The sequence below is a fragment of the Equus quagga genome, chromosome 7 (assembly GCF_021613505.1).
Source record: "Equus quagga isolate Etosha38 chromosome 7, UCLA_HA_Equagga_1.0, whole genome shotgun sequence".
Taxonomy (NCBI): domain Eukaryota; kingdom Metazoa; phylum Chordata; class Mammalia; order Perissodactyla; family Equidae; genus Equus; species Equus quagga.
This window is the reverse complement of record NC_060273.1, coordinates 102,621,095-102,909,452: the sequence shown is the minus strand read 5'-3', so window position 1 is coordinate 102,909,452 and position 288,358 is coordinate 102,621,095. Positions and strand designations below refer to the sequence as shown.

General features: G+C 36.1%; 2 protein-coding genes across 10 annotated transcripts; one reads left to right on the top strand and one right to left on the bottom strand.

Annotated features, from left to right (window-relative positions):
- Positions 1–53,297: 53,297 nt before the first annotated feature.
- On the bottom strand, positions 53,298–231,981 carry TMEM232 (transmembrane protein 232). 9 transcript variants are annotated; one of them, XM_046667918.1, is made up of 14 exons: positions 231,944–231,981; positions 215,077–215,209; positions 198,304–198,415; positions 196,871–196,976; positions 195,390–195,547; positions 189,599–189,698; positions 187,156–187,322; positions 180,442–180,596; positions 168,568–168,691; positions 167,306–167,558; positions 155,984–156,162; positions 144,203–144,447; positions 57,612–57,705; positions 53,298–53,893 (listed from the first exon to the last, which is right to left on the bottom strand). In XM_046667918.1, exons 2-14 carry the CDS (start codon positions 215,148–215,150, stop codon positions 53,687–53,689), a joined length of 1,974 nt encoding a protein of 657 aa, XP_046523874.1. In that variant the 5' UTR covers positions 215,151–215,209; positions 231,944–231,981; the 3' UTR covers positions 53,298–53,686. The 9 variants fall into 9 exon arrangements, with proteins under 9 accessions (XP_046523874.1, XP_046523872.1, XP_046523871.1 ...); XM_046667916.1 differs by lacking the exon at positions 231,944–231,981 and adding an exon at positions 231,534–231,568; XM_046667915.1 differs by lacking the exon at positions 231,944–231,981 and adding an exon at positions 230,463–230,583.
- A 6,645-nt stretch (positions 231,982–238,626) lies between these two features.
- On the top strand, positions 238,627–263,476 carry SLC25A46 (solute carrier family 25 member 46). Its single transcript, XM_046667336.1, has 8 exons — positions 238,627–239,138; positions 241,732–241,774; positions 243,025–243,082; positions 245,282–245,359; positions 246,086–246,186; positions 253,423–253,479; positions 254,675–254,732; positions 259,151–263,476. Exons 1-8 carry the CDS (start codon positions 238,664–238,666, stop codon positions 259,727–259,729), a joined length of 1,449 nt encoding a protein of 482 aa, XP_046523292.1. The 5' UTR covers positions 238,627–238,663; the 3' UTR covers positions 259,730–263,476.
- Positions 263,477–288,358: the final 24,882 nt, after the last annotated feature.

The window sequence follows — 288,358 nt, the reverse complement described above, 5'->3', positions numbered from 1 at the left end:
TAGAACAGTGACTAGAACATGGTATATACTCAGTAAATGTTAGCTATTATTATTTTTGTTATTAATATTACATTTCAATTATATAACTAAGATCTCTTTCAGCTCCGGTATTTAATTATAATAAGCTGATACTTGCATTTGAAGAAAAGGACTAGACTAGACTTATGGTGTGCATTGAAATGCTTGATTTTGGATAATCTTCTAAGAAATGTCATTGGTGGTTTGCCACTGGGGGTCAGGAGCAATCATTCTTCAGAGTTGGTAGCAAATAAGTTAGTCCTATTTCCACGGCAAGTAGACTGCCAGGTAATGATAAATGTAACTGGGATTCTTTCTTCTTTCTACTTTTCATTTATTTGCTAATTCATAAAATATATAATTAGTGAATACCTACTATGTGCCAGACACTGTTGTAGACACTGAAGATGCAGTGATAATTAAAGCAGACAATATCCCTGTTCTCTAAGAGCTTACTTCTAGTGGGGGTAACAGGCAACAAATAAGTAACAAAGAAAAAGATCAATTTCAAGTAGTGATAGGTGCTATGATGACAATAAAACAGTTGTGTGATAGCACATACTTTATACTGGGTGGCCAGTAAAGGCGTCTGTGGGGACAAATATTCGAGCTGCATCCTGAGTTATAAGTAGGAATCAGCTACTTGAGGATATGAGGAAGATTGTTCCAGTCAGTGGGAACAGCTTGTACAAAGGCCTTCACAGAGGAGCTTGGTATAATTAAGGAACAGAAAGAAGCCCAGTGTGGTTGGAGCAGAGTTAGCACAGAGAAGAATAGAAAGGGCTGAGATGGGCAGTCAGGTGGGGACCAGATGGTTTTGAGCATTTTAGGTCCTGGTAAGAAATTTAGATTTTATTCCAAATGTATTGAGAAGCCATCCGAATGCTATAAGCAGGGAAGTGACACAATCTGATATACATTTTTAAGAGATCACTGATGTCTTTGTGACAAATGGACTTCAGTGGACAAAAGTGAAATCAGTTAACCAGTTGCCACTAATCCAAGTAAGAGTTGAAGGGGCTTGGAAGGTGAAGAGAATGGACAGATTGGGGATCTTCAGAGACGGAGGTGAGAAGATATGCTCCCAAAAGTGTTTAACATCTTATCTAATATCACATTTGTCCATATCTGAAAACTTCTTTAAGGCCTTAAGTCCACCATTTCCTCAAGTATTTTCATTAGTCTGTAAGTATTCTGCTTGGTGTTCTAGAAGCCTAAATGTATTAATGCTACTTTTCTGAGTATTTGTCTTGGAAAAGAAAATTGCTCCCTTGCAAGTCACACACTAAGAAAGTGAATCAATAGGTACCGCCAAAACGAATATCATTGCTTGGTCTCGGAGATGTCACTCTGATTTTTATTGTGCTTCCACATAAAATAAATTACTTCAATTTCACAGCAAGTAATTAAATGCCCATTAAAATCCTCACTTGTTAGAGAGGGAACATGAAGTAACCTCTATTCCTAAACCAAAGAACTCGCAAAACTTGCAACATTCCCCCTGCTTGGCTGGCCCAACGTGGGTGAGCTCCTTGCTTCCTGTCTTTCTAAGTCTAGGCCACTAGAGAGTAAACAAGTCACTTTGTGAAGTCTAACTTCCCCAAAGGAAACTCTAATCTCAATATATATCTGGCAGTGACTTTGTCCCCACTACATTGCTTTTAAGATATGTTTCTGGGATTCCTGCTATCCTAGAGGAGGGATTGAGAGCTCAAGTCCCTTTGCTTCCCATTCAAATGAGTAATGTGTCTCTGCTCTTATTGACCTTTCTTATCTTGTCACTTTCACATCTAGCTACAGACATGTTTCTCCAGCACAGTTTGACTTTCATCGTGGGCAAAGTTTGGCTGTTCATTTGTAAAGTACAGAATATATAAAATATAGCTGACTGGTCAGCTAATCAGTATGTAGATCACTCAGGCCTTTACATATATTTTTTAATCCCTAACCTTTCCTCTCTAATGTCAGCAGAACGCTCGTTTATTGGAAGGGTAATGAGTAGCTCTTAGAAGGAAAGACTGACTAAAAAACTTAGAAAATGAACATACCTGAAGTAAGGTAGGTGAAGAGAACTATTGCTAAAATATAGTATGGAAGAGCTGGTTGGAATGCCATGCACTGCACTGAATGCACTGTCCCTGTTAGGGGGCCCCAGTACCGCCATTGGCCCCGCTTCATCAGTACTACTAGACAATGAGTAATACTGCCAATGCCAATGCCAATGCCTCCTTAGGCAGAGCTGCCGCTGTTTTCCCAGATGCTGCTGTTTCTGTCTCTGCTGCTTCTGCCACAACCAGATTGAGTTCCGGACTGTCCCTAGTTCTTTGTGTCATTACATCTAGATTCAAACTCCCAGGAGGCAGTGTCCCTCTGGAAGTAATTAGATTCCTAAACTGGTATTTTTGGCTTCTATAGTGATAGGCAGTACTTTGCAGCTCAGTCTTTAATTCTGGGACTTAAATATATATCTTAGAAGTTGCTTTGATGAAAGTCTGTTGGGAGTAACTTTTGTAGTTTATGACAACACTGTCTGTTTCTCTTTTTCCAAAAGTTTAATAGATATTTACAAGACACAACAGACTGTATGTATTTGAAGTGTACAATTGATGTTTTGAAATATGTATACACTGTGAAATCATCACTCTCAGAAGTTTTCTACTGTTCTTCCCTGTCTCCTCCTAAGCAACTATAGGTTAATTTGAATTTTCTAGAATTGCGTGAAAATGTAGTCATACAACATGTACTGTTTTATGTCTGACTTTTTTCACTCAGTATAATTGTTTCAGATTCGTCTATGTTGTTATTAATAGGTTTTTTTTTTACTGCTGATTAGTGGCTCATTGTGTGTGTGTGTGTGTGTGTGTGTGTGTGTGCATGACAATTTCTTTGTACATTTACCTTTTTATGGACATTTGGGTTGTTTCTAGTTTTTGACTATTACAAATAAAGATCTTCTGAATGTTTGTGTACAAGTTTGTGTGTGCATATATGCTTTTATTTCTCTTAAATAAATACCCAGGAGTGGAATGTCTGGGTCATATTTTAGGTATATATTTAACTTTTTAAGAAACTGCAAAATATTTTCCAAAGCAATTGCACCATTTTACCACCAGCAGTGCATAAAAGTTCCAGTTGCTCCATGTCATCCCCAATGCTTGACATGGCCCAAAATTGCCATAGTCAGGCTGTCAAAGGTCTGGTAACACATATTACAGTTCACGATCCAGTGGAAAAGAGAGAATATCTCCTTTCTAATACCATATATAAAATATTAGGAAATAATTCTACCAGTGTGCCAATCATTGTCTCATGACGCTCTTGGCCAAGAAAGGAAAGAGAGAATAATTGGAAATTCCATCATGGCTGCAGAAAATGGGGGAGGAAAAGTTCCCCAAAGCACGGCAGGCTTATTACCAGTGAAATGGAGGGAATCTAGGTAAATAAAACACTAGATGTTTTAGTATCGCCTTGAGTTTAAGGAGTGTGGAGATTGAAAGAAACACTAGTAACAGTATCCAATAAACTTTGTGAGTAATACACAAGGTAGGCAATATAAATCTGGCTTTCTATGTCCGAGAGGATCAGGCAAGAAGGGGAATGATGGTTCAAGATAAAAGATCTGGAGTATACAGTGTTCCCAATAAGGACCCCATGTGTTGACCCAGAAGAGCTCAGTGGGAGGTAATAAATGAGTCCTGGAAAATGAGCCAAGGAAAAAACCAATACAGTGGCTTTTAGTATATCTTGGAAGCTTGAGAGTGCCTCCTGGGAGTTCATACTTTATCACTTAACTTGATGACTATTCCTTATGATTAAAAGATTCTGCCAGTGAATCATGAACACAACATGGAAAACAGTAAGTTCAAGAAGTGTTTAATTATCCCCAACTTAAAGCAGCCCTAGTTCTGGCCTTCAGGCTCATCTCTGTATGTTCCACCTTTTCTTTAAGTCTAGCCTTCCTTCAAGAATGCGCTCGGCTAGTGGGGAGATGTTGGATATTTAGTTTCCTCACTACGATTAATTATTCTAGTGATTTGGATAATATTCAAATAGAAATGTGGATTGTTATTTTGAGGTACCAATTTGTATTCTGCTTCTGTAAGCCTGGTCTTTCTTTGTATTTTTATCTTCAGTGCAGAGATGACATTTTTAATGTTAATATTAATGATATCATCTAATTACAGCTTGCCGATGCTTTATGGAAATAAAGTCCGTTGCGTGATAGAGATTTGCATGAGATATTGATGCCTCTCAAGTGTTTCAGAACTTAAACCAATTAAATTGTTTCCATCTCTTATGAGGTTTGAGTAATTATCTAATGAAACATATAAAATTATTGCCATTATAAAGAGGTATTTCATTGAGAGGGAATGCGGATGTTTGAATTCCAAAACAAAGGTGAGGAGGATCCTTTGACTTGCAATGTTTCAGATGTGCTGGTTTGACACTGAAATGTCTATTCTTCACCTCTACCTAACCCACCTCATTTCTCTCCATCTCATTAAATTGCTGCTATAGACTTACTCACTGGGAAAAGTTTTGTCTGCAAACTTAAGCATTGCTACCACGTTCTCTCAGGTATAAATACTCCTTAAAACCAAGTTCATGGGCCTTAGCTTTCATTGGCCATTCTTTCATTCCAAACTTCCAAGGCCAGTGTTCTATCATTTGACTGAAACAGTCTTTAATTCCAGGTGCTAGGTGGCATGGCTACGTGAAGACCACAGTGACTAAAAGATGAAGCCACTTTTTATTTCGTGTTCTCTAACTTGCCTGACTGATTCTCTCATATTCATCACATCAAAACAGAGTGGCTTCTTTGCTCTGAACTTTAGGCTGCACTGAATCAGAAAAGAAACTTAGATCAGAAACAGAAAATGTTCTTCAAACGAGTTTCCTAAAAAGACTTCAACAGCAATTACCAGGAGACTTCTGGAGAACTCAACAATTTCTTTGGGAACTCAAGAAAAAAGTGGTACTTCTAAATAAATCATCCCAGGAACATTAGTGAACAAGGTCTTTAAAATAGATGCCTCAGGAGTTGAATTTTCTCAGCAAACACTATCAGTAGTTCATAGAAAATCTCCATACCACAGTTGAACATTGCAATAATAGCTTTCTTTCATTCATTTCTTTGAATAATTGAGGGTTCTCGTTATCTTTATGATATGATGACTCAGCTAAATATTTGCTAAGAATATATGTGCTCCAAACTGTGGATACAGCTAGCGGAGTTGAAAAAAAAGCAGGAAAATAGTCATTCCCTTACAATCTAGTAGTAAAGACAATAAGAAAATAAACAAGGAACAAAGTTATTAGATGCTACAGTAAGAGCACCAAACCAGGATTCAGGACACCTGGAGGGGCCTTCATGCTCTGCTAGTTTTTTACTGGGCGGCTTTAGGCAAATCAGGTAATCTTTTTGGATCACAAGTTCTTCATATATAAAATTATAATGTTAGATTAACCTTTTAGGATTGGTTTCCTCATGTAATCATATTTCTAAAGGTAGAAATGGTACAAAGGGAGGTTCTTTTACATTTTTGTTCCCTTTTCATTTCTTACCTGAATTACCAATAGTGTCCTATATCCTGGGAGCTGATCCTCACCCAATTAGCTCCTGTTCTGATGTTCCCCAAATGACATTACTGATTCAAGGGACAGTCACTTTTTATTGCTGGTTGACATATTTTGAATCTTCTCCTCCATTTCCATCTTCATTATAGTCTGGGAAGCTGTATCCTCTTCCTCAGACTCCTCCACAGCCAGAGGTGATCAAGTTATTCAATTCTGATTAATGAAATGTAACCAGTAGTTTAGTGGAGTTACCTGGGGAAAGTTTTCTTTCCCTCTTGTGTTTCCTTCTCGCCTTTTACTGCTGTTTTAAACACAATATGATGCCTGAAGCTGAGGCAACCATCTTGTTTGGTGTTGAGCCTCTGAACCAACCAGTAGCCACCTACCTCCAAGCTTCCTGTTGTATAAAACAAACAAACAAACAAAACCTTCACTTAATTTTATACTGCTGTAAATTGAGTTTTATGTTACTCGTATTTTAAACTATTCCTAACTGATACAGCACATTATGAAGTAATACGCATATAAAACTTCTTCATTATCTGAGGATAATTGGTGCTGAAAAAGGCCACTTCAGGTGAAATCACATAAAGCAGGGACATCAACATCATAGTGAATAAGGGTAAAGCGTTTAATTGAGATTTTGTCTTAGAAAATGAAACTCAAATTGGTGAAGATAATTTAATTAATACTTAACATTTGGGTTATAATTATAACTACAGGCAATGATACCATTGTGATTTTTTCAATAGCTTTATAGGGGTATAATTGATATGTCACAAAATTTGCCCATTATAAATGTAAAGTTGGACAATTTTTAGTAAATTTATACAGTTGTACAATTATCACCACAATCCTGTTTTAGAACATATCTGTCACCCTAAAAATTTCCCTCATGCATGTTTTTTAGTCAAGCTTCACACCTGCCTGCAGCCCCAGACAATCACTAACCAGCTTTCTATAGCTATGGATTGGCCTTTTCCAGAAATTTCGTGTAAGTGGAACTATACAATATGTAGTCTTTCGTGTATGTCTTCTTTCATTTAACATAGTGGTTATGAGGCACATTTATGTTGTTGCATGAATTAGTAATTTGATCTTTTGCTGCATAGTAATCCATTCTTTGGATATACTTCATTTTGTTTATCCATTCACCAGTTCATAGATATTTGGATTGTTTCCAGTTTTGAGTTATTATGAAAAATACTGTTATAAACATTGGTGAAAAAAATCTTTGTGTAGACATATGCTTTCATATCTCTTAGGTAAATACCTAGGAGTGAAATTACTGGATCATATGGTAAGTATATGTTTAACACTGTTAAAAACTGCCTAACTGTTTTCCAAATTGGCTGTGCCAATTTGCCTTTCCACCAGCAATGGATGAACCTTCTAGTTTCTCCACGTGTTCTCCAACTCTTGTAACTGTCTGTCTTTTGGTTAATGACCATTCTAGTAAATGTATAGCATTGTCTCATTGTGGTTTTAATTTTCATTTCTCTAATGTCTAATGGTGTTGAGAAACTCTTCATGTGATTATTGTCCATTTATATGTAATTTTTTTCCCATTTTAAAGTTGAGTTTTGGTATTACTGCATAGAGAGTTCTTATAAATTTATACAAAATGCACAACACTTATTGGATATATGATTTGAAAATATTATCTCCCATTGTGTGACTTGCCTTTTTATTTTCTTAATGATGTCTTTTGCAGAGCCTATTTTTACAATAATGTCCAATTTATCAATATTTTCTTTTATGACTAACTTTAGTGTTATAATTAAGAAATATTTCTCTAAGCTAAATTGACAAAGATTTTCTGCAATATTTTATTCTAAAAGATGTATAGTTTTAGCTTTTTCGCTTAGATCTATGATCCATTTTGAGCTTATTTTTGTGTGTTGTGTGAGATAAGGACTTGAGTTCTTTTCTTTTTTTTTTAGATATGGGTATCCAGTTGTTCCAGCAGATTGTTGAAAAGACAATTCTTTTCCCATTGAGTTTTCTTGCCATCTTTGTCAAAAATAAGTATTTGTAAATATAAGGATATATATTCTGATATATTTCTGATTCTTAATTCTGTTTCATGATGTAAATGTCTATTCTGAGGCACCACTACCTGAAAAAAGGTAGCATGTCCTCCAATTTTGTTATTTTTCAAAAATTATTTTGGCTAGCCTACATCTTTTGCATTTCCGTATAAATTTTGGGAACAGTTTGTCTATTTCTAAAAGAAAGCTTGATGGGATTTTGACACGGATTGAACTGAATTATATAGATCAATGTGGAGAGAATTGTCATCTTAGAAATGTTTAGTCTTCCTCTTCTCTAAGAAGACATATTTCTCAATTTGTATGAATCTTTAAAAATTTCTATCAGCAACATTTTTTAGTTTTCGATGCACAGGTTTTGCACTTTTTTGTCAAAAATTTTCCTAAGCACTTTAATCCTTTTGATGCGATTTTGAATGTAATTTTCTTGATTGCACTTTGGATTTTTCTCTCCTAGCACATGGAAATGTAGTATTCATCAATCTTGCATCTTGCTATTTTCTTAAATTTGGTTATGGGCTCTACTAGGTTTTGTGTGAATTCTTTAGGATATTCTACATATGGGATCATGTTTTTTGCCAGTAAAGACAGTTTTACTTTTTCCTTTTCAAAATATATGCCTACAATGCTTTACGTGATATGACCTTTGAAAACCTCCCCAAGATTATCTCTGTCCACTCCACTCTTCATTCATTACTTTCTGGCCACATGGACCCTTCTTTCCATAAAGCTCATCCACCCTCTCATTTCTGTCTTAGGGCATTTGCACATCTTATTCCTCTTTCTGCAACAATCTTCACTCACATATTTCATGGCTGCCTTCTTTTGTCATTTTCATCGTTCATATCTCAAGTTAAAAATTATCCCTTCAAAGTGAACTTCTGTGGCCATCCTGAGAACATCCCCATTCTGATAACGTGTCACCTTGTAAACTATTTTATTCAGAGCATTTACAACCAAAATAATCTTATTTATCTTTTTACACATTTATTTTCTCTCCCCCAACCCTTAACTTGAATGTAATTTCCTTAAAAACAGTGACCTTGTCAATCTTTTCCACTCCAATTCCAGTGCTTAGAATAGTGACTGCTTCATAGTAGGTGACTTTTTTTTTCTTTTTCTTTTTGCTGTATGATTGACAGAAGAAAGAAAAAGACAGAAAACTTTAAAGCACACAAACAAAAACTATTCAAGAGGGTGACTTTCGTACTTTAGCTATTGCTATAAAATGGACTGGAAATTATCACAGGGATTAAATGTTCTAAAGGGAAGAAAGGGCATTAAGTAAAGGTGACCTGACATATTTTGATTATGTGTTTGAGCTTTGAAACACTACAGGATATTATGTCTTAGTGCACTCATGCATGGTCATGGGGGTTGTCTATCCATCTTGGAGTTGAGGGAGGAATACTCAATTGCATCTGTGCAGATTCTTTCTGTGACTTAGTTTGAGAATTAAGAGTGCAAGCTCTAGATCTGGAAATTTTTATAAAGAACAGACCACCTCATGACATATGGACCTGTGGCTTGACTTTTGTTCTTCAGACCTGTGCCCATCATCTCCTGGCTACTCAGCTTGAAGCTCAAAGTATCACCATCGTGGGATGCAACACTGCAAGGCTAATGGTGCTGACACAAGGAAGCAGGGACCACTCTGGCACACCATAGCATCCACAGTTGGGCCCGCCAGATTATTTACTAGTTTCCTTGGTGTCATTGTCTTGACAAGTAACTCTGGGATTCAGTGCATTTTTCCCCTTCAGCTAGATGCCGCCAGAATATTTGACTCTCTGGATGTGTCAGGCGGGCTCTGTAATTAAATGGCTCAGCATTTCTGTTTGTCAGGGTGATATAAAATAAGGGGGAAAAATGTTTGCTTTGTGAAGCCATGCCATAAAACCTTCAGGAAGGATTATATATCATCAGGTCTTTGGCTCCCAAAGGAAAATGCCCTGAAAGACAAAACATCTTTAGTGTCACTTTTCAAGCACGAGAAAATTGAATGAAATGAAGTTTGACATATGGAACTGTTTTCATAAGTTGTTGCAAATGTGAGTCACAAGAAAGGTCACTTTGAGGATACGGCAGAAGATCAGCTGAGATGCTTCTAATAATCTGAATAGAGCCCAGAGCTGACTTACCCTTGTGTGCTCCTGGGCCATGCCATGGACCACATTCAGTTAAGGAAGAAAACCATTAATCGTTTGTGATTGCAGAGTTTCTACTTGTGTCTTAGCAGTTGCTTCCACAGAAAAGGAAGTTAAAACTAGCTTGGAAAACACTTAAGAAGACTGTCACTACCTTCATTTACCTAAGCCCATTGCTTGAAAATAACCCTTTTACCAAATACTTCCATCCATGCATCCATTTTTGAAAATTCTACTACACCAGCAACTTTCATCTATACAGCTAATAACGTAATGAAATATGACCACCACAATTGCATCTTCAAGTCATATTGGAAATTCAGTCTGTAAAATTAACACTATTATGCTGTGATGAAACTTAGTTACTGCACAAAGATTCTAAGAAGAGTATATATTTCTCAGAAACTATGTTCAGGTATATACATTTTTTTTTTTTTTAAAGATTTTATTTTTTCCTTTTTCTCCCCAAAGACCCCCCGGTACATAGTTGTGTATTCTTCGTTGTGGGTTCTTCTAGTTGTGGCATGTGGGACGCTGCCTCAGCGTGGTCCGATGAGCAGTGCCATGTCCGTGCCCAGGATTCGAACTAACGAACACTGGGCTGCCTGCAGCGGAGCGCGCGAACTTAACCACTCGGCCACGGGGCCAGCCCCAGGTATATACATTTTTGGGTGTTAATAAGTTAATGCAATTAAGATATACTCTCATAAAGTATCCATAGTTGGCTAGCCTCAGTTCTAGATTCAGTATGCAGCATAGAAGAGTTATTTCAGATTTACTGTTTGAAGGAATTAGGATTTTCCAAGCCTTAATCTTCCAAGATGAAACTAATACATCCTCTTCCTCATTGCGTCCTCCTCTAATCTTAATCTTGTTTCTCCAAACATGCAATAATATGTAGGTTTGTTTCTCCTGTCTTGCAGTTCATGGAAGGGTAAATTAAAAGAGATGACAAAGCCGGCATACTAGCTCTCACTTCTGATTCACAACCTCAGCAAAAGCAAGAAATGCGTGAATGAATCTTTCCTTGGAGCAGTATGGCTAGTAGCTGGAAGGGCAAAATTGTTTCAATATATTGTACATAAGAAAATAGGGGCCGGCCCCGTGGCCGAGTGGTTAAGTTTGTGCACTCTGCTACGGTGGCCCAGGGTTTCACCGGTTCGCATCCTGGGCGAGGACATGGCACCGCTCATCAGGCCACTTTGAGGGGACGTCTCACATGTCACAACTAAAAGGACCTGCAACTAAGATATACAACTATGTACCAGGGGTTGGGGAGATAAAGCAGGAAAAAAAAGAGAAAAGATAAGGGAGTTTTTCATTTTATATATATGAACATGTGTCACTGTCCCCTCCTCTAATGTCCAAATCATTATAGTAAGTACAATACTGGGTTGTACTTCCTTTTTGGATTAATAGCATGTCAACCTGAGATTCATAGAGAATAATTGGTCCTCCAAGTGAGAGCAGTCCATCATCCAAAGTAGCAGCAAGAAACATGCAAAGACACAGGAGTGGTTTGTCTTCATTTCTAAGTTCCCTGCACCCCATCTCCTGGGGCTTTTTCTGTAGTATCTAGGGCAATACTGTGTGAGAACGTCTATGGTTGTGTTTCAGCCTCCCACACAGCCCAAATGCTAATCCTTAGTGGATTTAAAGCACCAGGCCCTTTAGTATTAGTCATGCTGATCAATTTTAATTGAAAAGAGAAAGCATGCATTTTGCACAGTATGACACAAAGTACATCCACTAATGGAGTTGCTAGTAGGGAGGCCAGAGCATTTCCTACACGCTCCTCTCCTAAGAAGCCTGTCCTCTTTTGATGGAGTCTATGTTCTGGGAGGAATACCCCTTGATTGGAGAAGGAAGAAAGGGGTCACTGGCCTGCTGTGTAGAGCAATCAGGTCATCCCCGGCTGTCTACATGGAGAAGGATGTCACAGCCGTATCATACTCTCTGTTCCATCCCTTAAGAGAAATCTAGTCTTTGGAGAATGGCTTTACTATGCCCTAGTAATAATGAGTACCATTTGTTAAACACAGAGGCTAAACTTTTCCACATGTTGTCCCTGGGCCTGGGCCTATATGGTCTGTGCCTTCCTCCAACATTAATCCTGGTAACTTCCCCTCACAATGCTCTGGCCAGGTTGATCTTTCTTGAACATGCCTCTCCTCTTCTTTTTCTGTGACTTTCCCTCTTTTCTCTCACAGTCTTGATGCTCAAAGTTCTCTTAGCCTAGAAAGTTTTCTGGACATCTTTGCCTAGCTGGTTCCTTATTTTTCCATCCTTTTCTCAAATACCTTTTCAGAGAGGATTTCCTGGACCACCTGGTCTAAAATCATCCCTCACCCAGCCACCACTCAATGCTACATATCCTGTTACTTTCCCTCATAGCACTTTTCACAGTGAAATTGTCTTGTTTATTTGCTTACTTTATTTGTCCATCTTCTTCCCCATAATGTAAGCTCCATAAAGGGAGAGAGTTTATCTGTCCTCTACATCACTGTGGCACTAGTGACACAAAAATGTCCTGCATATAGTATCTGTTCATCCAACATTCCTGGCAAAACACATCTGAAAGTCAGGATAATTATTATCACTGAATAAATTAGTAAATTGCATTCTAGAGAAGCCAACTCACTTGCCTATAACTACGAAATGGCGGGGATAGGATTTGAACCCAGGTTTGCTTAGATTAGTGCTAGCTGTATAGGTTGACTCAAAGCTAGGAAACTCTTTTCCCTCAGAATTGCCTTACAGTTTCTCCAGCAAATTTAATTCTTTCATGTAGCTTCTCTGCTGAGAAACATCTGATCAGCAGTTAACTATTCATCTAGACAACTTCTTTCTGAATTCTCAGAGCTTTATCTAAATAGTTTTCCTCCTATGACTTGCCATTTGAAAAAATAAGTAAGCAAATGAATTTAAAAAAAACAAAACAAAAATGCTCCCCTCCTGAATTTTGCATTTGGGATTTGTAAAACCCAAACTATTTCTTTTGTCATTGTTTTGTTTTTATTAACAGCTTTGTTGAGATCTAATTCAATACCATAAAAAAAAGTTTTTAAATTGCATAATTCTGTGTTTTTTAGTATATTCACAGAGTTGTGCAACCATCATCACTATCTAATTCCAGAGCATTTTCATCATCTCATGAAGAAATCCCATACCCATTAGCAGTTTCTCCCTATTGGCCTCCTCTGACAACCACTAATCTACTTTCTGACTCAATTCTGGATAATTAATACAAATGGAATCATACAATATGGGCCTTTTGTGTCTGGCTTCTTTCATGTCATACATGTCCAAGGATTATCCATATTGGGTAAACCTTGGAGACACATGCCTCAATGTTTCATTCCTTTCATATGACCAAATAATATTCCCTATTTTTATCCAGTTTTTAGTTGATAGACATTTAGGCTGTTTCCACTTTTGGGATATTATGGATAATGCTGCTATGAACATTTGGGTACTAGTTTTTGCATGGTCATATGTTTATAATTTTCTTAGGTATATATCTAGAAAAAGAATCACTGGGTCATATGGTAACTCTATGTTTATCTTTTTAAGAAAATAACGAGCCATTTTCTAAAGTGACTGTACCATTTCATATTCCTACCAACAATGTATGAGGGTTTCAATCTCTCCACAGCCTCACCAACACGTTTATTGTACATCTTCCTGATTCTAGTCATACTAGTGGGTATGAAGAGGTATTTCACTGTGGTTTTTCTTTTCATTTCCATAATGGCTAACGATTTTGAACATGTTTTCATGTGCTTGTTGGCCATTTGTTCTTATGGAATATTGGCCATTCTCCATTTTCTTTGGAGAACTAGCTATTAAGTCTTTTGCCCACTTTTAAGTTGCATTATTTGTCTTTTTATTTTTGAGCTACAAGAATTATTTATAAACTCTGAATAAAAGTTCCTTATCAGGTATATGATTTATAAACATTTTCTCCCATTCTGTGGGCTATCTTTTCACTTTCTTGATTGTGTCCTTTGAAACACAAAGGTTTTTTTAAAAAATTTTTAAGTCCAATTTATCTATTTTTAATTTTGTTGCTTGTGATTTTGGTGGCATGTCTAAGAAACCATAGCTTAATCCCAAATCACAAACATTTACACCTATGTTTTCTTCTAAGAGTTTTATAGTGTTAACTCTTACATTTAGGTTTCTGATTAATTTTGAATTAATTTTTGTATATGGTATGAGATAGGAGTGTAATTTCCTTTTTTTTTCTTTTTTGCATGCAGATGTGTTGCTGACTCAGTATCATTTGTTGAAAAGGCCATTCTTTCTCCACTGAATTGTCTTGACACTTTTGCCAAAAAATCATTTGATCATAAAAGTAAGGGCTTATTTCTGGTACAAAACTATTTCTTATTCCCTTATCTTTTGAAAATTTCTTGATTTTAGAATAAGTTTCAGATCCCTAGCTTGAGAATCTCAAACCACACTCTCTAGACAAGGAATTCTTTATTTCTGGTTCTCAATTTTTGTCTTAGGTTGGATTCTCCCAGAAGCATATTCCGAGACCAGGATCTAAGTGCAAGTTTCTTCATTAGGAGGTGGAGGAAACACTGGTTGAAACTAGAGAAGAGACAATTGGAAGGGAAGGAAGACAATACAGAGTGTATTTTTAAGTCATCCCCCAGAGTCAGCAACTGGAGCTCAAACTTAAGGGGAAATACTGAGAAATGACTAAAACATTGCTCCAAGTTATGCTACCTAAGAGATCAGGGACCTTGGGGCTTTCATACAAACTCCTGATCGTCGTCAGTTGAGGCTTGCTGCTGAGGTTGTTAATTCTCTGAACTTCCAGTATATGTGTACGTGAGAAGAATGGCTCTCTGCAGTGCCTGAAAAAGCTTTTAGGCACAGAGATGCAGATATGGGAGTTAGAAGAGGCTGGAGCACACCAAAATAGTAAGGTCAGAAGGATGTGGGAAAGGCATTGGCAGTGTGTGCTATGTGGACAAAGGAGAGATTATCTTTCTCAGCAGGTGCTTAAAACTCAGTTCCTTGGGGCTGGCCCTGTGGCCGAGTGGTTAAGTTTGTACTCTCTGCTTCTGTGGCCCAGGGTTACGCCAGTTCAGATCCTGGCTGGGGACATGGTACCACTCATCAAACCATGCTGAGGCAGCATCCCATATGCCACAGCTAGAAGGATCCACAACTAAAAATATGCAACTATGTACCGGGGGCTTTGGGGAGAAAAATGAAAAATAAAATCTTTTAAAATAAACACAAAAACTCAGGTCCTACCTATACAAGTTCAGCCTTTACCCCAAGCGCCACTTCCAGAGGCAGCCAGAAGGAACACGAAGCAAGAGAAAAATACCAAGACATTACACTTTTCACAATATAGCATTCTGAGCTGATGTGCTAGAGAAAATAATTCAAAAGCAATGCAGCAGAGGCTGAAACACTTATATATTTGAGGTCACTGTTTTAGTCAGGAGTCTTTGGTTGCAAATGACAAAAACTAAATTTGCTTAAGTGAAAAAGAACTGTATTGACCCATATCAAACTATAGAAAGAGCAGGGGGCAGCTGGCCTTCAGGACATATGGACCTAGGGCTTCAGATACAATTACGATTCTGTCTCTGCATTGTAGCTTTTTTTAATCTTCAGCTCCTCTAAGCAAAAGGAGCATGGCTTTCTGCTACTCTTGGTTCATTCTCTTTAAGCTACACAATAACAGAGAAATGGGCACTTCTCTAGCAACTACAATTTAGAACATTCCTAAGGAGCAACGTAATTGGGCCTACTTTGATAATATATCCTGTGCTAACCATTCTGTCCAGAGGATATTTTTCTGACTTGGTTCGTGGTTACACCTCTGTGGGTAGAGCCTGTTACCAGAAGAAAGGGAAAGAACAATTCACCTCTTGGGGGAAAAATGTCAAGGGCCTCACAAAAATAAACCAACCAACCAGAAACATCTTCCTGAGTCTTCTGTGCACTTCTGTAATATCCCAGGAACCTCAGTTCACCATGGGATACTATTTCAAGGGCATAAAGAGAAACTCCTTCTTGCAATTTCCATCTCCCCTTGAAAGCATCCTTTCAAACCACAGTTCCAATGAGGTTACATCACGCTACAACGGATTTCCTTGTTGGTATGATTTCAAGGGAGTCAGAAAAAATCTGAACCAATCTCATCTATTTTTCTCTTGTTCTAATTCCTCAAATATTCATTCAATAGAAAAGAAGTTGCAAATTTCAATGCTGCCTGGTTATCAAGAGCCATTCAGCTGTTTTAGAAATAAGTGAGTGACATCAAATATCAAATAATCAGCCTTCAAGCAAAGATTAGAATGAGAGTTTTAAATGCTTGGGAAACTCTGAAGTTGTTCCTTCCCTGTTTCTGAATAATTGTCACCATTTTTATCCCTCAGGATTCCTCCAGACTTTCACAAGATCCACCAGCCTTTTCTGGAAAGGGAGAGCTTGTGCTCTTTGCTTGTGAGAGAGCATTCTCTGTAAGTAAGAAAAAACAAGAGCATTGAAACTACTTTTACTAGTGATGTGACAAACATAGCAAGTAGTTACATGCTAATTCAGGCTATCACCTTTAATTAGGACGTGGGGAGGCTGAGTTCTGCTGTCTTCAATCTTTGGAAATGAGCACTCATGATCAAAGAGCTACCTTCTTTAAATAATTTAAGTAGATATCCATTTTAATTAAAGTAGATATTGAATATTGGATATGAAACTGGCTGCTGCTGCTTCTTTATTTTTTTAAACCTTTGGATTTGGTGACTGCCGCTTAAATGGATAGGTCCCCGTACAGAAGGAAACAGCATCTGGCCCAGTCCCTCGTCAGGGCTGAAGATAAAGCACACACTTGGCTGGAGGCCTTCTGTGATCCCAACACCTCCCTGGGATGAAGCAGGTGGGAGGGAGCCCCTTTCAGAGTCTCCTGGTGTGTCACCATACTGGTCTCAACAGCTGCCACAGATCAAACCAATCTGGTTCTGCTCTTCTGAAAAGAAGCTATTTCCCTCCCCAACCCAAAACAAGAGTGGTTTGGAATGCAGCAAAGCATTCGATGAACCATTAAACAGATCCTCAGAATTCCCCAAAAAGGTCCCTGATGAAAAGATAAGTATTCGACCTACACAGACACCAGAATGTAGCCTATGTACACCATGGGAAGCAACAAGCCTGCCCTGTTCTTCCTCTTTTTTTCTTGTGAGGAAGATTGGCCTTGAACTAACATCTGTTGCCAATCTTCCTCTTTTTCTTCTCTCCAAAGCCCTACTCCATCGTTGCATAACATAGCTGTAGGTCATTCTAGTTCTTCTATGTGGGATGCCACGACAGTGTGGCTTGATGAGCAGCATGCAGGTCCACGCCAGGGATCTGAACCAGCAAATCCCGGGCCACCAAAGTGGAGTGCACCAACTTAACTGCTTGGCCATGGGGCCAACCCCTGTTCTCCTTCTTAAGGATGAGTAAAGATGCCCATAAAAAAAAGTCTGGGGGCTGGCCCAGTGGCGCAATGGTTAAGTGCACGCATTCCACTTTGGTGGCCCAGCGTTTGCTGGTTCAGATCCTGGGTGCGGACATGGCACTGCTTGACAAGCCATGCTGTCGCAGATGTCCCACATATAAAGTAGAGGAAGATGGGCACAGATGTTAGCTCAGGGCCAGCCTTCCTCAGCAAAAAGAGGAGGATTGGCAGCAGATGTTAGCTCAGGGCTAATCTTCCTCAAAAGAAACAAAAACAAAAACAAATCTGGCAAAGAAGTATTAGGCTGCAAGATTTCAGTGGTCCCCTAATTTTTCAGTAATTTCTTCTTACTTTCTTCTGCTTCATTACATCATTTTCTCTCTCCTCTCAGATATCTAGTACTTCCTCCTTTTCTCCCATGTCCCTAGGCCAGTCGAACATAGAAACTGTCATCAGCAAATCAATTCACAATCACAATCCAAAGAAAGTTAAAGGAAGAGAGAAAAGAATTGTGAAAGAGACTGGATAACATAGAGCAAATTCCATTTAGTTATGTTTTCTGATTTCCATATGCCCACAGACTTCCTTCTAGGCTTCCAAAAGGAAAAAAGAATCCATGCTCTTTTTCTTTCTTCCTTTTCCTCTTCCTTCTTTTTAAAAGTTTAAAGGTCCTGATTAAACTTACCAGTTTAAGGCGATTTCATTTATCTAACATTCCACTGAAGTAGAAAGGATAGATTAAATCTCACTGCTACTCAAGATTTTCAAGATATCCAGGAGGTTGAGATACAGTTCAACTGGGTTTGTATTTTTCCTAACCCCAGCAAAGACCACATCGATACGTGGCTGAACAAAGAATTCCTACATCCATGGCCACAGGATGATGAGTTTGAAAACAGTCTCTTTTGAAACAAACCCAAGATACTTGATAACTCTGGGTGCAAAGTTTGTGCTGAAGAAAAAGTAAAGTTTGTTTTAACAATTGCATTGGATTCTGAATTGAAGCTGAGCTGGTATAAAAATTCAACATCAATTGCACACAAACATGCTGCATGACCTTGCATTAGAATAAGCCTTTCAAAGGACTGCATGTGCTATAAATTGAGCAAGAGTCAGGCTCTTTTCTAAATGACAGTATCGGACAGGTATCAAGATTACCATGTTTCCACTGGAGCTCAGGAAAACACTGACACAAGAAATAAATGGGCCATTGGCTGTCACTGCTCAGAAGCTCAGGTTCAACCTTTCCACTGCCACAGTGAAATTCATAATAAAATGCCAATGAAAGTAAAGAGCAAGTCAGACCTGTCCATATCAGTTGCAGAATAAGTGTCTGCTATGATGATCCATCCCCAAAAACACTGGTAATCTGGTACATAGGTATATTTGTCAGAGAAAGTTTCATCCTGTGAGAGGGAAAGACTGAATTCTGCAGACTCTTATCTCTTGTCCTTGAGGAACATTAAGAAATAAAAGATGACTGTAGCCAGTTGAGCTTTTGTTGTCTCAGCCACTCTCTCTTCCTCACTTTCCTTGCTTGTGCCCTCTTCCGCATTCCATGTCTGTTATCTCTCTGTTATACATCAGGAGAGGGGAATGGAAGCTGTCGAGTTTAAATGATATCATCTCACTGCAGAAGAGTCCTACCTCACAGAAGATAATGGTCAGATATTTGGCCAAAAGGGTTTTCTCTAATCCCTAACACCAGAAAGACCACATGAATATTTGGAAGAACAGAGAATTCATATAACCATGGCCACAGGATGATGAGTTTGAAAACATTCTCTTTTGAAACAAACCCAAGATACCTGATAACTCTGGGTGCAGTTGAAAATGTTTGGAGGATGTCATTGTCCACCACCTCGTACCTTTTGCAGAGTGACCCTTTATTACTGCTTTCTGGGGACATATCAACCTTGACCTGTTGTTTCAGTCCAACCCCAAAATCAGATCTCTTGCACGAATCCAAAATATCAGATGCCAGTAATCTCTCTTGCATTCTCTTTGCACTCCCACAGTTATTTTTTGGAAAAGACAAAATTTCCAAGGAAAATTTCAAAGTAGACAGAACCAAATGATGGGTGATTCGAGGCCAAGGGAGCATTGAGATATTCCCTTGTGATTCTCTCACCCCTAAGACACAGGAAATCCAAGGTGAGAACCCTCTGTGGATATCAGAACCTGGTTATGTATACCATGAACAAACTTCCATCTACTTTCCTGGCCTCAGGACTCTGAATTCCTCTTAAAACATACTCTTTTGATCATGTGATATTTTACTAATAATATCCTTTGGTGATAATAATGTGATAGCACAAAAGCCATGTCACCGACTAAAGCAGAGAAGTTGTATGCTGGCAAAGCTCACCTGTGGGAAGGTCCATCTGCAATTACATGTTGACAGTTTCAAAGAACTGGCCGCAGTTCTTCCCAGCTCCATTACAGCACACACAGTACAGGCGTTCATTGCCTCTGACAGGGCTGAGAACCAGTGGAGTTTCTTCAAGACACTGCTGTCACAGTGATGCCACAGTGGTTTAGACCTTTTGTTTGTTTATTAGCTTGTGTATGTGTAACACAGGATGCTTGCTTTATTTTATTTCCTCTGGTTTGCAATAAAACTATGATGGCAGAGATGACCTTTTTGCTGTGGTGCTTGTAAGTATGACCTGAGGCCAATAAGCATGGGTATATCTGATGAATATGATGAGCTAACTGTGTCAAACACTACTGGAGAAAAGGCTGGTACGTGTCTATTGACAAGGAAGTCTGAGGATCCCATATGAATAAGTATGTGTGTGTGTGTGTGTGTGTGTGTGTGTGTGAGAGAGAGAGAGAGAGAGAGAGAGAGAGAGAAACAAACCTCTGTGGGACATATCCTGCATTCATTCATTCATGCATGCAACAGCTATTTACTGAGCTAATGACGTGTCAGGTGCAGGGGATAAAAGGAGCAAAAAAAGAAAAAAAGCAAATATCCATGCCCTTATAGAGCAAATCACCTAATGGGAAAGAAAGATGTTGCTCAAATAATTAAAAAAATAAATCATAGTATCATTTGCAAAGGAAACATAGTATGCTGGAGAATGCCCAGCTCTTCAGTTAAATAACAATAGTGAAATGAATTTGGTTAGAGGTTTAGGAAAGGAAAGTTAAAATTATGAGCTCAAGCATATTTGGGACTATTGCATATATTATATTTTCTTGATAGAAATAGAATCTATTGATTCAGTAGAATTAGGTGAAATTGTTTTCGTCAGAGGAAGAATACGTCTTGATCATCAAGATATTTAGAGATTAAGTCAAAAGTGTATAAATGGTACTGCATTTACAAGCACAAGAGAACAGGAATTACTGAGGTGGAGTTTACAGACGTTTGGGCAGGGGTAGAGCAATAAATCAAATGACGAAGGGCTTGGTGGACGGATGAAAGCAACTTGCAGAGCTTGCAAGCTTGAGGATAAATTGAGCTTGCTGCATGTCATTGTGTCTCCTACATATGCATCATACGGCATATGCATCATTAGCCTAACAAGAGAAATGGTGAAGAGCTCACATTACCATTACCTTGCCTGCTCTACCAGTCAACCTTGTTGACTCTTTTGTATGAGGAATTCCTGATACTGAGAAGTGGCAGACGTCATTCTCCAGATGGTGTTACTGAATTAGTTGGGATGGCTAGCTTTTGTGGAAGTCTGCTATTTCAATTGCTGTTCCAATCCCTTGCCTCCTCAAAGAGGGCTGAGTCAGCACTGTGAAGGGCAGAAGAGGAGCGGATACTTAGATTAAGGAGCCAAAATCTTGATAAAATGAGCTAATGAGCAGAAATAGCAAGACAAGGTTAAGTCCAGCATCTTGGGAAAAGGATACACATGATTTGGCAGACTGAGTAAGACTGAGGTGGCTGCTCCCACCAACTCAGTAATATGAACTGCCATCTTACTCAATTCAGGCTGCCATAATAAAATAGCACAGACTGGGTGGCTTAAACATTTGTTTCTCACAGTTCTGGATGCTGGGAAATCCAAGATCAACGTGCCAACAGTTCGGCTCCTGGTGAGAACCTGCTTCCTGACTTGCGGTCAGCTGCTCTCACTCTGTCCTCACTTAATGGAGAGAGACAGAGAGAGCTCTGGTCTCTCTTCCTCTTTTTGTAAGGACACTAATCCCACACTGTGGGCTCCACACTCATGACCTCATCTAAACCTAATTATGTCCCACAGGTCCCACCTCCAAATTAGTTGGCCTCAACATACGAATTTAGGGGGACACAGCATTCAGTCCGTAACAACTGCATTAAATACTTTGATGACAACAACCTAACACAGAGTCACTTGTCAGCATAATCATTGTATTTATATATCTGTATCTAGAAGAGACTGCTTGTTGTCTCCCAATATCTCATTTTCTCTCTTTCAACAACAATGGAATACCTAATATTTAGAAGTGAGTTGTTTAATTTCCACATATTTTGTGATTTTCTAGATAGCGTTCTCTTACTGATTTCTAGTTAGTTCTGTTAGGGTCTGAGAACATACTATGAATAATTTCAATTCTTTAAATTTGTTGATTTGTTTAACTTTTAATTTGTTACAGTGCAAAATATGATCTATTTTGAGGAATGTTCTATGTGCACTTGAAAAGAATATATATTCTGCTGTAATTGGATGGAATGTTCTAGAAACGTCAATGAGGTGATGTTGGTTATAGTGTTCTTCAGATCTTCTATATCCTTACTGATTTTCTGTCCACTAGTTCTGTCAACTGCTGAAAGAGAAGGACTGTAGTATTCACCTGTGATTCTGGATTTGTCTTTTTCTCCTTTCAGTTTCATCAGTTTTTGCCTCATATATTGTGCAGCTTTGTTATTAGGTATAAAATATTCAATTGTCCTTGAAGAATTGGCTCCTTTATTATCATATAATCTACTTCTTTATTCTGAGTAATAGTCCTTTCTCTGCTAATATAATATAACTACTTTAGCTTTCTTTTGATTAGTAATTACATGGCATAGCTTTTTTCCTTTTTACCTATGTTTTTATAACAAAAATTGATTTACCATAGACAACATATAATTGAAACTTGCTTTTTTTAATCTAATGTAAAGCTTTTTGTCTTTTGATTGGTATTTTTAGACAGTTTACACTTAATGTAATTATATAATTATAGCTATTTTTGGATTAAAGACTACTCTATCTAGCTGTTTTCTCTTTGCGTCATTTGTTCTTTTTCTTTTTCTGCATTCTTTTTATTTTATTTATTTATTTTTTTGAGGAAGATTAGCCCTGAGCTAACATCTGCTGTTAATCCTCCTCTTTTTGCTGAGAAAGACTGGCCCTGAGCTTACATCTGTGTCCATCATCCTCCACTTTATATGTGGGATGCCTGCCATAGCATGGTTTGCCAGGTGGTGCCATGTCCACACCCAGGATCCAAACCGGCGGACCCCAGGCCGCCGAAGCAGAACGTGCGAACTCAACCTCTGTGCCACTGGGCTGGCCCCTAAATTTTTTTAATTATAGCATTTTATCACTACTGTTAGCTTGTGGTTTATACCCCTTTTTGATATTTTCATGGTTGCCCTAGATTTTATAATATACATCAAATAATTTATTACCACTTCAGAATTATGAAAGCCCCTTACAACAGTATATCCCCAATTCCTTCCTTTCATTTTCTGTGCTATTATTTTCATATATTTTACCTTTACATATGCTATAAACACAATACACTATTTTTTTGCTTTAGGCTGTTACTTCTCTTTTCTGACCAATTAAAAAATAAGACAAAATTATCTTTATATTTAACTACATTTGATGCATTTCCAGCGTACTTTATTTCTTTGTATAGACCGCAGTTCTGTTGGATAGCACATTCCTTCTACCTGAAGAACTTCCTATAACATCTCTGTTAGTGTTGATCTTCTTGACGTTAATTCTCTCATTTTTTGTTTGTTCGAGAAAGTCTTTATTTCTTCTTTGCTTTTGAAAGAAGTTTTCATATAGAATTCTGAGTTGTCAGGATATTTTACTTCCATCACTTAAAAAATGTAACTCCTTCCCTTCTAGTTTGAATAGTTTCTCATGAGAAGCCTGTAATTCTTATATTTTCCCCCTCTGTATATAATAAGTATTTCATTTCTGGTCAGTTTCAAAATTTTCTCTTTGTCTTTCGATTTCAGCAGTTTGAATATAACACAGCTAAGTGTTTTTGTTTGTTTGTCTTCTTGCTTATTTGTTAGTTTATGTCTCTATTTATCCTACTTGGTGTTGTCTCAGCTGAACTTTTTGGCTCTGTCATTTTATTTGTCCTTAACTTTTGAAAATTCTCAACCAATATTTCTTTGAATATTTCCTATGCTCTGTTCTTTCTCCATTTTTCTCTTTGGTAGTTTGAGTGATTTATGCTGACTTGTTTTGGGGTTCATTGTTTCTTTCTTCAGCTATCTTGAGTTTGCTGATAAGCCTATTGAAGTCATTCTTTGCCATCTATTTTTCATATCCAGCATTTCTGTTTATTTCTTATATTTTCTATCCCTTCTGAATTACTCATCTGGTGTGCCATATTGTGCACCTTCTCTTCTAGAGCTTTTACCATATTGTGATATTTATTTTGAATTCTTTATTGGATATTTCCAACATCTCTATCATATATCTGGGTCTGGTTCTATTGATTTCTTTGTCTCTTGACAGTAGGATGCTTTTATTATTGTTTTGTAGGCCTCATAACTTTTTGTTGAAAGATGGAGCTGGCCATCTTGTAGAGGACAGTAGAGTCTGAGATAAAAACTGTTTAGGCCTGGAAATGAACACATCTCTCCTTCTGCTAGGCTTAGTGTATGTCTAGTTTATGCCTGTGTGTGTGTGGTGGGACTGATTGGATCATCATTGTTATAAGTTCACCTGGATTTTGCTGTTGTTTCTGTGATTACTCTTAGTATAGCATAGGCTTCAAATCATCTAGGATAACTTTCTATTTAGCGTGTGGGCTGGTTTGCCACAGGGCTTTTCTTCAATGTCTGCTCCACCTCACTTTTGGATTTTTTCTTTGTATCGTGGGTCCAAAAGGGTCTCTCCACATGCTCTTCTCCCTCCTCAAGCAGTCAGCCACTGTTACTTTTACTCAGTGCTTGTTAGCCTGGAGGGCAGGAGAGTCACTCTCTGTCGTTTTAAGTCTCCGTCTTAGGCAGGCGCTGTGTTCCTGAGTCTTGAGGGTAGGTCTTTCTCAGTGACCCTACCTCACTCTCGGCTGTAGGTCTGGGCCCAGCAGGTATTTTCATCCCTCTCAGGTGTAGAGGGTTTTGTTTTCTTCCTTTCCCCCAGCACCGGTGGATTTTCATTGTGCCTTGAGGGCATCAGGTTTTGTTTTCCTCCCTCCAACAGTTTGAGCCTTTTAGTTCACCCAAGATATAGGGGAGAATGATCAGAACTTTCCCCCCAGCGCCTTTGCTGCTCCAGGCCTGCATCACAGAGGACACCTTTTTAGGACTCTTGCTGATCTTTTGAGTGAGCACCTGGCCGTTTGCCAGCCTACGGTTGGCCTTTAGAAAGTCATTAAAAAGTTAAGTTGAATTCTTACCTATGATAGATAGCATCTATCCCAGGTAAGCAAGTGCTCATGTCCTAATTTTTCCTGGATATGCTTTTCTTAGATTTCAGGCCAGTTGGTAATCATCAGTTCTCTGCTGGATTCAAGAAAAGTTATGAATTTTCAGATTGTTTGTCATTTCTTCTTCTGCTGCTGCTGTTGTTATTGTTGTAACTGCAGGGGTGATGCTCTTTACAACATCCTACGTCCTGAGCAGAAATTAAAAGTCCCTGAATACACAATATTTAGCTGGGCACATGACCAGCTGGAATCAAGACTCCATTTCTTGGCTGCTCTTATGGCTAGATCTGGCCAATTACATGTACATGGAAGTTGTACAACTTCCAGCAAATATTCTTTAAGTGGGAGGGAGTATGCTCTTTTGCTTGTTCTGCTGACTCAAATGCAGATGGAGTCTGGACCTGATGCCACCATCTTGCACTATGAAGTGAATTTAGGAAAAGAGTCCCCGCCTGGTATTATAGTAAGATAGAAAGATCCTCATATAAGCACTGGGTTGCCTATACAGATATTCACCTGAAAGAAAAAAATAAAATAACTTCTAACTTTTTAAATTTACTGGATATTCTCTTTCATTTCTGAACCTAATTCTAAGATAACTTTTATAAGCATTTGTGTCAGTGGTGAACAATTGGCATCAAGATGAGGCAAGTTTTCTGAGACCAGTCTGCTGGTTAGCATTTTTAGGGCAGTAGACTTTCTTCCTCGCCATACCCCAGACCTTTAGCACCCAGCACCTAGCTCAGGAGCTCACACATTACTGGTGCTCAATAAATATTTAATAATGAAAAATGCAGGCATACCATCTGACTGTAACTTTTCCATAATGAGGATCAAGGCTGCGCCAGGGAGAGAAGCCCAAGGCGTCCTGGTCTACATACATCCTCCTGGAAGTATGGGACGCCCTGACCTGATTCATTTCCAAAATTATAGGACCACCTGATAACAAGACCCCCATCTGCACTGATACCATTTTAATGGCTTTTTATCATGATCTTTCCTTTGTCTTGTAAAGAAATAACTCACATACCTATGCCTTATAAATTTAGCTCTAATCCTCAACACATTGCAGCCCTTCACTGCCCATGGGTCCTGTCTGAATAAAGGAGCACTACTACCAGACCTTGAGAGTCCAAGAAATCTTTCTTTTGACTCCCCAGCTCGCCGAGCCCACATCATCCAAACTACAAATTTGCACTGCTATTTTTCTTATATTCTTTTATATAATCATGATTTATAAGTACCTCCTTACCTGCACCATTTAACCTCACCTTCAGTCTTCAGTCAGAGCTGCATAACTAACAGAATGAATTCTTTTTCTTTATTTTTGGTTTTTCCCCTCTTAAGAATGTAAAGAGAACTGAAAAGGCAAGAACATGTCTATAGGGGAGAGGAAGATAAGAAGCAGGGAACTGAAAAACTCACAACTGAAACAATGGCCCCTGATAACTAAGAGGTGGCTCCAGGTCATCTATGGGATGGCTCTTTAACTCTTTGATTCTGGTTGAGTGTTGGGCTGTAAAAGTGTTCTTGGAAGAAATGTTTCCTTTACTTTCCCAGAAAGCTACTATCTTCCAGTTATTTGTATCCTGTGCTGAAGGGGAAAACAATTATGCAATCTGTCACTGGACCACAGAGCAAATGCTTGAAGCTCCTACCAAGCAGCCAAATGTGGCCTGAGAGCACTTGTGCCATCTTGGGTAAACTCTAGGTTTCTCAAGACCAGGATCTACGCCATCTGTTTAAATTTCAAATGTCGTGCCATAAAGAACACAATTTCTAAGATATTTCTCACATTGCAAAAATACCAGAAACTAATGACTTGAGGGGTTTAATTGGAGATGAAGGAAACTGTATTGAGAAATAATATCTCTGTACGTAAGAAACAAAGAAAAGGCATGCTTCTCTTCTCTGTGTATTATTAGAACTTGTCTGCCCTCCTCAGCACATCAGCACTAATGATGCTGAAGTCTAAGAAAGATAATTGCCTGGAGTCATTCTCTAACCACAGAGAAGGTAAGATTAATAAAGAACATTTGTTATAATTTTGCGACCAATTTATGTAATGGAACTCATAATAAATAACCATATTTAACACAAGCATTCATCAAAGCCAATTTATACATCAATTTGTTCACTGTGTGTTAAACCAACCATTTATAAGAATAAGTTGGTTGCTTTCTGTGTCCCCTTTTCTCTCTATTAAAGTAAAAATTATTGTTAGATATGGTAATTTTTTTGGCTTTCATAGAGGTAGCATTGATAGTGATATATGTTGACTTCTCAGCTGCTGCTACATGATGTATAATTTTGCACAGCATGTTGCTTCTGTCTGGACTAAGAGGAAATTATTGTTTTTAAAAATATAAAACCATTATTGATAGTCTGTTCTTCTCTCAGTAACTCGTCACCTCAGGTGAACACAGTTCACCATAAGAGAGGGTATGGATTTCCAGGGACTGTCACCTCTTAATGATTCACAGAAAAAGGGACAGGTGCAGTCTAGTAAACGAAATTCACAAGTTATCTCCAAGCATCTTATTAAAATCACTTTACCTATTACCCTATTCCCAGGCTTTAGCCAACATCATCACCTCTCCCTTTTATAGCTACCCACCACTGTGAGGATAAGATAGCTCTTACCCATGTTTAGCCTAGAAAAGGCTGCCATTACACAGTCATTCATAAATCAGTGTAGAAAGAAAAATGGAGCCACAATCTTATTCTGACACAGAAAAATTGAAGTCAGAATTGTTGCCAATGCATGTAACCAACTGTTACAAGAAAAAGACTGAAATCATAAATGGCTGATAGTCCCCATTGTGGTAGGCTGAATAATACCCTCCTTAAGATGTCCATGTCCTAATCCCGGGAGCCTATGAGCATGTTACCTTGCATGGAAAAGGGAATTGGCAGATGGAATTAAATTAAAGCTCTTGAGAGGGAGAGGTTACTCCAGATTATCCAGGTGGACCAAATGTAATCATAAAGGTCCCTAGAGAAGAAGGCAGGAGGGTCAGTTAGAAAGATGCGGATATGATAATAGAAAGAGAGGTGGGAGTGATGCAGGGTCATGAGCCAAGGAATGCGGGCAGCTCTAGAAGATGGAAAATGTCAAATTTTGCCTGTTGCTTATCACTCTGGCTCTCATAGTATGAACTAAAATTTACTTTTTGGCTAATAGTTTCATGTGTGTTAGCCTTATTTCCCTCCAAAGAGGTAACATTCCTTAAAGATGCAGACTATGTGTTCTGAGTTTTTAAGAAGCCCTCGGTAAATTTATGATTGGTTAAAAACAGACTGTATTTTATTTAAGCCAAATTTATATCAGTGCTTTTGTCTGGGATAGGTCATTAATCGTTCTTTCAGCCTAATGATATTGAGGTTAAGTGTCTGAACAAATAACATCTTCAGGATTAAATTTCACACAGGTTCTTTTTCTTCTGGATTTATATTAATTCTTTTGACTTTTATCTCTCAAGAAAAGGATTTCACTGTGTTAAACAATAGCTGATTCTAAAATTGTCTTATCCTCTCTTGAAAAAGAATGGGTGTGTACTGTTCTTCTTACCCTTTACTTCAATATTATGATGGCATAGAAGTGACATGTTGACTTCTGACACCTTTCTAAGACAATGGCTTCTGACCTTGAGCCGTAGACTCCAGAAGGTCTGTGGGAGTGCTGCATGCAGGTTCTGTAGATGCTGCAGGTTTGAGGGTATGAGCAGAGGCTCTGGGTGCGCCACAGAGCTCACAGCCTCCCTTGCTTCTTGCTCCTGATAGATTTGTACGGGCCACTTCATAATCCACGAGCTCTGATGCCACATACCAGTGACCTTGGTTTAGTTTGGTTGTGAGCTATGTGCTTAAGGGGATTGTAAGATACCTAAGAAGATGTGATAGTCTCAGAGCACGTCCAGATGCTGAAAAGGCCAGATCCACGTGTCCACACAGCTGCATTAAGCCAGGGGATTCAAAATGATTCCTTAATCTCTCTTCTGACCTCTAAATATGAGATTTCTTCCCATTTCATAGAAATTCTCCAATGAACAACAGCTACTGTCACTGGAGTTGTTGTTTGGAGAGACAGCAAGAATATAGGCTATTTTGCTGACCAAAAATAAATAAATAATGAAAAATAGAAGCAAAAGCCACCTTGTTCTGGTGTTGGTGTTACCAAGCCCTAAGGGACTGATGACCTGCAAGTGGGTCCTTTTGCCTGGAGCTGATCTCGCCAATAGGATGAAGTTTGGAATAGTAGAGCAGAAACGTTGTTTGGTCAGTGAATGGAGAAGGCAGAGCTCATGCTTGAAAACACCTTCTCCCACAAAAGGGAAGGTGAGCAGGGTTCTTACGGAATGTGAAGGGAGAGCGGTCTCTGCATCATGGCTCGGGGCAGGGGCATTTGGGGCATGCACAGGTCTTTCCTTCTTGCACACGGCACCTTTTGCACATGGCACCCTATAACCATCTTGGACCTTTCTGGTTTGGACTAGTTCTGCCACTTGACCATCTGACGATGTTCTGCCTTGGTTCCTATAAGCAAGCACAACTTAAAAACAGAGCATTAGACATGGAAACTGTTTGGGGGATTTACTTGGGTGACATTGGCAGCTATAGTAGTGGCTTCCGGTGTGGCAAAAGCAACAGCATCTCTGTGACCCATCATGCAGTGTGGACATGGTGGGTATTTCAGCGTAGGGTCTTGAAGCAGCTTTCCTCAGCCTTCCAAAGATTCTGTGAACTACCTACACCCTTTAATTAATCCCATTCTGCTCAATTTAACAGGTTCTGTGGCCTGCCATAAAGAACTCTCAAGAACACACAATTTAATCCAGTAAAAAACAAGCTTACACAGCACAAAGAGAGGACAAGCACAAGAAGGAAACTTTTTTTGACAGTTGATTTTCTTTTGAGCACAGCCATTAATCCTGCTGTCAGCAGGAATAAAGATACTTCCTGAGGAAGGTGTAAAGCTGGGTTCCTGTAATATGGAGCCGTGAAGGTATGCAAATGAGAACAAGCCTTCAGAGCCTCTCACCTCCTGTTTGTCAACTCTGCTCCAAACCTGTTTCAAAACTTCAGTAAAATAAGCTTTTTTTTTTTTTTTTTACCTACATAAAATATGTTTAATCTTTTTGGGAGAAAATGAGGCCATAGAAAATCCAAGATATTTTTATTGATCGACTTTTAAAAAATGTTTATGGGGGAAGAGAATATATTTTATGAGGAAAATGAGGCATGAAGAGGAGAAAAGGTCACTTTAAGTCCTCCATCTCAGCCCCATTTAGAACAGTAAAATGGCAAATGTCCCACAAGTATCGCTCTATCCCCTCATGACCGACTTAGACTTTGTCACAATCCCCTTTAGTTGCCTCTTTGTCCCAGCACTACACAGATTTCTCTGCCCTGCACAGGGCAGACATCTGTTCCTACAGTAGACCTTGTCAGACTGGGTGACTTGGGGGCTGATCTGGTGGCGCAGGCGTTAAGTGAGCATATTCCACTTCTGGGTAGCCCAGGGTTCGCTGGTTTGGATCCCGGGTGCGGACATGGCACCGCTTGGCACACCATGCTGTGGTAGGCGTCCCGCATATAAAGTAGAGGAAGATGGGCATGGATGTTCACTCAGGGCCAGTCTTCCTCAGCAAAAAGAGGAAGATTGACAGTAGATGTTAGCTCAGGGCTAATCTTCCTCAAAAAAAAAAAAAATACTCAGTGACTTGGGCCCCTACACGTGGTTAGTCTCTCACCGCCAACTAACCACGGCTTCCTTACTGCTTCCTCCTTTACCCCGCCCCCGGAGACAATGCCAGTCATGTGTGGAGGCCTTGTCAGGCCCTACAGGTTTCCCTCACAATACCCACTTCACCCTTCTTCCACCATCAATCTGACCTCATCTCTGCTAATCTGAAAGCCATCTCAAGTGCTCGTGCATCTGTCCTCTGGTCCCCTCACATCCTGTGATTCTCCCCACTGCTCTTCCTTTAGGTCACTGGAATGGGACAGTGGGCTTCGAAGCAATCTCAAACTAGAATGCTTGAGATTTCCATCAGCCCCTAAGTGACTCCAAATCAACACACATTAAACACAGTGTTCTTTTCATGCAAGTGCAGATTGAAGGCAAATTCCCTAGCTGCCCTGTCTTACCAGCTGGTGACCCCAGGACCTTTCTTTCTGGATAGTCTAAAGCCACTACTGAGTCATGGGCACACTGTCAATCTGAGAGTTAAACTATTCACTCCAACCTCCTCACGTGCAGGGACACTGATGTCTGATCAGTGCACATGCACCAGATGGCTTTTGGTAAATGACCACTACATGGTGTACTTTGTGGGAGTGGAGGTGGGAGCACACACAAAATAGTCCTTGTTCTTAGGTCCCTGAGATGCGCTTCTACAGAGGGAAATCTTTCTATGGGGCTGTGGCCTGCCTTCCTGAGCCCTGTGCGATCATAAGTGTTTAAGTTTTAGATGTGGACTATCATGTTTACAACAATTCCCCTCTCATCTGTCGACTCTCACTCATTCAGCCTTAGGTCAGCATAAGTGAGTGGAAAATGCACAATTTGGAATCAGGCAGACCTAAGATCAAATTCTGACTGTTTATACCTATAAAATGTGTGACATTGAGCCAATTGTTTAACTTCTTTGTATCCTGGTTTTCTCAAATATAAAAGCCAAAGTGACATGTCATGATTTAGCTGACATTTTGATGTGATAATTAAATTTTAAATGAAGTAATGAACACGTTATCTGCCAGACTACCATTATATACTCCAATAAATAACATATTATTTTTCCTGTATTAATAAGAAATGAGATTAACTCTCATGGAGCTGGCATATTTCACCCCAATAATGGAAGCCTGAGAACATAGAATTAATCCAGATTAAAAACAGATAAAACACACACCCTGCTCATTGTAACAGTAAGTGGGAAAAGCCAAGTTAGCAAATTCTTTTACTTTCAGGTTGTATATTTCCAGAAACCAAATTAATTATGTTTATTTTAAATGTGAGTATGCAGGATGCCTGGGCTACAAAGAATGAAGGACTTAAAATCAATAAATAACGTAGTGGCATTTATTAGAACAAAAATTTCCAAGAATAAGCAGAATCTTCTATTTGCTTAGACATATTTAGACCTACGTGGCATATCTTTTGGGAAGATTACCGTTTATCATACCAGGTGATTTCCTGCTATATCCTTTTATTCCCTCAATGATTTTAACCTAGCCCCTAAGTAAAATCAGGTTATTTCTTTCTTCTCTATAATCATTAGGACACAGACATTTACTGTGTCATTTCGCCTCCCACTTCCAGTCCTTTTCCTAAAAGCACTGTGTGGAAACTCCACGTTCTGCCTTAGTGTCTGGAAACCTAGTGTCACAGTAGAAAAATGCCCACAGTCTGTTGTTGCTGTTGGGTATAAATGATGCTGACATATTTTGGAAACTACCTGTCTAATGTCACTGTCGTTTAACTAATGGATCTGAACAGTGATGTCAATCTTATTCTTTTCTTTATTTGAAGATGCTCAGTGGCAAAAGAACGGTTCATTTTCCTAGGTAACCCACGTAGGGAAATGCAGTAGTATAAAAGCAACGTGACATGGATGATGCAACATTCTTGTTTTAGCTTTGGGAACTACAGGATCTGGGATGAATAAGCTTCATAAATTCAGAGTATCGATATTTAATTTTCTTTAATGTATTTCTACATATATAAGAGAGTGACCAAACCACTTACTGACCGAAGTATGAGTCACCTGTCTGGCCTAGCAAAGAGCATCGATATCTCATCCCGAGCTACCAGCAGCAGAAGAGTCTTCCCCTCTCGGCTTACCCTCTGTCACTTGCTGGGCCCTGCAGGGTCCCCTCAGGCCACCCCTGGGGACCATGGTGGCTTGTTCCAGTTTATGAGTTTGATTTGTAAAATTATTTGGTTTGCTTAAATGTTGTGCTTAATAAGCGTTTTACACGCCTCAAATCTATGTCAATTATCACAGCCCAGCTTCTAGTATAGGCCAAGAACAGAATGCCCATCTGTTTTCCTAGGCTGACGCAATATTTTTTAAACCAAACTGGTTGCCGATATATAATAAATGGATTATTGTACACTTGAGGAAAACATCAATATTTCTGACTACTTTTTTGAAACATCAGAAGATACAGCAATCCCGAGCCAGTCCTCCTGAAAGGCAGTAATTGGTCAGAGCTGAGGAGCATTGCCCCCTGTAGAGGGCATATGTTCTCCAATCCCTGAATCCTTATGATCCTATTGTTTCCCTGAAAATGAGGGTAAATTTCAGTTGCCATTTATCACTACACCGGCACTCGTGTTTTCCTTAGAGCCGGGCAATATGTCTCTAGGTCCATGTCTCTATTACAATCGGAAACTGAAAAGAGAGTGAAGAAGCTGAAGAAGAAAAATGGGCTAGATCATCCCTGCATGGAAGTGAGAGCATCCCGGATGACTCACCCATTTGCGTCATTGCTCATTCCCCACAGATATTTCAGTTTGCAATCCCAGTTGTAAACCTCCTGGATTTAGGAACACCAGAACTGCCTTCCTGATCCATCATTTTCTCCATATAGGAGATTGCTGGTGCAGCTTGCCGCTGTTTCCTGATGAAATCTATTACATCTTTTTGCAGTCCCACAAAGTATCAACTTTTACTTAAACAGCTCTTTCAGAACTTTAATCTAAATGTTAAAATAAAAATTTGTACTGTTAGGAAAGCAGAGACATATTATGGAGTAGCTAATTACTCTTAAAATCATCTCCCATCTCACTAACTTGGAACATTTGTATGAGTTGGTTTTCTTTGGTTGTAAACAATATAAACAAACCCTGGGCAATTTAACTAAAAGGGAATTTATTGGAAGGCCGTGGGATGGCACCACAATCATTAAGAAGACTAAAGAGAATCAGGTGCAGCAGGGTGGGAACAGGTACAGCTCAGGAAAGTGGGATGGCAGGAGTGAGTGACAGTTTTATCAACATGCTGCTGATGACAAGTAACATCTCCAAAAGGTTTATGATTTTTATGCTTCTATCCATTAACTAAGACTCAAAGTTCAGGTGTCCAGATGGCCTGGAGTGAATGACTTTTGTCCCGAAGGTGTAGCTTGATTGACAGTCTCAGCAAAAATACAAACAGTGGAGGAGAGGTAATTTTGTAAAAGAAAATCCAAATATTTATGACCAGGAGAAAAAGAGAATAGTTGCCAAAAATACGGAAAAATCTTGCTAGAGGATCTGTTCATTATAAACGAGCGGATGACTTCTAATGTCTTTAAATTCTGCAGTGTTTTGATACAAAGAAAAATAAGATGACACACTCTGTGCTTTTGACACATTCTCTACTTAAGTTTATATTCATAGCTTTATATTCTTTTTTATAAAAATTCCCCCAAGTTCAATGTTGTAGGGCTCACAGACCTACATCCCTCCTGAAAGAATTAAAACACTTGATTCAGAGCGCAAGTTTTTAAATCGAGGCGACATTAAGATAGACATAAAACAGATCCCACATGGGCCCTGCATCGAACATTTCTTCTCTCATTCCACCATCTTTCACTTTCTCCTCTGCCACCCTCTATCCCTCTTGAAAAATTGAGATATGGGTAAGAGGGCATAACAAGACACAGCAGGTCAGAACAGAAGAAGGAAGCCATGTAGGAGGCAAAGAATTTGGGCAGATATTAGAGAAAGTAAAAACATTTTGAGGTACACTTATCCTTAGCCTCTGAAAAATTTAGATGTTGAAATTAAATTCATATATTCAATTTTACTGTGTTTCATTTCTGGAACATCAAGATGGCAAGATGGCAGAGGGGTAGGGGAGAGTAAGGAGCCCACAGGAAGTGTGGTGGAGAAGGAGGCTGGAGAGCAAAAGGTAAGGTTGTAGTTAACAGGGCAAAATAAGAAGGAAAATTCTTTGAAAAGTCCTAACCTCAACCCACATCAGTATTTTGATCTTGTAATAAATTCCTCTTTGCCTCTCCTGTCTCCCGGTTTGGAGAATTTGTTTAAAGTCATAGCCAGGTCCTGCTCAACATATTCCCCTCTTTCCACGCCTTCCTCTTCACTCCCCATCCCGCTCCACACACAACTGAAATCAGTTAAGAGATCCCTTCAGCTCTCTCTCACTGGCCCAAGCTGCACACAGAACATTTTCAACTTACTGCTTTTTAAAGACTTTCGGGTTATATTAAGAAGTAGGGGTTCATGGTATATACTAAATTCAACTCAGTTTTAAATTCATCAGCCCAAATCCCTATGTGTTCCTATTGCAATTCTTCCCTCCAGCATAAATAAGTCCTCTGCTTTCAACAAATCTTTGCAGCAGGTCTGCAGCGCCAAAGCTTCAGATATCCTCTGGTATCATCTTTAAATCTCCTGAGCTATGAATGGTCCTTGGCAGCTCTCTGCCAAATAGTCATTTTAGCTTCTGACGATCTGTGGATAGCTGAAGCTATGCAGATCAAAATAAGAATATGGGATATCCATAGTTATCCCAGGAAATCCTGAGGGGAAAATGAGTGTTCTGTCCTAAGGCAACACCATAGATTAGTAGGTTTTATCTAGCTGAGAGTGATGGTAAAGAGAGCCATTCACTTTGGGGGGAAATTCTCAAATATATTTTAACACTAAGATCTATTTATCTGCCTTATGGTAGTTTAAGTAAACTTTCTAATTCTGCTCACAGTCTAAGAGATTTATTACTTACAATTTTTCTCTGGAATTGAAACACCAAGATTGAGGCTTTTCTATTCGTATTAGGGCCTTCAACCCTTTTTGTAAAGGGTCAGGCTGATAGTATATGGCTTTATATCCATGAAAGACAATCTGTAGAGAATGTGTCAAAAGCACAAAGTGAGTCATCCTGTTTTTCTTTACATCAAAACATTGCAGAATTTAAAGACATTAGAAGTCATCTGCTAGATTATAGTGAACAGATCCTATAGTGGGCTGGAAATACTCAATGTGTAGCTTTGCCAGTGAGAGAGAGCTGAAGAGGTCTCTAACTGTTTTTCAATCGTGTGTGGAGTGGGATGGAGAGTGAAGAGGAAGGTGTGAGAAGAGGGGAATATGTTGAACAGGGCCTGGCTATAACTTCAGGCAAATTCTTCAAGCTGGGAGACAGAAGAGGCAAAGAAGAATTTGTTACAAGATCAAAACAGTGATGTGGATTGTGGGTTGGGCGTAGGACTTTTAGTGAAGTTTCCTTCTTATTTTGCCCTGTTGACTACAACCTTACCTTTTGCTCTCCAGCCTCCTTCTCCACCACACTCCCTGTGGGCTTGCCTACCCTTCCCCACCCCTCTGCCATCTTGTCATCTTGATATTTCAAAAGTGAAACACAGTAAAATTGAGTATATGAATTTAATTTCAACGTCTAAATTTGCTAGAGGCTTAACTTGTAATGCTAAGGATAAATGTATGTCAAAATGGTTTTCCTTTCCCTAAAATCTACCCAAATTCTTTGCCTCCAACATGGCTTCCTTCTTCCATTCTGCCCCTACTCTGTCTTGTTATGCCCTCTTACTCTTATCTTTATTTCTATTTCTTCAGTAAAAAAAGAGGGATAGAAGGTGGCAGAGGAGAAGGTGAAAGATGATGGCATGAGAGAAGAAATGTTCGATGCAGGGCCCATGTAGGATTTATCTTGTCTATCTCAGTGTCTCCTTGGCTTAAAAAATTGCACTCTGAATGAAGTGTTTTAATTCTTTCAGGAGAGATATAAGTACATGAGCCCTAAAGCTTATTTAATTTGGGGGAAATTTTATGAAAAATAATATAAAACTGTGAATACAAATTTAAGTACAAAGGTGAATCTTTATGTGGCTTCCACTTCTAGTTTATACGGTTTGTTTTTAGTGTCATGGAGTAGATTCTACCTCATAGTGACCCTGTGGACAGCAGAGCTGAGCCCTGCCTGGTCTTTTTGCGCCATCCTGTCACCTTCCAGTGCTGTATCAGGCAATGCTTTGCTTCTTTTCATAGGGTTTTCATGCCCCATTTTTTCAGAAGTTGGTGGCCAGGTCATCCCTAGTGTGGAAGCTCCACTGAAACCTGTCCACCATGGGTGACCCGGCTGGTATTTAAAACACTTGTGGCATAGCTTTCAGCATCACAGTAACACACAGCCACCACAGTATGACAACCGACAGACAGCAGTATGGTTCCCTGACAGAGAAAGGAACCTGGGCCACGGTGGTGAGAGTGCCAAATCTTAACCACTAGACCTCCAGGGCAGGCTAGTTTATATGAAGAATAACCAAAAAATCTTTCCGAATCATGGTAAGAACAATATCAACAAAATAGATTAAGTAAATATAATTTTCTAAGAGGATAATGAAGAATAGTAGATATAATAAAGTCTTGATGAACTGAATTCCAGAGAAGAACAAGTGCTGCAAAGTTGGACAGAAAACCAAAACAACCTCCCCACCTCAGGACAGTTCTTGGTCTGGATATGGGTGAACGGAGGTGCGGGCCTGCTGTAGATGAAAAGACTCTGTAGAGGCAAAAAGAAAAGAGCTGAGTTTTAGATGATACTGAGATGGCAGGAGACATTAAAGTCTAGAAGAGTCCAAACAGAAAGTAAATTGCTCAGTCACATAAGTTTCCCTATCTGAATATTAGCAAGAAATCAGCCACGGAGGAGGGGCTGCCAAGCAGAGAGAAGTCACATTTTCCTGTGTTGCTCAGATCTCAGAGCACTGCCAAAGGGATGCCAAAGTTGAATCCAAAGGTGAAACAAAAACATCTTAAACTGAAGCCCAGCCTTCTCCCAGTTCAAATATGGACAAGATAAAAAGGGCAGTGGTGATACAGGGAAATTGGCACAGGGCTAATCAGAGGTGAACTCAATATTACTAAAGCTGTGATACAGCACCAGTTCAGTTTGACACCATAAAGACTCTGAATGCCAGCACCCTCACCTGAACTGCCAAACAGGGGCAACAGGTTTGCATTCTCTGGCAAAGAAGCAAAACAGGGGCAGAGTTGTTAAGTTCTGCTTCAGCAGCCCTGGATTCGCAGGTTTGGATCCCAGGTATGAACCTATACACTGCTCATTAAACCATGCTGTGGTGGCATCCCATACGCAAAATAGAGGAAAATTGGCACAGATGTTAGCTCAGGGACAATCTTCCTCACCCCCCAAAAAAACCCTAAAAAACAAAAGAAAGAAAAAGAAGCAAAACAAATTACAAATTTTATATTGTCCTTTTGAAAACATACATTCAGAATGCAATATTCATAATACAATAAAACATGATATATGATGAAACAGGAAAATATATCTCATTACCAAGAGAAAAAAAGTCAATATAAACAGAATTAGAAATGCCTCAGATTCTAGAATTAGCAGTTCCAGAATTTAACATAACTATGAAAAATATGTTAAGGAATTTACAGGAAAAGATGAATAAAATGGTTACAGAAGAAATATTTGGGAAGATGTGGAAATTCTAAAGTAAAAAAGAATCAAATTAAATTTCTAAAATGGAAAATTACAATATGTGAAAAACAAAATTTCATTGCACGAGCATAAAGGCAAATTGGACATGGTAAAAGAAAGATTCAGTCAACTTAAAGCCGTGTCAATAAAAAATTTCCAGCTGAAGGACATAGTGGGAAAAAAGGTAGAAAAAAATAAACAGAGCATCTGTAACTTTTAGAAATTATCAAACTATCTAAAATGTATGTATTTGGAGTCCCAGAAGGGGAAAAAGAAAGAATAAGGCAGAAATTATGTTTTATAAATAATGGCCAAAATTTTTAAAAATTTAACAAAATATATCCTTCCACAGATCACAAAGCTTTACAAACCCGAAGCAAGAAGCCCCAAGTCGAATAAAGAAAACCAAACCTGGGTATATCACAGTGGAGCTGCTGAAAGCCCAAAAGAAAGAAAATCTTAAAAGCGGCCAGAGGAAAAAAAGACATATTATATACAAAGGAATAACTAAAGAATGATAGCAGTTTTCTCATCAGAAACACTGCAAGCCAAAAGATAGTGGAATGACTGAATAATCCAAATATTGGTGAAGATATGGAGCAAACAGAACCCTCATACATTGCTGGGGTAACTGTAAAATATTACGCCAACTATGGAAAAGCTTTGAGTGTTTCTTAGACACTTCAACTTTCATTGGTCTATGACCTAGACATTATCCTCTCAGTTGTCTATCTAGAGAAATGAAAATATTTGTCCACAAAATGTCTTGTATGAGAATGTCAATTGCCAAAACTGGAAGCAATGATGAACTGGGAAATGGATAAACAAACTTTGATATAACCATACAAGATATACAGCAGAAACGAGAAGCTAAGCTGTCTAAGTAACTCCCACCTAAGCCAGCTGAACTTCAGCTGACCTTCAGACACAGGCATGATGACAATGAGTTGTTTTAAACCACTGAGTTTTGGGATAGCGTTATGCAACATTATGGTAGCAATAGCTAACCAATAACCTCAGTAACAAAATGTTACACAGCTTCCTCTACTTGTGGGTATCTTGCTTTTAAGGTCTGTAATTCACTTTGTTGTTGTTTTGCAAATAAACATGAAGTTGTACTCTTCCAATAATGAACATTTATTTCACTAACATCCAATTTATACCCTGCTGTTCTGTTTCTATGTCTTCCTGCATGCAAGCTAACTTTTATTTCAGTGCCAAATCATAGCATAATCTTATTGAAGACATTTTAAGTAGCAACCCAACACAACTTGTACAGAGCCAACAATGTATACAGAGTGAGGTTGGGGGTGAACAGCTATGATCAAGTTTGTGCATGCACAGGCACCGACAACCATCTTACAACTGTTGCTTAGTTAACAGTAATTGTAAAGTACCATCAATTATAGGAAACATTCCAATTTCAAGATGTTAAAAGGTAAAATAAATGTGCTTCTTAGAATCAATGGAAAATGCCACGTCCTTGATCACCACATTTGCAGCCTGAGCTGCTGGAGCTGGAGCTGGGCTTCTCTTTCTAGAAGAGGTTCATTTTTTTCAAAGTGCCTGATTTCAAGAAAGGCCTTAGAAATAACCTTCTATGTCATTCCCATTCCTCTATCTGTTGAGTGTCTTTTAGCCTCTGTTATATATTCTTGCTCTTTCAGTGTTGGGATGGCCTCTAACTTTGGATGATTTTGCCCTCTAGCTGTAATTGAGGGATTTGGAATCAGTTTCTGGTTCATATCTTGCTCTGGGCTCTGGACAAGTGTCAATCCTGCTCTGGTCCTCTGGCCAAAGTCCTCTCTACAAGGTAAGGAGTTGACTGGGCTAAAGGGACATGCCCACCTGGAGCCCATGCCCCTTCTCCAACTACACCATGCTTCAAGTACCAGGAGGCTGGCCTGTGTTGCTAATGTCTGCATCTCTTCGCCTGAGGTGTGGGCAAGAGGTGTTTGTTTACAGGGGTATGGATGGAGCTTGATCATGTGGGCTAGGCTGACAAAATGCATGTGCGTTAGGCCTCTTATAGCACAGGTCAGAGACAGACGGTGGGAAGAGAAGGGTTAGAGGCAAGGGACACAGCCTACTTTGCCTGCCCCACCAGGTTCCAGCACGAAACTCCATGCTAATTCCAAATTTGAGCTTGGCCTTCCAGTTCATTGTGAAGGTGTAGGTTTCAAAGTCAAAGGATAGGAGATATTTTATTTACTATTTTATTAGCTTGATTTGTATCCTTTAAATATTTACACAGATGGTATATGGGCTCTAGTGATATCCGTCTCCCTGGTCCCACAAATGTTAGGTGCAGGCAAACATTAGGAATACCATGAATTCCACATATAGGGGAATCAAAAATTTACTCACACTACACTCAATGTACAAAAAAGGTAGCTTTTAATTTTTTTCCTAATAACTGATCTGATATTTTTCCCTAACTCATACTCAGGTGTCAAATGATGGAAACTTTAAGCTTTCCATTTGAAGTTGAGTGACTTAGCTTCTTTAGCGAATGTTGACAAATGTCTATTTGATCACTCTCCTCACATGTCTTTTCAATAATAATAATAATAAATGACTGACATTTTTTGAGGACTATGTGTCAAGTGTCATGTGAGCATCTTCACATGTATAAACTCATTTAATCCTCAAACAACAAAGTGAGGTAGGTATTATTATTACTTCTTAAGAAGTGAAATTAAGGTACAGAGAGGTTAATTAGTTTCTTCAAGTTTGCGTAGCTAGAAGATAGACAAACCAGAAATAAAAGCCTAGGTAGACTGGCTTCAGAGTTCTTGTTCTTTCTTTACAGTGCTGTTCTGCTTCTCTCAAATGGTATCTGTAGGAACCGTCTGTTCTTGGGACATCATAATAGCATCCTTTTTGAAACCCTGTCAGAACACAGAAACTTCTTCACCCGGCGCCTTCCTCACACAGGACAGGGGGTGACAACTACTGTTTGAGGTTCATTTATCCAGACACCTCCCTTGCAAATGCTGTGATAGCATCCCTGTGCCACCCTGGATGAAAAGGATGTGGAGTTATGCTAAAGGCCCATGACCTTCCAGTTCACCCCAGAGCAACTTGCTCTGTTGCTCCCAGCTCTCCCCAAACCACCTCACCCTCAGTAGATGTTTTTGTCAGGACACATCCCCAGGGAGGAAACAAGCACACATGTACTGGACCCCTCTTCACATCAATGTTTCTCTTTTCTCTTTTCCACACTCTTCCAGGGCTTCAATGCTATGATGTCTACTTTCTTCACTTTTCTATCATAAGAGGCATACCCTTTCTTTCCCCTTCTTAATATAATTTTCACCACTCTTTCCCTTTTTAAAATACATTTTACTTTTTTTAATTGTGAGAGTACAGATAACATTAAAATTACCATCTTAATCATTATTATTTATTTATTTTGTGAGGAAGATAGATGGTCCCTGAGCTGATTTTCCTCTATTTTATGTGGGATGCTGCCACAGCATTGCTTGATGGGCAGTGCTAGGTCCGCACCCAGGATCTGAACCAGTGAATCCCAGGCCACCGAAGCAGAGTGCTTGAACTTAACCACTGTACCACCAGACTGGCCCCCATCTTAATCATTTTTAGCGTACAAGTCAGTAGTGTTAAGTATACTCACATTATTGTCCAACCATCTCCAGAGCTTTTTTTTCTTGCAAAACTGAAACTCTATACACATTAAACAATAATTTCCTATTTCTCCCTCCGCTCAGTCCCTGACAGCCATCATTCTACTTTGTGTCTCTATGAATCTGACCACTCTGGATACCTCACATAAGTGGAATCATACAGTATTTGTCTTTTTGTGACTGGCTTATTTCACTTACATAATGTTCTCAAAGTTCATTCGTATTGTAGCATGTGTCAGAATTTCCTTCCTTTTTGATGCTGAATACTATTCCATTGTTTGTATAAACCACAGTTTGTCCATCCATCCATCACTGGACACTTGAGCTGCTTCCACCTTTGGCTGTTGTGAATAATGCTGCTATGAACATGGGTGTGCTCCTTCCCTTTGAGGACTATAATATTTAAACGATGATGAAGGAAAATGAGACATGGGGGTAAGGGGAACAAAACCTGTGACTTACATTAGTTAAATATTTTCAAAATATTATTCCTGTTACATCTTGTGTCCCATCTCCTTAGTACTTTGATCTCAGATCTCTTCAGAGCTTTGATCTCAGAGACACAGAAATAAGTTGTCAACCAAATCCACTCAGTTTTCAAAGATTGTGCATATGTAAGAAAGAATGGTTTTGTCAATCTTCCTACAGAGGAATATGATTTTAACATTAAAGACACAAGTCATTAGGAGAACTAATTACATTTGATGCTGGAGACATTGTTTCATCCTGCTTCTTACAGCAGGAAATAATTGGGAATTCAACCCTGAACAATCTCCTTTCTTGACAATATTGTTAGAGGAAAGCTAGTGCCAAATCTAATCAAACCTATTTTCCTTGCCATTGATATGGCAGCTACAAAGTGAATGAAAACCACTGACACACTCACACTTATGTGCTGTGAGCTCCATCGTGTCACTATTTCAATTTCCACCTCTCTGCTTGGATTGAAGCAATCATGACCATTGATATGTCACATATATGCCTTTCTTATTGAGAAGAAAAAAATCAAGGCCATTGTACCAGCTTAATAGTAAAAATAAAGTGGCCAAACTCTTCCTCTTTTTTGAGTAGAGCAACAATAAAAAGAAGAGCATCCTTCTAACAGCATAAGTTTATGTGTATATTTATTTATAACTCCTTTTTCCAACAAAATTTTAAGACAGCTGAGTAACCTTGAAGAAGTTTTTGTTGTTTGGTTTGACTTTTATCAAGTTAGTTTCGTACATTTCGTAAATTTCTAAATGTTTCCAATGGAGAAATACTTGGATCCATTCTTGTTTTATGGTGTAAGTTATCCAAGGTATTAGGTTTAAGTTGAAATCTTTTCAGCTCCTAAATCACAGTTTTATAATTTGTTATGTTCTTAGCCAAGCATATTAAACCTTTGGTGAAATAGCAGCTTCAAAAGAAAGAAATCATTACATTTTTTAACATAGGTTTCAAAGTATAACAGATAAGGCTAAAGTTGTTTGTTTAATCACCTCCCTACAATAATTTCCCACCACTCAGTAAATAATCCAAACCTAGAACCCTGTCTTCCACAGTTCTACATGATCTGGCCCAGATTTACCTCTCTAATTTCATCTCTTTCTCATCCCTCTGGAGCCTACTCTTCTCCAGCTCCAAGGGATTCCTTGCTTTTTTTTGGAACAAACTAAACTCACTCCTATCACATCAGGTTAGGCTGAGTTATTCCACAGTACTACATTAACTCCAAAATCTCCAACTCTTAAAACCAGCAGGCTTTATCTTCTCAAGTCCATCATTTTTATTAAGGGAGCCAAGGACGAGAGAAGACCCAATATCTTGAACATTGTTAGTTCTTGTTTTGAAGAGGAAAAGAAAGAAACATTGTAAGTTTTCAAGCCAACAAGTAAATGCTTCAGCCCAGAAGTGACACATATCATTTCCTTTCACAACTCATTGGCCAGAATTGGCCATATGACCCATCACAACACAGCAGGGCCCAAAGTACAATGCTACTGGGTGCCAGGAAGGGGTAAGAAGCAGAAATATCTAGTGAAAAGCATGAAGGACTACCCCAAGCATTTTCCACTTGCTGTTGACACTGCCTGGAATACTCTTACCCCAGAAAATCAGACAGCTCACTCTCTCTTCATTCTAATTTTGCTGAAACCCTTAGAAAGTTCATCCCTGATGATCCCATCTAAAACAGACTTTCCCTCATCACTCTCTATTGACTTGCTTTATTTTTGTCCCTCATTTATCCCTATCTGAAATTACGTCATATTTTTATTTACTTGTTTTATACACAGAGACATATTATTTTTTTAATATATAGACTACTATATTTTCTTTCATGTTCACTGATTCATTGATATATCCCCAGTGCCTAAAAGGATATCTGGAACTCAGCAGGCAGTCAATAAATATTAGCTGAATGAATGAATAAATAAATGCACGTATCAGACTGATGTACAGCTGTTTAGCCTATCTATCAATCCAGCTATATCTATATGTTGGAATGTAAGTTTCATATATATGTTGCAAGGATGCAAATTTGGTTTTATATTACATTTTAAATACAAAGAGAAGAATTTTGTTTTTGAAGTTTTATAAAACCATTTGGATCTTCCTCAAGAAGCTCCCTCTGCTGGTTATCTTTGGGCAGGGGAAAGATGAAGCACAGTCTAACTCAGCTTTAAGATTATACAAATCTAGCAAATCAAGAGATTGTTTAAATGTTAACTTGTTTTCTTTGGGATAACTGCTTTGCCTTTCAGATTCCTCTTCCTCTCATTCTTTTTTCCAAGGTGGCGTTTGAACATATGGGAGAGAGGAATGGCCTGTGTAAGGCAGTAGAGGGGAGACTGGGTCCGTAGATCTTCCCAATGTCCTCTGGCTCCTCCCTGCCTCTACTGTAGAATGAATGCACTGGTGCACTTTCTGCACTAATGTGCCCTGAAGTATATCTAATCCTCTCTGGCTATTTGGGCTTAATGTGCTAATACCAGCGATCTGCCTTCTCCTCTCACCCAGACAATTGAATGTGTCATTGGAAATGGCTGCATATACCACCTCCCCCTACTTGCCAGTTCCCCAGTAGTGTAGGAGTTAATGCTACTGACCTGAGTTGCTCGGGCTCCTTATCTATCTGGATATTTATAACTACCCCCCATCTCTTGCGGTAAGGAGTGAGGGTATTGAGCACCCTAAAATCTACCCTTTCTAACTCTTACTCTCCACAATCTCTCTGCTTGCAATAGGATTAGGCCTCTTCTTCCTCAAGACTCATCTTTCCTCTCCTCTACAGCCATAAGTCTCATGACCTAGTGATCATATTGGAGGATGGATGCTCAGAAGGAACTCTACTATATGAGTCCTCTGGTTGTTGCTTTTTTTCTTTTTTTTTTTGGTGAGGAAGATTGGCCCTGAGCTACCAACCATTGCCAATCTTTCTCTTTTTAGTATGTAGGATGCTGCCACAGAATGGCTTGATGAGCGGTGTGTGGGTCTGCACCTGGGATCTGAACCCACAAACCTCGGGCTGCCGAAGCAGAGTGAACAAATTTAACCACCACACCACTGACCCGGCCCCTAGTCATTGCTCTTGATTGGGAAGCCAAATAAAAAATTTGAGTTAGAGATACAAACAGGATTCAGTACATTTGTATAGCATAAAAAACATGCCATTATTTATAATACCTATAAAAAATTCATTTTCTAAAGGCTTTAATATGCTCACAAAAATAATTTATGTGTAAGGGAAAAATAGACTCTGTTAATGAACCTGAAGTCAGGTAACCTGTAGAGGGCATTACATTTTTGAGAAACAAGGATGATTCTTCTCTCTCATAGCATTTTCCCCACTCCTGCCCTGACTTCAGTATTATCAATACAGGCTTTGATGTCAGTTTCAAAGGGGGCTAAACTACATTTTATTTTGCATGTGTTGAATATGATAGGCAAGCCTGTTGAATTTATAATGGAAATGTAAACCAGTGAGCAGAAGTTAAGTTCCATGAGAGCAGGCTCACCATTATACCCAGAGCACAACAGAGCATAGCACAGTGAGAGACCCACTTACCACTGTTAAATGGACAGACTTCTTTAAAAATGAGCTTTTTATTATTATAGAAAGATCTTGAGCATTCCTTAATATCACTCATTCACCCATTCATTCAATTATTCCAGAAACACATGCTGAGAGCTTGCTATAGGCTAGATACTGTTGTAAGTTAAGAGCAATACATAATTGAGTAAAAATACAGAATCTTTGCTCTTAAGCAGTTTACTCATTCTCCTCATCATCGCTGTGACTGTCATCACTTTCATTCTTAACCAAACATGCTGACATAATTGCAGACTCACTGTAGCACAATGCCTAAGAACACAGGCCTAGGAGTCAGATAGGTCAAGTTCAAAAGGCCCACTTACCAGCTGTGCAACCTTGAACAAGTTAATTGATCTCTCTAAGCCTCAGTTCCTCATCTAAAAGCAGATGATAATAATATATATGTCCAGAGTTGTGAAAAATTAATAATTAAATGAGCATCATTGACAGTTTTAGACCATAGTAAGACATAGAGTTCATTATACATTGGCTTCTACCATCATTGTTATCATCATTATCATCACCATCACCAGCCCCAAGTCAACTTGCCTATCTATTGTCTTTCTTCTTTAAAATCACTGCCATGTTATTCATTTATCTAGAGCAATTTTAAGGATGCAAGGGAACAGGAAACACACGCTTTAGAATCATAGGAAAAGGTAAGGAAATAACAGATGGGCTTTGTAAATTCAGGTTTTAATACCTACTTCACTCCCCAAATGCCATTTCACCATCCCTGCAGGAACACACAAGGCTGCATCTGCAATCTTGGCATAAATACCCCATTTCACTTTTCATAGGCATTTAAAATAAAGCCATCAGTGTTCTTGTGAGGTAAAGTGGTGCTAAAAATTACCTGCATTGTATTGATGTAGAAATGGTACAGACATAAGAATAGGAGTTACGAAAGCTACGTTAGAATCCAAGGTTGGACTTTTGAATTATTTGGGCCTTATATCTAGCTGCAACTATTACCAAAATCCTTTTTAAAAGCTGATTTTCTTCAAAGTTCAAGCACTGTCTAGTTGACAAATAAAACATGTCAATGAAATAAAGTCAAGGAATAGGCAAAAAACTTCTGTTTGCCTTGATTGAGTGACTCTGCAAAGGACACAGAAATGGCACAGCCAAAATGTTTCCCCTTGGCTACACCTCTGCTTCCCAGACACAATTTATTCTTTCCAAACCATCATAATCATAGCTGTACAAGGGGATGAATACAGAGTAGCATCTTATTATTCATTCCTGAATGATTACTCAAATCAATCATGATTTCACACACATTTCATGAATTGTCAAGCTTTTTAAGAATTTTAACTTTTCAATTCCTTTGAGAGCTCACCTAAAGCTGCACTATCAGTTCAACTTTATATACTTGGGTTTTTACTTCTGTTTTGTTACTGTGTATTCATAAGTGGCATTATATATTTGACAGAGAGCCTCAGAATAGTGTCATGATATCATAGACAGAACTGGGCCTTGGGTAATATTCCTGATTACTATTGCTATTGACTATTTTGCCAAACCTCTGAAGAAGCGTAGTGTGGTGCTTAAGCCCGCAGAGCTCCATCCTTTACCTAAGTGACATTTTAGCACATCACTTCGCTTCCAAAAGCCTTCATTTCCTCATGATTCAAGGGAAATAATTGAACCTACTTCATAGTTTTGCTCTATTGAATGAACAGATGAATATCTCATGTTTAGCTTGGTGAACTGCAAGTGCTCAGTTTTCTCATCTGTAAAATGAGAGCATTAGATTATTAACTCTAAGATCTCTTCCAGCACTAACATCTTATGAGCCATTTCCTTCCTCTTAGCATCTCACTATTCTCAGGAATAAGGGCTCTGTGTTGGCTCCAAGGGTTATAATTGGCTTTCACGTTTTTCTTCAAAGGACTTCAGATATTTATTATTGGCTAATTAAAGAATAAGTAGGTTTTAAGCTTCTTTTTACCCTCCTCCCTAAACCAAGTATGGGGAATGATTGGCAGCTGTTTAACTTAATTGAAAGACAATTTATGAACATTATATTTCTCTTTCTTTGGCTATCAGTTGAACTGGGTCTACCAAGAAGCTATCTATGATTAGTCTTCATGAGAATTTAGTGCTTATTCAAACTTAATTTTCCAATGAAATAAAGTTATGAATGTCCTTAAAAACAAATGAGTAAATATTCAAATTATCACTGGATTCCCAATAGTCTGATTATATATAAAAATGTTGCAGTGCTGAATTTGAAATTTTTAGCTCCTACCTTGTTCATTAATTCATAAAAGAGAATCTGCCTTTTCCAAGATAGAGGCAGCTTGAGAAATTTCACTAGAAAGTTGGGTACCACAAGGCTCTTCCAACTGAAAAGTCCTTTGGAAATGCATTTTTATTTATTTTTGACTTTCAAATGAAGCAGGAATAAAAAAATAAGCAGGCACTAGGTATTATGGAAATAGGTCCCCCAGCTAGAATGATTGGAGGAAAAAGTGAGCTTGAATAACATTAAAGCCAAATTTTCCTTGAAATCTATGTCACTATGAAAAATGCAGTAGCTCAAAGGTAACCAAACCATCCACAGAATTTGCAAAACTATATAAACATATGAATTTATGTTACAGAAGATGATAATTTAAAATGAGTTTGGCTCTAAGTTTCCAAACACATCCTGTATGTCAGAGAAAATATCTAGAATTAGTACAAGGAGACTTACAAATCCTTTGTCTCAAGTGGCCAGCCTAAGGCTGAGAAGTGCAGTGTGGGCTGAATTTATTACTAGACATGTCTTTTCTATGTAGGCCTTGGCAGAGTAGATTTTCACGACTCCCTATCTTCTTTTATATTTAGCCCACAGGGAAGGTGATAAATATCATGGATTAATCACATATAAAACAAATAGGTGTGCTCTTGTTATGTTCCTACTTTAGCAAACGGAACTGTGAGGAGGAACGAAGAGGCCTCAGGAGACCTATGGTGATTTTAACTGAGAGTCACCAGCTGAACAAAAGTGAGAGCTCAGTGTGTAAGCAGTCGCACAAAATTTGAAAGCAATCTGAAAGCAATCACCAGGAGGTTAACTTTGAAATTTGGAAGTCAAGCTCAGTGAAACTATAAAACAGACACTCTAAACAAGGAGCAGTTTTGCCCCTGGGGTATTTTTGGTAGCTAGGACTGGCAGAGACGAGGCTGGGGAGGGCTGCTACTGGCATCTTGTGGGCAGAGACCAAAGACACTGCTAAACAGCTGAAAATGCACAGAAAGGCCTCCAACATTCAATAATTATCCAGCTCAAAATGTTGAAAGTGTCACGGTTGTAAAACCCTGCTGTGGAACCGTGTGGTATGGACATAGTGGGATGATTATGGTGGGCTGTAGGAAGAAGAAACTGTGTTTACAACTTATACACGGTAACTTTCCTTGAATTTACTGATATGAAAAATTTTTTAAAAAGTGAGAAAGGTCACTCAAAATCAACTAGTAGACAGTTACAGTCATATGTCCCAGAGAGGAATTTACTGGTAAGAGCCTAAGAATCAATTACGGTCAGGGGTCACTTAAAGATGGGGATACAATCTGAGGAATACGTCATTAGGCGAACATCATAGTGTATACTTACACAAACCTAGATAGTATAGCCTACTACAAACCTAGGCTACGTGGTACTAATCTGATGGGACCACCATCGCATATGCGGTCCACCACTGACCAAAACGTTATGCAGTGCATGACTGTATCTGGATTATAATTGCTAAACGTTACTACAGAGTTTCTAAAATTGTTGCTGTGGGTTATTTTAGTTGTCTACTACCTCTGCATGCCCCCTTCTCCCAAACGTCCACTCACAAATGTCAGAGTAATGATATTTGTTTTGAGTATTTTCTTCCTTAAATTTCTTTTTGGCATGCCCCACAAACCTTTGTGAATCTTTTGATTTTCCTTTTTTAAATTGCACTAAAAGAAATGCTTATTTTTATGTTCTGTTACTCAGAACTTACTATGTCTTTTCTCTCTTTTGTTCCCTAATGGATGTCTTTTAATTTCCAATACACTAGTGAAACTAGCTAAAATTCCTATAAATATTTCAAGGTAAAAGGTCTATGAGGTAGTTTGTGTGAAAAAGAAGTTGCTTTGGTGGTTGCTAAGAGAAATCTACAGAGAACTCATAATAAATGAATGCAGGAAGACCCGGGTTTATTCTTTTAAAATGAAAGTAAACATAAAGAGTGTAAAGTAGCACAGACACAAGTTTTAGATGGAAAGGAATTGAGAGCCGAGCTAGGCTAACACTTCCTAATGATGGAGGAATGTAAGATGAACAAGAGTTGTAGAAGGTAATGAAATATGGGGTATCTTTCTCACTCTCCTTTCTCCCACCAACTTAAAGTGAGACGACTGGGAAAATAAAGAACTAAGGCTCAGAAACCATGAGGTGCCCAACACGAGAGTAGCTGAAAAGCTGAAAGAACCCCACTGGATGGCCAACTCAGCCTGAGACTCATTTTACTCTGTGAATTTTGAGGTAAAATTAATATTAAGGGTGAATTACAAAATGTTCCAGTTGAGTTTGTGTTAAATTAAGGACTTATTGGAAGAATTAAGGGTTAGTTATAAAAATAAATTCTAGCAAAACTTTCTTTTTAAGCTATTTACAGTAACTGAAAAGGTAATGCTTTTCTCCAAGTATTTTTTTTTTTTTTGTCCCTGGAAAGCTTGGAGAAATAGAAGAAAAGAGGTCCTAAAATGCAGAAGAAAAGAAGAGCGCTAACCTTTATTACATGGCCTAATATGTTCGAGGCATTGAGCTACACATTTTTTTCTGGTTCTTTAACTACACTCATTCAGCTCCAAACCCACTCTTCTGCGCTCTGTGATGCTCAGGACAGGACCACTCAGGAAGAGTTCTAGGATGGGGAAGAAGGAACCCAGTTCTTTCTGTTCTTGCTCTTCTGCCAGTGGGTTTCGGCAACAATTTGTTCCAGTTTCCTTCCTTTTCCTGCGCTTCCAAAATCACCTTGTTGTGCCTCATTAGAGGATCAGCGAGATCTGGGCAGTGCTCCTCCTCAGAGGATCTCCGAGCCCCTGGCGCTAGAGGCGGCAGCAGTTTCCTGTGGTTAGTGTTTCTGTGTTATTTCTATGTCACCTGTACATTTTCTCAGTTCTCCTAACACCGCTAAAACAATTCCTTACATTAAATTCTCTCTGTTAAAATGACTGACATGTTTCTGTTTTCCTGATTAGCTTCTGACTGATAGCAATCACTCTTTACATAAATTGTACCCATTTTATAAATGAGTAAACTGAAACTCAAATGGGTTCAGTAACTTGCCCAATGTTTCATAGCTAGCAGGCAGCACAGCCAGAATGTGAATCCAGATCCACAAGCCCCAGTCTTTGTTAATATTCCAGGATAGAGGAATAAAACCATCAGAGGTGTGTATTGCCAGATTTTAAGAATTTTAAAGAATAACTTGAGTAAAGAATTTTAGAGACTAATTTAAGAATAAAGAATTTTAGAAAATAGTTTAAGAATAAATGCATGAGGGTTCTGACTAATCAGCTCTTTCTCTCTGTCTATATATATATATCTGTGTGTGTATTCCTTTTTTTTCTTTGCTTCCTTCCAAATCTTCCCTACTATGATAGAAAAAGGATTATTTTTTTAAAGGCATGAATCCATAAGGAGAAAAGATAATAGCACATTGGAAATACTAAGAAAATTGTGGAAGATAGAAAGCAAGTAAACAAGTGGGAACAGATTAAGCAGAACAGGAAAAAAAAACCCTAACTCTGCAGTGGGGAAACCTTAAGAGAGATTAATTCATGCCTCAGAACACCAGAAAAGTTTCGAAATTGGGGACACCAGGTTTGCATGAAAGTTGTTCTGAAACAGCAAAATTTATTGAAATTCTTATAAGTAGCACTTTGATCTCCAGAGTCCCATCCCCACAACTAACAGCCCAGTGGTTCCATCTCTCTGCAACCCAATAGAAAGTTTATGACTTAAAAGGGCAGTCGGGGGTTGGTAAGGCTGCTATCACTGCAGGTCTTAAGGAGAGAGTGGTTTGGATGGAAAGGTGATAGAAAATTGAGACCTCCATGGGTAGGAGCAAGTGATGGAGAGGGCCTTCAAGGGGCATAGTGAACAGTTGATGGAGCAAGATTTTGGCAGGGATGAGGTTCAGAGAAAAGGGACCGGCTGGCTTTCTGTAGGAGATTTCTTTTCACATGCGAAGAGAGCAAAGATTGATGAAGGTATTTGCAAAGATGCTTTGGGAGTTATTATTCCTGAGAACTTACCTATTCTCTGCGTGAGAAGACAAGGACGAAAGGAGAGAAGACAAGATTTGGGAGGAGCAACAAAAGCTTGATTCAGCTCTACTGGGAATCAAAATAGGAACCCTCTTCCCTCTTCCCATTTTTCTGCCACATGTTATTGTTATCTTGAACACAGAATGATGCCTTAAGTTCACATAGTACAGGTCACAAACTGGTGGTCCATGTGTCAAATTTAACCTGAGATTATGTGATTTTTTTTAATTTGTTGCTAATATTTTGAAATCCAGCAACTTTTATTTAAAAGAAATAATCCCATCTGAGGGCTTACTCTTGAAAGACTGGATGATACCACCATACTGGACATACATTACTGAGTGTAGCTGAGTGGTGGGAACCTTCTTTAGATGGAGTAGGTGTTCCATCGCCCCGTCACTAATTTATGTTACTTTCCTGACCTGGTAGTCATTTGAGTTTGACATCCCTGATAGAGTACCTGTCTCTTGAGGATCGCTAAGTCATCTGTGTGAAATTGAGGTGTGGTTATTATCTATATTTTTCAGAAAGGAGTGTAAGGTATCACAGGAACTCCGGACACCCCCACCCCCATTACTCTTACCCATAGATTGCGTGCGAAGTGATTGAGAGTGAAGTGTCATTTTAAAAATGACTCCTGATTGGATGAATCCCTCCAGTAAGTGCTGCCATACCTTCCAGGACGTCCAAATCCACCAAACTCATGTGACAAAGTAAAACTGTCACTGAGGAGTCGCCTCTGGTATCTGTCAAAGATTGTCATTCTGAGATGACTGGCCCGTCCAGATTTGTTTCTATATTGTAACTTATCAAATTCAACCTTCTGACACATGGTTAGTATGACGAAATCAATATGGCTTGATTTGGCAGAGATGGACCATGAAATACAAATCCAAGCAGGTGCCTTACTTTTTTTTATTCGTATAATAGTTATTATAGGAGTATCAGTTGATGCTCATTCCATTTTCAAGAAATAAAATAATTCTTATATGTGACTCATTAATAATTTGCAATTCATTTCCATCTAACTGTCCACTAAATATCAATACTCCGAGAATCACTGACTAAGTATGCTCTCTGATCAAGATGCAGGTCAATTAGGAAAAGCTCTAGCCGTATTCTCGAAAATGTTTAGAAAATTACTTCACTCAAATGTGATTAAGAGCTAACTGTTAATTTAGGACTAAGATATGACTATTAAAGAGCCTGCACAAGGATAACAACTCTTTTCTAAAAAACAGCCTCCAGTAAATTAGAAGAAATTTTTCCTAACTTGTAGTTATCTCAGTGTCTTTCATACAATGAATTTCTGACATATGGGCCTCAATTTTGGGGGGTCATTATCTTTTCTAATGAAATTTCTTCAGTCCTAGGAGGAAGCTCGTAGGGTTTGGTTTGCTTGTGTAGTTTCTCTACTCTTCTCTTCATAATTTCTCTGAAGTGATTTTCTTCTTCTAACTCTTTACGTCTACGTTCTTCCTCCTCACATATTGCATCTTGTTTCTGTCGGGTCTTTAGCTCTTCCTGCCACTGTTACAGAGAGAAAATGTCATTTACATATGATTTTCCATGAAAAAATATATCAATTTGTCTTCTCAAAATACAGATTCTTATATCCAATTATCCTTTCAGTTTTTCTCACAAATATTCTTCAGGAATTTATACTCAATTATACAGGAAAAATATATAAGCCATCTGTTAGAAAGCATACAAGTCTCAGAAAAAACAGAATTCTTTTTGAACATTTTTAATAATAAACCATTCAAAAGAAGAAATAATAGAATTTACATTTCTATATATCAAAGAAATTTCCTTTCTTCATCAATATTGTATTTACATGATAGCATGGAAACATAAAATGAAAAATCAAGCCAAAGTAAAACAAAAAGAAAAACCAAATTAAAGTGAAAGGCAAAAATTGTCATACTATTAAACAGGAGGTTGAAAATGAAACTAATGGGTAGACAAATGCTCATTTTGCAGCAGACCAGTAAAAATACTTCTAAGAAATTCAACTCAATTGAACATGCTAAGTCATGACAATAACAGCATTATCTGGAGGCAAGAGTCCTAGGAATACATAGTTGGAAGTAATGATGGCAAATCCTAAACTAAACATCATTAAGAGGATCTCTTTCCCCCTTCTAATGTCTTTAATGAGAGAAATGGAAAAAAGAGGCGGTAATCTCTCTTTAAGCTGGGTAAAAATTCAGGACAGAATGACCCTTAGCATGAAATGTTGAAAATTTCTAAAAAGACATATCTGCATTGCTTGTTTTGTCACCCTCAGCCCATGCATACTCACAAATGACCAGACTATGCTTAACAACCTATCAATTAACTTCTAAATTACTATATACCAGTGCTGTGAATTATGACTGTTATTTGTCATCTGAGATATATAGATATTAGTAAGCAGAATTAAACCTCAGAATCCACCACATATCATTCAGCCTTCCAAAGGCAATAATATTTTTTAAGATGTCAGCATACTCAGTAAATATTAAACAAAAATAATAATAAAATCATGTCCACTTTTTTTATTCCCTGTTAAATTTTGAAGACATGAGAACTACAAAAGTTACCTGCACTTATCTTGAGATTCTTACTACTCACAGTTATTACTCATATAAGTTTCAGTTTTCAAAAACCATTTTTACATGAAATATCTAGAAAATTGAGGCAAAACATCCAGAACATTGAGGCATAAGCTGAAATTCATACTTTGGTTTAGTCAGTTTACAAGTTCCATCTGTGACACACAATTTTTTCTCATATAATAAATAAATAATAATATTAATTGTGTGACAAACTACCAATTTTTTGTTACAGCACAAAAGTGGTAGTTAGTGTAACAATAACAATATCTATAAACAAGGACAACTAATCTACCTTATGTGAGATTTCAATGTATGTCATGACTTTGATCTTTACAATGTGAAAAATCAACAGAGGATTAATTCTTAAGAACTCTTCATGAAGTAGAACTCTTTTATTTCCCAAACAGCATGTATAAAAGCCATAATGGGCTATCACTTTGCTAACGTCCAGGAGGCAGCTCTTCTTCTTTTTCCAGCTTGTTAGAACTTGGCATCACTGGAATTTACCATAACGTTATGATCCTTCTTTCTGTCAGCCTCAGAAAAAAGTAATTTTTCTTTCTCATTTTTGTCCCTGTTGACTATGACAAATTCAATTTGGATAAACCATCGTCTTGTCTCTACTTTTATCTGCTGTTATTATCATAATTGTGGCAGCCAGGGGGATGCAGATATGCTTGAAGTTCATGGAAAATAAAACCATTATTTACTGCTTTACTCAACCCATTCATTCAGGGAGTCAGTCATCATGTTATGAATACTAGCAGTGTACAAGGTACCTTAATATCTCCTGAAAAATTAGGTATCGGCCCTATTCTTTGCTTATTATGGCCACTCAGTAAAATTCAATTGACTTGGCCGGACAATTACACCTGTAGCTGTGTGTTTTTGTTTCTTGCCAATACTACAGATTCCACCTTCCCACCTCCAGTTCAGGATGGGGATTATAAACCAAGAAATTGAGCAACTATTGAACACTGAAAAGTGGATTTGGAATCCAGAGATCTGGTTTTGTGTGTAGATTCAGTCATTTACTAATTTAAAACTTTGGGCAAGTAACTCCATTGTAACCACCATTCTTGTTATTGGTAAATGTTTCACAAGGTTGTTGTGAGGATTAAATTAACTAATGTAAGAGCAAATATAAGTACAAAGCATTACTGCTATAGCTATCTGAAAGGAAATGGTATATATGTGAATATTTTTAAAAGTGTAATATTCAGAGAAACTTCCATAAAATTTCCCAAATCAATACTGCAAATTACTATTTGATTAGGTTGGCCACATAGCAAACAATTTGGATCCTATCAATTATCAAACATATTTTCAGGAAGGATTTCCTTCCCCTTCTATAGCTGCACTATAAACAGATTGATGGTGGTGATTGCTTAGATCATGCTCATACTCTTGGAATGAGGAAAAGATGATGGTTTTTAGGAGCTATTTCCTATCCTTCTCTCTATCATTCAGAATAATGCCTTCAGTCTCTTCAACTAGCCCTAGGCAGATGTGGTTAATCACAAAGTGATTAAAGTCTTATTAATCTTTCAAGGGTAAAGAATGGTCACCAAAAATCGGGTCAAAAGGTTTTTGTTCTGTTATTAAGACTACACTACATATATGGATCCATACACATCAGCAATTTGCTATCTCTTGTAATCTATTCTAGATCATTTAGTTGAAGTGAATAGTAAAACACAGATGCTGCAATTTATAAACCATTAGGAATTTTTGATAATACCCTGTATATATGACATGTTGGCTTTGCAAAACCTTTATTAGTGAATAAAAGAATAATATTACAGCTACCATTTCATGATTTCAGGATGTCATTCCATTTCCAAACCCCAATACTTGTAGCCATTACTAGACTGGCTTCAATATTAGCTGTGTGATAACTACTCAACGGAATCAGTAAATGAAATGATCCCTTATTCTTTCTCAAAAGATCACTAAATAAATGGAACATGAAAAAATTAATCATGGAAATATAAACACAATCCGATAGATAATACTGAACTGGCGATAAAATTAATTTAAACACGTTCTACATGCTATTGACTCCATATCGTATTCAAAGGAAAAACAAAAAATAAGTACTTTCTCTCCAACTCCAACTTTACTCCTAAAAAGAAGGAGTCATAAAATGATTTGGTGAGAAATCATCGACTAAATACAGCTCAATGGATTAAAGTATCTTAAGTGAATGACCTTGTATTGCCACTGCTTGTTTAATTCATACCAAGAACAGTGATTAAATTCTTACTAATATTTCAAGGATAAAGAACGATCACCAAAAATTGAGTGAAAAGATTTTTGTTCCATTATTAAAACTACACTATAGAAAAAAGTCAGTGTTTGGTGTTCAATATCAGATTCTTGTCACAAGAAATCAGTATGAATTCAGGAAACTTGGGATAAGACTAGTATTTTACAAATGTCAGAAAGCCAAATTTTCTGTAGTTCACTGAAGGCACTGAGGCGTGTAGACAGTGCACTGAGATATAATTAAGTTTGGTAATGCCCAATCATGGTATTGCTTTTAAGTTTCATGTGTTAATGTTTCAGTCTCAGAACTTACACTTAATAATTCAAAGTGCCTTTAAAGAACAAAGCTTTTGCTGCTAGTTTAAGAAAGTCGATCTTACGTGAAGGTCAATGATTCTCGCCAACTCTTCATCTGTCCTGGTGAAGAAGTCTGGATAAGGAAACAACGGGAGATCTGATACAGAAGAATGTCCCCTTCAAAAGAGCACGCAAGAACAGATCCACTATTACTACAGATATTCCTCCTTCCAGAAATATAGAGATGTGCAAGTCATAATTCATTATCAAAGATTTTGATTCTATATTGTTAACGTAAAATACTCTGTGTAGACTATTATATATACAGCGTTTAGTTTCTGTAAGTTTGGTTTACTAAAACTAACATTTTTGAGGGTAAAGAGTAAAATTGGACCCTTTCTTATACCACTCACAAAAATTAATTTTTTGATTACTATAGCTTTGTAATATAGTTTGAAATCAAGAAGTATAATGCCTGTAGCTTTGTTTTTTTCTGAGAATTGCTTTGGCTAATGGGGGCCTTTTGTGGTTTCATATGAATTTTAGAATTTTTTTCTATTTCTATGAAAAATGCCATTGAAATTTTGACAGGGATTGCACTGAATCTACAGATCACTTTGGGAATAAAGACATTTTAACAATATTAAAGTTTTTCGATCTGTGAGTGTGGAGTTTCTTTCCATTTATTTATGCCTTCTTCAATGTCTTAAAGTTTTCAGTGTACAGAAATTTCACCTCCTTGGTTAAATTTATTCTTAAGTATTTTATTATTTTTGATGCCATTGTAAATGGGATTGTTTCTTTTTTAGCTAGTTCATTGTTAGTGTATAGAAAAGCTACTAATTTTTTTTCTTGAGGAAGATTAGCCCTGAGCCAACATCTGCCACCAATCCTCCTCTTTTTGCTAAGGAAGACTGGCCATGAGCTAACAGCTGCCCCCATCTTCCTCTACTTTACATGCAAGATGCCTGCCACAGCAAGGCTTGATGAACAGTGTGTAGCTCCGCATCTGGGATCTGAACCAGAGAATCCTGGGTTGCTGAAGCAGAGTGCATGAAGCTAACCACTAAACCACTAGACCAGCCCTGAAAAGCTACTAATTTTTGTATGTTGATTTTGTATCCTGCAACTTTACTGAATTCATTTATTATTTATGACAGTTAATTTAGTGGATATTTTAGGGTTTCCTATATATAAAATCATGTCATCTGCAAAACAGAGACAATTTAAGTGCTTTTCTGACTTGGATACCTTTAATTTCTTTTTCTTGACCTATTGCTCCAGCTAGGACTTCCAGTACTATGTTGAATACAAGTGGTGAGAGTGGGCAACTTTGTCTTGTTCATAATATTAGAGGAAAAGCCTTCAACCTTTCACTGAGTATAACATTAGCTGCAGGCTTGTCATTTATGGCCTGTATTATGCTGAGGTATGTTCCTTCTATATCCAACTTGTTGAGAGCTTTTATCATGAAAGGATAAAATTTGAATTTTGTCCACTGTTTTTTCTGCATTTATTGGGGTGATCATATGATTTTTATCTTTCATTATATTAATGTAGTGTATCACATTGATTGATTTATATATGTTGAATCATCCTTGCATCCCAGGGATAAACCCCACTTGATCATGATGTATGATCCTGTTGAATTTGTTTTAGTAGTATTTTATTGAGAATATTTGCATTTTGTTGAGAATATTCATGAGGGTAATTGGCCTGTACTTTTCTTTTCTCATAGTATCTTTATTTTGCTCTAGTATCAGGGTAATGCTAGTATCATAAAGTGAGTTGGGGAGTGTTCTTGCCCCTTTGATTTTTTGGAAGAGTTTAAGAAGGAATGGTGTTAATTCTTCTTTAAATGTTTAGTAGAATTAACGGGTGAAGTTATTTGATCCTGGGATTTTCTTGGGAAGTTTTCGATTACTAATTCAATCTCCTTATTTGTTATTGGTCTGTTTAGATTTTCTATTTCTTCATGATTCAGTCTTTATAGGTTGTATTGCCCTAGGAATTTATTCATTTCTAGTTTATCCAATTTGTTGCCATACAGTTGTTCACTGTGGTCTCTTATGACCCTTTGTATTGCTGTGGTATCTGTTTTGGTGTCTTCTCTCTCTTCTTTTATTTTATTTAAGTCTTCTCTCTCTTTTTTTTTTTGTAAGTATAGCTAAAAGTTTCATATTTTCAAAAACCAGCTTTTAGTTTCATTGATCTTTTCTATTGTTGTCCAGTCCCTACTTCATTATTTCCACTTTGATCTTTGTTGTTTCCTTCCTTCTGCTAACTTTAGGGTTATTTTGTTCCACTTTTTCTGGTTCCTTGAGGTATGAAGTTAGGTTATTTGAGATCTTTCTTTTTTTTTCTTAATATAGGCATTTATCAGTATAAACTGTCCTCTTAGAGCTGCTTTTGCTGCATCCCATAAGTTTTGGTATGTTTTGCTTCCATTTTCATTTGTTTCAAGATAATTTTTGATATCCCATTTGATCAGTAAAGAAAGAGCTGGTACTCAATTATTTCTATTACCACTACCTGATCCCACATTTAAAATATCTGGTACCTATTTAATTGCCCTAGTTTTGTAGTTCCTGAAGTGCAAAACATTCTATGTATACAGTCTGCTCAGTTTGAGTTAAAAATTTTTCTGCTTTCACCCTTCCATCATCTGCACAGCCTGGGCAGGATCCCATTTCTGCCTGGCATAAAAAACTGCCGATGAAGGAGGCTCCAGGGTCCTTGGGCTTCTGCCATTCCCAATGATCCCATCCCAGGGGCTCTGTCTCAGACATCTGCTTCTACAGTTTCAGTCTAACTTTTCCTTGCCAGACGGACTATTGATCTGGTGGTTTCCTATACAGTGCCTACCAGAAAGTTTCAGGTGTCACTTTCACATTGACTAGAGCTTACAGAAGGAACTAAGGAACTCAAAGTCAAGACTATTTGAATTTTAATTTCTTTTCAATCCATTGAGTCAAAATGTCTAATGGACATGTTCCACTGAAACAATTCTTCCTGCATTCCCAGACAACAATTTTGCAGCCCTAGGCCAAGGATAGTCCTCTGCCACACTAACATTGCAGATTCATGTTCTATTTCAGTTTATTTACAATCTCCTAAATCAATTTAGCCATCAGAGTCTGAGGTCTTTTCATCAGTCTCATTTTAAACACTAACCTGTGTGGTTATGATAACAGGATTGTGATGTAATTGACTGAAACATGCCAAAAGACATAGCAAAGGGTGTTTAAGTTTCTTTAAAGGCAGCTTATAGAAACTTATGAAGATGGTTTCACAAGGAAGGAGAAAACATAATGTGCCCCCAGGAAGAGGTATGGCTCCAGGAACACTTCTGAAACAAATCTGGAGGGATAAGTAGGAGTTAGTGTAGTGTTACTGAGAAGAAGGGTGCATATTGACTTAAGTGAGCACATGTATCAAAGAGCCCTTTGAGGTTGGGTGGAGAACAAGTGATAACTTCAGTTTTGAACATGTTGAGTTTAAGTGTCTTCCTACACCAATTGGAACTGGTTGAATCTAGGCCTGCAGCGTCACTGTCATCCTGGGAACACTCCTCAACACTGTTCTCTGTCGGGACCACTGTTTTCTGAGCCTACTATATTGCTTTTTCTTGATTTATTCCCTCTTTTGGGGGAAGATATTTTTAAGAATCTTCCTAAGAAATGGTGAATAGAAGTATAACTTGAAAATGTCTTTTTCTACTCTCACATTTAATAAACTGAGGCAGGAAAATATTCAAGTGCCATTTGTTATTTGAACTCTAACCAACTTGAAGAACAGTATAGATTCAGATAAATTTTTATATGAAAACTTTTTACCTATTTTCCAAATATTATGAATGAAATATATTTAAATACTAAGGAAGGGATATTTATGATTTTAGAGTGGATATTACTGCCCCTCAGTGTATTGAGGCAATTGTTTGACCATCTTCTTGCTTCTGATACCACTTTTCGAGCATCCAATGCCTCCCTAATTCCCAGACTTTTGTAGTAACCTGTTACTTCTCTCTGGAGTTGTATTATTTAAGATTATTTAATTATTTGAGGTTATAAATAAGATGATTTATTGCTAATTTTCTCAATAGATAACCACTGAAATCTCAAGTAACAAAACAAATGCTTATTTCTTGCTCACACAAAATCTAATGCAGTTCATTAGGAGCTCTCCTCCATCTGGTGACCCAGGAATCCAGGCTCTTCCCATCTTGTAATGCCACCATCTCAACATGTGGTTTTCAAGTTCACTTTGGCAGAGGAAGAAAGACTTGCGAAGGAAAGATGCTAGTTCTTAATTGCTTTGGCACAGAAGCATCATGTCACTTCTGCTCATAGTACTTGGCAAAAAATACATGATTCTAACCCAGAGTTTCTAAACCTTTGCCATATTAACATTTAGACTAGATATTGGTTTGTTGTAGGGAGTTGTCCTGTGCATTGTAGCATATTTAGCAACATCTCTCGCTTCCGTCCACTCGATGGCAGTAACACGTCCCACTGGTGACAATCAAATATGTCTATTAACATCACCAAGATCTCCTGGGAGGCAAAATCACCCCTGGCTGAGAACCACTACTCTAATATAACTTCAAGGAAGTCTTCTGAAAAAACAGAAACGCATGGAATGTTTTATGATTGCTAATAGTTTCTATCACCGAAAGTTTTCAGTTTCTTTTATCTTTGGTTTTCCAATTTTCACAATGAACTTTGTGGTAGACAGAGTTCCAAGATGGCCCCTGATAATCCTCACCTCCTAGGCTTCATGCCTTGTGTAATTCCCTCTTCTTGAGTATAGTATGGCCCAATGACTTGCTTCTAACCAATGGGATATGACAAAGGTAATGAACTATCACTTCCATGATGAGGTGTGACTTCTGTCTTATCAGCAAACTCTCTCTTTTGCCTTCTTGGCATTTATGCTTTGATAAATCAAGTTGCCATATTTGAGAGGCCTACAAGGCAAGTGACTAGAATGGTCTGTGGCAAACAGCAAACAAATTGCTGAGATTCTCAGTCTAATCGCCCACAAGGAATTGAATCCTGCCAAGAATTTGTGATCTTGGAAGTAGAGTTTTCTCCAGTTTGCCTTCAGATGAAACTCTAGTCTTGGCCAACACCTTGACTGCAGCCTTGTGAGAGACCCTGAATCAGTGAACTCAGCTAAGTTTGGATTCCTGACTCAGTGAAACCATGAGATGATAAATGTATGTTGTTTTTAGTTATTACATTTTGTAGGCATTTGTTACATAGTAATGAATAATTAATACGAAGTGCCTTATTAAATTTTAATAATAAATAAATAAATAAGTGTTTTAAATTTATTACTTGGTCGCTATTTGGGCCCCTTAATTGTATAAAATCATCTTTGGTTCTTCAAATTAAAAAAAATTTTTTCATTGATAAATAATTACCTTCTGTCTTCTTTGTTCTTTTTTTTTCTTGGCATTCCCTTTATTCTAATGTTAAACCTCTGGAACGGTGTCTCTCATTTTCTTATCTTCTTGTTCCTGTTTTCCTCCTCTTTGTCTTTATTCTACTTTCTGAGAGATCTCGTCAACTTTATCTCCAAAACCTTCTGTTGAATTTTCAGTTTCCACTATTATGTTTTTAATTTCCAAGAGCGCTTTCTTTCTTATTCTTATGCTATTCTTTTATAGCCTACCTTTTTCATGGATGAAAAAATTTTCATTTATTTTTCAGAAGGTAATTACCTATTTTTTTAATTTTTCTTCTGTTCTTCTGCACTCTTTCAGTTTTGTCTAGGTGACTTTTACTTTTTATTTGTTAGGGTCTCTGTCTATTATGTTGGAGACTTTTTTCAAATATTTGGTGAATATTATATCTCCATTCATATTTTAACAGCTTTATTGAGGTATAATTAACACACAACAAATTGGATATGTTTAAAATATATAATTTGATACATCGTCACATATATACTCATGGAACTATCATGTTCAAGAAAATGAACATACCTATCATTCCCCAAATTTTCCTCATGCCCCTTTTCTCAATTATTTGTGTTGAAAAGCAAGATAGTAAAAAGGTAATGGGAAGCTTTGGGTGGGTTTTTGGTCTTGTTGTATAATGGTCCTCATCATGGAGTGACTGGGTAGTGATTATATTAGTTACACATTGCTGGGTAACAAATTACTCCAAAATTAGCAGCTTAAAACAACAAACATCCATCATCTCACAGTTTTTCTGGGTCAGGAATTTGGGCACGGCCTTTGACTCAAGGTCTCTCACAACACCGAAACCAAGATGTTGGCAGAGGCTGCAGACATCTCAAAGCTCAAGTGGAGGAGGATCCGATTTCAAGCTTTTTCATATGACTGTTGGCAAGCCTCAGTCTTTGCTGGCTGTTGGTCAGAGACATCAGTTTCTTGCCACTCAAGCCTCCCCTTGGGGCAACATGGCAGTTGATTTACCTCATAGTAAGTGAGAGAGAGTCCCCAACTCAGAAGCCACTATCTTTTTGTAACCTAACGTTGGAAGTAGCATCTCCTCACTTCTGCCATATTCTGTTCATTAGAGGTGAATCACCAAGTCCAGCCTATACTCAAAGAGAAGAGATTACACAAGGGCATTGATATCAAGAAGCAGGGATCATTGGAGGCAAGTTTAGAGGCCGCCTTGCACAGAAGTGAAGTCATTTTCTTGGGAAACCCCCAAAATCAGTGTCTATAGGCCCTTCCTTGTGTGCCAGACAGAGACATTGACCTCCTCCCTGAAGTGTGTCACTGTGGCCCTCAAGAGGAGGAGAGAAGGGGAGAAAGTGCAATTAATAGAGAAGGAAGGTTGGGACTCTGGATCTGATTGTTCTGTATGAAACTTCACCTTCATTCAGTACAACATCCTTGTAGTTTTTGAAGGCTTTTAAGCAGGAAAACAGCATGATCAGAATTCAGTTTCAAAGCGATTATTCTAACAGTTGCAGATTGAACAAGAAATACTCAAAGATATGGGACTATTTCAGGAGTTACTGAAACAGAATGGTGACAGTGAATATAAAAGACAGGAAGAGTTGTCTTTTCAGAGGAACAATTAATTGCCATTGCAACTATACAGATTTGGGGTGGGCAAATGGGCAAATAGAAGAGACTGTGTTTTTTCCTCTCTTTTCTGCCTCTGAATGACTCAACTGCTGCAGGTTAAAGGATATAATAGTATAGGACTTTAGCCTTGAGGCTAAACTACTAAGAATGCCTAAATATTAATATCCCACCAGTGTTTTGTTCTAGAAGTTCTCAACTATGATGTCTTGACATGCTGGCATGTTTCCATAATTGTGGGGTATACTACAAACAATTTTTTATTAATAATAGCTAAAGACGAAATTCTGAAAATTATTCATACTTTTAAAATACACTCTGCTAGGCTTGTAGTATTCCTATGATAACACTCTCACTCTTGTCCATTATAATATGGACCACGTGGCGATATGTGGTAATATGGGGGTCATTGGAACTGGATTTCAAGTTCCCAAGCCTATCCTAACCCAACCAGCAAGACGGGAATTGATTTTTGCAGCACCTGGAGTGCTGCTTATTGCCTCCCCATACCAGCTCCCCTATATATATGGTTAGCTTCTTCAAGTAATAAAAAATCAGTTAAAAATCAAATAGAAGAAATTTATGGGCAGACATTATAGTGCATCCTAGAAAGGGTACTTACCACAAATGAAATAATATCGAGGGGAAGAGGAATCTTGCTGAGATAGGAAGGGCCTTGTTTTCCAAACAGACTGAGGATAATAAGACTGTTCGGAGATCTGAGATCCAGGCAGGATGGTAGGAAAAAACCTCCTCACATTCCAGCTTAGTCACACTAGACAAAAGCTGAGTCTGATACTGGCAACCATGATAGGCACTCTGGCTATCAGTACGCCACCCAGCTGTAGGGGTGGGGCTTTCACTAGCCTGCAAATGCATAGAGAGGGACGCAAGGACAATTTCTAAATCCTGCCTGTTGGCACACACCAGGCCTGCAGAGAGCCCTCTTCAACACATGGCAAATATAAGGAAATTTCCAAAAGAATCTGTAAATTACTGAAAGGAAAAAAGAATGCTATATCACCCCATATATCCAGAAGAAAATAAGCTTTTAAAAAATTTACTCAGGGATCTGAAAGAAGGTACAGAAAAGTACTTGACATTCAGGGTATAAGATACAATATCCCTAAAATAGGAGCCGAAAGTCATGAGAATAGAAAAGTCAGAGAGAAAAAAAATGTGAGATGACGAAGGATGACATGAAAACAGGAAGTGCCGTTGTAAAAGATCAATACATAGTAAAAACAGTTTAAAAAAATAGCACAGACGTTATGCAAAATAAATCAGTGTTATGGATTACCAATTCAATAAGATTCCCAAAGTTAAGAGGAAAATATAAAGTGAACATAGAGAAGAGATAACTAAAATGGAATAAACGTTATTCAACCCAAACATTATCAATTTTTAAAAACCCAGAAAAATTGGAATAGAAGCAGTATTCAAAGAAATGACTACAGAAAATTTAGGAGCTGAAAAATGCCCTAAGTAAGCGTATTGAAATGACTTTCTAAGCCAGTTCAGAAAAGAAAAATGAAGAGACTCAAGGAAAAAAAAACCAACTACAAGGATAAAAGCAAAATTCTACAAATATTGAGAGAAAAATAAGTAAACAAAAGTAAAATCAGCCCTAGGATTTCTCCCTGCAATATAAAATGACAAAAGAATTGATTTTGATCCCAAGAATCTTTAGGTGTTCACATACTTACAGTAAATTCCTCCTTTTTACTTTCTATAAAGTACTTAAATTAGGAGATTATGAATGGAGGTAACCCAAAGTTTGGTAGTGCTTTTAACCGAAACAGAGAGCAAGAAAGAGTAATAGTACTGAGAGAAAGCCATTAGACTCTAAACTCTTTGAGGACAGTGATCTGTCATGTAGTTCCAGATACTAACATCCAGCCAATACTTCCACAAAGACTGGCAGTGAACACTGAATCAAATTTAACTTCAATTTCAATCTAAATAATTGTTTTCAATTTTGTTACACAATTGAATAAAAATAGAATGTTGCTTAGAGAGAAAATAACTTAATAAACTTAAATAATATGAATATGGCTCTTAAAATACACATTATAGTTTTAAAATATGAGAAAATGGAGTGAAAAGAAGTAAAAACATCTTACAATCCCCCTCTTAAGTGGAGTGGGGAAAGGATCAAAAGGAAGATATGATGCAAAATATGTATTTTATTATTGACTTTGATAATTTTTGACATACAGAATTGTTTTAGAGAAATGTGGGTGTAATCATAAGAAGAATTAAATAAAGGATATATGAGGATATATGCCCTCCTAATAATTGGGGTAAATCAAAATAAGAATAAAAAATTCTAAATAGAAAAAAATACACAGAAAAAAACAAGGAATCATACAAAACATAGCATATAAAACAAAAAAAGACAAGACATACAAATTGTAGCAATAAAAGTAAATACCATTAATTCCATAGAAGCCAAAGGAAAAATCAAACTAAATGTAGCTTACAGGAGACTGTTGAAACAAAATGATATTAAACTTAAAAGAGAAAGGGAATGAAGATGATTTGTTAGGAAAATCCAAACATTAAAATATCAGAAACTACAACACTATTTTCAGACAAAGTAGAATTTAAGGCAAAAATCATTAAACAGTTCAAAGAGGGTAATTTTATATTGACAAATGGTGCATTTGACAATGCATGCATTTACCACTATTTCCACTTCCATTTAAAATGACTGGAAGGAAATATGACAACTTTAACAGCAATTATTTCTAGGAGATGTGATCATAGACAATTTGTACTTTCTCAATACAGACTTTTATATATTTATGCCCATAAAAACTTAGGGAGAAAAAAAGTGAGCGAAAGAAAGAAAATCATCTACAAAATAAAACAAATTTAATTGGTTTTTAAGCCCTAATTGTGAAATGAAATGGTGGTTTCTTTGTTCTTAACATGTCTATATTATTTAACATGTCTAACGACCCCTGTTTAAAATGGCTTCTCTGTTTTCTGAGACATTTTTCCTTTCCAGTTCTCCTCTTCTATCTGTGGTTGTGCCTTCTCTGAATTTGCTTCCCCTCTAACTGCAGAGATTGTTCCAAAGTTTCTTCTCCTTGCTGTCCCGTTCTGCCTTGTAATCACGTGGATTCAATTACTACCTTGCCCTAGGAGGTTTTTATTACCTCCTTACTCTGGTTCTACCTTCTCAACCATTCGGTGGATGGACATCTCTACCTGAACATCTTAGTGACACCAAAAACTCAGTCTATCTACAACTGAAGTAACGTTGTTTCATTTGTCATTAATTAAATGAATATCTATAGGGCACCTTCTATGTGCTCAGCTCTGTATCAGATTCTGGGATTACAAAGCAGATTCCTGCCTTCCAAATGCTACGAACCTAAGGGATCCTTCTAAAATTTGTTCCTCTTTCTTGTTCTCTATTTTGGTAAAAGCACTATCAACCTCTGAACTACCAATGCTCACCATCTCTGGCCTGCTCTAGTTAGCTAGTTAGTTAGTTAGTTAGTTTGTATACCCTTCTCCCTCTCTTGCTCTTCCCATCCAGATAGCTGTCTGAAGCTATATTTTCAGTTTCCTTCCTGGTCTTCATCTCTACTGTCTACTCTCTATTCATCTCTCACCCATACTTTTGAAATAGCCTCCTAAATTATCTTATTACCTCCAAATATCTCCACTTTTGATTTATCTCATGACCCACTGCCAGTTCAATCTCGCTGAAGTAGAACTCCTGGATTCACTTTCATGCTTCCAAGTCTAGCACAAGTGCAGGTAATTGCAGAAGTTAATCAAAATATTTAACAACTGAATGACATGAGCACCAGCCAATCAAACACGTGTCAGATAAGTTCTAACTGACCAGAACAAATGCCAGATGTAAGGAACCAAATACAACCACACCAGCGCTTTCCATCATTCCTGGATCTACCCACCCCTACCCTATAGTCAGATGTGTTCTTGGGGCAGAGATTCCAATATGTTCCCCAAAACTCTATTGCATTTGTCTCAGACACAACAGCTAGACCACATTTCCTGTTCTGTTAGCTCTCATCAATGGAATAAGTATGAATCTTCTCAGCTGAGTGGATTAGGTGTATATGCCTCCCCCTTGGTTATCTTCACCCATTCAGATGACTTGGAGGACCTGTGAGAGGGCAGAACTACAAAATGAAAGAAGCTACATCCCTGAATGACCATATCACAGGCCATCTGAGAAGGAACACCACATTTGGCTGTGATGGAGCAAGAAATAAATACTTATTGTGTTAAGACGCTGGTAACTCAGGATTTATCTGTTTCTGGAGCTAGAATTCCCCTCTTATATCGTTCTCTCCTGTTTCCTTAGTACCCTGCATCCGTCTCTATTAGAGAAGCATTCAGCCAATAATTCATATGCTTTTTTTGGTGCATCTATTTCTTCCTTTACACTCAAAATTCCTTGAGAGCAAGGATACTCCTTTTTATTTTATCTCTAGAACATAGCATACCTGACTGAAGTTAAATACTCCCTGACAATATGCCTTTTAGATGTTGCTTTTATGAATGAATCCTGTTATTTTATGACACGTTTCAATAGCTCTAACACTTTGATGGTCACTTGTAGCCTAAAAAGGACAGTTCAAAGTCTTAGGCTTGTTTGCAAGGGTCACCATTATCTGGCCGCAGTAGTCATATTTTACCTTGTCTTTCATTTCTTCCTCATTCATTAACTTAATCTTCTAGTCATTGTTTTCAGTAAATTCACATAATCCTCTACTTCAATGAATCTGTTCCTTTGACAGAGAATTTTTTTAATCTGTCCATGTTCAAAATCCATTTTCTCATTAAAGCCTATCTTAAGTGTCTTACTATCAATTAAACACTTCCTAATTCCTTCCAGCAAGAAGTTTTCTTTCCCTACTACGAACTCTTATAGCACTTTACCCTCCTTATAGCATTTATTATTTATATTTAATATTATAGGTATTTATGAACAGCATTTATTGCACATTTAGTATTTGTAAAGCTCAATAATTTAATATATTTCCAAGTATGGGATCTTTTTCTAAACACAACAAAAAATATATCATTATCTCCTTATAGTTCAGCAGTTTACTTGAGGGAAAATTTGTTTAAAAGCAAGTGCTAAAATACTGAGAAAAGTTCCAACTACTATTTTTGTTGATTCTGGGTAAATAGCACAGCATGTTCTAGCAAAGTAAACTACCATTGGCTCTCATTCAGTTTAAGCTGCTTTTTTTTTTACATCTCATTTTTAAAGTAAAGCTGGTTACAGAATCTTGGCTTGAAGAAATAACCTGTAACAATCTTTACAATTGTAGTTGAATAACAATTGTCCATCTTGCCACAAAAATATTTTGCATACTTAGAAGAAATACAGTTGTGCATTGCATAAGGATGTTTTGGTCAATGATGGACACAGACTTCATATACGACGGTGTTTCTATAAGATTAGTACTATACAGCCTACGTGTGTAGAAGGCTATACTGTCTACATTTGCATAAGTACACTCTATGATGTTCACACAGGATCAAAATCGCCTAATGACGCATTTCTCAGAGCATATCTTCATTGTTAAGCGATGTATGGCTGTATAATAAAATGCTACTGGAACTGATTTTATAGCAATCACTTCAGATGATAAATAAAGTAACAATTAGACATTAGGTTCGACAAAACGTATTTTGTAGCACAGACAACTGATACAATTTTTGACTAGCTGGTTGGTTACACTCTTCCAGTTTCTTAGTTTCACCTCAGTGACCCTCTCAATTTTAAACATACAACACAGTACACTTTTATTTGAAGAACCCATCCAGATTGCCTAAATTTCCTTGGGATTGATTTTGCAGCATCTGAAGTATAGGTAGTAGTTTGTTCTGTGTGCACATGGGAAAACCTTGAATTGATTTTAAATGAACCAGGTCAGTGTAGATTAATTCAGGCCAGAGCGACCCATGAGGAGATGCAAATTAGGATTCTCCCACTGAGACTGAAAATAGATTCCATCAAATCTTCTCTGAGCAGATTCTGAAAATGTATCTTAAAAGGGCCAGCTATACAATCCCAAGATTACTACAGCAATCTGGATAAGAGGAAATGAAAGAAAGGGCAAGAGAGGAAAAGATATTTCAACAAAAGAATTTCCCAATATACAGCCTAACATTTTTATTTTCTATGCTAATCAGTTTAGGACGAAAGACACAACTGGAAGAACAAATAAAAGGGCAATCTACTAATGACTTTATGCCAACTGTGCTTGTCAATCAAAATTTCTTCTGCAAAAGTGATAAAGGGCAGTGTTCGGTTCCAAATACACTAGAAAGCATTGTCTCTGAATGCATGCATATACTCTTTTCTTTCTTTTTTTTCCCCTCCCCAAAGCCCCAGTACATAGTTGTATATCCTAGTTATAGGTCATTCTAGTTCTTCTATGTGGGACATTGCCTCAACATTACTTGATGCGTAGGTCCACGCCCAGGATCCCAACTGGAGAACCCCGGATTGCCGAAGCAGAGCACAGGTACTTAACTGCTTGGTCACGGGGCTGGCCCCCATATACTCTTTTCAATGTGTGAGGTGCTTAACAGTTTTTGAGCAAAGCACATGGAAAACCAAAAAGTAATAGCTAATTCATGAAGCCACCACACCAAAAACTGAAGCTGAGGGCCAGTCTGGTGGTGTAGTGGTTAAGTTCACACGCTCCACTTCTGTGGCCCAAGGTTCACAGGTTCGGGTCCCAGATGCAAACCTATGCACTGCTTATCAAGTCATGCTGTGGCAGGCATCCCACATAGAGAGTAGAGGAAGATAGGCACAGGTATTAGCTCAGGACCAATCTTCCTCACCAAAAAAAGGAGGACTGGTGGCGGATGTTAGCTCAGGGTTAATCTTCCTCACCAAAAAAAAAAAAAACCCAAAACCAAAAACCAAAAGAACTGAAGCTGACTTTGAAGGTCACATTGTTATCACATAGTGATTGCTTCACTGATATCATGAAATCATTGCTGTGTCTTATCAACAAATTCATCTTAGAAAGAGAATGTGGAAAATGACTTTACAATTTATTTTGGTCCATTTCCCTAAAACACAATGAGCTGTTCCCTGTAATTTGTCACCAAAGAGAAATAGATTCTCCATTCTGAGAACCTCGGGTATGATACCTGACTTTAAATCTCTACCATATACCTCTAGAACTATTAAGTAATAAGGTGCTCATTCAAAGCAAACTCATTGGAAGACATGTTTTCAGTTTGGGTGGAATTAGAGATTACCCAGTATAAGAATTTTAGCCCTAGCTCTGCCACTAACTAGCTGGGTGTAACACAGCCTCTTAGCGCTTCAATTTCCTCATCTCAGCCCCTCCTCTGAGCCTCTACTGCCTCATCTGAACTCGCTAAGCCTTGGTTTCCTCATCTGAGTTATTCATCTTAGTCACCTGCTCAGTTCCTTTACTTTATTTCACTTTAGGACAACCAAGGTTCAGTTTTAATTCCATAAGCCAAGAAATAAAGGCCAATGTTATAAAACAGTAACACTTTAGGCAGTGTGACATAGACTTCATAACAAGGAATATTACCAGGGCTAAAAAAGGACATTACAAAATGACGAAAAAAAATCAATTCACTAAGAATAAAAACAATACCAAATGTGTGTGTACCTAAAAATTGTGCTTAAGAATACACGAAGCAAAAAAACAATTGAGCTGAAAAGAGAAATACACAAATCCATAATTATACTTGGATACTTCAACAATTCTCTCTCAGCAATTAATATAACAAAGTAGACAGAAAATCAATAAGGACATCAATCAATACACCTGAAACAACACTATCAACAAACTTTATGTAATTAACATTATAGAACATCCCAAATAACAATAGTAGAATACAAATTATTTTCAAGTACACATGGAACAGTCACTAAGATAGACAATGTTCTGAGTCATAAATGAAATCTTAACAAATTTAAAATAATAAAAATCATAAAGGGTTTATTCTAAGACTGTAAAAAACAAATTAGAAAACAGTAACAGAAAAATATCTGGAAAATACCCAGATACTTAGAATTAAACTACACACTTCTAATAACCCATGATTCAAAGAGGAAGTCACATGGGAAATTAGAAAATACTTTAAATTGAAAGAAAATGAGGGCCAGCCTGGTGGCACAGTGGTTAAGTGTGCACGTTCCGCTTTGGTGGCCTGGGTCACGCTGGTTTGGATCCCGGGTGCGGACATGGCACCACTTGGCAAGCCATGCTGTGGTAGGCGTCCCACATATAAAGTAGAGGAAGATGGGCATGGATGTTAGCTCAGGGCCAGTCTTCCTCAGCAAAAAGAGGAGGACTGGCAGTAGTTAGCTCAGGGCTAATCTTCCTCAAAAACAAAAAGAAAAAAGAAAAGAAAAAGAAAGAAAATGAAAACAAAAACAAACAAAATTTGTAAACTGCAATTAAAGTAGTGCTTAGAGGGAAATGTATAACATTAAATGTTTAAATTAGAAAACAAAAAATGTCTCAAATCAGTGATCTGAGCTTCCACTTTAAGAAACTGATGAAAGAAAAGCAAATTAAACCCTAAGAGGTAGAAGAAAGTACAACAAATATAGGTACAATAATCAGTGAAATTGAAAGTGGAATAAACAATAGAGTAAATTGAAACCAAATGCTTGTTCTTCTCAAAAATCATGAAAATGATAAACCTCCAGCCAGGCTCATCAAGCAAAAAACAAACAAAATAAAACTAAAAAATAAATAAACAAAAGATACAAATATCAGAACGAAAGAGGACACATTATCACAGATCCTACAGACATTAAAAGGGTAACAGTAAAATATTATAAACAATTTAATGCCCATAAATTCAACAGCTTAGATGAAATAAGCAAATTCTTGGAAAGATGAAAACTATCAAACTTCATTTAAAAATAAATGAGTATAACATGACCACTCTAATATGTATAAAGGAATTGAATACATAGTTAAAATCCTCCCAAGAAGGAAAATACCAACCAAATGAATTCACTGATTAATTCTCCCAAACTTTTAAGGAAGAAATAACGCCAATTCTCCAAAAGCTCTACCTGAAAGTAACATTTCATAGTATGAGTCCAGCATTGTCCTGATACTAAAACCAGAAAAAGAAGTTACAAGGAAAGACATGATCATTATTTTTCACGACACAGACGTGGAATTTTTAACAAAATGATAGAAAAGCAAATCCAACAATACATAAAAAGGATAAGAAATTATGAGAAGTAGGTTTTATCCCAGGAATGCTATTTTAACACTGAAGAATCAATCATTATAATTACCATATCACTAGATTAAAAAGGAAAACCTTCAGACAATTATTTCAATAGATGAAGAAAAGGCATTTAACAAAATCCAGTATTCATTCATGATAAAAACTCTTTAAAGACTAGGGATAGAAGGGAACTTTCTCAGCCTGATAAAGGGCATGTATGAAAACCTATCGCTTACATTCTGCATAATGGAGAAAGCTGAATGCTTTGCCTCTAAGATCACGAAGCAAGGATAGTTGCTCACATCACTCCTATTCAGCATTGAACTGGGGGTTCCTAACCAGTGCAACAAATTTAAAAGAAAAGAAAAGGAAATTAAAAGGCACATAGGTTAAAAAGGAAAAAATAAAACTGTCTTATTTGCAGCTGATATCTGCCAAAAATCCTACAAAATCTACAACAGTCACTAGAACTAATAAGTGAGTTTAGCAAGATTACACATAAAAGGTCAATATACAAAAACCAATTGTAATTCTATATACTAGCAATGAATAATTAGAGGCTACAATAATATGTTTTAAAACAGCAACAAAAACATGAAATAAATAGATATAAATCTAACACAATATGTGCAGGATTTATGGGCAGAAAATTACAAAATTCTAATAAAAGAAACCCAAAAAGATTTAAATAAAAGGAGAGACATACAGTGTTTACGAACTCATGGAGTCAATATTGTGATGTTAATACTCTTCAAATTGATCCAGAGATGCAGTACAATTACAATCAATATCTCAGAAGAGATTTTTTTTTTTTAAGATTTTATTTTTCCTTTTTCTCCCCAAAGCCCCCTGGTACACAGTTGTATATATTTAGTTGTGGGTCCTTCTAGTTGTGGCACGTGGGACGCCACCTCAGCATGGCCTGATGAGTGGTGCCATGTCTGCGCCCAGGATCCAAACTGGCAAAACCCTGGGGCGCGGAAGCGGAGTGCACGAACTTAACCACTTGGCCCCGGGCCCGGCCCCTCAGAAGAGTTTTATAGAGCCATAGATCAATTGATTTAAAAACTTACATAGAAAAGCAAAAGAACTAGAATAACAAAAGCAATTTTGAAGAAGAGGAAGACTAGCTGGTGTCCAGACTTATTATAGAGCTATAGTAAATGAGAGGATGTGGTACTGACATCAAGATAGACAGATCAACGGAACAGAAAAAGATTTTAGAAATACACACACACACACAGTCAATCGTATTTTGACAAAGGTGCGAACACAATTACAACGGGTATAAGATAGTCTCTTAAACAAATAGTGGTGGGATAACTGGAATTTCATATGCAAAAGAAAAAAACAACTTTGACACATACTTTGCATGATAAAGAAAATTAACTCAAAATGGATCACAGACAAATACAAATGAAATCTACCTTGCAATATAAAAGAATGGATACTAATACACGCAACAACATAGACGAATCTCAAATGCATTATGATAAAAGGAAGAAAGAACTTGAAGTAAGTTAAAATGGGATGCAAATAAGATATTCCAATGGAAATAACTGTATATACTAGAAGGAATTATTCCAACTTTTTATAAAAATGACTGCAAGTACCAGTTAGATAATAATAAATGATATACATTATAACATATTCTAAAGTTTGTACATATGTTGATTAGACAAGGTGACAAAGTAGTTGAAAATATATAATATACATATACATACACATACATACATATATACTCATAGCTATGATGATATACATAGTAAATATATAGTATCTTTATCATCGTAAGCTCCTAGAGGATTGAAACTGTGCTTTGTGCCAATGCTTATCATGATATCTTATAAATAAAAGTTTTTCCATCATTATATCTTATTACATTTTTAAAATATTTTTTGTTATTTCTATTTCATCTTAAATTAACCCATCTTTCAACTGTTGATTTTCCTTGCTTAGTTCTCTTATGGTATTCATTTGTGAGAATTTGGGTTGCAGGCTAATTTTAAGTTGATGATTTTATTTTCCTCTCTCTTCTCCTTCACCCTTCACTTCTTTTCCTCCTCCTTCTCTCTTTGCTCAGTCTTACCTGTGTCTTAGTTCTACAATCATCTTCTTCAAGTTGTCCCAGTGTTCTGATGTTCTAGTACAAGACAAGGTCATATGTTGGCTTTGTGGAGCTCCCTTCCTTTAGTGATATGGGGATACTGCAGATCAATGAGCCAGTGGGGTCTTAGCTGAGTTCCTAGTTTAGAGGTTATATCTGTGTCCTCCTAACTTCCCAGAAATATAGTTTGATATAAGCCACAGGCCTCGGCAACATTATTAGTAGCTGTCTTCAGCCCTTTCAGGAGAGATGGGGAGCTGACTGAAACTCCAGCAATGAGCCTGGCTATGACCACCCCAATTTACATGGAGTGTTTTTATTTCTTGATACCCCCATAGCAACTGAACCCCATGGAAGTCTCCACCATGTTAAGCCTCATTCATTACTTTCCATTTCTTTTATGTTTTTAATATACGAATACGCTTTTCTTGTTTTTTTATATGACTATAAATAATAGTTTTAAAAAACTATTTTTATATCCCTCCATGTGTTTGGAGCAGTTAGGAGAAATGGAATGCTCAGAGGCTTAAAGCATGAACTTACTGTGCTAGCTTGGTCACAAGTCTTGTATATAAAAGTCTCCAAATAAATATCTGCTAAATGGACTTGAGTAAATTGCATTTAATGTGAAACGTTACAGTTATACTCTACCGAGTTCTTTTGCTTTTTTCTTACTTTCAGCCTTATATATTGCATCAAAACAAAATGAATATGTCTGTGAGGGTAATAAGAATTCTTTAGGAAAGTCTTCAGGCATCTTTGTAGGGAGAAGACCATTTGATGGCATTTGCAGAGATTGATCTGGGCACATTTCTTTTCCAGCCTTGTTATTTTGTTTACATACGGCCCTGTAGCAAATATAGATATTAGAGATCACATTTTATGCTATTGCCTTGGAACATCAATTTTCTGCTATTTTCAATTGTATCAGTAGCAATTCTTGCCCCTGATGCTAGGCAAGGAAGAACTCTCTTTAGACTACATGGACCAACTCTCATTTGCACTGAAGCTTTTATTCTTCAATCTATTAGCAGGTTGATGTCTCTGAATGTCAAAAGGTGCACAAAGCTTCCAAGACACATAGCACTGAGTTTGATCTTAACATTACAAGATCAAGGAGTAACGTCAGCAACATGGTGGAGTAAGCTGTTCCCTTTGTCTCTCCCCCTTTTGAACTACAACTAAATGGACATTCACTGACCAGTGGAGGAAGCCCACACAGCACAAAAGGATGCCTGAGAGAAACATGCACCTATACATCTGAGGGTGGATGGACTGGCCCCCCAGGAAGTGGCAGAGATAGGTGAGCATGGCTTGCTCTCCCCCAGTTGCTCTGTGCATGCACACAAATGCTTTCAAACTGGTGCAAGTACCCGGAAAGTGGGAACACACACTGGGGTGACTGTAAGAGGAGGTAGTGGTAACACTTAGCCTGCACTCGTGGTCACTCTCACAATGGGGAGAGGGAGCCCACCACACCCCTGTGCTGTCAAGGAGCAGGCATAGCTTGGGTCCCAGTGAGGAAGCCCCACACACCAAGCACTGTGGCCCCGCTGACCATGAACTGTAAACAGAGACCTTAGCAGATCTACGTGCTGGGGCAAATGCTCTCCAGGCATGCATGCAAGTGCTCATAGTGCTGTTGAGCCCCCAGAGAGGGGACATGTCCTGGGCAGTAGCAGGAATAGGTACAGCAGCTTTGAGCCCACTCAGATTCACTTTCTTGTTGGGGAAGGGGAGCCCACCACACCCCAGTGCTGTCAAGGAGCAGCCGCACCTCAAGTCCCAGAGCAGAAGCCCCACCCACCAAGCACAGCAGACCTGTGGACCACGGACCATAAACAGAGACCTCAGCAGATCTATGTGCTGGGGCAAATGTTTCCCAGGCACATGCATGAGTACTCATAGTGCAGCTGAGCCCCCAGAGAGGGAACGTGTCCTGGGTGGCTGCAGGAATAGGCACAGTAGCTTTGAGCCCACTGGTGATCATTTTCTGGCTGGAAGGGGGAGTTCAGAGTGCCCCTGAGATGCCAAAGAGTGGCCCTAGCCCAGTGAGGAAGCCCCACTTGACAAAGACAGTCCACACAAGTGCCTGAAAGCACCCAAGGCTGGGGCAAGCACCCATAATGCCCCCACAGCTTCCAGCAGATGGGGTGGCACTAGAAATGCTGCTTCTGCTTCCCCCCAGCAGTAACAGGGGGAATGTGTGTCCTAAGAATACCACAAATGCCCCAACAAAAGATTAGTCCATCAAATACCATGAGAAACTGCAGCAATAACTCAGACCAGAAGGAAAATGACAATTCTCCATAAACTAACACTGAAGACACAGAAATATACAACCTAAATGACAGAGAATTCAAAATACCCATCATAAGAAAACTCAACGATTTACAAGAAAACACAGAAAGACAAGTCAAGGAGCTCACAATAAAATGAATCTCTTCACCAAAGAGATTGAAACTTTAAAAAAAAATCAAGCAGAAATTCTGGATATGAAAAACACAATTAATGAAATAAAAATAATCTAGAATCATTAAGAAATAGAACTGATCTTATGGAGGAAAGAATTAGTCTTCTTGAGGATAAAAATGTAAAAATTCTACCGGTGGGGGAGGAGACAGAACTAAGATTTTAAAAAATGAAGGAATTCTTTGAGAAATATCTGACTCAATTAGGAAAAGCAACATAAGGATTATAGGTATTCCAGAGGGAAAAGAGAGGAAGAAAGGAGAAGAGAGCTTCTTCAAAGAAATAACTGCTGAGAACTTCCCAAACGTGGGGATGGTTTCAGATTTACAGACAATGAAGCTAATCGAATGCCTAACTTCATCAACACTAAAAGACTCTCTCCAAGGCATATAATAGTAAACATGGCAAAAATTTGTGATAAAGGAAAAATATTAGGAACAGCAAGGCAGAAGAAAATAACCTACAAAGGAAACCCTATCAGTCTTTCAGCAGATTTCTCAGAAGAAATTGTACAAGCTAGGAGAGAATGGGATGATATATTCAAAATATTGAAAGACAAAAACTTTCAGCCAAGAATACTCTATCTAGCAAAACTTTTCTTCAGATACAACAGAGAAATAAAAGCTTTCCCAGATAAACAAAAGCTGATGGAGTTCACCACCACTAGACCTCCCCTACCAGAAATAATTAAAGATGCCCTCACACCAGAAACAAAAAGGCAAAGGTCTACAAAGCTCAGAGCAAGGAGATAAATAGACATACATGATCAGAAACCTGCAGCTCTCTACCAGAACAGGGAGGCAAAGGCTCAATTACAACTTAAAATAGAAAGGGAAAGAAAAAATCATAAGTAATGATAAACACTTCAACTTAGTCACAAGCTGACAAAATTAAAAACAGAACAATTTGTAACAGCAACTACTCAGAAAGGGAGAGGAAAGGGAAGGAACCTGCTGAGATTAATGGAGATAAGAGGCTATAAGGAAATGGACTACCTCATCTTCAATATCTTCACACAATCCTCAAGGTAACCACCAAACAAAAAATCAGAGCAGAGCCGCAATTCATAAAAAGAGAGAAAACTGAGAAATCCCTCTCAGAAAACCAACAAAATGAAATGGCAGTCAGAAACATGAAGGAAGAGAAACAGTGGAAACATAGAACAACAAGAAAACAAGAGATACCATGGCAGCTATAAGCCCTCATATAACAATAATCACTCTAAATGTAAATGGATTGACTTCTCCAATCAAAGGACACAAAGTAGCTGAATGCATTAAAAACAAGACCCAACAATCTGCTGCCTCCGGGAAACGCACCTCAGTTCCAAAGACAAACATAGGCTTAGAGTGACAGGATGGAAGACAATACTCCAAGCTAATAGCCAGCAAAAGAAAGCAGAAGTTGCCATACTTAAATCAGACAAAGCAGACTTCAAGTTAAAAAAGACAAGGAGAGACAAAGTGGGGCAGTATATAATGATAAAAGGGACATTCCACCAAGAGGACATAACATTTATTAATATATATGCACCTAACACAAGGGTACCAAAGTATATAAAGCAATTATTAACAGACCTAAAGGGAGAAATTAACAGCGACACAATAACAGTAGGGTATCTCAACACCTCACTTACTTCAATGGATAGATCATTCAGACAAAATGTCAACAAAGAAACAGTAGCTTTAAATGAAACACTTGACCAGATGGACTTAATAGACATATAAAGAGCATTTCATCCCAAAACAGCAGAATTTACAGTCTTCTCAAGTGCCCATGGAACGTTCTTAAAGATAGGACACATGTTAGGTAACAAGGCAAGCCTCAATAAATTCAAGAAGATTGAAATCTTCCCAGCCATCTCTTCTGACCAGAATGCTTTGAAGCTGGAAATCAACCAACAAAACTGTGAAAGTCAGAAACATGTGGAGACTAAACAATGTGCTATTGAACAACCATTGAATCATTGAAGAAATCAAAGGGGGAAATTAAAAAATACCATGAGACAAATGGAAATGAAAATACAACATACCAACTCTTATGGGATGCAGCAAAAGAGGTCATAAGAGGGAAATTCATAGCAATACAGGCCTACCTCAACAAGCAAGAAAAATCTCAAATAAGTAATCTTAAAATACATCCAACAGAACTAGAAAAAGAATAGACAAATCCCAAAGTCAACAGAAAGAGGAAAACAATAAAAATCAGAGCAGAAATAGATGAAATAGAGACCAAAAAATAAAAAAAAATTAGTCGAAAGGATTAATGAAACTAAGAGCTGGTTCTTTGAGAAGATAAAAAAAAAACTGACAAACCCTTAGCCAGACTCACCAAGAAAAAAAGAGAGAGGGCTCAAATAAATAAAATTAGAAGTGAAAGAGGAGAAATTACAACAGATACTACAGAAATACAAAAGAATATAAGAGAATACTATGAAAAACTATATGCCCACAAATTCGATAACCTAGAAGAAATGGATGAATTCCTAGACTCATACAACCTTCCAAAACTGAATCAAGAAGAAACAGAGAATCTGAATAGACCAATCAAAGTACAGAGATAGAAACAGTGATCAAAAACCTCCCAAAAAACAAAAGTCCAGGACCAGACGGCTTCTCCGGAGAATTCTACCAAACATTCAAAGAAGATTTAGTACCTATGCTTCTCAAACCATTCAGAAAAATTGAAGAAGATGGAACACTTCCTAATACATTCTATGAGGCCAACATCACCCTGATATCAAAACCAGACAAGGACAACACAAAGAAGGAAAACTGCAGGCCAATATCACTGATGAACTTAGATGCCAAATTCCTCAACAAAATATTGGCAAACCAAATACAGCAAAACATTAAAAGAATTGTATACCACAATCAAGTGGGATTCATTACTGGGACGCAGGAATAGTTCAACATCTGCAAATCAATCAATGTGCTACACCACATTAACAAAATCAGGAATAAAAATCACTTAATCATCTCAATAGATGCATAGAAAGCATTTGAGAAGATCCAACATCCATTTATGATTAAAGTTCTCCATAAAATGGGTATCAAAGGAAAGTACCTCAACATAATAAACTCCATATATGACAACCCACAGCCAACTTCATACTTAATGGCAAAAAGCTGAAAGCCATCCCTCTGAGAACAGGAACAAGACAAGAAGACAAGGGTGCCCACTCTTGCCACTCCTATTCAACATAGCACTGAAGGTATTGGACAGAGCAATTAGGCAAGAAAAAGAAATAAAATGAATCCAAATTGGAAAGGAAGAAGTGAAACTTTGCTATTTGCAGATGATATAATTCTATATATAGAAAACCCTAAAGAATCCACCAGAAAACTATTAGAAATAATCAACAACTACAGCAAAGTTGCAGGGTACAAAATCAATTAAAAAACAATCAGTTGCAGGGGCTGGCCTGGTGGCACAGCAATTAAGTTCACACATTCCGCTTCAGCAGCCCGGGGTTTGCCAGTTTGGATCCCAGGTGCAGACATGGCACCACGTGGCAAGCCATGCTAAGGTAGGTATCCCACATATAAAGTAGAGGAAGATGGGTATGGATATTAGCTCAGGGCCAGTCTTCCTCCACAAGAAGAGTAGGATTGGTGGCAGATGTTAACTCAGGGCCAATCTTCCTCAAAAAAAAAAAATCAGTTTCATTCCTATATACTAACAACAAACTAGTAGAAAAAGAAATCAAGAATACAATTCAAATTAATTGCAACAAAAGGAATAAAATACCTAGGAATAAATTTAACCAAAGAGGTAAAAGACCTGTTCACTGAAAACTACAAGACATTATTGAAAGAAATTGAAGAAGACATAAAGAAATGGCATGATATGCCATGTTCATGGCTCAGAAGAATAAACATACTCAAAATGTCCATATTATCTAAAGCAATCTACAGATTCAATGCAATCTCAATTAAAATCCCAATGACATTCTTCACAGAAATAGAATAAAGCATCCAAAAATTTGTATGGAACAACAAAAGACCCTGAATAGCCAAAGCAACCCTGAGAAAAAAGAACAAAGCTAAAGGCATCCCAATCTCTGACTTCAAAACATGCTACAAAGCTATAGTAATAAAAACAGCATGGTACTGGCACAAAAACAGACACACAGATCAATGGATCAGAGTTGAAAGCCAAGAAATAAAACCACACATCTATGGACAGTTAATCTTTGACAAAGGAGCTAAGAACATACAATGGAGAGAGGAAAGTCTCTTCAATATACAATGTTGGGAAAACTGAACAGTTACATGCAAAAGAATGAAAGTAGACCATTATCTTGCACCATACACAAAAATTAATTCTAAATGGATTAAAGATTTGAATGTAAGAACTGAAACCACAAAAATCCTAGAAGAAAACATAGGCAGTACACTCTTTGACATTGGTCTTAGCCACATCTTTTCAAATACCATGTCTACTCAGATAATGGAAACAAAGAAAAAGTTAACAAATGGGACTACATCAGACTAAAAATCTTCTGCAAAGCAAAGGAAACCATCAACAAGATGGAAAGACAACCCGCCAACTGGGAGAAAATATTTGCAAACCGTTTACCAGACAAGGGGTTGATATCCAAAGTATGTAAAGAACTCACACAACTCAACAAAAAAAACCCACAAAGAACCCAATCAAAAAACAGGCAGAGGATATGAATGGACATTTTTCAAAGGAAGATATACAGATGGTCAACAGACACGTGAAAAGATGCTCAACATCACTGATCATTAGGGAAATACAAATCAAAACTACAATGAGATATCACCTTACACCAGTCAGAATCACTGTAATTACCAAGACAAAAAACAACAAATGTTGGAGAGGATGTGGAGAAAAGGGAACCCTCATACACTGCTGGTGGGAATGCAAACTGGTGCAGCCACTGTGGAAAACAGTATAGAGATTTTTCAAAAAACTTAAAGTAGAGCTACCATATAACCCAGCTATCCCACTACTGGGTATCTACCCAAACAACTTGAAATCAACAATCCAAAGTGACATATGCACCCTATGTGCATTGCAGCACTATTCACAATAGCCAAGACATGGAAACAATCCAAGTGCCCATCGACTGATGTTTGGATAAAAAAGATGTGGTATATATATACAATAGAATACTGCTCAGCCATAAAAAAGACAAAATCATCCCATTTGCAACAACACAGATGGCCCTGGAGGGTATTAAGCTAAGTGAAATAAGTCAGACTGAGAAAGACAAACACCATTTGATTTCACTCATATGTGGAATATAAACACATGGACTAAGAAAACAGTTCAGTGGTTACCAGGGGAAGAGGGGTGGGGGGGGAACAGGGGGTGCAGGGGGTGAAGGGGAGCACTCGTGTGGTGACAGACAAGAATTAATGTACAACTGAAATTTCACAATGAAGTAAACTATTATGAATCTCAATTTTAAAAAATTTTAAAAAATTAAAAATCAAAGGTTTTTCAAATTTTAGGAATAAGTCTTGCCTTTGACATTATAATAGTGAATTAAAAATATTATCAGCACATGTCTACTGGCCACTGAAATTAAAAATAAGTATCTGTGAAATAGGATTTCCAAATATTTTTAAATATTTGAGACACCAAGAACCTTTGGTTTCTTTCTTTTCTTTTTTTTTTTTTTGAGGAAGATTAGCCTTGAGCTAACCTCAAGCTGATCAACCTGCTGCTAATGCTCCTCTTTTTTACTGAAGAAGACTGGCCCTGAGCTAACATCCATGCCCATCTTCCTCTACTTTATTTGTGTGATGCCTGCCACAGCATGGCTTGATAAGTGGTGCATAGGTCCACATTCAGGATCCACACCAGCAGACCCCGGGCTGCTGAAGCAGAACGAGTGAACTTAACTGCTATGCCACCGGGCCGGCCCCAAGAGCTTTTGGTTTCTAAATACCATTTCCCAAGAAACTACAGCTCCTCCTTCAAGAAATGGCTGACTTTAGAATTGAGTAAGAAAAGATATAAGGTGAGAGCATCTTGTTCCAGAAAGTATGGAGATGCTTAAAAAATGATTGGGACATAGTAAAATGACACAGGAGCCTGACTGAAGGGGCTCCCATTGGCAATATATGGGACCAAAAAATAACAAGAATAGGGGCTGGCCCGTGGCCGAGTGGTTGAGTTTGTGCACTCTGCTCCAGCATCCCATGGTTTCGCCAGTTTGGATTCTGGGCGAGGACATGTCACTGCTCGTCAGGCCATGCTGAGATGGCGTCCCACATAGCACACCCAGAGGCACTCACAACTAGAATATACAACTATGTATTGGGGAGCTTTGGTGAGAAGAAAAAGAAAAGAAAAAAAATTGGCAAAAGATGTTAGCTCAGGTGCCAATCTTTAAAAATATAATGAGAATAATACAGTATAACTCATTGAATAAAATAAGAATCAAAGAAACCATAGTGATTTAAGTAAGTAAATAACTAAATAAATAATTTTTGCATAAATAAGTAAACAAGGAAGAAGGGAATAAATAATCTTTTGGCAGAATACTGAATCATAAATGTAGTAGAAATGACAGAGGTAGAAAATCACAAGTTTGCAACCATGACAGTAATGCGAGAAGTATCAGGAAAGAAGCATCAAGGGATACTAAAACCAGTGGGTAAAGGCTTAATGGGAAATAGGATATTTAAATAGTATCAAAGTATTATCCCACAAATTAATTAATTACTAATGGAATATAGAGTAACTTTATGATGGAGAAATCTATTAGACACTCCCAAGAGATGAAAATTAAAATAATCAGGAACAGAATAAACCAATGTCATCCCTGATATGAAACACTGGGAAGGACACATCCTTGCTGTGCCAATATTGCTGAAGATGGATAATCCGAATCATGAAGAAAAATTAAACTCCGGTTGAGTTTCATTCTACAAAATAATCTCCTGTAGTCTGTAAAAATGTTAAGATGAAGAAACACAAAAGAAAAGTTGAGGAATGATTCCAGACTAAATGAGACGAAAGAGACATGACAGTCAAAAGGAATGTGTGATCCTGGACGGGAATCTAGACCTAGGGGGGAAAATAGCTAAAGAAGAATTTTCAGGACAATTGGAAAATTTGAACACAGAATGTGAATTATAAGATAGTATTGTATCAATTTTAATTTCCTAATTTTGATAATTGTTCTCTGTTTATATAAGAGAATGTTCTTGTTCTGAGGAAGCACACTGAAGTATTTAGGGATAAAGGGACAAGATGTCTGAAATTTACTTTCAAATGGTTCAGTAAAAATGTGTGTGTGTGACATACTCACATGTATATGTATATGTGTGTGACTAGATAGATGGACGAATATATAGATAAATAGATAAGGAATTATAAAGTAAATGCAGCAGAAGGCTCACAATTTATGGATCTTGGAAAAGGTTATATGGGTGCTTTTTGTACTACTTTAGCAAATTTTCTTATGTTTCACATTGTATCAAAATGAAAAGTTACCCAAAAGTACTGTATTAGGATGTCAAATATTTATTCCAAAAATACTGCAAATAAATTATTACTTTAACCCAAATCATTTTTTGAAACTCCTTAAAAAAATTATCTTTAAGGATACTTTGTCACTTCAAACACACACACAAATGCTACTCTACATAGCATATTGGAATGTTTATTAGATATCTTAAACTTTCTATGTCCCAGGCATGTTATTTTTGCCTATTTAGTCCTGTCTTTTCCTTTGATCTCATTCCAAACCATTCTTATTTTAGTTAAATGACAAAGTTCTGGGGCCAGCCTGGTGGTGTAGCAGTTAAGTTCGCATGCTCCACTTCAGTGGCCCAGGGTTCATAAAGCATACCTAAAAATAAACCCCAAAATGATGAAATTCTCCATGTTACTGAGTTCAACCACGTGGGGCTTATTCCCAAGACCTCTTTCCCCACACCTCTTCTCCATCTCCAGGTCATTAGTATGTATTGTTGGTTCTACCTTCAAACTCTCTTCTCTAACTCCACTACTCCTTCCCTACGCCAGCCCCACCATTGCATCTCACCTGCACTGCAGTACCACCCTCTCACCTGATGTCCCTGCGTCTCCTCTTGCCTCCACGTTCTCCAATCACACAGGCTTCCTTTTCCCCCTTACACAGGTCAGGTTGACTAGTTCTCACCTGAGGCCTTTGTGCTCGCTATCTGAAATACTCATCCTCCAGGGACTCATATGGTTGTCTTTTTCCATCATCCAGGTCTTAGCTCAGAGGTCACCTCCTCTGAGAGGGCTTTCCTAACCACACAACCTAAGGAAGCCATATTCTGCCTAAAATTTCATCCTATTATTTGAACTTTCTTCTTAGCACTTACCACACACAGAACTGATGATAATATAGTTATTTTTATTCCCCCACTAAAAGAGCCATATGGGAAGGAATTGCCTATTCAATCTTTTACCAGCAGAGTACCGTGTCTGAGAAATTGTAGATGCTCAACAAATATTTATCAAATGAGTAAAAAATGAACAAAAGCTACACAAGAAATACAGCCTTGTAATGTTTCTACTGGACAATAATAGCTTGCTACTCACTGCTTGAGTCAGTAATTTGGGACTATGTTGACGTTGGCTGAAAAGTAAAGGAGATGAGGAGAAGAGAGCAAGGAAAAACCTGCAAGGCTAGACAAGCCATCACGGGGCCAGACTAAGTCTGAGATCTATAAGTATACTGACAGTTTGCTCAAAATGCCATTAATTGGTTGGTGGTTGCAACTGGAAGAATGCCATAAATGTAAATTGACACCTGGGAGTCCAGCCCTGCTAGCATATGGTATGATCTTTAAGCTCAAATGTATTCAGGTGTACCCCAAAGCAGCAATCAGAGGATATACAATTTCACATTTAAAAACAGCGTATTTATATAACAAGGGAAATTTCACATTACAGTAAATTAATTGCAAAAAAATCATTCCATATAAAAAAATACATTCTGAACAAAAGAGATAACTTGGATAAACCACCATAGCATTTGGAAAGATCTGGGAGTTAAACTTATATATACCATGAACCTACTGTATAGTATATATCACGAGCCTACTATAAAAATCCATGTTTCCAGCTTACTAAACTGCAAGTGTTTTCAAAGAGCTTGAGCTAGTAAATCAAAAGGGAAGCATGAGAATCCCTATCCTGGTGATGCTCACACAGGAGGCCAGCCAAAGCCTGGGACTGGCCTCCCAAAGTCAGCACATCCACATAAACAGACAATTTCCCTAAAGAAAAGTGAGGCTATCTAACAAATCACACCAGGAAAAGCACTACCAAAAGTCAAAGATTTTCAATGTAGATACAGAGTGAAAAGCTGGCTTTACTTTCTGTGACGGCATGAGCACACTGTCAAATGAATATGCTGATAGACAAATACAGGGAAAACCAGGTCAAGAAGATCAGCCTGGTTGGGAAGCTGTCTTGATAAAATATTATATCAGTGAGGCATCAAACTGGAAGTTCCTCAGAGCAGTAGTTATGTCCAGCTTTCTATTTGTCACTGGGACCTCTTCCTGACAAAGTTGTCACATTCCATGTCTTAAGCTATTCCATCAGTGTCATCCATGATTGGTGGCTAACATCATATGACAAGGCAGGGTCCATGAAAGGGTAATCTAGAGCCCAGACCCTTTATCTGCCCTGAAGTTAGGCTGCCTAATATTTTATTTGGGACCAGTTTCAGTTTCAGGGGTCTGAATGTAGCAGAACATGATTTTCTTTTCCTCCTTAGTATACTATTTATTTAACGAAGACTTCAATTTTCCTTTGCTATTTAGACTACCATCTTGGTATTTTGGTCTATAAATAAACACTTTAAATGAGATCTTAACAATTTGACAATTATAAAAATCTAACACATACACACAACCACTAATTTAGGAACTTGAATTAAGTAATAAAGTGTGCCAAATGATGTATCTACAAATTTATTCATCACTGCATTGTTAATAAAAGTGAAACATTTGGATATTAACTAAATGACCAATGATAGCCAATTGGTTAAATGAGCTATGGCTCCTGCGGGTAATATGGTACTTGATACTATTAATTGGTTAGAAAAATAATAATTCATTTATTGATTTATTCCCCTAATATTTACTGAGTATCTACTGTGCATCAGCTTCTGCTCTAGTAACGGGATATAGCAGAGAACAAGACAGACAAATCCCTGCTCTCATAATATTTTCCTTCTAGAGAGATTTAATGAGTTGGAAAAAACTTCACATTATGCACATAACTGAAAATAGCAGATTATAAAATTGTATATAGAAAATAATCTCAATCATGGGAAGCAAAAAAAGCTATTTATTTACCAAGTGAATAACTGCTACATGAATAGAAAGACATTTGTGGAGAGATTGGGTGTTGCCTGAGAAAAGTCAATTGCTACCCTAACAGATTCCCACGATTTTATTACCTCAGTACTGCTGAGACAGAAGCAAGTTATATCAACGCAGGAAAGTGGATCACTCTCTGATGGAAATTCATAAAAACCAAATTTTAGAATGCTGATGCACAAAAGCAGAAAGCCAAGATATTGATTTACAAAGAGAACTAATTTAGGAGTATAATCTCTCCCTATAGGCAATTCCACACAGGAAATCAGTTTTTTTTTTTTTAAGTTTGCATATTTAGCAAACAATCAGAGCAAAGGGAACTAGATGGTTTCTAGAATGTTCACTTTTTTCTGCTCCCACTGCTGATGGGCCTCCTAAATTTATACATTGTTTCTTTAGATGAGTTTATTCAATTCGTAGAGTATAGTAACTTGATTGAATGTCTTTTGGTATGTATAATCTCTCCCTTTATCCATTAATGTGTGTTTATTTCTAGGTTTTGAATTTCACAAGGCAAAAGTGATATCTTAGTGTTTGCCAAAGTAGGGTGTGTGTGTGTGTGTGTGTGTGTGTCTGTGTGTCTACTGGATAAACTACCTCCAAAAAATAGATCTGGAAGGGAACACACTAAAATAATAATGATTATCTAAAGTTGACAGCACAAGGGGCTGAGGGCATATTTCATTTTCCTAGTTATTATGAAAAATATATATTATGTTTATAATCAGAAAAATAATTAAAGAAGATGAGTGACAGACCAATATTCCTACCAAGAAAATGAGAAAAACGAGCTTAAGTCATTTATCTGGCTAAAGGCATCCTAATATTGCTAAGACAATGAAGACTGGATAAGAAAGGTTTCCAAAGGGAGAGAACCATAGAAAGGTGAGCAGGCCCTTCCTAGATACTGTTTCTCTACGTAATTTGTCAATTCTGAGTGCAGAATAAATGACTAGAAATCTGGGCCTTGCCTGGATAGAGGCATACTGGAGGGGGACACTGGTGGTGGTCTTCTAAGGCCGGAGAGATAAAAGCGAATAACTGATAGACTGAAAAATCCAGCCAGTTTTCCTTTAGAGGTATTGTAACTGAAAGTTCGGTCTCTGAACCCTATGCCAATCCAAATAATGAGAACAGAGTCTTGAGTGGAGAAGAAAGGTTTTTACTATGCCAGGCACAGGGAGCAAAGCAAGGGCTCATGCCTCAAAAATTGCTAGCTCCCGGATGAGGAACGGGTAGGGATTTTTATCTGGGGTTTTGGGGAGGGGAGGGGGGGCATGTAGCTTGTGCATGTCAGCGCTTTTCCACCAGCCTTGAGAGGCTGCTTGCAGCGAGGCGGGGGGTGGGGGGGGTGTGGGGGGAGGGTGAGATAGGAGGATGGCAGGTGGGCATCCTTCGCCGTTGAGGTGGGTTCGAGCACCAGGAGTCGAGGAGTTGAGGTCTGGGAAGCCTCTGCTCCTTGATATTCCTGTGACAGTGGCTTTCCTGGCGAACTTCAAGGACACGTGATTAGCTAAACTTTAGTGTGCCTCCAACTCCAGGCCACCTGGGCTTTTAACAATTTGTAACTCCCATTTAGTTGTAAAGCTCAAGGAGTCAAAGTTTAAAGTAACAGGTATTTACATGTGAGTGGAGCTAGAGAAGCGGGAAAGGGGGTGGTGGGTTTTAGTTTTAACCCCGTGTACCCTGGGCTCAATGTGGGGGAAGTGATATCAGGGCTGATGTTAATAGCCTGTAACAGTATTGCCAAATTCTAAAGTTATGCAGTGTGGGAAGCTAATACACTAACAGAAAGCCTCTGGAAATCAAAGCAGCCTTTGCAGCATAGTTTCAAAACTACAAAAGCTATCAGTTCCAAAAGTCATGAAATAGTTCAAAAGGTTTTGCAAACAAAAAATAAAACTAACACAAAGAAAATAACACCTGGGCATATCATATTAAAACCACTGAAAACGAAAGATAAAAATCTTCCAATAAGGTCAGTATCAGTTTGCTACAGCTGCTGTAAAGAAAAGTACCACAAACTAGGTGGCTTTAACAATAGAAGTTTATAATCCCACAATTTTGGAGGCAAGAAGACAAGATCAAGGTGTCAGCAGAGTTGTTTCCTTCTGAGGTCTGTGAGGGAAGAATATAATCCATGGTTCTCTCCAAGCTTCTAGTGGTTTTCTGGCAATCTCTGGCATTCCTTGGCATTGGCTGCACCACTGATGTTTGCCTTTATCTTCATGTGGTATTCTCCCTGTGTGCATTATCTATGTCCAAATTTTCCCTTTTTATAAAAACACTAGTCATATCAGATTAGGGGCCCAATCTTCTCCAATATGACCTCATCTTAACTAATTCCATCTGCACTATCCCTATTTTTAGATAAGGTCACATTCTGAGGTACTGAGGGTTAGGGCTTCAACATGTGAATTTTGGGAGACACAATTCAACCCGTAACGAGGACTTTCTTCTGGAAAAGAAACCTTTCTTTCAAAGGAGGAAAAAAATAAATCTTACAGCTAACTTCTCAACAGGAATAATGGCAGCCAGAACTTCATGGAATAACACCTTTAAGTGTTGAAAGAAAATAACCAACAGCCCAGAATCTTTTCCCAGTGCAATATCTTTCATATAAGAAAGTGAATTAATGTTTTACCATGAACAAAAGCTGAGATATTTCATTACCAGCAGACCTGAACTAAACAGTTTTTTTCCCCAAACTGTTAAAGGAAGTTATAGGCAGAAAAAAATTCTACATAGAAACTCAAAATATTTGAATGAATGAAAGTCAAGAGAAAGTGTTATTATGTGACTAAATCTACATAGATATTGACTGTATGAAACACTAATAAAATGCATTTTGAAGATTGGAATACAGAGAGAGAATTAATAATGCATTTCAATAGAATGCCAAAGACAGGAAATGACTTGTAAAGGCAATAATTTCTCTTGGACTGTAATATCCAGGGTATATGTTTATACATAGTCACATATCGCTCAATGACTGGGATCCATTCTGAGAAATGGATCATTAGGCAATTCTGTCATTGTGCAAACATCTTTGAGCATACTTATACAAACCTAGATAGTACAGCTACTACACACTTAGGCTATATGCTACTAATCTTATGGGACCACCATCATATATGAAGTCCATCATTGACTAAAATGTGACATATATGGCACATGACTGTATATATATAATATATAATATAATAATCATAGTCAGTCTATATGTATATCAGTCATATACATATACAGAGAGAGAGAGTCTGTAATAAGTCTAGAGGACATGTTGAAAAGAACTAGAAAGGAAAGGGGAAAAATTTAAAAGGCGGGCAAAATAGAGACTGAATAGTTACATGGTAGATACAAAGAATAATTAGATTAAATATAATTGGACTAATTACTCCAAGTAAATAAAAGACTAGCACTGATAGATTGTTTCAAATAAAATTATAAGCAATTTACAAGAGAGACATCATATTTACAAGGACTCAGAAACTTAAAAATAAAATGAAAAGTACATCAAGCAAATATTAGCCAAAAGAAAGCTACCATGAATAGCAAAGCATCTAAGGCTCAAGATATATTCACAACTACTTTTCTTTGAGGACAGAAGAATAGAGAAACAGAGTTCTCCTCACGTGATCACCAAATTGGTGGTGTGACTTTTATTAGAGAAAATAAAGTAGGCTTAAAGGAAAGAAGTATTACTTAAAATAAAGAAAGCTATTCCAAAAGTATAAGGGAGTCAAGACACCAGGAAAATATATAACAATTTTAAATCTATATGCATCCAATAACAGCACTTCAAACCAATAATGCTAAGATTGATAGACCTGAAAGGTGGAAAAAACAAATTCAAAATCACTTTGAGTGGCTTTAACACGTCTTTCTCAACAGTTTGTAGGAAAAAGGAAGGCAAAAAACAATCATTAGAAATACAGACTATTTGAACAAAATAATTAACAAAATTGACCCTTTTCACATATATAGAACACCTTGCAAACAACGATAACAGAAGATGTACTCTTTTCAAATGCACATGGAAAAATTACCATAATTTATCATATCTTGAATCATAAAGTAAATCTCAACAACTATCACAATTTGATGTCACCAACAGCATGTTTTCTACATATAGTGATATTAAGCAAGCAATTATTAAAATAAAGATGACCCAAAAATCTCCATTTGAAAATTACGTAGTGCACTTCCAAATAACCCATGCTTTAAAAAATTACAAGGAAAATTGAAAACTATTTTAAACCAAGAATATAGACATGATAGTGTAAAATGGGATGCACTAAGACTGTTTAAAGGCAAATATATTGCCTAAAATAAACTTATAACTTTAAATATAAATGTAGAAAATAAAGACTAAATAATTAATGATATCCCTTTTGAACAGGGACATGAAAATGCTAAATGAAACATTAGCAAATCTATTTGAGTGATATATAAAACCATGATATATCTTAGCCATATGGGTATAATTCCAGGAACACAAGTTTGGTTTATCAGTCAAAAATCACGCAGTGTAATTTACCAGCTTAACAGAACAAAGAAAAACATATGATAATTTGAATAGATATATGAGCATCTTTGATAAAATCCAAGATCCTTTCATAGTAAAAAGAAAATCATAGCAATTTAGGAATAGGAGTTACTTCTTAAACTGATAAAGAAGATTTTTAAAAACGTACAGCTAATATTACACTTAACGGTGATTTACTGAAACCTTTATCCATGAGACTGGGAATGATTCAGGAAATGCACACTGTCATCACTTATATTCAACTATAAATTGGAGGTCCTAGCCAGTGTAGATGAGAAGAGACAAATATATAAAACACATAAGTGCTGGGATGAAAGAAAGAAAAGAAAAATAGTATTATCTTCAGTGACTTCTGTACATAGAAGGTAAAGACATGCACAGATAGATTATTAGACAATATCTATTTAACAAGACTACTGTATGCATGGTTAACGTACAAAAACCTTGCCATTTCTTTATAATAACAGCAAATAACTAGCACATGAAATTTTTTAGATACCGTTTACAAAACATCAAAAATCAAATGTCTAGAAATAATGCTAACAAAAAATGTTCAAGACTTCTATACCAAATATTATCAGAATGAAAGAACATCTCATTAAATTGAGGCATATACTGCTCAAGAACTGAAAGGCTTAATACCCTAAAGATAGTATATGTTCCCAAATTTAAAAATTACTATATTTAACATTCATAAGCTGAAACTAAGATTTGTGTGAAAATTCAAAGGGCCTGAAGAGCCTTAAAGCAATCCTGAAATAGAAGAACAAATCTTTTATCAACATGTATTCTACAGCTACGGAAACTAAGAGGATGAAATTAATTAAAGATATAAAAGTAGATTAATGGAACAAAACATGGTCCAGAAACAGACTCACTTATACACAGTTATTTGATTTATGACAAAGGTGACTCTGCAGTGCAATGAGGAAAAGCTATCTTGTTTTCTTTTTCAATAGCTGGGCTAGGTCCACTGGATATCTATAGAGAAGAAAAATTTGAAACCTATGGCACCATTTACAAAATTCCACCCCTCATAGATTATAGTTTTTAATATGAATGATAACTTCCAGTTAAGGAGTAACATATTTATGCTTCTGTCTGGAAAATTGCTTTTTAAAAAAGGAAAATACACATATATTTTTAGTATTGTCAATCCACTGGGTATCAAACAATGATGGACAGCAACCCACCAAAATGGGAGACAGATGAGGTTCAACTGTCCTAACTTACTGCCAGGAAAGTCATCAACCTGCAGTGTAAGGAGGGAGAATCCAGACGGAGCTCAGCAGGTTCCCTGAACAGAGGAGATGAAGCAGATTGGACAAGAGGCCAAAGTGGCTAGAGCCTTCAGGGCAAGGTACCAGAGAGGAGAGAGCTAGAGAGAGAACTCTGGAACTCTCCAGAGGGCCCCACTTGGCTGGATACTGATCAGCACATGCATTTGTGGGCCTTACCAGGGACTGGGAAAAGAACCACTGGAAAAAATTAGAGAAAACCATACTTGGTGCTCATATAGGACCAGAAATAGTCCATTTCCTGCCAAAGTGGAAAACCTTGTATTTCATGGGCATCAGGTAGAGTACTTAGAAGGATTTTGCCCCACTAATGGGCCCTAGGTTAAATGCTGCCCTGGCATTCCCTAACAAGGCTTAAAATTGAGACCCAAAGGATCAAACTCTTTCTAAGTAACTTAACAAAGCTCAACAACAAGGTAAAAGTCACAATTTTTTGACATAAAAAAAAATTACTAGGCATGTATACAAGCAGGAAAGTATATCCTATAATGAGGAGAAAAATCAATCAAGCTGATTCAATAATGACAAAGGTTTAGAATTAGTAGATGAGGGTATTAAACATTATTATAACTATATTACACATATTCAAGATGTAAGAGACAAGACTGAACATATTGCAGAGAAACCTGGAAGATATAAAAAAGATCCAAATAAAACTTCTATAGATAAAAAGTAAAATGTTTGATGTAAAAAAGACATTTTTATGGGATTAATGGGAGAGTAAACATTTCAAAAGAAAAGATTAGTAAACTTCGAGATCAATTGAAACACGCAGAGGAAAAAAAGAAGACTGAAAAGAAAATGAACACAACATGAGCAAACATACTGTGGGAAAATTTCAAGTGGCTGAATATGTACATGGTTGCAGTCTCAAGGAAAGGAGAACTAGAAGGAGACAAAAAAAAAAAAAAAAAGAAAAAAGAATGGCCAAGTTTCTTCCAAACTTATTGAAAACTATCAACCCAGAGATCCAATGAGCTCAACAAACCCTAAGCAAGGAAACATAAATAAAACTTCACCAAGGCATATCATAATAAAATTACTGAAGAGCAGTGATAAAGGGAAAAATATTCAAAGCAACCCAAAAAAATATACAGTATGTGTACAGAGAAACAAAGATAAAGATGACAGTAGATTTTACCCATACAATGCAAGGCAGAAGAAGACAATGGAGCAACATTTTTAAAGAACTGAAAACAAAAAATTAAACCAAAACAAAACATTGTCAATATAGAATTCTTTACCCACAGAAAATATCTTTCAAAATTTAGAGCAAAATAAGCACTTTTTTAAACTTAGAAAAACAAAGAATTCACCACCAGCAGATTTGCATATTTTACACCACAAGAAATATAAAAAGAAGTCCTTCAAGCAAAAGAAAAAGGATGCCAGACAGAATTCTGGATTACACAAAGGAATGAAAAGTACCAGAAATGGTAGCTGTATGGGTCAACGTAAAATCTTTTTGTCATATTATCTTAATCAGTTTAAAAGGTAATTTACTATTTACAGTAAAAATTATAACATATGTTGTGTGCTTTATAACTAATGTAAAAGTAAAATTCATGACAAGAATAACACAGAGGCCAGGAGGGAAGAAATAGAAGCACAGTATTCTTACACTATATGAAGAGTGTTACAACAGCACTGGAAAATTGACTGTGATAAGCTAAAGGTGTACACTATGATCCATAAAGCAACCGCGTAAATAACACAAGAAAGAGTTATAGCCAATAAGCCAACAAAGGAGATAAAATGAATTGCAGAAATTCTCAATTAATTCAAAATTAATTCAAAAGTAACCACAGAAAGAGAGCAAAAAACAGAGAGGATAAATAGAAAACAAATAGATAGGTCGTATAATTAACCAAATGATATCAATAATTATATTTAATGTATATGGTCTGAACACCTCAATTCAATCGTAAAGAGTGACAGTGGCTAAAAAATAAAGACCCAAGTATAAGCTGCCAATAAGAAACCCACTCCTACACACAAGTAAGTTAAAAGTAAGGCAGAAAACCATATACCATACTAACACCAATCAAATAACTTGCTAACATTAATCAAAAGAATGCTGGAGTGGCTATATAAATGGCCATTTGTGGGAGAAGCCACGGAAAGGCTGCTTGTGGCCTGGCACAATGATCATGAGTGATCCTACAGTCTAGACAGAGGCCATGTGAGACAGGGACAAAAGATATGAGCCGAACAACCACATTGGCTCCTTCCTTTCTTTATCCCACTTTTGTGGCTGGAACTACAGCAAGCAGTGACTGTGTTTCCATGATTCATTGTAACAAACATTACAGTTGGGCCGTTGTTTATAAAGAGGATTCACCACTGATGGGGCAGGATGCTCGGAACAGAAGTTCAAAAGGCCATTGTCTCCATAGCCACATCTAGCCTGGCTGCACCCAATCCACTCTATGCAAAACAATTACTCAAATACAACAGGCTGCCGACCTTTACCAGGTTATAATGTATGTTGAAAATTTTGCAAAAGCTCTTTTACAAGCTTACCTAGAGCAAAGAAAAAGGCTATTATCACAGTTTTTGTCCTAATTAAATTACTTTACCTTGTTGATCATCAGAATGCCTAGTTAGCAGATCAAAGGATGCACGAAAGCAAGCTTCTTATAAGAAAGAAAGGTGTTTTTATTTAGAAAACACATCTCAAAACAATGACCTTTTATTTTATAGCCTAAAATAAGAATCTGAAATCATTAAAATGAAATTAGCTCTTGAGATAAAGAATTGTTTTTCTCTAGAAATGCCATTGAGTGTAAAAATGCTTTCATAGGCACTATTTCATTTAATCCTCATATGGAACCCATGAGCCGGATAGAATTATTCCAATTTCATATTAAGAAACTAGGGCTCTGAGAAGACAGGTCCATTGCTTAAACTCACATAGCTAGTAAGTGATTGAATTAAAATTGGAACTAAAGTTTTTCAGTAACAATTAAAGTATCATTAATGCTATATTGCAGCTACCTCATGACATATGTTGGTAATGGATTTAACCTGAACAATGGACCCTTAAGTGAAAATTATTTTTAAAACTATAATCTCTTTAAATTTGAAGGAGAGTAATGAGAAAAGTGTTGGCTTAATCAGTATTGATTTTAATGTCAGAACCAGGGCCTATACTTAGCTATCAAATCGACTATTATTTTTCCAGATATGCTAACCTAATTGAGTTGCTGTGGTCCCATCCATTAAATTTAATCAAAGGCACTGGGGAAAACATTTTTCATTCTTGTAAAGACTGAAACCATGATTCAATGGCTCACTATTTCAAATACATTCGCTCTGGTGTTATATGTCTCCTACTTTTTCAAAATAATATATTATAAGGTACTTCAAATGATAATTACTTGTATCCTTAAAGGAATCATTTAACCCAGAAGTTCCATTATAGTCCTATCAATAAATCAATTAGAATGCTTGTTGAACATTTATTATTAGATTGGTGCAGAAAACACAAGAATAAAATATGTTATCCTAGTTCCCAATGGGTTTGCAATCTGGAATTGGATAAAACATAGGGGGAACCACTGAGTTAAATAAAATGGTAATGAGACAATGAAGGAAAACTAACTTTGAATGATGAGGAGTAACAAACACATAATGTAATAAAATTATTAGTATACAAACCATATAAAACAACATATTTTTAGGTTTAAAACATAGAGCACGCTCTAAGTGCTGTAAGGTTTCTGAGTTGGGAGAATAACGTGGGCTAGGATACCAAGAAAAACTTCATGAACTCCCCAAATTACTATTCAAATGGCCATTACTCAGGAGGCAAGGCAAGTGAGGGCATTTTACCCTTGGACGGAATGATTCTTATCCTTGTAGCAGTCCATAGTTATGTCAAGATTCCCTCTACTTCTGTACTCAGAATGAAGGGACTTTTACTAGGTAAATTGTTCACTCAGTGAGGTAAAATACCAGTCTAATAGTAGAGCACAGACTGGTTTCAAGAGGTGTGAAACTAGAAGTGGAGAAATCACCTTGAGGTTACCATAGTTATCAAGATGAAAAATGATGGTGGCTTGGACTTGGGAATAACAGTGGAGATGGAGAGACGTGGCTGCATTCGAGTATATTTTGTAGGCAGAGTTCATAGGAGGGCTAATAAATTGAATATAGTGCTAAAGAGAAGACTTGGAGAGGGAAATCAACATATATTATTTAGTTCTATTGTTTATTTGATAAAAGCAAGCTTCTTAACTTCAAATGACAAAACTTTCTGTTTTTCTCTTCATTCTTCTCCTTCTATTTGGTTTACAACTGAAGAAAACTGTTGATTACTACTAGCAGTTAAGACCAGGGACCAAATTTTAAATCTCTTGTAGCTAAGTAAGCTACAGAAGAGAAAAGTCAGAATTTGGAGGATACTTAAAAAGTGGATAATACAAAAGGAGAAAAGATCCATCTTCAGATTGAAATAATGTGAAAAAATAAAGATCGTAGAACCTAGACAATTTTAAAATAATTTTAATGTACTTATAAAAGTCAATACAGAAACATTAAACATAACTATTTAGAAAGAAACTTTTAAAAGTTAATAACATTTCTGCTCAGTTTTGCTGTGAACCTAAAATAGCTCTAAAAAATAAAATCTACTTCAAAAAAAATTAATAATATGACCCTGAATCTAAACAACTAAATTATTCTAAAAGAAAATATGGAGGAGAGTGTTTGGAGAAGAAAATTATTAGCCAGTCCTGGTGGTCTAGTGGTTAAGGTTTGGAGAGGAAAATTATTAAAACAATTAAACTTTTTAAAATTGTATAAGGGGCAAACAAAATAGGTAATGGTAATTAAAATAGCTATCATTTATTGAGCATTTATTATTTGGCAGGAACTATTCTAAATATTTAATTCTCTTGGCAATAACAACCTGTAATTTTAAATAGCTTCTTCAAAAAATTAAAGAAAAATATTCAACATACTAAAAATTTGAAAAATCACACAAACTTAGACAATATGGTTTTTAAAATGTAAAGAAAATAATGAGAAGGGAATATATTTGGTTCTCTTAAAGAATAAAAAGATGTTGAGATTGGGAAAATATAAAATAAAACCCCAAAATAGACTGTTTTATTAAACTATATTGAAAAATACAATACCACAAAGATAATGAGAAAAATAGGATACAAAAAATATGCTAAAAATGAAAACATTTTGTAAAAAGCAGTATTGGTAGTATTGATCAAAGATAAGGTAGAATTTAAGGCAATATATACCAGCAATGCAAGGATAGTTTAACATTCAAAAATTATCAGTGTAGGGGCCAGCATGGAGGCACAGTGGTTAAGTTCGCACGCTCTGCTTCAGCAGTCTAGGGTTTGTGGGATCAGAGCCCAGGCACAGACATACATGCTGATCATCAAGCCATGCTGTGGCGGCATCCCACATACAAAATAGAGGAAGATGAGCACAGATGTTAGCACAGGGACAATCTTCCTCAAGCAAAAAAAGAGGAAGATTGGCAACAGATCTTAGCTCAGGGCCAATCTTCTTCATCAAAAAATAAAGTCAATGTAATTTATAACATTAACAAGAAAAATGACCATTTCAATAGATGAAGACAAATTATTCAGTCCCAAAATAAATTCATTTTAAAACTCCAATCAAACTGTGAATTGAGGGAGATTCTTTAACTTAGAAAAATACAACTGTCCAAAACCTGCAGCAGGAAAATAATGCTTACTAGTAAGACTTTAGAAGAATTCTTTTTAATTCAGAGAAAAATGTAAATAAAGATGATGATTTTCACACTTCTTTTCAAGATTACCTAGAGATCCTAGACGAGAGACAAGTAAAGAAAAAGAAACAAGCATACAAATAATATTGTTATTTACCAATGATATGATGTATACATTGAAATACAAGTGAATCCACAGACAAACTATCAAGACTTTTAAGAGAGTTCAGAAGTTTTATGGGATACAATATCAATGTAGAGTGATTAAGAGTTTAACTACGCTAGATCCAGTAAGAAGTTTTTCAAGAAATTTATATAATTTCATTGGACAAAAGATCCAAATAAAATGGAGACCCATCAAAGAGATCACAAGTATTTCCAATTGATCTATAAACCCATTACAATTCAAATAAAAATTTCAAGAAGAGTATTCATAGAATTGGACGAATTGATCCCAAAATCTATAAGAAGTAAAAGATCAAGAATAGATTAAGACCATGCTGTAGATAAAAACTAGAGAAGAGGATTCACCCTGTCACACTCAAAGAGTCACTGTAAAGCTATAATCATTAAAGCCATGCATTATTGGGACAGAAACAGGAAAACAAAGGACTGAGCAGAGAAACAGACTATATGTATATGGCATATGACAGACATAGCATTACAGATCTGTTGCAAAAGAATAGACTATTCGATAGAATGATGCCAAGAAAATTTGCGTTCCATAAGGGAAAATGATAAAAATATATCCCTACCTTATACTATGCACAAAAATAAAATATTCCAGATGGGTTAAAGACCAAAATGTGAAAACCAAAACTGTGTATGTTTCTCAAGAAAATATGGGAGAATATTTTTAGGATATCAAGATAGAGAAGGATTTTTTGAATAAGACAAAAAAATGCAGAATGCTTAAAAGAAATTGTAAATTGAATACACTTGAATACACTAAACTTAAAAACTTTCATACATCAAAAGACATTCTAAAGAAAATGAAAGCAAACCTTATAAATCTGGGTAACGTTTGGCAAAAATCTGATAGTATTTCAATTTAGATTTTAAAAAATCAAATTAATGAGAAAAATTCAAACAATAGAGGAAAACAGCACAGAGTTTGGTCAGGTATTTCACTGAAGAGGATTCGAAATGGCCAGTCAACCTATTAAAAGATGAACAACCAAAGGAACAAGAAGAGAATGCAAATCAGAGCAACACTGGGAAACCATTTCACACACCAGCAAAGAAATTTAAATCTCTTTAAATTAAGTTTTGGCAAAAATTCGGATTAGCAGGGATTCTTACACTCTCTGTAAATCATCCAACCACTTTGAAGAACAATTTGGCAATAGTTAGGAAATTTTAATATGCACAGGACTATGACTCCACAATTCTTTTTCTAGATATGTTTCTCTGGGAAGCTCTTATCCGTGTTCCCAAGGAACCATGAGCTAGAATATTCATTCTAACACTGGTTGGAATTGAAAAATAAAAAAGTTGGAATTACCTAACAGTCCATTTGTAGCAGAATAGATGCTCTGAGGTTTAGTCACACCTTTGTAGATTAGAAAGTAGTTAAAACGAGTGAACTCGATCTACAACCACCAGCATTGGTAGTTCTAGAACAAACAATGCTGAGAAAAACCAATTGTCACATTAGTGAATTTCAAAATTCAATGCTGAGTAAAAAATTATAGTGCAAATATATAGACATATTATAAGAATTTTAATAAGAATTTAAAACTCTGAAACAAATAAAATAGATTGTCTATATGTAGAATAAGTATAGACGCATGGACGTGAATCATACCCTGAAATGTTAGAATACTGATTCCTCTGAAAGAGAGGGAAGGCAAATGCGCTGAAGTGTGAGCATGTACTCGCAACTACAATTTTTTTGTTAAAAAAGAGACATGATAAAAAAGAGAATATGAGCAAAGTAAAGGAAATGTAAAAACAGCTCACATCTCAAATCTGGGTACATGGGTGTATATGTTCTACTATTTTTGTTATTTGGTTCATGTGTGACAATTTTTAATTATATTTAGACTTGAGACTTTATAAAACATAAACATACATAAGAAGTCTATTTTAATTTTGATACAAAAGACAGAAAAACATACAGGATGATACTGACTCACTTGACTAAAGAAAAACTGAAAATTAAACAAAATGTTTATATGGCTAAAAAACAGAAAAGAAATTTAAATATGAATGATTTTCAGGGGAATACAGTACCAACATACAGGACAAAGTGTTAAAATTCTTAACATATCAAAAGAATTAGATATATGGATTATCTCTTTAAAAAAGGGGCACAAGGGGCTGGCCTGGTGGTACAGTGGTTAAGTTCCCACGTTCTGCTTCAGTGACCTGGGGTTCACTGGTTCAGATCCCGTGTGTGGACCCACTCACTTCTTGTCAAGCTATGCTGTCGCAGGCGTCCCACACATAAAATAGAGGAGGACAGGCGAGGATGTTAGCTCAGGGCCAATCTTCCTCAGCAAAAAGAGGAGGATTGATGGCAGATGTTAGCTCAGGGCTAATCTTCCTCAAAAAGAAAAAAAAAAAGGCACAAGACAGGAAGTTCTGGCCAATAAAATTAGAAAATGAAAACATTAAGGTAAATCAAATTAGCAAAATCACTGCACCTGCAACTCAATAGTAACCAGAGATATGCAAATTATAACAATCATTATGCAGCATTTTTCATTTTAAAATTGGAAAATATCTAGCAAAAAAAAGTTAACAATGCCATGCATCAAAAGTTAATAATGTGGAAAGTGTAGGAAAGGGCAAGAGAGTCACTCCTCGTGGGAAGTATAAATTGGTGAAGGCTTCTGAATGGTGGTTTGGAAGCACTTATCAACAGCCCTTAAAATATGTGTACCCTCTGACTGCAAATCCATACTTACACACTTACTCCAAGTAACAAGGAAGGATGTTCACTAATTATCCATTGCAAGGATATTAACTTCAGCAAACACTAATTTAAACATGCATGAATTTAACAGAATATAAATGGTCAACAATAGGGAAATAGTTGAACGAATATGGGTAACTGGTCAATGGATTACTTTGAAGTAACCAAAAATGATGCTGCAGAAAAAAATCAGATTATGATACATTGATAAGAGAAAAAAGCACGTTATAAAACCCTAAAACACGATGTCAGAGTCCCACTTTATATGTGTATAGATTTATGATATGTATAATGCATTGTATATATTTAATATGTGTCTGATATTTGACTTATGTGTGGGTATGCGTGTGCATAATGTTGAAAAAGCAGACTTGTTTAGTGTACAAGCAAGATATCACTTTAATCTCCCCTGGACTGTCCTTCCAACTGGCTTTTAGGTGGATCTAGTTCTTTCCTTGGATGGAATTTAGGTCAGATCAGATCTACTTTATGCTCACTTTAGACAAATATTTCTTCAGTCACGTTTGTTATAATTTAATTTCGAAAATTAAAACATCTAGTCATGTGTAATTGACACACTTCATTTTAGATTAATGTTTCTACCCACCTCAGAAACAATGCTGTTGAGGGAGGACACAAATGACTTCTCTTTACTCTGAAAGCTCTTCTACCTGCTGGCCTGACTTCTGATCTTCCCAGGGTAGAAGCAGAAGGAAGCTGGTGAAGTGTGGAGAAGAGGTGAAGGGCAGAAATTATTTCCATCATCTAGCACTATCATAATGTGGCATTGCTGCTCTCTGGGCCCGGCACATGACCTAAGTATGTTTGCTGGAGATTCCCGAAGAGCAGTTACATTAATGTGAGCTGTATCTCTTGTAGCTATTGATTTCCTGAAGTCCACCATTCCATTTGCTAACAATGTCTGTCACTTCTGGACAGCCTATGCCTTCACCATGAAAAACACTCGTGTTCATTTTGCCCAACCCATTTCAAACAGTGCTGAATATTTCAAATGGGCCACTTCTCCTCACTATGACACCACAGTGCATGGACCAGGTTTCTACACATGGGCTCTTGCTTGGTAAGAGGTGAATTAGCCTGTCTCTTGAGAAGGCAGACGCAAAGCCTGGAGCACAACCCTCTCCAAAGGAATTCTCTCCCTTGCACTCTTCAACAAGGAATGCTTTTATGCAATGCAGCCTTAGTATCAATGGGTGGCTACTGGGAATCAAGCATTTTCTTTAGCTCTTTCTCAGGAAGCTCTGTATAGGTAACCTGGCAGTTCACTTTACCATGTGGGTACTTGGTGTCAGTGTACATCATTTGGAGCCTCGCTTAATCTGTGATAGGAATAGAATCATTTCCACATTTATATGGATTTAACATAGACACACTTAAGTGTACATAAATGTTGGAATGTTTAATAAGTGTTATCAGTAGTTATCACTAGGAAATAGAATTATAATGACTACTGCTTTCTTTTCTTGTGTCTTTACCTATATTTTCTCCTTTTTCCACACTATACATAGATTACTTAGATATTTTTTAACTCTCTTGTTAAGTTTAAAATACAGGTATTTCCTGGTGATGGGGAAAAACATCCCTAAAGACTGCATACAAGTTTGTACTCAGAGAGATTTGTGCTCACAGAACAATGGTGCAGAAAGTGAACAACATAGACACATCTCCTGGCTTGCGCACTCAAGTTACTAAGTACCTACAGACTAGTGGAAACTATGTATGTGTCAAATGTGCACAGCTCTTCCTTTGCCTCTGAAACTCAGTTAGGCAACTAGATAGACACTTAATAAGGAAGTATGGACAAAACCCCACCTGAATTTCAAGACAGTATAATTTTATTTCCTTTCTATTTTCTGCTCAATGGCTTTGGCTGGTAGCCATGCAACAAAATCTTTCTTAAATCTGTTTGGCTGTCATATTTTAAGAGCCAGTTTTATGTACACTAAAGAATGATATTCCTGAGGTGTCTTCTGTCATAATGAAGAGTTTTTCTCATCAGCACTAAGCTCAGGTACAAAACACCTAAATCACAGCTCTGAATTAATAAACGACTTGCAAATTATTTCATCCATCCATCCATCTATCCATCCAGCTATCCATTTATTTCTCTTTAGAGTGCCCAGGCCCTGTGCTAGGTATAAAGTGCAATACATACGTATATAAAACATGGTCTCTTTTCTCAAGGAACTTATTCCTTGTAAGAAAAATAAAACCTAGAATAGAAGGAATTCAATACACACAGAAATACTTTATCAATGTAAGATTATTCTAACAGCATAATGATACATGAGGTTGTAGTCAAAGGTTTAGAAGAATAAAAGTGACAAAGAGTCTTTTCAACACAGAATCACTTTTTTCATTTTTTTTTACAGATCACATATCATTATGGCTTTATCACTAACTTTCTAGCTAGTGTTGTGCAACCCATTTCACCATTCAATGCCTCCATTTTTTTAAAGTATAATATTAAAATTCAAAGGAAATCTTATTAGTATGTGTTATGACCTGAATTATGTTCCCCAAAATCTTCATATGAAGTCTTAACTCCCAGTACCTCAGAATGTGACTGTATTTGAAGATAGGGCCTTTAAAGAGATAATTAGGGTTAAAAGAGGTCATATAGCTGGGTCCTGATCCAATCTGACTGATGTCCTTATAAGAAGAGGAAATTTGGACACACAAAGAGACATCAGGGATGCCCTTGCCCGTGTAAAAGTCCATGTGACCTCACAGTGAGAAGGCAGCCATGTGCAAGTCAAGGAGAAACACTTCAGGAGAAACCAGACCTTGCTGACACCTTGATCTTGGACTTCCAGCCTCTGGAACTGCCCCCTAGTCTGTGGTATTTTGTTATGGCAGCCCTAGGAGACTAATATAGTATGTGATCATAAAAAGTAGAGTTCATACTAAAATTACCATAAAAATGGATTTGTGATTAATATCGAAGAAATATTGCTGTAACGATTCTAGATCTTCTTTCCTCACAAAGAATTAAGTTGACAGTGGACTGCCTATGTTGTAGTGAACAACATAAAGAGTATGACAAAAGCATGAAAGAGAATCTCAACTCTGCTAGCATTTTCCTGATGTCATTCTTATTGCACTTTTGGCCATTCTGATTTTTTCTTCCCTGAATGGCACAAGGGATATATGTGCTTGGTGATTTGCATTTTTTGTGAAAAATAATAGCTTTTTCAGTTACCTTTCCTCTTGAGTTTGAAAATTAAGCTTTTAATTTTCAGATTTTTTGGCCTTACAGCACCAAGATACAGAGGATGATAATATAGATGGCCTTAGAAGTACAAAATTCACTTATTTAAATGCAATGAACAAAGAGGATGAAAACGCATCTGAAATCAGATCTACCTTTGGGAATAATAAATTAACTGTACTAGTCTTACTTCACTTTAAAAATTGGAAAAGATTCTCAAAGCAAACCTGAGGCCTGTTAAAAGAACAGGCATTTCTAAATGAAATACAATATTCTAAATACATTCAACGGAATACATCCAACTATTTTGGCATTAATGGATTTTCTACAAAAGAAAGCAAGTGATGGGTTTCCATTTTCCATTGGGAATAATGCTTGGTTTGGCTTCAGTGGTTCCGTAAGAAGCCCCAAGCTATCTTGCACAATGGGTCTTTATTGTATTATAGTAGTACTTAGAAATACAGAATGATGCTCTCGTCTAATGATATCAACTGTTATTCAGCAATCATTATTCAAAGTAAAAAAGCTGGTTTTGTAAATGCATTAGTAAAGCACTCTCAGAAGGAGTTCAACTTTCTTTGTGTCACTATGGTTGTTTGCTCAAATAATTATATTTAATTATTATGTTTTGCCTGTCAGCAAGTTGAAACGTGGGGCTATAATAATAACAAGACTATTGCACAAACCTTTTTGGGTATGTCAATCATACAGTCCATCAATTGTTATATTAACTATTACTTTCTTAAGAAAAACCAACCACCAGCAAGTCAGAAACCTGTATTTCCCCTCAACCCAAAAACTGTTTCCTAAAACATCTGTATTTTCTTTGATAAACTGCCTACAAGAATACAACAATTTCATAATGATGATAAACCACTGTCAATTTACTACATCAACATACATCAAAGGAATTGATTAAATCTACATGCTCATTTTGCATAATAGAAATACAATCACTGCAGTAAAACACTGTCATGGGATTAATGTCTTCTTACTCTGAAAACACGAGTCTTGCCTTTGGCTTGGTATTTTCTGAAGCAGCAGGAGACCATTATCCAGTGACAACATTTTATTTCATTGACATCTCAAATATATTCTTAATATCCTTTATATTTATGTTCAGTTTAGAATGAGAGGATTAGAATAGGCGTTATTATAGTGGAAAGGCATTCATTATTACATTCTGAATAGCTTTACCATGTGACATGTCTCAGCCATAAGAATCTCTTGGCAAGCATTGCATCTTTCATTCTTATGTATTCACAGCAAAGCTGACTGTATCCCATGCTATGAATTTTTCCTGTGTTAATCATTGATATTGATCTGGTTTTGCTGCTATGTGGTGCTCTCTTTAATTTACATACTATGGGTATCTGATCACTAAAATGTTAATGAAATATTGAAATGAAAGAGTTTTCTAACTTTAGGCCAAAATAATAACCATAAATTCAAACGCTTACTCTGCTTTAAAATAGATTCCTTCCTTTCATTTTGAAATCACTGCCCTCAGCACTTTTCCACACCCTGAATTCTAAGGATTTGCCTATGCATGTAAAATAGAGAATTGCAATAATTCTCCTTATAACTCAAACTAACAGGAACACAACTTCATCTGAAATATCTAGGCAACTGAGGCCATTTTTTTGGATTGGATTATCTAGAAAATGACTTCAGCTCTCTACCACATTTTGCATGTGTCTACATAGAAGCAGATACAGAGCAAATTATACAATATAGGATTCAGAGTGTTAAATGTGAAGTGCAAGATAAAATAAGAAACTATAAAAATTCATCTGTGGGCATCGATGTTTAAACTCTGTATGCACAGCAAAGGGAGTTAACACAATTTCAAGATGTTAATATCATAAGGCAACATTTTGAGTTTACTGAGCTTTTAAGGTGCCAAAGTTGCCTTGTTTGTGTTAGATCACTGCTGTAATTACAATTCAGCTAGCTAATGAAATGCTAAGCAGGGTTTTATCTGTGCGCTCTTATAGAAGAAGTAGAAGTGTTTTGATTAAAAGCAGATGGAAACATTGATTTTTTTTTTTTTTTTTGCTCTTTCTTTGTGGTTTAAGGTTAAGGTAGGAAAAAGCCATGGATTGTATCTTTGGTTGAGACTTAAAGTGTCAATGGGTATATGGTTAGGTCCACAAGATCATGATAGAACTAGAAATTTTTTTAAAAGCTGTTAGCTGGCTCCAATATACCATGGTAGTCTACATAGTTTTGTGGCGGCCTTTTCCCCTAAAATATCCAAGAAGAACTCATGAGTCACAGCAAATAACGTCTTTAAGGCCTGAGGTATTAATTTCACAGATTTTTTTTTTTCTGCCTATCTGCTCCTGTCAAAACATATTCAGATATAACCTGCAATAGAGGTAGGAAAATATTTTCTTATAGCTATATACTCTAGATATTTTTCTCCATGTTGACCTAACTAAATTATAGCATAAATATACAGAAAATAGTGGATATCATAACTGTATAACTCGATGAATTATCACTAAGTGAATGTGTTCCATTAAACAACACCCATATTAAGAAATAAAACATTACCAAAATAACAGAAGGCCCTTCATATCCTCTTTCCAGTCACTACCCCCTTCTCGATCCTTATGCTATATTATAACACTATACATTAGTTGTGATTCTTTATGAACTGTATACAAATGGCATTATAAAATACATAATCTTCTGTGTCTTGATTCTTTAGCTCAACATTATTTTGCATGTAGTCCCTTCGTTTTCATTATATAACATTTTATAACTATATCACAGCATATTTGTCTGATCTCCTGTCAGTTCATATTCTGGATTTTCTCAGTTGTCCACTAGTTTTTACTTAATAGTATCTGTTTTGTGGTGGTTGTTCATTAAATGCATCATTTTCAAAATATAGTTGTTGTGTCAGTATCTGCTAAGGCACTACTGAATACAACTTACTTTCTGTATATAGACAAGTGCTCTATCCCAAAATCCAATACTTTTTTGTAAAGGATTCACTTAAATTCCTACTCACACGTATCAGGCATGTATTATACACATATTCAACATAATATTTAAAATGTATAATTTTTCCAGTTTAGAGTAAAAATATATAATTCTAATTTTTCTCCCCTAAATTTGTTCAACTGGTAGTATTAATACTAAGTCCTTTTCATATATTACTTTAAACATTCATCCTTGAAATAGCTATTCATTATTTTTGTATTCTTTTTCTTTTAATTCTCAGTAACATTTACAATATGTTTTACATCCTATAGAAATAAAAATTGGAAGTTAAAGTAAGAGCAATCTACTTCAGTGTTCCTTAAATAAATAGCAATGGAAGAAAAAGAAAACCTCTACATTCTCCATTAAAGAAATCATCTCCAGAGATTAAGAAATGAACTACTATTTCCTTTTATTATACTCAGCTCTTATTGGAACAGTCTAACAGTATATTTTTGTCATCTTTTCTTTATATCCAAATGCAAGACTCTGAGAAACTCACCCTACTAGTGTAAAGAAAAATTTATAGATATTTCTCCTCCAAAGAAGTTAGAGAGAGATGGAAAATGATGAACAGTTAGAAAGTTCATATTAAGCTATTGACCAAATCTAAGTAGATTTGAGTTTTGTTTTGTTCACTTGTTTTTTGAGAGAATGCATGGAAAGTGATTTTTTCCAGATGCCCATTTTTCCCTAAAGCCTATAATACTTTTATTGCAAGGAGAATTGTTTCTCACTCATTTCCTTTGATATTGGTGGAGACTCTGCTTGAACTGGTTCTCTGGAATATGGTACAAGATAAAAAAAAAAATGGCAGGGAACTTTAAAAGAAGTTTCTATTCTATACCACAAGAAGCAGATGTGGAAATCGAGGGTAAAGAAGGTCAACTTTTCCTGTCATCATCTAAAAAAAGTGTCTATTGAAATAAAATAATCCATTTCATACTTGTATTTATAAAATAAAAATAAATGTCAACCTGTTTCACAACAGCATATACACTAAGAAATGTCTTTTCTCTAGCCTTGAAGACTGGTCAGTAGTGGCAAGTGAACGAACAGCTTATTTTGAATCCAAATATCTGCTTCTTTCATTTATACATGTTTTATATTTTAAAATAGAAGATTACTATATATCATTTTGTCTTATGTAACTAATTAAAATGCACTTGATATGCTATCTTTTAATTACTAATAACTCATTCATAAGTATTTGATAAAGACATCTACTTTAATTTGGCACATGAGAATCAACTGAAGTGATGTTAATAGTGAATCTTAGGCTTTGTATTTTTATGAAAAATTATATAATCTTCCTTCATGTGGTTTCAACAATAACTTACAAGTGTAATGTTACCATTTGTTTCTAGAAATTTATAAGAACTCTATAATCTTACTTATAATGCAAGCTTTTCAATGATTAATTACTTTGTTACATATATGGATGATAAATTGACTTTTCAGATTATTGTCTCATTGAAAAGGAAATATGATATAGTAAAAAGTAACAGAAGTCAGGAAATCAAATTTCCATTCCTAGATCTGTTGCAGAAATGCTGAATATCTTTAGACAAGAAACTTGTCTTTGGATTCAAGATTTTATGTTTAAATGAAGACATTGACCACTGGATTATGATGGTAGACTGGGAATGCTCTCCTTTCCCCACCCCTTTCTTGCCAAATTCCTGAAAATATATAACACTTCCCCAAACACACACACAAACACACAACAAATATGTAATATCAGGGCTATAAAACAAGAGGATGCACATTTTGACCAATGTCTGAACCATGGAAAGTAGATGTTAATGGACTGAAGCAGAAAACCACAGCTCCAAATTACAAGAGTATACTTTTTACAGAAGACAAAAATAGCACTTGGACTAGTGTATGAAGAATGGACTTTGAAGCAATCATCTGAGTGATCCCTTCATCTTCTACATTTATATGCTTGACAATAGTAGCACAAAAGGAAGGAAAGAATGGAGCTATAGAGGAGGAATGTTTTTGTATACTGTTGAAAGTAAGTTGGTATCAATGTGAACTACATTTTTACATGTTATGAGATTAATTATAATCCCCAGGGCAACCACTAAGAAATGATTTTAATGAAATAGTAAAAGAAAAGAAATGAAAAAATTAAAACAGTGCACTAAAAAATTATCTATTTAATACAAAAGAAGGCAGTAATAGAGGAATAGAGTAACAACAAAAGCTGTGACTTACAGAAAAAATTGGAAAATGGCAGATGTAAGTCTTACCTTATCAGTAATTATATTAAATATACGTGGATTAAACACTTCAACTAAAGGCACAGATTGGGAGAATATTCTAAAAATGGTCTGCTATCAATAAGAGAAACACTTTAGATTCAAAGACATAGAGGTTTAAAGTTAAAAGATGACAAAATATACCATGCAAACAATAATCAAATATACAAATATGAAACAAGTAGATTTTAAGACTAAAATTGCTACTAGAGGTAAAAAATGAAATTTAATAATCATAAAAAGTTCAGCCCATCAAGAAGATATAACAATTATGAATATGTATACACTTAACAACAGAGCCTCAAAATAGATGAAGCAAAAACTGATAGAATCAATTCAACAAAAATACGGGAGATTTTGATATCCCACTTTCTATAATGTATAAAACAACTAGACAGAAGATCGACAAGGAATAGAAGACTTGAATAACACTATAAACCTAACAGGCATAATAATGACAAGATAGCAGAATACACGTTTTTCTCAAGTGCACATGGAACATTATCCAGGAAAAACCATATGGTAGGACATTAAACAGGTCTCAATATACTAAAAAGGACTGAAATTGTACATAGTATCTTCTTCACACACAATAGAATAAAATTAGAAATCAGTAAAAGGAGGAAATTTGGAATATTAACATGTATGTAGAATTAAACAACACATCCCTAAAGAAGCAACCGGGTCAAAAACAAAGAACAAAAGAAAATTGAAAATATTTTGAGATAAATTAAAATTAAAACACACCATACCAAAATTTTAAAGGAAGAAGAAAGGTCTCAAATCAAAAACCTAACCTTCCACCTTATATGAAACTACAAGAAGTAGAGCAAACTAAACCTAAAGCCAGCAGAAGAAAAGAAATAAGATTAGAGTGTAAATAAATGAAATAGAGACTAGAAAACAACAGAGAAAACTAGGAGAATCACAAGTTGGTTCTTTGAAAGATCAACAAAAATGACAATCCTTCAGCTAGATTGATCAAAAAAGAGAGAAGACTCAAAGTTCCAAACCAAGATGAAAGAGGACACATTACTACTGACCCTACAAAAATCAAAAACTTTACAAGGGAATCCTGTGAACAATTGTGTACCAACAAAGGTATTTGAAATGGACAAAGACCTAGAAATCATAAACTACTGAAAATGACTCAAGAAGAAATACAAAATCTGAATACACCTATAACAAGTAAAGAAATTGAGTTACCAACAACAACAAAATAATCTCATAAACAAAAGCCCAACACCAAATGGCTTTGCTGGTGAATTCTACAAAATGTTTAAAGAAGCATTAACATCAATATTTCATAAAAATCTTCCTAAAAATAGAAGGGAACACTTCCCACCTCATTCTATGAGGCTGATATCATCCTGATACCAAAACTAGATAAAGAAATGACAAGGAGGAGCCGGCCCGGTGGCACAGCAGTTAAGTTCGCATGTTCCGCTTCTTGGCACCCCAGGGTTTGCTGGTTCAGATCCCTGGTGTGGACGTGTCACCACTTGGCAAAAAGCCATGCTGTGGTAGGTGTCCCATGTATAAAGTAGAGGAAGATGGGCATGGATGTTAGCTCAAGGCCAGTCTTCCTCAGCAAAAAGAGGAGGATTGGCAGTAGTTAGCTCAGGGCTAATCTTCCTCAAAAAAAAAAAGAAAGAAAGACAAGGAAAGAAAATGACAAATGAATATCTCTTATGAATATTGACACAAAAATCCTAAGCAAAATACTAGCAAAACAAATCCAGCAAAACATAAGTAAACTGAATCTAGGCACATTTAGAAAAACAAAACATCATGACCAATTTGGAGTTTTCCCAGGAATGTTAGTATTGTTTAATATTATATAACGAATCACGAAAGAAAAAAATGATATCTCAATAATGGAGAAAATAATTTTATAAAATTAAATGGCTGTTCATGAAAGAAGTCATGATTAACTATGAATTAAAAATTACTTCATATTCTGATGAATCATATCTACCAAAAACCTACAGCGAATATCACTCTAATGGCGAAAGGTTCAAAACATTTCCATTAAATTTGTGAACAAGAGACTAATACTACTTCTATTCAGAATTTAATGTAGCACCCAAAAGTGCAGTGAGTGAGGAAAAACAAATAAATTAAAGCTCTAAGTATCTGAAAGGAAGATGTAAAAAATCCTATTAGTCACAAATCTCACAGAACATACTCTAGAGAGAGATATTATTGACAGATTTCAGAAAACTGTCTATAATGTATAAAATAATTATAGCAAAATATATTTACTCCTATACATTTGCAACTGTTAGAATATCTATTTTTTCTTAAATTTTTTTTGAAGCCACCATTCATTAGTTAGAAATGAAATGCTATGATGTCAGAGATTTGTCTCAAAAAAATTGGGGGTTGGTGGGAGAGAATACATGGCAGGATATATGACCAATAATTGTTGAAGCTAGACATTGTATAAAAGGGGGTTAATTATACTATTCTCTCCACTTTTCTACATGTTTTAAATTTTTCATACAAAAAGTTTGTAAAAAACCATGCATAACAGTAAAAAAAAATCTAGAAATAAATCCAACAAAAGATGAACTGATTTTTGTGCAGGAAATTTTAAAACTTTTTTGAAAATTATCTTTAAATCTCTAATTAAATCAAAAGCTATACTATATTCATAGAGGGGAAACCTAGTATCATAAAGGAGTAAACTTCCTAAAATTGTTTGATAAACTCAGTGCAATTTAAAGCAAAATTCATTAAACTTCTTCAAGAAATATACCAGTCTAATTGTAAAATGTATACAGAAGACTAGAGGCCCAATAGCAAAAACACTGCTGAAGAAGAATAAAGTGGAAGGAACATCTCACAAAATGTAAAGACTAACTGAATTTGCAGCAAAACACTAAAATGACATGATATTAACAAAGGGATGAATAAATTCACAAATGGAACAGATCAGAAAGCCCAGATAAAGTCGATTGTCCACATAGAAAATTGATATATAACATGTATAGCATAGCTGATCAGCGTGAACAGAACAGAGTTTTGATAAATAGTGTATGAATATTGGCTATCTACATGCGGGAAAATACTAGATTCCTACCTCACACCATAACCACAAATTCATTAGTGACTTAAATATGAGAAGCAAACTTTTTAAACTTTGCGGAGAAAACACAGGAGCATAATTTTTTATGATATAGGTGTGGGAAAGGTTTCTTTACACTGGACAAAATATTCTAATTATAAGTAATACATTCAACCTCATTAAAATTAAGAACTATATTCATCATAAAATAGCATAACAGGTGTGTAAAAGGAAACACCAATTCAAGCAACAAAATGAATAAACCAAAAGAAAAATGGGCATATGACAGGAATAGCCATTTCAGAAGAAGCTACTCATTAGAGAAACAAATATATAAAAATAAACTAAACCCATTAGAAATCACTTCAGTGAACTATTTTTCATCCACTAGATTTCCCAAAATAAGGAAGTCTGACAGTAGCGAGCGTTGGTGAGAATGTGAAGCAGTGGGAAGTCTTTAACTGCTGGTGAGAGCTAATCAAAACAAATATTTGGAGGGCAGAGAGGGAAACAGCATTATCTTTACAGCTACACATGCACACATCCTATGACCCAACAGCTCCACTCCTGGGTAAACCCTAAAAAAACAGTGCCACACATCCACCAGGAGTTTGTATTAAAAAAATGTTCATAGTAGCTCTGTTTGCAATAACAAAAATTTAATTAAAAAGAAGAAATCCTGAATGTCCATCAACAGAGGTATTGGAAAATACATTATGCCATGTTCCCACAATGAAATGTTATATCTCTGGGAAAATAATTGAATTACTATAGCTACAGAAAACAACAGGAGAGGGTCTCTGAACCACAATATTGATTGAACAAAAAGAATAATCAGTCCTAAATATTACATATAGTAAGGATTTTTTTTACAAAGCATAAAATCAAGCTAAACTAGGTAATATGCTAGTCATGGAAACATATGTGTATTATAAACATTTTCACAAAAACAAGTGAAAGATAAACACAAAATTCAGGAGAGTGGTTACCTATGAGGTCAAGCAGGTAGATGAGATTATGAATAAGAAGTACACAGTATAGTTTTTAGTATTGAAGTCAAATGAGCCAACACTGATTATTTTAATTAAACTTCATAACACATTTGTATTGCACATATTTTTCATATGTCAAATATTACATAAAATAAATTGGAGCTTAGAAAATTAAGTAAATCAGAAGATCATAGCAAAAGTAAAAGAGAATCTATGTTTTAAACTAGGTCAGCCTTACCCTTACATAATGTCAATATTATCCTATCATCTATTCCAGTGGTTCTCAAACTTGGATGCATATTGGAATCACCTAAAGGGTTTTAAAAAATAGTGATGTCTGTATTCAACCTCTAGAGAGTTTGATTTAATTGGATTGAAATAAGGTCTTGACATAAGGATTTTTAAAAGTTCTCCTAGGTAATTCTATATGTAGTAAAGTACAAAAACTGCTAATATACCAAATGTATATCCAAAATACATCAAGTAATAACATCACACACTATTTCACTTGGTTGAATGAACAAAATGAAAACGCACATGTTGATTAAATAAAAAATTACATTTAGCCCAAATGTCCTACTTTGTACTAAGGGGATTGTTGAAATAAAAACATAAGGCTAAATAATAAAAACACAAGATATGAAAATTATAATTTTCTAATCTAAAAATCTACATAAGGCAAGAATATATATTAGTATAACCATTATAGTAATAAGTGCAGTATAAAATTGAATGAAATACTCTACTTAATTCCAGCAAATAAATATAGATATTGCTGAGCTATGATAGTAAACAGAATGAATGTAATTAACTAAATGCCACATTTGTAACCTTTATATTTACTAGAATATAAAAATGAAAGTGATCTTATCTTTTTGGGAAGAGTAAATGACTACATTATTAGGTATCAATTGAAGGAAATACATATTTGTGAATAAAAAAAAGAACAAATGCATGCTGCCTTTGCAAGTAAAGAAGCACTGAGCTATAATACTCACAAAAATATAACAGAACTTAAACATTTCATGCAGAGGGGACTATTGTTTTTCCATATCATTGTTCAAGTTAGATTTGATTATTTGTAATTTAATCCTGTGATTTCCTAATAAAATTGTATTCGAATCACAAAATTACAACAAAAAAATTCCACTCACAAATTACTATTGAAAACTTAGAGGTTTTGTTAGAAACTTTTACAGTCATTTTGATAGTTTTTTTTTTTTGTAGTTTATCATAGGAAGATTTCCATTCTTCATGTGCAAAAAATTAGGTGAGTATACTAAATTTACTTGTGGCATATAATATTTAAGCTCTTTAACAATTCAAAAAGATAGTAAATGCAGTTTTATTTCATTAGAACAATTGCTACTGTTCTACATCAGGCTCTGAACAAAGAAGCTGCAAATAATTTTAATGAATTGAAGCTCATGAAAATGTTACTCATCTAGACTTTGTTATTTAAAAAGCATAAGTTTCATATATGCAAAGCCTTATGTTTTTACTTCAGTGTTGCATTTATAGAAATTGATTTAGGATGCCATCGTGTGGTATAATGACTATGTTCAAAAGGCAAATGCATACTAAAGTAGAACATATATCTATTTTAGCTATACTACAGTTGTCTTAGCAAAATTTAATTCTGCTTAAGAATTTATGAAAGAATAGATAGTTCAGATTAGAGGACCAATTCTATCCTTTCACAACCAGGATACTGCTTTGTCTGCAAGGCTCATAAGGGGAAATAGATATTATAAAATCAAAATCTTATAAACAGAGTTAGGCTGACTTATAATCTTCCCCATTACCAAATTTAAGTGATTGGATGGGGCTATCAGATACTCCCAGTTTCAGGGAAAAGATATTTTACTTTATCTCGTTGGCTCTAACACATCTGATCCTATGTCACTCAACTACCCTAAGAAGAAGAACACAGAGGAAGAAACAGAATAAATCCATCTTTTATATTGGATGGAAAAGTACCTTGTCCTAAATCTACTGAGTGCTCCATCTTCGATGGAAAGAGAAACAAACAGGAGGTTTAGATTCCTGAGATCTGGCCATTAAATTTCTGATTGATCATTGGTAAGTCATTAACTTACTGGGCTTTAGTTTCCTCATCTGTCAAATAAAGGGTTTGGATTGGATATATCTATGATCTCCTCCAAATCAATAATCCTCCTACAGTTTCTCCTTCCCTCAAACTTTAAACATCCTTGTGTATCAATACCAATAATAAATTAATAAAAGAAAATTGAAAACTTATGGGAGAAATAAAGAAAAAACGTTGAGAACTAAGGCACAACTCCCAGTGTACAAAGGCAGTAAAATTAAGTCATAAAATGTTTTCTAAGACTATAAGTGTTATATATTTCACAGAAGAAGATGATGTACTATGAATAATGGAAGGCTCTAAGCAAATTTATGGGGACATGAGACTTGAATCAAGCATAGAAAAATAGTATTTGGATAGACTTTCATGGGGGAGCATTGTAAGTGAGTGAGGGAGAATAAGCAAATGCAGGGAGAGCCAACAATGGAACCAAGCAATTAAAGAGAGAAGGACTCTGTACACTAATTGCTATACACTGAAAGTTTGTGTCCACTCAAAATTCATATGCTGAAACCTAATCCCCAATTTGATGGTATTTGGAGATGGGACCTTTGGGAGGTAGTTAGGTCATAAGGGTGCAGCCCTCATGAATGGGATTCCATGCCCTTATAAGAGAGACCATACAGAGCAACCTTGCCCTTTCTGCCATCTGAGGACACAGAGAGAAGATGGTTGGCTATGAACAGGAAGGCCCTCACTATACACTGAATCTGCCAGGGCCATGATCCTGGACTTCCCAGGTTCCAGACTATGAGAAATAAATGTTTGTTGTTTAAGTGACCCAGTCTATGCTATTCTGTTATAGATCTCTATACGGCAAAAGTTGGAGAGGTTGACCTTTTACATAATGCATGCTTTCTCCAATCTACTTCATTCTCCAGAACACTCTAATGTTTCTCCAAGTAGGCCTACTTTATATATATACTCTATTTGTCTAGGCCTGCAGGCATTAATTTTAGTATGCAACCCCTGGATATAGAGCCATATAAGCCAAGGTGGAGGGAATAAGAACCGAGGACAGTTAGAAATTAATTAAAGAGAGTAAGTACTATCAGTGTCTAGTAACAGTTTCAAGTTAAAGACTCTTGAAATAAGCATGAGAAATTATGTTGAGTATATATAAAATAAGGTATCCCCAAATATGGAAGGTTTTATACTCCCACATTTTATAAAGTGAACTTCATAGTAAAGCAAGAATAGAACAATAATGTCTGTTTTATTCAATAAACGATGTCCTTGTAGCCATATTATTTGATTCAATAGAAGAAAAAAGATGCTGATGATGGAATTTATTTGAAAAAAAAGACTGATCATTTCATTGCACAGAGTTTGTGCATATCTAGATCATATGACTTGCTAAGCCCTATGTGGCTCAGAATCTTCTTCAGCTGTTTTCATAAGGGAGTCTTAAAATTTAAAAAATTATAATTTTTCCAATTCCAGTTCTAGAAATAACAGAATAGTTTAATTTGAATTACCCTCCCAGAGGTGACAATCATAAACTCTGGATAAAACATAAAACCCAATTATTTAAGGCACTGGAGGGCAACCAAAAACAGGCAAACTGAAGGGAAATGAACTCTTGAAAGAAAGAGAATCCAACTGGGTGAGTTAAACATTTGTGTGACTTCTCTTGAGGGCACACTTCAGTCTTCTCAGATTCAGAATGGCTAATACTCAAGCAAAAATCTTCAGGCATATTTCATTAAGTGTCCAAGGATGGAATTTGAGGCATCCAGAGTGGCTGGAAATTAACAGGAAATTCCAGAAAGCAGGGCACCATAAAGGAAGAAGACTGAAAATCTGTATATAAATCCCCCTCTGTTCCTTGGATAAACTAGGAAATGTACACATGCGGAAGAGACTCTAAAGAGTAGAGTGAAAAGTAGCAGCTGGAAGGCTGAAGAGCTGAGCAGAAATTTAAGCCATTGACCATTGCAGGAAAGAATTTTGAATTTGAAAACTGCTAGGTATGAGGAGGTTGGCCAAAACTTTTGGTTGGCCATTAAATTCCAAAATAGCACATCTTAAGAATAAAGACTATGTCTCAGGACTAAGGGATTTTCCCTAAGACTAAAGGCTAAACTGAAACAGACCCTCCTAATAAGGTGGAAACCAAATCTCCACAAGTTGAAGGTGATCAGCCAACAATTATATTTCTGGTGCTAACAAAAATCAAAACTCTTTACAGGAAGTTCCCAGAAGCCAGAGTCTTTACAATGCTCTTACATTATATATGAAGTGGTCCAATACTAAAGAGTCTTTCATATGTTGAAGATGCATTTTATAATACCTTAAACAACCACTAAATAATATAAAATAAAATGGAAGCATGACCCAAAAAGGTCAATAGATGACATAAAATGGAATAGTAAACCATTAACCCAAAATAAGGCAGGAAAGGAGGAACAGAGGGGAGAGAAAGATACAACACATAGAAAACAAATAGAAAAATTGGTAGCACTATATTCAACCATATCAACTTTTACATTAAATTTAAATAGATGAAAGATTCCAATTAAAAGGAAAAGAATGTCAAATTAGATTAAGGGGGGGAAGGCAACCATCTGTTGTCTGCAAGAAATACATTTTAAATTAAAAAAAAAACAAGGTAAAAGTAAAAGAACAAGAAAAATATAGAAATATATATCATGATAAAGATAAGCATTAAAAAATGGTGTGGAAATATTAATATCAGACGAAGTAGATTTTGAGACAAGGAAGATTAACCAGAAGTAAAGGGGGATGTTGGGTCAATTCCCTAGGAAACATTTAAATAATAAATGTATGAGTGCTTAAAAGGAGAGATTCAGTAAACATAAGGCAAACTCTACAGGATAAAAAGGTGATAGAGCCAAATCCACAGTTGGAAATTTTTACACCTTTCTCCCACTAATAGACAGAATTAGAAAAAATAAAAAAAAATAGTAAAGACAGAGAAGTTTTAAATTATACTATCAACCACTTTGAGCTAATTTCACAATCATAGAACACCACACAAAACAGAAGAATGCATACTATTTTCAAGTACACCTGGAACTTTCACTAATATAGACCAAATATTCAACCATAAAAAGTCTCATTATAAAAACTAATCTGGAATCACTAAAACAACAGAGCTGATATTATGGAAGACAAAATTAGTAATTTAGATCACAAAAATATAGAAATGCTTCAGGTGGAGGAGGAGAGAGAACTAAGACTAAAAAGAAATGAAGATATTCTCTGAGAGATATTTGACTCAATCAGGAAATGCAATATAAGGGTTATAGGTATTCCAGAGGGAGAAGAGGGACAGAAAGGAGCAGAGCGCTTGTTCAAAGAAATAATAGCTAAGAACTTCCCAAACCTGGGAAAGGAACTGGAATTACATGTAAATGAAGCTAACAGAATTCCTAATTACATCAGTGCAAAAACATCTTCTCCAAGGCCTATATTAGTAAAACTGGCAAAAGTCAATGACAAAGAAAAAATATTAAGGGCAGCAAGGCAGAAGGAAATAACCTACAAAAGAACCCCTATGAGGCTTTCAGTGGGTTTCTCAGCATAAATCTCACAGACTATGAGAGAGTGGAATGAAATATTCAAAATTCTGACAGACAAGAACTTTCTGCCAAGAATACTCTATGCAGTGAAACTATCCTTCATATACAATGGAGAAATAAAACCATTCCCAGATAAACAAAAGCTGAGGGAGTTCATCACCACAAGAACTCCCACCCCCCCCCCCCCCCCCGCCACACACACAGAAGAAATGATCAAGAAGTCCCTTATACCTGAAAAAAGGGAAAAGGTTTACAAAGCCTTGAGCAAAGAAATAAGTAGACAGACAAAAATCAGAAAATTTCAGCTATCAGAACAAGTTAGCAAACAGTGAGTTATAACATTAAAAATAAAGGGAAGGGAAGCATCAAAAATAACTATAATCACTTCATTTTAATCACAAACTCACAACACAAAAACTGAATAAGTTGTGATAACAATAACTTAGATGGGGAAGAGGAAAGAGAACAGACCTACTTAGACTAAGGAGATAAGAGGCCATCAGGAAATGGACTATCACATCTATGAGATCTTTTATACAAACCTCACAGTAACCACTAAACAAAAGATCAGAACAGAGACACAAATGATAAATAAAGAGAAAACTGAGAAAAACATCATAGAGAATCACCAAACTGAATTGGCAGTTGGAAGTGCATGGGATGAAAAACAAGGAAATACAGAACAACCAGAAAACAGGTGATAAAATGGCAGCATTAAGACCTCATATATCAATAAGCACTCTAAATATAAATAGATTGAATTCTCTAATCAAAAGCCACAGAATGGATGGATCAATTAAAAAACAAGACCCAACAATATGCTGCCTCCAGAAAACACATTTCAGCTCCAAAGACAAACACAGACTCAGAGTGAAGGGATGGAAGATGATACTCCAAGCTAATGGCAAACAAAAGAAAGCAAGTGTTGTCATACTTATATCAGACAAAGCAGACTTCAAGAAAAAAAGACAATGAGGGACAAAGAGGGGCAGTATATAATGATAAAAGGGACACACCACCAAGAGGACATGACACTTATACATATATAGGCACCTAACACAGGAGCACTAAAGTACATAAAGCAACTATTAACAGATCTAAAAGGAGAAGTTAACAGAAAAACAAAAATAGCAGGAGACCTCAACATACATCAATGGATAGATCATCCAGACAGAAAGTTAACAAGGAAACTGTGGAATTAAATGAAAAACTAAACCAGATGGACTTAATGGATATATATAGAACACTCCATCCAAAAACAATAGAATACATATTCTTCTCAAGTGCACATGGAACATTCTTAAAGATAGTCAAGAAAGGAAACAAGGCAAGCCTTAATAAACTTAAGAAGATTGAAATTATATCAAGGATCATTTCCAACCATAATGTTATGAAACTAGAAATCAACTGCAAGAAAAAAGCTGGGAAAGGGACAAATACATGGAGACTAAACAGCATGGTGTTGAACAACCAATGGATCAATGAAGAAATTAAAAGAGAAATCAAAAAAATATTTGAAGACAAATGAAAATACATCATATCAAGTCATATAGGATGCAGCAAAAGCAGTCCTAAGAGAGAAATTCACAGTAATATAGGACCACCCTAACAAACAAAAAAAAATCTCAAATAAGTTATCTTAAACTATACCTAAGAGAACTAGAAAAAGAAGAACAAACAAAGGCCAAAGTTAGCAGAAGGAGGGAAATAATAAAAAAGGAGTGGAAATAAATGAAATAGAAATCAAAAAAACCAACAAAACAATAGAAAGGATCAATGAAACTAAGAGTTAGTTCTTTGAGAAGATAAACAAAATTGGCAAACCCTTAGCCAGACTCACTAAGGAAAAAAGAGAGAAGGCTCAAATAAACAAAATCAGAAATGAAAGGGAGAAATTACAATGGATACCACAGAAATACAAAGGATTATAAGAGAATACTTTGAAAAACAATAAGCCAACAAATTGGACAATGTAAATGAAATGGATAAATTCTTAGACTCAAACAACCTCCCAAAACTGAATCAAGAAGAAATAGAGAATCTGAATAGACCAATTACAAGTAAAGAGAATGAAACAGTAATCAAAACCTCCCAAAAAATAAAAGTCTAGGACCAGATGGCTTCTCTGGAGAATTCTACCAAACATTCAAGTAAGATTTGATATCTATCCTTCTCAAACTATTGCAAAAAATTGAAGAAGATGGAACACTTCCTATCTCATTCTACCAGGCCAACATCACCCTGATCCTAAAGCCAAAGGACAACACAAAGAAAGAAAATTACAGGCCAATATCACTGAGTAACATAGGTGCAAAAATCCTCAACAAAATATTGGCAAACTGAATATACAGCAATGCATTAAAAGGATCACATACCACAACCAAGTGGGATTTATATCAGGGACGCAGGGATGGTTCAACATCCAAAAATCAATCAATGTGATACACCACATTAACTCAATGAGGAATAAAAACCACAAGATCATCTCAATAGACACAGAGAAATCATTTAACAAAATCCAACATCCATTTATGACAAAAATTCTCAATAAAATGGGTATAGAAGAAGAGTACCTCAACATAATAAGGCTCATATATGACAAACCCACAGCCAACATCATACTTACCAGTGAAAAGCTAAAAGCCATCCCTCTGAGAACAGGAACAAGACAAGGGTGCCCATTCTCACTACTCTTATTCAACATAATACTAGAAGTTTTGGTCAGAGCAATTAGGCAAGAAAAAGATACCTTTGGACAAAAGGTATCCAAACTGGCAAGGAAGAAGTGGAAATATCACTGTTTGCAGATGGCATTATTCTATACATAGAAAACCCTGAAGAATCCATCAGAAAACTATTAGAAATAATCAACAACTACAGCAAAGTTGCAGGGTACAAAGTCAACTTAAAAAGTCAGTTGCATTTCAATACTCTAATAACAAAATAACAGAAAGAGACCTCAAGAATACAATCCCATTTACAATCGCACAAAAAGAATAAAATATCTAGGAATAAATTTAACCAAGGAGGTGAAAGACCTATACAATGAAAACTATAAGACATTAAAAGAAATCAATCATGACATAAAGAAATGGAAAATATTCCATGCACATGGATTGGAAGAATAAACATAGTTAAAATGTCCATATTACCCAAAGCAATCTACAGATTCAATGCAATCCCAATCAGAATCCCAATGACATTCATCATGAAAATAGAACAAAGAATCTTAAAATTCATATGGGGCAACAAAAGATCCCAAATAGCTAAAGAAATCCTGAGAAAAAAGAACAAAGCTGGAGGCATCACAGTCGCTGACTTCAAAATATACTACAAAGTACAATACAAAGTATAATAATCAAAACAGCATGGTACTGGCACAAAAACAGAGACACAGATCAATGGAATAGCATTGAAAGCCCAGAAATAAAACCACACATTTATGGACAGCTAATCTTCAACAAAAGAGCCAAGAACATTCAGAAAGGAAAGTCTCTTCAACAAATGCTGTTGGGAAAACTGGACAGCCACATGAAAAAGAATGAAAGTAGACCATTATCTTATGCCATACACAAAAATTAACTTCAAATGGATTAAAGACTTGAAGGCAACACACGAAACCATAAGACTGCTAGAAGAAAATACAGGCAGTACACCCTTTGACATCGGTCTTAGAAGCATTTTTTTAATACCATGTCTACTCAGGCAATGGAAACAAAAGAAAAAATAAACAAATGGGATTATATCAGACTAAAGAGATTCTGCAAGGCAAAGGAAACCAGGAACAAAACCAAAAGACAACCCACCAACTGGGAGAAAATATTTGCAAATCATCTATCCAACAAGGGGTTAATCTCCAAAACACATATAGAACTCATACAACTTAACAATAAAAAAGAAACCTGATACAAAAATGGGCAAAGGACATGAACAGATATTTTTCCAAAGAAGATATTCAGGTGGCCAACAGGCACATGAAAAGATGTTCAAAATCACTAATCATTAAGGAAATGCAAATCAAAACTACAATGAGATATCACCTTACACCCATTAGAATAGTTATAATTACCAAGTCAAAAAATAAAAAACGTTGGAGAGGAGGTGGAGAAAAGAGAACCCTCATACACTGCTTGTGGGAATGCAAACTGGTGCAGCCACTATGGAAAACAGTACAGAATTTTCTCAAAAAATTAAGAATAGAAATACTATATAACCCAGCTACCCCACTACTTGGTATTTATCCAAAGAACTTGAAATCAACAATTCAAAGAGACTTATGCACCCCTATGTTCACTGCAGCATTATTCACAGTAGTCAAGATGTGGAAGCAAGCCAAGTGCCCATCAACTGATGAATGGATAAAGAAGATGTGGTATCTATATACATAGAATACTACTCAACTATAAAAAAGACAAAATCATCCCATTTGCAACAACACTGATGGACCTTGAGGGTATTATGTTAAATGAAATAAGTCAGGCAGAGAAAGATAAACACCATGTGATTTCACTCATATGTGGAAGATAAACACATGGACAAAGAGAATAGATCAGTGGTTACCAGAGGTGAAGGGGGTTAGGGAGTGGCGATAAGGGGTAAAGGGACATATATATGGTGATTGACAAATAATAATGTACAACTGAAATTTCACAATGCTAAAAATTATTATGACCTCAATAAAATAAAAAGTCTCATTAAATTTTTAAAAATTGAAATTTATAAAGTGTGACCTCTGAAAGCAATGAGGTTAAATTTGATATGAATAAAAATAATTATAACCCCTCCACATATTTCAAAATTAAAAAGCATAGTTCTAAATATTTCGAAGAAGAAATCACAGGGACAATAAGAAAATATTTTTGCACTGAGTTAAAATGAAAATATGACATCTTAAAGCAGAGTTTGGAGAGAAATTTGTAGCTTTGAAGACATATGTTGGAAAAGAAAAACCGTTTTAAAATCACTAATCTAAGTTTCTACCTTAAAGTGCTAAAAAAGAAGATAAAGTACACCCGAAGTAAATAGAAGCAAGAAAAAATAAATAAGAAAATAGACAATAATCTAAGAAAAACATACACAAAAATACCCAATGACTATGGGATAATGACACGAAATGGTTAGTCACCATGAGTACTTTGAAGGATAAAGCCTTGGCTAGGGTACAATCTACACTTAACGTGGGGGATAGTGGACTCGCTGCCTCATTTTGGGATTGAAAAAGCCGCTTGGAGAGCTGGAATCTCCAGACAAATGCTTGTGAAAGTGCTAGGATTTCTAGACATAAAATTGTTCTTGACATATAAATAGTTCTGGACATAAATAGTTCCACTGTGCAAAGAACTTTGATCAGTTTTCTAAATCCTTATAAACTGTCAAAATAAAAGATATGGAATGATGTGGTTTGTTTACAAATCATTCTTCAACCATTATATAGGAATACGCATTTTCTTTCTGAAATAAATTTACTTATTATATCACAGTAAAATGTTTCCCCAGAAAAACTGACATTCCTCCCATTGTTTCTAGGGCTCTTGCAAGTACAAATGTGTGTAATAAGTGGTCCAAACACCTTCTACCTGCTTACAGTGGAACAGAAAAGAAAAATATCTGCCTTCTGTTGTGCTGTGCTTCACCAAATAGAAATGCTGAAGAAGCTCTTGAGCTAAAAATAAATCATAATCTAAAGCATTAAATTCTTTAAAGACAAAATATTGGTATCTAATCTATTAATTAGTTTCTGTTTATAAAGGAATAGTAAGAGAAAAGTAGAATGTAAACACTAATTAGTCTTATTATAACATCATTATACTTCGTTATCCTTGTGATAATGTTGTATAACCTTTAAGAGGGAATTATGATGCCATTTTAGGTATAATCAAGGATAAAAACTTTCAAGTGCCTACATTACAAAGTTATAGGATAGCTTTTCATGAGACAAATTTATTTCAGGCAGGTGTAGCCTTAGGACGAATGCAGCACAGGTGACCATTTTAAGGCTTCTTATGTTGGATGTAATTTAAGAAAAGAAAGGTCTTCCAGATCCCAAACAGCACCAGATGACTTGGCTATGTTCCTGGAATTTCCCCCATTAAAAATTCATTCTGTAGGGTCAATAGCTTTTGGGCCTTCAAGAGACCTCCATGAAATTTTCAGTAACTGTTGGAAGAAAAACCCCTGAAGACATTGTAAACTAAAATCTCAAAGATCAGTGGTTGAAGCTGGCAAAGTACACAAGAGGTGGTTGCAGAAAAGAAGTGCCATCAGAAGCAGGAAAGAACTCCTCCACATTTAACTAATTTGCTTAGGCCTAATCTATAGGGAGAATATTGCAGGAAAGTACAGTTTAGTTTAGTTTTTAATAGAGCTGTATCAAATTATTCTACAGCTAGTAGAATAATCTGAGACTAAAGTCTAAAAAGTGTATGTAATGTAAAATAAACATTAGAATTGAAATCACTACCCAAATGGAAATTTTCCTTGCTTACTGCTTGAAATTTTGTGATGGGAAAAGAGATGTCTACCACAGAAACGAATGATATTATTATCATTGTTGGGATGGCAAATTAAGTATAAAAACAAAAGTAGTGGCTAGGATATTAATTCTTTTCTGAATTTTTTGTTTGTGTGTGTGTTTTATTTTGCTTTTGCTATAAACTCTCTATGGAGTGTGTGTTGGTGTTTGAGTTTTAAACAAATTAAATACATACAAATGTCTACATTAAAGTAAAATACCTAAAATTAAAGAATGACTTCAAGAATCTGACCTTTTAGGATTATCATAATTAAAAAATATCAGTGTTGTTTGATAAATACTATTCTTATTGTTAGTCCAATTCCATTGAATGAATTGATCAAATGTTGCCCTCATCAGGCCAGAAATGGTTTACCAGCAAATTTCTGCAGTTGCCAGGGGCTGAAATTATGGCTGAATGATACAGCTACAGACGCAAACTGAAATTCCAGTCAATGATTGGGTAGGATAGGTCCCCATTTTCGACAGACATTTAGTATAAACCCAGGTCATTTTCAAGACAGGTTTTAAATCTTGAAAAGGAGATAAAAGGCATAGAAGAAATGTCAATTTAATTCAGCCTTCACCTTCAGACCACAATCTGTTCTCTTTAAAAGGTAAAGTGGCTTTGTTAACTCCTCTGATCAAAACTTTCCAATGACTTCCTTTTGCTCTAGAATGAAATTGGGATTCTTTGTCTCTACTTAAGGAGACCTGTAAGGCCTGGTTTCAGGGACAACTTCACCTCCTCCACTCTCCCCTCACTCACAGCTCTGCAGTCACATCGACCACATTTTTAGTTACCACAGGGGGTGAGCCCTTTCCTTCCGCTGGGTCCAGCAGGCGCTCCTTGTTCCCTCTGCCTACACCCTCTTTTACAAGGTAGGCTCGTTCCCCTCCAGCAGGTCTCCACCCCCAATGGCTCCCTCACACTTCCCTGGCTGCCTCAAGTAGAATCCTCCAATTGCTTTCCATCTTATCACCCAGTTAATTTTACTCACAGGATTTAAAATAATCCATAATTACCTCATTTGCTTATTGACTTATCCATCCTGTAATTTAGATTATAAACTACATGCTGGTGGGCAGCGTATTTGTCTGGTTCACCACTGTATCTCCAGTGCTTAGCATGGTGCCTGGCCTACTGTAGAGATTTCAGCCGTCTTTAGCTTCCTACTATTTTTACCATTATTGCAAGACTTTACAACAGCCACTTCCACAGCTAGATGGTCCTGCCCCAAATATCAGTTTGTTTTCTGCTTTTTTTAATCAAGTGGAAATAGTGGAAGTAGTGAAAGATTTTGGAAATATTTTGAAGGTAAAGATTACAGAATGTCTGATAGATTGGGCATAGAATGTGAGCAAAATGGAGATAATGATGGCTTCAAGGTCTAAGTTAACAGGAGGACAAACTTTCCATTTAGTGAGAAAATAATGGAATGGGCAGGTTTGGGTCAGACCAAAATGAGTTAAATTTTGGACTTGTTAAATTTGAGATGCTTATCAGACCATCTAAAAGAAATCAAAATGTAAGTGATTGTATTCCTGAGTACAGAATTCAAGGGAAAAATTAGGCTTCTAAGGGACCAAGAGACCAACATAAAAATGCTTGTCACTGTGAACCTCACTAATTGATTTATTTCACTTTTCATTTTCCAGATGTTTCAGCTACGTGCACCCAGAGCCTAGTTTACTCAGGTTGGCATAGGTTGAAATTCTATGGGACAAATTTGGCCAAAATCTTTGTTCTTCTCCATAAACCCATTCTTCTAGCCCTATAATTAAAAAATACAGAGCAGGCCCTAAATTTTGCTGCTGGATGTACAGCAAATGTTTCTCCTTCACCTTATCTTCTGCTTTAAAAACGTGGTTGTCAAATGACTGAGCATTAAATGGAGTTGTGTGACTTATTTTAAGGAAAATGATTCCCTTGACTCTTCTACACCCAAGGAAGTGGCCTTTAAAATTGTATAAGAACATGGGGTAACTGATCCTTTATATGTGTCTACTTTTCCTTTCTTCTCCATTTGTTGTTTGCAGGTCGCACAATGTATTCCTTGGAATATCTTGGCAGTTTATAAGCTCAAACCAATCACGAAATTTGTAAGCACGAGGCAGGATATATGTGTACAGCTATAATTGAAAATAGCTATTTGTCTATCTTGAGATATAATAGTTACTTCAGATAGTGCCATTGTAGGTTTTTGTAATAGTTTTCATCCTTTAATGTGGAGATTTTATAATCTTCTATTAAAACTCTCCTTTGAGATGTAGAGCTATAGAAGACCAATCAGAAAAAGATAAATATGGGGGGCATATTTTAATATAGCTGCTTGAGCAGAGGAACGCGGTTCCTCATAAGTTTAAAATGCTGGGCTTTCAAAGGGAGATGCTGATGCTGGGGTAGGGGACAGCGAGTTGTAGCATTGAAGACAATACAAAAATTGCCACATAAATATGACCAGGCATTTATTTTCATACAAGAATTCCTCAAGATTTTAGCTAAATAAAGTTAAAATTTTAGCTGATTTCTATCTACGAACCTTTTGAAAAGAGTCTATCTCAATCATTAGAGTGTTGCTACATCTCTATGAAAATTATGGGAGTTTTCCAAATATGGAGCCATATTAGGAGTGAGCAAATCTTGGGTTTTTATCCCAAGTCTGCTCTCTTGCTCCTTAACTCGTAAGTGATCTTGGAAAAGTCAGTTAACCTTGTGAAATCTTAGTTTCCTCAAATACAAGAAGGGCACTGGACCAAATGACTCCTATGGCTCTTCCACGGGAATGGCTCTTGAATCTGGTGACGGCTTTGGTTGGTTGGCCTCCTCACAGGTAGAGCTGAACTCGCCAGCTCCTAGCCTAAGGACAAGTCATTGCAGTGATCGTGATGGTGAGCACCGAGTAGAGGAAGCAAAGCAATGTAATCTGCTAACCTGAATTGTTCACACCAACCATTGGAAGAAACAATAGGTCTGCAGAACCCCTAGAAGTTCTCAATGGGCATACTTAGACTCACATAATTATAGAAAACAAAACCACTCTCCTTTTATTATTCCACTCAAAAGCCTACCTGAATTTGAGCAGGAGTAGGGGAGTGATAACGAGAGAAGGAAGAATGAAAGGTGGAAGGACCTGGTGGGTGGGACAGTGATGCCCACTTGCATGCCCAAATCAGACTTGCACATCTAATTCCTTGAATTTCCTTATCATTGAAACAGAGAGGGTGTTTATTGTTTTGGGCTAGTTTCACCCTCAATGACTCACTAATAGTAATCTGTTTTCTTCCAAGACAGTGCAAACCATAGTAATCTTTTGTGATCCCAGTTATACAAAAAGACTACAAGTTTATTTTCTATCACACCTTACAGATCCCAGTCGGTGCTGAACTGACAGATTTTCTTCCACCAACCTTAGATTGTTGTGGTGGTGGTGGGTTTTTGTTTGTTTTGTGCAAGCCTGTCTTTCCTCAGATTGTGAAGTCTAGTTATTTTTAAAATCTACTTGAACTTGAACATAATAATATATTTTATGGTCAACTTTACCCCTGATCATTTTAGTCACCAGTAGAGTCTAAATGCAAGTGGACTGAGAAAACAGTATTAGAGGTGGTTGTCCACATACTGGAGAGAAAATATGGCAATTATCCCAGTGTTGTGACTCACTGAGACAGCCAAATAGGATCATTCAAGTCCTAAAGGGAATTTCAGGGGTCTGAATTACCCACTTCGCCTGTCTACATCAATCAAATTAACTGCCCTCTTGTCCAATTCTCATTCATGCGGTAACATATAGCCACAATTAAAGGTGAAAGATATGAAATAGGTTTCTGACAGTGAGGCTTGCTCAGCAACAGATCATATGAGCACAGAATAATTTCCATTTCTGATAACTGGAAACCCCGTTGAATCATAGTTGGATTAGACACATCCCTGACTATGGGAAGGAAAGAGAGAAAATGCCTTCTTGAGAACTCTTTTTGGTGCTTCCATTTGTTTAAGTATATTCTTTCCTAAATATATAGTGTTCTGTCTATATATCCTCCCAAAAAGCAATTATATTTTTCTTTTTCATATCTTCCAGCCAAATTACCACTGCCTTGGTCCTATCACTTTATCATACTCCTGAATATATCTGACATAGTGGTATTAACACTCTGAAATACAGAACTTAAGCGACTGCTTACTGAGCCAGGAGTGGAAGAATTTACAGTAATACTACTCACCAGTCCTATCTGGATGCACCTGTAATATCAATGCTATTCTGGATAATCTGGCATCCAGAATTTAAATATTTTCATAACATTGGGATTACTAATAGAACAGTATATGGAATTGAACAAGAGAAAGGAAAAGAGGGCTTGCGAATTATATTAGGCAACTTTTTCTTTTATATGCATGCACTTGTCACAACCTCTCCCTGCTTGACATTAGTATGCTTAACGTGTGGTTGATTCTTTGGCCAGCTGTGTTTAGACGTCTGTGTGAAGCAAGTGCTACATGATGACTGAGGACAGCTAGGAGGAATAGAGAGGTGTTGGAAGCTTTTGCAAAATGCAGCAGAGAGTCTTGCTGGTGGATTTAGGGAGCCCAGGCTTGGTCAGTTATTTCTGCTGCTGCTCCTGCTGCCACTTTCACTGCTCCCTTACCTCTTCCACCTTCACCACCTCTGCTGTGATATACTGATATGCTGAAAATAAGCCTGGAAAGTTTTCAGTCTGGGTTAATCCAACTCAATACTTGAATAAAATGCCTCAGAGGTCAATATGCAGAATATTAACAGAGAGGTGCTGGCCCAGGGCCCCAGACTGTGTTAATGGCCCTACCTAAACCAATGGGCTGTGTCACTTGGCAGACTCATCTCTCCCAAACAGATATGGTCCTGTCAGGGAAGAAGCTGAGTGCCAAATGGAATTCACCATTTATTGTCTTTCCTCCTACATTTAACTATGGACGGAAGATGAACATTATTGGAATATGACCCATAGGCATTTGGGAGTTGATAAGGATGAGTATGTCAGATTTTTTTCAAATGCTTGGCCTTTAGAGAAGGACTCCTGAAAAATCCCTGCTGGTTGCAACACATGCTATTTACAAGCTCAGCAAGAAAAGAAGCTACCTAATTTATTATATGTGACCTTTTTTTGCTGTGATTCAGCTCTCCTTGTTAGATATTAGTATGCTAATAGGTGGTTGATTTGTCAGCCAGCTGTGCTAGACTTTCGTGTGATAATATTGGTTTGCTTATATAAACGGTTTAGTAAAATTACAATGCTAAACGTAGGCTTTTCCTTTGAACAGCTTTATGCAGAAAAAAATAAAAATAGAAAGGGGACCACTCGACATTAGTCCTAGTTCGACAAGACTCAGGTTAGTGAACTATTGTGAACAGCCAAGAATTTAGTAACATATCACTTCAGGCATGATGGATGCTTAGCAATTACTGATCTTATATTGCAGTAACAGAGTTGGCACTGAAAGTGGAAGCTGTTCAGAATGATAAATGGATATGACAATTTATTAAAGATATAAGGCATGATCAGTGTTGGATGTAGATGCACCCTTTTAAGAAGGAGGTGGAAGATGAAAGGGGAAAAAACAAATAAAAGGAAAATTTAGAATGAGAAAATTAAAGTTTTGGGAAGAAAGAAATATCTGCAGCACACACCAAGTTTATAAACAAATGCAGAAATTCTAGAAATGTAGCAGCAATGTAGTTTGGAGATAATGAATATATGCACAAAACAGACGTGTCACACAATTTTCATACATTCATGGCACCGTCCTCCACTCTCCTGATTGGTATCTTCCATCACACCCTCCTTCTGGTCCTTGCTCTTCCCCACTGGGCTCCATCCTGCAAGGCCCTGAGGACTGCTTGGAGGGCACTCTGAACCTGCCCTAAGATCTCTGATTTCACTGCAGTCCTTGGCATGAACATTTTCACATAGTCCGGTTAACTTGTTTGGGCTGAGTATTATTTTCTCAAATGAAACTGGGGGACATGAAGTACTGGATCTAAAAGTGCTATGGAGAGAAATTAATCCCCGAAATGCTTATCTCTGTGCCTTGTTTGTTGGATAAACTGATAGTAGAGACACGCTGTGCCATTGCTAATGATATAAATGCATCATTAATAAATCTTATCTTGTAAAGAAAATTGGAAAGACTAGTAAAAGTTTTAAAAAGACTGTAAGCCTGTGAAATAACCAGAAAGGCCATTAAATTTTGCTTCTAAGTGACAATTTACCTTCATAATTTCTTGGTATTTTGATACATGCAAATATTTCATTAGCAGACGGAAGCTCATTTCTGAAAGTGTGCATTCATGTACATATATTATAACAGCATACCATATTATTGCCCTTCCCGACCAATGGATCTTGCCTATGAACTTGGAAAGTTTCATGCATTGGTTTGGTACATTTTTTTCATTAGGTGGTTACTGCAAGTTATTTGGAAATATGCTTCATGTATAAACAATCCTTTGCAATTCTTTTGTCACCTACATTTATATTTTTTGTGCAGTGTGCAGAAAGTGCTGATCAGAGATATTCAAAGAGGGAGATTCTATCACTATCTGGGTAGATAATTTAGGAAACTCTCCCTTATCTGTCCTTGAAAGCAACATCTCTATACAATTAAAATTTTAAAAAAGCATTATTATATCATATTTTAAAGTTATCACAACCTTCCATAGATTTTTTCCTCAGGTTTTTAAATCCTCCTGGATTTTCTTACCTCTCTGGCTGTACCGAAGGTTTGGTTTGTTATTTGTTTTGCTATCATTCTTCTCTTTCCAGATATTGAATGATGGTATTCCTTAAAATTCTGCCCTAGGCCTGCCTCTCACATCACTTGATGTTCTTTACCAAGGCACTGTTGCTTGTACCCATGACTTCAGTCAACGCCTTCATTCCGTGACTCAACTCAGACTTCTTCGCTGAATTACAGAACTGTGACACTCACGGCCTTCTTGACATCTTCACTTAAAGAACTCAAAAGCACTACTTCAAATTCAACATGTCCAAAACCAAACCTACAATCTTCCTCTATCTCCAACCACACCGTGCTCTCCCACGTCATTCCTTGTCTCAGTGAGTGGTACCACTATTGGGCTAGTTGCTCAACCTGGAAAAGACATTTTCCTCTCCTCACCTTCTGTCATTCTCTCATATATAATTATCACCAAGTCCTATTGCTTTTGCTTCCAAATATTATGCAAATCCATTTGCCTCCTTTCCATTTCTATTGCCACCAACCTAGTGCATGCTATATGTCAGTAGCATCCTAGGCACTTACCCTCCATAACAAAGCCAACAATGGCAATAATGAAAATGATTATCATATATTAGCAATAATAATTAACATTATTATACTGATCAATAATATGTCAGTATATTTATATTACATTTATAATTATGCTATCATATACTGAATATGACAATAATAATAATAGCATTTTTTGTGCTTACTCTGTGCCAGGTGCTATAATAAACACTTTTAATTGATTCCCTCACTGTGGTCTCAGTGACCCAGCTACACCACTGTTACTTTGGGGTCCTTAAATGCTCCAAGATCCCTTTCACCATGGGGCCTTTGCACATCCTGTGCCCCATGTACACCTCCCTCAGGGCACTTATCATTATTTATAGCACATTATTTAATAGCTTTCTTTAATAGCACTTACCATTATAGAGATTTAATACATATATGTGTGATTTTACATGCATATGTGTGATTTTAATTAATGTCTATCTCCTATACTTGATTGTAAGTTCCATCAGAAAGGAATTGTAACTATTTTTATTCACTATTTTACCTGAGACATTTCCTCTCATAGGATCTGACGTATATTAGGCATTCAATAAATAATTATCGAATAAATGAATATATGAAAAAACAGTAAACTGTGGGTGCAAAGTCCGAAATGATTTATGGTGGAAAATCAACATGCTAGAGAAACAAGCAGTAGTTCTGGACGAGAAATCATTAATCACACTTTTGAGCATGGTTTATTTGTCTGTATTCCCAGTGCCTAGCACAGTGCCTGCACATAGAGGTGTTTAGCTGATGCTTACTGAAGCAATATACCACCTCTATCATGAGTTCTGCTGTTTGCCTACCATTTAGATCCATAGCAAGAGACCTCCTGGGAAAAGCTGGGTTAGTTGGAGAGCAACATTTGCTCTGACAGGTGGGTAGAAAGCAGCTGCCAGGGATACTAAGGTTTTCAAAGAGTTCACATGCCCAATCAAGTACTTGATCCTATCAAGGAGACATTTAGAAATAGGGGAAGATTAAGCCCTTTAACTGATTGACTACATGTTTTCTGAGAGTCTAGAAAGTGGGGAGGGTATACAGATTAATTTCATTTCCAAGTTTACATTCAGATTAAACAGGTAATACAAGTTTGTCAACCACTGCAAATGCACTTCATCACAACTGAACATTGCCCTTTTCTTTGAAAGAGCAAAGTGCTCATGAAAAATGGAACAAAGCACAAAAGAAAAATGTAGATTTTGTTTTCGTTTTCTGTTGCACAACTTCTGTATTTCCATAAGGCTGTCATTTTGATTCTAGTTGATCTGTATTTGAAACGCAGAATGTTTTTACATCTCACTCAATTCATTTTAAAACCTGTGCCATTTTTAAGATTCTGCATCACATCATGTTACTGTGAATGGAGAGCTCCTAGGTTTGATGATTATATTGAAGCTGGACACCTGTCTTATAAGCATAAAGCCCCTGCAGTGAAAGTGACAGCTAAAGCTATGTTCCCTGCTGATGACACCTAGAATTCCTGTTCAGACCAAGGTTTCAATGGAAAGGCAAGAAAGGATAAGGGACAATAGAAGATAGATGGAGATTGACTTATCTCTCAGGCAAGACTGCAGGTAAACTGAGTCATGTATTGTCCATGGATGCCAATGAAGCACAGTTCTGTCACTGGCAATTAGATTTCACTTTCAATACCACTCCAGCCTATAGAAGTTTTAATACTTTATTTATTTTTTTAAAGATTGGCCCTGAGCTAACATCTGTTGCCAATCTTTTTTTATTTCCCTTCTTCTCCCAAAAGCCCCCCAGTACATATTCTAGTTGTAGGTCCTTCTGGTTCTGCTATGTGGGACGCCGCCTCAGTATGGCTTGATGAGTGGTACTGGTCCACATCCAGGATCCAAACTGGCGAAAGCCTGGGCCACCAAAGCGGAACGCGCAAACTTAACTACTCGGCCATGGGGCCGGCTTCTAGAAGTTTTAATACTTTAAATGATTGATCTGAGCTGATGGTCTAACCAATTTTTAAATAATAAAACATTTCACAAAGGCTCAAAAAAATAGGAACCCATCTCTGAAGAACTATTCATGTTCTTTATCTCTCTTCAGCTGAAAACTATGATCAGCCATGATTCCAAACTTGACTCATCCACAGTAGGTCTTGAGACCACACCCTCGAAATACATGTATGACATAGAACCAGATCTGAATAGTGTTTTAACTTAAAAACTAAAAAGAAGAAGGGAAACAAAACATAACCAAAAAGGAAATCCTTATGAAACTGTATGTTCTCTTTGAAAAGTTGCTAGCAGCAATTCAAAGCTTAAAAAAAAAAAAAATAGGGGCACAAAAATGTAAATCTTCCCTTATTATTTATCACAATTTTACTAAGTTAAGAATTAAATATTTTATTCTGAAGAAAGTAAATATTTTACAAAATCTGCTAAATTATAGAACAAAATGATAAGGGACCAACATGTCTGGGCTCTTTACCTACATTCTTTCCTTATATCCTCAGGACAAACCTGACAGAGATGTATAGCTTTTACACCTTTAAAGACGAGAAGCCTAAGGCTCAGAGAAGTTAGGTAATGTACTCTAAACGAATTAGAAAGAAGGTACAAGATAAATATATTTGATATTTTGTGAAGGAGGCATAGACTTTTTCCCCAGGAAACAGAAGTAGACAGATTTGTTTAAGGCATTTTGTTTAAGAATCTTTTGGAGCTCTCCTTTTTAAAACTCTCTCTCTCTCCATATATATATATGGTCTCTCTCTGTCCATATATATATATATATAGTCTATGTCAAGGAGGAAGCACTTTCCAGTAAGTCAGTATGATTTTGGCTAAAGGCAATAAGGAAAAAAATAACAATAATACATATATGTGTTATATGTAATATATAGAAAGTGCCTCCTCCTTGACATAGATTTCCTGATAGTAACTAGAGAGATGCAGGGTTGAGAAAAATGTCCCTTAATCAAAATCAAGTTCTGAAAATCAAGAGACAGAAATTCAAAAAATAATAATAAAAAGATTTTTCTTATGATTTGAAGATTGACTTTTTTTAACAAGTGCTTAAGGCTTTGCCATCAGATGGAGTTCACATGAGATGAGAGAAAGTAGCAGAGAAGACTCAGGAGTCAGAATGCATTTGTTTCACTTCAAACTCCCACACTTAATGGTTGTGAATCCTTGGGCAAATTACTTAACCTTTCAGCATCCACACCTATAAAATGAAAATTTTATAGATATATAAAATTGGTAAAATGGATAAAATAATATCTACATCTAAGGGTAGTGCTGAGCACAGTGTGTTGCTTATAAAATGCACTCATGTGGGGTGGAAAAAGAATTGTTCGACTGTGACATGGAAGACTCATCTTGAATTGCCTGACAACTTGCTGGCTAGAAATAGGGGTCCTAAGAGTCTCCCATTTCATGGAGTTTCCCCTAAGCCCAATTTCCCAATGAGCCAATGGCTATCTTCCACAACCATTAAGAACACTTCACAAGGGCTCCAGGTTCTGGACAGCTGGCATTTCTAGCATCATCTATCCAGCTGATGCCCAACCTCAAAGGGCTTGGCAACTGAGTCTAAAATGTTCATTTCTTCCTCGAGAAGGAGGTTTTCACACTTACATCATAAGAAAGTTGAGTAGCAGTCAGGCAGGGTCTCTTCCCTCAAAACGCAAACACAGTGAATGTCCAATTGCTTCCCCAGACTCTAGCACACCTCTCAATGACATAATGAAAAATGTGGGGGGCCAGCCTAGTGGTGGAGTGGTTAGTTTGAGTGCTCTGCTTCAACAACCTGGGGTTCACAGGTTCGGATCCTGGGTGCGGACCTACATGCCACTCATCAAGCCATGCTGTGGCAGCATCCCACACACAAAATAGAGGAATACTGGCACAGATGTTAGCTCAGGGCAAATCTTCCTTGCTGAAAAAAAAAATGGGGACCATGTACCTCTTTTTTGCTGACCATTTGTCTCTCCAACAAAGCCTATTTTCTTTAACCTATCTCATAGAACATTGGGGTATTTACCTTTCCCCACCTTGTTGCCATTCAGTAAATGTTAACTACACTCAGTTCTACTACTCTGGAGTTAGTTCCTCTTATAAAGGAAGCTGCAGAAGAGATGCAATAGTCTCGAGTACACCCACCCTGTTTATGAAGTTAGCCGTATAAAATTTCCTGCCTAAATGACAACAGATGTTCTCAGTCCGTTCTTGCTAGTTTCACCTGGGCTCTCTTCCAGGTGCTGGTATTATGAATAAAGTTCTCTAACAAAGTTTTTGAGCAAACTAAGAATGATCAGAGATAAAGTTTCAAGCTAATATCCTCCTAGTCTTTACATATGTGCAAATAATTTAGCTGTTTGTGAAGTTTTTAGGGATTCAAGGCACAAGCTTAGAAAATACACTTACAAGAAACCTCAGGAGCAAAAAAAAAAAACATAGATTTGGAAACTGGTTTTTGAAAATTTGATCTTCAGTGTTCTGAATTCTCATCCTTAAGCTAAATTTAAGATAGTTTTACTGACAAAGAGAGAAAAGGAAAATATTATGCTTTGAAGCAGAAGTATTATATGCCTGACTTTTTGCAGCTTTTATGATATAGTAAAGAACCGTAATGATTTTTTCATTTAAAAAAAAACAAACTGAGGGGCAAAAAGAGCATGCATCCAATAGCATGTCCCACTAACTTAAAGCAAAACCAAAATAACTCAATATACAGAAGCACAATAATGAAATTTCTTTTGAAAAATTCCATAAAAGAAAGAAGTCAAATCTGCAGATCATCCAGAGAAAAACATATGTTTATAAACATATAAAAGATGGAATTCCTGCTTTCGAAGACTTTTATAGGCTAAAAACACAAGTGAGGAAAAATATTTTTGGAAAAAATTCTAAGCCATGAGATGTAGCAAATGCTTCATCAATAAGGAAGCTCTCATTTTCTACTTTCTAGTAAATTTTCAGATTTTCACACTGAGATAAGTAGGCTTTCATGCTCCAAGCCAATAAAGAAACATATTGCCTTAAATTTACTGCCCTCCTGCTTCTTAAATGTGCCCCATCTTCTGTAACAGCCCCTAAATATTGGCCTTCTTGCCGCCTTTCACATTGCTATTTGTTGAAAACACAAAACGGATATTTCTGGGACTCCTTGACGAGGAATTGGTGATATGACCCTACACATGAAAACCTTTAAGAGGTGAAAAACAGCTGAGCCTACAGTGGACTTTCACCTATATCTTTGTGCTTTGCCTATGGGACGGACTTCAAGATGCTCACATGTTCATTATTTGCATTAACTCTAGTTTGGTAAGTCTAGTGGACTTGGAAGTGGGAGGAGGTAGAGAACTAACAAAAGGAGCTAGCTATGAAACTGTTGAATAGATGGAGAATCAAGCAAATGGAAGAAATAAAATCTCCCACAGTTAATGTTGAGTGAACCAGAGACGTTTTTTCAATGCATAGCTTAGATTTAAATTTGCTTTTCAACAGCTTTTAAAAAAGCAGGTATAGCCCATGCTCCTAACAGACAGTAGAGATGGTTCAGTCACGCCTGACCTAGCATTTTTCTTGTCTTTGAGCTGTAGCCCTGCTCCACTGACCTTGTTGTGCCCTGAGATTAGTTTGCCCCTAACTGGAGCTGGAAACATGCACAACTCCAGGGGGCGCTGTTCACACACACTACAGTGTGAAGGCTGCAATGTGAAAGCCACCCCTGGAGCTGTGCCACACTGACATGTTCCTGCTAAAGGGATGCTCAGGCCACTGTGCTGCTGTGGCTCTCATCTGGGCCAAAGACATTCTACATTTAATTGCTAGAGCCTGTAATGAGCGGTGAAAAAACGGATATGGAGATAACATTTATGAATGACCATCATTTACGTAATAAACCATAGGCTGAGATGAGAAGTTTAACTTACTAATCCTTCAAAACCTACAAGACTCTTTGGGTCTCAACCCCACCCCACTCTTCTTTTGTCTCATTCTTCTCTGAGTTTGCATATCTCTTCTCCTCTCCCCAAACCCTGTGCATCTCTCTCCATTTGTACCTTTCATTCTCAGTATGTCTCTCCCCTTATATCTTCTCCCTTTCCTTTTGGTCTCTTTCATCTTTTTTTCTGCTTATAACTTTCATTTCTCCAATCTGCTATTCTAAGCATTCCCTATATGTCTCACTTTCTCTATCTTTCTCTTTCCTTTCTGTGTCCCCAGGCACCATTCATCTCCATCTGCCTTTTACCTTCTGTTTACTCTTTCTCTTGCTGTTTCTTTAATCTTTTGTCTATATCTTTTTTCTTCTATTTTTCTAGTTTCTTTCTTACTATCTTTTCCTTTAACTGACCATGATGAGAAACCAAAGTGTGCTTGTTCAGTGTCTTCTCTGTGGTCTCAGTTTAATTTTTCTTCCATATCTGTGGTCCTTGAAAATACACTGAAGATACTTCAAAAGTAAACCTCAATAACCGTGACATTTAAAGCTGACATTTTCATTATACCTTGATCATATTGCAATTTTATAAATATCATATATGCTAAAGAATATTTTTGTAATATTTATTTCTGCACATGAGACTATTAAAGTGCATGCTGTGTGACAATCTCAAATCTACATATCTTCCTCATTGATTTTGGAATTCTTGAAAAAATGCTTAAAACTATGTCAAAACTTTTCTCAAACATGTGTCTATATTTCTATTGACTATTTGTGTACAGAAAAGGAAAGGTTGCCTGCTGGCCTTGTTTCACCCAATTGTTACACTTGCAACAAAGTCTGCCTCTGGGAAGCAACAGTCTCACAATTTGGGGATCTCAAATAATGACTCAGACAAATGCTGAGGAAGAACACTTCCCAAATGACTTAGGATCTTCTTCAAGTAATTAAAGAATGAACCACAAAACAGACCAAAGGAAAAAAGAAGGAACAGATTCACAGACATAAGAACAAAAATACATGAGTTAGAACTCAAAAACTGGTTCACTGAAAAAATAATAGAAAATAGATAAAACACTAAATAAACTAATTAAGGAGAATAAATGGGACAAAATGCAAATACACAAACTAAGAATTAGTTAAGGGGGGAATGACCATAGGAAGAGAGAGAATGAAAGGAATCTCAAGACACTACTTTGTTCAATGTGACTAAACAAATTCTGAAAAATCATAAATAATATTCAAATAAAGCATAATTTGCTAAAATTGACTAAAAAAGAAGGAAAAAAATGTAAAGAGATTGATATTCAGGTTGATACTCCAGATACTTTTGTGACAGGGGCCTCAAATAATAAGAACTGAATCTAGCTGTACCAATTCATTCTGGAAGAATATCAACTTTCCCAATGGCCACAGAAAAACTGGACAAAGAGCCACCCTTAGAAGAGGCATAGGTACTGATGGTTTAAGAGGGAATGCTGCTAAAGCATGAAATAATAGAAAATTCCAAATTACTGAAATTATTTTAGAATGTAGAAAAAGAAATAATAATTTAGTATTTAACAGAGATAACACAAAAGTAGGAAAAATGTTGAAGGGAGATAGACAACTCAATAAATAGTATTGGGACAATTGAGTAGCTATCTGGATCTACACCTCACACCACTCACCAAAAAAAAAATCAAATAGACCAGTGATTAAAATATTCAAAATGAATACTTAAAGTACTAGAAGACAATGTAACACAATTATAATCCTAAAATGAAAAGAGCTTTTCTAAATAGATCAAAATATCGATAAACCTCAGTGAAAAAATTGTTACATTACATAGAAAAATGACTGTATTGCAAAAAAATACTATAAGCAAAATTTAAAGACAAATAAATAGTGGTGGGAAAAAATAAACATTTGCAGGTCTCACCATAGCCGAGGGACACATAGATTAATAGATAAATAGTTCCTGCAAAGCAAAGAGAAAAAGATAAAAATCCAACAGAAAAATGGGCAAAAGAAATAGGCGTTAATTGCCAAATAAAGGAGAAACAAAAGACTTTTAACATATGAAAGCTGTTCAAGACACTCATGTTAAGAAAAATAAAAATGAAAGCTACATTTAGAAACCATACTTTACTTTACAGATTGTCAAAACCCCAAAAGTTTGTTAACAGCCTCTGTGGGAAAGACGAAAGAGAAACAGGCATTCTCATATATTAAATGGTGGGGATATAGATTTGTACAACTCCTCTGAAAGGCGATTTGGAAATAGCTGCCAAAATTGCAAAGACGTATGCCCTTTGACACAGCAATCACACTTCCGAGAGTTTATCCCGCAGATGTTACTCCACATGTATAAAATGACATAGGTGAAAGGTTACTTTTTGTCGTAGTCTATAGTAGCAGACAATCTAAAACGACCCAAATGCCAACCAACAGGAAACTGGTTTAATAAATTGTGGTACATCTATACCGAGGAAAGCATCATAACTGATTAAAAAAACAATAATGAGAAAATTCTCTATACTGGCATGGAAAGATCTCTAGGAAATGAAGTTAGATTAAAAAATGCAAGATGTCAAGTACTATATTTAGTATGTTAACTTTCATGTAAAAATAGAGAGAAAATAAAAATGTACTTATAATTTCATATATTTACATTTTATAGAACGTGAGGATACACAGGCAATTAATGACAGGGAGAGATGGGGGAAACTAAGCAAATGCAGGTCAGTAATGGGAAGGAGGTTTTCATCTTATCAAAACATTGATGTATATTATATAATAATACCTATTTTAAAAATGAGAAAATAGTTTCTAGGAAGGGAGTACTTGCTCATGATAGAAAGCCTAGGAGGTGGTGGAGCCAAGATATTAATTGAAAAATAGAAATTGAGTTAAATAATGTGGCACATGATTATATATAATTTCTATGGCTTTGAAATGTAAAGTATAACAGGACCATTCTGAATAGTGCTTCACTTTACCTTACAGTAGAATGTAGAACTCTCTTCTTCATGGGATCCTTTTTATTCAGACGTTTCACTTGATCCCGTTTTATCAAGGGTTTTTTTAAAGGAAGAACACAGGCATCAGGGGAGGGGAAGAACAGTTTGGAAAGCGTGTTGGCAACTCTCCATCCTATATATTTGGAGAAAATTTCATCCCCTACATTTGATGAAACTTTTGTATTGTAACTAGTGAAAGGATCAGTTGTGTCATTTAACTCAGCCTGTTGAAAGAAAAGAAAAAGGAACAAGTTAAAATAGAGTTAAGTGAGAGGAAAAATGATGACTTGTTAAGATAAAATCTATGTTCATTTTCTTCGACTAATGTTGCATTCTTCCTGTTAAATAAAAATAACCTTTATAAGAAAAAATGCAGTTTCCCAAAAGATTTAAAAAATCATACCAACAATTTTCAGTGAAATAAACAATTAAGTATGAATGAAATCAGTCTTGAAATTTCAAAAATTTAATGATATAATTTCTACTTGAAATTTGTACACTTCCTACACAAGAATTTCATAAGTATGATATTTATTTATTAAGAAATTAAGCAATCAGTTGAAGTAATGTACATATTTTATTAAATCAGAATTCCATTTCTTGGTGCATAATCTAAACTTTCCTTGAAAGCAACAGAAAATGTCTACAGAACAAAATGTCTACAGTAAAAAACAAAAAGGGCTCTGTATTTAGCTCACATTGAAGATGTTCAAGGATTTATATTTTGATTAAGTTTAATATGGTATAATGTTTTAAAAAACCTAACACAAAAATTCCACAATATTCAACCAATCTTTAGTTAGGAAAGAGCTATTTTCTGAATTTTCTTACTTATGTTCAACAACGTCCATGACTGATTTTTTAATTACATCTTCTTTTGAAATGGCTAGAGAGGTATTTTCCTTGGCTGGCATAGGTAAAAATAAATGAAGATGTAAGTTTCAAATGTCATGTGTTATACCTCTTTTAATGTTCACAATATGTTCATATTAGGAGCTCTCTTTCTCATAAATAAATTGGATGCTGCCTCCTTTTAAGTTTTTATGTTTTTTATTCATATTGTCCATCTTCATGCAGCTCATTACCAGTCACTCAAGATTCATTTTATATGCTGATGGATCCTGTGGTAGGAAATTAAGGAATGGAAAATGTTTTTCTGCATACGAATCCCTAACTCAACCTCTTTAAGATTCCAAGATCAGGAACTACTGTTGAATTGACTATTGCATTATTTGGATGAAATTATAGTAGAAAAACAAATAGAACAATCTCATGATAAAGACTGAAAAACATAAAGGGTTAAAGCAATGAGAAAAACAGCAAAAGGCAAGTAGCAAATATGGATTACTGTGAAAGTCAGAGAGGATGGGAAAGAATAACATGCAAAAAAATATATATGAAAAGGATAAGGTAAAAATCATGCAAGTAAGTAAGAACCAAAACAATGAAATGAAGACTCAGAATGCTAAAACATTAATATCACAATTTTTAAAAGCAGGCATATTTTTACAATTTCAGAAAAAGAACTTTATCACTAGCCCTCATTGAAATATATCCATTTTTAAAATATCTTTTATTTCAATTATGTCTGGATATGGGAATCAGTATACAATCATGTTTATAGTATTCTCAGTCATGTATCTTGCTTATTAATTACGTCAAAATCATGGAAAGAACATTCAACTTGAAACCAGAAATTAAACTGTGTCTAGGACACTTAGTAGCTATTGTGACTTTGAGGACGTTACTTAATGTCCGTCTGCAGGTTCATCTGTAAAATGGTAATCACAGTACCTGTAATGTTTATTCTGCTTACCTTCCCAGCTTAATTTCTCATAAGAAAAAGTACTTCAAAATCAATAATAATATACAGTATTGCACAGATGTATTACTATAAGCTCTTCCATTACTAAGAGAGTGGTGAATGAATAAATGTGTGATTAAATGAAGGGACCAACAGGGACCGGCCCCCATGACCAAGTGGTTAAGGTTCTGCGTTCTCCACTTCTGTGGCCTGGTTTCGTGGGTTCTGATCCCAATTGTGGACCTACTCCACTCATTAGCCATGCTGTGGAGGCGTCCCACATACAAAATAGGAGGAAGACTGTCACAGATGTTAGCTCAGGGAGAATCTTCCTCACTGAAAAAAATTAAAAAAAGAATGGACCAACAAAAAATAATGTCTTTTCATGACATAATTTCTGGTAAAATATACTCTTTCCAGAGGTAGGATTACCCTGCATTACAGAATTATGATGCTCTTTTCATCATGTCTCTTTAGACTACTCCTTGCTTTCTTCCTTCCCAGACTAGACAGTTTGTAGATCCAGATGCAAGCTCTCCCAAGGAACAAAATGAAGGCATTCCCACATCTTTCATGATGGTTCCCTGATTGAAAGCCCAGGTAAATTTCCCTCCCCCATTGATGCCCATGGCATTCAACTTATGGAAATATAGTTTCAAATATCGGTCAAATGTATATTTGCCTTATGTATAAAAGATTTTGTTTGTTTTCTGCAGGAAGTACCAGGAAATAACATGTGCTTTACAGTTTGAAAGATCTGAAATCAGGTCTGCTTTTCCACTTCCTACTTAAGAATGCAAACTTGGGATATTTAGTTAGCCTCTCCAGGCCTATGTTTTGTGTTTGGTTTAGTTCTGTCTTATTTTTCATTTGTGATATGGAGATAAAAATAACTGCCTCTCAGAGTTTTGTGAGGGTTCACTTAGCAGACAGTGAGAAGTTCAATAGGTATCAGTTCCCTTCAGGAATTCCCTAAGACGGCACTAAAGCAACCCCCACCACCAACTGAGAGAAGACTTGACAGAACCTCTGACACACTGAAAACAGTTTTCTTATATTGTCTCCTTTACATTAGAAAATTTATGAAATCTGAGCATCATTATACTTTTATAGGCATCTCCTTTCTTTTAAAAAAAAAATGTGCTTTTTGGTCAGGAAGATTGGCCCTGAGCTAACATCTGTTGCCAATCTTCCTCTTTTTTTTTCCTCCCCAATGCCCCAGTACATAGCCGTATATCCTAGTCGTAGGTCTTTCTAGTTCTTCTATGTGGGATGCTGCCACAGCATGGCTTACTGAGCAGTGTGTAGGTCCTCGCCCAGGACCCTAACTGGTGAACCCTGGGCTGCTCAAGCAGAGCACACAAACTTAACCACTTGGCCATGGGGCTGGCCCTTGGCATCTCATTTTTAAAGAGTCTTCCTTCTCTTAAAGCCGTTATTCTAATATTACAATTCAGAGACTTAAATGCCAACTATGCATAAATATAAATCTATACATAGAAGTAGACTTATGCAAAATATTAATGATATTCCTGAATGATATTCCTGAATGATAATGATATTGAGTTACACAAAATATTAATGATATAATTCCTTCCAACAGAACTGTATTCATGAATTTACTACTATTTAGCCTGCCAATGAACATTACCTCAAAGTCCACCTTTAAACCTTTTTTACACATTTACACATTTACATTACACATTTTTTACACATTTTTACACATTTACACTTTCATCATGCATCCCTATGTAGCAATGGCCACGTAGGCTTTAAAATTCAGAATTTTTCATATTGGATTGTTGAAACTTGGCATTTTTAATTAAGAAACAAATGGCAATTTTTGAATATCTGTGTTAATTTTACTGATTTAATATTAAGATTGGACAAAGGGCATTCTTAAAGAGTATTTCTCTCACACACATACTATAGCCACATGCACGAGCAGATGCCCACCCTTTGTCTTTGTGTTGTGCATAAAGATGGTAAAAACCAGCATTAATATAGGTTGGCGAGAAGACGCGTAAGTCAGCACCAGGGGAAATTCCCCAAGGAATTATGATATGGCAGCAATACAAAAGAAAAGAAAAGCCTCTCCAGAGTTCTGAATTTTCCATCAATAATTAGGGAAATGTAGCAAACACATCAAAATTTAAATTAACTCACACTACCCTTGACATGTCTCTCATAAAGGAGAAATAGGATGTCAAGCCATTGCAGCAGAGTTTGCAGCAAATTCTATCTTCGTCTCTTGCTGGCTCTCCCTTTTTTGTCTCCACCTGTCCTTAAGTAATCTTACAGCTGGGAATATTTAACTTGTTTGTGAAAAAAAAAAGAAGACAATTTTTTTCTTTAAACTTTAAAATTTAAATGTAAATGACTCATTGGTAGTCTCAAAATACTATTTCCTACAGGAGTTATAAAAGCTCACAAAGGAAAACAGCATGAGTACTCTTTGCTACTAAAATTGTGGTCCTTAGAGCATCGTTATTGTCATTACCTGAGAGCATGTTATATATACAGAATCTCAGGCCCTACTCCTGTATGCACACTAAAGTTGAAGAAGGACTGAGGGGATAAGAAAAGGACTGGATGGGAATATCCCATTTTCTGACTTACTAGTGATGAGATCTTACACAAGTTACCTAACCTCTCTGAGCATGTTTCCTTATTCTTAAAGTGGGATGATAATAATAATCCCCTTTGCAGGGTTATTATAAAGATCAAACATAAAAATTGAATATATTTTCTAGCACAGTGTCTGGCACACAAAAGGTTTTTCAATAACTGTTAGTTCCTTGTTTATATTTAATTTCGGAGAGAGCACAACATAATGAAATGGCAGAGCCTTTGAGTTAAGCTCACTCATAGGCGCATCCACCACGTTACTTATTTTAATCCCGTTTAGACTCAGATCCCCCATCTGTGTGGGTGATGATGGTGGTGGGAGAGCTATGGGGCTTAGATGAGTTAATATATGTAAGATACTTAGCACAGTGCCTGGCACATTGTAGAAGCTCTACGAGATAGTTTCGTTCTCTTAAAATGATATATCTGTTCCATTGGAATTCTACTGATAAGCATTAAAGAAACTATTCTCTTCCAAAAATACATCCTCCTTTCCACACTCATGTTTCCATTTATGTCAAAAGAGGAGCCATGTGTGGAGAAGGAGGGAGATAGGTGCTGAGAGACTAGAGAGTAATAGTGTCATTTGTTCTATTTTGCTGCTTTATAGAGTACATTAGGAGTATGGAAATATCATTAAGAATAAAAACAAATTTCATTTTAAAGATCTCACCATGAAATGTTAAGCACCAAGTTCTTTACCTGATGAGTCAAAGGTACTCTGAAGAAAGTCACATATTCATTTTAGCTGTACATATTTCTTTCTGATATTTTAGGTCATATACCAGATGGCATAAAGCATTTATACATGATGACTTTTCCTAGATGTGCCAACATATGCTGCTGAATTGCCTGTACAGAAGAGCCTTGCTCATTGCAAGTCTCCCTGGAAGTATTTCAAACAAAGCACATCAATTAACATTTGTTTATTATGCCACTGTGAATATATGACAATTTTTGATTTCTTTTCCAAATACTCAGGCAACAGTTGGGTTTATATTGAATTTGTCATATGAAGGGCTCATATTTAGGGATCTATTTAGAATTGTTTTTCATTTCAAATATGCTATTAAATATCTCACCTCTCCTCTAACCTCCATTAAGCATCAAATTTTATGAACAGATATTGTAGATTATAGAATGTTGTTCTGGATAAAAAGACATGAGAGTACATAATATAGTTAGTAATAGATTTACCAGTGATGTAGATAAGTTGAGGTATTAAGGACCAAATTTAATTCACTAAATTCAATAGTTTATCATATGAATGACATATTTATTTTCAAAGCATAAAAATAAAAAATTTCTACTTAATTCCATAAACATTCAAATATATTCAATCCTTATGAAATAAATCCTTCCCACTCTACAGTAGTTTATAATTAAGGCTGTGTTTCACTCTGCGTATATAATATGACAATTATCTTACATGAGGAAAGGTTCTGGGAGCAAAGTGTTAGGAAAGGAAAGAAAAAAAAAAGGTTATGCTATAAATGTATCATTTGCTATAAATGAAATAAGAGTAGAATACATATTTCATTTTAGGTCGAAGGCACAAGCCTGCACTGTATAGATTTCTTTTAGATGTTCTCTACTCACATTGAGCAGTGAGGCAGCACTGAAAGACTGACAGAGTTGTTATCACTTGTAAAAGAAAGCTTCTAGCTATTTTATACCATAGAACTTGCTGCCTAAAGTATCACAGGCCATTAATATGTTGGTGCAATGAAATTTGGGAATTAGCATGTTATTAAGAAAAACTAAGGGTGTTTAGGGATAAATACCTAAGCCACGTAGCTTTATTATTGCAAATAAGTGCTGTCATGATAGTGCCAAAAAAAACAAATAAAAGACAAGGAAAGCTTGAGTTTATCATACTCATGTTTTACTATAAAATTAAACACACCTATAAAGGTAACTTATATAGAAAGTATTCAGACTATTTCAGAAAAGAATATACTATTTTAATAAATTCAAAATATTTTCTCTGGGGCTAGCCCAGTGACGTAGTGATTAAGTTTGCACGCTCCACTTCGGCAGCCCAGGGTTCATGGGTTTGGATCCCAGGCGCGGACCTACACACTGCTCATGAAAGCCACACTGTGGCAGGGTCCCACATACAAAATGGAGGAGGACTGGCACAGATGTTAGCTCAGGGCTGGTCTTCCTCACCAAAAAAAACAAAAACAAAAACAAAAAATTTGCTCTAACATGTTACACCTATAGACCAGGTATGCTCATTCTTTTGAAATCATTTGCTTTGTCTTATTCTTAGATGTGACGTTTAGCTGTGTAACTCATTCTACAGTACCTTTATTAACTCCCTTAAGAGGGCACCTTTTAAAACCTGAAATAAATATGAGCATTATTTTCCTTAGAGAAATTAAGCATGAAAGGGCAGGAGTTTTAGCTGTGGAATTTAGGAAAGTTAGAGGGTCACACAGGAGTAAAAGATGAAGAGAGTTATAAGCACAGGGCCGACAGAGAGAAAATTCACACAGATGTTAATCACTTTGGTCTTTTGAATAATTAGGTGTGAAGAATTTAAGGCAGTTAGTTTAGACATTATTACTCCTGAAACCTAGTGTAGACATGTTAATATGCAACTTGACATTAAAAATATACCAGCTCATGATAAACTAAAAAAAAAAAACCTTTGTGACCAAAGTCACAAAAATGATGCAAGGAAAACACTGGCTAGAAGAAGAAACAGAGCAAGTGATTAGACATTTAATTTTATGTCATATCTATATCATCATTTAGTCAATAAAACTATCCTTCAAAATCAAATTGAATAAAAACCTTTTCAAGAAAGTGAAAACTGACAGAATTAGCCATCAACAGCTGCTCACAAAAAGAATGTAAAAGGATTTTCTTCGAGCAGAAGAAAAACAATCCCATATAGAAGGTCCGAGATTCAAGGAGAAAGGAAAGAAACATGCAAATATGTGAGTAAATCTAAAGACTATTGAGTGTTTAAATAATATTAACATATTAGTATCTTTAAACACACACATACATGCAAACATTCAGATACACACACACAATTAAAATGCTCAACAGGAAAATTGCATAAGTAAAGAGAAATAAATGGAGTTAGAATATAAGACTATTTTATGGTCCAGGAAAATACAAAATCTCTCTATGCATATTATACCTCGATAATTCACGGATTCATTCTGTACCATCTGGGGTAACAAGTAAAAGAATGTGTAACCACCAAACAAATAAAGGGAGTGGGATGGAATGGAATAATAAAAATGTCTTCCCCAAAGAGGCACAAAATGAGATTTAAAAAAAAAGAGAGAGAGAGAGAGGCTAAGGAACAGGAGGTACAAATAGAATAGTAAATAATAAAATGTAGAAATAAACACAAATATATTGTAATGATATTAAGTCAAAATAGAATAAGGGTTCAAATGTAAAGATAATAATTTTCAGGTTAAAAAAATACTGCTTATCCAAAAAGATATACATGTAAGAATACAGAGAGAGGGGCCGGCCCCATGGCCGAGTGGTTAAGTTTGTGCCCCACTTCCACAGCCCAGGGTTTTGCCAGTTCGGATCCTGGGCACTGACATGGCACTGCTCGTCAGGCCATGCGGAGGCGGTGTCCCACATAGCACAACCAGAGGCATCCACAGCTAGAATATACAACTATGTACTGCGGGGCTTTGGGGAGAAGAAGAAGATTGGCAACAGATGTTAGCTCAGGTGCCAATCTTTAGAAAAGAAAAAAAAAGAATACAGAAAGCTTGGAATAAAAAGATGGAAATAGATATACCATCAAACACTAATCAAAAGGACCCTAATAAAAGAAAGCTACTGTGGGTTATAACAGAAAATATACACTTTTTATAAAGAACGAACATTTCATAATGATGAGTGTATTGTCATTGAGCACAGCAGAATTTAATTAGAAATCAAAATCATAATCATGAAAAGAAAATCTCCATAAATGTGGACATTAAGCCATAATCTCCAATAATCCATGGTTTAAAATAATAATAATAGAAATTAGAAACTCGTTTGAGCTGAATGATAGTTAAAATATTACTTATCGCAACTTTCAAGATACTCCCAAAATTATGTGTAGAGGGAAATTAATAGTGTTAAAATCATATATTAGAAAAGAAAAATGCTACAGATCAATGCCAAGGAATATAGTTCAATAATTTTATAAAAAGAACAACACATTAAATGTAAGGAAATTAGCAGAAGGAAATATAAAACTAATATCAGATATTAAAGAAATAGAAAAAACATAATATAGAGTATCAGTATTAAGAAATTCAAAAGTTGTTTTTCAAAAGACAAAGAAGTTCAGAAACTCTTGGCATGATAAATTAAAAAGAGAACAAAGCCAAAAATAAGAGTTAAGAATCAAGGAAAGAACATCATGACAGTTTCTAAAGACTTTAAAATATCATAGAAAGATATTGTGAGCAACTTTATAAAATATCTTTTAAAATGCATATCATATGAACAAATTCCCAGAAAAAAAATCTCAAAAGTGATGCAAGGGAAAATAAAGTCTAGGAAGGTATATAACTTTGAAAAATTATTCCACGATGAAAAACTTTTCTGTAAGGATCCATGACTAAACGGCTTCTCTTGTGAATTCTACAAAATTTTTAAGGAAGAAATCATGACAATATTAAAACCTTCTTCCAGAGAATAGAAAAAAGAGATAATCACTTCCCTGTTCATTCCATTAATTCCAATAATATCAAAGAAAATATAGAAATATTAAAAAGTTATTACATCATCATCAAGTGTTTTTATTCCAGGAATGAGATGATTATTCAGCACAAGAAAATCAAACCATGTAATTTACCACAGTGTCCACGGGCAAGTTACTTCCCCTTTCAAAAAGTTTAACTGTTCTTATTTAAAGTTTCACTTTCCTCATCTATAAAATCAAGACCATAATAACTCATATATCATATGATTTTTATGAGGATTAAATAATTAATGCACATAAAGTGCTTAGCACAACGCACACAGTAAATACCCAACAAATCTTAGCTAACAGATGGGAAAATTTACTGTGTAAAGGTCATTTTTTGGACTTCCTTGCTTCTTCCATAGAATTCAGTATGACAAAATAGACTTAGGACTCAATATATACATATTTATTTCATATTTTTTACTGATTTGGGGGAAAAGTTTTATAAAATTTCTTACTTTATATCCGTGTAGTATCTCAGGATTAAGTAAAGGAATTCAAACTAAATGAAGTGATTTTTCAAAGTTACAGTTAGATACTTTATCATTTATATTCATAAATCATATATTTTATTGTTTAGTAATCGAAATGTCTTTATCTCTAGCTAACTTTTATGTAAAACAGGTCTAGATGAATTGTATCTTTTAGTTTAACTCAAATTAAAATTATTTCTTATATTAAATATGTATTATGCATAAATTAATATGGCTGCTTTTAGAAATTTCTAATTTAGATTTTTCTCTGAGGAAAGCTTGCCTTCCTCCCATTTTCTACTTAAAATGAATGAAAGCATCCTTTCCAAGTCTTCTCGCTAAGCACTGAACACTAATTAGCACATCTAGTGGTGATGCTTTTGTTGATTCTGTTATTCTCAGTGCTGACTGCTGGAGTAATAAAGTCTTTACTTGGATCTAGCATCTAAAAAATATTTGCTATGTCTGATTAGCTGACTTATGAATTTCAAATGTAATTATCTACAGATATTTACTAGAATTTTGAAGAAAGAAGACTATCTTATACCAAATGATTGGCCCTGGAAACGGGCATATAAATTGAATTCTAATTACAGAAATGACAAATTTGAGTTGGCTTATTTACTTAGTCACAGTATAATCCATTTGAGATGTGAAGCAGCATATAAAAATAGATACAAAACCTGAGGGTAATATAAATAATTGAAAGAATCATGGAGACAAAAGAAAATAATAAGACTGAGTCGGATAAATATAAATGGTCCTCTATTTCTGCTGGAAACTGGCCAAAAATTTGACTCTCGTTTTTTTAAGCTCCAGTAAGCCGCTTATACAAAAATCAATAGCAAGGTTCGGAGAGTACATGAAACTAAGGAGGATTTATTTCCTAAGTCCCAATAAAGGGGATATTGGGTGACATCGTGGTCATCACTATAAAAGGTACAATAATTTCTGTTTTTCTTTCTGTGTTCCTCAATCCAAAAACAAGGACAAAGCTGAAGCATAATTGCACAAAAGCAAGTCCATGAAATCTAAAACAATATAGTTCAAATGGGCAGCTCTCTGATTTGCTTTTTCCATGAAAAAATATTAGTAATCTAGATAAAAAGATGGGTTGCATGTTTTTAAGATAGTTCTCCATAAAGATTTTCAGTCCAAATCAAATTTATGGTTAAAAAATAGAGTTTAAGGTTTTATTTCCTACTAGAATCTAGAGTGAAGATACTATATGTTGTCAATAATGGCCTCTATATGCTTTGACAATCAATTGGGCAGAGTGAATTCATTATTTACTCTCTTACTTGTTAACATTAATTCACATAATTATTATAGGAAAACAACATTAAGGCATTAGGATAATTGCATCTGTGAAACCTAGAAAGAACTAGAAACTTTCAGTGACAGGAAAATAAGTGTACCCTAGGATAATAAACAAATTAACCTGGCTCAAAATAAGACATAGACAAGAAAAAACCATTTGATGGAGTTTTGAAATATCATAGGATACCATATGAATAAAGCTTGACTAAAAACCCCTATTTATATTTTATGAAGAATGGATAGCTAATTTCATAATGAATTTCTTTGACTGTGAAGAAAAATATATATATTGTCATTCATATGGACCTAGAAAAACCAAGAACTTGTAAAATACATTTTTAACTTTAAAGAAAAAGACTTCAGTCTTTGCAAGTGTCCAGATTTACAATTTACATTGTCTAATGCTAGAAAGAAAAATGTGCAAATAAGATAACCAAACAATTTATTATCCAAATCGGGACACTTTTGAGAGTGAATTAATTCACCACTAATAAGAAAGCTGGAAAATTAGGCACAGACCCAGGCTGAGCTGGGCAAAGTGGAATGCAGTAAATTTATAAATGTCCCTCAAAGGCAGAACAATTACTCTTCCCCCAAAATCAACTCCTCTCTTCGAGCTGCTTAATCAGAAGATGGCCAACCCTCTTATCTTTAACTAAAAATAGGTCAATATTAAATTTTAAAAATCGTGTTCTCCACTGTGAGTCACTGATACTGAATGTGGACCCTCCTGTCTCCTCAGAGAGAAAGGACACACGCTTCCTGATGACAAAAGTACCGATTTATCGCCCAGCGTTTTACCTTACCTGAGCTATGTTTGTTGCATTACAGACTCGCGCGTCCTTCTCGTGATCCTTTGTTTTCTGCAATGTTTGCCAGATTACATTTCTAAGTCCATCCTGTTCCTCATCTCCCCGAAGTTCCCGCAACATTTTCACCAAGTTGTACACTAAACCGTAGTATCCAGTCCATATCACTTGACAACCTGTTTAAAAAGACAATCATCTTATTAAGCTACAGTTTTTTGAAAAAGAAGAAACTTAATTCTACTAATATTTTAAAGTCTGAAATCCCGAGTTCTGGGAATTAGTTTTTTTTACTCCTCATTGCTTTTACTCCTTTAATTTTAAAAGACCACAGATCATTTTAAAATTTCTAACTGTAGAAAAGATGAACTGCACCTAACTAATATCATAACTTGTAAATTTAAAAGTTAAACAGGAAAACTGCGAACTAGGTACTAAAAACAAATCTGAAATTTAAGGACAGAGGGATCACTTCAAGGCAATATGAACATTTAGACCACGATGGTGAATTTTTACAATAAATCAGAGAAACAGAAGAAAAATCACTGGCTGTTATAAAAACGACCAAACTCTATGAAACGTGGCATTTGAACCAAAAAGCAAACTTTGAAAATAATGTGAAAAGCAGATAAAAATTGCTGACGTAATTATAGGCTGGAAGATTTTTTTTAAACAATAGAGACATAAATCAATTGAGTAGGGGAAATGGAGTAATGAATCCAGAAAAGATTTTTAAAAATCTAAGACACTGCTCCTTCTAAAACTTATATACCAATTAGAAATTTATATAAATTATCAACTTTTACTTTCAAAATATGCATTTCCCTCACAGAAAGGAGGAAGAAGTTTCTCTTTACTCTTCATCTTAATTATTTCTTACCTAGCTGGTATATCGCCATGCAATAACTGTTCAGGAAAAGAGAATTCTCACTCAGGTAGTGATGGAACAAATAAATTTAAAGAATGAAATAACAGAGAGAGATCTCAAAGAGGATATGAACTTCAGTTAGGCAAAGAGCTACGTGAGAGTACTGAGTATATGTGAAGCAAGTAAGAAGAGCTAGAGGAAAAAACGGGTTAGAAAGGGAGATGGAAGGATTTTAAAGCCAAAAACATTCTATATTGTACTTTTCCCCCAAAATCCTGGTGATAGCTTATGTGACATTGGAACTCATCAATGCTCTTTTTGAATAAAAATATAAGCACAATCTGAAAAGTTATAATCTTCAATTTTTTCTCATTCAATCTAGTTTTTTATGATCCAGGCTAATAATAATCATTACTATTATAACTAGGATACTTGGCAGTACCTACCATGCATCCTTATTCTAGTCCTCCCTACAATCCTGCTATGTAGACTGATTTATATTGAAAATAATAGAAGGGGCCTATGAGCTTCAACCTGGTAAGAAAGTTCTCCAGCAGCATGTAGCTGATGAGCGACGAAGCCAGGTGAATGCTGGTCTGATCTTATCCGAGGCAGCCGAGACACTCCAATTCAGACATGTGCTTTTCCTTCCAACCCTCACCTGCTATTCCATTCATAAGAAAGGAGTAGGCTAGAAGGTAGGAGGAGGAGGCAGAAGAGAAATGTACACATTTTAGAAATGGGAGGAAGAAGGCATATGTCCATCTCCCAAACTTAAGGCACCTTCCACCCTTTCTATTGTTGATTCTTTAGAAGAGAAAGTATAAACTGAAAATATGAGGCTACAGAGAAGCAGCCAATTCTTTTAAAAATATGATTTTCCCCTTACAAAAACTTTGCTAGTTAAAACTGGTGTACTGCAAAATGGGCAGAGGACATGAACAGACATTTCTCAAAAGAAGATATGAATATGGCCAATAGACACATGAAAAGATGTTCATCATCGCTAATCATCAGGGAAATGCAAATCAAAACTACACTAAGATATCACCTTACACCCGTTAGATTGGCAAAAACATCCAAAACCAAGAGTGACAAATGTTGGAGAGGTTGTGGAGAAAAAGGAACCCTCATACACTGTTGGTGGGAATGCAAACTGGTACAACCACTATGGAAAACAGTATGGAGATTTCTCAAAAAGTTAAAAATAGAAATACCCTATGACCCAGCCATCCCATTACTGGGTATCTATCCTAAGAACCTGATATCAGAAATCTCAAGAGTCCGTTGCACCCCTATGTTCATCGCAGCATTATTTACAATAGCCAAGACGTGGAACCAGCCTACATGCCCAGAAACTGATGATTGGATAAAGAAGATGTGGTATATATACACAATGGAATACTACTCAGCCATAAAAAAAGACAAAATTGGCCCATTCACAACAACGTGGATGGACCTCGAGGGTATTATGTTAAGCGAAATAAGCCAGTCAGAGAAAGACGAACTCTATATGACTCCACTCATAGGTGGAAATTAGTATATTGATAAGGAGATCTGATTGGTGGTTACCAGGGAAAAGGGGGGGTGGGGGGAGGGCACAGAGGGGGAAGTGGTGTACCCACAACATGACTAACAAAAATGTACAACTGAAATCTCACAAGGTTGTAATCTATCATAACATTAATAAAAAAAAAAAACTGGTGTACTGCAATATTTGAACTTATATATAGGGAGGGATGTCAGCAAGATGGTGGAATGGGAAGTACCCAGTCCTCTGTCCCCTCACAGAAACAACTATTTGGCAGCCATCCATGAACAAAAGTGCCTTTGCAGGGACCTTGAGATCCAGGTAGGAGGTTGTGAAACCTCAGTGGAATCCAAGACTGAGGAGGGCCACTTTGAGAAGGCAGGCTTGGACCCAGGTGGCAGGCCTGTTGACAGCGATGTGGTCCCAGCAACGGACCTAAAAGCACTCCTGTCCCCCTGTGAACTCAGCTCCAGTCCTGCTTGTCTACAGTCCTGCCACCAGCCCCACCGACCAAAGGACCCAGGAAAACCTCTTCCTGTTGGTGCCCTCAGTGACAGGCCTACTGACAGTGAACCTGACTGTGGACCCTGAAGCAGTTCTATAACCTGGCTCCAGCCTCACCCTATCATGGTCCAGAGGAAGCTCGGCTCACCCAGGACCCACCCATGGACCTGGCATGAGTATGCTCAGGAAGCTGGTGGGAGCCAAATCAATTTGCATCTCTGGGTTTGCAGGACCAAAATCTGAAGACCCAGAAGTGGTCCCATGACCAGGCTCCAGCCCTGCTCAACTATGGTCCCATCTGCTCAGAGACCCGGCGCCTACTCATGCCCCAGTAACAGGCCTGCTGACTCCCAGCAGAGAGGTAGCCATAAGAAGAGAGAAGGTAGAGGATAATAGTGAGGATCTCAAATTGAGCTGAGATGGAGAGCTCATGTTAGAAATGGATGAGGTAAAATAAAGACAATGGGGTCAGATTAAATAGTAGAAGTTTGAACAAAAGAGTAGTGTCGTATTTGTTCAATGAAAGGTTATGTCTATTCAAGTAATAAACTGGGAAAGCAATACAGGAGTTTTATGAGGTAACCCAGGTCTTTCCTGTGATGGCCACAGGAGGTTGGAGAGTAAAGGACAAACATAAGGCATTGTGGAGAAGATCGAAAATGACTTCGTAGCTGTGGAGGAGGAGGAGGGAAGGAAGTGGAAAGGAGACGCACATTTTCAAGCTCAGGGAACTGAAACAATAATGGAATCACCGGCAGAAATGAGATTATGTAGAAAAGCTGGAGTGGGGAGAAAGAAGATAAATATTATTTGGAAAATGTGGCACTGGGGGAGTATCTAATTTTCAGTGTCTTGTAGCTTGTTGTAAAAATGTACCTAAAATTCAAGTAAAATAGAAGTGAAATTATTGATTTGGGAGTCATTAGCAGAAAAATACGGCTTGAATTCAATATGAGTACAGAAACAGTTATGAGCTTTTAAATTAATAATTCTGGAATTGTGAACTTCAGAAATAAAAAAGTAGTTTTTGAACAATATGATAAATGAAACAAACTGTGGATTGTAACTCATTTATAAATTTTTTGCAGACTCCCAAATTCTTTACAGTAAAAAGAATGATTGATAAAAGTACACACAAATGACCTTCCTTCATATATTTTAAATTACTGTTTACTAAGGAACAGTATTTTATAAGCCTACAATAGTTGAATCACCAAACTGAATATGGTTTGCTCTTAAAATCCACAAGACAAGTGATGAACCATGAAATATATTCTGATAACTGTGTAGTAAAAACTCACAAACCTTTTAAAATGCCATTGATGATTTTTAAAATGAGTGTTCATCTGCTGATTTAAACTACAGTGAAGTAATACTTACAAATAATATTTGTAGGGAGAATCTATTACATCCAATTGACTGACAGTTAATGAAGGAAAAAACCCTGATAAAGACACACTGGATGTGTTACAACTACCAGAAAAGGCAGAATGCATTCTAATATGCAAGTCTAGACATTTGCTGAGGAGCATGACTGCTATGAAACTCCTCATCCAGGGATCAAGCTGAAGCATAAGGCAATCTTCTGTTCTGCTTTGAGTGACCTGTGGCAGCTATCAAAGATGTTACTTTAACTGTACTTAGAGAAAATGTGTCTCCGTAGCTAAGCAGGCAGTATCCTACAAAATAACAAAGCTGAAGCAAAACAAAATTCTTAATGAATCTTGAAAATTTATTAAGAAATCATGGCATTTGAAAACCAGTATTATGATCCTTTCTTTGTAGCAATACTTTATTTTAGTGTTTGAATTCCTTGGAAGACTTTAATTGTCAGTCTAGATATTTAGATTTCATACATTCAGTGAATGTGAAATATGAATATTTCTACTTCTATGAATGAGTATAAATGAGTACAGCCTTTACAATTTTGACAAATATAATTTGACACCACAGAATAAAAAGTATCACCAGAAGGCAACTCAAATGTAAGATGTAGTTTAAAACACTGTCTTTATGAAATGCCAAGTAGAGTGGAAGGAAATAGATCAATGCCAAGAAACCAACGGACAAGAACCAGTCGACCAGCCAGGCATTTAGCAAATATTTACTGAGTCAGTGCTATGTGCCAAGCACTGTTCTAAGTACCAAATAAAAAGTTACTGCTCTCAGGACACTTAATTCTAGTGGAGAAAGACAGATACTCAAAAGGTAAACTGAACAATATCAGTTCATAATGAGAGTTACAAAAATAACAGAAGATGGTAATGTGACCAACAATGACTAGGAGAAGAAAACTACTATGGACAGAGTAAGACAAAGACCTCCATGAGGACATGGTATTCAAGCTCAGACCTGATGGAGGAAAGGAAAAATGTTAACCATCCAAGGAGCTGGGAAAACGTGTTCCCAGCAGAGAGGATGGAAAATGCAAAGGCTTTGGACCTAGAAGAGTTTAGTAGTTTAGAGAAACAGAAGAAAGGACGGAATGGATGGAACATGAGATACCTGGGGGCCATGGGACAAGATGATGTCAGGCAGGCTTGCCCTTTGCAGAGGCACACTCTGAGTGATCATGGTCAATTTGTAGGCCATGGGAAGGAGTCTGGACTTTATTGTTAGAGCAATGCAAAGCTAAGAGAGCATTTCAAATAAAGAAGGGAACTGACCCACTTTATGTTTTACAAAATCTTTTTGGCTTCTTGGTTGAAAATGGATTCTAGGGAGAGGGAGCACAAGGGGAACAGGGAGACTTTTAGCTTTCACATTAATCTAGAAGCAAAGTGATGATTGCTTGGAGCTGGGAGGTATGCAGTAAAGAATTAACCATAAGCAAAGAGAGGGCTGGCCTTTGCTCTCAGCTTCTGGGAGGTGACTTCTCAGGCCTTGGAAGGTCCTGTCTGATAAGAATATCTTTGTTTACTTGGAAGCTTTAGACCATGGTACCAACTTGGCCTCTGGAAGGTCTGGAGACTGGGATCAGTCATGTGTGTGTGACTTAACCCCAATAAAGATTATGGATACCAAAGCTTGGTGACCTTCTATAGGTGACCATACTCTACGTATATCGTCAGGCATCAATGCTAGGAGAAGTAGATGTTCCCTGCACAACTTCCCTCGGAGAGGACAATGGATAGCTTTGCTTGGAACTCTCCTGGACTCTGCTCTATGCACTTCTCCCTTAGCTGACTTTAATCTGTATCCTTTTGCTGTAATAAACCATAACTACAAGTAAAATGGCTTTGCTGAGTTCTGTGGGTTCTTCTAGTAAATTATCAAATCTGAGGTTTATCTTGGGTATCCACAAACTCACAGGTGATTTCAGAAGTGAGGGGACTCCTGAACTTCATAGGAGATAATAATAGAGATAGAAGTAAGTGGAAAAATTTGGGATATATTTTGGATGTACAGAATAAATAGGAATTCTAGGATACTCTATTTTCAGAATGTTATACTATAATAATTATATATCTATCACTAAATACATATACACAAATTTAAATATTGATCAAAGAGTTGTTTTGTATATATGATCATATTTGATCATTACACATATTAAACAAATGTCTAATAGAATAAACCAAAGAGAACCAAAGTTTTACTAATATGCCTATTTTTTTTGTTGCATGCAATATGGAAAACGAAAAGCAAAAATCAAAAGTCAGCTATTTCTTTTATTAGAGTGTGGCAGTTAACTGAAACATGAATTTACCTTGCTTAAATTTTATGATCTTTTCTCATAGTCAATTATGGAAATCTGTTAATTAAAAATAATTATCTTCTGGAGTTATAACTGAGAACCAAAGAAGAAAGTAGTTCATTGTGATTCTCATAAATAAGTTAAAGAAATACCAGACTTCTGATTCCTGGATTTATTTTAAATTTCATTAAACTAAATTCATACCATCAAGATATATGGACTATCTCTGAAGTAAATAATCCTCACAGGTTTTCTTATAATCAAGGGCAACAAAGGAAAAAAAAAAGGAAAATAACAAAGATGCTTTGGAAATTAAAAGAAGGAATAATAACTTTAGGTTTGTAAGCACATTACATGCAAAAAGCTCTTTTAAAATCCATAATCTTGAAGAAACTAAGATTTTGAGAGATATAACAAGTTGCCTAATGTCATCCAGAACTTGACAACTGAGCTGAGATTTATTCCAAATTTCTGGCATCCCAAATTTCTGACACCAAGTCCCGTCCAGTGAACATTTCTTCATCTACAGCTGCCTCCCTTGGAACCATTTTGGTGCTGTTTTCCCTGCTCTTCTTACCTAAATTTCTCACTCTTCATCCCATTTGGGGGCTTTCTATTATTCTTTCTAATAAGTTGTTACTTACGGATGTCTTTAAAACTTGAAATAACTATTCACCCAAAACTTTAAGAAATATTTGGACCAAACACAGGAATATTGTGTTACATTAAATTAGAGATTTCTGTACCCATGAACATACTATCAGATTATTCTTGATGGATGTGAGAGGTGAAGAGGAAAATGACTCTAGGGTATTAATATTCATTTTTGGACCAGATAAAACGACAGGGAAAAAAAATCAATCTGAAGCACTCTGGAGGATGTTAATAGAATTCTGACTGGTATAACAAAGGCAGTTACAAGTGCCTAGTGAGTGATTTTAATTAATGTATACACATTTTCTTCCTAATTAATTTGGATAGGAAGCCTAAATCTATCTTTTTTTTTCTCCCTGCTAAGATATATTATTACAAAAGTTGACTTTTAAAATGGCACATTGGAATATACTTTAGCACCATAAATACTTTTGGAAATGCCACATGATTTCTAGTTCATGGATCTTTTTCCATTGTACTTATCTTTAGATGCATTTTAAACCATTGGATCCAATGGGATATATCTTTGTATTGCTTATACTTTGAAAATGTGAAGAATGTTCCCGTGAGATTCTCACCTCCTTCATTTGAATAGGTGAAGATGTTTACATGGTCAAAGGCTTTGATAAAAAGTCGAGCGTGTTGCTTTAGCCTGTGCCAATCAAAAGGAACAGTAGCAACCATACTAGGGAATAAACAGAATGAGCTGGTAGGAATCTTTTAGTTTAAAGATGTTCAGAGCTAGAATAAGATTTATTTGTAAGAATGACAGCAAAACTTATTGAGAAGAATAGCAACATTTTTTAACTTTCAAAAATCATGGTAACCATTTATCCTAGTTATTTGGGGCTTTATGAAGATCTCATGCAAATTTAGAGGAAGAGGTCTGACTTCTACAATTAATAACTATTTTCTACAGACCTGACAGTTTAAGCTTTGATTGCTGAGGCAGTGTTGATGGAAGAAAATGGTTGGCTTGCCCCATGTTTGTTGGATATAAAGTAATCTCAGACCACAGAACATAGCTCCTAACCAAGCTTTGCAGAACGGAAGTACAAGAGGGCAGTCTCAGAATATTTGACCACAGGGACTCTTCTTCCTTCACCGCATACTTAAAATTTCCAGCTCTTCTCATATATTCTGAACTGAAACTATCCTCCTCTGCTTCCCCTGCCGTCCCAAGGGCTCTGGGTGGCAGCTCAGCCAACGGCTGCAATAAATGGAAGGATGGAAAGAGTGCTGGCAGCATTTCCTCATCCAGCACCCCGTGGCCTATGAGGTCCTGGGCTCAGAGCCAGTTCCCTGGCAAGATGTCCAGTTCTAAAAACTTCTAACCCTCACCTTGGAATATTAATGTAAAAAAGAAAGAGGAAGGTATCTTGTTGCAGCCTAGAGATTTGACCAAGTCACTTCAAACTGGACTTTACAGGCATTTTTCTCAGAGAAAGTTTGCAGCTTTGGGAAACTATGCTTGATGTTCCAAACTATTGGCTTAGAGACCAACCTGTGGCACACAGGCTAATCACAAGAAAAGGGAGGCAATGGAGAAAAAGAAACAGAGGTCAAGTTAGGATTTAGTCTTGCTCCAATTATGGCCATCCAAAAAGTTCTGAAACCACATTGAAAGCTGAGGATGACAATAGTAATGACAGGTGATGTTTCTTTTTATTATTACTATTCTCCCTTTTTATTATATGTGTATATATAATATTTCCAACTTGACTTTTATTTTATTTTAACTTTCATTTTTTTCTACACAGATATTGTACATTTTTTGTGTAGTTAAATCTTATAATTGTGTCTTTTATGATTTATGATTTTTATGCTTTGTTTATGAAACCCTTCTCTGCTTAAAAGTTACAAAGGTACTGTGCTATATTTTCTTGTAGTCATTTTAAAGGTTTTAACTCAAGTGGAAATTATTTTAAAACTTATTATGATATGTGGAACTTTAACTTTAAAAAAGTCAAATGGATAATTAATTATTAAAATGCAATTTACTGAGAATGCATTTTTTTTCCCCAATCTTTGGATTGATCATTTCTGAATTCTTCCTCAATTTCAATGTATAAGTGAGTTTTCTAAAAGACATAGACTAAACCTAAAGGTAGCATACTGGGAGACTATAACAAAGATAAATCTCCAAACATATCCTACATTAAGAACCAATAAATAATGTAATTTATCCTGGAGAAGGTAAAAGATGATTACAGTCAGCCCTCCCTATCTGCAGATTCACATCCATGGATCCAACCAACCACAGATTGAAAGGCCTATGATATTTGTCTGTACTGAACATGTACAGACTTTTTTTTCTTGTTATTATTCCCTAAACAATACAATATAACAACTATTTACATTGTTTTAGGTATTATAAGTAATCTAAAAATGATTTAAAGTATATCGGAGGATGTGTATACTCTATAGGCAAATATTACACCATTTGATACATGGGACTTGAACATCTAATCTATGGGCATAAAGTTTAAGTCAGGCAAGATGAATAAACTCTAAAGATCTGTTGTACAACATTGTGCCTATAGTCAACAATAACATACTGTACACTTAACTTTTTAAGAGGATAGATCTCATGGTAAGTGCTTTTCCCACAATAAAATCAAACAATTTTTTTAAAAAAGAAAGATACATTTTGCCAAGTTCTTTAAGCATATATAACATAATCAGTACTATACTTTTAGATTTGTCAACACATGGAATCATGAATGATGAGGACTGCCTGAATTCTACTGCTAACACGTATGTGGATTTTAAAAGGAACTAAATATTTTCCATATATAAACACAACCTTATTACTGAATATTTTTCTAAATAACCTTCACAAAGGTAAGAAGTATATTGAAGATTTAATAGAGTATCATTAAAAGTTTCAATAGGTTCTAAGATTCCAATTAACTTTCATTTACGTTTTAAAAAATTTTGTATCTATAAACATATATATATTATTTTTGAGGAAGGTTAGCCCTGGGCTAACATCTGCCACCAATCCTCGTCTTTTTGCTGAGGAAGACTGGCCCTGAGCTAACATCCGTGCCCAGCTTCCCCTACTTTATATGTGGGACTCCTGCCACAGCATGGCTTGCCAACCAGTGGTTAGCTCTGCACCCGGGATCCAAACCGGTGGACCCCAGGCCACAGAAGTGGAACATGCGAACTTAACCGCTACGTCACCGGGTTGGCCCCAACTTTCATTTACTTTTTAAAAGGAATTACTGCTCTGTGCTAATGTTTTTTACCTGAGCTAAATGAATCAAAATGAAGCATAAAAAGTTGCTTTATGACTGTGACATATATTTCCTTCACTACTATCATTGTAGACTCTGTTTAAGAAAATAATTCTCAACAAAAGAGTAAAAGGAAGAATGCCATATTTACTTTTTCCATTCAGAGACAACACTGAATGGAAAAATACTTGGGTCCCTCATGTCTTCACATCATAATATTGAAATAAATTATTACAAATTCAGACAATGTTAACAACACTACAATCTTCTAGCAAGCTTAAGTTAATTATAAATCATATTGAAAATATGATTTTCATGTATTATAAAAAGTTACTACAGGAACTTGGCAGTGAGCAAGAGAAGGGAGATGATGGCAGAGCGGAGAGATGGAAAAAGAAAACCAACGCAATTATCGTCAAATATTTGAAGGGCTTGCATGTGGGAAATCGAATAGACTTTTTTTGATTGCCTCCCAGAAGCAAAACTTAAGTTAAAGTTTGGAAGATATGGAAAGATAGATTTCATTTTAATATAAAGAAGAATCTTTCACAGTGTTCAAGAGTGGAATGACCTGTTTTGGGAACTAGGGGTTCCCTACAAACAGAAGATGACTTCTCACTATTTGCAAATGATCTAGAAGAGCTTTGCACATTGGATGAGAACTGCATGATCAACAGGATTTTTACTATTCTACTACCATTATCCTACTAAATTTAAAATTATTTCCCATTTCGAAACGTTAACTTCTTGTAAAAGGCTTATTACTATATGTAGTCAGGGACACTTTAAAAATATTTCTAATTAAGTTGAAAAATAATTTACTTACATTTATCTGACATTTTTGAAGAGAAATATTCCAAAAGACCTAAAATACTTGTTTCCCTTAATTCTGGCTGTTCTTTCGATTTGTCCACGGGTAAAAAAATTTTCTGTGAACTTTTACAGTCACAGAAACCAATTAAAGCAGTTTTTCGCAAATTAGAAGTGGCCGCATACAAGCAGATTTCTGCAAGAATTGTTGTATACATGTAGACGACATTCCAGGCCCAGGAAAAATTGTTTACCTTGCAGGTTTGCTCCTGAAATGAGAGGATAGCTATTAGATAATCAAGTATGTTGTGTCATAATTAAGAACTATCCACTGTACTTACAATAAAAAATATCTTCAAATTGTATGGAGTTGTTAAAAGATCATAATCAATTAATATTTCTAAAATGCACTCACTAAAAACCAGTTTCTCCATAGGTAGATTACATAAAACCTAGTTTAAAGAACAAAAAATACAAATAGCTAAAAAGTATTATAAAGAACAATAAGTTTTCAATTTCCTAGTAATCAATGGAATGTAAATTAATCCAATGATATACTGTTTTCCATATCACATTGTAAAACAATCTTTTTTACATAAAGCTCAATTCTTATGTGTGGCACTTTCACACATTTTCCGTAGGAAAGCAAGAAAATTATATCTTCTGGAGAGGAACTTGGACATTTGTCCCAAGAACGAGAAAAGAAAGTTCATAGTCTATCCCTTAGTAATTTAACTTTATGAATTTATTCTAAAGAAATAGTCATAAATGCAGATAAAGATTTTATGTCTGAGAATACTAGTTCAACATTAACTGTAATTAACTGTTAATGATTAGAAACAAACTCAATGTTCAACCAGAGAGGAACGGTTAAATTATCTCATCCCCACTAAAATGCAAATTTTAATAACATCTAATGACAATGAACAATGTTTTTATGATATGTTTTAAATTTTTTAAAAGAGGAAACTAAACCACGTATGACTATATGACCTCAAGTTTGTTAATAAAATTTAAAGACCCTCTCGCGCGCGCGCGCGTGTGTGTGTGTGTGTGTGTGTGTATAATCTACTTCTATATCTCTATCTCCATCTGTCCATCTATCTATAGTGGGATATATGGTAAAAGTGCACTAGCTTTTATATTTAATTAAAATTATTACTACAAAGTTATGCTCACTGTAAGCCCAAATATGATATCCAATTTAAACAGTGGCAAAAATAAAGTTTGTTTCTATTCAGGTCTTTTTGCACAACTAAATTAAAAAGATACTGTTACCTGCTTCTGAACAGACATAATGCTTAAAAGAAAATCTCTCATCAGTTCCATCAAAGCTTTCAAGCAGGACATGTTTAATTTGGCAGTCTCCCCAAGGACCAACAAAGCCAGCACTGAATCCAACCTGGGAATTTTATGAACAAAATAACAGACTTTAATGTAAAATAATAAATAATAAACAATTTTTAAATGGAAAAAATATAATAGGCCAGAGGAAATGAGTATCCTGGATTACTAGATACATTTACTTTCAATAAAGATTAGTATTGATTGACATTAGTTATGACAAAAGTGTACAAGAAAGAACCATATTTTGCCAAGATGTTTGAGTTCAGAGTAGTGTTCTGACAAAACTCTGAGCATAATAAATGCTACAAATGATCACGTTTCTTCATAGATCCTGTATAACAAGCAATCAAAGACTCTGGTTCTAGAGAATGTCCCCAAAAATCTCACAATAGGTTTTGATTTTTAATTTTGTTTTTTTTGAGGAAGATTAGCCCGGAGCTAACATCCACTACCAATCCTCGTCTTTTTGCTGAGGAAGATTGGCCCTGAGATAACATCCGTGTTCATCTTCCTCTACTTTATGTGGGATGCCTGCCACAGCATGGCTTGACAGCAGTGCATAGGTCCACACCTGGGATTCAAACTGGTGAACCCTGGGCCGCCAAAGCATCATGTGCAAACTTAACCGCTATGCCACTGGGCAGGACCCCTGATTTTTAACTTTTTGCAAGTGATTCCAAGGGGTGAATTTCAAGAGAGTGTTTTCTTCTCAAAATAGAGAACAAATTAAAAAAAGGTCTCCTTAAATATTCCAAAATTTATTTGGAATAAATAATTCCATATAAATTCCATTTATTTGATTTTACAAAAAGTACAACTTATCAAAACAAAATTTATATTTTATATTGAATGGAAGACTTGAGATTTATTTTTTAAAATATTATATAATAACTGGGAAATCACACAAGAATTTATTAGCCATAAATGTACACAGTTTCAGGAAATTATACATTTAGTGCTATTTTTACCCAATTGAAAGAGATACAGTTTCAAAGCGAACTGATAAGAACATAAACACAAAAATGCCTCTGCCTAGAGAAGCACGTTGCCTTGATTTATAGGCCATTAATAAATTAAAGAGTTAGTATATTTTACAATGATATTTGCATTTCACTACTGTGATATTTCAGGCCAGTAAATCAAGTTCATCATCATTTTCAAAAGAAAACACATCTAATTATGGAAAAAGAGAGAACTTTTTATATTTGAATAGAGCTTTACAGATCTCAATGTGCTTTCATATAAATTACCTCATTTCATCTGAACCACAATTTTTGACACATTCAAGACCTTTTTAAAATCTTTTTTTCAAATATTAGAAAATTGAGGCCTAAACAGATCTGGGAGATACACCCAAGTTCATGTTCTAAGCTCAGTTAACTATAACTGAAGTCTTCTCCCACCTATGGGGATTTCCTGTTTTGCAATTTTGCTTTTCCAAACCATTATTTAAGTACATCAAGATTTAACCTTAATATGACAATGCTGCCTGTTGCCTACCTAATACTATTTCTGTCCTTCTTCCTTTCAGAATCAAATCTGAATTTTGTTCAAGATGGCAAAATGCTCAGTTAACATTTCCTCCTCAAAATGGAAATGTTCTACATCTTGATTGAGGTATGATTATACAAGGCGTATGCATTTATCAAAGGTCATAGATCTGTATACATAAAATGGGTGAATTTCATTGTATGTAAATTATACCTCAATAAATCTGATTTAAGAATGCCTCCCCAGACTCCCTTGAAGCTTGGAATAGCCATACATGTAGAATGGAGGTACATAATGAAAGGCGTCCAGGTAAATTATTATGTTTCCGAATAAGAAAAAACAGATTAAATTTAGATAACAGGTGCTTTTTCTCCTTTGCTCATCCTTTTTCACCTGCCTGGAATGCATACATGAAACCAAAAGGTAGAACAGCTGTCTTGCAACAAGGATAAAAGTCACATACTAAGAACGGAAGAAAAGGAAGTTAGGAGTGTGGGTCTTGAGGATTCCCTTAAGCAGATGTGACAGTAGTGCACTGCTTGATAATTATGTGCAATACATAAAGCCTAATTGGTAATGCAAATGTTGTCAGGTTACTCTTACATGCAGAAGAACTGAATCCTAATTGATACACAAGATAACATGATGTTTATAAGCATAAACTTTAGAGTCAGAAAAATTAGAGATGGGATCTGAGCTCTGACACTATATGTGTATGACATAGGGCAATTGGCATACGCTACCTCAGTCTTAATCTCCCGTATAAGGTAAATACAGCAAAACCTACTTTTCAGAGACCACTGTGAGATTTAACTGAAATACTCTACGTAAAATGGCCAGGTTTAACATGCTGAACTGAATTGAATTACAAAAATACTATTCCTTGAAAGTCAAAGGATATGAGTTTGATAACTTCTTTTCTCTTTGAAGTCCCAGAGTGACTGAAGGAAGAGGTCCAGATGTCCTCAGAGATGAACAAGGAGTGAGTCACTCTCCAGAGTACTCATCACCCATTCTTCACAATAAGGTCAAGTAAAAGAAACGATAGTCTCAGAGTTCACAAAACTTCTTTTCCCCCAAATATACGTCATAGTCACAAGGTTTTGGTTCTTCTGCTCTCTTTTAAGTCTGGAAAACTGTAACTAACCTAAGGCAGTCTCACTGAAATAAGGATTGAAAAAGATCTATCAGTGTCAGCCATCTAGGGTAGAAAAACGTTTCACCAGAAACACACTATTTTCAATCAATGCTGCTGATTGCAAAATTTTCTATTAGTGAAAATTCCTTTACCAGAAATAGAATAGAAGTATCAATACTTATAAGTTGGAGTTTATTAAAAATCAAAACTAAAAATCAATGCATATAGAAAGAAGAATTCAAATTGGATTAGGTTAGAAATTTTTATACACCAGCTTCTTTGTGAACCATTATAGCACACTAAGTCTCACTTATTAGTACCCTGACTTAGTTTTACAATGCCATGAAATTCCATGTGTCCAAAGTAATTTATAAATATTATAGATTTCCCCCTAATTTTGTAAATAAAGAAATTGAGGCAGAGGTTTACTGGCGTGTCTAAAATAACATAGTTACTTGATTCATTTTACTTTTGTTTTTTTAGCTTTTAAAATTAATGTGAACCATGCACACAGCTAAACAGTACCAAATCCTTAACTGGACTTCATCTAGCCTAGCTTCAGTCCAGTGTTCCTTCTACACTAATATAAATCAGCTAAAATACAATAACTAGGGACTTCTTAAAATCTATCTCATACAACCTTATAAAAAGGTTAGGAACATCAGCATTCAAAACAGTGTTCCTAGGTTCTCCTTACTCTTTGCATCTGTTTCTTCAATGACCAAATCATTATTTTAAAAGATAGAATTAAAATGTCTCCAAGTTGCAACCCTTGCACAGGGTTATTTCAGCCTTTCAAAAAACCCTGGCAATGTCAAAAAATCCACACAAGCCTGAAGACAGAATGAGAGAGAGGTTATTACCTTATATAGAATTTCCACTAACCATAAAATTAATGGAACTGGATTAAGAAAAGCAAGAAGGAGTGCCCACATGCCTATTCATGAAACACAGCAGCCTTGTTTCCCCAAAGAAAGTTAAAAGAAAAAAAAATAAATAAAAAGAAAATGATCTCTACTGTCTACTGTGTTTTTCATAGAAACAGAAAAAGTTCAGTCAATCCTTTACTTTGGGGTAAGGATTTTTTAAGGAGGTAGGGTATTATTTCTCTGTGTCATCCTCAGCTCTCTATACTTATTTAGCACTGACAACGTCTAGATGATATAAAGGGTAGAAACCAGTCCCCCCCAGGATGTGTGTGTAGACGTGGGTGGCGGGGGCAGAGTGCTATGATGGGAGCAGCAGAGTGTATTTTCTCCCCGAGGGTAAAATATCAAAGAGCAGGAGCATATAGTGTGGTCCCTGATGATACTGCATATTAAGTGTGGTAGCTTTTAACAACTCTGTTCTGTATTCTGTCAACACAAACCTCTTATTTAAAAAATACCAAGTTTTTATAAATTTCTCCTAGTTCTGGGAAAAGTAAAATTGAAAATGGAGGAGGGAGCCCTACATGAGACCAGTGAAAAATACATTACGGCAAGAGCTAAAGACAATATCAATCTGCATGCTCAGAGAAGATCACACTTCTGAAAATGATTTCTTACAGGAAGCAGAAGATACTTTTACAAGACTCTTAAACATCTTTAACAAAACCCAGGAGGAAGAAATGGCAATGAAAAGCCTCCATACTGAGCTAAAAGTTAGTGTGGTGAGAAAACAAGAGATTGCGAGGAAAGTAAAACTACAAAATATAATTCAAATCCATACGTGAGGAAGTCAACTGTAAAACTGACACATGGAAGTGAGCAAACTTGAAAAGTTCTTCCATAATTTAGAAGAAGACAATTGCAATTAAAGCTGGCAAACTGAGACCCATTACTTTTTTTTTTTTTTTGAGGAAGATTAGCCCTGAGCTAACATCTGATGCCAATCCTCCTCTTTTTTTGCTGAGGAAGACTGGCCCCAAAGTAACATCTGTGCCCATCTTCCTCTACTTTTATATGTGGGGCACCTGCCACAGCATGGCTTGACAAGCAGTGTGTAGGTCCACACCTGGGATACGAACTGGCAAACCCCTGGCTGCCAAAGCAAAATCTGCAAACTTAACTGCTGCACCACCAGGCCAGCCCTAGACCCATTACTTTCTAATTCCTACTGCAACAACCAAAGAAACATAAAATCAAGACAAAATCTGTAGTACCACAATAAAAGGAAGAAAAAAGGAAAGAAACTTTAAGGTTTTTCAAGTTATGAAGAAAATGGGATCCAAATGAAGGAAAATATTTCCAATGTCTAGAAGCCCAAAATTTAATTTAAAATTTAATGTAGGCATATATGGGTTTTCCATGATAATTTAAGAAAAAACCTAAGCACTGAGAAGCAGGAGTTGAGAACACATGTGAACGATGAGTAGTCAATGGAAGGCCTTCAGAAAATGTAGAGCAGTAGCCACAGCATTAATGCACAGCTTCACACACTGGGGGCTTCTCTCTAAGAAAAGCAGAATATTTGCCTCATCAGCTTCATAAGATGGTCAGCGAGACAAGAGATAATGTCTTCTATCTCCTGGCTACCAAATCACAAAAGTGTTCCTAAAAAATTCTGTACTGAAAATAAAATAGAAAAAAGAAGCATACTAGCTTTAAACATCTCATCATAATTATGGTTTTTTTCAACTATTTTATTGAGGTCATATTGGCTTATAACATCATGTAAATTTCAGGTGTCCACTATTCTATATCACTTTCTACATAGACTGTACCATGTTCACCACCAATAGTCTAAGTTTTATCAGTGACCATACATATGTGCCCCGTTACCCCTTTCACCATCCTCCAACCCCCTTCTCCTCTGGTAACCACTAATCTGTTCTCATTATCCATGTGTGTGTTTATCATCCACATACGAGTGAAATCATATGGTGTTTATCTTTCTCTGTCTGGCTTATTTTGCTTAGCATAATATCCTCAAGGTCCATCTGTGTTGTTGCAAATGGCATGATTTTGTCCTATTTTATGGCTGAGTAGTATTCCATTGCATATATATACTACATCTTCCATATCCATTCATCCATTGATGGGCACTTGGGTTGCTTCCACGTCTTGGCTATTGTGAATAATGCTGCAACGAACATAGGGATGCATAAATCTCTTTGAATTGTTGATTTCATATTCTTTGGAGAAATACCCAGTAGTGGGAGAGCTGAATCGTATGGTATTTCTATTCTTAATTTTTCGAGAAATCTCCATACTGTTTTCCATAGTGGCTGCACCAGTTTGCACTCCCAACAGAAGTTTATGAGGGTCCCCTTTTCTCCACATCCTCTCCAACATTTGTTATTTCCTATCTTGTTAATTATAGCCATAGGGTGATATCTCACTGTAGTTTTGATTTGGTTCACTAATAATTAGTGATGCTGAACATCTTTTCATGAATTTTTAAGTTAGGAAATGGCATGGGAACATTCAGAGATTTGAAGAGGGAATTTAAAAAAAACAAACTTGTGAGCATAGAAGTCTATTTCCAGACGTAATGTACATTATGCGTTTTAGGGGAAAATAAATGGTGACAAATGTTATACTTAGCCAAGCATTGTATATAATCAAGGGCTCACCTAATGAAATAGGTCACCTATATTCATACTTAGAAATGTACTCAAGGCAAGCAGGGAATGAATAGCATTTAACAGTTTGAGAATGGGAAAACCTAGTGCTAAGTGGCTGACAGTGAGTGGGAAAATAGATAAATTTTAATGTCGACTTATAAATATGACCAAAAATTAAATGGAGATATATAAATCATTCTTTAAGGAGGAGATGGAACACTTTAAATAATGATTTAACTTTAATATTATCAGAAACTCAAGATTATATTAACAGTCTACAAAGAGGAGGATTAATATAAATAATCTAGTCTCAATCTTCATTGCATATGGAGAAGAGGTAGTCAGGATTTCATTCTTGATTTTGGCCATTTAAGAAAACTAGTTTAAAGAACACATCTCTCTTGCCATTGCCTGATTGTTGATACTGAGGAAAAATGGGCTACATAAAAATCTAGTCTTCAGCACGTTCACTAAAAGAGTTCTTTCTCCTGCTTATAGAACTTCACTCCTGGAACTCCAGGGAAGATAGTGGGGGAGAATACAGGGATGGATTATCAGACAAGCAATGACTGATGCTTCATCAGAGAAGGCAGAGGTGAGTCACTAATTGTTTTCCTCCATCCAGCCCTGTCAGGCACACCACATGTTTGGTTAGTTGGTGGTAATTAATCCCAGTAGCAGAATCTTTCAGTCTTTGTTTTTGCTCTTCTTGCTTGTTGTTTTTTTTTAATCATAGCAAGTTATGAGATCCTGATTGAGGTAGCAGCACTTGTGCAACAGAAAACAGTTCTTATTAAATAATTTTAAGCTGGAGAGTGGTATAATGATATTTATGTTGTCACTCTGGCAGCAGAGTGGGATAGATTATTGAGGGGAAAACTTCAGGTAAAGAGACCAGTGAATAAGCTACAATAGTCATGAGACAATACGAACTCAAACTAGAGTTGTGACAGTGGGAGTAGAGAGTAGGGGGCAGTGCTGAAATGTAGTAGTTAAGGTGTCGAATTTGGTTCACTTGAGGACAGGACATGTGTCAGGTACTGAGATAGAAATTCAATGGGCAGGAGACTGGGAAAAAGTTAATCCAGATCCGAACTAGCAGGACATGAAGTATCCAAGGGAGAATCAGATTATAAAAATTGCTTTTATATTATTTACCTCATTGAAATCTCTCACAAGGTTTTTGAAGTGGTTATTATCTCTATTTAACTGCTAGACAGATTCTGAACACAGGGAGTAAGTGACACATTCAAAATTAGACAGGTGGCAGAGGCAGGACTAAAACTCAGTTCTTCTGCTTTGAGGTTGACTGTCTTCTTCACTGCCCCATAATGTAGCAAAGCATAAATTTTATATTTACCCTTGCTACAGACTTGGCTATATTTAGCTCAGAGGATCAAAGGATCCATAAGAAATCCAGGAAATGAATCACAAGACTGAGGACTGACATTGAAATCCAAGCTCATGGAGAATGAGGAGGATCATTGACAAAATCTTTTGTTTGAATGGTTTTGGTTAGACTGTCACATGAACATTATAATTACTGGGATTCTGGAGACAGACAATGTGGATATCAGTGACCTAGCTGCAAATAAAGGCCTTGCTGCCCCTACAAAGCAGTTGATTCTTTGTTGGATTCATTTTGATGCAAACACGATGTATGTCTGGAAAACACTTGCCATGTCAATGTAATTTTAAATTGTCAAGCTTTTTTGGAATGCATTCATGGAGCGCATTAAATCGGCTATGGCTTTGGGAGATATAATTTTATATGTTATACTGCTCTACTGAAATGCCATCCTGCACTTCCCAGCAGTCTTCATTGGCTAATAATTCAATTATAAACACAATTCATTATTTTGATGTTAGATTAGAAAGCCTTTTGCACTGTCTTGAGCTATCTCCCCAGAGCAAATGGGGCAATTTATAAAAGGCCAAACCACAGGGTGGAGCGTTGAGAGTATGAAGCATCATATAAAATTTAAACATATTAAATGGAAATCTGCCTTACAGCAAGCTGCTTACCTGCAGCTCAGGGCAGCTAAACTTCCAAGATAAAGGCTGGTGCCTTTATTGACACCAAGAGAGGCTCACGCATTCTCCTTTCTTCTACTTCTTCACCTTGTTTTATAACTTGTTACCCTTAGTGCATTTCCTTTCCTCAGTTTTTTCCCTGTCGCCCAGTGAGCAGAGGTCACTCTAATTCTGTGAGTCCCTCGATGAGTCCTTTTGTGGATCCTGGGCCTGCTCTTTTCCAGGCTCCACTGAAACCATGTGCTTCTATTTCCTTCTTTTTGTACCGTATGATCTTTATAGAGGGGTTATAAAAAGTGGGGCAGGGATATACATGGTGAAGTATCTACTGATGGATAGCATCAGAAATGGGTAGATGAGAACCACTCACTTGTGCGGGCACAGACAATTTTTGCCACTATTAATGAAATTTCTTCTGATCAATTGACTGAATGGTCTCCCTCTGCATTTTAAATCTCTGAAAATTTATTCATCATTATGGTATTTTACTGATATGAATGGGAAATGAAATTGCTCAGGTTAGTCCTGTTAACAGTCACTTGGTATTGAATTTCAGGTACTAAACCAAAGACATCTTCTACCAAATGTCACAATTCTAAGGCTATCTGGTCCAGCAAATCCTGATGGAGTCTTAATTTACTATCAGGGCCTGATGCCTCAATATTCCCATTTTATTCTAAATACATTCAATTCATTTTCTTTTCTATATTTTTTAATTTTTACTCAGTTTAAACTTAAAAAAAAAAGTTCACCCAGTTCATTTTCTCAATTTTTCACATGAAGTCAATCTTAGGAGTACATAAGACCAATATTAAAGTCTCCCAGAAATGTAAAAGCATTTCTGGTTTGATTTTGATAATTACATCACAGTTTGTTTGTTTTATCTGAAATAATGACTTCTTGAAAGCTGTATAGGCTGTTACATATAAAATTTAAATAGTTTGTAAGAGGAAAAGTTATTTTTTTTTTTTTTGAGGAAGATGAGCCCTGAGCTATCATCCACTGCCAAGTCTCCTCTTTTTGCTGAGAAAGATTGGCCCTGAGATAACATCCATGCCCATCTTCCTCTATTTTATATATGGGACGCCTGCCACAGCATGGCTTGAAAAGCAATGCATAGGCCTGTGCCCGGGATCCAAACTAGTGAATCCCGGACCACCAAGGTGGAGTGCACGGACTTAACTGCTGTGCCACCAGGTAGCTCCGGAAAAGTTAATTTTTTAATATTTGGTATAATATTATCATTATAACAGAAAATTTCACTAACAGAAAAGTCAAATTGCTAACTTAAAAAGACATTAATCTTTTAATGTCAATAAGTTATTTTTATTTACTAGAGTCACTTAAAAAAAAAAAGATTAAATCTCCTTCTTAAAAAAAACCCCAATAAATATAAGAAATAGAATCAAAACTATTTGGCAGCACTGTTTTGAATAATTATCTTTTCCTCTCTATTATAAGTAGTCACTGTTTTGTCATTTTTTTCAATTTACCCCTCTGTTCATTCAGCATTGTCTGAACACTGCCATCCCCTCCCTCACTTGATTTCTACAATGTCCTTCCAGAAAAAGAGAGTCAGGATTCAATGACAAGGTGCCTCAAAGTAGTTATCTCCTTAATATTGCAGCCAGAGTGACAGTGGGATGATGTACTGAAAAGAGTGCTACATGGGGACCCTTAAAATCTGGTTTCAGTCACTAGTAAGCCTAATAAACTTGGCCTTCGTTTCTTCATTTGTAAAGTAAGAAGAGTTTTGTATGTTCTCCAATGCCTTCAAATCTATAAAATACTAAGTAAAAAAAAATAACTACCAAGCCAGCCCTGATGGCCTAGTGATTAAAGTTTGGTGCACTCCACTTTGGCAGCCCATGTTCGGCTCCTGGGTGCAGACCCACACCACTCATTTGTCAGTAGCCATGCTGTGGCAGTGGCTCACATAGAAGAACTAGAAGGACTTACAACTAGAAGATACAACTATGTACTGGGGCTCTGGGGAGGAAAGAAAAATAAAGGAAGATTGGCAACAGATGTTAGTTCTGGGTGAATCTTTGCCAGCAAAAAAAAAAAAAAAAAAAAAAATTTTTAAATAAACTACCTTAAACACAAATCATTAACAAATTAAATTAAATCAATGTTGATGTAAGAGAGTAAAACTGAAAGTTGGTTAAAGAAACAATTCCTTAACTTTCAGAATTAGATATTCTTAATCAACCACTTTTACTATTGTAACACTTATTTAAACTTGTTTATTTGGTAATTAATAGAATACTTGGAAAATAAACTAGTCAAAGTCATGCAATATGTATTTTTATATGTTAAAATATATTTTCTGTTATTTTTAAAAGCAAGTGAAAGTCTTCCAAGAGCTGAAGAAGTTCTAGTTGTTTGTCCTTTTAAAAATTAAATCATAGATTTGAATCCCCTACAACTTATTTTCTGTAATAAGAGTGGTCTGAAAGAATCACCATAGCTTCCAGAATAGCCTAATTTGCACCTATGAGAATCTCTAAATTTTTTTGTTGTATTTAGCAGCTCTATATTAATATATACTTATTAAAATGATATTTTTGTATTATTGATATAACAAATATATTCTATCTGCATTGTGATTTTCCTACTTAAAGATACTATCCTTAGTCTTAAACTGTAAAAAAAATCATGACCTTTGTTAACTGCAATATGAGTAGCTTTCTCCCATCAGACCACGAGACAGAATACGTTCTTGATGAATCTTCTTCTAAACTAAGAAATGAGGCAAGTGCTAAGCCATCCCCCAGGAATCTTTACTTGATCTAGAATTTCCAAAACTTCCAAATGAAACTAGGAAAACAGTTTTCGTTCATAAAGAATACTCCGGATTCTTCGAGTTTACATATACAAAGACTGTTGGTGCAGAGTGGGCCGCCAGAGGCTTAAAAACTAGAACTAATTCTAAAAAATATATATGACAATTGAATTTGCAACATGCTATGGCATGACATTATTACTACTGTTAGCGTTGGAAAAGGAATTCAAAACTCTGATCATCCTCCAATATTGGAAGGGATAGCCTCTGATCAATTCCCTCAGAAATACTCCTTTAAAAGTTTTCTTCCCTCCATTGAACCCATGCCCTCTTTTGTAGTAATTTAAGACTTTTTCCCTTCTCAAATTAACAGATATACAGGAGGAAATTCATACTTATCATTAAGGTTCATTTTTGTTATACTTTACAGGTAAGGCATAAAGAAACAGAATTTTAGTATATTTCCTCCAAGGACAAAAAACTGAACTCGTTGTTTAACAACTCGGAAAATAAAGGATGTTTCAAAGGTAGGAATGAACTTCTTATCAACAACAAATTTCACTTAGTAAAGACAAACTATGCAATACATGCATGCTCATCTAGCAAGAAAAAAAAAGGGAGATAGGAACAATTTATTGATGAAGTGAACTAATACAAAATACATAAATTGCCCTTGCCTTTGGAACCGAGATTATAAATTCTTTTCATTGTTAACTAAGGTGTGATTAACATTTAAGTACAAAGGTTATTTAACATTTAAACACAAAGGTTTCTCCATGAGTTACTTTGGATTTATAGGATCCCTCTTACCAGCGTTGCTTTTGAAGCTGGGTTTTATGAAAGATGAGATGTTCAAGCACCTTATTCAACTGAGGACTGTTCTTCTGAACACAAGACCAGGCAGCAACACAGTGCCAGAGCAGGGGGTTAACTTCATATCCTCCTCGATTAAATTGCTTATGTTTCTGGAATTGAAGTACAAAAATATATCTGGGAAAGAGTTCTGTGACTTGAAAAAACATGAAAATAAATTTTAAATATACAAATTAAAATGCGTATTTTCTTACACTTCATGTTACACCAAGCAGAGCAATTTACTCAAGGATACTTTTCTAAGTATATATAGTCTAACCGAACGTAATGTCTTAACATATTTTCACATGGGTCCCTTGTGTTCAATGACATCAGTTCTACACTATCACAAAAATCCTGTATGCTCTAAATAACAACTATTAGACACAACTGTGCTTCTCAGACCTTATATGACTTCGTTTTCCCTGCCACCCGAGGTGGAGAGGATAAGAGAAAATTTGAACAATATCAAACTGCAAATTAGATTTTAAAATGTGGATTTCCACTTTAAGGACCAAAATGTATGCCTAGCTGGACATGGTCAATGTCTGCTAAGTAACTAATTTAAAAGCCTGCAAATTCAGAAAGCAAACAGCTGTTATTTGTTTGTTTTCCTTAAGAGTGCTTACTAACAGTTTCATAGATATAATTGGTCTACTAAAGTAATTGGTATAAAGAAACCTGATTTTATTGGTAGACAATGATAACAGCACTTTCATTGAACTGTTACCAACAGCAAAGATTCAGATACATATCCTGTGATATGTACTCAAATTGCTAACTTGGATGATATTTTATTCTTTATGCTCAAAAGAAACACTGAAAGAGACTCCAAAGGGCTTTATAATTCTCATTTATTATACAAAACAACTTCCGGAAAACAATTTAAAGATAATTTTCATGTTGAGTACTCTTAACACAGAAGGCCAGAGGTTCATACATAAATTTTAAACTACGACATTTTAAGTTTCTAGTAAACTGTTTAGTTAAGTCCCACAGATGGGTACGGATTACTGCATGTCGGGAACTCAGCCGATTCTGGAGATAAAGGCATGAGTAAGATGAAGTCTCTGCACAGGCTACTGACTGGGGAACAATCTCAGAGAAGCAAATGGAAACGAGTCAGTGTTTAGAATGTTAGACTATTCCATAGAAAACCTTTATTCTCAAACAATGTAAGGCATCCGACTAAGATGTGCTGACTTCAGTAAATGCACATATTTTATCCAAATAACTCAGTTTTCTGCTTTGTGGTAGAGCCCACCCCAAAAGTGGAACCCATATAAATGAAATTCTTTTCTTAAATTGCTCTAGAAGTCTCAGACTGGATGTCGGACAGCCCTCGTGTTGCAAATTTATTCTGAATAAATATTTAAGTAGACATGTTTTGAAACTTGTGGATGGCTTGACTAATTAATTTAAAACAATCAATACTCTTTTGTTTTTTTAAATCATCTACATTGCATGGCTACACAGACTATTTGGTTAGGCCAAAAATTCTTGTTACCAATCTTAGGCACCATCACCAGAGAAAATTCTGGAAAGCACTTGGTAAAGAAATGATCGGGATTTAGACACTAAACAAGGTTTAAGTTTTATTTTCAATTTTCTATGATACTATTTTTACTCATCATTGAGACAGAAAAAAGCAGCCTCTGATTTCTGGAACTGATTTGACATCAATATTATTACAAGCCAGTCTGACGTTCATAGCCAGGTCATTTTGTTCTCCTGTTGGTTATCACAGAATATCAACCTCTGACAATATTACTCTGAGAACATGATAAATAAATAAACAAAGCACTTGATAATTTTTTCTAAGCCCCAACAAAAAGGCACTGTTCCACCTACAAAATACCCATCTGAACTGCCCCTGCTTTCTGACAGCAGCAAATCTAGAGAGAACTCCTGCTTCTTTACAGCCTCCCCATCACCCACACCAAGTCCTAATCCTATAACAAATTCATTCTCACTCCCTCTGACTGAGACAGCCCATGGTTCCGCCGGTGTGTGTTCTCTCTCTGCAACAAATAATGAAATCAATTTGCCTAAACTCATGCGTGTTCCTGGTGGCCTTTGGCTGAAGGGCATTGGCGGTATCAAGAGCAAATGAAACTGCCACACCTGTGAATTTTCCAGATAAGTGAGGCTTATAACTTATCCTCACGGATTTTATGTATTTCAAGCATTTGCATGGAAATCTTGCTAAAGTTTCTTCCCTTTTTTTTTAAAGAAAAAATACATTTGCAAACTTGAATGAATTAATATAATAACGACGATTATGTGATTTAATACAATCATCATGCGCATCATCCTTGTGGGAGACCTTGAGGGAGCAGTGCTCTGGGAGCCATTATGTGGTGTAGAGCTCTTTGCCTTTACACTAAATCGGTCCCACTCAAGGCGTAGTTGGCAGACAAGTGACATCTGCAAACTGTTAACTAGAGTACAGAAATAAGGAATATATATTTAGAAACTTTTGTAACAATATGAGTCAATTTTATATATTTTAAGTTTAATAAGAAAAAATTAATGCTTGTATTTTTAAGTCTTTTATTTCCAGTAATTCATTATTATTGTAGATCACAAAATTATCAGTCTGTGATGGTTTGGAAATTAAAAAAAAAAAAGTTGACAGAGATCTTTTACCACAGATAGTTTCAAAAGCACTAAGCGCTGCATTAAATGACTCCCTGAGAAATTTTTTTTTCCCCTTTCTTTCTCCTCTCCCTTTCCCCCTCCCTTCCTTCCTTCCTTCCTTTTTTTTTTTTTTTTTTTTTTTTTGGCTTTATGACCACTTCCTATAGTGCCTTCATTTCCCCCGTTGCAGCTTTGGGCTATGTTGGTTGCAAATTAGCCCCCGGTACACGGAAGACAAGGAGAGATCCAAGAAAGAGGCAGAGCACTCCAGACAGGTAGGTGGCAGGTTTGATAAGCAAAAGAACTTACTTACGCGGCTTGTCTGGGGAGGCCATTAAATGAGTACATCTCCACACTTGCCCACCAGAATCCTAAAAGTTTATACAGAGGCCTTAACTGGATTCAGTTACGTATACTGTCCACACAGTCTCAACAACACATTGCCATCTCAAGGCTGTGTCCTTGAAAACAGCTCTGGCTGGGGTTGACAGAGGACAGCAGAGAGGGTAAGGAGCTTCTGATTGCCCTGTATCAGTTTACAGGTCAACTGGTGGTCACGTCCTCTCCATCACATTCTCCAATAGGCTAGTGGCAGCTTGTACAATGCCTACTTTGAGAAGCCCATCTAGAAAAGTGTTGTTAATCTACTGTTGGCTGAGAATTCAGATAATCACATCAGCTTGAATTTTATGCAACTGTAGGGACCAGGGTCTCTTTTACAACAGAAATGAACTTTGAAGCCCTGGCTCTATTTTGGCTGCTCAGAGACAGCTTTCTGAGTTTCACCCTTGTTTTCTGTCATTTGGGAGTTGGTTGACATTGCCATGAAAGGACCTCTCAAAACAAATGTGTTACTTGGATAACAGGACATTAATCATAGGATAATGCTCCTAATTTTAAAGAACCTCTGTCTCAGTCTAACCCAATTCCTAATAACCATTTACAATTACAGTACAGCACAAAATGTTCCGAAGTTAGATCATGCCTTTGACCTACCGAGTACTTAAATCGTTAGAAGATGAGATTGTTAATCATATTTGAATATAAACTCCATGTGGTTCTTAGTTTTCAGAAGACTACTGTCCTAACTACTTTAGGACCGATGTGACTATTTTGTAAAGGGTCTCATTTTTAGTTGAGTTTAAATCTACCTTCTCCAAAGAACTACGTTATTATTATCATATGACAACCGTGCTTAGCAAATTCAGCAAAGGAGAGAGTGGAAGACTCAGTGCAGTGTTCTGGCTCTGCAATCCACAGAGCTAATTAAATTGTACCATTTGTCAAAGTCAATGGAAATCCTGTGTCTAGATAGCTTAAAATGACGTTAAAAAGAGAAATGAGCTCCCTCAGCAGGGAAAGGAAATTTCCCATTCTTAGCTAGAACCAACACCCATATTGTGTGTATCCTAACGTGTACATCCTACAGAATTTTTTTTCAGCAATTTTATAGCAGCACTTTGAAAACAAGTTAAATAATTATGCTTATACTCCAGTGCTTATATTAAAAATAAATTATTTTGCAGTAGCCAAAATATGCTGTTACAGACCTTTTAGCATAACTGGAGGATAAGGACTGTAGCAATAAATCCACAAATCCTCTATTATAGCCTACTAATAATAAAGAAGGAAGAGCAGATGAATACAAATGCACCTTTTTTGTTTGTTTTATTTTTGTTTTTGCTGAGGAAGATTTGCCCTGAGCTAACATCTGTTGTCAATCTTCCTCTTTTTGTATGTGAGTTGCCATCAGAGCATGGCCCCTGACAGTTGAGTGGTGTAGGTCTACACCTGGGAACCAAACCTGGGCTGCTGAAGTGGAGCATGTCGAACTTAACCACTAGGCCACCAGGGCTGACCCAGAAATGTATCTTTTATATTCCCATTTTTCTTTCTTTTTTCCCCCTTCTCCTTCCAGAAGGTGAGAGAGGGTATTGAAGGGGTAAATCCTCATCTAAATTGGAGAGGCTGCCTTAGATTAGGTTATCCTGGAGACAGTGGGCTGAAACTGAGGAACGTTGAAACAGGCCGTGAAGAACTGAATCCGCTGCCTGAATCAGCCATTTTAGCAGCACTGTGGCTATACTACCTTTGATATTCTTTATACTATGGAGTAATGGGAGGAGAAAAAGGAAGACAACAAATCTGATACGCTGAAATCCATTATAATCCCCTCACGGAATCACACACACAGAGCTAAAATAGATCTGAGAAAAGATTGAAACTATGGCCTTTGTTCTAAAAAGTGAAAAGGGCACTGAGACTTACTAACTTGTGCCACTCTAAGCAGATACGTTCTTTTCCTATGTTGACATTTTTGCCCCTTCCAGTTCAGGCCACGGGGTGCAGTAGTAAATTTCCATTTCCTAGCTGTGTGTGTGCACCAAGGGTGACAAAAACAGACTGATTCTTAAAGAGAAGCAAAATCAACATTGAAGGCCATCTGACTCACGACCAAACACTCATGCTGTCAAGATTCCACGGTATCTTATTTGTTTAAAGGAAAAACACTCAAGTCACTACATTAAGTTAAGCACAATTAACTACAGAGTTAACCACAATTATTTAGTCAGCATAATCACATCCCTAGGTGAAAATTTACTATATTTAACTGTCTAAGTTAAAGTGAGTTCCTAAATATATTTGTCAATAATCATTATTTACATTTGCATGGCACTTAATCATTTATAAGGCACATGCTTTTTTGCAATCTTTGCAACAACTTTTTTAAAGAGAAACAAATGGGGATTTGGAGAGCTTAGTGGACCTCCCCTGGATCACACAGTCAGTTGGTGAGCAGGTCTTTCTTCTTTATGATCAGTGCTCTTTCTGCTGCTCAATGTCTTAGATTATATATTTACTGTTAAAATATTTTCAAACTTAAAAACAAGATCCCTTTTATGTATGAAACAATTTGTGTTCATTAGTAGTTATACCAAAAGGTTCAAATTACTTAGTATATGTCACTCTTTATATAAATGGTTCATCAAGTAATGAGCCAAAGACAAAACACCAAAGTCTAGAAAGATTACAAATAGATGTGATTAAATGTTTTTCCTTATATGCTTAAATCTTAGTTAGTTTTAGAAAGTGCCCAAGGGAAGCATGGAGAAACTGTGAGGCAACTCTTAGATAAAACTATTTGAAAAGAGAACCTTCCTTAAAAGTCCTTAGTTGTTTCAACTTGCATTATGTTGAACATATTTTTCCTTCTTAAGAAATTACTACAAAAACAAATGTTCTATTTGTAAACTATAAAATAGCAATTATGTGTAACAAAAATAAATAAAAGAGTCAAGGTTTCGAGGTGTTCCTCGCTTTCTTTTGAAATGTAAGTGGGAAAAGGAAATAAAGATACTATGAACTCCAGAGACGGAAGTTCGCCTTTTGTAGTACATCAGCTGTAAGGTATATGAACAGTTATATGGCTCACTGTGGTCATGTTTGCATAATAAATAGTTTATTACATATCAAGGAATTACATAATTGGGATGGATAGTTTTCTCTAATGCTGATCATTAATCCCTGAGCTAGAAATTAAAAGGAGATTTTTCATGTACTAAGGCTTACTTTAATTCTTCAATTTTGAACCATTTAAAAGATTTTCAGTTGATTTTAATAGCATATTAAATGTTACTACATAAGAATTATGGAAGCATAAAAATATTACACTTGCTCTCATTAATAGCCTGAACTTTACACACTTTCTCTTTAATAAAAATGTAATATCTTAAAATATTCATTTATAAGTCAATCTAAATTATATTGCAATTTTCAATTAAACAGCTGAGATGACTCTATAAGGAAGAAGGTATTATGGCATTACTTTATTTAAAGCAGTAGTGGTGCATATTGACGCCCCACTACTAATCCTATTAACTAACGTCCAGGGAATGTGCATATGGTTGCACAAATTTAGTGTCTTTGCTTTCACTCCTCCTCCCAACTAAACTTGTCTTCAGCAACGTTACTAAATTGGCAAGCACAACTATCTAATCAGATCTCAGTCATCATGTACTAGGATATACTCACCATATCAGAATCTATGTTATCATATTCTTTCTTGCTTTCCACAGGGCCAAAAACTGATTCAGAAATAAATCCTCTTTTACATATAATTTCCATGGTTTTCAGAATGAACTGAACATTTGAAAAGATGTTTGGATAATTGCAATATAATTCTCCAGAGAAAGAAAGTGCTATTGTAAGAAAAATGATTTGTGAAAAATTTTTCATTAATATCTTGCATTGTGTTTCATTTGTCTTTTAGTTATTAAAATATAATTAAATTCAGTGCTGAGATGCTGAAACTCCTGTACATTTGCCCATCTAGTCAAGATTTATAATGTTATGTATGACCCCTGGTGGTATAATAGAAAACTGCAAGGTAAATAATTCATACATAAGAGTAGATATAATTCAGAACAGCAATTGCATAATGGTTGAATGCCCAGTTAAGTATAGTTACTGCAAAACAATGCTTGGAAACTTCCAGCTGAAAATAAATCAAGTTATAATAGATACTCTGTTCATAATGCATACTTTGAAATTGTAATCCTACAAACAAATCAATGTCATTGCTTTTAATCCAACATTCTCCAATTTTATTCCCTTTCAAGACGTTGTTATTGATTTTTAAAAGTATATATTTTAAGTATAGCAGCAGTTATGTCATTCACCATAAGACTATGTGATATTTAAAAGAACCATCTTTGTGCTGTTCTTTTTATAAACTTTTAGAATATTTTTGAGTTTCCATCATCGACACAGTGGAAAATTAGTAACAACCACTCTTCTACTGGATGGCAATATGGTTCAGTAGCAGCTGCTGATGGCCTCAGATAAGAATCAGCCTGTTGCTGAAGATAGATAGCTAGCCTATGTAAGGCTCTACTTAGTATTTGATAAGAGGGCAAAATCTGGGGATTTTATCCTTTTATGAAACAAAGATGTTGGTCTTCTTGGGATATATCCACAATAACAAGCTAATGTGAGAACTTAAGGCTTTGTTCAAATAATTTTTCACAATTTATTTGCTACCATCATCTGAATATGTATGAGTCACTATGCTGAACACTGTGAGGAGTTAAAAAGAGGATTTATAATGTAATGAAGAAATCAAAACAAGAGAAATGATAGACGTGAATTCTTCTTCTGCCAGTCTGTAGCCTCATCCTGGTTTCACACCCTCTCAAAACCTGCAGCAGTGCTGCATGTTGGTTAGTCTCCATAACTCTCCCACCATTACCTTCTATTCCCTCCTCCATAACCTTTTCAATCAATTATCATTCCCTTTCTGGTATCTTGAATCTCTTCATCTCTTATCCTACAACATACTAATCTTCTCTTCTTTTGACCTTGTTTTTCCATCCAAACTATTGACATATTTCTCCTTTTCTTTATAGCTAAGCTTTTTGAAATAGTTTGCCATCTCTGTGTTATACTTAAATTTTCCCTTCATTCTTTGTTTACCTCCAATCTGAATTTTGCTTCCACTTCTCCTTGTCCTTTGGGGATGCTCCGAAGATCAACAATGACTTTCTGATTGCAGAAATCCATCATCACTTTCAGACCTCCTACTATTTCATACTTCTACAGCTCTTGATAATGTGTATTTTCTTGAATGTCATCACTCTTTCCTATCTCCTTTAATTCTCCTTTACTGGAGTCTGTTACTCCAATAATTTCTTAAATGTTTATGTTCCCCACAACTCTATGCTTAGAATTAATTTCTCCCTACCACCACCCCCCACCCCCAGGTTATCTGAGCGATGATTTGATAATCATCCATGTTAATACCCATGAAATATGTCAATCCCAGGCTTCACTCATTTCCCTAGTTCTAAACCGATGTTTCCAACTGCTTACTGGGTATATATACCTGACTGACCTTAAAATTCAACATGTGCAATGTTTCTCCAAAATTCTCTCAGTTTAGAGCACCATTACCTTGACCCTATTAGCCAATATGTAAAATTTAGGATTCCTCCTGAACTCCTCACTTTCCCTTACATATAGCCTAGATCTAACTGATCCAGCGTCTTTAATCTCCTAAACATTTTGCAAAACCATTTTACTCTATCCCATTGCCACTTTAATAGTTCATATATTCAATGCCTTTTGCCTATACTAATGCCATAGCTGACAGACTCCCTGCATCCACTCTCTCCTTCCTCCAGCCCAGCAGCGACACTGCCACTAGCATTACCTTAACAAAAGATGAATTTAACTTCCTTTAAATCCAGAGAGGCAGATACTATTATAGATGAGGAAATTGAGTCACAGACAAGGTTATATGCTTAGTTAAGTAGGAAAGTTAAAAGTAAAATCCATGCAATCTGGCCCAGAAGGAATCCTGCACTTATTACCTTTCATGAAAAATAAAATACAGCTTATGTTCTTTATAGTGATAGTTTGAGCTCCTCAAAATATAACGTAAGACATTTGTAAGTGAAGAAAATAAAAGATAGTCTACCGTATAAATATGGTTGAAGTCTAAGTAAATGTTGTTTAAAACTTTCTAGGTGACCATGCAGGAAATATATAAAAAGTCGTAAAAAGACCAAATAGCCAATCTGTCAAAAGAGAAAGAAAAAAGTATTTTTGTGTTGCATCGATAAATGTTTAAGAACCAAAAGGAAAAATAAACCATTTTGTTACAACATTTGCTTTTGATGAAACAATTTCAAATTCATTTGAGATTACGTGCTTTCAAAATAACTTTAAGACGTTTATATGAAGGTTGAAATACTGGTTCAGCCAAAAAACTTTCATAAGTTATCTCTACATTACATATAATGACCGATACTGAATGCTATTTATTCTATGTCCTTTAGAACAGTATTTTTCAAATTGCAAGTCATGCCCCTTAAGTGAGTCGTGAAATCAACTGAGAGCGGATTTTTAAATAAACTATAAGAAAAGAGAAAATATCATAAAACACTGTGCAATTCCTTGTTTCAGTATATAAATGAGTGTGTATTATGTGTGTGCTGGAATTCAATGCAAAAGATATTTCTTCCTATGAGCCTCAGTCAAAATAGTTTGAAAAACATGGCTTTAGATAGTTTTGGGAAATACTCTGCCTGTGCATAGTATGCTGTACTAAGATCCCCATTCCCTCATGAAAAAAAAAACACAACCACACAATGTCATTATTAAGTGAACCCTGTAATATCTTACTTCTGTAAAGTTTAAAATACATGTATAGCTAAAATAGTTTGTTTTACATAGACTACAGAAAATGGAAAATATGAAAAAATATAAGATATACAAGATTTCACAAAAAATGAGGAAAAATCCCACAAACTATAGAAATAAACGGAACACAAGTGCCTAACTTGCTAAATCATAAGATTATGAAGAAGAACCAAATAAATAATAACTACCGCTATATCACTATCAAGACACATGTATACCCAAATCTTCTTAACAATGCAAGGTATTATTAGATCTACACGTAAAAAAAATATTACAACTAAAATCATGATTCTACCAAGTCTAAGTGATTCACCCAAGCTATTAAGCAAATAAGTGACATTACTGGACTTTGCAACTGAGACTGTGTGTATTGCACCAAAAGTCATGACCTTTCTATTATAGCAATGATTTCCAAATATTTTTATCACAAACTTCTACCAGTAAAATAATTCTGAGAACGCACCATCAATATTCGTAAATGTATCCATAAATTATAAACATGCACCATTTATAGACTTAAAAAGTAAATAAAAATAAAATGTTTATAAGGCATGCCCAAAGGTCTATCTCTTCATACACACCAGTTAGATATAGTACTATGCTTATCTAAGAGATTGAAATTAGATGAGAAGGAAATGGAGACTGACAGACCATTTAAAAGAATATTGCAATATTTCAAGTGAGAATATTAAAGTTAGAAATACCCATTGTTACAGAAAATGAATGAAAAAACAGTCAGAAGGGAACAGTGTAGGATTTTGTAAGGGAGCAGAGATGGATATTGAGAGAAATATTACTGAATGTTCAAAAATTTAATGTGGGACAAAATAGACAAATCCATGAGAAGCATATCAGTTTGACTAATTGCTCTATCGTCCCCCAACTTGGTCATGAGTTTCACCTGACCCAGAAGCTATCCCTAGTTAAAACTAAGCAAGGAAAAATGGTTTTAAAAGCTTTCACTTATAATATTCCGAAAGGCTAGATTTTTACTGAAAAATCTACTTTTCTATATCTCTAGGGAACTCTGGGACTTTCTTTTCTCATGCCTCCTTTGTGAACATATTCTCTCCGGAGCTTGACAACTGAGGGCTGCCCTCCTAGACTGAAACTCCACTTGGCAATCTCTCTTTCTCTGCTCTCCCATCTTTCCTTCCTTTATTCTTTACTTTCCTTCTTTCCTTCTCTTTCTCTCTCTTCTTTTCTTCATTTCTCTGATTCTGTTACCTAACTGAGAAATAGAAATGCTGAATAACATTTATTATGTGTTATATATTTTTTAGAGCATAATTTTTATATTATGGCAAAATATACATAACATAAAAGTTATCATTTTAATTATTTTTACGTGTACACTCAAGTGGCATTAAGTACATTCACAATGTTGTGCAACCATCACTACTATTTCCAGAATTTTTTTAAGTGCTATATTTTAATAGTTGGTTATATGTTCCATCTTCTTCTACAGAACCTTGAAGAGCACTGCTTATATTTCTATATAAAATATATTAAACTATTGCTGCTTGTATGATATTCTCTACGCTTCAGTAAGTAGATTTCAATGTTAAGAAGATTTTACACTCAGAGGTAAATAACAAGGAAAGAATGAACGCAAAATCTGAAAGTAAATAATATTAGGGAATCAGATATTTCTGGCTCTTCCCAACTCTGAGCTGTATACTACTTTATTAAAGATGAACAAAATGGTGCATAGGAAGGTGGATGATGTCTCCGTGGCAATACCCGTCAACATAGCATTCTGTCAAAAAGATCAAGAGGGAGTTTGCCAACTGACTGTCAGGTATATAATGGAAATTCTTCAAAGGCAAGGAGGATAATTGAAATGGCTTCTTGCTTGCAATCAAAGGTACTTATAGACCATGCTTATTGCCACTAGCTAATTTCCACTATCTAGAACAATAAAGAGTAATCTTTAAAATTAGTAAATCTGAGAGTCAATGTAAATGTGTAGCATCATGAGTGAGAGTCCACTGGACTCTAGGTTTCAAAACCTTCTCTGCTCAGACCTTGGGTAATTCATTTAAACTCCCTGTGCCACAGTCATAAAATGGTGGATACTAATAGTGTCTACCTTTTAGGATTGTTGTGAGGATTAAATAAGTTAATGTCTAATACATCTAAAGCACTGATCATTGTGCAAGGCACATAGTTAGTACTAAGTGTTTGCAATTGTTATATGAACCTGTGAAAATTGTCTAAACTTTCAGATGAGAAGATATAGGAATCTTTTAAAACTTAAATGACATGGTGTATATAAATTATAAGCAATGTGTTCAATGGCTAAAACCTTACTTGATAGTCATTTTTATTGCTGGCAGAAATATAAAAGGCAAGAAATGGGAAAAGGTCCCTAAAGGGGATGAGAAGGAAAGAGGAGAAAAGCCAGACGTGCTCTATGTTTTCCCATTCCATTCTTTTTTCATTATAGAAAATATATAGCTAGATATCTATGATTACAGAGATTTTAAAAGATATGTAGATATCTTATCCTTTATGTATATCCATAATGGACAGTTTGGGAAATACAGAAAAAAGAAAGAAACAACAGTCATCATAATCTTACCACCCAAACACAGCCATTGGAAACACCTTATCTCTTTTCCTCCAGTCCTTCTTCCGTACAAAGCCTCAGTTCTTTGCATGTTCAGTTTCTATTATGTGCTGTCTGTATCTTGCCTCATCTCCACAAGTCTTTTATCCTCAAACATGTCAGAGAGGAGCTGGGCTTGACTTTTTTTTCCCCCTTTTTATTTATTTATTTATTTGTTTATTTTTTAATTGCAGTAGTATTGGATTATAACATTATATAGCTTTCGGATGTACATAGTAAAATATTTCGAATTCTGTGTAGATTACATCATGTTCACCATCCCAAAATTAATTATAGTCCGTCCCCTCACATGTGAGCCTAATCACCCCTTTTGCCCTCCCCACTTCCCCTATGGTAACCACCAATCCCATCTCCATTGCTATGTGTTTGTTTGTCGTTGTTTTCATCTTCTACTTATGAGTGAGATCATACGGTATTTGACTTTCTCCCTCTGACTTATTTCACTCAGCATAATAGCCTCAAGGTCCATCCATGTTGTCACAAATGGCCGGATTTCATCATTTCTTATGGCTGAGTAGCATTCCATTGTGTATAAATACCACATCTTCTTTATCCATTCATCCGTTGACTGGCACCTAGGTTACTTCCAAGTCTTGGCTATTGTGTATAATGCTGCAATGAACATAGAAGCGCAAGTATCTTTATGCCTTTGTGTTTTCAAGTTCTTTGGATAAATACCCTGCAATGGGATAGCTGGATCATATGGTAGATCTATTCTTAATTTTCTGAGAAAACTCCATATTGCTTTCCATAGTGGCTGCACCAGTTTGCACTCCCACCAGCAGTGTACAAGGGTTCCCTTCTCTCCACATCCTCTCCAACATTTGTTGTTTCCTGTCTTGTTAATTATAGCATTTCTGACTGGAGTGAGGTGATACCTCATTGTAGTTTTGATTTGTATTTTCCTGATAGCTAATGATATTGAGCATCTTTTCATATGCCTGTTGGCCATCCGTATATCTTATTTGGAGAAATCTCTCTTCAGATCTTTTGCCCATTTTTTAATTGGGTTGTTGGTTTTTTTGTTGTTGAGATGTATGAGTTCTTTGTATATTTTGGATATTAACCCCTTATCTGATATATGGTTTGCAAATATCTTCTCCCAATCGTTAGGTTGTCTTTTCGTTTTGTTGATGGTTTCCTTCGCTGTGCAGAAGCTTTTTCGTTTGATGTAGTCCCATTTGTTCATTTTTTCTTTTGTTTCCCTTGCCCGATCTGACATGGTACTTGAAAATATGCTGCTAAGACCGATGTCAAGGAGAGTACTGGCTATGTTTTCTTCTAGAAGTTTTACGGTTTTGGGTCTTACGTTCAAGTCTTTAACCCATTTTGAGTTGATTTTTGTGCATGGTGTAAGGTAATGGTCTACTTTCATTCTTTTGCATGTGGCTGTCCAGTAGGCTTGACTTTTAAGGACTGAAATATGGTATCTTCCAAAAATGCCCTGACTGACACTCATGAATATTTTCATGCTTGGTTTCAAACAGTTCATAACCAAAACTGAATAAGAAAAAATACATTTTTGCAAATACCATACTTAATTTCAACTGTTATTTTGAAAATAATACCATACTTAATTTCAATTGTATATATATGTGTGTGTGTGCATACATATATATTCTCAAAGAAATACTTCTTCTAGCATTTCTTTTCTTTCTTTGCAATACAACCACTATGTAAGCTAAATTTCTTTGAATAATAACAAATTTTGCAGCAGGCAACCATGATCATCACAGGGAGGGGAACCATATGACTTCCAGGACCTTATAAAACATGAGATACATGAAGATAGTTTCCCATCCTATGGCTCTAAAACGATACAGAATACTGAGAGAACAACTTGTCTTCTCAAATTGAGCAACTCTTTTTTTCATTTTTTGAGGAAGACTGGCCCTGAACCAACATCTGTGCCCATCTTCTTCCACTTTATATGTGGGACACCTACCACAGCATGGCTTGCCAAGCGGTGCCATGTCCGCATCCAGGATCCGAACCGGTGAACCCTGGGCCACCGAAGCGGAACTTGCAAACTTAACCGCTGCACCACAGGGCCAGCCCAAATTGAGCAACTATTTAGAGTTACACATTGCCATTTTTAAGAGGAAAAGCTTAAAAATCCTTAAATTAGAAAATTTTAAAATCCTTGAAATAGAAAGGAGAAAAACTATACATACTCAGACATAAGTATAAACTTGATTTTTAATTAAATCTTATTTTCTTACATAGTTGGTGAAGCTATATTTTCTCAAACTATCTCCATTTGGATATCAAGCAATAATGTATTCTCCACATTTAGAGAAGACTAGAATAAACCACCCAACAAGAGAATATTTCATAATAAAACCAAATGGCCTGTTTAGATCCTAAAACAGATGTCATGTGGATACACATAGAACATGTAGCAATTAAAACATAAAAATATTTTAAAACATACCTTTGCCAGCTTTATTTCAAGTGAATATAAGTACGTCCTTAGGAATGCATCACAACAGAGTCTATATAAAACTGATTCCGCAACAAAAAATAAGGCAGGCAGATGATCATAATCAAAAGAAGCATGGTCCAGGGAAGCATAAAGCATATCTAAAGCTTCTGAAATATTAAAAAGTAGAAACTCCATAATTTATAAATCATGCTATTTTTCTACATGCTACAATTAAGTCTTGCAATTAACTATTTGCTCAGTCGCCAAGACCAGGCAGGTTTCAAAACAGTTACAAGTTCTTTGACACCCTTCCCAACAAGAGGTGAAGTCTATGCTCCCTTGCCCTTGAACCTGAGCAGGCCTTGTGACTGCTTCAAACAACAGAACATGGCAGAAGTGACACTGCATGACTTCTGAGGGGTGCTTTCTTCCCAGGCATGTCTTATGGAAAAGCAATTCAACAAAAAGTACTCCAAACAGATGTGTCTTTACCTCTCTTGGTGGAAACCAGGCCATGTGAGCACCCCTAATCTAATCACTGACAAGCAAAGGGGAACCGCCATGATTAACTTAGATCAACCATGTTTCAGCCCCGGAGGCTGGGAAGGGCCAGGACCGTTCTGAATCACGCGACTCTGCAGTCTTCACGGCCGTTAAACTGAGGTTTAAGTGACAAAGAGCAGGTAGCTGTTGGTTGCTGGCAAGGCAAAAGTGTTTATTTCAATATCATTTAAACATTTAATAGAGGTCAGGCCATGGACGGCACTGCGATGAAGTGCCATAAAGGCAAGTTAAATGCAAAATCCTTCTTACTCTTCCTATTGCTTGAAAACTCCCAGATAGCACTACAAAACCCAATTTACATGGGGAAATGCTTTGTGACCTCATATGGTTAACATTCTAAAACTCATTTTAAAAGGTACACACATATAACTTAGGACAACGAGAGAAGGAATTTTACCTCCTTAAAAATAATGCTTTTTAATTTCTTTTTTAGATTGGTTGAGGGTGGTGGTTTGATAGAAGACACATAAATGAGAAGTGATCAAAGAAAGGTAATGAGTAAAACGGCTGTTTAAAATAAGTGAAAAACAAATGGCCATTTGGTTAATGTTTCATGAGTAAGAATTATAAAATGCAGAAACAAGTTTCTCTAAAGTATAGTGCCTATTGTAATTGAAAATCACTAAACGACATTTTATATTACTTTTTAATTTGTTCCTAATTTTAGAGAAAAGCAATAAAGATGATGCTGAGCAAAAGTTTTTAAAACAATTTTGTAATTAAAAAGTCGAGCAGTCAAATTCATAAATTCAAAATTACAAAAGGGACTTTCATAATGAAACATTATCAGGTATTTCAATAGAGAAAGGCAATATTTCCTTGGCTCCGGCACAATTTCTACATATTTAAAGGTCTCAAATTCTGCCTTCACTGCTAATCTAGAAAACACATAAGGTAACTAAGAAGACCTTAGTTAGAGCACATACCATCTTGGATTTCTCCTTTGCACTGAGCCAGATATACCACTTCAGTCCATGCTGTAGGAAGATGAACTTGCCTCCCAGCGCCTAAGGTTCTGAGACCCAATTTTCTCTGTTATGGGGAAGCATGAAAGAGACAAACCAAAATATGCAGCTTTTAAAAAATCAATTAATTAATTAATTTAGATTATCCCTTAGTTACATTCTGGAAGTCATTCTATGAGGCTGATGCTCTGTGGCCAGAGTTGTAGAACACTTTATAGTTTTGCTTTTATTATTTTTATTTTTTGACATTTTACGTAAACTGTATTAGTTAAAATGTAGAGAATGTTTGTCAATAGTCTGAGTAATATCATTAGTTATTTGCTGAAAATAATTCTCACTCTTTACTTTCTAGGGATTACTTCTATCCCATTTCCAAGAGAATGCATCTCTGATATTAGAAGGAAAAGTATATTAAAGAAATGTGATTCAACAGAAATTAATTTGATGCCAATTTGCTGGAAAACTCTGGCTCCTTCACTGTGGATGGACTAAAGATAAAGCAGACAGAGGTATCAAGATTGCCCCCCTTCTCTTTATGTGACCACTCCTGGGGCTGCCCAAGGGAGAAGTTGGCCAATCGGAGAGAAGCTCATTGATGAATCTAATTTCTGGTACCTTTCAAAAGTACACTTTCTGGTACACTTATCAAGAGTATATTCATTTTTCTAATCAAATTTTATCATTTTTTTTTCAAATTTTTAAATATATGGGCAATCATGAAACAAAATACTGGGAAGTAACAACGACCACAACAAAAAAGATGGCTTAATTTATGCCCTGGTTTTGTGCAACTTTTATTTCATGAATTATTCGGTATTAAAGCAAAATTATATGTATATTATTTCTCTGCCAAACTTAAATGGGGTCTAATGTAGGAAAGGCAAAACAAGGACTTATTTCACTTCCTGTTGTGCTTTGATATATCTTTAAAAATTTGGGAATTAATGGTATACTCTTAAAGAACTTGTTTTTACAAGTTAAGTGAATAGTTTGTTAAAGAACAGAGTACTTTGTACATGTATAATAAAGATTTAGGAAATTTTTTTTCCTCTTTGGGACACATCATATCCTAGTAAACTTTTAAGGAAAAAGTAGAATTTTCATAATCAAAAATTTATTTGTCAACCTTTGATTTTGCTGCGGGCTCTCAGGCTAGTGTTGACAGATATATTTTCTAATGATTTACGGAGATTCTTCATCCAAAAAGCCATTTGACACTGAATTATTTGGTTATAAGCTTTAACTTTAATTTGCATTAATATTTTTAACTATGCCTTCTTATAATTAAAGAAAGCTGTATTCTTATTTTTTATTTCAATATCTTAGAACATATAATCACCCACCAACTAGAAGAGAAAGTCCACATACTAAGTAATCAAATAGTGTGCCATTACCTTACATCTGAGAATGTTTTTTCTAGCTTGTTCCAAAATTTCTTCCTTCTCTTTTGGATTTTTTGTTTGGTTGAATCTCCTGATGAATTCTTTTGTGACTGAAAATAATGGCCTAAACAAACAAAAAAAATCAATAATTATAGCTATCAGTTCCAACTTTTAATTAATCAACTTCCAGTGGTTAAGTGTAACTATTTCCTAAACAAGTACTTTACCTTAATAAGAATGTTTCTCACACACACACACACACAATCAGTAAAATAAAAAATATATGTACAGGCCTCCTAGATTGATCTTATCATATCCTTGGATTGAGAAACATAATTCTTACGATGTCAAAGAATTTCGTAGCCTCTGAAAAAGTTTCTAAAATGGTTGCCAGAAGTCTTGTTGGTGTAGGCCTTCTTCACAGGTAAAATCCAGCACAGCTTCAGTTATGTTGAAGACTGATTTATCTCCTCACATAAATCAGTGTTGGTTCAATTTAAGCTAAGCCTTTACTCCCTCCATGCAAGTAGAATCAGTCCAACTGTGGCTGGAGTAAAGTGAGCAGGGGAGGAAAGATGTATGTTGTAAGGTCAGAGAGGTGACAAGTCGCCAGATTAACTCTGGATGAGATGGGAGGCTATTGCAGGGCTTTGATAAGAAGAGTGGCATGATTCAATTTACGTTTTAACAGAATCATTTGGATGTTGCATTGAGAGCTGGAGTGTGGGGAGATGGGATGTTGCAAGAGAGGGAGCACATGTATGCTTAGGTGAGAGTAATGGCGACTTGGATCAGGATTATAGTAATGTAAGTAAAGAGAACAGTTTGGCTAATGGATATATTTTGACATTAGCTCCAACCAGACTTCCCAATGATTTAGAAATTAGGCATGAGAGAAAAAAAGGAGTCATGATTGAACTGAGTAACTAGAAGGATGGAATTGCTATTTACTGACATGGGAAAGACTGCCACAGGAGCAGATTTAGGGTAAGGTTAGAGAATAAGTTCAGTATTGGACATGTTAAGTTTGAGATGACCATGGTCATCCAAGTGGAGACATAGAGTAGGCAGTTGGATATATGAGTTTGAATTTCAGGAGAAAATTTCAGGCTAGATACATCAATTTTTGATTGATTACTACATATATGGTATTTAAAGTCTTGTGAACTGAAAAGATCCCATGGGGAAAGTGTAGAGAGAGTAGACAAGTATTTCAAAGAGAAACAAGAAAAATAAGTTGAAGGTGTATGCAAGACAATGAGTAGAGTGATTATAATGATGTACCACAGAATTTATGACGCATGTGGGATCAAAAGAGACCTCAGAGGAATAGTGAATAGGTAGTAGAATTAATGAGTTGTTTATTTGTGTGTCAAATAATTGTTGGAGTCATGCCATTAGAAAGAGTGATCTGCAAGAATAAAACACATTTTTAACAACTTACTATATTCATAATGTACTAAATTAGTTGTTCTGTGGGATACGGGGGAAAAAAAGAATAAAAATCAGATTTTTCCCCTGAGTAACTCAGAGTCCTACTGGGGAGACAGATGTATGCAAATGTAATGACAGTACCACATGATCACAGGATAAGCAGAGGTAATGTCATGGTGCCCTGAAAACTAGAACCAAACATAGACATCCCAGTGAACAATGATTAATGAAATAGCCAACTCTTAAACTGCCATCCTAAAATGGGCATTTATTCAGTAAGCTTTTATTGACTATCTCCCATATATCAGACACTAAGCTTAAAACTGGGGATACAATGGTAAAATAAACAAACAACCCCGCCCTCATGGAGCTTATAATAAAATAGAGGAAGAGTTGAGGTGTTACAACTCAGAAAGTCTGCTAGAATTGGGCATTTTGAAATGATTGACTTCATTCTTGATATCCTGTTCTCATTGTACTCTTGCTCTTGGAGATATCTGATTAGATAGATAGGGTGAAGGTTGGTTGAAAATTCTTTCTCAATAGTCACCTAGGATGACGTATCTTTGATCTACATGGACCTACTCTGCATGAAGAGTACAAAATAGCTTTAATCTTCCCATTTGTACCAAGTGCTAAGGGAATTATAAGAAAGTACCCCCTTTATCCATTTCATGTTTTATAAATTTCATTAGAAATTAGGTTTTTAAAAATATTAACATAACAGTGCTGTTTATAACAAACAAAACATACAGAGATGCGTGAAGAAAAAGTTAAGAGATTGCCTCCCAACACTACTGCCTCCAATTCTACCCATCAGAAATAGCCAACACTAATGGTTTAGTGTGAGTCCTTGCATATCTTTCTCAATGCTCACAAACATTGACCAACCTATACACACTATTTTAATAAATGGAACCACATATACAACACTGCAGCATGCTTTCTTCATTAAATTTATCAGATATTCCTCAAGTTCAATTGATACTAATATGCAGTAACATGGATGTACAAATGTATCAATTCTTTTATTGACTGATATTTCCCATTACTTCTTGTATTGGCATTTCATTACTTCATGTATAATTTTTGCCACACAAACTGATGCTGTAATTTAAAAAAAAGTTCTTGCACTTCTTGTACATGGGGCCAACAGTAAACAAGTGCACACTATTCCAATTTATCAATCTCCACACTATATCGATAGTTAAATATTTTGATTACCACCTCTGCTTATAAATATATTTATATAAAGACATCATAAGAGAATTAAAAGCAAAACTTTGAGTGGTAGGACATATTTTCAACACATATAACTGACAAAGTGTTCATATCTAGAATACATAAGGAACTCCCAAACAATAGAAACATGGAGAAGAGGTTTAAACAGGTAATTCACAAAAGAAGAAATGCAGTTGGGCAATAAATATGTGAAATTATTATTAACATCATAAATAGGGAAATCTAAATTAAAACCACAATGAGATGCTACTCCACACCCACCAGAATGACTAACATTTAAAAGAGGATGTGGAGTTACCAGAATTCTCTCATGCTTCTTGTAGTAGTGTAAATTGGTACAACCACCTTGGTAATCAACTGAGTGTTACCTGCCAAGACTGAAGAGAGACATACCCACTGACTTAGCAATCCCAGTGCTTAATATATACCCAATAGAGATGTGAGCACCTGTACACCAGGGGACATGTACAGAATGCTCAAATCAACACTTTTCATAAGAGCTAACATCTGGAATCAAACCAATTCTCCATCTCATGGACCAAAAAGTGGGCTATGTCTGTGAATAAAGGTTGAACAAAACATTCTCTCCTTTCCAACGGACAAATTTAAACTTGGGTTAGTTCTATTCCCCTGAAAACCTAGCAAAAGTGGATGTCATCTGTGTTATTGGAGCCATTACTTAGTAAAAATGACCTGATTGGTACACTACATCTGGACTAGGCGGGCTATGAATGAACTATAAATACCTGATGAAGAGAGCCTTTGGGCTTCCCAGAGTGTACGTTCTTTGAAGGAACCCATAAATCTGTTTTTAAAAAAGTCAGTGGTTTCACTTTGGGACAGCCTGTGTATCTACTGCACGAGCTCTCTGAGTCTTATGTCCTCACATGATCAATCATTTGGACGGGCTAAAGAAGACTAGCTCCTAGTCTTCACACACTATCTTATGTTGTGTGGGCTGCTATAAGAACTCTCTCAGGAGGTAAACAATTGCCACTCTGCTGGCGTGTTGAGTTTCCTGTGCTGTATCCTGCTAAATGATGTCGTCAATGGTGAGTGCAGCCTATCATAATCATATGAGTCTGTCTCGTTGAGCCTAAGAAGACCCAAGAGTGGGTATTCAGTGTTAAGGAAATAAAAATAAACAAGCTGCAGCTATACGGGCAACATGGATGATCTCACAAACATACTATTACTCCAGACACACAAGAATACACGCTATAATATTCCATTGATATAAAGCATAAAACTGTAAAGAAAGCCAAAGGAAAGGTAGGCGAGTGCAGAATGTTATCAGGGAAAGAAGGGGATCTTTTTGGAAGGAGTTACAAAAGAGACTTCTGAAAATGATTTACTTCTTCACCTGGTGCGTACACAAGTGTTTGCTCTATAATAATTTTTAAGCTTTATATTTATTTTTATATACTCTTCCATCTGTGTGTTAACATTTTACAAAAAAAGCTTTTAAACATTAATGGCAAGATCTAAGAGTATATGTACTTTTAATTATAACACATTATTTAAAAATATTTTAGGGGCCAGCCTGGTGGCGTAGTGGTTAAGTTCACACACTCTGCTTTGGCAGCCCAGGGTTAATGGGTTTGGATCCCAGGCGCAGACCTTCACACCACTCATCAAGTCACGCTGTGGCGGCATCCCACATACAAAAATGGAGAAAGATTGGCATAGATGTTAGTTCAAGGCTAATATCTTCCTCACATACACACACAAAAATTTAACATTCTAGTCATTCATATTCATAGTAGTAAAGCATGAAAATTCCCATTTTCCACATCCTCACCAGAACAAGATGATATCAGTTGTTTTAATTATTGCCAATTTAATTGATGAAAATAGCATTTCCCTGCGGTTTAAAGTTTGTATTTCCCTATTAGTATTATTGAGCATCTTTTCCTGTAAGAATGACTTTACATTCATTCTTACATTTTCTGTTCTGTGACGTGCATGTTTATATATTTTGTTCATTTTTTTTCTTTATTAGGATTTTTGTCTTTTTTCTATCAACTCGAGGCAATATTGTATAGTGGTCAAGGGCACAGTCCCAGGAGGTTAAGTGCACAGGCCAGACTGCCTGGGGTTTGAATCTCACTCTGTCCCTTACTAGATCTGTCACCTTAAGTGGTTTATTTAACCTATCTGTGCCTTAATGTCTCTGTCTGCAAAACGGAAAAATAAATATACATCTTTTGTGGGTTGTTTTGAAAGTTAAGTGAAATAATATATGTGTTGTACTTAGAAGAATAACGGGCACATGCTAAATACTCAATGATAACTGGCATGATTATCATATTAAAATTTTGCAGGTACTTTTATGTCAGTATAATATTTGGGTTTTTTCATTGTTATGCTAACTTTGGCCATATATTAAAATTTCATACAGTCACACACCGAATAATGACGTTTCGGTCAATGAGAGACCACGTATACGAGGGCAGTACTGTAAGATTAGTACCATATAGCCTGGGTATGTAGTAGACTATACCATCTATTCACTACTGGAAGGGAGGAAGAAATTTTCCTCTACCCTTCCTGGTAAATTGACATAAGATAGATTAACAGGAGAAAAGAAAACAAAAGTTTAATAACACATATACATAGGAGAAAGCCAGGAAAACTGAGTAAATTGCTAAAATGACCAAAGCCTTCACCTTTAATACCATTCTGAGCAAAAGATGAAAGAAGATGTTGGGCGTGGGGAGAGTTAGGGACTTCAAAGGGAAGGAAGGCGATTCAGAGGCAGGTGAAAAGGAGCAAAAGTTTAGAAAACAAGTGTTTCTTTGGCCACATAGAAACAGAACACAGAGGGGAGCCCTTCAAATGGGTTTTTCTAGGTTCCTCCCTGTTCTACCAACTAGTTCATGTTATGCTAAGGTGATAGCTCACTTCTGAGAGGCTTTTTTAATCTGAATTCTTCTATGCAGTTAAGGAGGAGGTAACAAGAAAAACTTTCTGAGTCTTTTGTTTCTTAAAAATAATCCTCAGTACATTCTATGATGTTCAGACAACAATGAAATAACTCGACACATTTCTCAGAATGTCCCCATGGTCAAGCAACACATGACTGCCTTTATATATGATTCCATTTTCCTTCATTATTTCTGGGTTTCTTGTTTAGATGATGTCCCTGACCCAAATCATATACAAATAGACACCTATATTTTCTTATAATAATTTTTTATATTTATAATCTATTTGCCATTTACTGTTGAAAATGTTGAGAAATATGATTCTAACTTGTTTTTTTACTTCAGATAGGCTGCTCATAGTGACTTCCATCCAAGAGTATGGAAAGGCGGGGAAGAAGAGTAACTTTACAGTGGAGAAACCTGACAAACTGCCTCAGCCAGGTGATCAAAGTCAACATCCACAATGATAAATTGTGCTGATTGTATGTACCCTTGATATAATGTGATGAGAATGGTACTTAACCTCTGAGGTCTTTCTCATACACAAAAAAAATCCATAACCCTAGTTATGGATCATGAGGAAAACATCAGAAAAATTCTAATAGAGAAACATTCTACAAAATGCCTGACCAGTACTCCTCAAAACTGTCAAGGTTGTCATAAATAAGGAAAGTCTGAGGAACTGTCACAGCCAAGAAGAGTTGAAGGAGACATGACAACAAAACTTAATGTTGTATCCTATATAGGATCCTGGAACAGAAAAAAGGCATCAGGGAAAAACTAGGAAAATCTGAATAATGGATGAACTTTAGTTAGTAATAATGTATCTTTATGGTTCAATATTGTGACAAATGTACCATACTAATGTAAGATGTTAATAATAGGAGAAACTGAATGCGGGGTATATGGGAACTCTCTGTACTATCTTCTTATATATCTAAAGCTATTCAAACAATAACAATACCTAAAACTGTTCAAAACTATCATCTAAAGCTGTTCTAAACAGTATTATATCTAAAACTGTTCTAAACAATAAAGTGTACTTTAAAAAAAGAAGTGTTGACAGATAAGGAATGGAAAGTGAACAAAAATCACTTTGAAATAAAGTCATTTGTTACTTCATTCTGTATTAATTGAGCACCTGCTGTGAGTCAAGCACTCTTCTAGGCAAGAAGACACAAAACAAAAGTCAATCAAAAACTGATGCGCAGTCACTTGCCTCACAGATGGTATACTCTGTTGGGGGAGAACAGATATACAATAAACAAGAAAACAAATAAATGAACAAGATGATTCCTGTGAACGGTAAGTGACGTGAAGATATAACCAGAGTGGTGTAGAACAGAGTAGCAGGGAAGGGGATCCTTTATGTTAGACGATCAGGGAAGATGCTGAGGGAGAGACATTTGAGCTGAGATGAGAAGGAGACCAACAAGGCAAGAGTCAGAGACAAAGGAGAGGCTGATGATAGGTCAGGAAGACAGCCAGGGACTAGATCTCCAGGAGTTTGGACCACGGGGTAGAGTTTGATTTTCACTCTAGATGTAATGGGAAGACACTACAGAGTTTAAATTAGAGCATAACAAAATTCCACTCGCATTCTTAAGAGATCACTGAGGCTGTTTTTCAGAGAGCAGAAGGGGGACACTGGCCAGGAGGCTGTTGCAGAATGGCAGGAACTAGATGATGATGACTTGGTGGAGGGAGGCAGAGGATGGTACTAATGGAGATGAAGAAACTCCCTAGGTCACACAATTACAAAGGGCCAAGAACTCATCTCAGATCTGACTCTAAAGCCTACAAAAATCTTCTCCATAACTTAGTATTAGTGTATCTGTCTTAGATTCCTTGCTTTAAGCTGATTTTCTTAAGTTTTTCCTTACTGCTGTATACACAATTTGCTTAGTGAACACCTGGTGATTGCCTTATAAATACTAAAATGTACTTTCTCTGTTTTACAAAAAGGAAAAGGAGGATCAGAGTGGTTAAGTATCAAACTCAAGGTCATTGATTTAAAAGAGAACAGAGCCAATATTTGAAATAAACTGTCTGACCCAGTCTTTGCAGTTAGCTCTTTTTAGAAGATGCCTCAGAATGTTTTACCGTATAAGAATGTCAAACGCATTCCTCTTAATAAAATAGTAGTCAATGCAGTTTAAGCAGATTTTTCCCTCTACCAACCACAGACACCCCCAAACATATACATACACACACAATATCCAGGATTTCAAATACAAATTTTAAAATATATTTTCTCAAATTAGGTATTTTATCTTAGCTTTTTCATAGGCTTTGAGGAAAATGCATTTACATCATTTTATTTCTAAAGCAAAATAAAGCCTCACGATAAAAATAATATCTAACTCAATTTCTATGCTTAGAATATGTTTTATAATTAATTTTAGTTTTGTCAATTATTTTTCAACATGGATCACGGCCTGTGCTGAATCATTGAAAATATGGAAATCTAGTGCTTTTTAGCTTTCTGTATAGATATTGAGTCTCTTAATTGGTCTCCTGTAGCTCATGTCAATAAATATTTAATGGGAAGTAGATATAGCTATTTTAACCATTTCTAGTCCATCACAAGTAAATTGAGATTACTATACAAATTAACACATTTAATGATACATAAAATATTTAATAAGAAGCACAAGGACACTTTAAAGAGTAAATACAGACATTTGAAAAGAAAATATACTTTAGCTTCACACATTCCAATTTCTTCAAAATATCAAAGGATCTTACAAAGAAAAATGTGATCTACTGTCAGTGTGTAAGTGCAGTCCTGTGGAACAGGTGGTAAATAAAGAGCATCATTCTAACTTTACATGTAAAGAAAATATTCTGAAGTCTCCTGATTGTATGGATACCCAATCCAAACTGACCCTTTACTTAGATTATCTGTGAATTCAGAAGTTTCTTTTAGCTGACAATTCATTTGTTCAGTAAGTATTTAAGGAAAACCTCCTATACATAAGATATTTTGCTAGATACAGTGAGGGTTAGAAGAGGAACCAGGCTTGGCCTCAGGAAGTTCCCAATCTAGGAGGGAAGTGAGACACATCACTAATGATGTAACATCAAGGAGACATACTGAAAAAAGGAGATAAAATTCCGTGGGAGTTCAGTAGTAGAGATCATGATTCCAACACTTTCTAGTCCTACACTATTTGCTTAATCATTTAATCTGTGTGAGCTATAATTTTCCATCTGTGGAAATGAGGTCAAAATCTTGTAGAATTTTGAAAAGCATTAAACCAGAACACACAGTCTAGTTCTGGCACATAGTCAATGCTGGATAACTGCTAGGTATAAGCATTACTGTTTGGGGTTAAAGATTCAGAAGAAGCTTCTTTGCAGTAATGGCACTTGAGCTGTACCTTGAAGGCTAGACAGGAACTGGAATGTGACAAAATAGCAGTTGTCCTTTCAAAATCCTTTCTCTGCTTCTTCTTAGGCAAATGATCACCCAGCTATATTTCCCAGTCTTTCTGGCAGCTGGATATAGCCACATGGCCAAGCCACTGGGGTGTGAGCAGATGTAATATATGCAGATTTCAGGTCACCTCTAACTTAAAGACTTGCTACTTTCCCTAGAATGCTATTTATTCTCCTTCCAGGGGACTAGAACACAAACACAGTGATGAATCAGCTTTGATTAGGCAGAAGAGCACAATACCCTATGAGATAATGAGGGTCCTGAGTTTCCTACTGACCCCGAAAGCGGAGCTGTCCTATCAGCCTAGACCCATTCATACGTCAGATAAATACGCTTCTTCTATCCTACTTAAGCCACTGAATTAGAGGCCTCTTTTATAGTTGCTTCAAATTTACCCTAACTAATACAAATAGGAACAAAGGGAAAAAAAAATGATGAACTTTAACCTAACATAGAGTGATTGAATGCTTAAAATCAAGATAGGAAATGAATATGGAAATGCTAGGTTGAGGACAAACACAAATGGCATTGAATGGTGATCTATGGCAGAGACTTATAACTGTCTACATCAGTGTTATTCTCTTCCTACTAAAAGATTCTTTCTTGCAGTTAGGTATGCCCAAATGTCTAAGCTTCAGCTAGTAAAATGTAAGTAAAATTCAGATAGTAGTTTTGGGAAGTCTCCTGAAAAAGGGCACAAACCCTTTGTCTGCCTTTCCTCTATCTGCTACATGAAATATGACTGTGATAGCTGGAGCTTCAGCAGCCATGATGGACCATGAGATGGCCTAAGTGTAAGCCATGTGCAGCAGAGCAGCTACTAGGAAGGAACTTGCTCCCAGATCACCATATCAGTTCTGAACTGACTACATTCAGAGAAATAAACTTCTATTCTGTTTAAGTGTGATTGGTATTTTAGATTTTCTTAAAGTGGGCACTAATTCTATACTATACATAGAGTTTTGAGTTATATTTGATAAATTTTAAGAGGGAATTATTTTGCAGAGGAGCAATGAGATTACTGCTGTACTTTAAGATGACTAAATTGAAAGTCACGTTGAAAGGTTTGGAGTGAGGAGTGACTGCTGGAAAACAGTTGGACAATTATTCCAACAAATTCAGGTAAGAAGTAATAACTGAACTGCAGTTTGGACAATAAAACGAGGAAGAGTAAATGAATGTGAGAGATTAGGTGGAGACTAAATCGATAGGACTTGATGACTAATAGTATATGAGAAAAGAAATTGTGAGGGTGGACATACAGATAATCTCCAGGTTTTGAGACTTCATGATTAGTTCTAGAGAGCTGACATCAAGAAAAATTAGACGGAGGAATCTGGGCAGATGATCTGTGCCATTCTGGACAACTGACTATGATTTACCTGTGAGACATCCAAGTGGAGAGGTCTATAATCCAAATAGACTCGTGAGGCGGGCATTAGGAAGTGAATAAGATATGGAAATAAAGATTTCAGATTCACCTACATATTAGTGATCCTCAAAGCTATGAAATTTCAAGAGGAAGAGTACTGAGAAAAAAGAGTCAAGGGAGATCTTTGGACAAATGCCACAGTTAGGAGAGAAGAAGGAAAGACGAAACAGTAAGCATGATAGGAGATTCAGGAAAGTACTACAATGGAATTCAAATCTGTGTACAATTTGTGGTGTAAACTCCTCTCTGAGAATTGTTGATTCCTCATAGTCCCTGCTGGACCAGTGGCTCTAACCACTGTATTAGTACCATATGATGCCACCCTCCTGACCGTAGCTGATTGGGTCACAATAGGCATCGGACTCAAGGTGGGCCAACCCTATCCTCTCCCAAGGGATTTTACATAATTATCTGATACTTTAATTCATTTTGATATTAGAGTTGAAAGGTCCTGTAGAGCCAAGAGGTGGCTTTTGCTGAGAGATCATTCAGGACAACAAAGCACCCCAAAGCAGAAAGCTACTTGTTCACCATTGTAGCCCCCAATCAGTACTTGATTTACTAACACACAGCCAGATTTCCTACCCTTTTAGAGTTCATAGTCTAGTGTAGATGAAGACTATATCTGCCAAGTTGACCATTTTATCTCCAGTACCAATTAGAGAAGACAGTGAATACTGAATGAATGAATGAGGCCTAGCTAGACTTTCTGCCCTCAGGTTCCACAAGACAACCCAAACCCTTCCATTACATTTTTCCTTTCTTGAGTTAATTTTAAATGTGTGCCTGTTTCAGGCAAACATGCAATCCTAGAATAGATTGAAGATGAAAACCATGACCAAAAATTCACATCTGCAGAGATATCAAGACCAAGGACAAAGAGATCATTAGAGTTAATGTTTAGAAAGTCGGTGGAGATCTTTAAGAGAGTAGTTTCACTCGTGCATCATTGATACAGAGTTGAGGTTAGGGATAAGAAAAATCTGATGTCTGAAAACATTCCCCAAAATGAAAGCATACAGAGCTTGCAAGGTCTTCATGATCAGCGCCTACATTGGCCATAAACATTGAGCAGAGTCTCAGATGCACCTGATGCCTGCGTGACCTTCATAGCCCAAACACTGAGCTGCCCATCCCCTCCCACATTTGGAGTAACCACATACAACCTGGAAGTATGGATGAGTTAGCATCTATGGGCAGACAGTGGTGTAAGCCCAAGTATAAGAGGACTGTGGTTTCCAAGGTCTTACAAGGCCTTACACACTTTGTACAGATATTCCTATCAGTAGTTACTGATCTCTCATTTGGGATAATACATCTTAAAGGAAGATACATTGCAATATATAATTGAATGTGTTCATGCTCTTAATGGCCATCCAGCTCCTAAGTTACCACATTTTGGTTAAATCGTCTGTAACCAACCCCAAATGCTAGAAGTATAGATGTCTCAGGATAAAATTAATAGACTTGATTGCAAGGTCTTAACCATTACAATTTCACTTAAAGGCTTATAATAGTTCAGATAAATGAAAAACGAACACTATAGATCAAATAAACAAATGATCACAATATAAATGTAAGTCTAAAAAAGTTTCCTTTTGCTTTGCCAGCACACATTTAGAGCCCACACTACAGACCTATATTGTATTGTAAATGTATATAGATCTAAATCAATAATATTATATAGGCATGTACATATAATGCTTTAAAATATTTAGAGCATATATCTCCAGAACAAATTTTACTAAATATAAACACGTCAAAAACATTAATAAAAAGGAAACATTTCAGGCTTATTAACATTTCAGGAAGCTTTGAAGACTAAAGCCTCTCAGATATAAAAAGTACTCAAGCAGCTTCTGTGAGAAAGAAAGAAAATAATCTAATAGCTTAACTAAATCCTCCTAATATAAGACTCTTTATATATTCTCTTTAATTTTTTTCAGTCTGCTAAAGTAAATGTGTATATTTGATCTAAGTCTTCAAAATCTTTTCATCTTTTCCATCTCTGAGATGAAGTAGAAAAAGCCAAACATACTATACAAAGTAAAATAATTTTAGTTATAAAAGAAAACAGTGACAAAACAGTATACTCTGAACCAGTAATCCATTGAAAGATTGGGTAATTTTCTCTTTGTCCAGAAATGTGCGAACTTCAGTACCTCACCTGAAGAATTTACTTGAAGCCCTATATGTGTCTCTAATAGAACCCACACTAAGCCTGCAAAACCCATGTTTCTAAGGAAAAATAAGTGAAGCAAATACAGCATGAGACCTATGACAATTCACACAACACCTAAGAAGAAAAACAAAGGTGACGTTCCCTTGTGCAGGATAGCTCTCTGCTTCATCTCAAACAGCTGATGCCAGGGACAGACTCTGGTTTCCCTTGATATAAGGGGCCACGGAGACAAGACCAAGTATGTTTTCTATATGACTTTAGGGTAAGAAAAAACCAGGATTTTCAAGGTGTGGGAAACTTACAGGAGACTCCCTGCACCTTGTCTGACTAAATATCTGAGGTAAGAGCAATCAGAACTAATTCCAATGCCTTCTCCCCAACCCCAGGGAGCTATAGAGAAGGACAGAAAAAGAAAAAATATACATATTCATGCATATGTGTTATTATATTGCTGAGAAGATCAGTCTGAATACAGATTTACACCTCAGGCAAACCCAGATACTTGGCCAAGAAAACTCAGGCAGTGAATTTAACTTCAGTTGTCCAGGCACCTGGCAGAAAAGCAAATGAAAAGATTCCCTGCGGGATGACATATTTCTCCTCAAAAAATACACAGAAACATTTTTTTCCCCAAGAACCAGTGAGAAATGATAAGTTACAGGAAAAAATATGACATAAATGAGAACAATAGACATTACACACATACCAAGACTCCAGTTATTGTAATAATCAGACACAAATTATAACCATTATACTTATTCTACATTATGCTTACAAGTATCTACAGGCAGTCAGAAACTCTAAGTCTACATAGAAGCTTTGAAGAAAAATAAACGAATTACTAAAAATGTAAGATAAAGTTTTTAAAACTCAATAGATAAATTTGGTAACGAGAGAGAATTAGTTATGTGGAAAACAAATTACATATCAGAATAAAGTGCTCAAAATAGAAGAGACATAAAAAGGTGGAAAACGGGGATGAATGAGTAAACGATATGAAATACACAATAGACTGTCTAAAATACATTTAATCAAGAATCCCAGAAGGAGAGAAAAGAGAAAATGGGTTGTTAAGGTAGTATCTGAAGAAAGAATATCTGATAATTTTTCAAGAATGATGGAACACAAAGTCCACAGATTCAAAAGGTCCAAGAAATCCAAGCAGAAGAATGTTTTTTTAAATTACATTCTGACACTTCAGTAAAACTGCAGAAAATGCAAGACAATAAAAATTTGTTTAAAGCACCCCAAGTAAGGGAAAAGAGATTAATCTTAAAGAAAAAGCATCAAAATTTCAGCTAACTTCTCAACAGCAATAATGGAAGCTGTGAGTGGAATGATATCATCAATGTGCTGGGGGAGAAAAAGAATAAAAGTGATAACAGACCAAAGGTAATTCCATATTCAGTTTTAAATTTCTTTCAAGAATAAGAATAAAATAAAGATATATTCAGACTAACAAAAACTGAGTTTTTTCAACAACAAAATCTTACCAAGGAAAGTTTAATAAGTTGTACATTTGGCAAAAGAAAAATGAAGTCTAAGAAGCAAGAAGGAATGAGAAGGAAAGAAAGTGATAAACAGTAAATAAAATATAAAGGAACATTAACTACTTAAAATAATAAAGTCTGGTGTGATTTTCAAAAAGCACAAAATAGAATTAAAATCCCAGATAAGGTTTGAGGAAAATAATTATACTTAATCATGAAATGTTTGGAATATTCCCTTTAAATCAAGATTGAGATAAGAAAGTTTAGAATTAATATGAAAATTCAGCAATATTTCTGCATGTAAAAATCAATGTATAAAAATCAATTGTATTTCTCTCTTCTGGCAACAGGAAGAAAAAATATATTTTTAAATATACACATAAAACTTATAACGGTATCAAAAGTACCAAATACACAGGAATAAATCTAACAAAATATGAATAGTATTCCTATCAAAAAATATTAAAATTTTAAGAAAACTTTACTAATAACTAAATAAATAGAGAGATATACCTTGTTCATGGATTGGAATCTTACTATAATAAAGATGTTAATTCTTATAAATTGATCTACTGATTCAAAAAAATCCAATGAAAAATCCCACCAAGTTTTTTAAAAAAAAATATGACAAGCTGATTCTAACAATAATACACAGTATATCATTGAGGAAGAACAAATTTGGAAAATCTGTTACGTTAACGACTAAATGTTATTACTAAACTATAGTAATTAAGGCAGTGCAGTATTGGTGTAGAACAAGAAAAATAGGCCAGTGAAAGAGAAGAGAGAGCCCAGGAACACCCCACTATAGGAAGACACTTGACTTATGCAATAGTAGTGCTACAGAAATAGTGCAGAAGGATGTTCTTTTCAATACAAGGTGTTCATCAATTGCATATGTATATAAAAAAGGGAAATTGGACCTGTACTTAACACCATTGACAAAAATCATTTCCATATGTATTATGTGAAACACAAAGTAATAAGCCTTTTAGAAAATAATATATAAGAATATCTACATGATCTCGTGGTGGAGACAGATTTCTTAACCAAAATACAGGTATCCTAAGGTGTGTACCTTAGGATATATGCTAGGATGCTCGTACAAGAATGTTCATGGAAACATTGTTGATAATAACCATAAACAGGAAATAATTGACAAGGCCAACAATCGTAGAATGAGTGGATTATTTGCAGTATGTTAGTGAAGTGGACAAATGGAATGAACAAATCAACAATAAAAATTATATAGCTACACTTAACATATTGAATGAATCTTAAAAATATAATGACTATATTAAGTTTCAAGACTTCTGTATGATGAAAGTCATCACAAAAACAAAGTTAAAAGACAAGGCACGGACTGGAAGAATTCATAATAAATATTTAAGAATATCAATTATACATAAGAAAAAACCTCCACAAAAGTAAATTGGTCAAATATATGAAAAGATAATTCATAGAAGTAATTCTAATGGCAACAAACATTAACAGGGATTTTAAAATATTAGTTATCAGGTAAGTACCACTTTTGACCTATTACAATAGAAAATGTCAAGAAGTCTGAAAATATCAACTGTTGGTGAAGTTGGGGGAGGTGATACTTCCATATACTGGTGAAGAAAATGTAAATTGATCCCCATACTTTAGAGAGGAATAGTATCAAGTAAAATTAAAGAGCAAGGAATAAAAAATTCCACTCCAAAGAAATACTTACAAAGGTACACAGGGAGAAATATACAATGATTTTCACTGTAGCATTGATTTTATTGGCAAAAATTTGGAAATTAAGGTAAGTAAAATAAGAAATCATTATATGGGAAATTACACAGCCGCTAAAATGAATGAATGAAGAAAATACATAACTATCAGTATGGATTGAATTCAAAACAGAACATTGATTTATAAAAAACAAAGTCACAGATAAGTGTGTCAGGTATAATTACATTTATATTCATATGGAAAATACAATTTTATATTATGTATATTAAAGTAGTAAAATGAACGGAAATGATATATGCCACAATTATTCTAGGTAGGAGAACACAGAGTCAAAGAGCTCAAAGTTTATCTGTTGATCTATCCTTTATTAACGAAAAATACGTGAAACAAATATAACAATATGCCAACATTTGTTTTATTATGTATTCTATTCTACTCTTTATTTTTAAGTTCTTAAAAATTTTTTTAAATCACATACAATTTTTAAAATATCAACAAACTTGAATTTAGTAACTTCATTTTAGAAACCTTATCCCAAGGAAATAATTTGAAATGCAGAAAAATATTCTATTGTGGTTCAATTTGAAATAGCAAAGAACTCAGAAATAACTAAAATGCTTCACAATACAGTAGTTCTTAAATACTTTCTCTTATGGATTATTATAGCAACTTAAAAGACATATGGTTATAGAAAACGATGTTTAAACAAATACTGTAGAATTCAAATTTTAGAAATATATGATCATTAAAAATAATTAAGGTATTTATTTAAAAAATAGTAAACTGACATTTTTATCCTTAGTTATAGAATTATGGGTGATTTTTTTTATTGTTCACAATTTTCTGTACTTTCTAAATTCTACAGTGTAAATGGGTCCACTACTTGAATAAAATAAAAATACTTTCAAACTTACTTTGATGTGTTACTCCCTGTTTTCCTTAAATCTTGAAAATTAAACCTCAAGAGTGTTTCAGGAAAGGAAGACATTACTCCAAGTTTATTAATCACAGGTGCTTTGTTAACAGGTATAGTCACAGATCACAAACCTATGGAGAAATATTAAATGTTATATTAGAACAGAAATGCATGCACAGTACCAAATAATACATTTCATGCAAATTCATGATTTGTGGGGAAAAGGGTAGGAAGAAGGAAAATCAGGCTTAAGAACAAAATTATATTAAGGAAGAATTTAAACTTAAACTGTCAGACCTCGGAGTCAAACTCAACTTTGAATTGAAATCCCAGTTCTTTCTATTATGTTACTATTACAAATTTATCCTTTCATGTAATATTTAGTCTTTATTGTATGTTAGCAGTTTTATCAGCAAAACTGTTGAAAACCAGCATAGCATAGTAGCTAAGATACAACCGACTATCTGATTTACTTAACTGCTCTGTGCCTCAGTTTCCTCACCTGTGCAATGGGAATAGTACCTCCTTAGAGAGTTGCTGTAAAAATAAATAGATCAATATATGTAAACTGCTTAGAATAGAGCCTGGCATATAGGAAGCTTTATATAAGGGCTTATGATCATTATTAGATTACTGTGTTTTCTGTTTTTTAAGGTTACTTGTAAATTTCTTTTTTAGGTCTCCTGTTTTTTTGCCATTTAGATTACGCTTTCTCTGCTTGCTCTCACATCCAGATTTACTTCCTTTTGAAGTACATCTGAACACATTTTATGAGTATATGACCAAAATTAAGACACACTATTCCTGTTTAGCAGAGTATGTAAACAGCATAATGAAGTAATAAGGTGAGTAGTCAGATTTATATGGAATTATTTTGCATTTCATTTCTAAGATAGTTGATTTTTAAAACTGATCATTATATCAGTCAAGGTTCTGACAGGAAACAGATGGCACACTCAAATGGGGTAACTGTATAAAAAGACTCTTTCCGAAGATGTGGGCAGATTGATTCAAGTAAAAAAATAAAACCCGAGATGGTGCCATTCTAAGTGGCTGGCAAGAAGTGGGTGAACCGTTACCACTCTCAGGACTGAGAAGAAGGACCCAGAACGAACAATAGCTGGAGAAGGTGCTTACTAAAAATCTTTGGCCTTTGGTAGAGAGATGCAACCAGTCTGAGGCTGCCTGCTCAGAGGGAGCCTGGGGAATGGAAACTTTGATCTGACTCTCCTTCACTCCACTCCAATCATCTGCATGGGCTTCCCCTTAGCTAAACCAAACTAGAAGCCAGAAGGTGCAGGGCAGAGTGGAGAAAGATGGAAAGCGGATCTGGAGGGGCAATGGGAAAGTATCCAGCACAAAACATCATTACCCATTGCTTTTGCTTATAGCAACGTCTGCTTCTAATAATCTGCATGCATTAGAAGGTAAAGCAAATGTATTTTTAAGTCAGCAGCTGTACTAAGCTATATACAAGGACCTCACTCAGAGCAGGCTTAACTTTAATAGAAAATACAAGTTCTTCCCAAGCAGGAGCAGGATTAATATATTCAGGAGTTAATTTTTTTAATAGGCAACAACATCATCTTAGACATTTCCACCTTAAAAGGCACTCAGGAAAATAACTCCAAACAATTATTCATGAATGCATCATAGAGTACACATAAGCACAGGATGACGATAATAAAGATGTAGAGATATTCAAAAGAGTTAATTTGATAAATCCAGTAATAAATGTCACACATTTGATAAGTATTTATTGTGAGTCATATAAAATTATGGTGATAAGAGGTTTAAATACACTAGATAAAGACACAGTCTTCAAAAGAAGACAAAAGAAACCCATCATTCATAAAACATTACATATTTCAGAAATAGAGATTAGAAACACAAATTTGAGTGAGACATATTCTTAGATAAATTAATTTAAAACATTTGATGCCAAATGAATAGAAAGGAAAAACTACAGACCACCTAGTGAGAAAAATAATTGAAGAGAAACTGAATTGAAAGCAAATTGGTATTTGCGTGCAGGTGTTGGGCATATTGACCTTGAGCTTTTAGCTGTTTCCTGATCACTTCACAGAATTGACTATGATTAGTCATATGTTTTGGGGTTTCAAGAAGGTAGAGACTAATTATTTTAGAAATTCTCTCTTGATCCCTGAACCTACTTTCCAAAGACCCATCACATCTGCTGGAAACAGAGGTAGGTGTCTGCACCATCTGCTAACACGCAAGTTCCACAAACCTCTGGTGTGAGACTTCCCCAGACTGGATGGGTAGAAAACGTCAAACTGCTGTAAAACTTTCTACTTGCTTCCTCTCAGTTTCTGGTTTACCTTGGAAGTACTTATCTTGGGAGCAACTATGCTTAACCAACACTAGTTTGTGAACCACTATTTGACTACTATTATGATATACTACTTAATGTATTTTATTAATTAGGATTGCTTTTGACTAAGATTAAAAGAAACAATACACAAATAATCTCGTTTCCAAAAAGAAAAGATGAATGTCTTCAGAAATGTTTCCAATAGTCATGTTGGAATTAAACCCTCTGTGGGGCAAATAAACAAACAAACAAAAAAAGATTTAAAATGACTCCCCCTGTTAAAAAAATACCTCATAATATAGAATCTAAAAATGTTTTTAACTTTCACATTTCAGTCTTTTCACAGTCTTAAGTCTCTTCATCGTTTCTCAATAGACTTTAAAACCTGAAGCAATCAACAAGGAATTATTATTATTATTGTATGTGCAGTAGGTCCTTTTTGCATTGTATTAATATAACTAGAGTCACACATACTAATCATTAGTGGAGCTGAAACATTCACTTTCTAATACATTATTTAATAAAAAGTATTTTTTGGTGGGCCGACCCCATGGCTGAGTGATTAAGTTTGCGTGCTCCACTTCTGAGGCCCAGGTCTTTGCTGATTTGGATCCTGGTTGCAGACATGGTACCACTCATCAGGCCACGCTGAGGCAGCATCCCACATGCCACAACTAGAAGGACCCACAACTAAAAATATACAACTATGTACTAGGGGGCTTTGGGGAGAAAAAGGAAAAATAAAATCTTTAAAAAAAAGTTATTTTAGACCATTTATTAAAACCTACTGGGGGAAATCATCTGTACCATTGTACATTTTATTCCTCCTCAGGACAATTACATCCAGTGATGTTGACTTGTGAATTGTACAGAAGGGGACAGACAGTGGCATATCTCATGTTCTTTAGTAACCCGAAATCACCTTAAAATAGGAAAAGAAAATTAAAATGAGGCCAAATTTTGTATTTTTCTGCTATCAAATACAAGACATTCCTTTTACTCTGCTGGGAAATCACAATAATTAAATGTAAAGAGATTAAGATGGAGTTGTTGTTAAGTTGAATTATTTCACTTTCACACTATTGTTAAGAAATAGCTGTCATTTTTCCTGAATCAGCAGAAGGTGATGTAAATGTAAAAATGAGCTTTTTTATAATTTAAATAGATCTTTAAGATTCAAATGTCCTTCTATTCTCTGTAGTACCCAAAACACATGGTACTGACTGAATTTGTGGTTTGAAATGGAAACAAAATCTTAAGTGAATAAAACTGATCTTAAAGATTGAATTACTCTCCTTTCTAAATAAAGTCTTCCCTATAATGCAGAAATGAAAGATCAAAAACATCATTATTTTTGACAGCAACTATTTCTAAGAGCCACCTCTTTGCTTGCTCTAATTCTCTTGGCTTATACAGCATTCCACTATAGAGGACAGTCTGCAGTAAATCACATTTTCTCTACCACCTTCCAGGGATGTTTTTCAATAATTTAAATAGATTCCAGATTCATCTTGCACATTTGTCTTGAGTGGGCAAAAACACAGCTTGATTTTACCTTTTACTTATATTGGATATGATTTTTATATTAAATAATATTTACCCTTAAATTTATTCCAGTGCAGAAAACTCAATATCTGGAATGTAGTTTCTGTTATCCCAACACTAAGATAATCTTTCCAAGGCTGACAGTAATCTCCAGGCGGACAATTCCACTAAGAGTTTTTCATACTGATCTCACCCGATCCCTCCATAGTAAGTGACTCTACCTATCATCACCTTGCAGAAATGTGTCTTCTTTTTCATTTATCATGACGCTCCTCCCTTGGCTTGTGTCCCTCCCTCTGCGAGGTCTCTTTATCAGACTCCTGTATGGTCTAGTGGGTAAGTGTGCAAGTGGGGGAATCAACAGCTTACTTTAAATTCTGGCTCCAGCACAGATTATATCTGTGTCGCTGTGCAAATTACTTAACTTCCAGATGCCTCATTTTCCTCATCTAAATAGGGATTATAATGGTATCATTATACCATTATATATACATATACATATATATGTATATATAATGGTATATATAACTATATATATATAAAATCATATATATAAAATCATATATATATAATGGGTCCTTACTATCCAAATGGAGAGTAAAAAAAATCATTACTTACTGTTTGTTCTTTGTGTAATAGTCTTCTAATTAATCATATAAATGTATTAAGTAATAAACATAAAAATATATAATTAATATAATGTATGTATTTAATTGATAATTGATCATCATTAAATCTGCAGTAAAAGTAAACGGGGATTCATTTACTAGTCTCCCAACTTTTCTGCATGATTGAAGCTTTTTATACTAAAGTATTTTAAAGTATTGATTCATAATTACATAGATTTAATCAATTTCTTCTCAGCATTTAATTAAAAATCACAAGGCCACCATATATAGCACCATATAGATTGATAGATAGAGTGATGTGATATATACCAGATTATCTCTAAACATTTAATCAACCAAAAAACAGACATAATATCTAATATTACAACAACCAAAAGAATAACAAGACATACAAACTGCTTTTAAAATTGCTAATACAATTATTTAAATTAGTTCGTCATTTTCTTTTATTCTTATGCTCACTGTTTCTCCCCAGAATACCTACCTAAGGTATTCCATAATTCTACTTTTTATGCTTTTTTAGAGTTTCGGCAATCTTAACCATCTTATACAAAAAGAGATAAATTTTTAGACCATCCGAGGTTAAAGGATCTGGGTCAGCCTGGGAAAATAAATTTGTAGGGAAATATCATCTACCAACATGGTTGCAAAATTCTAAATAAAATATAAGGAAACCAAATCCAACAATACCAATAAAAAATAATTCACTTTAACTGAGAAGGGTTAGTCTTAGAAGAGCAAGGACGGTTTAATATTATAAAATCTATTATTATAGACCATAACATTGATGAGTTTAAAGCAAAAAAGTAGGAAATGTTTTTATATATGCCAAAGAGTAATTCAATTAAATCCAGTTTCCATTCATGATTATAAAAACAAACAAAAATCTCTGCAAGCTAGGGATAGGAGTTTTCCTTAATTTAATTAACGATATCTAGGAAAAACTAAAATAAACATGATAATTAATGATATAACATTAGAAGTTTTATCTGAAAAGCCAAGAACAATACAAGAATATTTTTAGTATTACTACTATTCAACATTGTATAGGCAGTCCTAGCCAACAAAAATATTTTAAAAAAGAAAAAAAGGTGTAAACGTGGGAAAAGAGGGACAGTATATTTATTTGAAAAATATCTAAATAAAAATCTCAGAAGACTCTGCACATACAAAAAATAGATCACATCCACTTAAAAAAATATTTCTGAATAAATAATTAATACAAAAAAATTAGAGATATGGGTTCCAGTGCCAGTAAAGATGACTAACAAGGCTTTGGGATCCTGTCTTTAAAAGCAAGTTGTAGGACTAAGAAGGAAATGTGAAATCCAAGAAATTATGAGAGAAAAAACCCTGAACTAAGCTACTGGGAAAATGAAAGGCAATTATGAACTGGTGTGTATACAGGTGGAGAAGTAGGTAGTCAGTCGGTATGGCTCTGAGAAAATAAATTAGTAAAAAAGTAGTTTGAGTTATGCTTTCTTAACTACTAATAAATCGAGTAGGCAACAAAAAGAAAATCAGCAAAAGTACAGAAGATTTAAGCAATACAATTAATATGATGGACAAATGAACACAAAGAGAATTCTGTATTCAATCATTAGAGAATATGTGTTCTTCCCAAGCACACAAGTACAATTTCTAAAAATTGATCACATTCTAGCCTAGAAAGCAAGTCTTAACAAATCACAGAGTAGTAATCTACACCAATAGATTATATTCCCTGACATCAAAACACACTTAAGTCAGAAACTTATAATAAAAAGATAAATTAACCCTCCATATTTGGGAAATAAAAAACCCAATTCTGGGACCAGCTCGTGGCCGAGTGGTTAAGTTTGCACGCTCCACTTTGGTCAGGGCCCAGGGTTTTGCCAGTTTGGATCCTGGGCACTGACATGGCACCGCTCATCAGGCCATGCTGAGGTGGTGTCCCACATAGCACAACTAGAAGGACCTACAGCTAGAGTGTACAACTATGCACTGGGGGGCTTTGGGGAGAAGAAGAAGGAAAAAAAAAAGAAAACCCAATTCAAAGTCAGCTGTGGATCAAAAAAGAAAAGGCTTGGAAACAATCTAAGTGTCCATCAAGGGGCAAACGGATAAAGCAAATGTGGTATATATACACAACGGAATATTACTCAGCTACAAAAAAGGATGAAATCTTGCCATTTGCAACAACATGGATGGACCTTGAGGGTATTATGCTAAGTGAAATAAGTCAGAGAGAGAAAGTCAAATACCCTATGATCTCACTCATTCATAAATAGAAGATAAAAACAATAACAAACACATACATACAGAGATTAGATTGGTGGTTACTAGAGAGGAAGAGGAAGGGAGGAGGGTGAAGGGGTTCCTGTGCACATGTGTATGGTGATGGATGGTAATTACTCTTTGAATGGTTAATGTAATGTAGTCTACACAGAAATATAATGATGTACACCTGAAATTTATATGTTATAAACCAATGTTAGCTCAATAAAAAAAGGAGAAAAAATAAGAAATAACAATGGAATTTCAAAGGTAGTTAGAACTAAATGATAAAAAAGTTACATGTAAAAATTTGTGAAGTGCAACAAAAGTGGCACCTAGAAGTAAATATTAAACACTTACCTAAAAACAATGAAAAGGTAAAAATTAGCTAACACAAAAAGATGAGAAAAATAACAGCAAGACATACTGCCAAAAAATTGGAAGAGAATTTTTAAGAACAGAAATCAATGATATACAGAACAAAATCTGAGAGAGAAGATCAACAAAGCCAATATGTTCAAAATCATTGTCTTCATGAAAATTCAAATTAGAACCACAGCTAAATACTATTTCACTCTAAACCAGAGTGGCTAACATTTTTTTTAAACCTAACAATACCAAGTTTTGTGAGGTGTGGAGCAATGGAACTCTCATACATTGCTGATAGGAGTGAAAATAAGCTATAACCACTTTGGAAATCAATTTGTACCTTAGAAAGTTAATCGTATACCTACCCCTTGACCCAGAAATTTCATTCCAAAAGAAATGAAAACATTGTCACAAAAAGGCATGTACAAGAATGTATATAGCAGTCTTATTCATAACAGACCCAAAGTGGAAATAACCCAAACATCCATCAGTAAGAGAATGGAAAAACAAATTGTCATATGTTTATATACTAGGATTCTTCTCAGCAATAAAAAACAAACTACTGCTACATACAACAAAAATAATACATTCAATGAAAAATATTACATTGAGTGAAAGAAGCTAAACGCAGAAGTGTACTTACTATATGATTCCATACATATGAAGCTCAAGAGCAGGCAAAACTACTACCTACTGATGATCTATGGGAAGATGGGGGTTGGGGCTGGAGCAGTGATTGAACAGAAGGTGGCATGTTGGAAATGTTATATATTGGGGGTGGTACGTTAGTGTATATATGTATCAAAACTCATTGTAGCAAATTTCATTTTTCAAAATGGTGCAACAATGTCTCTCATACTATATGCTGTTCTGCAACGTGGCCTTACCACTCCTCCACAAAAGATGGAGTCTAATTCACTCTCCCCATGAATCTGGGCTTAACTTAGTGACCTCTTGACTGATAGGATGTGGCAGAAGTAACACTCTGAGATATAGGAAGCTATACTATAAAAAAAATCCTGGGGGCCAGCCCCGTGGCCGAGTGGTTGAGTTCATGCACTCCGCTTTGGTGGCCCAGGATTTTGCTGGTTTGGATCCTGGGCACAGACATGGCACCACTCATCTGGCCACGTTGAGGCAGTGTACCACATGCCACAGCTAGTGGGACCCACAACTAAAATATATAACTATGTACTGGGGGGATTTGGGGAGAAAAAGCAGAAAAAATAAAAAAGATTGGCAACAGTTGTTAGCTCAGGTGCCAATCTTAAAAAAAAAAAGAAAAAGCCTTACAGGGCCAGCCCAGTGGTGCAGCAGTTAAGTTCACACATTCTGCTTCAGTGGCCTGGGGTTCACCAGCTGGGATCCTAAGTGCAGACCTATGCACTGCTTATCAAGTCATACTGTGGCAGGTGTCCCACATACAAGATGGACGAAGATGGGCACAGATGTTAGCTCAGGGCCAGTCTTCCTCAGCAAAAATAGGAGAATTGGCAGTGGATGTTAGCTCAGGGCTAACCATCTTCTTAAAAAAAAAAAACCTTACAGTTTCTCTTAAGTCTCTTGAGATGTTCTCTCAGAGTCCAGCCACCACGCTGAGAGGCCAACATCACATGGGAAGCCATGTATAAGGGCTCTGGTAGATAGCTTTAGCTGAGCACCCAGCCAGGCTTCCAGGTGACAGCAAGCAGCAACGGCCAGCCACGTGAGTGAGACATTATGGTTGTCGAACCCAGTCAAGCCTTCAAATGACTAGAGCCTCAGCTGACATCTAACTGAAATCACAGGAGAGACCGAAATGAGAATTACCCAGCTGCATACAATCAACTCCAGAACCATGAGAGTATATAAAAAATTATTTAAGCCACTAAGTTTTAAGGTAGTTGTTACCAGCAACAGACACCCAGAATACTCACTGAACTGTACAATGAACATTTGTGCATTTCACTGCATGCAAATTTTACCTCAATAAAAATAAAATTATTAGAGAATATACTGTATTAGAATTAGGTTTAGTAACATATAACAGAAGTAAAAATTGACAATAGCTCAGACAAGATAGAAATACATTTCTCTCTGGTGTCAAAAAAATTTTTTTAAATCCAAAGCTAGACAATTCAGGGTCTGTTTGGCAGCTTCATGGTCATAAGAAACCAAGGCTCTATCTAAATCTTCCTTTCATGGTCATTGTCAGGCCTCACCTTGCTTCAGGTTGTTCACCAGCTCACGCAGCATCACATTGTTGGGGAGGCACTATTGGTCGCTATGTGCCATTGGTTCCCATCTTCAAAGGAACTCTGTTAATCAGTCTCCTTTTCATCCCTTCAGCCATTCTCCTAAGTCAGGATGCCATTATCCTTGTCCTCAATTACTACAGTAACTTCTTATCTCCCAGTCTCCTTCTTATCTCTCTTCTTGTAGTCTTATCTTTTACAGACTGCCAGAGCCGCTTTTCCAAACACAAACCTCCTGATCATTTCACTCGTCCCCCAGGCCCCACCCCCTTGTTTAAGATCCTTTAACACAGGCCTACTGCCAACAAAAAACTCCAAACTCAGCATAGGGACTATTCAGATTGTCGCAGCATAAAGTTTGAGTGTATGGTTTACATTTGTATCTATTGTGTTTTTAAAGAAATAGATAATTATTTTATTTGCCATCACAAATTTAAACTATATGTATCAGTTATAAATCTTCATGGCAAACCTTTTGTGTAAAATATGTTGGAAACTAGATTACCTCATCCGTTTTGGGGTCCTACACTTATAAAACATCAACTGGACTATTTTACCTCGTGGTATGAGGGGAAAAGTGAGGAAATATAAAACCATGTCCCTTTTCGAAATAGCTAGAAGACTAAAATGTTTAGTTTGTAAAAGAGAAGTATAAGTGATGGAGCCTCATTGATGCCCCTTAAGTATGAAGGTTTTATATATATATTTTAAGAATTCCTCTCCCTATTGATTTGTACTTCTCAATTCTAAAGAGCTATACATAGAGAGAGGGAGCAAGACAGATAGAGATATAGATACATACATACACACAGACTTTATATGTATTTTTTAAGAACTCTTCTCCCTTTTGGTTTGTACTTCTCGATTCTGAGGAGATATAAGGCCTTCTTCCTTTCTTGCCTGAATTTCTCCAAGGCAGAAAGCTGAGCTGCCTGAAGCCACTGGATCCTCCCAGTCTTCAAAAAATAAAAACAAAAAACTAAGCTAAGAGATGACACTGAGTGCCTTGTGAGGAGGAAAACAGCTACTGGCATTGTAGAGAGAGATGTTTCCTGAGACTGGATGGTAACACAGTCATTCAGAACCATCTCCTCTGTTATAGCAGCATCCCCTGGAGGTGACAGAATCACAGAAGAAATATCTGGTCCCGCATCTTGAGAGATTGGACCCCATAGCATAGCAGAGGCATAAAAATCTTCTCTTGGATTGTTGTGGCCCAGAAGAGAAATGCCAAAACAGAGAAGACCCTATAGATGTGACAACTGACCCAATGTCCCATGATGCCTTCCAATGCTTTGTCATGCATAAGCATCCAGGATCTTTGTATAACCCCAGGGCAGGGGCAGGCCTAATAAAAACTAAGACCGAATATCCAACCAGTCAGCAAAACAGAGGCTTGGAATATACACAGTCAATTTAAAGAAAGCACAGAAATATTTCCTGCATCTATAAGTCCATCAACTATGATTCATAACTACTACATGCATTTTAACTTTGTAGTAGTAAATAAAATAATTGGCATTTTTTCCAGAAATAATAAGTATAAATGTAATCCATAATTAACATGAAATAGCAATATTCAAAACAGGAAAAACTGCAGTGTTTAAAGTATTTAGAGGTGATTCAGTAACCCTCGGACAACAAGGAAAATGAACTAGAAAGTACCATTAAAGTTTAAACAGGAACTATTTCCATTCACCAAGAACCTTTCCCTATCCTCAAGACAATGAACTTACTGCTTGGACTCTGGCTGGACTTCCCTGCTCTTTGCATTCCTTGCCCATAAATATAGTTGTCCTCAGACCTTCAGTGGACTCGCCTGTAGCTGGCTACAGTTTGTGTTTTCCAAATTGCAATTCCTCTGCCATTCCCCAATAAACTCAATTTTTGTTAACTTGAGCTTGCCTCAGTTCACATCTTTAGTTAGGTTCACACTCACCTTAGGAGGCCATTTGGCTTTGCTGCAAACTACTAACGTGATGAATAGTTTGTAAAGGAATTGCAGAAGTGGATGTAATTGTCTATGAGTTCTTTTATTGGGTTTATGCTGTGCACTAGTATTTTTTATTTATTTGCAACACAACATACAATATGAAATAAAGAAAACTATACACACACACTATATATACACTAGAAATAAAAAAAAATGTTTTTGACCATTTTATATTTAGCAGTACCAAAAATTACCCATGTTACTCATTTTGAGCGGTTGTCATTTAGGAAATTCAATTTGGTTCATTTTTCACAAAAATAAAAGCACTAATGATGTTTGAGGTTCCTATGCTTTAGAGATGTGAAGATAAGTAAAATATGTTCCCTCTCCTCAAGAAATTATAATCTAGAGAAAAAGGACTGGCCTGTAAGCCAACAGTTTTTTCACATTTCAAGATGCTGAATTCCACGACAGGACTCCAGGTGATTTTAGAGGGAAAAAATTGCCCAAGAAAAATATTTGATCAATATCACATTTTATAAATGTATGATAAGACCTAGAGAATAGTCAAACTTAAATTTAAATATGAATAAGATATTATATTTTTAATAGATAATTCTATTCTTAAAAGATAATTCCATTCTTAGTAGAATTCTTTGTCTATTTTGGCTCTGAGTTCAAAGAATATAAATATCTTTACCTAATAAGCAAAATACTTAAAATTTGAAAGTACTTGACACCATGGAATTCTTTCAGCCTCAAACCATCAAATAAGATGGTGGTCTTTAATTGTTCTCTTTTTAATTTAAAGCAAGCATAAATCAAAATCTTTAGGTCGTTCCTGAAAGAGCAAAGAAATCAGAGAAAAAATATTAATCAAAGAAATAATGAAACTAAATTTCCCTAAGCTGAAGAAAGACAAATTTTGGATCGAGAGGGTTGAAAAACCAGCAAAACTATGAAGAGTAAATGCAAATGACCAATAAATATAGATGATGCTAAACTGTCCAAATAAGGGAAATGACTGATTTATGGATCACAAAACAAGGTAGAATTGACCATGAGGAACTGAACATTGAATGTGAGTGTGAATATTCAGAAGATTGGCTATAGAAATTTAAGAAGCTTCATGGTATAAAACATCTGAATATTTTCATGAAAAAATTTCTGCTGAAAATTACATTGATGAATATTGTAAGGTGATATCTAATGAGAATCTTAGTCCTGAACCTGAGGAAACAGTTCGGTACTGGTGCTGTCCTAGAAGAACATTAACCATGGCTGAGGAAAGGAGCCCACAGGTTTTAAGGACGCTAAGCGTTGGTTGGCTGTTCTTACAGTACTAATAGGAAAAACTTGGCAGTAATTAGAAAATGTCAATGTCTACAGCATATGAAGGATATACACAATTTGTCTATGCATCACTAAGCAAACAAGGAAGTATGAATAGCCAGAGAAGTAGCTGGATGACCTACCGGCTGAATGACAACTTCATACCAGGTGCATGAAGTTGTTACAGGCAACATGTACTAGAAGAAAACTGTAGAATTTATTCTTCTCAGACAACTGCTCTTTATATTCTCTCCTGCACTTCTTGTAAAAAATAATGTTTCAGTATTTGTTCTCCCACCGCACATACACACACACAATGTAACATCAGCCATAAACACGTGTGGCCATGAAATTTTATGTTCTACAAACAAAAATATAAACTTGTCCTAACTGTGGGCTAGCTGCCCCAGAGATCCAAGAATCCAAGACGATCTGAATGAGTTCAGTCTTAATGATGCCATTGACATCATATACAAATTTATGTGTGGACGTATATTTCCAATTCTCTTGAGGATATTCCTAGGAGTGGAACTGCTGAACCATTTGGTAACTCTGTTTAACCATTTGAGGAACTGCCAGATTGTTTTCCAAAGTGGTTGCATTATTTTACATTCTCGCCAGTAGTGAACAAGGGCTCCAGTTTCTCCACATCCTCACCAACGCTTGTTACCTGTCTTCTTGATTACAGATATACAAACAGATATGAAGTGGTTTTGCTTTGAATTTCCCTGATGGCTAATAATATTGAACATCTTTTCATGTGCTTCTTAGCCATCTGTATATCTCCTTTGAAGAAATGTCTATTCAGATCCTTTGTCCATTTTTAATTGGGCTTTTTATTATTGAGTTGTAACGGTTTTTATATGTTCTAGATACAAATCCCTTATCGGATGTATGATTTGCAAAAATTTCCTCTCATTCTATGGGTTGTCTTTTCACTTCCTTGATAGTGTTCTTTGAAGCACTAATGTTTATATATATATATATTGTTGTTGTTGAGGAAGTTTAGCCCTGAGCTAACATCTGCTGCCAAGCCTCCTCTTTTTGCTGAGGAAGACTGGCCCTGAGCTAAAATCCGTGCCCATCTTCCTCTACTTTATATGTGGGAAGCCTGCCACAGCATGGCTTGCCAAGTGTTGCATAGGTCTGCACCCGGGATCTGAACCAGCGAACCTGGGCTGCCGAAGTGAAACCCATGAACTTAACCACTGCACCACAGGGCAGGCTCCACTAATGTTTATAATTTTCATGAAGTCCATTGGGTCTATTTTTTCTTTGGTTGTATGTGCTTTTGCTGCCATATCTAAGAAATCATTGCCTGAATCAAAGTCACAAGAATTCTAAGGGTTTAGTTTTAGCTCTTACATTTAGGTCTTTGATCCATTTGAGTTAATTATTATATATAGTATGAGGCAGAGTTCTAACTTCATTCTTTTGCAGAAGGATATCCAGTTGTCCCAGAACTGTTTATTAGAAAGATTTTCTTTCCCCTGTTGAATTATTTTAGCACCCTTGTCAAAAGTCAATTTACCATAAATGTGAGTTTATTTCCGGATTCTCACTTCTATTGTATTGATCTATATGTCTGTCTTCGGGCCTGTGCCACACTGTCTTGATTACTGCAGTTTAGTAGTAATTTTTGAAATTGAAAAATGTGAGTTTTCCAACTTTGTATTTCTTTTTCGAGATTGTTTTATCTATTCCAGGTCCCTAGGTAGACTTGCCATATGAATTTTAGGATCAGCTTGTCAATTTCTGCAAAGAGATTAGCTAGGATTTCATAGGGATGGACTGACTCTGTAGCTCAATCTGGGGACACTGCCATTTTAACAATATCAGGTGTTCTTACTCATGACCATATGATGTCTTTCCATTTATTTCGGTCTTCTTTAACCTCTTTCAACAGTGTTTCGTAATTTTCAGAGTATAAGTTTTGAACTTTTGTTAAATTTATTCCTAAGTATTTTATTCTTTTTAATGGTATTGTAAATGGAGTTTTTCTTAATTTATTTCCTCTTCAGTTTGCTAATTGCTACTGTATAGAAATAAAACTGATATTTGTATATTGATCTTGTATACTGCAACCTTGCTAAACTTTTTTATTAGATATAATAGTCTATTAATGGATTCCTTAGCATTTTCTATGTACAACATCATGTCATCTGTAAATATAGTTTTACATTTTAAAGAAACGAATCCATTTGGTTTTATGGAAATATGAGCAAAAATAAAGAGTACAGTCTTTAGTTTAGTAATTCCCAAAATGTGTTTCATGGAATATAGATTCTTAGGATGTAATTACCTCCTAAAAGCTTTTTCTCCTGAAATAAGTTTGGAAAACATTGCACTCGACAAAATTATATAGGTTTGCATACTGTAAGACTTCTCAGAGATGTTAATATGGTCCTATGCATTGCAAATCTCACTGAGTAGCAGTATAATTATAGCTTTTCCTAAATTTGACCAAGAAACCTTTAGAACACTATTTCCAGAATCAGGTGCACAACCCATTTTGGGAAATTCTAATTGATAGTACTATAACTATTTACTAAGCATTCATCATGACCAGGCACTTTACTAGGGGCTCTGGATGAACAATGAACTTCAAGAAAGGAACACTTACCAAATTAATCAAGATAATCAACAATTCTGATAATGAATAAGATGTTCAATAAGAATATAGCATTACTCATCAAGATCAGAAGGGTTCATACAGAATAGTTCTTAGTGAAATAACAATCTGATACTCACATTGAACCTAAAATTTATGAGCAGTATCAAAACAAAGACTGTTTACACATTGAAGAGAGATGTTTCAGCTCATGAAGTGCCTCCAGCAAGCTGGCTGGGTGCTGGGCAGTTCATCTGCAGCTTAGCAGACATCCAGAATTTAAAAGAAAAAGAAGTTTTTAACATTAATCTCTAATGTATTTTTTTAAGCTCCAGTTAAAACAAGGTTGGAAAAGTACACTTTAAAAAACAATTTCTGAGACACTAGATGCTATTAAGATTATAACAAGACTTTGGATAGGTAACATGCTTTAGGGAATACAAGATTTAGCTATAACCTTAAAGAGCAAAGGATAATTTCGCCAAAGACCACCAAAAAGAAAGAATCCATTCAGACATATTATTGAGATAAGGTACATAAGGGAATCCTACCATCACCTTTCCCCTTCCTAGAATTTTTTCCTAATGGAAACTTGCACCCTTTCCTCAAGATTAATTGCCTTTAAAAATCCTTTTATTTCACAACCTCAAGGCACTTCCCCCCCCCCCCCCCCCCCCCCCCCCCCCCACCCCTTTCCCAAATTTTTTAAACCTTCTCTTTTGAAGTCCAAAAAAGTCTGCGTAAAAAAAAAAAAAAAAAGAAGGGGACTGCAATTTCACTGAGTATAGAAGGACTTGGAAACCATCCAGCGAGGCAAGCGGACTTCTGAATTAAGATTTGCCAGACGGCAAGCGAGACACAGAAAATTGAAAGAATTCCCTCATTGATAGCAATAAGAAGGTTCTCCTACCACCTTTCGTCTTCCCAGCAAAGAGCTATTTCCCTATCAAATGACCTAGTGGTTGATCCCCCACCTTCTCCCTTCACGCCTTCACAGGAGTGTTTCCACACTAGACCGCTTAGATTCTTAGGAGGAGCCAGGATGGCGCCTGCGTTATTAGAGGCTTCTAACAGCCAGAGCTACGGACCCCAAAGAAAGAAGGCTTAGTGCTCCCATTTGTGGATCTTTGTGGGTCTCCCGGCGGCCTCGGGATGGTGAATGTGGCAAAAACCTCTCAAGTCATCAGAACCAGGACCTAGTAATCACTCACCGCGGCACGCAGGGTCGCTGGGGACCGAGACTGGTTGCTAAGGACGCCGTGGGAGGCGCTCTTAGAGCCGGAAGGTTGTTCTTTTAGAGTCTCCTGACCAGGGCTTAGCCAACCAGGACCTGTAAATGCAATTCCACCTTCCCTTCCCCGCCTTCACCATATTTGTGTTTAGTTTCGAATGAATAGATGCAAAGACGTGTAAAAGACCTTTATTAGCTTTAAAATACAATCATAAAGCAGTTAGCAATGGTTCTTTCTACATACTGTACGTACGTTGCATATCCGGCCAGGAGCTGCAACGAGAAGCGACTCGGCGGCGCGTCAGTGCCTCCTGAATGTCTAAACGCCTCCTCCAAAGCCTCGCCCCTCCCCCCAATCTAAATTAAAAAATAAAAAAAAAAAAAACATACTTGCTATCCAGAGGTAGCTATGTCTTTTCATCAGACTGCTGTTTGTAAGCTCGTTTTACATAGAAGATGTAGACCCGCCAGTGTCCTCCGCAATTAGGATAATGGGTAAACAAAGCATCGAGAGTGTTTTGTACGTACTAACCACAAGGGGGAGAATTTAAACATAAAAGATTGCCTGTTTTTAAATATAGTATCCAATAAAATTATCTAATTTAAATCCTTGTGAAATTCCTCTGCCTACCAATGGGCGAGCAACTTCAAATATTCTACAAAGTTCACAAGTGTTTTACTGTACGGAAGAGTAACTCTGATTAAATTCAAAGTTAATGTACAGGGATTGTCCTGGTGAAATAAATTGGCTTAAAAAATTAAGAACTTTAGAGAACTTAATTGATGTAAACTTGAAATACATCAATCCTGAATTATTTCTGTTCATATAAGAACCAAATAAGTCTTTTGATTTTTTTTAGACATTTTGCTATTTAAAACAGAAATTATAGATCCAAACCCATAGAATGTATAACATCAAGAGTGAACTCTAATATAAGCTATGGACTTGGGTGATCATGATGTGTCAATGTAAATTCATCAGTTGTAATAAATGTCCCACTCAGGTGGAGGATATTGATAATGGGGGAGGCTATGCATGTGTGGGGGTAGGGAGTATATGGGAAAAACTCTGTACTTTCTTCTTAATTTTTATAAACCTAAAACTCCTCATAAAAATTAATAATAAAAACTTTAATTAATAAGTTTTTTAAAATAAAGATTAAAAAAACAAAATTTATAATATCTAATCCCAGGCTTTGTCAAAACACACTCTCCTAATAGGTCAGTAGGTTGAGCGTAAGAACAGAAGTGAAATTGAGAAAACCTGTAAAAGAGAGAACAAAAATATAGATAATATTTATCCTTAAAAAATATAAAATTTATCTTTAAAAATTAGTTGGAAGAACAAAACTTCTTTGATCAAAAAAAAAAATGACGAGACAGGAAATTGAGTGCTTACCATATTCCAAATAAAACAAATATGGAAAGACTGCTGCACTTAAAAATAGCTTGGTGGGTTTTATTTAAAATTGACTTCAAGAAATCTAGAAAAAAATGTTAAAAGCAAGAAAAATTCAAGCTGTTAAACAAGCTACTCACAAAGGAATAAAAAGCAGGTTAGCCAAAAAATTCTTCTCCATGATATGAAAATCCATTGATTCTACAGAGCGTTTAGAGAAAAAAGTAGCCACCCGTGAATTCTATAAAGAAGACAACAAAAGGACACATTTATATAAGGCAGAATTTACAAATTCTTCCCCTACTCCTGCTACACTTTAAGATTAAACCACTCAAAAGCAGATCACTTAGACATTAATCAAAACTAAGAACTCAAAATTGTGGAAGTCGTGACTGGAAAGAATTGATGTTGAGCTCTGAAACTAGATGTACCTAAACAGTTTTCCCTTGGCCATCAAATGAAATGGCAGAAAACGTTTTGAAAGAGATGATAGATTTATAGCTTTTATAATTCAAGTTAAAATAATGAAGTGTGAGAAAGCAGTGGGGACATTTCTCAATTTTCATAAAGGAGTGTAAAGTAAAAATGTTCCACTATTGTGTGTGCAGGGGAGGATTCAGTTAGATTCTCAACTCACACTCTACACTAAATGACAGATCTCAACAAAGAGAGATACAGAAAATATTTTTGGAAGAGAATACTTAGTGGCATAAACCTAGATCACAGGAAATAGGAAACCATGAATCCTTGAAGGAAATATTTCACAGAGTGAAAAAAAAAATCTAACCTCTTAAGGTTACCATATAAATTGTATGCAAATATATTTCAAAGCCCAAAGTATGTGTGTGTCTATGTGTGTTCGTGTGTTTTCAGGAGAGTGAGAGTGAAGAATGAGATGGTTTTAAAATTCATTTGGAAGAATAAATGGCAGATTAGCCAAGAAAATTATGAAAAAGAAGCAAATGTAGAAGGATTTGGTTCCTACATATTAAAACTTACTGTGAAAACTGTTTATTGGTCCATATATATTTTAGAAATAAAATATTTTAAATATTTTAAAATTCCATCCTTGAAAATGGTATATAGTTGCATCCCAGTACCTAATACAGAGACTTGCATGTAGTAAGTGCTAAATAAATACTGCTGGGTGAATTCTTGAATAAAAATGTAGACGATTTTATTTTATCCTGTGAGCTGAATTCATTGTCAGAATTTCTGAGTAAAATATTAATATAAATGAGTGATCTGCTTATTCTCTACTTTTGTTTAGCAGTGCATATCATTCTGTGCCAGCTCTTGAAACCTGTCAAAATAGTTTACTATTCTTCATTTGTATTTTGACTCCAGTCTAACTGAATAATGACTGGACTTTTAAAAATATTTATTAAACTATTTCATGATTATCAATATTTTTATCATATGATTCTTTTCAAATAAAACTAATCCTTCAAGTCTGCTCAAGAAAAAGGTCAAAAATTTAATCTATATCATTCTGTTAATAATTGTGTGAAAATTCTCCTAATTATTAATTTTTGGTGCCTACAATATTTTCTATCCATTAATTGTGATGTAATGGTTTAATTGTGGTGATTTTAAAATATGAACACAGATTGTCTGATAATCCTCCCTTCTAAAGATGGAGCCAAATCTCTTCCCCCTGAGTGTGGGGTCAGATTTACTGACTCACTTCTAGAGAATAGAATGTGGTAGAAGCGATGAGCTGGGATTAGGTCATAAAAGAGTGTGGAGGCCGGCCCGGGTCGCAGCGGTTAAGTGTGCACGTTCCGCGGCGGCTCAGGGTTCGCCGGTTGGCATCCCGGGTGCAGACATGGCACCGCTTGGCACGCCATGCTGTGGTGGGCGTCCCACATATAAAGTAGAGAAAGATGGGCATGGATGTTAGCTCAGGGCCAGGCTTCCTCAGCAAAAAAAGAGGAGGACTGGCAGTAGTTAGCGCTGGGCTAATCTTCCTCAAAGAAAAGAAAACAAAACAAAACAAAGACAAGAAAAAAAAAAAAACGACAGTGTGGCTTCCTCCTTGCTATCTCTCTTGGATCATTTGCTCTGGGAAGAAGCCAACTGTCATGTCATGAGGACATTCACGACATTCTATGGAGAGCTCCAAATAGCAAGGAATTGAGACCTCCTGACAGCAAACTGGCAAGAAAAGGAAGCATTCTTTCCACAATTAGCTCAGTGAGATATCTTGAAAGTGGATCCTCCAGTCCCAGTCAAACCCAGTGAGTCTAAAATGACCACACCTCAAGTTGAAGTCTTGACTGAAACTTCATGAGAGACCCTGAGCCAGAACCACAAATCTAAGCCACTCTCAAATTCTTGAACTACAGAAACTGAGATAATAAATATTGCTTTAGGCTGCTTTATTTGAGGATAATTTATGCCACAACAGATAACTACTAGAAATATTATACTGTTATTCTCATATAATGCATACTGGTCACTCTTTTTTAAATGTTAGAATTACAGATTTTAATTTCTGTATTATGAGTTTCTCAAACTAGTTTGAAGCTAAACACTCTGGACCACTTCAGCAACTATTTTGGAAAGATTTTGAAGAAATATAGGATGGCAGAACGTTGATAGTGCTCTAGAGACTGCTGTTTAAATGCTATGGACAGATTTAGTAATCTAGAAAGATCTTTATTGCTGTGTCCCATAATTTAATCTATTCTACTGATTTTTTTCTAAAGTAATTTTTATTCTTAGCAAAAACAAAAAAAACCCCTATTTTACAACAATTAGAAAATGAAAAGTGAAAAAAATAAAACATATTCAAACCTACACCCAGATATAACATAATTTATCATTTTGGCATATACCCTTTTATTGTGTATCTTTACTATTATTTTTACAAGAATGAAATCATACTGTACATATTTTTAACTTAACATGAACATTTTCACTTGTCATTTAATGTCCATGTCTAACATAATCTTTAAACATGCTGACTCTAGCTCTTCTCATCTCCATAGCCACTATCACTCTAGATCAAATTACTACTATCTCTTGCCTCAGCAGCTTGCAATGGCCTACTAAGTAGAGGAGGCTTCCATCTTTGCCCCATACAGAATTCAGGTTGACCCTTCTAAAACAACATTAAGGTCACCTCACTTTTCTACTCTTAAAAAAAAACTAAATTCTTGTCCATCACCCACAGGGCCCTGCAAAATTTGGCCCCTACCCTCCTTTCAGCTCTCAGTGAGCCCTTGCTCACTGGCTATCTACCTTGTCATCAGGACCTCATACTTAGGTCTGTCTTGAAAATTTTTCTCCCAGATGTTCATACATGGCTCACTCCCTCACTTCATTTAGGTCTGTTTAAAAATCAATTCCTCAGAGGACTTTCTTGACCACCCAATCTAAAAACTCCATCATTTAATCTTTTTTTATGTAATACGTGTCAATGTCATCATCTGACATTGCATTGTATGTTTGTTTCATTATTTGACATGCTATATTAATCTGTTGTCTCCCAACAAGAATGTCAGTTTCAACAATGTAGGGACTTCCTCTGGCTTAGTTATCACTCTATCTTCATTATTTAGAACAGTACCTGGCACAGGTAGGTGATCAGTAAATATGTTTTGATTAAAAGATCATATGGATGTACCATTTTAATTAATAATTAATGAATTATAATTGATATTTATAATTCTGACAATTTTTCCTATTATGAGTAATTATGTCATGAACATGTGCATAAGTAAATATACACACCCTATATTTGTTTCCTAAGATTTAGGAGTCAAAAGATACAATACAATCATTTTTACGGTTTTTGATACGTATTGCTAAACTGCCTTGCATGAAAAAGTTGTTATATTTTACACCACTCCAGAAAAGAATGAGAGCTACTTTGCTCTCACCTTGCATGACAATGTATATTTCCCTTTTAAACATTGTCATTTTCGTAGAGGAAAGATAGTTATTTAAATTTGCCTTTCTTCAATTGTTAGAGGGCAGATATTTTCATACAACTATTATCTATTTTCATTGCTTTTTTTATGAATTGCCTCATGTCCTTTGTTTGTATTTCTACTGATTTTCCCTTATGTATTAAGAGCTCTTTTTCACACAATAAAGTGATTCATTGTCTAAATCATGTTAAAATGTAATTTTTCTCACTTTGTGATGTGTCTGAATTTTGATTGCTATGTTTTTCCTTTTTTGTTTACGATGTACAAACTTAAATTTTATATGGTGAAATTAACTAGTCTTGCCCTACCTGGCTTTTCACCTTGCTGTCACCTTTAGAAAGTTTTCCAATCCACTAGTTGAAAAATATTCACCTATTATTTTCTTCCAATATTCAATCTTTAAAAATGCAAATAAAAAATATATTACAGCTGGAATTCATTGGGAGTAAGTTCTGAGTGTGTTGCGGGGGGGGGGGGGTGTTATTGTTTCCTCCCCTCAGCTGGCTACCCAATTGTCCTCCTTTTAATAATTCATCCTTTCTCCACTGATGTGGATGTGAAACTGTGAGATGCCACTGTTTTCATATTAAAAGTACACACACACACACACACACACACAGGCGTTTTTCTCTTTCACCTTTTAACAAACAATAAGCTTGAACCTGAGCCAATCCCATCCTTGGGCCAATCATTCCTCAGAAACAGAGAAATATATATTGCCACGCCCAATAACTAGTTTGATTTTAGTTACCCAGTAATTTGGTTTTAGTACTCGAGTAATACTGGATACACTTAATCAGAGAGAGACTCAATACATATGCCCAAGTCATATCACAACCCAATTTAAGAATGTCCATCCACTTAAGAAGTTGAAGTTGATTATCACTTTAAATAAATGGTCGCGTCTGAAAGATTGACAGTAGTGCGTCGGGCATCAGGATTCTCTTCCGAAGGCCCTCGGAATCCTGGACGTGCAGTGAAGAAGAAGGGACACAGGAAAAAGCCATGGTAGGCTCGATCAGATCTAGGGAGAGCGACTCTGCCTGAAGAGCCCATGGAGCTGACGCAAATAGGTAACAGGGCACTCTCTTCACAAGTCCTCTTAACTATGGTCCCGATTTTGACCGATATCACTTGAGATTTAAATACCCGGAGTGATTTAGGTGCACCAGACAAGAAACTACACAAAACTATTTATAGTTGTTTTGTGGCCTTAGAAAAGCAAAATACTTAACTCCTAAATCTTGGAGAGGAGTTTATAGTCGTGGGGAGAGCGGGGGAGGGAGGGGAAGACCGAGCTTTTCTCTCGGACGTTCTTTTCTAAGCTTGCTCTAGCCATCCACAGTACCTTTGCGTTCGGGGCCGAACCAGATGTCTCAATAGATTTTACCCAAAATACTAAGTGCGGGAGGCAAAGCTGGAAGGAACGAACACCCCGCAACTCTAACCTCTAATAGCTCCCTTGTGTCAGGAGAGGCACTAGCCCAATGAGGAAAGAAAAGACCTAGATCTGGGGTCTTTGTGTGGAGCGGGGCATTTCTGGCTGAGAGCTCAGGTAGTTGGCTCCACCAACGCGTTATCGCCTTCAATGAAACATCTTTATTTGACCTCGTCTTATCCAGGACGCACCTCCCACCCGCGATCCGTTGCGGCATCTCTTTGGTACTATGTTTCATTAACCCCGCAGTCATCATCCCACTTCCTCGCTAACGACGACAGTTTTCAGGGTTGGCCCTACGTAACCGCCGCGTCTCCCTAGCAACCGTGTCTCTAATGGCCGCCGGAAGAGGCTTCGATCACGTGCCCCGCGGACTTCCGGGTTTGCAACGTGACTTCCGGTTGTCAGAATTTCTCCAGACGCTGGGGCGGCGGCGGCGGCGGCGGGGGTGGCGAAGCTGTGTGGTCCGAGGTCGCGGTGGCCCCAGTGCTGGTGGGCTCCGGGTGGGCTCGCCTCATCCTGCTCCGTGTGCCATGCATCCGCGGCGCCCCGACGGATTCGATGGCTTGGGCTATCGGGGTGGTGCCCGGGATGAGCAGGGCTTTGGCGGCGCTTTCCCTGCAAGGTCCTACGGCACCGCGTCGGACCTGAGCCACTGGGTGACCACTCCCCCGGACATCCCAGGGAGCCGCAACCTGCACTGGGGCGAGAAGAGCCCGCCCTACGGTGCGCCCGCCCCCGCCACCCCGCCCGAGGGCCCCGCGGAGGAGCCGTTTCCCGGCGGCGGCGGAGCGCCGGGCCAGAGCAGCGGTGAGGGATGCGGGTAACAAAGCAGGGGTTTGTGGGGTGGCGGGGCGGCGGCTCGCGGCCTGCGGACCCCGGAAGCCGCGCCGAGGGTCCCGCCCCCGGTGCCTCTCAGCCCAGCGCGCGCCACACCCTCTGCCCTCCCTTCGTCCTCTGCGCCGGAGCGGGCCTCCTCTCTCTTGGTCGCACACTTCGCTCCGGGATCGCCTCCAAAAACGACACCTGCCTTAGCTCGGGGCTGCGCGGGAGGAAGTGCGAAGGGTTTTGGAGTGTGACATCCATGACCTGAATCAAGAAATAAGGAAATTGGGTTATTTACTGTTTGCTGGGAATACGTGAACAATACTTAATTCCCTCATAGCTCTCTTTCCTTGATTTGATTAGTGAATTGTATCTTTGTGTTCTGGAGAGAGAAGTTTTTCAGCATAGGCAGGCTTGGATTCAAACCTGGCCGCTACCACTCTTAGGAAACCACTTCTTAGCTTCTGTGATGGCTCAGTTTTCTTTAAGGTGGAGAGAAGAATAACTCGTAGGGTTCTTTGTGTTAAAGAAAATGAAGTTATGAGTAGTGCCTAGTGCAGTATGGAGCACATAGTGGGCTAGAAAATACTCATTTCCTCCCTTTTAATCATAGGAGTTGTGTCTGTTTTCTAGATCCCCAAACTACTATATTTTCCCACCTCCTGCTTTCCTTTTCTGACATAAACCCTCCACTACTAAAGAGTGAAAAACACCGAGACAATTTCAAGATAAGACTTTGGAATCAAGACGTGATTAATTCTCTGTAGGGTGTCTGAAGACCTGTGCTTTAATTGCAACAGTGATCTAGATATTCTTAACATCTTTTTTTATTCATAACATGGAAGTAGTGGCTGCCTCTTCCTATTCCGCTGAAATTGTTAGAATTATAGATTGTCATTAAATATTAAGTGCATTCTAGGCTTGAGTTTTATTCTCATTTCTTTGATTTTGACTTGGAAGTACAGTAATGTTTATTTGATTTGGATTAACTGGGAAGAATGGACTTTAAGTATAGTCTAGTGAACAAATGAGGTTATGGAGGAGGATCAGTGACTTACTGCGTGTCATACAATTAGCTTTTCACTCTGCCTGGTTTTCTTTCTGTAGGTTCCAAAAGGAGTACTGGAAAGTTATAAATTAAATAATTCAAAATGCATATATGGTTGCAACACAGTTATTTTCTTTGGCAGTAAAGTTGATGCTTTTATCTTTTCATAATTTGTGCTTTGATAGTTACAGTGAGGAGGTGCTCTTAATAAAACCACGGGGTTGTTTTTTGGTTTTTGGGAGTTTTTTACAGCAAAGAGGCTGGTGAATGTAATTTGGCAAGGAGGATAGAAGCCTGAGAGACTTACACAGTTAACAATAGTAAACCTTCCTAACACGTTCCAGAAAATATCAAGTGATATTTTCTGTTAATATTAGGGGATGGTCTGTACACACAAAAAGGAAGAAGCGGAAAGGATCTTAATTGGGCTAAAGAAGCTTCTATCTAGCTTTCACATTTTTCAAGGCAAGGGTGAACCAAATAGTTTCCCCAGAGATATGTTTACATGGCCTTGTTCTGACCGTAAGGGAATAGTGAGGGCGTTACTTCATCTGAAAGAGCAGAGATGAGAGAGGAGATGGGAAAAGAGAGGAGAGAGAGAAAAATTATCCATACCTTGTGAATATTGTATAATAGCTGAAATTTAATGTCTAGTCTCCTGGGGTTGTGATATTTCACCATTATGATTTTGAGTTTTTTTAGTCAAGGAGAAAAATTTTTTTCTGTTTTGACATATGCATAGAAATGTTTCCAGCTGTAAACTTTTCTAAGACTATAGAAATGCCATCGACAGTAGCACAGATATACCCAGTAGCCTATATCAGAGACCTAATTAACCACTTACTCTCAAAATATTTAGAACTTGGGGTGATAGAGAGGGAGAGAGCCTTATTTACCCATATTTTCATTACCTTAAGTACTCTTTCAGTCTAATAATTTTGAGGTGTTTTTCTTGCTGCTATTGGTTTAACATAGATGCTCTCCACCAGTAACAGTGAATGACTAATTTTACAACTCGATAGGTAAAGTTGGTGTTAAGCATCAGTCAGAGCGTCCTATAGAAAACATCTTAAATTGTTTCTAGTCAGAAGTTGAAAGCTGGTAGCCCTTAGATTGGACCTGCAAACAACATGCAAACATGTTGGATTTGGCCCACATGATGTTAACACAATGTTTTAATGCTTTTTAAAATAGTTGCCAGTATTTTAAAGTTGAAAGATAGTATATAAAAATGAGAATATCTCTTTTAGAAAAATCGCAGCTTAGAAACCCAGGGTCCACAGTCCCACGTGGCACCAGTGAATTGGAGCTGAAGAGCAGTTGTGCCGTTAGAAGGTCTGCACCTTGCAACTTGCCAGAAGCTCCACCAGAGCCCTTCCCTCATTCAAATGACCTGTCTGGCACCATGAGAGTTCAACTTTGGGATCTGGGGTTTAAATGGATGTCATGTTAATAAAAGAAAATATTTTTTGTTGTTTTTACAGTAAACCTAAGTATTGGTTATGAATAATCTTATTCCTTCTGTTTTAGAACAGTTGAATAGATTTGCTGGATTTGGGATTGGACTTGCAAGGTAATGATTTATCTAAAGATTTTTAATTTATTTAAAGTTTTTTCTTTAGTGTAATTTATAGTAATAAATGATTAGTATTGCTTCTTTTAGACTGATTCTTTAGAGCAGTAGATTAAATATTGAATAATATTTTGCAGAAAAAAATTATTTAAAACCTACAACTTGATTTTTTTTCAATAAGGATACACAATAGTCATTCAACTTTAATCACACAATAGTTTTTTAAGGAATAGTGTAAGAACTTTCATGAGTCTACCCAAAGAACAAAATAAAATCTGAAATCTAATCTTATCTCCCTCTCCGAAAAAAAGTAGTTGTGCATTGAACATTTTCCCTAAACATTTGAATTATAACAAGACATTTAGCAGCATAGAGTCTAGATTTTGCTTACAGCTAGCATTTAATGAGGACCATTTTTTTAATCCAGCCTTGATTATGTGATCTTTAGTGAATACTGTTTGAAAAACATTGGCATGGCACAAAGACTTAGATTTCATGCCAGAATAGCTCATTGTTTTAAATATTTTAATGAAGAAAAGACCTTATTTGCATAATTAAACCTGAGGATCTTAATATCAATAGAAAAAAAATTGGTATATTGAAGTTTTCCTTCTGCTAGAGTTAATTTTTCGTGAGCCTCACCGTTGATACTTAAAGCTATTGTTAATTTGATAGATTCTTAATATATGTGAGTGGGTGTGTATGTCACAGTTAGTGCTTAAGCCCACAGTTGTGATTAATTTGTGAGAAATGACTTCAGAAGAAATATTTGATACATAAAATAGTGCTCAGTTAGCATGGTCATTAAAATCCCTATAACAAGTACAAAGTGCATCAAAATTTATAGAATGGAGTTTATGAAGAACAGATGACTCTTCTGGTGGCAACTTTGCTCATAGGACATCTTCTGAAAAAAATGCAAAGGGGCATTTAAATTGTCTGAGAAAGAAGTTTACCATATCAGGCATACAGAGATGTGGTTTCATCTTTATACTGTACATATTAGTATTATATATTGTTTCCATTGCTTACCAGTTTGCAATTCTTGTTTTAATTCTTTTCATATTGAATTTTGTTATTGGTAGAATGATTGACAAACATGTCTAGCATTTAAAACTTTTCTTTTTACTTTTAAGAATACTGTATGATTAAAATAATGCATGTTTCTTCAAGCAAGAGTAATTTCAGATACACATATGTTGTAAATTAAATTTGGCTGTATTATATATATATAAACTATTCTTATATAGTCTCTTTACAGAAAATGTACTGGCCCATCCTTGCATTGTTCTCCGCCGCCAATGTCAGGTAAATGTCCTTTCTGTGACCTTCAAAACAGTAATCCTAACCCTAATTTGAAGTAGAGAACTCAGATAAATGACTGAGACCATGTAACCCTTATTCCATGTGAAATGTACCAAAATCTACAATATATCAGTTCTTAAACTTTTGGGTCTTTGACATTTCTTGTCTTAAAAATTATTGAGCTCACCAAAGAACTTTTGTTTATACAGGTTATATCTATCAATATTTCATTTTGTTTCAGAAATCAAAACTGGGAAAATTTTAATGTATATTTCTTTAATTCATTAAAAATAATAGTAAACCCTTAGATAGTAACATAAATAACATTTTTGTGAAAAATAACTATTTTACTTTTTGGCAAATATCTGTGATGTCTGGCACAATGGAAGACAGCCAGATTTTCACATCTGCCTCTGCAGTCCATCTGTTGCAATGCATTGTTTTTGAAAGAAGTGAGAAGGTCTAGCCTTATACTCATGTGTATTTGAAAATGGGAGTATTTTATATCTTTTCCAGATAATTGGCAGATATTCTTTGATACTACACCAAAACTCAATAAATTGTAGTTTCTTAAAGGTTATTTGCAATGTGAAGTCTGAAACCACATCAATTAACTTTTTATACTCTATTAATAAAATCTATTGATCTATACTGCATGTTGAATGGATTTTTTACCCATGCATGATTCTGTTATATTATGCATTGATTAATTGAAAAATATTAATTTACTGAATTATATAGATCTTCCAAATGTTACCGTGTTTGATTCTCAGTGTCAAAAAAACACCATCATTAAAATCACTACTTATGTCACTGGAAAAGTGTTTCGGTATTGGTAAACTCTTGATGGTGGATACAGGTTTTCCAGCATTCTAATTTTTGCTCGTAAACTCAAATTTATCATTGGCAACAAATACTATCCATTTTTTTTTTTTAGTCATCAAGCTCAATTTGTTCATTTTTAAAAACCTGTCTGTCCCAAGGGTGGAGAACTATAGTCTGCCAGTTTTCCCAGAAGAAATGGTGTTCCATGAAAAAAGTGGCTAGTTCAGCTTGCAACTCCATCAGACAAGTGCTTTTCCTCGACAGCCATCTTACTTCATTATGCAACACACAGAATGTTAATTAGATGATGTCTACTCAAGAGTCAAGAGTTTATAAAATTAATATATTTTAATGCTTCACCAAGGACATTCTTTAGTGAAAGTGGCTTTTTCTCATTACAAATGAGTGGGACAAAGAATACAATAAGTACAAAAATATATTTTGGTGCCATTGCTTTGATCCATGCAATTTTACCCACCATTGCTTTTGCACTATTGAAAATGTCAACATAATGAAAAAGGCAAATAATGTCTTAGTATTGAAAAAATAATTTTAAACTTGCCAATCTTCTGAAAGGGTAATGAGGCCCTCAGGGGGTCGGTGGACCACACTGTGGCAAAAGTCCTGTAATATAACTTATCTTTGAAAATTGATTTAGAAAGGATATAAATAATTACAAATTAAGCTGTTCATGCTTAGCGCCAAAAAATAAGTATATAGAGAGAAATAGCCATTTAAATAGCATGACCAGTATAAATGGCCCAGAAGAGTAAATTTCAGACATATTTTACATTATATCAATATTACATTGGGATCCAGTGTTTACATATATATGAGTAACTTCAAAAAATCTTTTATGAAATAATACCTTCAGAATGTGTGATGCATTCTGATACTTTCTTTTTTATTATTTCACTTAATAAGTATTGGTTCTGACCCTCTTTACTGATTTAATAATTTACCAATTGCTGTAGTGTATAGTTTGAAAAATACTTGCCATTGGGGACACGAATCTCCTATTCCCTGAGTTCTTTGTGGTTCCTGTGTGTTAAATGGCATGGGTGTTTTGCCACACTGAATGTAATTCTAGTGTTTAAGGAAACTTAAATATCAAACACCAAGGACTTTTTTATTATATAGTCTAGATTACTATGTATATTGTGCATTGGTCTTCAGGATTGTATTTATTTAACCATATGTACTGTACTTTTAATAAGTTATTTAAAGCATTTTCAATAGTAATTTTGCTTATGTGTAATTTATGCTGACTTTAGAATTGAACTTTTTTTATGATGTGACTCCACTGTGTATCTTTCATGGCCTCGTTATTTCTTGACAAAATAAGAGAAAATCATCATGAAATATCTCTTTTTACAGGTTAATTACCACGCTCGACATTATCATCTCACTCCATTTACAGTCATCAATATTATGTACAGCTTCAACAAAACTCAGGTGAGAATTAGTCTGTAGATTCATTAAATTTGTTTATAATGAAAGTACTATTTGGGGGCCAGCCCCATGGCCAAGTGGTTAAGTTCACGTGCTCCGCTTCCATGGCCCAGGGTTTCACTGGTTCAGATCCTGGGCAAAGGCCTAGCACCGCTCATCAGGCCATGCTCAGGCAGCGTCCCACATAGCACAACCAGAAGGACCTACAACTAGAATGTACAACTATGTACTGGTGGACTTTGGCAAGAAGAAGAAGGAAAAAAAAAGTTTGGCAACAGATGTTATCTCAGCTGCCAATCAAAAAGAAAAAGTACCGTTTGGCCTTAGTAATAATTAAAGGAACAATCATTCCTTTTAATTTGGTTAATAAAAATATCTTAATTCTTATACTAAAACTAATGTAACATGGTAATGACACCTGTTTGATGTCACTGAATAATCAATGAATTCACACCTTGCTAAAATTAATTAAATATTAGAGATATTTAATCTATATTAGAGGTATTTAGCTAATTGCAGTGTTCATCTTAGCCTAACATTGGCCACCTGACAAATATTAAAATAATGATAGGAATTAATTTAGTTGTAGTTCTCTACTGAAATGTGCTTTAGAATAATGCCTTATTGGAAAATATCAGTAAACATTCAATAGTCAAGTTTTATTAAGACCTTTTTTGTGTTTCTTATTTAGGTGTTAACAAAAATAACAATAAATTTTGTTCATTTTAGGGACCAAGGGCCCTTTGGAAAGGAATGGGAAGTACATTTATTGTCCAGGGAGTCACACTTGGAGCAGAGGGAATAATCAGTGAATTCACACCTTTACCAAGGTACCTTTTTGGCATTTTCTCAATATTAGATTCATATTAAAAAATTAGAAAATATGGTAGTTTCTAAACATACCTTGAATATGACTTGCCTGAAGTAACTAAGAGAAGAAACAGAGAATAAAGTTTAATTAATTAATTATGTCTTATTGAATTAGTGTATGATACAGAAAGTACTTCCTGGTCTGGTATCTATTGAGATATGTCTTTCAGCTCCAACTGCTATGTGTTAGCAACTATCAACTAAGAAACAAACATGAGTATGTGAACAATTCTCGCACTTTTAGCCAATTTGGTGAAGGAGACACATGTAAGTAAATTATAGTACACTGTGATTAGTGCTGTAATTAAAGTCCTTTCAGAGCCCAAGGGGCACTTTACATGGAGTTACTGGCAAGCTTTCACAAAAGACCTAAAATCTGAGCCAGATCTTGAATGAGTAGGAATTGACTTGGCAGAGAAGGAGAGCATTCCAAGTCGAGGTGACAATGTGCCTAGTTTTATGGAGGTTGAAGATCTAGATAATAAATGTCTTGTGCTTGGAATATTGGGCATGTATGGAGTGGAATAACAGGAAGAGAGGCTGAGATGCTGGATTGAAGCATGGTTGTGCCTTTGTAAGGGACTTAGGCTTTATTCTCTGTGGAGTTGAGAATCTAAGGATTTTTTTGTTTGTTTCTCTTTTAGTACATGAGTGCTTTGATGAAGTATATACTCAAGTGGCAGTGTAAATAAAAGGACTGTGTAGACAGAGACTTTTGGAGAACTGTTATAGTAATCTAGGCCAGACTTAGAAGGTTCTGAACTGTAGAATAGAACAGAAGGGGATGAGCTGGAATATAATTAATAATTGGTGATAGATTGGGAATGGAGGTATGGGAGAATGAATTGTCAGCAGTGACTAGATTTCTAGAATGGAATCGAGTTGGCAAATTCATGAAGAAGAATAAGTTGGACTAGGAAAGAAGATAAGGAATCTGACTTTCAACAGTGAAGTGTGAGATTCCTGCAGGACATATAAGGGGACCTATCTAATAAGTGGTTAGAACTGTGGATCAGAGTCTTAGAGAAAATTTGAAGCTGGAGGCCTAGCTTTGAAAGTTGTGGCATATAAGTAGCAGTCGAAGCATTAGGATGGATGAATTTCCCTAAAGAGAAAGTGTAGACTAAATGACAGCAAGTGGACCAAGGACAGAATCCTGGACAACGTATGATTGCACATGTGTGTGCCCTGCATGTGTGGTAGGAGAGGTAGTTGAGGGGAGTAATAAGAGATGCTCACAAAACAAACTGAAAATAGCAGTAAGCTATAGAACAATAGTGTCCTAGAGGCCAAGAGAGGAGAATTAGAATTGTAGATACATTTGGAGGGGGAGGGTAGAGAAGTTGGGGAATTTGCTTCTGGGTCTGTTTTTCTCTCTGAAACAGGATACACAGTCATTAGGTAAAAGAAGGATGAGCATTAGAGTCGAAGTAGAAAAGCATCCTAAATGTTTGGGACAGTCACAACTATGTATAACAGAAAGGGAACCTTACAAGGAATATGAAAGGAATGTTAATAGATAATACTGGAAATCATAAATTGGTTTAGGTGCTATTTGGCAGGACTTTGTGATTTTCCCTATCAATACTATATCTCAGGGATAGTATTAAAGACTTAGAATGGTTTGTTAATCCAAAGTTGGCCCCTGGCAGGGTGAATCTCTAGATTGACAAGGAAGTGAGGTAGTTGAAGGTACTGCCACTAGTGTCTCAATCTTGGAATTCAGTCTTTCTAGGGAAGAAAATGAAAGCAAGAGAGACTGATATCAGGCTTTTTGCCAATGTGATTGATTTGAAAGGACCTCATAGTCTTGAAGTTCTTTTAACACAGGTTTGTTAAATGTTAAAAGCAAAACAAAACATTTGGCCAGCTAAAAGTTTCCCCTCTCATACTTAAAAAATCTGAATTCCTGCTCTTGGCTAACTTTGTTCACCCTATTGCTTTTTATATCACAGAATAAGATCAATAGTTAGTACTTGTCATCAAATGTTCTTGAAGTTCTCCCACAAACACAAAATTCTATAAAAATTTAACAAAATTCCAAAATTTCCATATGGTAATGTGTAAAGAATTCTGTATTTGCAGTGAGAACACCATTGGTCCTGGCTACCCCACTTTTTACTTCTGGGACCCTAGGCAAGTAACACCATTTCTCTGAAGCAGAGATGAAATAGTAGCTTTAACTTCAGGTTGAAGAGAAGGAGAAAGAGAAATGGGAATGGAAAGGCACAGAATTTTATTATATTTTAGTATCTAACTTTCTTACTCTACAGGCATATGGACATGTCAATTGTGTGAGTATGTATTTTCTCTTGGTCATTTTGAACCTTATTAAAGAAGACACAAAAGATTACCTTTGTTGTGTTCTACTTGGATAATTTTGGTGATAAATCCATCCCACTCATTAATTCATTTATTTACTTAGCTAATATTCCTGAGTACCTACTGTGTGTTAGTTCCTATGCTGGAAATCAGGTATACATTGAGGAGAAGAAACAAAAGGTACCTGTGACCATGAAGCATAGAATCTAGAGTAAGGGACATAAGTAAAATAATCCCGGTAATGAATAAATAATTGCCAGTTGAGATTTGTTCTCGGAAGGAAAATAATATGGTTCTATGACAGTATTGAAGGGTTAGGAACAATGTCCCTAATAAAATGACACTTAAGCTGAGATCAGAGTGGTGATGAGAAGGCACAGACCAGTTGATGTAAAGACAGTGTGGCAGGGGAATCTGGAGAATTTGAGTAACTGAGAGAAGTTCATGTGGCTGGAGCTCAGAGAGCAAGATGGAGAGCAGTATGAGAGAGTGCTGAAGACGTAGGTAAGAGCCAGTCTATATGCATGGCCTTGTAGGCCGCTTTAAGGATATTGGAGAGTTTAAGCAGGGGTCAATGATGTGATCAGATTTATGTTTTTCAAGGGTCAGTGTAATTGGAGATGAAAAGATTACGGGAGGATCAGAGTAGATAAAAGGATACATGTTCATAAGCTATAACAATAAGCTAAGTGAGAAATAATAGTGGCTAAGACCAGAGTGGTATCTTCTGAAATGGACGTACGGGGTTAATTTTGAAATATATTTAGGTAAAATTGGTGGAACTTGGTGATGGATTAGGGATGGTAGATGATAGAGAAGGAAGCGTCCAGGATGACTTCTAGGATTTTCGTTTGTGTAACTGGATGTCAAATAAAGCCATTCTTTGAAGTGGAATGTAAACTTTTTTTTTTTAACTCTAACTTCTTTGGGTAGAGTTGAGCTTTCTTGGGGGAAAGCAAGATCATAGCAGACAAGGCAGCAGAGCAGTAACCCAGAGCAATTCACCGAAGTTACTGTATGAGGAGGATGAGCTCTAGGGTCTCCTAGACTGAGCTTCCTCAGTTGCACAGTGATCACTCGGTCCAACAGGTGAGACGCTATCGATTCGCCAATATTTAGGTTTTTAATAGTGATTATGAGAGAAAAAGAGCAAGTCTATGGTGCCCATTAAGTCACCAAGCTTATAGTTTTTCAGTATTATTACTTTTAAAAATATGTATATAACCCTAGAGCATCATCTGTGATCTCTTCCTTAATCTCTGCCCAGACCTCTCCCAAATCCTTCTGCCAACTTTCCCCCAGGTGAAGTGAGTTAGGTTATCTGTCGCTCTACCCAGAAGTACCCTTTACTTTCCGGGTGGTGTTTCTCAAATCATTAACATAAGAAACACCTGTAACCGAGGCTACCTGCATAGTTTAGTCTCTCACAGAACCCAATGGTTGAACTCCAATTTAGTTTGACATCTCACATTTGCAGTTGAACTAATATAAGCATCGTACAGTTTTTCTCCTCATGTTGTCTGTTTTCCTAATAACTCCTCTGAATTCACTGACTTTAAACACATTTTATTTTAAACGCAATGAAATCTTTCTCCAACTCAATAGATTTCCTTTCTGATCAATAGTTTCTAAATAGGGAACATTAAAAGAGTCTAAGAGTAGGAAAGAAAGATCATAAGTTTAATTTTGGACAAATTCATTTTCATATGCTTTGCCATATCCAGGTGGAGTTGTCAGTAAACAGATGATGTATAAGATTGACATACAGAGAAGTCTAAACAGAAGATAAGAGATTTGGGAGGTTTTGAAGCCATCATCTTGGATGAGATTGCCTAGGGAAGGTGTATAGCGTGTAAAAGAAGAAAAGGAAAGGGCCTGAGCCTTTAGGAACTCCAGATTAGGGAGTTAGACTTGGTTAAAACAAGTGCTCCTGCAAGTAGACACCAGAAGAGAGGAGAAAAACCAGAAGAGCATAGGATAATGGAGTACTGGGACAGAGTGGTTCAAGAAGGAGAGGGGAACATGAGTGCCAGACGGCTGCTGAAAGGGCAAATTAGGTACACTTAAAAACGTCCATTGGATTTAGTGACATGGAGGTCATGGGGACCTTGGCAGGAGCTGTTTTTATGGAATGATGGAGTTGAAGCCAGTTTGAAGTGGATTCAGAGGTAAGTGGGAAGTTAGGACATGGAAATAGCAAGTTTAGCAGATTGGCTGTGAAGAGGAGAAGTGAAGAGAAGTAGCTGGAAGATGAGGGGTTTGAGCTGGGTTAAGGGAAGATTTTTTTTTAAGAGGGCAGCTAGTTTAGCCTGTGAAAATGAGAGACAGTGGAAAGTAAAGACTGCTTAAATATAGAGTTATTTAAAAATTCTTTTGCTTTTGTGTATTGATTATGCATGGGAGGATGTATATTAATCTATCAAATGGAAAACTATTTTGAGAAAAAGCAAGCCACTTCTCTTAATTTTTTTTGCTCATTTGAAGGGCAGTTTTTCTTGTAAAATTAGTGAATTAAATGTATTTACGTATGTAATTTACATATGTAATGTATTTACATATGTAAATACATTTGCTTTGAATATTTGATAATGAAATATAAAAAGATTTACTCACAAGTAGATTTTAACATGACTGTTTCCTGAAGCATTTAAATGTGCTAATTTAAATTTCTAGAGCTATGGCAATAAGTTTCATTTTATAAAAGAGTAGAGAACAGATACAAGGAAGAGAGTCTCAATTTTCTTATGTCTTGATTCTAAATTCATTTTTAGCTCTTTTACCTTAATGATCTTAAGAATTGGCAGTTGTGGGGCCAGCCCTGTGGCCAGCTGGTTAAGTTCATACTCTCCACTTCAGCAGGCCAGGGTTTTGCCAGTTCAGATCCTGGGCGCAGCCATGGCACCACTCATCAAGCCATGCTGAGGCGGCATCCCACATGCCACAACTAGAAGGACCCACAACTAAAAATACACAACTATGTACAAGGGGGCTTTGGGGAAAAAAGGGAAAAAGAAAATCTTAAAAAAAAAAAAAAAAGAATTGGCAGTTGTAATTAGTATTATATTCAAAGGAGACGTGACCCCGTCCTTATAGAAACACCGCTTACAGACCCGTCTGTTCATAATGTTAATGACAGCTTCATGCTTAAAATCAATGTCATAATCACCTGTGGTAATACTTTCTGAGGCCATGATAAGAGTAATAGTAGTACCCAGTTGATTCACAAGCCATTCACAAAACATATTTTGTTTTATAATCATAAAGTCACCATCAGTAACATGGGAGGCCTAATCTTTTTTCCATTTTTTGTCTTAATCACTGAATGTGATTCCAGCTATATTTTTCTATGGTTGTTCAGGCATAATTATAGTATTCTAGTACTAATTTAACCAGAATGTGACCCAGAAGGCTCTCTAAGGTCTTATAAATCAGAGATGGTTGTTGTATTGTCCAAAGTTTCTCTGCAGACCTTTCAGCCTCTTAGAAAAATGTAGGGAAGTTTGCATACCACCCATGCTATAACTGTACTGTTTGTTTTTAGAGTGCTTATGTTATTAGTGATTCATTTTCTTCACCTGTTTAATATAAAATGTATTTATTCCTTTGTCTCCTTACATTTGTCTTATTCACTCATTTCAAGTAGAAAATGTTTTTCTCAGGTTCCACCGTGGCCATAGTGCAGTGGGTGCCAATTTCATGAGGGGAGCAGGTGGCAGCGAGACTCCTCTCTAGTTTACGCCTCCCTCCCTGTTATTCTGCTGTTATTATTATTGTTGTTGTTATTGTTATTCTCTATTATCCCTCCCTACTCCCCCCTCATACCCTCTATCTGCCTTTTCATTTTTTTCTGCCTCCTTCTTTACTTTCCATGTTCTTTTCTCCTTTCTGACTTTTCTCTTGATATAACTTTCTCCCTTTTTGTTCTTTTTTCAGTTTGCCTCTCTTCTTTTCCTTCTTTCTTTTTGGTTTCCCAAGGTAACCTAACTAGCAAGACACGCACAGTCCTCGACCTTAGCTCCAGACCTGGCATTTGCCCGTCTCCTTTCAACATCGTTTTGACCTTCATTTTTCGCATCAATAAAACAAATGCGACCATACCTGCTTATCCCACAGGTTTCCCTCGTGTATCAAATGAGGTGAGAGGCAGTGCAGGCAGAGAGGCCAGACTTCAACTCAGAGACCTGGGTTTAGAACCCAGTTCCGCCACTAACTAGTTGTATGGCTTTGGTCAATTCTGAACCTTCTCTGAGCCTGTTTCCTCAGCTGTGAAATGGGGGTAAGGGGATCATTGTCAGGGTTAGAAATAATCTAGCAAAGCAATTTGCACAGTGCCTGGTACATACTAGGTGCTCAGAAAGATAGTAGAATATAATGAAGGTCAAAAATTAATGTCTTCACAATTAAAGGCACTTTGGAAATTAGGTGCTACACAAATGTAATGTGTCATTCTGCTTTACAGTTGCTTAATTTTGTTTTGGTTTTTAATTCTCATTCTTACACTCTTCTTGAAGCTTTTTTCTTCCTTTCTTCTATTCCTTGTTTCCCTTTCCTTTCCTCATTCATTCTTTTTTCCTCAGGCTATCATTTTTATATCTCCTCTTTTAATTTCTCATGTTCATTTTTATAACCAGTTATAACTCTTCCTCCTCTGTCAGCCCCTTCTATCAGCACATATAAAAGCACCTTGTATATTTTTTCTCTTTTGAAACCGCTACAGTTGTTTGAAGTGTGTCCCAGAAAGGAAACTGTTCACCAGTAGAATATATTTCTCCTACACATTTTTTTTAAAAAAATTGATTACCTTTTTGAAAATTGGACTAATTCAAGATGTTTTAAATAACATGGATTTTGTTTTATTTAAATTTATTTTTTAGGGAGATTTCGCATAAATGGAATCCTAAACGAATAGGAGAGCACCTTCTACTAAAATCGTAAGTATCAGAGAGGCATTTGTATTGAAAATTTCCATAATTTTTATAGTTTTAGAACTGGAAAAAAAATCCTGTTAAATAAGTACACTGAAGGAAATTAGAGCAATAAAATATTTGTGGGACCAGAACTTCAAGAGACAAGTAACATAGAGTTTAGGAATAAAATCCTGAAATATATATTGTCTTTAAAATATGTCTAATTTAAAAAGCTGAAATCACAACCTAATTTTTCTTTATGTTCTTGGGAAATAGCAAAGGTCTTCAACTTGTTTAACCCAAATTGCCCAGAAAATTATTATCATTATTATTTTAGTATTAAGCTGATACAAATATATTTATATGAAGATGAGCAAACTCAAAACCTTAGTGTCATTAAAATGTAGTCCTAAAGGCACTTAGTGATTTTACAACACTGATGATTTTTATAGATTAGACTTTTACTCTTCACTTTTTAATTTTTTTTGAAGATTGTGAATTGGAAACCCCCCAGCTTGCTGGCTCCCTCTGTGGGACATTCCAGCACATTATTACTTAGTGATGTTCCATTCACCTTTGAAAACCACTCCTTGCCAGGACCTGGCCCATAGGGTTAGGTAAGTCCCACCTTGATATTATTTCATGTAACTATATTTTGCAGGCTTGCAAGGTTGTAATATTACTTTGTGTAAATTAGCGGTGATGGGAAACAACTTTGCAAAGCTGTACAATATTGTTTCTTAATAATAAAAGGGGACTTCACTCACCATTGAAGACTGGCTTAGCTCTGCTGGGTGGGAAATCTGGGAATGGATAATGATAATAGATAGAATAATAGCAGAAAAGGCAAGCAATGGAATGAATCCCTCATCCTAAATTTTAAGTATCAGATTTATAGGCTACATTAGCTATGTGCAGATAGATTTCCAAACAGTGAATCCTAAATGAGCCTACATTCTACTGGTTTAAAATAAAATCTATTTTCTTTGCAGACTATGCTGTTAATACTTAATTTTTTTCATCTCTACTTGTTGAATGAAGCATCCTATGTTACAGGTCTCTGAAGTGTCTTTAGGCTATAGGTATTAATAGTTGGAAAGCTTAAAAATATCATTCCGGCTTGAATATAAATTATGTTGATATCTTGAAGTAGATATTTAAAAATTTAGTGTCAGCATCTTGTTTCAGTATACTGATAAGTTTGTTTTAATTTCTACAGCCTAACCTATGTGGTGGCAATGCCTTTTTATTCAGCAAGTCTAATTGAAACAGTACAGGTGAGCTATTTTTTATTGTCACTTTTTAGGTAAAAAGTGCTTTTTGAAATATTCAATACATTGTGTATGTCTGAATGTAAAACAGAAAAATTTAAGACAGTATCCTTCTGAAATTTTTATTTCACAGTTACCACACATCAGAGATTTTATACTAGGCACATTGCCAGTGTGTGTATTTCCTTTGCAAACTTACTTCACATTTCTAGTTTTAATTGTTTTTATCTCTTCCATAGGCAGCTGTACTCCTTATACGGATATTTCAGAATGCAGCCTATGACTTGCTCTGAATACAAAGAATCTATAGTTGTTGGGTTTTTCCAACTTTTTAAGATCTTCATGTATAACTCAAATGGTTATGACTTATCGTAGAGCAATAAATTTCTAATTACCTGAGCATAAAGCATGATGGGCAGTCATCCTGACAGTGAGTAGGTAGTCCCTGTAGGTAGTTTACTAACAGCATTTTTTTTAAATATGCTTTCTGAGGAACATTTGATGCTTGGTGTATTAACTACGACAGAGCTAAAGCAATCTCCTGCTAGCGTTTTAAATTGTTTTACTATTTCCAACCACATGGTGGCACCTCAAGTACATTGAATTAATGTACCTTCTCACCATACCGTCATTCCTATGCTTAAACCGGTAAGGTGAAGATAGTTTTGACTTCACCTATACACAAAAGCCAACTATTTGTATACCACCTATCTTCTATCTCCAACATCATATCCTCAAGCAGATTTCTTGTCTTCCATATGTCTGAGTTCCCTCTGTAGAAACCTCATTGGATCAGCCTTTCCTCTTCTAATTATCTTTTCCACTTAATTGCTTTTCTGGCCCCATTGTTGGTTTTTTATTTATTTTTAGAATTAATTTCAGTTAATGAAGTAAACATCTTGCTAACCAAATATACTTTCCTCTTCCCTTACATTTGGCATTGTGTTAAATAAATGATATAATCTTTGTATGGAGCTGCAGTTTACACAGTTACAACTCTGTGAGAAATACTCATTTTATAGATAAGGAAAAAAATAGCAGAAAGGTAATTGTTTAAGGAAAAACAACTAAACCTCATGATATACTGGGGGAAACAAGTTTTACCTTTAGACTCATGTCAGAATCACATTTCTCTACTTAAATTAGATCTGTGACTTTAAAGAAATGTCTTAACATTTCTAAATCTTAATTTTCTTATCCACAAAATGGGAATAGTATTTTAATGACTGAGTTATAAAAATTAAATGAATTATGTAAAGTGCCCAGCTCACTATATGTCAGTTTTGTTTTTCGTTTTTTTGGGGTTTTTTTGCTGGGAAAGATTTGCCCTGAGCTAACATCTGTTGCCAATCTTCCTCTTTATTTTTCCCTCCCTAAAGCCCCCCAGTACACAGTTGTATATGCTAGTTGTAAGTCCTTCTAGTTCTTCTATGTGAGCCACCACCACAGCATGGCAACTGACAGACAAGTGGTGTGGTTCCACACCCAGGAACCGAACCTTGGGCTGCCAAAGTGGAGCACGCCAAACTTTAACCACTAGGCCATCAGGGCTGGCTCTAACATCCAGCCCCTATTTTCCTGCTCCAGGTTCCACCTGCTGCCTCCTTTTGACTCCTTTTGTCTGATTTTCCGTGCTCCTTTTTTCCTTCTTAGATTTCTACTCTCTTAAACATTTTCCTCTTGTTTTAGTAACCTCTTTACCATTTCTTCTGTTGTACTCCAAGGCATAGTCCTTGACCCTCTCTGCATTTTATCCTTTATTCACTATCCTGGAGAACTCATTTACTCTTATGAATCATTTTAACTTTAATCTTTATGTGAATCAAATCATTGTTACCTCAAACTCAACTCATAAAAATAATCTCATCTTATTTCCCTGAAAATTCATTAGCTTCCTTTTGAGCCTCTCCTTTTCTGTTAATGGTATTATTACTATCTTTACCCTAAAGACTCAGAACTTTAGTTCTGGTTTTTAGGAAAGTCTTGATTTTTGTATTTCTTTCATCCATTGTGCCTCGTGCTTTCTTACTTCTAGTTGCAACAAGTATCTGAGATTTGTCTGTTCCTCCCCACTGATAGGCAGCTCTTCTCATCCCTTCTTTACTATACACTCAGCTTATTAGATTAGCTTCTTTCTTCCTACTTCATGTTCAGTGGTTTTTTTTTGTCCTTCTGGGGAGCTCAGATCTCTTTGACAACATTCTTTCCCCTGAAAAATATGCATTTATACGTATATCTTCTGGAGCCCTTAAATATGAACCTCCTAGTGATCTGTGTTCTTCACTGAGAATCCTTGTTCTAGTCCCTGCATTTTAAAGTCCATTCTACTCTTTCAAGATTACTGTTCTTAAGTTGCAATACTGTATCCTATGCTGATTAAGGATCCATGTTGATTCATATTCCCTGGGATCAATTTCAGACTTCTCAGCATAATATTAAATCAAGGTTTTTATTGACTTCATTTTACCTTTCTAGTTAATCTTCCTTAACTGCTTATTTTTTTTAACTCATTAAATATTTTTTGAGTGCCAGCTTATATTAGGCACTGTTGTAGACCCTGGGCATACAGCAGCAAACAAGACAAACTAAAATACTCTGCCCTCGTAGTACTTATATTCTTGTGGGAAAGACAGAGATAGAGAAGATAAATATAAGGTATACTAGACGGTGCTAAGTGCTAAAGAGAACAAAAATAAAGCAGGGAAATTAAGATGTGTAATGGGTGGGGAGGGTCAGCTGCTAGTTTTTTAAGATCAGGAAAGACCTCACGGAGAAGATGACATTTGAGTAAAGGTCTGTACGTAAGAACCACATGGATATTTGGGAGAAGAACATTCTAAGTGGAGGGCCAGTAAGTGCAAAGGCCTTGAGGTAGGATTGTATCTTATGTGTTTGAGAAGCAAAAAGGAGGCCAATATACTGGTAGCTAACTAAGCAAGGGGGAGAACAGGAGAAGATGAGGTCTGAGGGGTAAGAGGGGAGAGATGGTACACGACATTGTAGACCATTGTAAGAGCTTGGCCTTTACTTTGAGGGAGATGAGAAATCTTTGGTGTGTTTGAGCAGAAGAGTGATGTGATCTAACTTATGTCTTTATTAAGATCTCTTTGGCTGCTGGATTAAAAGTAGTCTGGAGTGGGAAGAGGGCCAGAAATAGGGAAATGGATTAGGTTAAGTGAGCTTATTTTTGTCTCATGGTTTTAAATATATTCTGCTTACTGAAAACTCTCACATTTGTATGTCCAGCTTCGACCTTTTCCTTGTAGTCTAGATTGTAAATTCCACTTGGAGTTTATACCTTAGACTTAACATTTCTGAAATCTTGATCTTCTCTCCCATATTGCTACCCCGGTAATATTTCCCAACTCAGTAAAAAGCACTGCTGTTCCTCCACTTCCTCTCCAACAGCCTTGAGGTCCTCCTTGATTCTCTCTTTCATATCCCAAATCGAATTCACCAGTAATTCCTGTTGGCTGTAACTTTAGGATAAAAGCACAATTGAAGCACTTGACCTCCATTGCTGCCTGCTAATCCTGTCTACTGTCATATCTTTTCTGGATTATGCAATAACTTCTTTACTGGTTTCTCAGCCTCTGCTCTTCTCTTCTGCACAACTGCCAGTATAACATAAATTGTCTTGTCCATATTCTGCTTAGAACCAACCAGTTATTTCCCATCTGACTAGAAGCCAGTGTACACTGTGACATGATATGGCCCCTGACTACCTTTTTAACTTCATTTTATACTGTTCTCTTCTTCAGTCATTGCTGCAGCCAAATTGGCCTTTTAGCTGTTCCTTTTCTGCCTGTCCATGCTTCTGTAATCTGACAAACTTGGTTATACATGTCCCCCAAATTATCAAAAGGCAGAGAGATTGCAGATGATAATGGCTGACATTTATTGAGTGCCTTTTGGGTGCTAGGCCTTTTTTCATTTAATACTCCCAGCAACTCTGTGCCTAAATGGTAGGCAGCACTAATCCCATGTTTATAGAATGATAAACTGACTCTTAGGAGAAGTTAAGTATGGTCACGTAACCAGTCAGTAGTGGAGGCAGTTTCAACCCATTCCTCAGAACTCTAAGCACTGTACTACCTCTTTAGGTGGCACGTGATTGTTGCTTTTCAAAATGAGTTCTAAGGAGCTTCTTGAGGGTGGGGAAACGAGGCAGGTCCCCCTCTGCTTTTCCACTCCAGTTTCTCTCCCCCAGTAAGAATAGCTCCCAGCTTCACTGCTGTCTGTTTTATGAAATTTTCATTTGAAAAAAGAATTTAATGCCTAGATAACATTTGAAGTCTGCAAACCATTATGTTTTTCCTCTTTAGTCAGCAAATTAAGATTTAAAAGGAACCTAAAAGGAGGTCCTTTTTTGTGGCAAAATAAGCAAATGTTAACTTTTATTCATTTCCTCCTTTTTATTTCAGAGTGAGATAATTCGAGATAATACTGGAATTTTGGAATGTGTTAAAGAAGGAATTGGAAGAGTGATAGGCTTGGGAGTGCCTCATAGCAAACGACTGCTGCCGCTGCTCTCCTTGATCCTCCCTACGGTGCTGCACGGGCTTCTTCATTACATCATCAGCTCAGCCATTCAGAAGTTTGTCCTACTGATTCTGAAGAGAAAGACTTGTAACAGCCACCTAGCTGAGAGCACTAGCCCGGTACAGAGTATGCTGGATGCTTATTTTCCAGAACTTATTGCTAACTTTGCTGCCAGTCTTTGCTCTGATGTTTTACTTTACCCACTGGAAACAGTTTTGCACCGCCTTCACATTCAAGGAACACGCACAATAATTGACAACACAGACCTTGGCTATGAAGTGCTTCCAATTAATACACAGTATGAGGGGATGAGAGACTGTATCAATACCATAAGGCAGGAGGAAGGAGTGCTGGGTTTTTATAAAGGGTTTGGTGCTGTTATAATACAGTACACACTGCATGCAGCTGTTTTACAGATTACCAAAATTATTTACTCTACACTTCTTCAAAATAGTGTTTGAGATTTAGGTTCCTGGACAGTCTAAAAGACATAATCTGGATACTTTGTTATGAAATTATGAAGGACAAAAGTGAAATACTGGGGGGGGATATGGATTAGAAAGTGAAACTGGTAGAAAAAGCTCATGCTAATTACCTTGACTCTTCCCTTTTTTTTTTTTTTAAGACAGGTATATATTTTGGATCAAAAGTATTCCAAATTTGAAAATTCAATAAAAATAACACTCATGAATTAAATTCTAACTAGTATAGCACTCATGCTGAGCTAAAAATGATGTTGGGCAGAAGCAAAAATTTGTCAACAAACATATAACAAAATTTCACAGAGCTGAATTTATTCCATCTGACTTTAACATTTTTCACATGTTATTGCACCTTCTAGATTGACATTGGTATGTCATCCTTAATATTATGTTATCAATGAAAAAGACGAGAAGGATTAGATTTGACAAGCTATAAGGAGGAGTTGAAGCATTTTAAATTGCATTGTCCCCATATAGCTTTTTAATGGCTGTATTATTGTATAAAGCCATTTATGTACACACATATAACTTGGAATTCCCTTCATCCTCACAAACTTTCCACTCTTAGATCAGCTTATTGCATAAAATGAAGTCATGTACTTTCTGCTTTATTATAAAACATTAAAAGCCAAGGTACCCAAAAGATTTAAGGCAAACAGCATACTTGTCCATATCCAAACCCAGCATTTCAATGCCAGCACCTTAAAATTCATCATATGTTTATAAAGTTTAATTTGCCTACCTAGTTATGCGAATTATGAGGCTGTTTTTCAAGCCACTCTTAACAGAGATAGAATATAAAATAATCATGACAACCATTACTGTTTACACATTTACAAATTGTGCACTAAAGGAACGTCACTTGCCTTTCATTTCTGAATGACTTGTCTTAAAGGAGACACAATTAAAATTCACCTGGGAATTTATGCCTCTTGCCTTCCCTATAGTCATCATTAAATAATGGCTTCAGTTTTTATTTTCTTCCGGTTTTTGTTTATAGTTTTGCTCTCCAAACTACATATACATAAAGGGGAAAGCAGGTTCATCCTTATTGCCTTTTATTTAGACTTGTTTGGATGAATATTGAAGAAAAAGTACAAACCTTAAAAGAAGTTTATCCTTGCTTTTTATGAATGAGGAAAAGAAGTAAATTTCAACAAATAGCAAGCAAAAAAATTGTTAATTGTTAAAAAAATTCTGTCTGTTCCTCAATTGAATTTGGTAGTGAGGCTCTTTGTCTAGTAAAACGATATGCATTTGACTGATCCATCATCGAACATTTTAAAGTTTCATTTCCTCCTGTGATGAGTGATCACAGTTTTACTGTGAACCGTTTAGCACACTGAGGTGTGATGACTTTTGCACTGATGTTGTCCAACCTAGGATGCATACAAACTGAGATTTATTGTACTTGCTAAATGTCGGCGAAATGATTACTTTTTGTGATTAATAATGTTGGAACCAAAAAATGAAATCCAAAAAGTGTGAAACGGAATATAAGTAGCAACTCTCTCCACTATCTTGTGTTGTGTGTGTGTGTTTAATTACTAAAACACTAAGTATTCCGTTTTTAAATTCTACCAAGAGCGGGGAAATAAAATTAAACAGCACTGATCACGTTGTAGTTTATGGTTACTCTTTTAGATTTTGGTTTACTTTGTCCAAGCTGCGGCATTTAAACCGTTTGCATTGCTTTTGAACTGCTAAGTAAATTTTTAGATGATTATAATATGTCCAGCTTCCTAAAAACCTTTCAATTTTATTGGAATCAAAAAAGAAGATGGTTTCAGACAAGAGTAACCTGAAAATTTCTAGAACAGCATACGAATGGAATCAAGTGCTTACTAGTGGAAATCTCTGGGATCCTTTATCTAGCTAACAATTAGATATTTCAAGATTATTTGATGGAAATTAGCATGAAGATTCAGTTACATAAATCTTTTTCATTATGGGATTATTACATGACTGATAGGCTGAACCACACACAAGTAAGGTTGGTCTTATCTTCTCTCTTTGAAGAAAGAATACAAAGTAACTTTAAAAATTGAAATGTGGCAAGTAAAATACTAATTTTTTTACTGCCGTTCCAAATTAGTTGAAATAAAATCTCTAAATTAAATGCTGGCCAAATATGTTTTACTGAGTTTAGAAAGGAATAAGTGAAATAAACATTGGGCATGCTATTTCTCTCTTTTAAAAGTGTTGTATTTCTTTAGCATATGGGTGCCAAAATCGAATTTCCATGGGCCACATTTCTTAAGATGATAATAGATGAATAAGGTTCTGATAGAAGGTTCCACGGGCCCACTGGTCCTCTCACATAAGCCACATCTGGGCCATGGAGCTGAAGTGTAATATGCTTGCCTTACGTTGTAAGGTTTCTTAATTTGAGTTGAGTAGTCTGAAAGCAATTGAATTAAAAACTGAAACACCTGGTAAATATTAAGTTACTATGTTAAGTGAATTTATTAATTGATTTACAAAATCTGTTAATAAACTTCTTTCCCTTGAGACACCCTTCTCTATTCTATGGGACCTTGAAAAATAATCCCCAGGTTTATAAAATTTAGTCAAGCCTCCAAACGCCCAGCACTAGATGTCCTAAATATGAAATAGTAAAAACAAGCTAATTTCAAAATGGCTGTGGATTGGGGATTTGATCATTCAGCCAGTGTTTTCAGAAACAACTGGAGCAGTGGGAGGTCTTGCCCACTTTTGCAGACCTACCTGACTATTCACGGCTGTCTTTTCAGCACTGGCTTTGTTAGAACCACACAAAGCACTCACTTTCCTGATTGGGCACAAATGCTTCATATTTCTATCTGTGCACAAATATTTCTATCTGTGTATTCATACATCTGCTCAGAAAATAAAACATGTTGCTTCGATAGGTGTTTTTTCAACTGAGATTGTGGAGGATGTTTGCCCTCAGTTTGCTCACTCAATCGTTTGGAACACAAAAGACTACTCTGCCAGCTCTTGAAAAGATAGCCACATTTGAATTAATTATTTCAATAATATACAAGCAAAATCCCTTTGGTGACAATTCACATTGCACTAGAATTTGAGTGATACTTGGCATTTCTGCTTTCTCTTCTTTTTCAAATAGTACATTGCACTGTCTCTAATATAAACTGGATCTGTGATGTCTGTCTTTTGAATCATTGCGTATCATTAATATGGTACCAAGATGTATAGCAAAGTAACAAAAACTTGTGATTTGGCAATGAATCTTATACAATATTACCTCAGCTAGAAGAGGTGTTTTATCTGTTTGTTTTGTTTTGTTTAAGTTTTTTTGTCTCACTGGCATTTTAAATGTTTTCAGTAAATTGTGTAATATGAAAAAGTTCAATAAAATGTTGAAATAAAACCAATATTTTTCTCTTACTGATGCTAGAGAACTACTCAACGTGGTGTAGGAGTTCAGAATGTCACCCCAAAATATGCCATGTTGGTTTATTGATTATTTTGAATTAAACATGTTCAAGAAACAGCCAGTGCAAGGACAATGAGCCTCCTTTGTCCCCTGAAAGTGAGTGATAAATTTCCTGTGTGGAAGGTCCCCTCTGTGTACCAGGAGAGTAGAAGACATCGTCATCACCAGAGACGGAATTTAGGGCTGAGAAGGCTGTATAAATGAACCTTGTTAATTCTTCACCATTTACTACCCAGGCCGAAACCCTTTGCCTTGTCAGTTCTTCACAAACTACTGTTTCTTTGTCTAAAAGATTATCTGCCTGCCCTGGTCACTTTAAGTCTCATTTTATGGGGCTTCTCTATGTACAAAATTAAATTTGTTTTCTCCTGTTAATCTGTCTTATGTTGATTAAATTAGGCCAGCCAAAAAACCCAGAAGGGAAGAAGGCAAAGTTTTTCTACACCTACGGTGGTAAAAGAAAAGTTATATTTTTGTAGGTAAAAATGAAGATCAAGAAAAATAATATATATGTAAAGTTAAATTTTTTTGCCCACCGTTTAAAAAACCCTTCTGTTGTAACTGTGATGTGGCTCACAAAACAAGTAACGTGTTTCCTATGAATCATCTTTTGTAAAAGTCTTAACACATTCCCTATCTGATCCTTACAACAACCCTCAGGCATTTTATGAGTAGTGCTGTTTAGAAAGGAAATAGATTGTGGGCATTGCTTGAAAACATTGCAAGGTGATCAGAAAAACCTGCAGCCACCTAGGGCTGAGAATTACTGTTGAGACATGCAAGAGACTGCCTCAAGACAGGGAGGAAACGCCAGGGAGGGTTTCTTTGGGAAATTAAGACATTCAAAAGAGGTCGTATAAACCAAGGAGTTCAGAAAGCCAAACACGTGGCCGAGATAGGATGCGTGCTTATAAAATAACTGATATATTACCCTAAATTTTCACCACTGGATTATCTAAATTCAGTGCAAGCAGGAAGTGAAGGGTGAGGCAGAGTTGTAAACGCTTGGCAAAGTGTTAAAGGGGTGCCCCAACACAGAGACAATCCACAACGTTAAGCAACTAACTAAATACAAAACCAGAAAGCAAACCTAGATCTTTAATCTAGTTCCGTGTGCCGCCGTAATGGGACCTCGCAAAGTCAGGAAGAGATGTTCTAATAACATCTGCTGTTTAGGAAAAGAACAACGGCCAACATTTATTGAACACTTAGTATAATGCCCACATCATTAAGGACTTAAATGCGTCATCATATTCCCTGCAGCAACCTCGTGAAGTAGGTACTGATAGGACGTATCCTCATTTTACAAATGCAGGAACTAAAGCTGGGAGGTTAAGAGCTTTGTCCAAGATTGTATGGTTAGTAAGTAGCATAGCTAGGATTTGACTCAGGCTTGCTCAATTCTTGCACTCCTAGGCTGGTCACCAGGCCAAAGTTTGGTTTGCCTGTTTGTGACATCCAACAGAAGGAGTGAAGGACACCACTGTTCTCACTAAAGAGTTGCTTCTCAGCTTAATCTGTACTGGAGTTTACAGTGGAAGTCTTCTGAAAGCTCTTTGGTAGGTCATTCCACAGTCCTCACCGTCTCCTCCCTTCTCCAGATTGGAAACAACCTCTCTTTTTCTTTGAACTTCCATAGACTCTTAATTCTTTCTTGTGACATATGGACTCTCTACTTTGTAGTTATCTGTGAACATCTGTTATATTCTCTAACTTTATGCTAAAGATCATGTTTTCTCCTCATTCCCACTACATATACTATATAGATATAGATGTAGTAAATTACACACACATAAAGGATGTCAAATGATTAAATGAATTTTATAAAATTATGCACCCAATCTTGTCTATATATTTTGAAACTTACTCTCTTTTAGCTTAGAATTTCAACACTGAGGGTGACCTTTGGAAATCATCTCAATTAAACCTCTCATCTCACAAATTTGTAAACTAAGTCCTAGAGATGTTTGGTGATTTTACTAAGGTCACGGAATAGGAGAGCTGGTGCTGCAACCCAGGTCTTCCCATTCCCAGACTGCCTACATCACCCAGCCTCCCATCTTTCACTCACTGCTGACTCACGCCTTTCTATCTACATATGTCTATACAAATATACACAGGAAACTCTGAGCTCTGTAGCATTTGATAGACCCTACTTTCAAAAAGAGAAATCTACTTGCACATTCCTTTGTTACTTTTTTCATTCCATCTTTTTTCTTCTTCACTGGCTCCAATTTCTAATCCTGTCCTGAGAATTTTCCTAACTCTGTTCTGAAGCTTTACTTTTTGTGTCCAGAACATATCATCCAGTACCATCCATTATTTCAAGTGACCTCCCAATGTCTCTCTTCAGCCCTCATTTGTCCTCTAAGCTCCAGATCCACATCTCTAATTATTTCATGCATGTTGGCACTTGTGTTCCCACTGTTTCCTCAAATTCAGTATATTGAAGGCTAAATTCATTATCTTCTGCAAACTGGCTCTGTCTTCTCAATAATGTTAGCAATTTTCCAATATAGGCAATCAATTTGAAATCATCTTTAACTTCTCCCCAGATGCTTCATAGTAAATCAATTATTAAAGTTTATCAAAAAAGGGCACGCCATGAAGCCTGGAAAACCTGGCTTTGAATTCTGGCTTCACGGCACACGAATAACCTCTCTGAGCCTCAGTTTCTCACCTGTGAAAATGAGACTAAGGCCTACCTCACTGATAGTTAAAAGAAATAGTAACTGTAAAGAACCTCAGGATTGAAAGTTTTCCCCTTCCCAATCTCCTTTCTGCCACTGGCGTTTAAGTTCACATTGTCTCACATGTGAGTAATAGGTTTTCCCTGTAGCCTGCTCTTCTAATAATTCTGCTCTACTATAAGAAGTGACCTTTCTTTTTTTGTTGTCTTTTTGTGTGTTTTCTTTTAAAGATTGGCAGCTGAGCTAACATCTGTTGCCAATCTTCCTTTTTTTTCCCTTCTTCTTCTTCTCCACAAAGCCCCCCCTGCACATAGTTGTTTATTCTACTTGTAGGTCCTTCTGGCTCTGCTATGTGGGACTTGGCCTGGTGAGCAGTGCCAGGTCCGTGCCCAGGATCTGAACCTGCAAAACTCTGGGCCGCCGAAGCTGAGCACAAGAACTTAACCACTTGGCCATGGGGCTGGCCCAAGAAATGACCTTTCTTCACTATCATTTTATTAACAATTCTTCCCTATTCAGTTGCTTTCGTTAACCACTCAATGCGCATAAAATTAAGTTCCAGGTGTTTAGGCATTCCCAAAGGCTTGTCACCTCTTCCTGGGCTCTCTCTGACCACTCACTGCCATCCTACATGAGCAGTAGCTACCTTAATCACAGTTACCTCATGCCACTCTTTTTCCTGCCTTTGCATCTTTGCTCAATTTCTGCTCCACCAAAATTGTATCCTCTCATCTTACCTATGCAAATCCTGGCTCTTTCTGGGATTGCTAACTCAAATCCTCAGTCACTCAAAGGGCCAGTGTTCACTGAGCACATTTCATATGCTAAGTGCCTTGACATAGCAGGAGAGGAGCTATGAATAAGACACCGTCACATGCACAAGGAACTTTCAGACAAGCTTTCTCAAGCTACTCCTATCCACATGTGTTTTTCCTTTTTTGAAGTCTTCTAGAAAGAATCACCAGATTTTTATCATGTTTTTTGGCAGCTATCATGTGTTTCTTATTTAACAACCATGTTTATTACTGTTTCAACAAGACTATAATCTCCATCATAATAATGGCTAAATTTTATTGTGTTGCATGTGTGCCAAACACACATCCAACTTGTAAAATTGTAAAAGTTTACAAGTATTAGTTTATTTAATTCTTACTAGGACCCCATGAGGGTTATTCTCCTCATTTTATATGTTAATGTATAATATATATTAACTGTTAATAATAATATATTATTATGTATTATTATCTCGTTTTAATTAAGAGAAAACTGAAGTTTAAAAATATTCACAGTTTGGTGAAAATCACATACCTAGCAAGTAGTAGAAGTAGCAGAACTTCTGTCTGGCTAATTACAGATCTCTTACACTTATAAGTTCCCAAACAGCTTTCTGAAGATCAGAAGTAAATTCCCCACTCCATCCCACTCTAGCACGTAGCATATTTCTTGATATGCATAAGCATTCAAAAACACAAATTGTATTTACTACATGCAAGTAGCTTATTAAGAACATAATTTCACAATATAGACGAGGCGCTTTCGATAAATTCTCCCATCTGGAAAATGAGTTCAGAACTCCTATAATTGCCAGCCGGAAATCCAACCCTGAGGCTAGGGCCCATCTAGAGATCTACCTTGAGGAATGGCTCACAGCTTCAGACAAACCTAGACTTTTAAGACAAATTAGAGAATCTCTCTGCCCCAAATCAGATTCTACTGTATTTTTAAACGAAAGTATCAAGTATGCTAAAGAAAACCTATTTCTGGCTGTTGTAGAATCTTATTCATCTGATGTAATCTGTTGATGGAGGAAAACTTTCCATGCCGCCTCTTCCCGCACACAGTGCCCAGGGAAAGTATGTGTTTGAAATACGACTTCTTTAACCACTGGCTTAGTCACAATATTCCTGTATCCAACAATGGAAGTGTACGGCCCAAATACATTTTGTTTCTTTAAAAAGACCTACGATGTGCCGCAACTAGGAGCAGATAACTTCTTTGGGGTAGCTGAAATAGTTCTGAGCCAGAGAGAAAAGAAAGATCTATGGCCGGGGTCTTAGGGAAAAGATAAACTTGGCAAGATCAACATAACAAAGAGAGTCATCCTCAGTTACAAAATTTGCCATAACAGCTACTGAAAAACCCCAAACACTGACATCATTCCCAACCTTTTCCAAACCGAAGGGAAGATAAACAGAAAAATGGTGCTATTCAACTTTGGATGTAGCATTTTCTCAAATTAGATCCCGAAACTAAATTAAGTTCTTTCCGAGGACAACAGAAAGACTGTTGATAACAGCTCTGTAAAAATATCCAACCCCACTTAAAGTAAAATTGGAATATGTACAGTGACATAGATCTAGTTACACAGTATAGCCAAACAGGGCAACATTTGATAATTCTGCTGATCTCTGCTCTTTATTGAAATTTTCACCTTCAAAAGATAAGGTAAAAGTCAAACCACAGACCAGGTGAAAATATTTGCTAAATAGGTATCTGATTAAGGACTTGTATCCAAAATATACAAAGAACTCCTAAAAGTCAATAATAAGAAAATAACCTGACTAAAAAGTGGGCAAAAGATCTAAACAGATACTCAGACGTCTCACTAAAAGAAATACATAGATAGCAAAGAAGCATATGAAAATATGTTGTACATCATATGTCATTAGAGATTGCAAATTCAAACAATGAGATACCACTACATACCTATTAGAATGGCTAAAACCCAAAACAGTGACAACATCAAATGCTGATGAGGATGTGGAGCAACAGGAACTCTCATTCATTGCTGTTGGCATTACCAAATTGCACAGCCACTTTGGAAGACAGTTTGGTGGTTTCTTACAAAATTAAACATAGTCTTACCATCCACTCAAGCAATCGTGCTCCTAGGTATTTATCCAATTGAGTTGAAAACTTATGTCCATGCAAAAACCTGCACACAAAGGTTTATAGTAGCTTTATTCATAACTGCCAAAAATTAGAAGTAATGGAGATGTCGTTCAATGAGTGAACAGCTAAACAAACTATGGTACATCCATACAATGGAATATGATTCAGGGATAAAAAGAAATGAGATATTAAATCATGAAAAGACATAAACAAAGCTTAAATCTTTATTGCTAAGTGAAAGAAGCTAGTCTGAAAAGGCTACATACTGTATGATTGCAACTATGACATTCTAGAAATGGCAAAACTGCAGAGACACTAGAAAGATCAGCAACTTCCAGGGTTTGGGGAGTGGGGAAGAGAAGGAGGGGTGACTAGGTGGAGCACAGGGGATTTTTAGGGCAGTAAAACTATTCTGTATGGTACTGTAATGGTGGATACATGACATTATGTATCTGCCAAAACCTATAGATTGAACACCACAAAAAGCAAAAGTTTATGTAAAGTAGGGACTTAGTTATCAGTAACGAAATAATATTGGTTCATTAATTGTAACAAAGGTAACCACACTAATGCAAGATGTTAATAGGGGAAACTGTGGCAGGGAGATCGGGAGTGTATGGGATCTCTGTATTACTTGATCAATTTTTCCGTAAATCAAAAACTGTTGTAAAAAAGTCTCTTAATTAGAAAAGAATACAAAATTTTCTTTTATCCCTCGACATGCTTCCACTAACGTTGACATCTTATAAAACCATAGTAAAATTAAAAAGAACAGAAAATGAACATTGGAAATACATTATTAACTAAACTATGGACTTTATTTGAATTCCACCATTTTTTCCACTAATGACCTTCCCCTGTTTCAGAATACTATCCACGATCTCACACTGTGTTTAGTTGTAAAAATTTCATAGCCTTTTTTTTGTCTTTCATGACCTTGATACTTTTTTTTTTCAAAGATTGGCACCTGAGCTAATATCTGTTGCCAATCTTCTTTATTTTAAATTTTCTTCTCCCCAAAGCCCCCCAGTACATAGTTGAATATTCTAGCTGTAGGTCTGTCTGGTTTTGCTATGTGGAACACCACCTCAGCATGGCTTGATAAGTGGTACTAGGCCCATACCCAGGATCCGAACTGGCAAAACCTTGGGCCATGGAAGCAGAGTGAAAGAACTTAATCACTCCGCCATGGGGCCAGCCCCATGACCTTGATACTTTTGAAGAGTACTGATTAGTTATTTTGTAGTTTATCCCTCAATTTGTCTTTGTCTTATCTTTTCTCATGTTTGAAATGAGGTTATGTGTTTTGGGGAAGATTTCCACAAAAATGGTATTGTTCTTATCAAGGGATTTATAATGTCGCTGTGTCTTAGTAGTAGTGATGTTAATCTTAATTATTCGATTAAGATGGTGTTTAAGATGGCTGAGTTTCTCCTCTGTCAGGTTACTATTTTTTCCTTTGTAGTTAATATAAGCATCTTGAACGAGATAATTTGAAACTATGCAAATTCTATTTATCTTCAAATTTTTACCCATTAATTTTAGTATTCACTGGTGTATCTTGCCTGCAAAAATTATTACTGCAATGTGTGGCCAGTGGTAATTCTCTATTTCTGTATTTCCTTTTAAATTTATTAACTGGAAAATTGTAAGAATAACTTTTCTTTTTTATTTATTTGTTTGTTTATACCAGAATAAAGTCATGTGTAGAAGAGCATATTTAATTGTTGAGTCAAAACTCACAAAAAGATATGACATTTATAAATATCTACGTAACGAATAACACAGCAACCACCTTTATAAAGCAAAAAATACTCAAGATGCAAAGAAACAGATACAAACTAATGATAGGAAATTTTAATGTGCCATTCTCAGTATAAGACAGATAAAGTGGACAAAAATAAGTATAGATATTAAAAATCTAAACAACATAAATAATCATGTAGATTTTGTTGGTAGATATCAAATGTTATATCCTGATACTACAGAATAGATCTTCTTCTCAATATACCATTGGAATAAAATATATTAATCAAATGCTCACAAATATTGATCATATATTAGTTTATAAAGTCAACATCAGTAAATTCTATAAAGTAGAAATATTATAAACAGTACTCTCCAACTACTATGCAATAAAACTAAAAATTACTTTTAAAAAGGCCCTTTCACCTAAAAATTGATAAAATTTTCTACTAAACAGCTCTTGGGTGAAAGAGGACATGAAAACTGAAATAATGATAACAGAATACTCCATATCAGAATGTATCAGTTCCATTTAAAACAGTAATCGTAGGAAAATTCATACTACTAAACACTTTTCTCAATAAAATCAAAGAATCAAAATAAATTAATCAAATTCCAAGCTTAAAAAAGTAAACAAAAAGAAAACACAAAACAGAAATAATAATGATAAAAGCAGAATTAATGAGGTAGAGAAAAGAAACAGACTAGACGTAATTTTGAAAAGATTAATGAAAAAGACAAATCACAAGATTATTTGACCAAGAAGCAAAAGGAGAAGCACAAATATACAAAATAAGAAGGACAGGAGGCAAGCAATGAAACAGAAGAAATTTTAAAGTAAAAGAGGCTACATTACAGAGCTCTATACAAATATATTTGAAAACTTAAATAGAAGAATTTACTAGAGAGATATGGATTAACAAAAGCAACATTGTTTGAAAATGAAAGCTTAAACAGACCAGTTTTAGTAGAAGAAATTGAAAGTAATCAAAGAACTAGCCCACAGAAGCACAGGCCAATGGCTTCACAGGAGAAGTCTAAGAAATGCTCAAAGACCAGAGATTGTCCCAATGCACCATAAATTGTTCCAGAGTGCTACAAGTGAAGGAAAACTTTCTAATTATTTTTGTATAGCAAATATAACTGAACCTGATAGACAGCACAAAAAAATTACAAACAAATATCACTTATGAATATTGATGTAAAATACTAAATAAAATAGCAAAGAGTATACAACACCATATTAAAGAAATAATATACCATGATCAGCTGGGATTTGTTACATGAATGCAAGGTGGTTCAATATTAAAAAATTATTAACATAATACACCATATTAATGGCCCCAAGGAATAAACATGCAATTGTCTCCATAGATGCTGAAAAATCCTTGGACAAAAATCCACAACCATTTCAGAGAAAAAAACCTCAAGAAATCAATGGATACTCTCACATGATTAAATACACAAACTTAAGTTAAATTTACTTAATGAATAAACCCTAAAGACATTTTCACTCAGATTAAGAGCAAAGCAAAAGTGCCCAAAATTGCCCTATTCTATCTTTTAGTGGTGTTATTAGTCATTGCAATTAGACAAGAGAATCAGTTAGAGAAATAAAAATTGGTTAAAAAAATCTAAAACTTTGTCAATTTGCAGATGGTATTTTTGTATACCTAAAACATCTTAGCATATCAATAATAAAACTGACTCTCAAAGACTTTTTTTAAAAATCAGATCTAGGGAGATGTCTGTCTACAGAAATTTTATTGATTAAAGTAAGATTTCAATAAGGTATTCAGTTCAATACAAAATTAATATACATAAATTAATAACATCTATAAATTCAAAAAATAACCAGTTACAGGACATAACGGTAGGGGGAAAAAGATCCCTCTTTCAATAGCAACAAAGAAGAGTAAACACTGGGGAACAAAATTAATGAAAAATATGGAAAATTCCTGCAGGTTAAAGAAAAATTTTAAAATACCCCTGAAAGATACAAAGGTATATCTGAAGAATTGGAAAGATAATTCCCATTCTTGGATAGGATGACTCAATATCACAAAGAGATCAGTTTTCCCTAAATGCTTTATAAAGTTGAAGCAAACTCAATAAAAACGCCTACAAGATTTTATGGAGCTAAACAAGTTAATACGAAAGTTCACATAAAAAAGTAAATGTGCAAGCCAGGACAAAACTGAAACAGAAAAACTATGAGGGAAACCTAGCCTTACTAGACATTAAAATATACGATAAAGTCTCTGTAACTAAAACAATGTAGGATGAGTGCATGAAGAGACAAACAAACCAAATAGAATGTAAAGTTCAGGAACAGATCCAAGTGCATGTGAAAACTTAGTGTGTGATAAAGGTGGCATCTCAGATCACTGGGGGAGAAAACATACTCTTTACATAAAATGAACTGGGAAACATTTTGCTGCTTGGAAAGAGACGAAAGAAAATACGTACCTCAGACAACACTCAATAACGAACTGGAACTGTACCAAAAATCAAAATGTAAAAAAGCAAAAAAAAGGGAAAAAATAAATAGTATCAGTACTAAAAGAAAACATAGGTGAATTTCTTTCTAACTTGGGTGTAAGAAAGATTTTCTAACTATGATTGAAAATCCAGACATCATAAAATATAAGGTTAATAAACGTAACCAAATGAAAATTTTAAAATTTACATAGCAAAACAAAAATGCTACGAAATCCATAAACATTCAAAAAATAACTGACACTGGAAGAAAATATTTGCAACATAGTGCTACTATCCCTAATAATGAAAAGCTCTTAAGAATGGATGGAATGAAGTAAAAAAAAAAAAAAAAAAACCTGATAGAAAAGTGGGCAAAAGATATGACACAGAAAATGCATCAAAAAGATATAAAAATGGCCTTTAAGGATGGGCTAAAATGTTCACCCTTACTTACAGATATACAAATTAAAACTATTCTGAAATACCATTTCTCACACTTGAGATTAAGGAAAATTAAAAAATGTGACATCCTTTGGCTAGATGCACTTCTGGTGGAAATACAACTGGTACACCCCTTTTGGAGGAGAATTTGGCAATGTCTAGAAAAAACTAGATATGCATTTACTATTCGACCCAGTAATTCCACGTCTAGTAATTTACTGTAAAGATATACTTCTAACAAAATGAAAATGTGTATTTTCATGGTTACTTATTTGTTGGCAATTGCAAAATATTGAAAACCATTGAATGCCTCTACAAAGGAATATGACTGAATAAACTATAGTGTGTCCATATGAATTCCATACAGGTGTAAAAAAAATGTGAAAAGTTCTCCATGTGCAAAAAACTCAGTTAAGGAAAAGGAGGAAACACGTAGACATATTCAGAAAAAGAGAAACTACTTGCTATCAAAATGATTTGAGATATAATATTTTAGCTGTTATAGGAAGAACTTAATCCATACTTGCTCCATCTCTCTAGAGCTATTAGGCTTGATTTGGGTGCCTCCAGGTACTGAGCAAATATTCTCTGCCTCCTCCAGGATACCCACGTGGGAGCTTTCTTAGTATTTTCACTGCCTCTCAAGGACATGTGTGGAAATTAAGAAGCTGAAGGGGAACTAGGCTGGATCACATTAAAGATCAGAGGAGGAAGGAAATAATCAATTCAACTTACCTCTTTACTTCATCCGTGCCCAGCTTCTGCAGATAATGTCTTAAGGAAAATCTATAAAGTGTTACACAAAGAAGCCCAACAGCGAATTCATTAATAAATTCAACAAGAAATATTTACTGAGCGCCAATTCTGTGCCAATCATTGTTCTAGGTGTTAGGAGATACCACTAGACAAAACAAAACAAACAAAACTCTGCCTTTATGGAGCTATCTTCCCTCTCTTTCTCTTTCTCTACATATATATATATATATATATATATATATATATGACAATATGTATTCGTTTGCTAGGGCTGCCATAACAAAATATTAAACAAGAGATACTAAACTTTCATACAGTTCTGGAGGCTAGAAGTCTGAGATCAAGAAATTGGCTGGAGTGGTTTCTTCTGAGGCCTCTCTCTTTGGCTTGCAGCTGGGACGACTGTTTCTTGCTATCTGCTCACATAGCCTTTTCTCTGTGTACACATCCCTGATGTCTCTCTCTATGTCCTAATCTCTTCTTATAAATACACCAGTCAGATTGGAAAAGGACACACCCCAATGGCCTCATTTTATCTTAATTACCTCTTTTAAAGATTCTGTCTCCAGATACAGTCATATTCCAAGGTGCTGGGGTTACGGCTTTAGTATATGAATTTTAGGGGGACACAATTCAGTCCATAACATAATGCAAAGTGGGCTCTAATTCAAATAAATGCAATCATTTAATACACTCCACTTATATTGTTACACACATAATAATAATGCACAATTTCTCAGTACATTTTTAAAATCCATCTTTCCATTTATAATCCATGGGGACAATATCTTCTTCTTTTATAGATACATTATTTTTTTATATTTAATAATATCCAAATTAGTTACTCCACCTTAAGCATCTGATATAGTTATGAATGACTTTTGGATGGTTCCAAAAGGAAAATCATTTTTAAGTGCTTTGTGATTGTATCAGTTGGGAAAACATTTGGCTGAAAGTAACAAATTGACATGGCCAAGATTATCTTAAATAATAATGTCTTTGTTTTCCTGTTTTAACATGAAGTCCCGAGATAGACCATGCAGGGCCAGTGCAGAGACTCCTTCTACATTTCTCATTTGCCGTCTTTGGCATATGGGTGTTTACCCTCATGCTTGCTGCCTCATGGTTGCAAGGTGGCTGCAAAAATGAGAAGAGAAAAATGAACAGAACATTGTATACAAAAAGGAAATTTCTTTCCTAAAATCTCCAGCAGATTTTCCCCATTACTCATTGGCTCCAACTGTGTCAAATGGTGACTCTATACTGCAAGGAATTTGGGGAAAGTAAAGAAGTATTGTATGGGACGGCCCCGTGGCACAGTGGTTAAGTTCACATGTTATGCTTCTCAGCGGCCCAGGGTTCACTGGCCCGGATCCCGGGTGCGGACATGGCACTGCTTGGCAAAAGCCATGCTGTGGTAGGCATCCCATGTATAAAGTGGAGGAAGATGGGCATGGATGTTAGCTCAGGGCCAGTCTTCCTCAGGAAAAAGAGGAGGATTGGCAGTAGTTAGCTCACGGCTAATCTTCCTCAAAAAAAAAAAAAAGTATTGTTAGTTGGGCACATTAGAACTCTAGGTCTGGTTAGTAAGGAAGCGGAGAGGTGGAATTGGGGAGGCAGCTAGGGCTGCCTGCCTTAGTTGTGAGTATTTTTCACAGGGTACTTATCATTTTTTCAATAGCCTTCTTGTATATGTGGGATGTCCCACATTCTGAATTCCATCTCTCCAAGATAGAAGTCAGAGCTCACTTTTCCAGGATCTCTTGGACCTAAGGCAAAGACTTATGATGCAGAATTTATGGTTGATATGCCTGTGTAAGACTTCAGATCAGAAAATGAAAGTGTACCTTAAAATCTATCTTTTGGGGAGGATATAACCAAAACATTTTACTTTTCAGGAACAGTGATGATGGAGAAGTATTATTGTTGTAAACTATGGCATCTGTTTCAGGGGTGGCACATTAGTCATCGCTGAAGCAAGGACATGGTGGGCTTATGTACTAGGTCTTGCTGCATGTCCTCAAAGCCTGGCTCCTTGGCTCACCCAGATACGCTGCAAAGTACTTAGTAGAATTTAATATATTCTTTGTCTGCATAAACTATTTAGAGCTTAAGTATCTAAGTATAATAAATATTATATGATATTAATGATGTATATGACATATATCATATTGTAAACATCATATATTTATGATAAATACTTAAGTACTTAATACTTAGATTTATATATGTGATATATTTCATTTATTATGATATATATTATATATATTTGGTATGATATATATATATTTTTTTAAATATCCCCTCTTCTAGAATGTGAGTCCATATGGGCAGGAATCTTATCTGTCTTATTCTTCATTTTCTCCCTAGAGCCTAACACAGACGCTGGTGTGAATTCAATAAATATTTATTGAGTGAGATAATTAATGAGGAAGGAATCTTTTCCTTTGATATGAGTGATAAGAAATAAGAAAGGGCACAAACCTAACCATATGTGTAGATGGGATGGTGAGAAGTTGAAGAAATTCTACAAGAAGTTTAAAAATGTATCTTTCAATTTATCTTTTAGGAATTAGAGGACATAAAACAAAACCAAGTTTTTTATTTTGATGGTTTGGGATTATCGTTATAAATATCAGTTATTGACTATGCTTCAATAGGGCTGGGATAATATTGAAATATCATATATGCTAGCACTGATGTTCCCATTAGATATTCTGTCCATGTTAGCTTTTCTCCCTTAGTTCCTTTCCAGCTATCCCCATGCTCACTTCTCAAATTATTTGTAAACTTGTCTGATTCCCGACTTTGAGAAGCTTGCAGGTGTACTAGAAAGAAAATGGATTTTGCAATTAGACAAATCTATCTTTGAATTCTAGCTATATCCTTTACTACAGTTGTGTCCTTGAGAAAGTTATTTAAAGGCTTAGAGCTTCAGTTCACTCTTTGATAAAATGGAAATAGTAACACCAACCAAGTAAAAATGTTGAAAATGTAAGAAAATGTTTGTAAGGGTGTGGTGAACAGTAGGTTCTCAACAAAAAGTAACCATTATAAGAAAGTAGGGCTTAGTCATTTTAGAATTCCTGGCATTTAGCCCATTTCTTTGTTACATCAGCTGCCTGATAAATGTTCGAGGAAGTAAATTCCTTCTGCTGTTAATGAGTCTGTTTCCTTTTGTTTTCATTACAACTTCTTTTCTGTTGATGCTGCTGTCACTTTTAAAAATCATGACTTCTCTCTTTTCCTTCTCTTTTGTTTCCTTCTTGATTTTCTCTCTCCAATTATAGCCATTTCTTCGTCATGCTTTGTTGCAGTAAAACTGGATTCGTGTATATATCTCATGAGCCCATACTTATCCTAGATGAAAAACCATGCATCTTTTCTGGGTCTCCAAATGTCTATTTGGTTTTACTTCTTTGATCTCTTTCCTCAAGCAGTGTATTTTTGGTTCTTTTGGTTTCCGTGGTTAGAGGTCAGATGAAGGGTGCTTATTTTAAATATGCTTTGGTGACTGAAGAAGACATCTACAATGCAGCCTCTGCCAATTTCCTATTGAAATGTCTCCTAGATAAGAAAAGAAAACTCAAAGCAATGAAATTCAGGCCTGTCAGTCAACTGATTGCCAGAATCTCAGAGGTTTTTTCCACTTATTAATTGTTTTAAAACTTTACGGTACGTTGCTGTTAAAGACTGACCCACAGGCAATAAAGTAATTCCAAAGCCCAAAAGTAGGTGGGAATACTATCTATCTTTTTACCCCCATAGTCTTCTCATTCCTATTTTTTCAGTTCAGTCAAAGAAGAAACCTTTATCATTTGCAACAACATTTTACCATTCACTTTTGTGTGGGTTATTTGGACCAAGATAAATAGTACCTGAGGACTTTACTGAGTTCATTTCCAATGATATAGTTGGAGAAAGAACTTAAAGGGATAAGAATCTACTTTCTATGGAAACCAGCATATACTAGCAGAAAACCATGGATGCTTATAAAATTGACAAGGAGACAGAAGGTATGGACATATTGTTTTAGAGAAAGCAGACAAGAAGTACATATAGCCAACTTCTGTGGGTAAATATGGCCTCCATGCAACAAGTTTTGAACTGGAAAATAAAGGTTTCTATTTAAAGGAGAAATCAAAGTCTAGTCTGTTATCCTGCTCCTTGCTCATGACAGATGCATTTAATTTGTAGACCTATTTCCACACTAACTATTGGTTTGAATTTCAATTGGCCTACTCTTTCAGTCCCTCTGTATTTGATGGTTCTGAACGGATTGTCCATCTGGCATTTGATCCCTTGCCCTGACTAGCTAAAGGTATGGGGTCTCTGCTAGACTAGTTGGTTTCATTCACTGCTTTCCTATGATCAACTGCATCTGTGTGTTCACAGCTTCCCCTGTCTTACAGCCCTAACATATTCCTTGAATTCAAGATTTTAAGTCCATCTCCCAGGCCTGGACCATTCTTATTGTCTGCCCTTTACTCTCACTTTGCCTCGACACGCTAGACCCTGTCATTGCCCTGCTTCACCACATGCTGTAATGCAGACTGATAAATGCCTAACGTGACTTTGATTTCAAGTGTTGCTGAATTCCTGAAGCAACAGAGCTGGCAATAAGTAAATGTTCTGAAATTTAAAACAACAAAGAGACACCATCTTTTACTCACCAGATTGGTAAAAAATTTAAAATTTGATTATGAAAAGTGTTGGCAGTTTTACTGTGGAAAGAGATTCTTATACACTGCTAGAGATGGTACAAATTGGTGCAGTACGTGGAGGAAAATTTGGCAATATCCATCAAAACTTTTGAATGCACTAATCACACTACCTAGGAATTCTTTTTCTAGGTGTCTACAGTCTGGAAAAACACTTGCATGTATTTACAAAGAGGCAAATGTTGGAATTATTTTTAATAGTGAAACGTATTTGTAATAGTGAATAACTGGAAGTTTCCATCATTAGGAAAAATACTTAAATTAGCTATTTTATATCTAGACTATCAAATACAGTGCAGCAGGGAGAAAAAAGCAAATTAAAGAATGGCATGCATCATATATTGTATATTTATAAAGAAAAAAGGGCTGCTGGACCCATGGCCAAGTGGTTGAGTTTGCATGCTCTGCTTCAGTGGCCCAGGATTTCGCCAGTTGGGATCCTGGGCACAGACTTAACCCCACTCATCAAGCCCTGCTGAGGCAGTATCCCACATGGCACAACCAGAAGGACCTACAACTGGAATATACAACTATGTACTGGGAGGCTTTGGGGAGAAGAAGAAGAAGAAACAAAAAAGAAGACTGGCAATAGATGTTAGCTCAGGTGCCAATCTTAATAGAAAAAAAAAGAAAGAAGGAATGAACTTACCATAAAACACACACACACACAGAAATACAATCTAAACATATGTATAATATATATCTTATAAATATAATGTATATTTATAAATATATAATTATAAATATAAACATTTATAATATGTATATATACATATATGTATGCGTACATATACACACATACATACATATATAGTCTATGAATCTAAACCTTCGTATACAAATACATAGAAAATGTTTAGAAGTACACAAAACAAATTGATAGCAATGATTATCTTAGAAAGGGATTAGTCAAAGGGAACCATTCTATTTTTCTAAATTATTTTACTTTTTTATGAAGAAGTATTCATATATTGCTGTGTGACTGAATATTATTAATAAAAAGAACAGTTATTAAATATATCTCTTCATTTCCCCCAAACACACACCAAATGTCCTGAAAGATGTTTGGAGTTTTGAGAAAGTTTCCAGGTAAAGTAGAACTCATTCATTGAAAACCTTTTAAACACATTTAGTTTAAGTTGTGATAAGATATCAAAGATGGGACACTTGTCTTAGTTTTGGCTAAGGTGATAAATAGCCAGAACAACATACTAACATGTTGAAAGTAGTTTTATATTCCAAAGTGAGGAATTGGGTCAAATATATAAGAATTGCAAAGGATAGGATGAAAAACAATTTACCAACCTTTGGCCCATGACCTTCTCAAGAGTGTGGAAGTCTAAAAGTTGGAGTAAAAGAGTTGGAAATTAGAAAGGATTTTTTTAGAAAGGACAGGCAGTAAGCTATGTGACACACCACTACAATTGGAGAAAGGGGAAAATATTTTCCATCTCCAATCCCCAAATGACAGGAATTCAAGCAGACCACACTCCAGCCTATCAATATGTCTCTAGCACTTGAGAAATACAGTGGATATATGTCTGAATCACACCTGAAAATTCTAAAGAATGAGATTTGGCTGAAGCAGTCTGGTGCCAACAGAGTAGAGGACCAAAGTTTGAGAAGTATTTGTACTTCCTTCCACATATAATCTATATGACCAAATGTGGACAGTGAACATGTAAGAATTTGCTAGCTTCCAGCCAGGATTTTACCCAAGAGAGTTACTTAGAGGGACTATGGAACCCCAATAGAGAGTATTTCAAGGACATTCTTCTTGGACCTCAGAAAAGCACAGTCCAAAGGGGTAACTGAAGACAGTCAGCTCGAAAGCACATCATCAGAGTCAAAGAAATGCAGACAAGAGATTTCCTAGTGATAGGAAATCTCCAAAGAACTTGGTACTGGCTACAGGCATAGGTTCTTTACCTGCCACACAAGAGGGGCCAAATAAGAACTGGAACACCAGGCTTATGGCAAGGAAAGGATCTTTATTTCAGGTGACATCAGCTGAGAGACAAGAGTGAGACCTCAAAACTCGTCTTGTCTCCCTGAAAGATGGGAGGCCAGGGGTTTTAATGGTTGCAAGAAGTGTGGCTACTTGTAGGGAGAAGGTAGTTTGTGACCTTGCAGGTCAGCACTTTCCCCCTAGCCTGCATTCAGCCTTATAAGGCTGCTTACAGGAGGAAGGATGATAAGGGAATCTGCAGGTGGCTGTCCTTGGTTGTCTGCCTCTGTGGTGGATGGTGGATTCTGGTGCCAGGAAGCCAAGGAGTAAGCAGAGAAAGGGAATGTGTGTTTTGATTTTAACGCCATATATGCTGATTTTAATGTAGGGGAACCCATATCAGGGCTGGTATCAAACCCACAAAGCATCCTGTGCCCCCTGCCAAGGTTAGAAATCCTCTACATAGCTTATAATAATTCATTCAAAACCTCGATTGGTCATGTCTTTTTTTCCCTTCCTGCTTTGACCTTGGTGGAGCAGAGGCAGTCTAGTCAGAGGAAGGAGAGGAGATGTGCTGCATGGGGGATACAGAAGCTAACTGTAAGTTACTCTCCAGTCTTCAAACCTATATCACCTCTCGGAAGAGGGGAAAAGTCTTAACTTTAAGTGTAGTTAGGAGTTTTAACTATTATGTTGGAGTGGACATATTAATTACTGGACTGAGACAGTTTGGGAGACTTTATTATCCAAGAGAGAGAAAATGAGCTTTCCTGAAGTTTCACCACTTCATGAACTAGCCACACAGTTTGAGTTTAAGGGCAAGTTGCTTTTTGGTTCCACGCTACTAGTCCTGCTCTTTTAACATATCAGTTATTCTGTAACTTAAAAAAATGAAATCTTAGTGAGGCAGCTGAATGTAAGTCTGACAGCCTTTAGCATCAAATGAGACAGCTAAATTTTTAAAAAATTTTATTTATATATTTTATAGGTATGTGGATAATAAAATCTATGTTTGTTCTCTTCATTATCAGGTTTATGTGTTTAATGCAGAAGTCAGCTGTAGTCTTCTGATACCCTGAGGTCTGGATAATTTTAGATAAAATAGCCATGACGTATGTCACATAGCTAGTTAGAGTAGAGGAGTTATTTGAACTGGATTTTTTGGATTTCAAAACCCATACTCTTTCTACCAGCCTTAGGAAAGGTAGCTGTGCACATAACTGTTATCCCAAAATTTGTCAGACTTGGAAAAACTCTGGGAGATAAGTAAAGTGCCATTACCAGTCATCATGGATGCCGAAAACCTGGATCATGTGCACAAGACTATCAACGATGAAATTGGTCATAACAGCTAAATATCACCAAAGTAGTCACAGCCATTAACAGGGACAGTTGTTATAAAAGCATTCATAAAATGAAAAGTGTATTCAAGAATTTGACAAATTCAGTGTAATTTGTGTTACAATATGTTTGTTTACAAATTAAACAAGTATGTTAAATTTTTAAAAACCCATGACCTATGGAAATCCAAACCCATCTGAAAAATTTCTACAAATTCCAGGGACAGGTTAACTTTCTCATAATCATCTCTGTCTCCATTTTCTTGTTTCCATTTACTGTAGCTCTATCTCCATTTTAGTCACCTAGGTGTGAAACAACCCCTTTCTTGATTATTTATAATTACCCACATACATTAAGTCTAAAGGAGCTTGAATAATGACTTTTTACCAATGACTTTTATCAAGAATTTGGGGGTCATGTCTGTGGATGAAGCCTGTAATTGCACCACAACAACTAGCAACTCCAATTCAACATTAAGTATCTCCATGGAATGCCCTGCAGCCATCTCTTCTTCAGGAAACTCCCATGGATCTTTTAGCTAAGTCCCTTTGTACCATTTTCTCCCTCTGCTCCTGATTTTCTTCCCCTCATTAGCCATTGTAAACAAATTATTTTCTTTATTATTCAGTAGAAGGGGACTACCTATTGTTCAGGTTCCTGCTGGGTTCCCAAGGATGAATTCTGTCATCTTTGTTTTAGAATTGCCAAATTTGAGAATACCTTGTTTCTCTGGGTAGTGCTCTATTTTTTAAAAAATTGAAATGCAATGGAAATTTCAAAATGCCAAGAGATTAAGACCGGTGAAGGGAAACTATATGTTCTTTGTTCTCTGTCCATTTCAATATGGCTGGAATAAACAGATATTATTTGCAGTGTTTTTAGCCCTCTGCCTAAAGAAGGGAGTCTGAGGTCACAGGAATAGCTTTGCTCGTTAGTGATTAGGGACCCCAGCAATGGAGGGAATGTCTTCCTGAGGTAATATTCTTGAACTGACAATGTCAGCAATTTATAATTTCCTTTTGCCTTATGGACACATAGGAACAAGGTATTGCTTAACATCTTCCTAGAGGCATTTATATGAAAAAGAGAAAACAGGATTCCTACTTTAAAAGGATCTTAATAAAGTGATTGATACAGCAGTTGGGAGCTATTACCATTAGTTAATGATTTTATAACACCTTTTGGAGAGTCTGCACTGATCAAGAAAGAAGGGTAAATAGCAGTTATTTATGGCCAATCAGAAAAGAAAAAACTAACTCCTTATAACTGCAATGTCTTCTTACTTTAATCATCATGCTTTAGTCTCATAAGAGGTATAGATGGCAGGGGTCCTCATTTCTCTTTTACAGATTTGTAATCTCATAGGTCCAGAGAGGCTTGCTCTCTGTCCAATATCATACAGCAAGTCATCGAAAACTGGACTGGACCTCTACTTTTCATGTTTCTACCTCCATGATTCTTGTCATTAGACTACCCTGCCTCTGCTTATGATTTCTAACCAACAGTTGGTTGGTGGTCAACTAAATAAGGAAGGTGGGAAGCATTCAAGAGTTCAGCTTTAGGCTTTAATAGCCAATATGAGAGTGGGAGTTATAATGAGAGCTATCAGCTGTTACATCATTTGTGCCATTATTATTTACTAAGATACTTTATTAAACCAGATAAACCGTCATATTATGTGTAGTCCAGGATCTAATTGGCAAATATCCTCCCATCAACTCTCATGTATCAACTACTTGATAAAAACTGTGTTTAATTCTTTTTTCCAGTTTTATTGAGAGATAATTGACATACAGCACTGTGTAAGTTTAAAGTGTATAGCATAAAGCATTGACTTACATATATTGTGAAATGATTACCACAATAAGTTTAGTTAACATCCATCATCTCATATAGCCATAAAAAAATAAGAAAAAGAAAAAAATGTTTTTTCCTTGTGAAGAAAACTCTTAGGAGCTACTTTCTTAACAACTTTCAAATATGCCTACATCAGTGTTAGCTATAGTCATCATATTGTACATCATATCCGTAGTACTTATTTATCTTATAACTGGAAGGTTGTACTTTTCAGCCACCTTGATCCAGTTTCCTCTCCTTCCACCCCCTACCTCTGGCAACCACAAATACGATCTCTTTTTCTATGAGTTTAGATGCATTTTTTTTAGTTTTGGTTTTGTTTTTTTTTTTAAGATTCCACATATGAGTGAGATCATACAGTGTTTAATTTTACTGCGTGTTAATAAAAACACTTAGGAGTGAGATGGGATTCTGTCTCCCCACTTTCTGGAGTGTTTTGGAAGGATCACTTAGAGCTTCTTAAACTTTATGAGTTTGGAGATCATCTGGGAGAAATTAATAGGAAGTTAAAAAGGCTTATAAACCAAAACCAAGATGGCCTGACTTCCACATTCAAGAATGCACCTGTTCTGCTGGAGGATGAGTTGGTAATTGGTCATCTGGGATCTATGGTGATTTGTGAGTCACTAAAAATATTTCTGCATTACTTTAGCTTCAGTCTTGTCTTTAGATGTTTGGGAATACAGAAAGCATGAGACAGCATGATTCTGAGGCATTTGGAAAATTTTATGAATTGGGAAAAATATTTGGGAGCATAAAATTATTCTTCTTGATCTAAGAAAGTATTAAAACATCATCTTAAAACAAACATTTTTAGAGTAATTTACACTATGACTTCCAGTTTCTTTACTTCAGTGTTGAAATCACCTGATATTAGAGAGCCTGGCTAGGTAGGGGCATCGTCACCCACTACCTATGTAATACTTAGTTAAAGTTGATAAATCTCAGTCTCTTTGCTATACAATGGGATTATTAATGCTATATTCCTTATAGTATTTTAAAGAGAATTAAATAGCTTAATGCCTGTAAATTACATAGTATAGCACCTATGACATCATAATTTTCAGTAAATGCTGAAAATCTATTGTTTAATAATAATAGTTTGTTAAATGATAACAATCAGGCAACAGGACTAGGTTTCTTCTGCTTGCTATAAACTTTGGGAGAAGAAATCTAGAAAAATGATATTGAGTGAGAAGAAATAGTGGTTAGAAAAACAAAAGGTAAAATTAATTATATCTATTAATTTAAATTCATATTATATAGGAATAGCTCATATCAGACTTGAGAAGAAACTATGTATCATGAAGTATATATCAAGCATTTGAAATTTTTTTTTTTTTTGCTGAGAAAGATTCAACCTGAGCTAACATCTGTTGCTAATCTTCCTCTTTTTGCTTGAGGAAGATTCGCCCTGAGCTAACATCTATGCCAATCTTCCTCTATGTAGTATGTGAGTCACTGCCACAGTATGACAGCTAACCAGTGGTGTAGGTCCACGCCCAGGAACTGAACTCGGACTGCCGAAGCAGAGTGCATCAAGCTTAAACCACTAGGCCACGGGGCTGACCCCTGAAATATTCTTTTGGTCCACTAAAGATATTTTCCAAAATATTCACCTGGCCCTTAACTACACACTTTTGAGAGTTAGTTACATTAATTCTTCATTTAAGTTATGATGTACACAACCATCTTTTCCCGGGTGATGCTTGAAATATGAAGCTCGATTTCCAGTTCTATAGCAGGTTTGCACCCCTGTTAGAATTTCTGAGCCTTCCATTCACTATTCAGATAAAACGTATTGTCTTCAGTAAAGCCTTATTCAAGTCCTTCAGACAAAGGCAGCTTTTTCCCTTCAGCATCCTCGGATGGCGTTTTGCTACCACTTCCGTTAAACTGTATTCTAAACATTTGTTTACATACTTTTCCCCACTAGATGGCAATCGCATGAGAAGTATGAAGTTTAAAATTTTCTTTAAATTGTATAGACTTAAAATACTATAACTAATATTTTATATACTTAAGTACTTTGAATACTATAAGTAATATTTTATATACTTAAAATACTATATATACTTAAAATATAAAATAGTTTATGCACTTAAAATACTATGAAATTTCTTCAAATTTTATATACTTAAAATACTATAAGGAAAGCAGCACTAATAATCCCATTGTACAGAGAGATGAAAGGAATGAATTTGATCCTTTACTGTGTAATGGAATACATAGAAATATAGTATACTGAGATCTATATTTGTATATCAATATAGATATAGATATAAGTACATGGGATTTAGAAAGAGCTATGGGCTTACTCTCATGCTAGACCTCTGTGATTACCTACAATGGTGTGATGAAGAGTGCTGAGGCAATTGACAATTCTTTCTGCTCCCAAAGTGGCTTCCCAGAAGCTCCTTTTGGCAACAGCTCTTGGCAGTGGCTCCTGGCACAGGCTCCCAACAGCTGCTCCCATCTGCAAGGGCTCTTTGCTGAACTGGCTCCTGCTGACAGTGAGTCTCATTGCCAAAACTCTAGGGCAGCAGAAGCTCATCCTGTCTTGAGGGGCACTTATCTCCCTTGTTCTTCCCTTGGTGCCTGGTCCCTGCTCTCTAAACACCATTCTAGGGACAGCTCACAGCAGGGTCCGCACAGAGTCCTTTGGGTAGTTCCAGAGCAAAACTGTCCTTTTTGAGGGACAAGGTCGAAGATATGAAGGTAAAAATCCTGACTTAGAGAACATAGTGCTACATTCTCTGTAATTTTCTGTGGTCTACTAAATGTTTCCTGAGGTTTGGGGTCCCACTTTGGAGTTGTAACTGCTTGAGGACATTATATAACCCTCAGTGACTGGCAGAACAGAAGCCTAGTGGAGATTTTACTATCTTATCTGGTTTTTTGTTTGTTTGTTTGTTTTTGGTGAGGAAGATTTGCTCTGAGCTAATATCTGTTGCCAATCTTCCTCTTTTTTTGCTCAAGAAAGATTATCCCTGAGCTAACATCTATACCAATCTTCCTCTATTTTGTATGTGGGCTACCACCACAGCATGGTTTGAGTGGTGTAGGTCCGTGCCCAGCATCCGAACTCACCTGCCAACCTGGACCGCCAAAGGGGAGCATGCCACTGGACTTAACCACTATGCCACAGGCCACCCTGTTCTGTTATTTTATCTATCTTATCGCACACATCTCCCTCTTCTGGGAAAGGTACTCAAATGTTCTTTTGGGGACCCTTCCTTTACCTAGTTTCAGTGCATGTGGTTGAGGTAGAGACAAGTGACACCCACCAGCCCCTTTGTTCAAGGTTTATGCTATGTTCTGTGTTGCACAGATTCTATGTTGATCCAACAAAATTCCAGGAATATTATCTACATATGTATCTATGTATTAAAAAAGATAAACTGTTTTTCTGAGGGCCTTGTTAAAGATAAAGGATTATGTAATCTTTGCCTGCTGGTGGCAACTATGGGGAGATGGCCTGCCTGTGAGAGTGTGTGTGTGTGTGTGTGTGTGCACGAAAGAGACAGAGAGAGAAAGAGAGAGAGAGTAAGCATGAGAGAATCCTGAAAATGCTATTTGAATGCCAGAACTTAACCTGCCTGACCAGTTCTACCCATGGGATTCTCTGTTATATAATTTAATAAATTATTTCATTCTTATTCTTTTATTCTTATTCTTATTATTTGCATAAGCCAGTTTGAATTAGGTTTCTGAAACTTGTAACCAGAATGGTTCAACTAATTGATCTGGAAACAAAGGGACTGATGAAGGCCAAAAATCCCACTTTCCCATCTTTCTCCAGATAGCAACCATGTAACCACATAACCAGAATTCGTAGGACAGTTTTATTTCCAATGTTTCTTCCTATTTTCCCTATCAAAATATTTTTAACTTTCATATGTTATACTTTATTATTCTTTTTTTGGAAATAAATGGTAATTATGCCCATTGAGCACAAGGACACCAATGAAAACCAAATTTTCCCATAGTTATCTTGGACCTCTCAGTATTCTTTTATAAATCTTAAATTACAAAAGAGGTTAATGATAGTTGCTCTTCCACACAGAATCGTTGGGAAAATTAATTAGTATTTGCAAAAAGAAACGGTGTACAAATGTATGGTTTCAAAACGATTATGCCTATGAATAACTTGGCAATGACTCAGAGGTGCTTGTGGATGGCCACGTCTCCCCAAGTACAGCATAAACCTTAGAAGCAGTGTCTGCATCCTGACAGCACTTAGCACAGTTTTTGTTGCATATGAAATGTTAGCTGATGATCTGGATATGGTCCTCA

What these genes read in the sequence shown, in the direction of transcription:
- TMEM232 (XM_046667918.1), bottom strand. Translation starts at nt 215,150, where the DNA reads ATGTCTTCCTTTCCTGAAACACTCTTGAGGTTTAATTTTCAAGATTTA. An exon ending in TTGAAATAAAGCTGGCAAAG is followed by an intron (nt 189,699 to 195,389) that starts GTATGTTTTAAA and finishes CTCTTTTGACAG; the next exon opens with ATTGGCTATTTGGTCTTTTT. An exon ending in ATAACATAGATTCTGATATG is followed by an intron (nt 180,597 to 187,155) that starts GTGAGTATATCC and finishes CTTCAATTCCAG; the next exon opens with AAACATAAGCAATTTAATCG.
- SLC25A46 (XM_046667336.1), top strand. Translation starts at nt 238,664, where the DNA reads ATGGCCGCCGGAAGAGGCTTCGATCACGTGCCCCGCGGACTTCCGGGT. An exon ending in GAATTCACACCTTTACCAAG is followed by an intron (nt 246,187 to 253,422) that starts GTACCTTTTTGG and finishes TTTATTTTTTAG; the next exon opens with GGAGATTTCGCATAAATGGA. An exon ending in GAGCACCTTCTACTAAAATC is followed by an intron (nt 253,480 to 254,674) that starts GTAAGTATCAGA and finishes TAATTTCTACAG; the next exon opens with CCTAACCTATGTGGTGGCAA.